Genomic DNA, 242,996 nt, shown 5'->3' with positions numbered 1-242,996 from the left:
ACGGGAATGGACGTGCTGCTAGGGCTGAGAACATCTGTTTGGTTCCTCCATACCTCGCCAGGCCTGGAACCGTCCTGACACAGGCAGGCACTGGAATCTCCAACAACAGCACACCCGGGGTCCCCGGCCCTCACCACCTTCCTATCTCCCTTTTCTGAGCTGTAACATTTCCTTCTGCCTTTACTTCTGGTGTATACAATTTATATTCTAGGTCTCCCAAGTTTTGTCTGTAGGCTAATTCGGAAAACAGAAAAGCAATACATGAATGTGAAGTATTCTGGTTATGAAAATTTTATATGCTGCAGAACCAAGTAGTATGACCAAATCCATATCATTGAACAGGGAACATTGAGGGGAAGAATGTTCCCAAAGCCAAGACCAAACGGATACTCTTTTTTTTTTTTTTTTTTACACAGACCAATGCGATGGCTGCCGGTTGCTCTCTGAGGAGGAGGGCGGGGAGTTATAAAACTCAGAAAGGCCTTTCATTAATCTCCCTGCAGTCCATCCCTGCTTGTGGCCCCAAGGCTCTGATCCGGGAGCCTCTGCAGGGCTTTGCTGGGAAGGGCGGCTCCACCTCCAGGCCAGTTCTCCCCCTGCATGTGGTTCTGGGACGTAGATTTTTCTACTTAGTTTTATCTGTCGATATGATCCCATCTTCTTTTGGTCCAGGTATTTGTAAAATTTTCTGGATTGCAGCTGGAACCGTTCATGCTGGTTATGAATTTATTCTTTTGCATTTATGTATTGTTATTTCAATGGGATTGGGGAGGAAGGAGAGGTAAAAGTAGGCCTAATCTACCATGTTGAACTTCAGGATTTATTTCAAAAATTTTAAAATTCATAACTATTCCTTCAATGAATGAATATATGACCTCATGGTTTAGGTAAGGGTTGACCATTATGGTGAGTTTTTGACGGGGCCAGAGAATCTGCCCTTGCATCCTTTCCTCTCCCCACCCCAAACAAACAATGCCATTTCACGTCCTTATAAATAAATGAATATTCCCATCTGGACTGACTAATTTGACAAGTCCACGTGTCAATGAGTTGAGAACACAGAACAGAGAACAGAGTACAGGAACGAGGTGCAGGGACAAGGGAAGAATGAAAGAGGCATTTCATACATTTTAAAAGTATCTTTTATTGTTATATCTAGGGACTTGTTTTGCAGCCAAAAGAATCAAGACACCTTCAAGATAACGTGACATAGCTGAAAGTGTTGGGTTGGCAATAAGCAGAAAGACATTTGAGAACTAGTTTTGTTTCTTCTATCTTCTGCAAATTAGGTACAATGATAATACATGCCTGGGAAGTGGTAGTGTCGACTGAGCAAGGGGGTATGTGGAGAGCACCCAGCACATTGTAGGTTCTCAGCAATGTTAATTCCCTTTCCTTAGAGAAGAGATGGACCAGCACAGAAGAAGGAAGATGAAAGCTCTTTACCTGCTCTGCTTAGTTTACCACAATCAGTTTCATATCTTTATTATTTGTCTTTGTTTTTTTCTTTTGTTTTTTATCTCCCTGCCTCTTCTCTCCTCTTCTCTACCCCAATCCGCAAAGCTGGTAAAATCTTTAAGCATACATTTAAAGAAAATTGCATGGTATCAGCCGCAGGAATGTGTTACCATTTCACGGTGGCCATCCTCAGCTCCACCCCAAGGACCCCAGATGGAGAATCCCAGCTGAACCCGAGAGCCTTGTGGTGGTGTTTCCCGGATGCTCTTTCTGCCCTCTCGGCCACTTTCCTTTAAATTAAATAGCTCTACAGTGATGGGACAACTGAGGCCCCTGGTCTGAGATAAACCCCATGTTTTCTGTGGCAGGGGCTCTGGCGGCATCCTACCGAGCTCTCCATCACTGTGTCAGATCCTGAGCGGAGCACATTATCAAACAACCTGGGATTGACAGAGGAAGATTTGAAAAGTGCTTTATTCTTTCCACAGCACCAGCTTCAGACACTTAGTCAAATTGTTCTTTCCTGCCTTGAAGTCAACCACGGTTCACAGACTCACATGACCTCCAGGAAGCCGGGCATGTCCTTGCCCAACTAAACTCCCAGAGGCCTGTCGTGTGCCCGTCAGCTTCTTGTCTCTAGATATTTTTCCAGTGGTGAGAGAGATGCAATGTGAGGTCCCCAGACTCCCCGAGGTTAAGCCCTCTTGCCCCCAGTGGGGGATTTGAAGTACATCTGTCCAGATTTGAATCCTGGTTTGATCAGTGGACAAACTTCTGTACTTTAGTTCCCCCAGCTACAAAGTATTGATATGATTTCACATGAGAACCTACTTCATAGGGTTGGAGTGAGAATGAAACAAGTTAATACATGAAAGGCCTTTACAGCAGTGGGTTCTCAACTTTGGTGCTCACAGAATCACCTGGAGGGCTGGTGAAAACATAGATTGCAGGGCCCCAGAGAACGCCCTTTAGTTGGTGTTTCTAACAGGTCTGCAGGTGATGTTGATGCTACCCGACTGAAAACCCCTGTCTTAGAGCAATGCCTGGCACAAGATCGATGCTATATGATTGACTTGTTTTTCATTATTTACTTGAGAGAAGAAAAAAGAATGCCACACTATGTTTAGAATACATGCATGATTACATAGTACCCTTAGAAGATTCTGGGTAGCAACTGAACTCGCCGTGCCCCCACTGTGTTAGATGGGCTTTAAAGGGTTAGAAGACAGTGGGGGCTGGAGACAAGCAGGGCAGCCAGCAGATTCTGCAGTATCCAGGAGATCCCCTGGCCCTCCCTCTGTGGCTGAATTTATGGGTAAAAACAAACAGGAGCTTGGGAGCCAGATAAAGCTTGCCTTGCCTCTCTCTCCAAGTATTTTGGACTCAGCATGGCTCTAGGTGTTACAGGAAATAATGACACCCAAGATTGAGCCCAGCCTTAAACGACCTCAGTTAAGGAGCTAAATCCATCCCATACCAAACAATAAGGAAATATGGGAGGTGCTTCAGGTCTGACATGATGCTAGCTGCACACACAGTAGGGGATGGCCGTGGGTCTTAGTGTTTGGCAATGTTTGTTACACTGACCAGCATCTAAAGGTTGTTCCACCGCTAGCAGTACAGCACTGCAGAGGGTCCTCTGGCCCGCTGCACCTAAATTTTGTGTCCAGAATGAGAACAGGGCAGCCTGCTTCCAGGGCCCCTGTGAGGACAGGAAGCACTGTAGAATGCCACGAAGTCGGGGACCTGTCTGTTCTGTGCACAGCCACACCCCTGGTAGGCATCCTGACAGTGTGTTGAATGAGTGCACGGCTGAGCGAAGCACTCTCAGTGTCTAGCTGGCGGGGCTCAGCATGGATGACTGTCCTTACTGCTGTTGTTATTTTTGGTAAGGACTGGCCTGATTAGGAGAAACCAATGGAAGATGTAAAGAGTGATCCAGACCTGAAGGATGGATGGGATGAGGAGGACAGATGAAGAAGGGTATTTTGGGTATGGCTGACGGTGTTGGGCAAGGTGGGAAGCAAGAAGGAGCATGATATGGCCTGGCTCAGCGAGGAGGCAGAGGGACTGTGGATTGGGACTGGCTGGGGGTGCAGGCTCTACAGAGCCAGACATGGGGAAACTTCAGGGTCTGTGCATCCAACAAAAAGCATTCATCTCCCAGCTCACTGCCCCATGTCTTTCTGACACTTTTGGTCATATAAAAAGCAAGAGTCAAAGAGCCCAGGTTGTAGTTTCTTCTTCTTTCTCTCCCAACTGAAAAATCATTTTGATAAAGAGAACCAACTGGGGCATAGAGGAACCTTTCTCAGGTTCTCAGGTCAGTGTGTCTTACTCATTCTACCCATATATACATGGCTTAGGTCCAGGTGCTCATATCTAGGCTGACTCCAATATCTAGGGTATTAGAACGGTTCTTGGTAATGAATGGTTCTTGCCTTCTAGTTAGTTTGAATGATTTTTTATTCTCTGAGACATAGCTGTTTCAGGGGTGGCCTTGTTCTGGACTTCTAGAAAGCCTAGATACCAGTCTGGTCTATGTGTTCTTAGAAGGAGGAATCAGAGGAACCAGGAGCTCCCTGCAGGAGGAGAAAGAAAGGAGGTTAGCAAACCTGCAGAGAGAGAAAAAAACCACATCCTCGTGTGCCAGCTGGCAGCACTCAGTACACAAAAATGTTGATAACTTTGACTTTTTTTCTGATTACTGCTCACACCCTAACTCCTACCCCTCACGCATACACAGTCTACCTTCCACACTGCCATAGGGAATCCTTAATAGGATGCATACCGGACTGCTCTATCTGCTTTCCATTTCTGGCTTATAAAACTCCAGTGGCCCCCCCAAAACCTGCAAAATTGAGTAGAGTTTGGCATAGGAGGCTTTTCCCAATTTGGCTCCAATTTAACTTTCCAACTTCATTCCCATTCCCTTCCCTCCTCCTTCCCTTGCAGGACTGTGGTGGCTCCCTAGACAGTTTGGTGTCCTACCTGACAAACTCCTATTCATTCTTCAGGACCAGGTCAGTGCCACCTCCTTACCCAGGACTGATAAGAGGAGAGTACTTTTGTGATAGCCCACAGTTTCCCAGCCTCCAACATGGAGGGAGAAACACAAGCCAACAAAGCTCAGCTCTCGGTTCTGGCCCCACCTGTGTCCACAGGAACCCCAAACCACCCTCCAAAAGCCCCCTTCTCCAGTTTTCCCAAGAGTCTCCAGAAGGTGTTATCTGCATGCTCATGTGTGCAGCTCTCTAGCTCCTTCATGGCATTTGTCAATTTCCTTCTCTATGGTGCAGGAGCCGGTTGCCGCATCTCCACAGCTGCTGACAACAGGCTGTGGTACCACTGAGGCCACAGCACTGTCTCCTGCTGATGCTTGCTGAAGGCTGTGCCTTCTTTCCTTCAATCATATGTGTGCTGGTCTGGCTCACAGCTCTGCACTGCAGTATAACTTCCAAATGGGGAGCATGGGAGAATGATAATGTGAATAGGATATGAACAGCTCCCACTTACCAAGCCCTTGTGTGCACCAGGAATGGTGCTAAACACTTATGTGGATTCTACATTCTAATCCTCATGCTCACCCAAGAAGTACGTCTTGTTATTATTCCCATTTTACAGGTAAGGACCACAACACCAGAGGCTCAGCAAGACTAAGCGAATCCCCTAAGTTCTCATAGCTGCTAAGGGGGGGCTATGAGTTTAAATCTAGGTCTGTTTGGTTCCAGAGTGTAGAATCTTTAACATTAAGTGGTGCTGCCTCCTGCCACAGCTTGCACACCAGAGCAACTGAGATGGAGCAATCCAATTCCTTACTCGGCGATTGCTGATTCCCTCGGCAGTCTAACAGCTGGAACTCTCTGTTTCACCCACAGCAGCACCTGGCACGTAGTGGAAGCTCAATAAATATTTAATGAGTGAAGGAATGCATGAATAAGTAGAATCTCATTCTAATCTGACCCTTTCTCCCCTAAACGTTGGGCCTGGAGAGGGTCATCATATCCTTCTTTAGCCTTCAAACTCAGATCAATAATATGGCTCAGATGGAGTTCTTACAAAGCAGGCTGAGAGGCTGATGTCCATGAAATGAACCTTGAAGCTTTCTGGCCTCGATGGCAACAATAGGGTCTTCACTACGTTTTCCCATCTCTTCACATAAGGCCTCGGTCCTCCGTAGAGCCCCACCAGCCATTTTGGGAGTCCTGGAAAGATGTGTCATGTGTGCCAGTCGTGGTCACTGTGTGGTGTCCTCTGTCACTCTGGCCCCCCAATGATGTCTTCTGCCCACACGACCTCCTGGGCTGCCTCTCCCTGCCCCTGCTCCAGCACCTCCTGCAGAAATACCGTGGTTTATGTTCAGGGCCACGTCCTCTGACTGCTGCCAGCCTTCACCCTGCCAGAGCCATGCCGTGTTCTGTTCAGACATGGAGGGGCCACTACCCCACTTTGTCACACACTTAGCCTGCTGGAGCTCGACTGGGTGAACACGTGAGTGCCCATGACTTACTAGGTCCTTTGAAACCCTCTGCTCTGGCTTCACATTGTAGCCCGTCTCCACAGTGTCCAGACTTGAGTTTGGAATTAGTTGGTATGTGTGTGTGTATGTATTTGTATGTGTGTGTGTGTGTGTGTGTGTGTGTGAACATGTGTATGCAACACCACACTTTCCTCCCTCCTCTCCCAGCTTCCCACACCGACATGAGACTCTTTCCTTTCCTCCCCAACGATGCTAATCAACCCCTGGATATAGACATTTGCTGGTCTTGGTTCCTCACCCTCCTCCACTTCATCAGACAAATCCAACCACATATGGATTCATTTTAAGGATTATCTGGGACCACCCCCACTGCCATCCTCTGGCTACAAACTTAAGAAGATCTGCTTCATGGTGCAGATGTCAGGTGACCCAGCCTGCTGAGGAGCGGGGGAGCACGTATTCAGCTTTATCAATGGGTCTGCCATTTCCAGATTTAAGGCCTGGATTTACTGTGAAGCTGATGAGACTGAAGCTTTCGAATCTCCCCCTCACTCCCCCTGCCCTCACTCCTTGCACAGGAGGGCCTTAGTGCTCATATGTCTTTGTAAAATTTGGAAAAGTAAGCCATTTTAACACAACCAGTTAAGATCACTTTTTCTCCCAATCTTTCCTCCATCACACCTTCCTTCCAGTTAGGTGACCTTGAAGCAGCCTTGGGCATTTTGGGGATCTGGCTAAAGGGCAATAGAGTTGGGCATACATGAGTTCAGGTTTCTTAGGGCATGTTAGGGTTGTTTGTCATCATTTCTATGTATGTGTTTTTTATTTTTTAATTTTTATTATACTTTAAGTTCTGGGATACATGGGTAGAATGTGCAGGTTTGTTACATAGGTATTCACATGCCATGGTGGTTTGCTGCACCATCAACCCGTCATCTACCTTAGGTATTTCTCCTAATGCTATCTCTCCCCTAGTCCCCCGCCTTCTGACAGTCCCCAGTGTGTGATATTCCCCTCTCTGTGTCCATGTGTTCTCATAGTTCAATTTTCACTTATGAGTGAGAACATGCAGGTTTTCTGTTCCTGTGTTAGTTTGCTGAGAATGATGGTTTCCATCTTCATCCATGTCCCTGCAAAGGATAAGAACTCATCCTTTTTTATGGCTACTTAGTATTCCATGGTGTATATGTGTCACATTTTCTTTGATGGGCATTTGGGTTGGTTCCAAGTCTTTGCTATTGTGAATAGTGCTGCAATAAACATACGTGTGCATGTGTCCTTATAGTAGAATGATTTATAATCCTTTGGGTATATACCCAGTAATGGGATTGCTGTCCTGGGGCAGTAATGGCAGGGATACCCCTACTAGCCACTAGGTGGACTTGTCCCTTATTGTGGTACAAAGATGCAGGATAAAGGCCATCTTTTTCACCATGCCCTAGGGAACCTGGCATGGGGGGTAAGAGAGTAATGGAGGAGAAGGAAGACAGAATAAACGGGTGGAACCAGAAGCTATGCTGTGGAAAATTCTTCCCATGCCTGATTAAAACTATTACTTGAAGGAGGGAGGTCCTGCTGAATCTGATGGGGTGGGGTGGGGGAAGAAGGGTTGGGGTGGGAAGAATGGGAGAAGGTAACTCAAGCTAGGGCTTCCCCGTCTACCTGTCAGACTCTGCAAGACAGACATCCTGGCATCCACCATGAGCTCATCTTCAGGCAGCCCTTGGAAGGCTTCCTCTTCCTGCAACCCGTAATCTCTGGACATCTTTTGGGCTTTTTCTCCTTGGATCTTATTAATATTCACTAGTTCTTTTAGCTGTGATGCCTCAAACCTTGCTTCACAGCCCAGCCCCAGATGAGATCCTGAGACCAATTTCCCTCTGTCTCAGTCATCGCTCTGTGCCCAGCCTCACTCCTGGAGCTCTGACCACCAGTGAGGTTGAATCTTTTCCTCCATTGCTCCCCATTCTCTCTACAGAGGGTCTCAAGCTGTGCTCAGAATAGGCAAGGCTCTGTTACTGAACAAGGATCTTGTCTAACATCTTTGTTTCCCTCAATTCTAGAAAGAGGGTCCCAAAAACTTCACCTTGTTTTCAAAGGCCTCAAAGCCATGGTTTTGTGGGTAAAGGTGTCTCTAATCTCTTTTGAGTTCATGGTATTTGAAACCTCTTAGCATTTGAGGTCTTCATACAGACCATGCCCATGTCCTTCCTCCCTATCAATGGGACAGTTTTCCAGGTCATTTGTTAATTTCATTCCCACTGGGTAAAAAAAAAAAAAAAAAAATCAACCTGTAGTTAGATGTGATTTACATATTCACTCTACTACTAATTGATTGAGTGAAGTAAATTTACAGAAGTAAATCACTTTTGTCTTGGTGTTCATTTCTTCTTTTATGAAATGAGGTTGTTGGATTATATGATCACTACAGTCCCCCAAGCTATAGATTATTATTTTCTATGACCTTGTGCTTGCAAAATTCTAATTAAAAAGAGCTTAACTACTCATAATTGTCACATAGCTAGAATTTAACTCACCTTAACTTTAAGGAAAAGTCACACACACAAAAAAGGTTTGCATTAGGGAAAGGGGACAGCGGAAAAAAAACCCAGGGTTTGGAACAATCTTATAGCAACTCTAGCTACAGCTATAATATTATGTAGTGATCTTTCATATATTCAATAATCTAAGAAAGGCTCAGTCATGTTTCTTGGACCTTAATTACTCAGAGAGAGAATGAATTAAAGCATTTTAGAAAGATTAACCCCAAAAAGGTAGACTTTTTTCATTGTAGTTGTTATTTTTGTTGTTTTAACAGAAAAAAAAAAAAAAAAAAAACCTGGTCTTGAGATTCTCTGTCCTCTCCAGCATTACAGTTAATCCATCAGCATCTTGTTATGTGCAGAAAGGTTTCAAATGTCATCAACGCAAGGGGATTAGAGACACTTTGCTCTCATCCTTGTAAACCATGGCTATGTAGACTTAGGCAACCAGGTGAAGTTTCTGGGCCTGTCTTTCTAGAATTGAGGGAGACAAAGATATCAAACGAGATTCTTGTTTAGTAACAGAGCCATGTCTCTAAATGTGCACAGACCTTATTCTGTTCTCTCTCTTCCCTCCTCTTTCTTCCATGGCTAACAATAGTCCCACCCTTCACTTTCTCCATTAAAAAATAAATAACCAAAGCAATGGAGGAGATTCAGACTCTCTGAAAATACCAAGGACATCTTTGAAGTGGCTGAGTACACAGCCTTTCAAGACAGACAGAGACGGCTTCAAATACAGGCTCTACCACTTACCAGCTCCAGGGGCTTTACGAAAGAGAACACAAGGGAGGCAGGCAGCTTGGAATTGTAGAAAGACAGAAATATGCAGGGGTCATCTAGGCCTGTTCATGAAAGAGGCATTTTGACTGGGGTGAAAGGTCTTTAAGGGCCATCTTCCTGCCTTTGTTGAATCAAGGTTGTCTGGCTAGCCACCTTCGGATTCTTAGGATGGTTTCCCAGGTGTCTGAGGAAGAGCATTTTAAATAGGTACGGGAGGGAAGAAGGGACACACTGGCTCCTGAAGATGTCAGCTCTACTGTTACTTAATAGACTAGTCTCTGGTTTATATATCAACCCACTATATGTTTGGCTATCAAATACCATAAGAAACTGATCTTTCTTCTCTGGATAAGTGCAGACTAACTCTAACTGCTGGGCCTGCCAAGCTGAGGACCAGCATGTGGACTGCGGTAACTTCGTCAAGCTACTGCTTCCCTGGGAGCCAGCCAGCCTGTCCCTGATGACAGTCCTCTCTCTCGCCAAGCTTCCTAACTGTAACAGATCTCAAAACATTTTGCAAATAAGCCAGTGCCATCGTTGCACTTTGGAATATACTACTTAGCCAGCACAAACAGCTTTTTCTTTTCTTTTCTATTTTTTTTTTTTTCCTTTTTACCAAATTTGGTAGTCTGGCTTATCGCTGGCTCCTGTCCTCTGGCAGTTGCAACAGATGCTGGTGGTTTGTTGTGGGGCATTGGCTCTTCGGGGGTGATGATTTGTCACTTGGGTTTATGTGGCAAAAGAGGTGGATTCCAAGAAACACATGTTTAAGAAATTTAGGAAGGAACAAGGAAGTGGATATGATCATCAGCTAATTGGTTTGTTAGGCCAAAAATGCCTTTTGGTGCTCACCACAGCACTGTCACCAGCTCTAAAGTAGCAGTGACCTCCCTTGAGGTCACTGTGTGAATGACTGTGATAAATGTCTGGTTTTGGAAGGTTAGGGGTTTTTCTCTCTTTGCTTGTTCTTCTTCCCCCCGACTGTATCCCCGTTTGGTTGTGTGGAATCCTATTGAAAATCACAAACCAGAAAGAAAACAGCTTCCAGGATCAGTGGTGAATATTTCAAGAATCAGGTTACTGTGGCCTGCGGCTCTTGAGCTCAACTTGAAGGCAATCCAGGTTGCTTTGGTGGCCTCCCAGTGCATTTTCCCTAAAATAACCACTTTCTCTTGGTTCACCAGCGAGCAGGAGGTGGAAACGGGCTGAAGGGTCAGACTAAGTAATATGGCAGGATATATATATCCCCCACCCCCTACTGTAATTGGGTCTAGATGAGGCTACCACTGAGTCAGATGGTTTGGAACACAAAAGAGTGTTAGAGGCGACCGGGTACCTGATTTTGAGGGAAACTGAGCAATTTTGTAGGCGGGCTCTTGGTGTACCTTAAACTAGAGATTCAGGGGGTGTGTGAAGTTAAGATCTGGGTCAGTGTAAGATCTTTTATAGAAATGCAAGATGGGCCTGGAGGGACCCTTTTCCACTACCCTGGTCTCTACTTTACGGAAGTCAGCCCCTTTTGTAAAGTAGAGACCAGGGTAGTGGAAAAGCCTGAACTAAGAGTCAAAAGTCATACTTTCTTGTTCTTGCTTCACTTCATGCTGAACTGCAGAACTTTAGACAAATCAGTTTGCCTTTCTGGGCCTTACTTGCCTGGTAATAAAGATAATTGGATCAATCTTTTCAAGACGTGTTTTCCTTCTGTGTTTACCCAAACTCACCTCAAATATTCTTGTCACCACAAGTGCTTTCATCATTACCCTCGGTGAGTCACATAAAACAAATTTTGCACCATGATCAAATGTGATCAAACGTTCCATTTTTCAGTGTGGTATACTATATAGCAGCAATATTATAAATTTCTATTAAATTGAGGCACCAATACACTCCAAAGGGAAAAAAGCTAGAATTGTAAAATGTTTCAGAAATAATTTTAATTATAAATGGTGTCGCAAATAATGGCTAAATATATATTGTGCAAAGAGGGGCTACTTTACCAACTTTGGAGATTAATTTAGGATCATTTGTATTTAGCAACTTCTTTAATGCTAAAGATATTGTTACTGCATTTAAAACAATGTCTTATTAAGAACATTCAACCTTCCTTAAAAGTCGTTTACACTACTATTTGCCTATGCACCCTCAAGATATATAAACTCTAAATTAATGAGATCTGAATTCATGAGATGTTATCACACTTGCTTTGGAGTGTTTTGAACCATTTGATAACTCCTGAATCACCCTAAACTAGGGAAATAAATCTGATGTGATCTATGAGATTACATATGAAGCAGGGAGTTCTCTACTTAACAAATACTAGAGTATATAGAGTTAAATTTAAACCAGAATGAGATTTCCTGAGATCTTGAATACTAATATATACTGCATTAGCCTTGAGATGGGTAAGGTCCTTCATAACAAAATAGAACACATGCCAAATTTGGTATCTTAAAGCAGTAATGTAGACTCCAGCCTTCTGATTAAATTCTTTGGATATTAAAATTTGGTTTGACCTAAATTCAAAGTGACTGGATATTTTTTTTCTCCTGTAAATTTCAGAGAACTCCATACCAAGGCAGAGGAACTACATCTAAATCTCCCTTTTAAAGGCACTCATAAAAATGCACTCGGTGCTAAAAAGTTTCCACCCAAGAAAATGAACAAAAACAAGCTGGATTCAAATGGGAACAACAAAAAATAAAATTAGAAAATTCTGTAATTAGACTCAACATAGAAATATGTTCTACATAATTTCAGTAATTGTGATCAAATAAAGAACAGAAATGGCAAAGTAATTCCATTTTTGCAGGAGCTGGTTTTCAGTTTCTTTCCCCTGAGCTCATTAGCATCATAAAATGTTAGTGCTGGAAAGGTCATTAGTGGCCACTCATTCCAGGCCCCCTTGATAGAGGAGGAGGCTTAGAGAGACAGTGGAGCTGGCCAGTGTCATGGAGCCAGTTAGTGGTAGAAAGAGGACTAGAACCCAACTCTTCCTGAGCTACCACATTGTATAGCAGAATGTCTAATAGATCCTTGCTAGGCATTTGTGGGATTGAATAAACTGATGTCCTTTGGGTTTTTAACTGGGAGCTAAATCAATCGAAGGCCATCTATTCTTTTTTATGTGTGTTTTTTCTGAAGACATATTTTCTCCATCTGATTCCCTGAACTCAATAAAAGATGTATAGAGAAGGGAGTTGAGGTGGGGCCATTGAGAGAAGATATTTTTCTCCGCACTGAAGTTTGTACTAGTGGGTGGAGGGTGAGGGAGACAGATAAAGAGAAAAGGGCTACTCAGAGGATATGATTATTAAACACTGATTTACGGGAACAAATTTTCAAGTATATTTTAATAGGTTTGGTAGCTAGGTATGCATTCTCCTATTTTTGAGAGAATTAAAAGTTATTCCTGTGATGAATAGAGTAGGCACTCACTGATTGAATGAATGAATAAATCTGTGAAGGGAAGAGCGTTATGGTTTTATCCATGATATTTTGTTCAAGTCTTCTCAGCTCTTGTTCCTATTCTCTAAATGGACAGACTAAGGCTTAGAGAACATATTGACTGGCCCAAGGTGTTAAGTAACTTCTTTGCATACTTCATACTTTTCCCTCTGCTTTCTAGTGTAAGAAGTTATCTTCTTATCAACTTATGAAACTTTTTAATTGCAGAAAAAGGAGAAAAGATAACCTTCTGGGTGCATGGCTGAAACCAGAGATGAAAAATAAAAATAAAAATGGCTTTGAGGTTGGCGGCTGCCAAATGTCATTGAACAAAGTAAGTTGCATGTTCATATTGGAGCAAGTAGAGGAGGGTGAAAATGAATGGCTTAAATGCTTTGTGATTTGCAACTGTCTTACTCAATCCTGTTTCCAATTGAATGGCACACTGTGGGTCAACAGAGCCCTACATTCAAAGAGACTCTGTGGTGTCTTTATATAATGAGATTGATATCAGGTTCCTGGGTTCCCTTCTCTGAAGAATCCTGCATAACTCCATCAGCATGACCTCTTCCAATGAGAGGAGAACAGCAGCTTTATTTATTCCCAGGTCTCTGGCGTGTGTCTCAGGGAATGACATCACCTCTCACTGAGTAATTCAGCTCATAGACCAGGTTAGGAAGAAGGACCAGCATCTGCCTTTCCTGAATCCCACCCCATCTCCAAAATGTGCTTTTTATGGAGTAAATGATTCGCTCATTAGGTAAAGTAAACAGAGAAATGATGTCAAGTTTAAATGGAGCAGGCTTTGGTTCAGAGTGACACTGAGCAAACAGCCAGGCAGGACCTATCCGGCCCTCTGGGGACGTGGACGTGCCCACATAAGAATGACCCCAATTAGCACCAGTGGGGAAGGGCTTGCAGTGTGATTAGTATGCTCCTCTGAAGCCTGAGCTTTCCAGCCCTGGAAAGCAGAAAGGCTGAGGCAGGGGGATGGGAAAGGCATCTGACTACAGCGTGAGTTCACTTTTTGAAACTCTGAAAATCATAGTCTCTGATAGAGGCTGATATCCTCCAGGTGACTTCTGTCTTTCTAACCACAAGGAAACTGAGGCTCTGGGAGGTTTAAAGGCTTGGCTAAGGTTTCAGAATAATTAGCATTTGAATCAAGTCTTATAACCAGGTTTTCTTGTTATCATGAGTTGGGGGGTAAATATTTCTTCCTTCTGGCATTCCAAGAAAAACCATCCATAAGAGCAAGAAACACATCTGTCTTGTTCGCCAAAATGCTGGGCACATAGCAGATGCTCAAGAAATATTTAAAGAATAAAAGAAAGAAATCCAGATCTCAATACTCATCAGGTCCAAAGATAAAGTCAAACCAGAACACCAGATTATACCCAGCTTGAGCCCTGAGCTGGTTTCCAGGATGCAGGTTGGAAATTCTATTCTGCGCCTGGACTATGCATACACCAAAAAGAATCTAGAAGCAAAATGTTGTGTTGATCAAGTGGAAAAGTCAGCCACCTCCCTCTAGCTTATAGTATTATGAAGCTTAAATGAGTTTATAGTTAATATCTAGTGGAAAGTGAGTCCTCAGTAGTTGCTAGAGGTGGTGATGATGATAATGAAAATGAACTTTGTGCTATACCAGATCCAAGCCCTCAGTCTGAAGTTCCTTCCACTTTTTAACAGCGTGTCTGACTCAACCATAGCCGTTTTTAAATAACTAGAACAAGCACAGATATATTGTTCTTTTAAAAGAAAGAAAGAAAAAAATAAACAAGAAAAAAAAAGATGTTGGGATTCCACTCTAGGCTTTCTTATATTTTGTGGTGAATGTAAGTAAACAAGGGGAGGTGAGAAGATTCAGAGGATGTTTCAGAAGGATTTGCAACCAGAATGAAGTCGGAGAGTGTGACATATAAGCTATACATGTAGCTCTTTCCACATCATTCCATTTCATGTGATGACCAGATTAGCTTTCCTAAACATAGTGTTGATCATGTCACCCGCCTGCTCACAAGCCTTCAATGGCTCTCCATCACCTTTCCAGAAGAATGCAAATTCACCTGCCTGGTGCTTGCAATTGTCTTCAGTCTTCCCTTTACTAGTCCCCGTGGTCTGCATGGAGTCTGTGCTGTAGCCAAGATCCACTTGTCATTGCCTGAACACCTCTTACAACCTCCATCTTCATGCATCTGTCCCTGCAACCGTCTTTATTTCTAAAATCCTTCTCATTCTTCCATTTCTAGCTTGCCTCTAAAACCATTAGACAGGGCCAGGCGCGGTGGCTCACGCCTGTAATCCCAGCACTCTGAGAGGCCAAGGCGGGCAGATCACAAGGTCAGGAGATCAAGACCATCCTGGCTAACACAGTGAAACCCCGTCTCTACTAAAAATACAAAAAAAAAATTAGCCAAACGTGGTGGCAGGCACCTGTAGTCCCAGCTACTCAGGAGACTGAGGCAGGAGAATGACGTGAACCTGGGAGGCAGAGCTTGCAGTGAGCCAAGATCGCACCACTGCACTCCAGCCAGGGTGACAAAGAGAGACTCTGTCTCAAAACAACAACAACAACAAAAAAAAAAAAAAAGAAGAAGAAGAAGAAAAAAAAAAAGCAATAGAAAGAACTTCCTTTCTTCTGAACTTTGAAAGCGTTTTGTTTTGTTTTTGTATGCTTGATAGGACCTTTATGTACTATTGCCTTAATTTGTGATCTTTGAGGTTATCTTTCACACCAAGTTATAAACTAGAGCTTAGGAACTATTTCTTATTCATCTTTTTACTCTCCTTCGTGTTTTTCAACGGTAGATGGTTAATATTTTCTTATTGAAGACATGATGGAATGAATAGTGGATTGGACAAGAAGCTCCAGCATCTCACAGATTGAGGAGACTATAAGTACACATGTTAACAGCAAGGGTTCTAGCTGCTCCCACCCTGCTGAGGATTGTGCAGATTTGACATTTTCTCCACTACTTTCAAGAATGTGGAAGAGTTTGTGCTCCCAGGCATAGCACCAATGAGAGAAGGAAGGCAATGCAGGGTATTTGAAGGGCTGTGTCTGCTGAGCCTGGTATTCCTAGATATTCTGCCCCAGCCCCTGGGGTCCCTCAAGTTCTTTCCTCAGATTGATCTCATTTGCTTCAAAGATCAAAAGGCCCAAGGCCCTCCCAGTAAGGGGCTCTTTCTATTCATGGTCAAACAACTGGGCAGCCATAGTAACGGCTCTGCTTGTGTATATATGTGTGTGTTCATGTGAGAAGGATGTGTGGAAGTTATGATATTTTAGCTGAAACCTAGCTATGTGGTAAAGGGTAGGGCATGGTAATGGAAGCAGGATGGTACCAGACATGTTTAAGTTCAGTAGTAGCTTAATTTGGCTGGAACTTCAAACGGAAGAAGAGTGGAAATTTGAAATGCAAGGGTGGGGTCACATCAGAGATGACTTAGAAGCCGGGATAGGGGGAATGGCAGCAGAGTTGAGAGTAGGAATGGAAAACAGGTTTCCAACTCTTGCTGTAGGACTTAACTCCTCTGGGTGCTGGTTTCTTTTCTTTTTTTTTTTTTTTTTTAAATAAAGTGGAGATATAGTACTTGCCTTATAAAATCATCATGAAGATTAAATTATATGGTATATGTAAATTCACTTTTTCAGGATGAGTATTAGATGAATTTGGCAAATTATTGATCCTATTTTTGAAAAGGGTAAAAAGATAGTTGCTAACTGCAGAACAATCAATGTGATAGGGCCCTGGGGTGAGATTCTAGATCAAGCTGTTGAAAAGTTGGTTTGCAAGCATGAAAGAAAGTTCCAGTAATTACCAAGAGCCAGCATGTGTTCCCTGAAACCTGTTCATGACAGCACAATATTACGCTCTTTGTTGTGAGAGTAGTTTGACTCATCCAGAAAATGTAACCGAAGTAGAGTGCCTGGATTCCAGTGAGGCAATTTGCAAGATTCTTCTTCACAACAGGCTGATGAACAAGATACAAAAGTACAAGCAGAAGGGCAATGTATTTGACTGGTTTTAAAACAAGTTGCATATGCATGTCCCCAAAGTAATGACTGGTGAAATCATGTCAATCTGCAAATGATTTCTAAGTGACAGGCTACTTATCTTTGTCTTGTTCAATCTTTTAAAAAAAGAACTTAGAGGAATACTTTGAAGGTCTGCTTATTGAATATGCAAATGGTGAAGAGCTTGGAAGGAAAACAAATGTTAGGTAATAGAACCAGGATTTTAAAAACTCTACTATTTAGAGATTGCTACAGTATTTGGGTTTTGACAATAAACACTGTTTATTTCATGATGAGTCTTTAGAACACTGTTATCCATGCATCCAAATCACAAACATACTCTCCTCTTTCTCTTGGCTTCCTAAACTTCTATGAATATTCTGTTCCCCTGGCACTGAACCAGCACCATAGGAATGGAACAAAGACAGAGCCCTCCTTCTGAAAGACCAAGCTGTAAAATTAGCAAAGGAATAAAAAACAGCTGGCGAAATGTGATAGTTGTTATTCTGAGCCCATGAACCTGAAAAGATAGTTTATTTTAGAAGACAAACAAAATCTGCCTTCTGTTTGATCTGGGATAGCATCCACCGTCAGAAGCCGTCCACTCGCATTTAGTTACTCTGGAGGTTTGGGACAAGCAGTACAGGCGCTATAAACAGAGAACAGAAAGGATCAGTTTCCATCATAATTTGACAGTAAACAGTACTAATTTGACTCTGCAGCTGTTTATCGATATCCCAAAGAAAAAGTTGCAATTCAATAGAGAGAACAGTAGCCAGTGTGTTGGGGCAGAATTGTTCATAAGATGGCAGGAGCCAGGCTGTCTTGAATCTCTTGATGTTGGAAGAACACAATGTAAATTGCCACACAATGTGGTTTTCATCTGGCAGCATATCCAGCAATGGGAGCCTATAGTTTTTAGCCTCCAGAGAGGGTTCTCTGTAGTGGCTTCATCTTGATTTATCTTAGTAACTGCCAATGGATTCCCTGTCAATCATTTAATATTTTATAGAAAACAGGTCTGGCCCAAGGCAAAATTCACTTACTCACTCACTGACTCGTTTTACGAGTACAATGTTTATTAAGTGCTTATTATGTGCCAAATGCTGAGATGTGTATTGAAGAGAAAAATGATGAATAGCGTTCATACCACTGTGATCTTCACTTTCTAGCTATAGAGAAATCTGCAGACTGATAATGATGATACAATAAGATAAGTACAATAATAGACATGTGCTCTAGTTATCAAAGAATCTGGTTAATTGAGTTCCCATGTGTGTATCATCTATGAACTGGTCATACAGAACTAGGTTAAATAGTATCATAGACTAGATTCAAAAGCTGTGGCCCACTTTATGTATGTGTGTATGTATGTATGTATGTATTTATTTATGACATTTTAGGTGATTTTAACAAGAACTAATATGCCAGGGAACTTGGCAAGTATTTTCCATGCATTATGCCCATCACTCCTCACAACCACATTATAAGGTAGGCACTATCGTCATCACTCACTTGGCCAATAAACAAGCTATGACATGGCATGAAGGTTGAATTTCTTGCCTGTGGCCATGAAACTAGTGAGTGGGGAAACCAGGGGTAGAATCCCAGTTCAGTAGACTCCCAGTCCCATGCTTTTTATAATAATGTTTCCAGTTAAGGTACTTAGAGGTCGTGAATCCAGGAGCTCATCATGGACATCAATTATCATTGTCATACGTTTTTGAAAAAGCGTAGGTTTTGCCAGTGAATACATTATTCTACTAATTTATTACACATTACCTCTCAAATATCTCCATATAACATGAAATTGCCACCTTTCGGTGATGCTCAGGGCCTTTTGCCTAGGATAAACAGAATATTGGACTTCAGTTCTTTAAAACGTATCTGTTGGACACTTACTATATGTCAGGAACAAGCATATGCTCTCCCATTACTGGGAGCCACAAGTCCAGTCAAGATGTGACATTATCCTGATTCCCTACCAGGAACAGTTGTCTGCCTTCCCAATCCAAAATTTAGAACAAACACAATCCCACAACATTTTAAATAATTTCAAAGACATTTACCATTTTCTGTCAAACCAGAGAGAACAGTAAGAGTGGACAGCTATTAGAAGAGAAAATCCTTTCCCATGTTCAGTTTAGTAAGAATATGCACTTTTACAACTTATATTTTAATTTGTCTTCCTTTCAGATGCAATTGAATCTTCATCATTAGGTCATATCGGGCCTGGCCAAATAAAGCATTCTGTTTAGAAAATGGAACACTTCGTTCAGCCAGCATCTCTCCATTTCACTTAAAAAAAATAGACACAGTGGACTTGTGACTTCCAAATTATTTCACGCAGTTGGTTTGCCCATGTTCTGATGCACAATAGATGTGAGTGAGCTTTGGAAATCCTGAGGGCAAAGGAGAATACATGTGATTTGGTAAAGTGGCAGAATTTTCTCCTTATATGTTCCTTATGTGTATGTGTGTATATATACATATGCATGTACACACATATACAACACACATATATGCTATATATAGCCTATATAACACATATTATGTTGTATATGTATACACACACATAACATATATATGACATGTGCATATATAACATATAATATACACATATGTATATTACCGTATATAACACATATACATATATAATGTATCTATAATATATATATTTAATTTCTTTGGTAAATTCATCATTTGTTAAACACACAAAAAATGAGGGAGGTATAGTTCTAAATATCATTAAAGATAAATAAACTGTGAAGCTCAGTTAGGCCTCCTCTTGTTATACCTTGATTCCATCCCCATCACTGATCTGTGCCTTGTTACCCGAGTGCTACAACTCACTCTGACTTTTCTTGGCAGTTTGTTAATATCCTCTCACTTAAGGAGTGAGTTTGGAGCATTCAATACAAATAATAGTTTATGTGTAACTATATGTGTGTCACATATGTATTATGTGCCGGTACTTTACAGCAGCAGAACACACATCAGTGTGTGTATTAGGATGCTCTCAGTGGCAAGCAACACAATATCCTGATTTCACTGCCTTTAGCAAAGAATACATTTACTATTTCATGTGGCAGTTCCAGATACAGCACATTCAGGGATGGTTAATTAAGTGGCTCAACGACATTATTGAAGACCCAGGTTCTTTCCATCTCTCTGCTCTGCCATCCTCAGAGAGGTGGCATTATGCTCAAGCATGTCCCCTCATGGTAGCAAAATGTCTGCAGCAACAGGACCAGTATGGTCATCTAGATATGATTGTGACCAGGGGAAGAAGATACCACTTCCTTTTATGCCTCCTTGTAAAAGAAAGGAAACCTTTCGTCCAACCCCTCAAAGACTTCCCCTCACATCTCAGTGGTCAGAATTGCATTACAGGCCCTTCTTTCTACCAGCCACTAGCAGAGGGAATGGAGCCACCATTATGAGCTTACACTAACCAGAACACACTTCCTGGGGTTTGTGACCATGTGGAAGAGGTAGATACCTGAATAAAATTGAGGTTCGTTTATTAAGAAGTTGGAGTAAATGACTTTTATGTAGGCAGTCAACAGTGTATGTTACAAGCGGTCATGCCCGGCCTGTCTAACCTTCAAATAGTCTTGTATAGAAGGCAAGTCAGGCATTACAACCCCCAAGAAGCAGAAGAGAAAAGCAAACATTTTAGTTGTTTGTGCAAAGCCACCTGGAATTAAGCAGCAAAGTGAAGATTTCAACCAAAGTCTTCAGTCTCATATTCAATGTTCTTTGCATTACCTGTCTCCTGGTCTTGGCATAGTCAGGGACTTTTCATCACTTTAGTGCTTGCTATCTTTCCCAGCACCTGAATTCAGCTAAGATTTGTCTTCTTCCAATGATGGATGTGTAGCTGACACTTAGGGAGAACTTACTATGCCCTGTGCTAAACACTACACGATTAATCTCACGAAACCCCAAATCACACAACTAGTGTGAGGAATTGGGTTCAATCGGGTTTAATCAAGTCTAGAAACCATATTCCTATTACTACAAAGTGGGTGTACTGCCTGTTGTCAGGAATGCAATGGGTGGGCATGGAGTTAATTCAACATTGCACAAACCAAGGAGTGCTTTCAGATGGAAATTGATTTACAAGAGTAGATATGTGCCTTTGTGGTAGAAGAACCTTGGTATTCAATCCAGTTATCCTCAGTTACAGGCTATTAGAAGCTATGGCACAAAGGCTGGATTTCTCGCCTGTGGCTGTGCAACTAATGACTGGAGAAGCCAGGGGTAGAATACCAGTTCAGTGGGATTGAAAAAAAATCCCAACTGAGACTCTGTTTTCTTATTTGCAAAATAAGGATAAAAGTAATTTCTACTTCAAAGGCCTTGTTGTTGCAAAGATTAGGAAAGAATATATGCTGAAATACTCTGTAAATTGCAGAATATTATAATGATTATTAATAATGTTTACGATAATTGGCATCATCTGCTTTCAGAGATCAGGGTGTTCCATGCCTGTGACTCATTTTCTCTGCCCTCTAAGAAAGGCAGGGGTTAAGAAACAAGAAACTGTGAAGTGATACCAACAGTCCTGCAGAGAGGTGAAGGCTGTCATAGGCTTAATTTTGCCCTGGGCTGGGCACTGCTATTCAGTCCTGATAACCCATCCCCACTCCCAGGATGACTTCCTCACCTCTTCTGTTCCTCACTCCTCTCACTTCTTCTCCTGGAACTGTTTAATGCTCTCCTCTGTCTTGTGGTTTTTCTCTAGGTGGCAGGGAAGGGTAAGATTGTATGTAACACTAACAAAATCAGTGAATGGGCATAAATTACCATGTGGATAAACTCCGGTATAGGGCACAGGCTGCTCTATGTGAACTGAGATGCTCCTCAGAGCTGATTTTACTTACGATGCAGCAGACATGGAGCATCACCCTTGAACAGCATGACATAGACCTGCCGGATGCTACAGCTGGGAGAGGGAGAGACCCTGGCAATCACCTAAACCCTTTTGTTCCAGATGTTAATGGATGTGATTAAGAAAGAGAATTCATACTCAAAAGTGTCTGGCAAGCACAGGGCTAAACACAGTTAAACAAGTTTCTTTATTTATGGTTGGATTTGGGGAGTCTTTAATAGGCTAACATGTATTATGGATGTCTAAGAAGGGATTTCCCAGGATTACTTGATAATAAAATAATTTTTTCACGAAGCATCTGATGAAACCCATTTTCCATAGAACACTGAATAAATCCAGTCATATTATTTTATATTTGGGGAAACTGAGGTTCACAGAGGTGAACTGAGTTGCTCAAGCTAGTGGAAGAGGAAGGCTCCCAGTTCATCATGCCCTATATAGACAGTTCTCAATCTTTATTGTCCATCAACATTCCCTGGAGAGCTTGTTGAAACAGATTTCTGGGTCCCATCCCCAGAGTTTCTGATTCAGTAGGTCTATGGAGGGGCCCTGGAAATTTGCCTCTCTAACACATTTTGGGGTGTTACTGATGCTGCTGGCCTGCGGTTCACACTTTGAGAACCCCTGCCTTATAGCACCTGACTCTTATTAGATATTATGGCAGAAAACAGATGAGTCAGGTTTCTTCTATTTGGAGAGGTGTGACTTCCTGAAAGCAGAAGCAACATGAATAGAGTAAGCAGGTGCCCTCATGATGGGATTTAAGGAGCTCTGGGAGACCAGCTCAGCCTTCCAAACTCTTCTACCCTTCCTGAAGGTTTTCCTTCCCTTTGTCACCCTACCTGGAACCCTACCCAATGGAGATTCATCATGGTTCTTGCTTTCCTTGTTTTTATCTTGTTGCATTTTACAGTGTAAATATCTTGGGAGAGTTGAAAAAGATCATCAGTCACTCACATTTGAGTAAGATTTAGTTACATTAGATTTCCCTTTGTACCTAGCTGAGAATACTCTCAACAGAGAAAGGGATTTTTGACTGGGTTGGGGAAATTGCAGGAGGAAGACTTATGTTTGGAGGATGGAAGGGGACTTTCAAATGGGTTCCTGGGTGTCTGGTGAGTGAACATGCCAGATGGCATGCTGCTTTGGGTTGAGCTGTGCTTTCGTGCTGTCTCCTAAGTATCGCTAGCTTCTGAACCAGGAAGGAGGGGAGAATGCATATTTTCCTGTTGGATCCCAGGAGAACTTTCCTCATTCCACTATGGGAATCTGGGGTAGTGGGGCAGATACCAATGACTCCCAGGATCCCTGTTGACCAGGAAAGCTCCTTTGGGTGACAAAACACCAGGATCTGATGGAGTCTGAGCGTCAGGTGGTCTGTCCCCATGCTGTGCCCTGTGTTCATGGGAACATCTGCCGACTTCTTTGCTGAATTCTGTTTACTAAGGAGCTATTGGTTTATTCCCTGGGGCTGTAACAAAAGCTGCTGCTTCATCATTCTGTCTCCCTCTGGTTTTCTTTTTATCTTTTTCCTCTTGTCAGCCTCCCTGTGTTTTGCCCTGTTTCCAGTCACAGTCTCTCTATGGAGGGAGATGGGAAGAAACTTCTCTGGACAGGAGATTTAACATTTTACATATTATGCGGCAGAGATGGAGCATCACCCTGAAACAGCATGATATAGACTTGCCAGACGCCACAGCACCTGGACTACAACTGTGCCATTTCCAGGGGTGCCATTTGCATAGAGTTCCATCAAAATGTTACCCTGTACAAGTCATGATACTTGGGTGGCTGTGGCCAGTGCCTTCCCTAATCTCTGCCTTTAACTTGTGAGGAAGAATGAGGATGGGGTGAGAGTAGAGGTGAGATGAGAAAGAATAGAGACCCCCTTCAGCAGACCCAATACCAGGAAAAATTGCAATTCCCTTTCACTTTCTTCTCAGCTGCCCCAGGGTAGCAGGTGGCCACCCTTAGGATCAACCTCAAGTAGCATAAGGATGGGAAATTCAGACCCCTGGAATGCTGATTGGGGATATACTCTGGGTCCAAGATTTGGGGCTGCCCATAGCTTTCAGAGTACTCAGCTCACTCTATATGTAGGACAGTGATATCTGGAGGGCAATTGACATCTGCTACCCCAGTTACTGAATCCTTTAAAGGAGAGTTTTAAGGCTATCTTCTCCTGGCACTCCTGTCTTTTGTTTCTAAAGTACAGGGCGGTGGACAGCAAGGACCAACAGCCATGGAGAAGTGTGGAAATCATTTACTACAAGTCTCCCAGAAGAATGCAGAATTTCAGATCAAAGTTAGAATGGACCTGTCAGGCAATATTTATCCTTCTCTTTCTGAGTTCTGATGACTGACATTGTTCTGTTTTCATTATTGGCCCTCAGAAGCAATTGTTTTAGAAAAATATTGTCTAGACTTGAAATTGAGTGAATATGACATTAATTACAGAGGCTTTCCTCTGAATGTCTCTTTGCCAGCTGTGTTCTCTGTGCATGAGCCGCTGGTGGCTCCCAGGAGACGCGCATGGTGAAGAAGGGAATGGCCGGTGTCAGAGACCTGCTGTACGAAGGTTCTGGACTCTGCCTTGAACAGAGGTCCCAGGTCCTCACATTTCACCCTCACAACAACCCTATGAAGTTCGTTCAATTTTCCCTGTTTTACAGCTGCAGAAACCTAGGCTAGGAAACTTCAATACTATGTTCAAGTTCAGACCCAGATCAGCCTAGTTCTGAGATGTGTGTTCTTTCCATCTACCAGGTAGCAAGGTAGCTTGGAGTGAGACAGGATCCATTTAGTAATGGATTCACTTACATTACTAATTCATTGTATAGATATTTAAGGCTGTTTTTCAGCTGTGAATCCCTCCATTACTGGGCCACAGCCTCCATATAGTGGGTTATGATGGCCAACATTTAAAAAAAAAAAAAAGACTGAGAAAGAACCCAGCGTGTGCAAGTATGTAAGTAGCACTGGTTTTGTGGGTCTAAAGCTTACATGACTTGGAGGGCCCTATTTATGAAAAAGGATATATAATTATGATACTTTTTTTGAATAAAAATAAAATCACAAGAAATCAGTAGTTTTAAAAAGCTGACCACAAAATCCAGACAACAACATACTATTTTTATTAATTAGCAGTTTGACACACTCTATGGTACTAGTTATCCTACATTTGTTGGCTGAATACTCTGACCATGTCTTCATACAGTAACAATGTTGTAATGTTTTCTATGGAAAGATAATTTGATCCTTACCTTAGCATCATTGATTGAGACTTTTACAATCATTGGTAGAAAAGTTTCTTTCAGCATCACAACATGCATTAATAGTGTCATTCAACATTTTAAGACTGTTGTCAGATTTGGGGAAATCTATCAAGTTTCTTTCATACATGAACTTAAGGGCTTGGAAGAATTTTCCACAGACTAGCTTCTGGATTTACACATTTCAAAACCTGTTTCTCCTCCACTACCATGCATTTTTCAGCGATGGGTATCCCAGAACCATGTTCGCATAGCACTAAGACCACTAAGCCTGCACTTTTGTGTCATAACACCAAAGGCTCAGCATGGTGGGCAATGGAAATATTCCCACAAGTCATTCCTATCTTGGGAGGTACTAGCAGTAATGTAACCATACAAAGAGGAGACTGTGAAATGTCTTTCTCTCTGTCTATTTCTCTACATCCCACTACACCCAAGCTACAAATATCCCCAATTCCCCATCTTGACTTCTGTTTAGTTGGCTCCTCGAAATGCCCAAGGGCATCCTAGCGGTACCCAACATATGGAAAAGACTCATTGGAGAAAAACTGGAATGGAAAGAGACAACAGTCTCCGGATCTTACTTTTTCAAATGACTCAAAAACAGGTAACTATATGAACACCTCACATGGGCCCTTCCCAAGGCCTTGTGCATATGAGTGACCCTGAAGCTTACATTTCACTAGCTTCTTAGGAATTCTTTGCTCATGTATGTGCATGCTGGGAGCCTTTCTACTAAGGGGTAAGACAGAATTAATGATGAAAATATGTGTTTTTCCCGCAGATGTGCAAGAGTGACAGCAGGGTTGAGAACTAGAGCTTTGGAGTTTATAAAATGCCAATCTTAGTGCTCCAAATCTGGAGCTCTTTCTAGTTCAGGAGCAAGCAAAGGATCCTTTTCTGTAAAGGATCAGAGAGCAAATATTTCATGCTTTGTGGCCACATGTTCTCAATTGCAATCACTTACCTCTACCTTTGTATTGCAAAAGCAGCCCTAGAGAATGCATAAACAAGTAGTGTAGCTATATTCCAATATAACATTATGGAGAAAAACAGAGATAGTTGGCTGGCTCCTGTTCTAGTAGATCTCCCTTGAGTTGAAAGTTCCCTGTATTGAGGACAGGAACGTCCTCATGGAGAGGGTGTGTGGCTTCCATTGCTGCCATGTGAGGCAGTCATTGCTGGCTCTCACCATCTTTTGGTAACTTTGGAGTAGGAGGGTTTTAAAGGAGAAAAGAGAGATGACTTGTGAGATAAACAACATCAAGGAGTTTTTAAGTGCAGAGATTTTATTTTCTGTTTCTTTCTCCCATCTGTAAGTCAATCATAGACTAACATATAGAGCAGACGTGGCTTTTTGAGTCCAAGCATGAGTCACTTCACTAGATGTGACTGAAATATTAATATTAAGTTAATCTAATTTGTTCTTTAAGTTTTTGAGAGCTCCAGTGAACCTTCTGGTACTGACCCTTGTCATTCATACCCACCACCTGTGATCCACATCCATTTCTACAACATACATGTTCACATTACCAACATCTTAATTTTCCTAGGTCAGAATATTAAAATGATTAAGGTAAAGTTTCTGTATTTGTCTTTTTGAAGAGAAGCCTTGCAGAAGAAACACAAAACTATTATTATTTTTTTTTTTTTTTGCTTTGGAAACTTCAAACTATTTCATCAAATCACTATGATTATTGTATACTTCAGAGTTAAAATTAGGAATAAATTTTAGTATTACTTTCCCTCTCTCCTTTCTCTTCTCTCTCGTTTTAACTGAGTTATAAGAAAGGACTTGATTAAATAAAGTGGAAAGCATCATGTTGTAATTTAAAGTATTTTGGAGTTCAATTTTCCTCCTGTATACATTCTCTTTATTATATTATATTTCCACTCCCCCAGTTAGATGTTTAGCATCGGTAACAGATGCATATGTTACGTCTAACATACACTGATGAGATAATGTCCAATATTAGTCTAACAAGTTAGATAATGTTCAGTGTAAATAGTATAAAAATATTTTGTTTAACCCTTTTGGCACAAGAAATTTCGTTTACTAGTCCTACCAAGAAAAGTAGCACTGGTAAATGATTAAATGATCATTGACATTTAATTTAAAGCAATAGTAAGTTCTGGCTAATAATGAGTTCAGTAGAGAAGCCTACTGATTATAACTTATTTGTGTTTGCTTTTTTAATTTTTTTTTTTTTTGCCAGAATTTCACTTGTTGCCCAGGCTGGAGCCAATGGCTCACTGCAACCTCTGCTTCTTGGGTTCAAGTGATTCTCCTGTCTCAGCCTCCCGAGTAGCTGGAATTACAGGTGCCCACCACCATGCCTGGCTAATTTTTGTATTTTTAGTAGAGATGGGGTTTCACCATGTTAGCCAGGCTGGTCTTGAACTCCTGACCTCAGGTGATCCACCCACCTTGGCCTCCCAAAGTGCAGGGGTTACAGGGATGAGCCACCACACCCAGCCTTGAATTTTTTTATTCTGTTTCTTTATTTTTTGTGTGTTTGTTTTTAATTGCTTTCATGGAAATGATTAGAAATTTTATATTTCTTCTATGAATTGTACAGGACCTATCGGAAGGGACATGTCTAGAATTACACTTCTGATAAATGGTAGAATGGGGTACAATTTGAGGCTTGAGTACTCTATCCAAGAATTTCCCGCATGACAAGTGAGTAAGGGCTCAGTGTTGATTCTCAGATAGCCTGAGGATAGTATAGGGTAAACAGCAGGGCCTCTGAATCAGCCTGAACTGGGATCACTGGCCACTTGCTGATGGTGTGACTTTGGGCTATAACTTATCTTTCAAGCCTTTGTGTATCATGTGTGATTGGGAACATTAGCACTCACTTTTCTTTTGTCATTAAATGAGATTATGTCAGAACATTCGAGAAACTGTTAACTTACTGAGTTAGCTATACTTTTTTTTTCTTTACCTCGGTTTCTTTAAAGCAGGGGTTACTGACCACATTCCAGTTACGTGGATGGCTCTTGATGATCCAACAGACCCCAGATAAATGAAATCTAATAAATAATTGAAAATCAGATTGCTTGACTCTAAGATCATTTGACTGTCCCCACACCAACAGTGGATACAAGTGAACCAGAAACCTTAGCTCTCCACTCAACAGTGTTTCATGTGCATGTAGACATGTGGAGGGATGGAGGGGTTTGTAACAATAGATTATATTTTCACAGCTCTTTTACATTATGTTTTACGGAGCTCTTTATGTATGTTTCTGATTTTATTATCTTGGCAACTCTGAAAGATTTTCAGCTTCAAAAAGATTACAGCACTTATAAAAGTGCATGCAGTTTTCAAGTGGCAAAATGAAGGCTCAATCCCAGGCCTTCAAACTCCAGCTCCTTCTCAGTCTTCAGACTTTGCATTAAAAGGCTGCAGAAGAGGCTTTGTTACCTGTTTCATCAAGGTTTCTTCCCTCTAGGCAGAATTGTGATGGGAGGAGAAGAAGAGCAGAAGAGGACCAGGGAGGTGATTAGTAGAAAGTTACCTGCTTCTATACTGCAGAATAAAGTGCTGGCTTTCCAGACAGCTGGAAGAGGGGACTAAATTACTCGGGGCTATGTCTTCTGTAGCCTGAGAGCCCAGGGTCAGTGGTTCTTGGGTGTGTGGCTTTCCAGATTAGAAAAATTTTCCCTAAAATTGGAGGATGAACATGTGATTGCCAACTTTTTATTTTACTGAACGAGGATAGGACATAAAAACAAAAATGAAAACAAAGCAAACACTTGATACATACAGCCAATGTCATTTCAGTGAAGACATTAAACACCACCTCCCAAAAGGCAGAATATACTTTCAGAATAAAAGACTAAATCAGGATCTATCAACAATTCTCTCCCTCTCTCTGGCCCTCCCTCCTTCCTTCTCTCTGTTACTTCCTTTCTCCTTTCCCTTCCCTTCTCCTCTTTTTTTCTTTCTTTCCTTTTTCCCTCCCTCTTTCTTTTTACCTTTCTCCTTTCTTTCTTTCTTTCTTTCTTTCTTTCTTTCTTTCTTTCTTTCTTTCTTTCTTTCTTTCTTTCTTTCTTTCTTCTTTCTCTTTCTTTCTCTTTCTTTCTTCTTTCTTTCTTTCTTTCTTTCTTTCTTTCTTTCTTTCTTTCTTTCTTTCTTTCTTTCTTTCTTTCTCCCTTTCTTTCTTTCTCCCTTTCCTCCTTCCCTCTCTTCCTCCCTCCTCCCTCCCTCCCTTCCTTCCTTCCTTCCTTCCTTCCTTCCTTCCTTCCTTCCTTCCTTCCTCCCTCCCTCCCTCCCTCCCTCCCTCCCTCCCTCCCTCCCTCCCTCCCTCTCTCCCTCCCTCCCTCCCTCTCTCCCTCCCTCTTTCTTTCCTTCCTTTTCTTCCTCTCTCTCTCTCTCTCTCTCTCTCTCTCCCACCCCCCTTTCTTCTCACTGCAGCCCACTCCATGAACTGGCTGTTGAGAGCCAGGACCAGAGCTCTCAGTCCTCCCTGGGAATGCATGCCTCTCCATTTTGGAGTGAACTATACAAATTGTGTGTTTCTTGGAGTCTCTGAGATCTCTGGTTCCAAGAAATGTAAAGGATTTGAAATACTAGTGCACCATGACTTAAGAAAGCACACAGCAGAGCAGAGTCAGCCACCAAAGTGTTGAAATGTGCCCACTAAAAACAAAGGGGACCTACCTCTGTTCTTCCCAAAGGAGGTGCAAAGAGCTCAACAGCCATAGAAAACACGAAGTCTGAGAACTACCCATGCACTTGACAGCTCTGGAGGGGTCCTTGGTGAAGAGCCTGGGTGGGTCCCATCAGGAGAGGGTGGAGGCTGTATTGCTTGGAGAGCAGCACTCCAAGTTGGACGTTTCCCTTTGCAGTGGGGAGATTGGGTTTCCCAATGATTGAATTTAATGCTCAGGCAATAGTAGTTGAGCATGAATCACTTCATTTCCTTTATGTTGCCCCACCTTCCTACCCACACCCCTCTACAAACACTTAAACCACCCCCACAGTGCCCAGAAACTATCCATGGGCCCAGTTCTTTAGAAGTCAGGATTGTTGGATTCTGCTGTGACTGTAGGGAGGTGGGGGATAGGGAAAGACACAGATTCCTGGGGGGTTTGTGAAGACAGTTTGCATCCTACAGACTCACTAAAGTGGTGTCCATTGACGGCAGAGTTGGCCTTACCTGGAGGCTTAGGAGAAGTGCCCCACCCAAGAACTAGCAAATCAGAATCTGCATTATAACAAGTTCCAGGTAACTCATGTACACATTAGAGTCTGAAAGATGCTTGTCTACAGCACCCTGGGTGTTAAAAGACCCCTGACACTGGCCTCTGCCCATAGCTGAAATGTAGTTGATAGTTTCCAAGAAATTAAATTAAAAATTCCTTTACAAGTATAGAGTGAGCACGAGTTAAACATTTGTTGAACTTATTAATCAGGGATTCTGCAGGATGCTAAAACTATTTTAAAAGAGAATACAAAAGATGGCAGTGTAGATAGCTAATGAGAGAAAAATTACTGAAATAAGATTAAAAACTTAAACTGTAAAACTAGTTAATGTACTATAAGACAATAAAACAGTAACCTTTGGGGTTACCTTTTCTAACAGACAGAAATTGCTTGCATTGCTACCAGATAAAATTGTCATACAGCCTATCAGCCTTCTACAGATTAGCATCTAACTTTACAGAATTCGGGCTCTTGATCAATACTAAATACCTTAAAAACATATATCTCCAGGACAGAATCAAACAACTCCTCAGAAGGCTTGTTAGACAATGCTCTAGAATAACTCTGAGAGGGAACTGTGCTTTTTTCACATTTCAGATAACTGCTTTTTTCACATTTCAAATAACTTTTTAAAACATGGAGTATGACCAAAGAGGCGCTGCAAGCTTCCTCCTGGCACAGAGCATCTTCATCTCCTGCCTCCCCAGGACACGCATCTCATTCCAGTAGGTGTCAATACTCCTCACGGGAGACCCTTTGCGGTTAGAAAATAAGATCGAGGCAGTGCTTTCAGAGAGCAAGCATGAAGATGCATGTGGTTTACCTAGAAAAGAAATGAGAGGAATGAAAGCCTTGTCTGTTTCTCTTCTTTCCACATGTTGACATGGGTTTCTTTAGCTGGTTGGCTACCATCATAGATGCCAGACAGCTCAACTCTTGGGAGATGAGATGCAAGATGGTCAAATAACAATGAGAACGTTGATTCACAGAAAGGACAAGTTTTAGGTGTTTTGAGAGGCCCCAGCTAATTTGGGGTTCCAGTACCAGAGTGACAGAGTGGCTAGCAACCTTGCCCTAATGGGAAATGAGGTAGAGCTGGATATAGTATTTACAGTGTGCCCTTCACGGGATGTTTCTTTTACTTAGTGGAGAGCCCAACGCCTATTTTCCTGCCCCAGATCAAAGAGTCCCTCACATGGGAACCTTGTTTATACTGGCAGATGCCCTCATGGCTCTTGTCTGAGTTGTGTCCAGTTCATGCCTGCCTGACCATCACTCTGGTGCTAGGAACCCCTTCCTTTGTTCCCCTCCACAAGACATTCTGGCAGGGGCTGGTGGGGGGTGGGGGGTGGAAAACTAGCCTGGAGCAGTCCCCGGTTCTCCAGGTGGAAAGCACAAATTCAGTCCACCACGACAATGGGAAACAGGTTCGAAGGCTTTCACTTACAGATCTGGACAGGGAGGGTGCAATGAGTCTGGAGGGCAGATGCTCTATCCCTGGGCCATTCAAGGCAGAAGTGAAGAGTGAGGCAGGGAGAGAGAAGAGAGCTCTGCAACTAGCAGCATAAATAAAGGAGTAGGGTGTGGGTCATTCAAGTTAGAGGGCAAATGCCAGAATGCTGTCTTTAAAGGAAGAATGGGAAAGTGGGGAGCTCCATCTGCAGGGCTGGAGAGACGCCTCTGAGTTCTTGAGCCATTTGGGTGCTGTTGAACTGGAAACTGTGTCAAGGTGACCGAGACCCATTTCTCGTATGAGAAAGTGAAATGGCAGAAATAGATATCAAGGCAACATAAATTATCAAAATTCACAAGGATAGGAGCAGAAACCACAGATCTGAGTAGGTCCCATGAGAGTCTTCCACGTGGGCACCTGGGATCTGTAGGTGATGTGGACTTGTGGCCTAAGGCAGGCCGATTGAGGGAAGTCCCTGGGGGCCAAAAAGTGAGAGAGACAGAATTCATTCTTGTATCATCCACTCAATCTTTATTGACCAATTACTGTGTTTGGGGCATTGGGCTACTAAGATGAATAAAAATCAGTCTCTGTCTTCAAGGACAGTTGAGTCAAGGCATTTAAACCTGGGCTTCATGAGGGGACATCAGGAGGGTTCCTAAAATTATAAGCATAACTTTGTATTTATGTTAATTTTTCTGGGAAGAGAATCTGTAACTTTTGTTAGAATCCTAGAGTTTTTGTTATCTGCAAACAGAATATAATGAGAGTTCAAGCAGAAATAAAATGTTAAGAAGAGGGCTCAAACTCATAAAATATGCATTGTTAGCACCAGAGGCCAGCAAAGTGGGCACATGAATCTCTGTAGAGTAGGAGTCGTGCCTATTTAGGAAGCTCTCTCATGGAGAGTCCAGTGAGGCTCCCAGTGTTGAGCACGTCATTGAGAACCCTGGTGACCTGGCTGAGCAGTCATCACAGTCTCCCTGCTCCTTCTTCCTGAAAAAGTGTATCTCCCTCCTCTCTGCTTTCCCAAGGCCCCATTCATCCTTCAGGGCTCCAATCCTCCATGGGACTTTCCTAGAATTCTCCAGCCCTCAGAGACCCCTTTTCTCTGAACTTCCATGTCCCCTAACCTGCCTGTCCTTATTAATATTTCATGTCTTTCTTTTCAGTACATTTCAAGCCATTTTAGAGCATGGAATGGAATGGAGGGTGCTGCTCCTTTATGTCTCAAAGCATTTGGCTCAGTGCTATCCAGCATTGCTATTCAACGGTATTGTGATTTTATTTTTTATTTTTTGGCTCTCTGGCGCCCTGTATAGAAGAAGGAGGTTTCTTCCTGGGCTCCTACTGACAGAAACAGAAAATAGCGAGAGACACAGACACAAACCAAAGGGAATAAAGTGGTAACGACTAGAAATTCACCGTTGTGGTTACAGCCGCCATTTTACTCCATTTCTAACTTGAACCATTTCCTTTGCAAATTGTTTGGCATGGAAACATTTCAACGCTGCTTGAGGGAGGTGGAAAAGAAGATACACTAAAGAAAAATGTAGTCTAAAGAGGCAAAAACTGTAAAAAGGAATACAAACGGAGGATTCCAGAGTAAAGCAAGAGGCTGTGCAAATAAACAAAGACGAGAAGAAACTTCTCCAGACAACACGGGCTCATTGTTGTCCATGCATTGCCCACAACTATGTTTGCACAAATATATCAGGGATATCAGGAATGCTATAATGATACTCCATCACCCATGGTTCTCGTTTTAACCACTGTAATAAGCAAAACATACACAGCACATTGCTGGCCCTAAAGACTATAATTTTCTCTGAGGAGAAATATTGCAAAAAGGGAAAAAAAGAGAGAGAGAGAAGAAAACATGATATTTTGTTCAGTTCCTAAAAAAAGCATTTTTCCCCTTTCTCTGCTGCTCTTTCCTTTCATTAAACTGTCCTTAAGTGCTTTTAGAGAAAACTAAGTAGGCCACAATTCTGGGCTGCTGACTGAATAATTATAAGTCTGGGAGCCTGCTGGGATGGCCAGAGAGAGGCCCAGGTCCCTCTCCTGAAATCCAGAGACCCTTGGGGATTGTGCCAGTTGCGGCTGGACTCCTCACGTTGAAATGATTTCTCATTTTGAAGGAAAATCAGGGACATTCTTATCCCTATTAGTCCTCTGAGAACTTGGGCCACTGCCAGATTTTATTGGAAAATTGCAACAAAAGAAATTAGAGATAGTGAGTTCTTATATTCGAAGGGTTACACTAGAGGCATATCGAAGCCAGATTATTTCCAGATCAGCTCTGCTTCATGAGTTAAAATATATTCTCTGCTTTTAAAATAGTCACAGGTCCTTAGATTCAGATTCTTATTGTTAACTATTGTTAGTTTCTCCCTCTCTCTCTCTTTCTCTCTGTGTATGTCTATAAGAAGTTGTTATAAGTTTGTTATAGGGAAAATTACAACAGAAAGATGAGTGAGCACCCTACCACTAAAGTTGAAAGCAACTGAACATGTGTCTGTTTACTAGGGCCCAGGAGATGGCTGGGCACATGAAGGGACACCAGAGAGAGACGCTCCAGAGGTCAGGACACATAATCCACTGGAGGATAAGACAGAGATGATATATACTCAAGCACAAAATAATCATTGCAAAAGATCTAACAACAAGTGTGTTTGATGTTTGAGTCCTGCCATGATGTGAATGTCTGATTCCCAGGGACAGCCCAGCATGGAGAAAGAATCCAGGCTTGGGAGCAAGACATACCTGATGTTGTGTTCTAGCTTTACTCCTTATTGGTTGCGAGCTGGGCAAATTATGTACCCTTGTTTGGTTTTTGAGATGAATGAAATGTAGCATAAGATTTCCAAGTTGCTTCTTATTCTAAAATTCAGTATTTCCTCTTTTTCTAACTTTTCTGCAAATCTGGTAGTCTTTGTCCAAGTTGTAAGTATAGCCTCAAGGTGGCAGGGGCGACATAAAGTAGGCGTGTACCCTTTCTCTGTCCTCACCCACCCTCTCTTCCCAGTACTCATATCATCATATGCCACCCTGGCAATTCTTAATGTAGTGTCCTCATGTTCTGAAACAAAAACTATTTTTGGTGGTGATGGGGTAAATGTTAGAAATGTGAAAGAACGCTACTTTGGGAGGCTGAGATCACTAAGTCAGGAGTTCGAGACCAGCCTGATCAACATGGTGAAACCCTGTTTCTACTAAAAATACAAAAATTAGCCAGCCATGGTGGTGAGCACCTGTAATCCCAGCTACTCAGGAGGCTGAGGCAGGAGAATTGCTTGAACCCAGGATGCAGAGGTGGCAGTGAGCCAAGATCATGCCACTGCACTCCAGCTTAGGCGACAGAGCAAGACTCCGTCTCAAAAAAAAAAAAAAAAAGGAAATAAATGTGAAAGAACACAAACCACAATTTTATGTAAACTCAACATAGTGAATTGGGACATGTGTTACATATGTCTTTGTTCTCTGGCAGTGTAAAGATCACAAATACTAAAATAGGAATAGAAACCAAAAGATAAAGGAGAATCATGGGCACAGTCCTGTACAAGTCTCTAAGTTAAAGTTACCCTAGACAGGTAAAGACTAGGTCTTCCTTTCTAGTGCAGTGTTGGGCACGTGGCTTGGGTTAATAGTTCTTGTTGATTATTGGCCAAAATCAGCACTTTTGATCTAACTGAACCAAACTCCCTCAGGTACAGCCATAAGGGAAAATACAGGGGCAGGTGATGGGGTGCCTATTTTCAGGGGGTCTTTGAGGTGAGTTGCAATTCCTGGAGGGACTGGAAGGAGGAGGAGAAGTGGTTAGCTCTGGCCCATGCATTCCCAGAGACTCAACTGGGCCAGTCCCACATGTTAGCTGAGGCTCCTCATTCTGAAGTTTTGCTCCTTTAGCTCCCAGAATAATCGATATGGCTGCTTTTGCATGTTATTCTATTATCATTTAATGGTAAAACACCAAGTTTCTTATGATGAATTTAAGTGGCTAGCATAAAACATTCTAGGCACAAGAATGAAAGCTACTTATACCGTGTTGTGTTGATGATGGACACTTTGAAGCAGAGTGTACTCATCATGTGAAGACTGTTTATCAAATGCAGTCCTGGGTACTTTTTTCTTCTAAGGGAGTGACAGGGTAGATTTGTTTGTGAGGGTGTGGTTTTGACTAGAATTTCTGAGCAACGAAAAAACTGTAGTGTTAATAAGGAAATGTAGGTGCTTCAAATGTAACAATAATTAGGTAGGTCAGTGCAAACATTCTCTCCTCTCTTCTTCCAGCGTGTGTTTTTGGAGATGACAAAGTGGTTGGCTATGCTTAGGAGGCTCAGCTAAAGACACTCCCTCCCACCTCCCTAGCCCAGGGGAGCCTGGAGTCCTGTCCCTACGCTAGGGTAGGCGCTGGGAGGCAAACATCATTCCGTTTCTCAAGTAGATGGTCTGCTCATCTCTGAATCTCAGTCTCTCCCACACCAATGAGTTCAGTGAACATGTTAGAATTCCCATAAGGAGCAGCCCCTTCAGCCTTGTTATCAAGTGCTGTTTCCAAACCTCTGGGCCCCTCCCTTCTTGCTGTCTTTCCAAGAAGCAGTTTTCACTTGAGGCTCCCGCTTTATAAATGTTAGGCTGGCTTCTCTCACTGTTCCTTCACGGAGAGCTCCATGAAAGGAGGATTAGGGCCATATTTTGTCTTCCTTGGCAGGGTTCCCGTGTGAACTGTAGAATGATTCTCCCAATGTATTACAAGGCAGGCCTGGTGTTATCCTGCTTTTGGTTCCTCAAGAAATTGCACAGCAGTAAGTACAGTGCCCACACACTTTGCACAGAGTAGACAGTCAATAAATATTTGTTAGATGCATAAAAGTAACTCACGACCCTATTTTTGTTACTTCATTTTGCATTAACAGTGTTTGGAGGTGATGAATGTTGGCTAAAGGATTCCATGTTTTATCAAACACCTTTCTTAGCCAAAATTTATTGGCTGAAACTTGAGTCTACCTGAGACAGGACAGGTGTTGAAGAATGTCCCTTTGTCCTATGCCCTCCCAGCATCCTCTACCATGCCTCCTCCCTCCTCACAGGGGGCATCCCTTCTGTAGCCCTCCAAGGGCTGGACAGTATTGCCCCCACCAGTCTGCCACTGTGACTGAGTTTGGGCTTCCATTTATACCTGTTCTGTGACTAGCAGCCAAATCTTGCTAAAATGTAATATATCATTTGAGTTCTCTCTCCTGGGATAATATAGTTGCATTTACTAGTAGCCTTTAGGAGATCTTGTGCTTTAGTTTCCAGAAGTAGTTCACAGTAAGGATTTTGGGAATAGACATTTAACAGCAACAGTAATTTATCTCTCCTTTAGGACTAAAAGCATCTTGGGGGCAGTCCCCTTTTTACTCATCTTGTATCCCTGGAAATACTCGCTCTGGTCAGTTATCAATAACATTTCATGAATAAATATTGAGATGACTAGCTAATGTAATAAAATAATTTGAGAGATGATATACATGAATTAATATAACCCTGCCCATGTGATATCTTTGCATCCTTGACAATTCTTTTCAATGGCTTCAACCCCTTCAGTTGAGAGAGAAAATTTTCAATATGGGGGTTATGGTAAGCAGTCTCTAAGATGGTTCCCAACGATACCCATGCCCTGATATTCATGGCTTTGGGTAATCCCTTTTCCTTGAGTAATTTGCTTCTAATCAATACAGCAGTATTGATCAGGTTACAAATGATTGTCACTTCCTTCCCGGTAGTTCACTTCTGTGCTGGCTTTGATGAGGCAAATTGCCATGTTAGAGGGGTCCATATGGCAAGGATTGGAGAGCAGTTTTCAGCTAATAGCCAACAAGGAACTGAGGTCTTCAATCTGACCGCTTATAAAAAATTGAGTGCTGCTAACAACCTTGTGAGCTTGGAAGCAGATACTTCCCTGGTCAAACCTTTTGATGAGCCCTCACCTGTAGCATGAGCGCAGCCTTGTGAGATCTTGGAGCAGAGGATCCAGCTGAACTTCCCACAGAGTCCTCGCCACAGAAGCTATGAGACAATTGTGTTGTTTGAAGCTGCTAAGTTTGTGGTGATTTATTACACAATAGAAGACTAATAACAAGATCTCTTATGTCATTTGTCATCCAAGTTTTCCAGGCTTCCCAAATGACATTTTAAATAGAATTAACTCTGGGGAAAAATGACCAAAATTGAGTTGAATGATAGTCTGGGTCTTGAGAAAGTGGCACCTTTCCATCTGGTCTCATTCCTCAACATGAATCCTTCAAGGAAATTCATAGCATTGGCCAAACTCCCCAGTCTCTAAAATCCTAAAGAACTCTGACGGTGACCGAACTGACGCCAAGAGAACCTTTTACCCCATGTCCCCTGTCTAAGCCTACATTCATGTCTCCACAGAGGTCTGCTTTGGTCCTTAGAGATGTCTGTCTCCCTGTCCTAGGGATTCTGTACCTGATCCTTATGTCTGAAGGAAATGGCAACAGTGGGTACCCCATCACCAGCTCCAGCAGTGGGTATCAATCTTTGCTTCACCTATCATCTGGGAAGTTTGTTCAAATAACAGATTTGAGCCTTACCACTTAATTCAGAGGGTCTAAAATAAGGTCGATGAAAGATCATTTTTAATAAGTTGCCAGGGGGTGCTGATGGTGGTAGTGAAGTCCCAGGCTTTCACACACCCTGGTCCAGAGGTTCTGAAACTTTGTACAAAGTTTTCCCAAGAGCACCAAGTGTCTATATTTCAATGATCTGCCAACAGAATGTCATTGCATGCTTATGACATTGGAAAAGTCAGAAAAATTAACCTCTGTAGACCTCAATTTGTATAAGTGCCATAAAAATTGAGTAATCCAGATATTCTCCTTTAGTCCTGGAAGTTAAATAGGGAAAGGGATAGTTTACTAGTAAAAAGAGAATTCACAGACGGTGGTCAGACACCACTCAAAAGATATTTTATATTAACCCCTTTGGCCCTTACCACAGTCCTGTGAGGGGGATGCCATTGTTAATTCTACTTTACAGATGAGGAAACAGAGGCCCAGAAAGACCAAGTGACTTTTTCAACGTCACACGTGTGGTAGTACATGCAGGACTCAAATGCCAGCAGGGTGGCTCTAGAGTCCATGCTTTTAACTACAGGGCTAGACCACCTCTCCTTCAAACTATGAGTGTTCCTGAGTTTATAAAAAGTGATATCAGTGTGGACTGCACTTATCGGGGAAGACAAGTTGTGACTGAGCTTTATTGTGGAATAGAATTGTCATTGGCAAAAGGCATAAAGAGAAAGATACTATAAACAGAGGGAATACCAACAGGAGGACAGAGAAGGAAGCCTGAGTGTGACACATGGGTCAAGTGATGAGGAGACTGGCTGGCCAGAGTGTGGTCCAGCAGATGAGCAGTGGAGGGTGGGGCTGCAGAGGGGAGTGGGCTATGGGGTGGCAGAGGAGTGGGGGCCTGAATGCCATGTAGAGAAATTGTTGACTATCCAATAGCCTTTTCCCCTTCCCCCTAGCTAAGGAGAACTCCAACATTCTTATTGTCCCACGGTTGTTCTAGTTCAATTAGAGGCACTCTCTTCCCTTTTGCTGGTGATTGGCCTAGGGATAAGTATGTGACTCAATTCAGCCAGTAAGATACAAGTAGAACACTGCTAGAGGCCTCCAAAAAAGATTTTTGTCCACAATTAAAAAAGAGAAATTGTCGTGTCTTGAATGTCTGACTCCAAAACTCATGTTGAAATTTAATTGCCATTATAACAGTATTAAGAGGTAGGACCTGTAAAAGGTGATTAGGCCATGATGTCTCCACCCTCATGAGTGAGATTGGGTTTGTTATAAAAGGCAAGTTTAGCCCCCTCCTTTTTTTTTCTCTCTCTCTCACCCTCTTGCCTTTCACTGTGAGATGATGCATCAAGAAGGCCCTGTAAGATGTTGGTCCCTTGATCTCGGACTTCCCAGTTTCCAGAATTATGAGAAATAAATTTCTACTCATTGTAAAGCGCCCATTCACAGGTATTCTGTTGTTGCAGCAAAAATGGACTAAGACAGAGATGCCAGAGGTAAAGCACTTCTGACCCCTGCCTTACTTCTTAGGATACTGTGGTGTGAAGACGTGATGTGTAAGGCCTTTGACAGCCATCTTGTAGCCATGAGGGGAAAGTCAGAGAATCACAGAAATGCTAACTCAAATACCTGAATTCATAGAGCTACTGATCCAGTCCTAGAACCACCTCCTTCTCTTCTTGGTTTTTTGTTTTTGTTTTTGTTTTTGAGATGGAGTCTCTCTCTGTTGCCCAGGCTGGTAGTGGCACGGTCTTGGCTCACTGCAACCTCTGCCTCCTGGGTTCAAGTGATTCTCCTGCCTCAGCCTCCTTAGTAGCTGGGACTACAGGTGTGTGCCACCACAGCTGGTTAATTTTTGTATTTTGGGTAGAGATAGGGTTTCACCATGTTGACTAGGATGGTCTCGATCTCTTGACCTTGTGATCCACCCACTTGGCCTCCCAAAGTGCTGAGATTACAGGTGTGAGTCACCGTACCTGCCCTGTTCTTGTTTTTATGTAAAATAATGTAATGCCTTTATCACCTGGGCCACTGGCAGTTGAGCATTCTGTTGCATGCAGCCACACACATCCTAACTAATAGAGAGCATCTTAGGAAACCAGGGTCTTTAGTGAAATAATAATAATAAGAGTTATGAACAGGATTGTAATTCCACACACATTATTTCATCTAGTTAGAAATGAAAAAGCACCAGCTTTGGAGTTAGAGAGCATGGGCATGAGTTCCAGCCCTGATCTGGAAGAAATTTTATCTTCTTGCACCTTAGTTTCTTCATCTGTAAAATGCAAAATAACATCTCCCCCTTCAAGTTGTGAGAACCAATAAAATAATAGTTTATGGCGTCCAGCTCAGCATCCAGCACTAGCTATGTCTAGAAGATAGATATATTGACAATGATAATAGCAAATGATTATGAGTTCTTACTGAACACCAGCCTCTGTATCAAGGACTTATGTGTATTGTTTTATTTAATCCTCTTGGAAATAGGTATTATTAAAAACTTCAGTTGCATTTATTGCTCTTAATCACCAGAGCCCTTTTGAGGAGGAGGCAGGGCAGTACAATCATCATAATTCTCATTCTGTAATTGAGAAGGCAGTGCAGTGAGTGGAAGTGGTTCTGATGGCAGAACCAGGGTGTAGCTGGGGTCTACTCAATGTAAATCCCAATTCAGAGCCATGACATGTTGGTGACTTGTCTCAGAATCTTGGTGGCTCAGTCTCAGGGGTGACCATTTGCCTTTCACTGGCCTTGCTTGTTAATAAACATGATAGCATCTGTGATAGTTATTAACAATATCTATCACCAAATACACTGAAGGAGGGGAAATTTAATGCTTTGCGTGTCCCAGGAGAGGTTTGTGGCTTCTACCTGATGTGCCCAGAGGATCTGTCCAAAGGTCATGATGGACCCAAATTAATGAGGTTGTTAGCCAGCTCCCCAGGGGTGGTAACAAGGGGCCTTATTAGGAGAAGTTTCCCCTCGCTGAGGAGTTCTTTGCAGGGTGATGGACCAAATTGTTGGCAGTGGGAGGTCTGGAGAAAGATGTGGGGCTCTTCTTATGTGGAAAAAATCCTTTGAGCAGGTACATGTTCCTTTCCACTTCCCTGTGGAGACCACCCACATGTTTGTGTGCACTGGAATGGGGAGGGTAAGCGGCCATGTGTTTCTATTTAGGTGTGGGTTGCTCATTTGTGTAAGTGTCACTGCCTACGTTGTTTCAGCCCATGTGGCCTGTGGATTCTGAACGGCAGCGCTGACTCCTTTGCTCTGTTTTTGATCATGCAAGTTGAAAAAGAATCACGTACGTTAGAGAAGGACTGAGTCATTAATGGACCTTCCTTTGTGTCCGGAGGGTCGAGTGAGTTTCTCAAGTTCACACAGCTGGTTTGGTGGCAGAGCCAGACCCAAAACCTGGAACAGCAGCACACCAAAGTAGAAAGAGCTAGGGGTGCCAAGGAGTGCCCGGAGTTGTAACACTCCAAATGACAACAGTCATCTGGGACAGGTCTCTCTGTATCCATCCATCCATCGTCCATCCATCTGACATCTCTCTTTATACAAACGTTTTCATACACTTAAACAGATAAACATATATGTGTTAAGATACACGAGATATATGCTATATATTTCGGCCATTTGTCATCTATGTGCATATGTCCATATGTATACACATATATACATAGATTACATTTAGAATGTAAATACAGGTACATCACACATACTATCTCCCTATTCATTCACGTATATATTTCATATGTTTATTCTTCCATCCATCTGCTTGTTTTCTTAACCCTGATAATTTTTAATGGGTGAAGGGGACCCTAAAAGTAGTTTCTAAGGATGCTTGTGTGATTGGTATCCCTCCAAGATGTCTCAAGATTAGGACAGGTCCTTATTTGGAAAGTGATTGTCTGTGTGGTCCGGTCTGAGGAGGCTGTTTCTTCCCTTGCCATATTCACTTCTGTGGTATCAGAGAAAAGAAGATCAGTAGATCAACTGACTTGTGATGGGACTAACAATAGTTACGATGTATTGACTGCTTATTATGTTTAGGAGTATACGTAGCATTGTTATTTGCATTATCTTGATTGGTCCTCATTTCAGCCTACAAAGCACATGCTGCTGTTATACATCCATTGCACAGATGGTTGTGGCCCAACGTCACACAGCCAGTAGGGGACAGAGTTGCTTTTTCCCCCATGGTGCTCAGAGCTAGCCTGATGTTTGAACAGATTCCAGCTGATCCCAGGCTGTCCTGAAGCCTGCTTCTTCCCTTCTGGTATGGGCTGTCCGTGGTGGGAACTAGACCTGAGGGCCCTGGAGCTACATGGCAGGCATCTCCGTTACCATCAAAACTCACGTTTTGCCCGTGCCCTTTTCCCCACACTCAGGAAGTTCCATGCAGAGGTAAAGTGTGTACTGACAGCAGTGGCATGATTTGAAGGCTGCTGGATGGCCCCCAGTCTTGAGTTCCTTCCCTGGAGTCTTGTTGTTGATAGCTAAAATTTGAAGCATGGCTTTCGCTTTCAGTTTCCTTTGACTGCAGACCTTTCTTACGGAGAAGGTGCACCCCATAATTCTTGAGGATTCAACTTTTCTAATTTGTATCTGAAGCTTTCCCAGCTCCCAGCCTGGAAGACTAACAATATGAGAACATTGGGATCTCAGGGGTGAGGGATGAACTGAACTGAGGGAGGAAAGAGGGATAAACAGGGAAGCTGAAGGGCTAAAGTTGGACTTCAGCTACAGTCTCATTGGGCCACATCAGCTCCACATGAATCTGAACTCCAGGATGCTCAGCTTCCAGTCTGGCTGGGGCCAAGGCAGAACTCTCAGCCATCAACACCCAGGGAGAAGTCACGTGAAAAGCAAGAGACCTGCTGTGTGGTGAGTGTTTGCAGAGGGCACCAGGGAGGCTGCCTGTGGGTGGCACAAGAGCCCGGCTCTGGTATTTCCATTCCCGCCTGATGAGGCCGAATGAGCCGGTCTTCCCAGGGCAATTGCAGCACAGCTCATTTGTGCATGTTTTACAATGGTGTTGATAAAATCCCCATGGAGCCCCCGGAGCATGTGTGAGGAGTTCCCACCAGAAATCTAAACAACGCCCTGGCGTTGCTGACAGCTTAATAATGTGACAAAGTTCAGCTTGTTCAATGACAGGGACAGGAATGCAGCTGGGCTGGTCTGACCCAGAGCTTTGAAAATATCCCCCCTTTACTCTGACCCAGCATTTGACAAATAACCTTTTCTTAGCCTCCTTGAAGGCACCAGACAGAACCAAGTGCCATGCAGGGGCCACATGCCACCGTTAAAATGTTAAATGGAGTGGCGAGGGCCACCAGAGTCACTTGGGGCTGACATTTATCTTTATTATTATTATTAATAATAATGCATATATTGCTTTTTTGGTGCATTCCAGAGTTTTTTTGCACTCCTAAATCATGTGGCTGTACATCACCCAGCCTGATAAATCACCCAATGAACCCAAATTCAATGCAGCTGTCAGGTCAGATCTGCGAGAGGCAGAGTTAGTTTAATTGAACTGCAGCAGGGAACCGACGGGCGTTGCCCAGAAAATCAGAATAATAGCAGTGTTGCCGGTGACATTTCAAGAGCTAGACGTGAACTGCTAGCTTCAGCTTTAATTTTACTAGAGGGAATGGGGGGATGGGTGCAGGGAGAAATCCAGACTTCAACAAATATTTAAACTCTTAGGGTTTTTTTTTTTTTTTTTCTTTCTGCCTCAAAGCCAGTACAGACAATGAGTTCCACATTTAGAAATTTCAGTAGAAAGAATCCCATTTTTTTCTTCTTTCTCCAGCTTCTCCCCATTTCTTCTGCTTGCTTCTTCCTCTACTCCATGCCCCCTTGTTTTCAACAAAAAGAAAGCTGAAAGTAAAGAAACAACAGGATTTGAGTTGGAGCCAATTTAATGGGCCAAGAGGTTACATATGGAGCCAACAAATCATGCAAGCATGAAGGATATTACTGACTTAAAGTTATGTATGTTAAAGCCCAAATCTTAACAGCATTCATAAAGGTAAAGGTAACTAATGGAGAGGCTTAACTGACAGAAAATGGGCTTTTCTCCCTGGCTGCCCTGCCTCCCTCTTAAAAATGGCAGTGCATCTCAGCTGAAGAAGGCCTTCCGGTGGCAGATTCTCCCCGTTAAGTGATGAGAGGGGAGGGCCTCAGTCTTACTCACCAAGAAAAGACAAAGCTCAGCTGGGTTCTGTACCAATAGAAGGCTCCAGACACCATTGTTTGGTTTATTTTTGTTTGCATTAAGTGTGTCTCTTCATATGTTTTGGGGTTACCAGAAAAACCATTCCCTTTACCCCCTTAATTTTTAAAACTGTGTGTAATTTTAGGGAAATTTGATCCATGTGTTTCAGATTCATTTGCACTTAATCATGAAAATCTCTCTGGAAAGAGCTATTTTCTCTCCCAGAAGACTTTGGTGCCCTTTTAAATAAGCCCTGTAAGTGCCCTTCCACCCCAGGCTGCCCTCTTCAAGTGCAGAAGGTTGTGTTTGGCCAAAGGAAAACCAACCTGACCACCAAGGGCATGGGTCTGGTTTGAAATGTCAAACTCGTGAACTTGGACTGTATTCTGGAAATGGGGAAATGACTTCCCCTTAGCCCCAGTGTTTACATAGTCAGAGAAAGAAGCTTTTCCTTTTTTTAAAAACAAAACAAAACAAAACAAAAAACTGATGTGGAGATGTGTGTATCAACTCTACAGCATTATAGTTCCTTCCAATAAGCCAGGCAGGGCTCACTGGAAATGCCCCATGGCCATCCACAGGTGAGTGTTAGCCTCACAGGATCACAATGCACACTTGCGACTTTTCTTTGAAGTTCCTGGAGAAAATGCTTTTACCAGAGACTCCCAATTACCAAAAACACCCTGGAACCATCTTGGATGGCTCCCAAGGGCCATGGAATGACTGTGTCCAGGATACACATCTCCCCACCCTTTATCCACAGCAACCCAATCACTGCATGGAAGCCACAATGGCATTCCTTCAATCCAAAACAAACATGTCATTACCAATCTCAGATTAATTGATGCCATTTGTGTGTCCTGCCTGTTGGGTTTCAGCTGGAGGCTGCCCAATGGCAATGGCCACCACCCTTGAAAACCTCAAGGCACTCACAACTGTGGCCCTTGGCAGAACTTCCTTAGCTGTTCTTCTTTAACCCTGTGACTCCAAGCCTTTCTTCCTTCCCACTCTTTTCCCACTCTGAGGATTTGGACAATTTTGAAATGAGTTCCCAGTGAAATGAGAAGATCTGTGGAACTGAGTTTTGCTTCAAGTAAATTTCTTTTTTTTTTTTTTTTTTTTTTGAGACAGAGTCTCGCTCTGTTGCCCAGGCTGGAGTGCAATGGCGCAATGTCAGCTCACTGCAAGCTCCGCCTCCCAGGTTCACACCATTCTCCTGCCTCAGCCTCCCGAGTAGCTGGGACTACAGGCGCCCACAACCATGCCCGGCTAATTTTTTGTATTTTTAGTAGAGACGGGGTTTCACCGTGTTAGCCAAGATGGTCTCGATCTCCTGACCTTGTGATCCACCCACCTCGGCCTCCCAAAGTGCTGGGATTATAGGCGTGAGCCATCGCGCCCGGCCTCAAGTAAATTTCTTTACTGTAACTCATTAATAGTAAGATACGCATGCGTTTTTATTTTAGCACCCTTAAAATTAGAATGCTCCTTATAATCGATGATAAGAAATACTGTGGTGAGGTGATGGAACACATTTTCCTCTTTCGTGGTACAAAAATTAATGGTGTATCTGTTCTAGTCCCCAAAGAGATGTGATCACTTTCCAAAATAATGTGGTAAATGTTTAACTCCCTCATTCATTCATGTACTGTTCATTCTTCAGTCAGAGTATATCATTGACCACATGCCTGACTATGGACAGCGAGAAGACTAGCAGAGGGTTGAAAAGACCCCTCCCTTTTAGAAAGTTATAATTTAGCTCTAGACATAAGTGCATACATGACCAACCATGCAAAGTGCTAAATTAGTGGTGTGGCCAGAAAGTGGTGGAGCAGATCAAGATGGAGCCACAGAGCGGGATGGAGATTCCAAGCTGGTGGGCAGGCGGCCCCATTACCAGCTTGGCTCTGGGATTCAGGAAAGTAAATTCCTACCTGTAGAACTAAGGGCTTGTTTCAGATCAGTGTCCTACAGCACATTCCCCAGGAACGAGTTCCACAGTGGAGGTGGGGGTGGAGTATTGAGAAATGTTGCCTGCTATTTGCCTTTTTTCAGAGATTCCCACCACATGTCAGCATATAATGGGCTCTGAGAAGTTCTATGGTGAAGGGCTTGTTTAAATTTTATTTAATTTAGTGTTTCCCAAATATATTTATTCCTGGAATCCTTCATTTTACTCACTAGCCATTCCTGTAATAAACCTTAGGAAAACTCTAAGGTCTCTTCCAACTCTAACAGTCTAGGAATTCATTAGACAAGGCGGAAGTAGAGCATGGGAGGATGAAAGGCTAAGAGAAGGGCAGGAGCTATGCTCACAGAGTGATGGGCTCCTGGCATGGGCAGGCAGTGTCATCACTGACGGGAAAGGCTTTCTCTATTGTTCAATCAAGGCACATTTGCTAAGAACCTATAGTGTACTGTGCTGGTTACCTGGCCCTCAGAAAAAAGCAAAACACTGCCCCATGACCTCAAGTGGCTCCTAACTATGGAGAAGACCAGGGTGTAAACAAATAGCCACAGTAAACTGTGTACCTGGCCTGTCACACAGGTAGAAACACAGTGCCACAAGGAGACTAAACATGCCTGGAGGAAATCCATGGAGGCTTCTTGTAGGAAGAACCATCAGAACCTTGAAGCAGGGGTATAAATATATATGTGCCTGAAACAGAAGCAGAAGGGAAGCATTCTAGGCAGTGAGAGGAGCATGAATAAAGACAAAGAAGCGTGAGAATGTTGAAGTAGCTTATAGTGGCTGGCGGGCAAGATACGTTGTGATGAAGAGAGGAAACTGAGGCTGACGAGTCAGGTTGGGACCAGACCATGAAGGGTTTATTTCAGCAAGTAACAACAACAATAAGAGATTTAATTATCTTCCATAATAAGGAGTCTGGAGGTACATAATGAGAGGGTCTGGGACTGGTTCAGAAGCTCAGTGATGCCTCTAGGGGCCTGGGCTCCTTCCATCCCTCTACTTGGCTATTCCTCAACATGTTGGCTTCCCATCCTCTGTTTGCCACCTCACACTGAGACGGCAGCCATAGAACTGGGCATGTTTCTCATGGATGGTATGCCTCATCCTTAAGCATAGGCATTTAAAGGTGTCCCACAGGCAGGAGAAGCCAGCCTTGTTTACAGGTGTTTTTATAAGATGATTGGCAGGAATGTCGAGACAAGAGTGGAAGAGGAGAAACTAGATGCAGGAGACAGTTTGGAGTTATTGAAACTGTCTAGGGAAAAAGTACTGCATGCTGACACCAGCATCCCTAGCAAGACTTGGAAGAAGGGGGCAGCAGAACATGTTCTTTCCATTGATTAGGAAAGACAATTCTCCTGGGCAGCCCCACAGCCTCGCCTCTCTCATTGGCTGGAACTGGGTCACATGGCCATCCTAGTGCAAGGCAGGCTGAGAAATGGAGTCTCTGGCAAAGGAGAATGCAGCAGTAGCCATGAGCCACTCAGAATTCAGTCATGGAAGCTGGGCTGTGTCCTGAGTGAGAAATTAATCTTATTTGATGAAGCACTGAGATTGGGCAGTTACTGGTCGTGGCAGGTAAGACTGCTTTTCCTAATACGAGTGGATTCCAATGCCCAATAACTGAGGAAGACCATGTGGCCTCCCATGTGGGGAACTGGATTCAAGGCTGAACGATGACAACACAATTTTGGGGAGAGAGGCGATACTGGGGGTCTTGTACCCCCAAGTCTTTCACTTCTCTGGAAGTTAATAATGATTTGTAACTGAACAAAATGTGGTAAACTGTCAAGAGTAGAGTCCATAACACTTGCCGTATGCTTCAGGAAATAGGTTTTTAAAAAATCACAACTTTTTCATCAAAGGCCAAAAAAAAAAAAAAAAGACAATTCAGTTGAGAGATCTAACTGAGAGACTCCCCACCCTACCACTGCCCACTACCTAATCCAAAGATTGCCCTCCTGCAATTGACTGAATGTTTACGTACCCCAAACTCATATGTTGAAATCCAAAGTACAATGTGATGGTATTAGGAAGTGGGGCCTTTGAGAGGAGCTCTCCTGAATGAGATTAGGACCCTTTCAAAAGCGATCTCACAAAGCTTTCTCGCCCTCTTTCTACCATGTGTGGATACAGTGAGAAGTCAGCCCTCCACTACCTGGAAGAGGTTATCAGCAGAACCCAGCCATGCTGGCACCCTCATCTTGAACTTCCAGTTCCCAGAACCGTAAGAAATAAATTGCTGTTGTTTATAATCCACCCAGTCGATGGTACCTTATTATAGCAGCCCATACTAAATACCTACCCTAAATATTTTAGTTGTGTTATGCCCATAATGTCAACAGAAGATTGTTATTAAGAATATTTTTAAAAATAGGTCAAATTGAAAGAGTGGGCAATTATCAGCCACCTCCCCTCAATAGTGGAAATGTGTGGACAATGCTTTCCCATTGTGGATACAAATCTGACAGAGAAAAGATGGAAAGATGAGGAACATCAATTCTCTAGACATCTTCTGAATCTCACTTCAGCCAAAAGGAAGGGCTGATTGGTGAAACAAAATCATAGAGACCTTGGGAGGAAGTGGCCCTCTCATTCTGGAGCTCCCAAATGCTAAGGGAACACTGGGCTTTTTAGGATGTCTGCAGTAGACTTTAGGAACATACATATTCAAGAAGTTCAGAGAAAAAGTAAATGTGATTCCACAGCAGGAGGCTTCAAATGTGGAGATGGCCTAAAAAAGATGGGAGACCCTCCAAGTCCTGAGAGCAGAATCAAAATATGAGCTCCACGAGGAAGCAGACCTCCCCATCCAGAGAAACTGATACTGCACAGGAACTTCTTTAGTGAATTTCCACGGATGAAAGCAGAAAGTAACTGAAAATGGATGCTAAAGGGTGGGTCCAATTGGCTAGAGCAGTAACTGAAAGATGAAACTCCAAATGAGCTCAACCTTTCCCCATTCTAAGGTTACCAGAAGGAGGCGACTTCTACCAAGAAGGAGGCTTATTTGGGTCACTTCAGAATACATCATGAAATGGGTTTGTCGGTGGTCCCAGGGCAGGTGGTAGAAGATACCATGTGGTGCAAAGGATCAGAAATCTTGTACAACTCCCCAAGGTGCAGCCCCAGTCCTGACACTGACCCAGGCTTTGCCTCAGCATCTGAATCGGTAGCCGAAGGTGAAGCACAGAGGAAGAAGCCTGCCTAATCCTCCACCGTTGGGTGTGCTCGCTCTGAGTGGCCCCACCCTGCACGAGTACGGCAGGTCTCATCCGCCTAAGTCACACCTGTGCACACCCCTTTCATCAGCCCTCCTTCAAGTGGCAATTTAAACATTTTAAGGCCATCTGTTAAGCACCTATTTGGTAAATTTCCTTTCATCACCAGCTCATGGGGAGTAAGTGGGTAATGTAATTATGGGGCAGGAGAACGGGGCATTTGATTTGTGCTTTTTGAGGATTAGCCAAGTGCTCTAATGCCAAATCCATGATCACCTGAAAGGAAATCTGAAGGAAGAATCTGCCAAATAAGTAAGTCCTCCAGTTGCTCTTCAGACAAATGCCTTTGAAAATGGGTCTCTTCTGCCTTTAGTCTCTGGAGAACTCAAAGGCTTTTGGGGTGGCCAAAGCTGATGTGTTTGCCTCCTTGTGTGATGAGCCCAAGGAGCAAAGGAAAACGTTTTCCAAATGCCTGTAGCCAGGGCAACACAGGATAGGGAAGTGCTGGGAATGTGGAGGATTGTGTGCAAAACAATGATAGGGAGCTAGGCTTCTGATCTCCTGAGCATTCCTGGGATGCTACTTGTGTCCACTTAGTGCAGAGGATCTGGAAAGTTTCTAGATGATGCCAGGGAGGGGGCATGAACCAGTCACTTGGTCTCAGGCTGCAGGACACAGAATGCTAAAATCCCACCTTTGATGCAGCAGACAGCCTCTCTGATGATACTTGGATGACATTCCATTTTGTCTGGAATATGTGGAAACAGGTCAGAGAAGGGGCACATGCCAGACATTTTTAGAAATGAACAAATGCATGGTATATTAGTTTCCTGTGGCTACTGCAACAAGTACCACAATCTGAGTGGCTTGGAAAAAACACTTTATTCTATTTATTCTCTTGCAGTTCTAGAGGCTAGAAGTCCAAAATCAAGGTGTTGGTGGGGCTATGCTTTCCAGTTCCTGTAGGGGAGAATCCTTGTCTCTTCCTCCTCCTGGTAGCCCCAGGTTTTCCTTGGCTTGTAGCAGCACTTCAATTTCTGCCTCTGTCTTCACGTGGCTGTCTTCCCTCTGTGTCTACATCCAAATTTTTATCCTCTTGTAAAGACACCAATCATACTGGATTAAGGTGAGCCCTAATCCCATATGAGACCTCATTTTAGCCTAATGACATCTGCAAAAACCCTGTTTCCATATACAAGTTCTGGGCTTTATATCTCAAACATAGTTTTTGGGGGGACACAATTCAACCTATAATGTGGATATGTGAAAAAACAAAGTCACCATCCTTGATTTGTCTCATGAATACATGGAAGGCGATGGCAGTTTTGATCTATTGTCATCTCAGCTAAGGGTTCACCCTTAAAAGAGACAATGGCTTTTTAATTTTTTGTCTCTAATTCTAAAACGAGATAATCTGGTATGATGTAACATAATGTATAATACACTCACATGTAATAAAATCATAATACAACTATAGAAGAAGGCTGTAAGCCTAAGGACAGGCAAGCCTCTGGGGACCTAATTGTCACAAGAAGGGCTCTTAGAAGAGAGAGAGAAAAAAAGGAGGAAGAAAAATCAATGAATGTTAATTGACTAAATTTTCAAACATCTCCTGGCAATTCTAGGATGGCTTGTTGAAGAGACAGCATAGTTAAAAGAAAAATGAACAAAGCAGCTTCAGAATATAGTGTATGACCCTAAAATTTCTGGAAGGTCCAAGTAATGGGAGAATGTTGGGTGTTCACAGAAGCAGCAGTCCACAGAAGAGGACTGAAGTGAGAGCAGCTTTACAGCCCGCCCTTTCCCTGGGGTGGGGGGGATTTCCTGTGAGGCTTGAAGCACAAAGCACTGTGTATTTAAATTTCACACATGGGCCAGATGAGTGAGGTACTGTAAACCAAGGCTGCCCAGGAATTCTCCATAGCCATAGGTCATCTTTTTACTTAATGTTGGATATATGTGGGATGTGGGGCATTTTCTATTAATTACATTTCTTAATTTACTTCTGTAAAAAGAATCTGGTAACTATTTCTAGTGTTTCTAGAGTTTCAGGGAAAGAGAGATAATGCTAGCAATGGGCAATTAACCACCTGGGGGAAAACTTCATGAAAATTGATGCTTACAATTATGCTACAAGCCAGGTAAGGAACTACGGGATGAGTTTAGAAGAGAAGCACATGGCCAGTTATAATTTTGCTTCAAAAGCCTAAAGATGTCTTAAACAGCCTATTTTGGAAAACAATCCCTTGTGAGTGTATCTAAGTCTATCATAAACATATTTTGATACATATTACATAATTTTCAAAGTAGTTATATAGTACTGTAGCATATTTACATGACTCAAATAATAAAAACATGTAAAAAGGTATACAGAGAACTTCCCACTTTGTTCCCTTTCTGTAAGTTCCCATCCTTTCCAGCAAGGAATGTTATTATTAGGTCTTTGTTTATACTTCTGATGAATTGTTATATATTTGCTAGCCAACACAGATATATAATTCTGTGTTCCCTTAATTTTTTATAAGTGGTAGCATGACATCTATTTATATGAGTATAAAATGAGGTATGTACATATTTATTCATTACAGCTTTTTTTGTAGTAGCAAAAATTTGAAAATGACTTTAGTGTCCATCAGAAGGGGACTAATCGAGTTAAGGAACATCTACACTATGGAGTAGTATGCAGTTGTAAAAAGGAATGGGGGGTGATCCCTATATACTTATAATGAAAGATCTGTCAGTCTGTTAGGGCTGCAATAACAAAATGTCAGCAGCTGGAAGGCTTATGAACAATGGAAGTTTATTTTTCACAGTTCTGGAGGCAGGAAAGTCCAAGATGAAGGTGCTAGCAGATCTGATGTCTGGGGGCAGGGGGAAATTATTCCTGGTTTGCAGACAGCTGTTATCTCCTTGTATCCTCACATGGTAGAGGGCAGAGAGAACACTTCTTTCATGTCTTTTCTTATACGGGCATTAATCCCATTCCTGAGGGCTCTACCCTCATGACTGAATCATCTTCTAAAGGCACCACCTCCTAATACCACCACACTGGGGATTAGGTTTCAGCATATAAATCTTTGGGGAACACATTCAGTCCATAGCCAGATCTCCAGGACACATTAAGTGGAAAATGTAAGACATAGAACAATGTATACACTATGTGCTTTCGGGTAAGAAGGTGGGGCAGTAAGTATATATACTTGCATTTTCTTGCATCTGAATACAGAACAATCTGGAAAAAGTACAAGACACAAATAAAGTCTTAGTTTAGATAGGGTGAAGGAAGTACGATGATCAGGGACAAGGAAGAGTATGACAATTTCCAATGTTTACTGTGTTCTAGCATTTTAATTTTTGAGTCACGCAAATACATTTCCTATTTAAAATAAAAAAATAAAAATAATAGTTAATTAAATGTACATCCCTGGGATCTGACAATCACACCTCTAGGCTAAGAACCTAGCCTACAAATATTTTCTCACATGTGTTCAAAGACACCTGCAAGGATGTTTGCTGCAGCATTATTTCAACAGCAAACGACTGGAAATGACTTAAATATCTATTAACAGTAGACCAGTTAAGTGAGTTAGGTTGCATTCATAGAATGAAACACTATATAGATGTTGCAAAGAATGTGAAACATATATTAATATGAAAAGCTCTCCAATACACATTAAAGTAAAAAAAATACAAAAAACATTGTGCTTTTTTGAGAAATGTCTATTCAAGTTCTTTGCCCATTTTTAATAAGATTAGTTTCTTGTTACTGAGTAGTCTGAGTTCCTTTGTGTGTTTTGGATATTAGTCCTTTATCCAATGTATAATTTGCAAATATTTTCTCCTAATCTGTGGTTTGTGTCTTCACTTCATTGTTTCATTTGCTGAGCAGAAGCTTTTAAGTTTGATGTAACTCCATTTGTCTATGTTTTGCTTTCATTTCTCAAAAGAAGACATACCAATGGCCAACAGATAAATGAAAAAATGGTCAACATCTCTAATTATCAGAAAAAAATGAAAATTCAAATCAAAATGAGCTATCACATCAGACTTGTTATCAAAAAGATGAAAGATAACAAAGATGAGGATGTGGAGCAAAGGGACCCTTATACACTGTCAGTGGTATTGTAAATTAGCACAGCCATTTTTAGAAACAGTATAGCGGTTCCTCCGAAAACTAAAAATAGAATGACTATATGATCTAGCAGTCCCACTACTGTGTATTTACCCAAAGGAACTGAAATCAGTGTGCTGCAGAGATGTCTGCACTCCCATGTTCATTGCAGCATTCACAATAGCCAAGATACGGAAACAACCTAAGTGACCCGAATCGACGAATGAATGGATTTAAAAGATGTAGTATATAGACACAATGGAATACCATTCAGCCTTAAAAAAACAAAAACAAAAACAGGAAATAGTGTCATTTGTGACAACACGAATTAGTCTAGAGAACATTATGTTAAGTGAAATAAGCCAGGCACAGAGGGACAAATACCGCATAGGTCTCACTTATGTGTGGAATCTTAACAGTTCAGAAGTATAGAGTAGAATGGTGGTTACCAGACGCTGGGGGAATGAGGAGTGGGTGGACAGGGAAGGGGGAGACATTGATTAACGGGTTCAAGGTTACAGATAAATAGAAGGAATAAGTGCTGGCAATCTATTGCACAACACAATGATTATAGTTAATAATAATGTATATTTCAAAATAGCTGAAAAAAGAGGATTTTAAGCATTTTCACCACCAATCAATGATTAATGTTTGAGGTGATGGATATGCAAGTTAGCCTGATTTGATCATTCCACAATTTACACATGTATCAAAACATAACATTGTATTCCATCAATACGTATAATTACTATTTGTCAATTAAAAATAAAATAAGACAAAAAAAGCAATTACCAAAAAGAACATACAAAACACATTCTGCTTCTATTTTTTATAAAATAAATAAGATGTATGCATATGCATCCACCAACATATCCTGTATTCTTATTTTCAAAGAATGTGTGGACCGGGTGCAGTGGCTCACACTGGTAATTCCAACACCTTGAGAGGCCAAGACAGGTGGATTATGAGGTCAAGAGATCAAGACCATCCAGGCCAACATGGTGAAACCCCATCTCTACTAAAAATACGAAAATTAGCCGGGCGTGGTGGTGCACGCCTGTAGTCCCAGCTACTTGGGAGGCTGAGGCAAGGGAATCGCTTGAACCCAGGAGACAGAGGTTGCAGTGAGCTGAGATCATGCCACTGCACTCCAGTCTGGTGACAGAGAGAGACTTGTCTCGAAAAAAAAAAAAAAAAAAGAATGTGTGTGTGGCATATGATGCATGTGTAAGTGTGTATATACGCATGGCAATTTTCTGGGAGCAAATGAAATAAATTGTTAACAGTGGTGAGCTCTGGGAAGGAGGTGAGAATTTTTAGGGTAGGAGAGTTGCCTTCTTTTCATTGCAATGACTTTTGAATTGCATGACTTTTACTGTGTGTATGTGTTTTCCTTTTTGAATTAAAAATATAAATAAATAAATGTACAACTGTACAATGCCGATTATACACCTGTAAAACAAACAACTGAGAAAACTATATGTACTTATAAAGAACTGTCTCCAAGATACATTGTGAAGCAATTTTTATTTTTAATTTTAGCTACTACAGGGTTTGCCATACTGTGTGCTACCTGGTTTACATTATATCTGGAGATGAATTCACAACGTTTTTCACGACTTTCTGTTGGATCATATCACATCTCTGCCTTCCTGACTGAGGAAAACTATGGGTTGTTGCAGTCTGTTTTCCTCACCTATGAGACGTGATGGCAGTCTTTGGTTTGAAATCCTAGCTCTTATTGCTTATCAACATAAGCAACTGTTGTGGGCCTCAGACTATATCTGTAAATAAGAAAATAGATATGGTACAGGAATGTTGTAAGAATGTGAGATAATATAAGTATGTACTACTTACCATATGAGGACCACCTTTAACACTATTTGTGATATGGCAGTTGGAACTGAAGAAAGGAGTGACCACACCTTGGTTTTGCACCGGGAGAGATGAAGTTTTTTGTGTCATGGCCAAGAATGTTCTAGAGGAAGCCTAACATTTGGCTGGTCTTTTTGGACTCAGTAGTCTCAGACCAGTATCTCAAAGAATGAGCCACAACTGATAGTTCAGAATTTATGATCCTGTGGGTGCAGTGTGGGCTTTGTTCTTGCCTGTATGGAGGCATTTCACTGCCCCTCTTAGGGGAGCTTATTTCCATGATGCAACCATGTGTTTTATCTGGTGGCTTCACTCTCAGGATGCCTCCTGTTGTCAGTTTTTGCCTTCAGTGCATTAGGCATATGTTTGAATCCATATTTATGAACAATGTCTTTCAAAATAGTGAGTTAAAATGTCCATGTTGTCTTTCTTCATCTTTACAGAGTTAAAGAAAAAATAACTGCCTTTCTATATTTTTTCCATTTTAGAGCTACACAGAGTTCTCAGTGCAGCTCTAGGTCAAGTGGTCTTACTGATTATCTAGTTGGCTTTCTGCCTTGATGCATTTATAGGAGCTTTTATTATTGACTTTGGAGCTCCTTGCAAGGTACTCCAAAAAAGCATTTTAAAATAGTCTCCAGTGGGCAGTTTACATTTTAACTGCTCCTTTCATTATCTTCCTCAACACCCTTATACAGTTCCCTTTTCTAGAATTAAATAACCACACGCTAGCTTTTGGGCTCCATGTCTCTTTTGGATGTTGAACTTGGCCCTGTTGTCGTCTTTATTATGTTGTGGTTCAGCGAGAGTCTCATGCTCTTTCACATTCACCACCTTTCTCCTAGTTTTTGTTTTCATGTTGTATGACAACTTGATAAATCAAGGGCCAAATATTTAGTGCCATCCTGGATTTTTTTTTTTTAAGAATTCCTTTGAGAATCACTGTCAATGTCATAAGAGGCAGAACTGTGTGATACATAAGAATGTGGGTGCAAGAAGAAAGATTGAAGACCAACATTTTCCAAAAGTCCTGTGGTTCCAGGTGAATGTAAAGTCTCCTATACCATTAATTAATTTAGGATTTAAAACTGAAGATCTGCCTGTCTCTTGGGTCTTACTTTCGAGGCCACAGTACTTTGCAGACCATTTTTCTAGAAATATAGACTCTGATTTCAGGTTCTCTTGCTTCACTTTCCTATATCACACTTCCACAAACCCCAGGGCAGGGCCTGCCAGCTCTCCAGGTTTCTCTTCTCTCATCCACACTCATCTTCCCTAATGGCAGCCTGATCGATCTTATGCTGAAGGCCAAGAGCTCAATGAATTGCGAGAATTTCTGGTGGAATTTCTTGGTAGAGAATAGCTCTTCACAAGTCCAATACTAATATTTCTAAAGCTGTAAGTCAGAGAGAACTCCCTACCCCCACAACACATATACACCCATTTCCATAATATGCTCCTAGTACCCTTGAGACTATATTGCAGGGGTATACACTGGGTTTGACCTCAAATGGTAATCCCTATGTGGACTAAAAAAAGAAATTTTTTCTTTTTCTAATTTTCTTATGTTTTAGTTAAAGAAAGAACCTATGTTTTGCCGTCTACTTCAAAATATGCTGAAAGGGAGCAACAACTACCATAAGAACCAGTTCATACTCAACTCATCCCATGGTGTGGCAGTCTCATGGACATGTAGCTAAGTTACAGGGGAGGAAACTAGCACACTTCTGTCTGAGAAAGAGAGAACCTAACGGTAGTAAAGAAAGTGGAATTGTGTCCTTGGGAAAGATCTTCAACACGTGATTAAAGAGACAACCATGAGGTGTATTTCACTTATCCATTTTAGTGGAATTGAAAAATAACACATCTCAATACTGGTGATGATGTGAGAAAATAAGCACTTGTATTCTGCTGGTGAGAGAGTAACTTGGAACAATCTGGAGGTAAATTTAGCAATCTATCTCAAGAGCCTTACAATAGATGTGCCTTTTGACTTAGCAATTCCACCTCCAGAAATCTATTCTAAGGGAAAAATAGACATAATGAAGAAGCCAGCTTATTGGTACTCCATTATAGCATCAATTATAAGAGTAAAAAATTAGAGTGACCCTAAGGGCCAAATAATAAGGAACTGGTTAAATGTAATACACAAGAATGATGTTATAGGTGAAAAAGGGCATGGAAAGATATTCATGATGTATGCATGAGAAAAAATCCCATTAACAAAAGTGTGTAGAGTGTTGGCTAATGATAATTGTCAAAAAAGACGGCTAGAAAAACTTGTTGACCAAGAAAAGCTAAGTTTATCAGATTTATTTTAACACAGAAGAATACCTCCTTGACAGAGTCTTAGTAGCACATCAGAAGGGAAGGATATTTACAGGGTCTTAGGGCCATTTAGGGCCAAATGATTTTAAGGTGGGTCTTGAAAGGCAGAAAATGGGCTGGAATTGGGCAAAGTTTATAATGTAAAAGCTTTGAATCAATGGGCGCTGTGAGGTGAGGTCTTGAACAGTTATTATTGAGCAAGCTGTAGGTGTTGATAAGTAAGCAAATATTTCCTGGAGAAAGTAGGAAGTTGTTTGTTTTGTCTGGTCCTAGTATTGTTTGGCATAGAAACAGAAAAACATATTTGCCCCAGAATTGTTTATCACGGGGACAGGAAGGTACATTAGGTTCAGTTCTCAATATTAGCTCTCATTTTGTTAAAAAAAATTATTCGTATTTATATTTATATCTCACTAGAAAAGGTCTGGGAAAATAATTATTTACAAATTAAAGGTGGTTATCTGTGGGCGAAGGATTACCAGTATAATTTATTTATTTTTTATTTATTATCTGTATTTTCAAAATTTTCCCTGATGAATCTATATGCAGAAAAAAGATGCATTTGTTTAAACCTTATTTAGCTAGATAATTCTAGGACTATGGCATCCAGAATCACCCTCACCTCAAAGCTTCTAACCTGTTTCTAAATATAACACCTAATCTAGGCACAATTCTGTGGCTAATTTGGACAACTGACTAAATTATTAACTCATCAGAACCATGTGATAAAATAAGCTTAGGTAGCTTTTGATTTTTTCAGCCAGATAGACAAATGCTGTACACACTGTTTTAGAAGGATTCATTCTTCAGAAGCACCTTAGAAGCGTATTTAACTAACACAAACACCTATTTCTCTCCTTAGCTCTCCGTTTTCAATCTATTTTCAGAATTATGGTACAGTGGGTGTCAGAGACTAGAAGGAAATGAAGAGTGAGATCCAAGGTGAACCCAGAAGTCTGCAATAGTGTCTCATGATCTCTCCAGTCAACCACTAATAAATACTTTTGAGTATCTAATATTTGCTGAGTGCTAGACAAGGTGAGACACAGCACAAAAATTGAATAACCTGCACTCTATCTCTTAAAGGAGCTTAGTTTTTAATTGGGGACAGGGTGGTAACAGTGACTAACACACAGGAAACAATTCTAGACAGACTGAAAATGGTGTGAAACCAAGCACTGCTCCACAGATGGAATAGTACTGGGTTCTACACTGGTCTCTATTATAGCATTTGTATTATGCATCTTAGCAGTCTAGACTCCAAGGCCTGTATGAATTTGGAAATAAGAGTGGGGCATTGAGATATTCTAGTTAAAGGAGGATTACATTGAAACTTGCTTTTCTCATCTCCACTTTTTTAAATTAAAAATCTTCCCAAATTTTGGCTATGCTTTACTCTTTGCATAAATAAATGCAGCTGAATGAACCCAGTTGCAGGGCCTCAGAGTCATGTTTATTGCACATGAATGTCGATTTCAGTGAATCTAGGTAGAAAGATAGGAGACCCATATAATGTAAATTGACTCCAAGACCCATATAATGAAATTTACTTTAAAAGAAGAAACTCACATAGACAAATACCTGATGGCTGTGTATTTTCTGGTTTTTGGCTTCTTTCCATTAAAGAAGACCACAGAGAGACCTCCCAATAGATTGAATGTTCAAATTGGTTGAAATGTCATTCCACTTAAAATAACCCTTTATTACCAAAAAGTACTCTTCATCAGAGACTGTATAATCTCATAGCCAAGGAGACTTCGTAACTCCCTTCAGGAAACTGAGGCCCAGAAAGGAGCCTTGCTCAAGGTCACATATTAGTTTAATGATGGACCTAGCAGTCAAATTCTCATTTCTTTGTTTTCAATCCTGAGCTTCCTACCTCTCCAGTCTTATACTCCATGCCTTTTCCCACAAGGTAAAACTTACAGGGGGCTCTGGGTAGGTTAGCTACTAGACATAAAAGTAAAAGAAATAAATAAAAGAAGTGTAGGTCACAACACCTTTGAGTGTAATGAGATACTCTCATTTCCAACGTTACTTCTCTGGAATCTTGTCTGGAATAGGACTTAGTCTTCCTCAATGCTAGACACAGTCACTGCCATCCTGTGCCCCTTGGTTTCTTCATAGCACCATTAAGGAAACCAAGACACAGAGAGATGATGTCTCCCATGCTCCCAGCTCTTGGTCAGCCTGGAGAGCAGATGCCCTACGTTCACACAGTGGAAGCCTGGGACGCCTCCTGGGTGAGCAGTCTGATGATCTATCTGGCTATTACAAAAATAACCACCACAACTAACTTGGCTAATATACCACTTAGAATGCCTTGGGTCACTCATGGGGGAAAAGAAAATCACCTTCAAACAATCTGGGATGAATTACAGAACAGGAAATCCAGAGTTAGGACCAGTTTCAGGGTTTGTTGATTTAGCAACTCTGTGGTCAAATCAAGGACCCAGGTTCCGTCTCTGTCTCTTGCTGTGTTTTGTAGCATGTTGCCTTTGCCCGGAGGCTGCTACACTCTCAGGGTCCCCAGAGGACGGCAGCACTTCCAGGCCTCATACCCACATCCAGAAGCAGTGACTTAAGGAGTCACTTTCTTAAGAACAAGGGGATCTTTCTCAGAAGCTCCTGAGCAAATCTCCCTTCACAATACTGGGCGGAACTTGGTCAGGAGCCCACTTTGAAACCAACTACAGCCAGCAGGATGGCCCAGATCATTTGTGCTTTACCCTTGGAACTGGGGATGAAATCACCCTCGATTCAGTCATCTGAGTAGTGTGGGTGAGTACGGAGGAGGGAGGTGGTGGACTCCTGACCCAATGAGAGCTCTGCCTGTGGAAGATGGGAGTCGGGATGCTGGGGTGACCACCAGCTGCATCTGCTGCACCTGCCCTGAGCCCCTCCCATCAGGCTACCCCTCCCATCAGGATCCACCCCTGGGTCTGCTGTTTCATCTATTCCAAGGTAATGAAGTGCTGTTATGACTGAGTCTAGAGGACACAAGACACAGCCGAGAACTTTGTACCCTTTAGCAATGTGAATGCTCACAGAAGTCTTCATCAGACGTCACATTGGCTTCAGGCAAAGCTTACTAAGGACTCTGGGAACCTGAACCCAGAGTCAGTGATGTGGTGTTGAGAGTAGGGATTTCAGCCCAGGAATGCTGACAGGGCTACACAAGCCACTGAGAGCCAACAGAGAGCTCTGGGCACAAGAAGAACGATATTTTAAGGAATTATTAAATTATACCTGGACTGTCACTGTTGATCTACCTCTATGGATGACAATGCAGATGGGAAATATGAAACACTGAAAGGGCATCAGTATAATTTTTTACCTAGCCCAAGTATTATGAAAGAATGTTTATTTAGCCTTGCAAAAAAAAAATGGTTCTAGGATGGCTAGTTCACAAACTTTGTGCTTTTCCTTTTCTTCTTACTCCTTTCCATTTGCTTTTGATTTTTTTGTTTTGTTTTGTTTGAGAGGGAGTCTTGCTCTGTTGCTGTCACTCAGGCTGGAGTGCAGTGGTGTGATCTCGGCTCACTGCAACCTCCACCTCCCAGGTTCAAGCAATTCTCCTGCCTCAGCCTCCAAAGTAGCTGGGGTTACAGTCGGATCACTTGAGGTCAGGAGTTCAAGATCAGCCTGGCCAACATGGTGAAATCCCATCTCTACTAAAATACAAAAATTATTCAGGCATGCTTTTGATTTTTAAAAAGAGTAAACATTTCCCTTTATAATGGGAAAATAAATTAACCTTTATGTGGAAAAAAGGTACTTCATACTTGTCATCTAAAACAGCATAGGAAATCCCCACCTCAAATAAGAAGTTAGATGACCACTCTTGTAATATGTGAAAATAAACCAACTTTATTTGAATCAGTCAATACCAATCAAGACTGGAACACAAATTTGTAATTGGTTCAGATTCATGAGGAAAACACTCAGCTCTATCTTCATTAAAAGGCATTTTACATTTATTCAGGCTTGAAAGCAAGTCCTGTTATTTCATCACCACAGTTCAAGGTCTCGAGAAAATCAAGTAACTATCATTTGGAGTGTCTTTGTAAAATGAAACACTTGCTCTTTTACAAAAGCTAAGCATCTTTTGTTAAGCTAGTTAACTCCCCACCTTATAAAATGGAACAACGAGGTGGTCAGGAAAGTAAGACAAATTCAAACATCCGTTGGATATTTTATATTTTAAATATATGTATAGTCAATATTGTGAAATCTCTAACTCTACATAAAATACTTTAGATGACTGGATCCTTAAAAGTACATTTTACCAAAAACAGATTGCCTCTATAGAAACACAGAATAACCTAAACCTTATATTGAGGCAATGTATTTTATTTATTTTTGGTTGCAAGAGAGGAATTGGATCTATTTCTTTAAATAACGTTAAATGAAATTATGTACACATTGGATCATACATAATTATGAATCGAAAGTATCCTGACACTAAGTTGGGAGACACATACTGACAAAGGAGAAGAATGTGTGTTCACGAGGAGGGCACATGTTGCTTGCTTTGAATGATAAAGAGAAATGGATAGAAGACAATGGGGCTGTGTGCAGCAGGTCCTGTTCACTTAAGTTCTCGTAACATCAGAATCAGGGTGCTTCACATGCACACGTCTTTCTCTGATGCTTTTTTAAAGTTTCTCGTTAATGTCATTTAAAAAAATAAGAAAGTGATCCCTTGGGAATCATTGTACTTAGTTTTAACCATGAGTTAACATTTCCTCTTTCCAAGAAGGATGACACCAGCATCTTGATTCACTGTGCAATTGAGATGACCCCTGGCCAGTGGGAATTGAGGCAAGTCACAGAATTACTTACTGAATACCTACCTGCTGCTTCTAGATCAGTTTAATTTTAGACACAGTCTCTCACAGTTATGCTAAAGTCTTTACAAGGTCAACCTGCACCTTCTTCCCTCTGCCTCCCTCTTAATCCTATTTGTCTAGGCCTTGCTGATTTCTGGGACTCTCATATGGTCAAGATCTATTTCAGGCATGACCCATCTTATGACAATTCAAGATGCTTGGTATTGTCTGTCGAATGGCCATGGGGCACAGAACTGTGAAGAGCTTCTGTTGTTTCATTTGACAAGGGCCTGAAAAGGCAGCCCGGGAAACCTCACTCTTGGTGTGGCCTTTTTCTGATAAGATCAAAACTTCGCTGGCCCCACCAGCACAAGAAGGCGATGCTGAGGACAGGCCCATTTCCCAAGCTAAAACTAGTTTGGGATCGTGTGGCCAAATAAGCTGATGGACTGTGTTTCCGACATTTCAGTTCATTTGCTTAGTGCTAGGTCACTCTACCTCTTGTTTAAAAGAATATAGCCATGCTCACATCTGTGACTGAATTTATCAAGCATTTGACTTTCTGTATCAGGAGCTGAAGAAACTGCGCTCTGGATCCATCATGATTTTCCTTATCCCGCTTACTTTTTATAGTTGTTAAGATCTTACGCAATACCTTCTCTCTGGGCCAACCTCAGAAGCAGGCAGTGCTGAATAGATAGTGAATTCAACTCAGTCATTCTGAGTTTGACTCTTGCTTCTCTCTTCATCTCCCACTACCCTGCTTCCCCCACCCCCAATAGTGCTGTGCAAGTCAAAGGAGATAAATAAATACAAAATAAAATAAGATCTCCACACAAATACATCCCCTTTCTGTGCCACCAAAATGCTTTCTGAGCGATTCGTATTCATTCAGGACCAATGACAAAGAAGCCTCCTACCCTATAGCTGTGTAGTGTGGGGTCCCAACTGCAGACCCTCCCATGCTCCCTGAGTTGTTCTTGGGCCACCTAAGGACCTCACCACACTGTTGCTGAGACATGATGTGCTGCACATATGATAAGAAGCCTAGACAGGCTGAAGCATCTGGAGAAAGATCTCTTTTGAAAAAAAAATAAAAAAAGGAAGGTAATGTTAATAGTATTGTTACTTTAATATACCATAATAAATCTAGTCATAAGACACCATAACTCTTAGTCCAGAGTCACTTGCGTTATATGACAAACCAGTGCTGAAATATGAAGATATTTCTGAATTAAGGACCCAGAAGTGCCTTCCTTCTGTAACTCCTCCCTCTCTTTTAAATGGCTATAATTGATCATATAACATCCCCACCTCCTTGCCTTAATATATTTATCTCTGTAAAACTAACTCAACCACAAGAAGGGACATCTAGAAACAGCAATATTGATTTGGTTTGGCCTGTTTGTTTTTAAGGACTTGCCAGTTGCTGAATTCTGAACATCCAATCCGAGTCCTTGGAATTCTGTAGCCTTCTCTGGGGTGGAGTCGCCTCACCGGACGCTTGGTTCTGTTTTCTCTGTGGCAATTGGCTATGATTCACAGATGTGTTTCCAGAACAGCCCAACTGTGGGTCTCAGGGAAGTAAACTGCCTCTTAGGTCATCCTGCCTGTGCTGTAAATTCGGGGAAGGATTTCTGAGTACAGCAGGATTTCACACTAATTAAAAGGCCTTCGGGATCATTCCAGCCCTCATTCCCCAGGAGGCCAGTTTGGGGCTTTTCCCTACAGTAAAAAAGGACTGTTTCCTCACCAGTTCTCCTTGTTAAACATCTCCAGGGCACAGTTTCCAGGGGGACCTGGAAAGGTTCCTTTAGAGGTGGAAATGAATCAACTCATTCTGTCTTTTCAAAGCTTTCTCAGGCTTATAAAGTGTCCTACTGAGAAAGTTCCTCTTCCTCAGTGGGCTCTAGGAGGCCTCCTGCTTCCTCTCCTCTGATTTGATCAATGGGTCACCTTTTTTCTTCAGAGATCCCTGGAGGCAGGTAGGTCCAGGGATTGCTTGGGTTAGAATTTGTTGATGTTTCTATGGAAAGGACCCGTGCTGTCCTGCCCTTGCTGAGAAATGAGCCAAGTCCAGGGGCTTTCCGGCACTTGGGAGCCTCACCCTTTCCCAGCGAACGCCATAGAAGGGGGATTGTTGAAGGTAAGGGCCTGTGGCAAATGGATTTTCTCACTGGGCGTTCACTGGGAGAGGGAGTTGATGAGAGTATTTTTCTTAGTTTCCTCTGCGCAGGTCCCCAAGCTCGGGCTGGGTAAGCTTTTTAGGAGATGAAACTCAAGGAGAATGACAAAAGAGTGAAATATTAGCTTAAAATTTTTTCTTTTTTTTTCATCTGGCAGTTAAGTCTGATTGTAGGAAAATTAACCCAGATGGGTCTATATTTTTCTTCAAGTTCAAGCCACATGGTTTTCTAGTCAGAAAGGCTCATGGACTTTCTTCCTAAGGTGTTCCATGATCAGACCACCTCCTAAACGTGGCTCTTACCCATTACAGGCTACAGCCGAATCAGGCAGGAGCAACTGCTGGAGAGCACCCAGCCAACAGACCTGCATTCCAGAAGCAGCTTGGAGAAACCGGGAAGACATTTTTGGCCCGTTCTTGGGTTTTTACTGTACGGTTAGCAGTTACATGACGCCACCAGTCCAAGACTTAGATCATGAGAGAAGGCCTTTTTAAAAGTTTACCAGGGAACATCAAGAGTCATAAAGAACTCTTTTGTCTTCACCCATCCCTCCTCCTCCCACTCCCATCCACTTTCTCATAGCTCAAAAACCACTCATTGGTAAGCACAGTCAAACCCAGGCCTGTAATCACCACTGAAACAACTACTCCTAAGCAAGCAAACCCCGTGGCTGGTAGACCCCGTGGGCCTTTTGGCATCAACACTGCTCCCCTCCCCCCCCATCCCAGTCACTGCAGTTTAGAATTGCATGCCAATTTCCTTTTCTGGCAGGGCCTGGACAGCATGGAAGCCAGGGACAGCACGGGCCAGGTGCGCAGCAGCAGCACAGCATTCCTGGCACTGCAACAAACTGAGACTGTGTCTCAAGTGACTTTCCAGTCTGGCCCTTAGTGCCCAATAACCGGAGTGTTAGAAGTAGTGAGACTGAAGCTGTGTTTACCAGACACCCAAGTCCACAGCCAGCTCGGTCCTCCTCCATTCACTCTCTCTGTCTCTCCTAATGGGGTAATAGATCTCTTTCTAAGAAGGATGATGGCATTTGTCCTTGGCCTTGTAGGTATGGACGGAGAGGAGGGTAGAAAAGGAGCTGGTGTTGCATGTTTCTAAAGCATCTGAGAAGGTATTTTGATATTGGCAGAAGAAGCTAGTGGCAATCCCATATGTGGGCTCTCCAACACTGACTGACCCCAAACATGCTGAGCCCAGATCAGGCTGGCAGGCCAAGAGGTGGACTGTGTCTATCATTTCTGCTAGATTCCTATGTGAGGAGGCCAGGGATGGTGCGGACCTTCGTGAAAGAGAGCAAGCTGGAGTTCCCATGATACCAGCAAGGATGAGGCTTGATTACAAAAAGTGTGCCTCAAGGCAGTGAGAAAGAGGAGTCTATGAAGCTGGAGTTAGGGGAGTGGTTGAGTCCTTCTGCAGTGGGGATGGGGCAAAATGGCTGTGCTCAGGATCGGCTGAGGCGTTTGGCGACGTCAGCGTAGGCCAATTCGATCTCACTGTCAGCTGCACAGGTGTTAGTGAACTCATCACGGGCGTAGGCGTTCTTGAGGTACCGCCACAGGCCTGTCATCTCAGCTGGGATATCATAGTTGCGGTATTTCTTGGCCACAATCTAAAACAGAGATGGCAGGACAGAGATGGTATGAAGCCATGAAACAAATCATTAGAAAGTGTTAGTGGCCGTCCCAGTGTGTGTGCACTGCAGGAAACCTCTGCGCATCACCACGGGCCATCAGCAATATGTTTGAAATGCAAGGTGGTAGTGCTGTCTTCTTTTTGTTTTGTTTTAATTTAATTTCTTAAGTAAATATAATTTGCCCTTTGACCTAGTGTTTCAAATTCTAGGATTTTTTTCTCAAGAAATAATCATGGATGGATACAAAGATTTAGCTACACAATTATGATCCCAGAACTATTTTGAATAACAAAAATGGTGCACAGCACTAATGTCCAACAACATGTGAATACATACATTATCTTACACAAATAAAATGGCATAGTGGAGGGACATTAAAAATGATGCTGCTGAGAAAATCTAGTGGTCTGGAAAACTCTTCAAAATAGACAATTACACTTAAAGTTCAAGTATAATGCATGTGGAGAAACATGTATGATGGCTAGATGTCTATATACCTATATATTACCAGTGGTTATGTCTGATTGATAGAATTACCAGCAAATTTTCTTTTCTTTTTTCTCTTCTTTACTTTGTTTTACACAGGCGTCCCCATTTATAGAAGGAAAAAAAAAACCATGAAAAGCAAATTAGATATTGGAATGTATATGTAGGTTTAGACTATGACATAAGAGTAAGCAAATACTGATTTCTGTTCTCGCCCTGGTTTGCCACACTCGGAGGGGACGTGGACTGGAGAGTTCTGGAGAAATGGTATTTGCTTTGAGAGAAACAGGAGCATAGTGATTAAAAGCACGGGCTCTGGATCCCAACTGACTGGATTTGCAATCATGGCTCCACTTAGCAGCTGTGTGACACTGGACAGGTTACGTAACCTCTCTGAGCTCCAATTTCTTTACCTCTAAAACGGATGTAATAACAAAACCTACTTTGGAGTAATAGATTAGTTAATACACATCATATGCTTAGAGGAGTGTCTGGCACATACTAAATACTCAATAAACCTCAAGTATTATTATAATTCACTGAGACCTAGCTTGTACCCATTTGCATGCATTTTCTTAATGGGGGGAGCATGATGGTTTCTTTAATGAGGTCTCTCTAGCTGTGGCAGCTTCATGGACCTGTGACCTGTGTGGTCTCACCTTGCACCCAGAAGAGCCCTGCTCTTGGTTTAATGCTCTGGGGTCAATATGTGGAAATTATTAATAATTTTTAAACAGGGCCCCCCTGTTTTCACTGTGCACTGGGACCTGCACATTAACTGGTCCTCCTCTAGCTCTTCCAGGCTAGGCTAGGGTAGAGGTAACAGGAGAGTAGTATCACTTCTGGCTCCCCTCCCTCCCTCTCTTCTCTCCCTCCCTTTCTCCCTCCCTCCCTCTCTCCCTCACTCTCCCCTTCCTTCCTTCCTTCCTTCCTTCCTTCCTTCCTTCCTTCCTTCCTTCCTTCCTTCCTTCCTTCCTTCCTTCCTTCCTCCCTCCCTCCCTCCCTCCCTCCCTTTCTCTCTCTTTCTGTCTCTCTCCTTCTCTTCCTTCCTTCCCTGTTTTTTTTTTTAGGGGATACAAGGGGGTACATGTGCAGGCTTGTTATTTGGGTATAATGCATGATGCTGAGGTTTGGGATATGATTGATACTGTCACCCAAGTAATGAGCATAGTTTTTCTACACTTGTCCCCTCCATCCCTCCCGCCAAGTAGTCCCCAGTGTCTGTTGTCGCCATCTTTATGTCCATTTGTACCTATTGTTTATCTCTCACTTACAAGTGAGAACACGTAGTTTCATGTTTTCTGTTCTTGCATTAGTTTGGTTAGGATAATGGCCTCCAGCTGCATCCATGTTGCTGCATAGGACATAACTTTGTTTCTTTATATGGCTATGTAGTATTCCACCATGTATATGTACCACGTTTTGTTTATTTAGCCCACTGTTGATGGGCACCCAGGTTGATTTCAAGTCTTTGCTGTTGTGAAGAGTGCTGTGATAAACATATGAACGCATGTGGGGGTTTCTTTGGTAAAACAATTTATTTTCCTTTGGATATATAACCAGTAATGGGATTGCTGGGTCGAATGATAGTTCTGTTTTTAGTTCTTTGAGAAATCTCCAAACTGCTTTCCACAGTGACTGAACTAATTTACATTCCCACCAACACTGTATAAGTGTTCCCTTTTCTCCACACACCAACCAACATCTCTTGCTTTTTGACTTTTTAACAATAACCATCCTGACTGGTGTGAGGGGGGTATCTCATTGTGCTTTTAATTTGCATTTCTCCAGTGATTGGTGATACTGAACTTTTTAAAAAATGTTTGTTGGCCACTTATTATGTCTTTTTTTGAGAAGTGTCTGTTCATGTCTTTTGCCCATTTTTTAATGGTATTATTTGGTTTTTGCTTATTCAATTGTTTAAGTTCCTTATAGATTCTGGATATTAGACCTTTGTCAGATGCATAGTTTGCAAATATTTCCTCTCATTCTGTGGGTTAACTGTTAACTCTGTTCATAGTTTCTATGTGCAGAAGCTCTTTAGTATAATTAAATCCTACTTGTTAATTTTTATTTTTGTTGCAATTGCTTTTGATAACTTCATCATAAATTACTTCCCAAAACTGATGTACAGAATGTTTCCTGGTTTTCTTCTAGGATTCTTGCTTAGGTAAATCTTTAATCCATATTAAGTTACTTTTTATATATGATGAAAAGTAGAGGTCCAGTTTCATTCTTCTGCATATGATTAGTCAGCTATTCCAAAACCATTTATTGAATAGGAAGTCCTTTCTCCATTGCTTATTTTTGTCAATTTTGTTGAAGATGAGATGGCTGTAGGTGTGTGGCTTTATTTCTGGGTTCTCTGTTCTGTTCCATTCATCTATGTGTCTGTTTTCGTACCAGTACCATGTTGTTTTGGTTACTGTAGCCTTATAGTGCAGTTTGAAGTCAGGTAATGTGACACCTCCAGCTTTGTTTTTTTTTGTTTTTTGTTTTTTTTTTGCTTAGGGTTGCTTTGGCTATTCAGGCTCATTTTTGGTTCCACATGAATTTTTAGAATAGTTTTTTCTAGTTATGTGAAAAATGACATTGGTAGGTTGATAGGAACGGCATTGAATCTGCACATTGCTTTGGACAGTATGGCCATTTTACTAATATTAATTCTACCAATTTATGAGCATGGAATGTTTCTCCATTTGTTTATGTCAGCTGTGATTTCCTTCAGTAGTGTTTTATAGCTCTCCTTGTAGAGATTTTTTTAACTCCCTGGTTAGATGTACTCCTAGGTATTGTACTGTATTGTATTGTATTGTATTTTTGCAGCTATTTATAAATGGGATTATGTTCTTGATTTGGCTCTCAACTTTAATGTTTTTGGCATACAGAAATGCTGCTGATTTTTGTACATTGACTTTTTTTTTTTTTTTTTTTTTGAGACGGAGTTTTGCTCTCATTGCCCAGGCTGGAGTACAATGGTGCAATCTTGGCTCTCTGCAACCTCTGCCTCCTGGGTTCAAGCGATTCTCCTACCTCAGCCTCCCGAGTAGCTGGGATTACAGGCATGCACCACCATGCCCGGCTAATTTTGTATTTTTAGTAGAGACAGGGTTTCTCCATGTTGGTCAGGCTGGTCTTGAACTCCCAACCTCAGGTGATCCACCTGCCTCAGCCTCCCAAAGTGCTGGGATTACAGGCATGAGCCACTGTGCCCAGTCACATTGACTTTTTATACTGAGACTTTACTGAAGTTGTTTACCAGTTCCAGAAGCCTTCTGGTGAAGTCTTTAGGGTTTTTGAGGAATAGAATCATATCATCAGTAAAGAGAGATAATTTGACTTCTTTTCCTATTTGCATGTCTTTTATTTCTTTCTCTTACCTGATTGCTCTGGCAAGGACTTCCACTACTATGTTGAATAGGAGTGGTGAGAGTGGGCATCCTTGTCTTGTTCCAGTTTTCAAGGGGAATGATTCCAGTTTTTGCCCATTCAATAAGATGTTGGCTGCAGATTTGTCATAGGTGAATGGCTCTTATTATTTTGAGGAGTGTTCCTTTAATGCCTAATTTCTTGAAAGTTTTTGTCATGAAGGGATGTTGAATTTTATCAAAAGCTTTTTCTGTGTCTATTGAGATGATCATATAGTTTTTGTTTTTAATTCTGTTTATGTGGTGAATAAAATTTATTGATTTGTGTATGTTGAACCAACCATGCATCCTAAGAAGAAACCTATTTGATCAATGCGAATTAACTATTTGATGTGCTGCTGGATTTGGTTTGCTAGTAGTTTGTTGTGAATTTTTTGTGTCTATGTTCATCAGGGATATTGGCTTGAAGTTTTCTTTTTTCATTGTGTCTTTGTCAGATTTTGGTATCAGGGTGGTGCTAGCTTCATAGAATGAGTTAGGAAGGAGTCCTTCCTCCTTGGTATTTTGGAATAGTTTAAGTATGACTGGTACTGGTTCTTCTTTGTATGTCAGGTAGAATTCAGCTGTGAATCCATCTAGTCTGGGGCTTTTATTGGTTGGTAGTTTTTTTAAAATTACTGATTTAATTTCATAACTCAATTAGTCTGTTCATGGTTTCAATTTCTTACAAACTCAATCTTGGAATACTGACTTTGTATACTTCACCTTTCCTGAAGTTGTTGATCAGTTCCAGGAGCCTTTTGGTGAAGTCTGTAGGGTTTTCAAGAAACAGAATCATATCATCAGTAAAGAGAGAATTTAACTCCTTCTTTTCCTACTTGTATGCCTTTTATTTCTTTCTCTTGCCGTGTAGATCTGGACTTCCATATGATGTTGAATAGGAGTGGTGAGTGGGCATCCTTGTCTTGTTCCAGTTTTCAAGGCAAATGAAAAGTGTATTTCTAGGAATTTATCCATTTCCTCCAGCTTTTCTACTTTGTGCGCATAGAGGTGTTCATAATAGTCTTTAAGGATCTTCTGTATTTCTGTGAGATCAGTTGTAATGTCTTCTTTGTCCTTTCTGATTGTGCTTATTTGGATTTTCTCTCTTTTTTTGGTTAATCTAGCTAGTGGTTTATTGATCTTGTTTATCCTTTCAAAAACTCCACTTTTGGTTTTATTGATTCTTTGTAAGAATTTTGGGGTCTCAATTTCATTCAGTTCTGCTTTGATTTTAGTTATTTCTTTTATTCTACTAGCCTTGAGATTAGTTTGTTCTTGTTTTTCTAGTTCCTCTAGGTGTGATATTACATTGTTAATTTGAAGTCTTTCTAACTTTTTGAGGTAGGCATTTAGTGCTATAAACTTTCCTTGTAATATTGCTTTTGCTGCATCCAGGAGATTTTGGTATGTTGTGTCTTTGTTTTCATTTATTTCAAAGAATGTTTTTACTTTTGCTGTAATTTTTTTGTTTACCCAAAAATAATTCAGGAGTGAGTTGTTTAATTTCATGTATTTGTGTGGTTTTGAGACATCTTCTTGGTGTTGATTTCTACTTTTGTTCCACTGTGGTCCAAGAGTATGATTGGTATAATTCCTATTTTTTTTTAATTTATTGAGATTTGCTTTATGGTTGAGCATGTGGTTGATCTTGGAGTATGTTCTGTATGCAGATGAGAGGAATGTATATTCTGTGGTCAATGGGTGGAATATTCAGTAGATGTCTATTATGTCCAATTGGTCAAGTGTTAAATTTAAGTCCAGAATATATTTGTTAGTTTTCTGCCCTGATGATCTAATGTTGTTAGTGAGTTGTTGAAGTCCCCCATTATTATTGTGTGTTGTTGCTGTCCAGGTCTTTTCATAGGTCTAGAAGTACTTGCTTTGTGAACCTGGGTGCTCCAATGTTGGGTGTGTATATATTTAGAATGGTTAAGTCTTCTTGTTGTAGTCACCCCTTTATTATTATGTAATGCCCTTCTTTGTTCTTTTTTTTCACTATTGTTAGTTTATGGTATGTTTTACCTGATAGAAGAATAGTGACCCCTGCTCTTTTTTGAGTTCCATTTGTGTAAAAATCTTTCTTCAGCGCTTTACTTTGAGCCTATGGATGTTGTTACATATGAGATGGGTCTCTTGAAGACAGCAGATGAGTGGCTCTTATTTTTTATCCAAATTGCCACTATATGCCTTTCAAGTGGGGCACTTCAATCATTTACATTCAAGGTTAATATTGATATGTGAGGTATTGATCTTTTCGTGAAGTTGTTAGCTGGTTGCTTTGTAGTTTCTATTGTGTGGTTGCTTTATGAGGTCTGTGGGTTATATACAAGTGTGTTTTTGTGGTAGCAGGTATCATTCTTTTGTTTACATGTTTAGAAGTCCCTTAAGGATCTCTTGTAAATATGGTCTAATGGTAATACATTCCCTTAGCACTTGCTTGTCTGGAAAAGATTTTATTTCCCTTTGTTTACAAAGCTTAGTTTGGTGGCATATGAAGCTCTTGGTTGGAAGTTCTTTCTTTAAGAATGATGAAAATAGGCCCTCAATCTCTCCTGGCTTGCAAGATTTCTGCCAAGAAGTCTGCTGTTAGCCTGATGGGGTTCCATTTGTACGTGTTCTTATCTTTTTCTCTAGCTGCCTTTAAGACTTTTTTCTTTGGCACTGACCTTGTAGAGTTTGGTGACTATATGCCTTGGTGAAGTTCATTTTGTAGAGTATCTCACAGGTGTTCTCTGGATTTCTTGTATCTATACATCCACCTCTCTATCTTGCTTTCTTTTTCAGAGAGGGCCCTAGACCATTGACCATGGGTTCCTCCCACTCAGAGAAGCCCCAGATCAGCCACTCTGGACTTTCATCTTCATTTCGATGCTGGTAATATGCAGAGTTTCCCAGAAAGTTGTGCTGAAGTGAAGGATGATGAAGACTTGATGGATGAAAAACTCACTGTTGCAGACATGTTCATGGACATTTGGGAACATTTTTTTCTCCTCTTTCTCCTCTATGCTTCTAGACCAGTGTTGAACTTACATTATAACACTGAGCTATAATCTATTCTGAATCATGATTACTGTTTCAGTACCCTTTTTTTTTTCTCTAGCTTGTGGGAAGTGAAAGGATAGCAATTGCAGCTTCTTCACTTCTGTACTCCTTGATAATCTCAATAATGATGTTGATCAGAGGAATGATAATAACAAACATTTATTCACTGTGTGCTCTGTTCTAGGGACTGCTTTAAGTAGTTTGCAAGGTACTTAGATCTCTAAATAATCCTATAAGGAAGAGTCTATTATATTCCCATTTACAGATGAGAAAAGCAAGACAAAGGGGGATTAAATAGGTTGGGATTCAATAAACAGTTGTACTTAGTCTTTACAATCTTAAGTTATCTGTACATCAGGCAAGGTCCTCTAGTGTCATGTGTAATAAAATAATTTGAAAGCACTGAAGATCCCTAGCAATGAGCAAACTAAAGCTACAAGAGATTGTGTGGCTTAATGTTACATGAGAAATTAATTAATTTAACCAATATCTATTGAGTTACCATTCATATTTATTACAGTCCCTGCTTTATAATCCACAGTTCTTTCTACTTTGCTACTCAGCCCTACGTAGCTGATAAAGCAATGGGTCTACTCAGAATCCCTCATGAGCCAGTCATTAATCTATTGTTGCTTATCTCCAAACCTACTCTTTTATTTGCTTTGTTTGTAATACTGGGGCTGGGACTGAGCAGATCACATCTCTTCTTTGCCAGTGAATCCTGTTAGGTTCTGCCAAGAGGAGTTACTGGAGAAAGCCAGCAAGGTTGGAGGAGGAGATGGGAGGGAGAAGCCCTTGCTTTTCAGCTTCCTCTTTCTGTCAGAGTCTCCATTTATTTCTGGGAGCAGCAGCTGAATCCAGTTTGCTCTTTTGTCAATACTCACAGGACCAGCTTCATCATAGCCACGCAGAGAGGCTAGCACACAGCAGAGATTCTGCTTTAGAGGCTGGATCCCAGCCAACCTGAGCTTGGACCCTCGCACCAGCTGAACAGCCCTTTCACCCACATTCAGCTTTGCAGGGTCCCTCATCTACAAAGCCTCAAAGTTTGTAAGTTTTAATAATTCCAACCTCTTCCCTTTGTTCCTCCTGCCCTAGGAGTCGTAGCTGCCTCTTGAAGGTAGAACCTCCTAGTATATTTTGCCTTTCCAATTCTTTAGTACATAGTACTTCTTTAAATTCTCTCTGTTAAAATAACTGGTATGGTGTGGGCACCAAAGAAGCCACCTCCACACTGTTCTGTCTGGCTTAGGTAACTACAAGCAAGGGTGATGAAGTCTGAGTCCTTTGATAAAGCTCTCACAGCGAGAGATGCCACCATGATATCTCCCCAGTCTTTCTGTTCAGTGAAAGATGATGATCCCTTAGGTTGGGCCAAGTTCCTTTGAGAAGAGACTGTCTTGGCTAAGAGCAAATTCATGCAGGAGTGGTGGCCTGACCAAGGGAACTGGCTGGAATTTGCCAGAGTGGATGAAAAGGTCTACAATAAGGTAAAGGGATCCAAAACTATTTTTCACAATGACGCACTGATTCATAGAGTAACCTCAAGTCATTTCACACTGAAATTATATTTTCAGGATTTTAAAGGGCAGAATATTAGCTTCAATACAGCAGAAATACATTTTATAAATATGTATTTATATTGATGTTGATGTTCCCCTTCCTGTTTGTCTCCAGGGCTGAACATCATCACTATGCTAGGCAAGGATCCCAGTGGGCAAGGAAAGGCCTGCAGATGCCCCTCCCAACCAAGACCTGTGCACCCTGGTCCTTGGCTGCTGAGCTGGTCATTTCTTCACACATTGGCTTGACTTTGGGAGATGAGAACTAGGAGGGGGCCAGACAATGAATGTTCAAGCCAAACTCTCATGGTGAGCCTGGGCCAGAGCAACTCCACTTCCAGGGATGGAGAAAAACCTGAAAGTGAGCCAGGCAAGAGGAGAGAGAGCATGAAAGCAGCAAGGGGGTGAGGATGCACACAGAGCTCTGACGTTCGCAGGGACTTCCATGCTCATGTTCTGAATTTGCTCTTTCATATGAAAACAGTTAGCTCCCACAGCCCAGATTAAGTTTTGGCATCTGAAGCCAAACTGGAGGCCTGACTTGGCTTCCCCTTTGCTCTTTGTGAACTTCAGAGGTTTGCCAGGTTTCTGGGATCTGATAAGCTGGATCAGCAGAAATCCAAAGAGATAGGGGCCAAAGGTTGGCCTTTATTCTCTCATTGGCCATCTTCTTTTTGATCTCCAGCTTCTCTGGGTGAACCACCCACTGAAATTTCTCCAAGGACAGGGCTTCACTGAGTCATTTAAGGCTGGTGGGAATTAAGGAAATCACAGGATGAAGCCCAAGGCTTGGGAGATCCATTTGTTTGCCTTGTTCAACAAATGGTTTTTGAGTGGTAGTGAATGTTTGAGCAAGAGAAAAGGAAAGAAGGAGGGGAGGAAGAAAGGAAAAGAAGGCAAGAAGGAATACTATCCACTTCTGTTCTCCTAGGCACAAGAAAAATGAATTCCAAAAAGATTAGATGATGTGCCCTAGCTCATGCTGCTAGTTGGCAGCAAGATACAGGACTGGAACTTGGGTCTCCTGATCTTTGCGTTGTATCACTCTGACACAGTGTGACTGAGCTGGAATTATATCATCCCTTTCAAAGGTACTTGTTCCTAAGGAGGAGAAGAATAAAGGATGATGGGTGGGGCGTGCAGTACTTAATAACTTCAAAGAGACATAGATTGGCTGGACCTACAAGTGACTATTGGCTTGGCCCCAAATCCAAAATGTTTTTGTCTAAATAGGTTGTATTTGCCCAATCCATTTTTATGCAAGATTCCCTCTCAGTCTTCAGCTCTGACTAAGGCCTATGGAAACACCAGCGTACACACAACTGAGTGACTTCAACTCAAGCTGGTACATGCTCTGGTTGGAGAGGAGATAGCATTTCTGTCTCAGGACTTGAGCTGAAAAATAATAGGCATATATCCAGCTGACAAATGATTGAATCTGAGTCTTCTCAGTGAAGCATAGAAATAAACTGGGTATCATAAAGACATACACCAGGCGATCACATGATCAATCAATGAGTATTTATTAAAGGGTCACCATTTGCCCACCATCATGTTTTGAAAAGGTCTTATCCTCACAGAGCTTGCTGTCTGGCTGAGACAGTGAGAAATAAGCGTGTGTAAAAGTAGAGCACAGTATGGCTATCTGATACTAGGCTGATGAGGGTCAGGAAAGGATGGGGGAAGACGTGCTCATTTACAGAGCTTAGGGGGATACAACTACTGTTTTCAAACGAGGTGAAGGCAAGCAGAGCTGTTCTGTGTTGCTCTAGAGAACAAACGGATAGCAGGGAGGCATGCTTGGGCTCATTGTAGAGAACAATGATTTAGTAATCAGAGCTATCTAACATGGTAGGGATGGCTCGTTAGGCAGAGGACTCCTCGTTCTCAGAAGCTGCAGTCACAGCTTCACAGAAGCTTGTCAAAGAAACAGCAGAAAGTGGTCCAGGTTGAAGTGGGAGATTGTTTTGGATGACCTCTAAATGTCCTTTCCAACTCTCAGATTCCCAGGATTTGCTGTATAGGAGAGGATTACACTACATGTTGCAGATGGTTAGTAAGTGCAATGATAGCAAGAAAGTGACATCACCTCTTGCAACCTCCCCCTCTTCATTTGATAGATGAGGAAAATGATGTGGGCTCACCTCAGGAAGCTACTGGAGGAAGTGAGAAGGTGGGTCTGGGCACAAAGAAAAAATGCATATGAGGGCACATTTAATAGAGCTGTAGGGGTCTGGCCAGGGAAATCCTATGAGGAAGAGGCCTCTGGAGTGATATGACTGTATACAAGAATGATGATTGTGACTATTACACATATTAAACCCCTACAATATGCCAAGCACTTTCACGCTGTATTTACTCTTCCACCAACCGTTGGAGTAAGCAATATATGCCTATTTTTATAAATGAAAACTGAAGATCAAAGAGGCCACACAGCCATCAAGCAGCAGAGGGTGACCTTGGGTCCTTATTACCTGACTTCAGGGTCCAGGCTCTTGACCAACAGATGCTACTGTCCTTGACTCATCCACACAGGTGACCTGGACCTAAGAAGGAACTGGATCTTGCAGGCCTCTGTGGGTAGAGCTCTCTTACCTTGACCACATGGAGCTTGGGCAACAGATTGCAGTCAGCCAGGGTCAGCTCATCCCCATCCAGGAACTTGCGCCGGGACCCCTTGTCTTCCCCACAAGTGCTGGCGTCAATCTCCTCTGGTAGAGGGGTGTTCAGGTAGTCATCCAATTTCTTTAGAGCCTTGGTTAGGCCTCTCTCAAGGGCTGGCATGGAAGAGTAAAAGAAGGGCCTTTATTCAAACTGCTTGCCAGTGGATACCGTCATAGGGTCTCCAGAGTGGAGTAGCTCATCTAGAATCCTGTCCCCCTCATCACATTGCCCGCTCCCCACACACTGCAGAATACCTGGAAACCATTAACACAGTGCAGTAGAAGTGTACTAAATAGCCTGAAAAGGCAAACCCTAACCAAACAATAAACATTAGCTAATCCTTTGCTTTGAAAAACGTACATAAATACAGAAATACAGGCTGGGCATGGTGGCTCACGCCTGCAACCCCAGCACTTTGGGAGACCAAGGTGGGCAGATCATGAGGTCAAGAGATCGAAACCACCCTGGCCAACATGGTGAAACTCTGTTTCTACTAAAAATACAAAAATTAGCTGGGCATGGTGCATGTGCCTGTAGTCCCAGCTACTAGGGAGGCTGAGGCAGGAGAATCTCTTGAACATGGGAGGCAGAGGTTGCAGTAGGTGCAATAATACTAGCCAATTTACTTCTTTATTTATTTATTTATTTATTTTTCAGACAGAGTCTCACTCTGTCACTAGGCTGGAGTGCAGTGGTGTGATCTGGGCTCACTGCAACCTCCGACTCCCTGGTTCAAACGATTCTCCTGCCTCAGCCTCCCGAGTAGCTGGGATTACAGGCACAAGCCACCACACCCAGCTAATTTTTGTATTTTTAGTAGAGACAGAGTTTCACCATGTTGACCAGGATGGTCTCAATCTCCTGACTTCATGATCGGCCCGCCTCGGCCTCCCAAAGCACTGGGATTACAGATGTAACCCACCACGCCTGGCCAATACTAGCCATTTTTGTAAAAAGTTTTGGTTATCTATAATTTGCTAATATTCCACATCAACCTACATATTACATTTTTAGGAAGAAAAGGCTATTACCTAGGTAAATAAAAACTATATAGAAGTTCCAGGACAGAGATATGCATCAGATTTTGTGGAAGTATTAACTATAGCTAACCCAACCCAAGAAGAGTTGGGGACAAGGGCTTCAGAGGGACATGACAGAAGGAAAAGAACAGCCCTTTTTTATGTCACCCCCAGAGAAGTGATGAGTATCAGGGAAGAATGCTTGGGTTTACTCTAGGGAAGCTTGTTCTAAAAATCACTGCTGTTTCAAATGGAAGGGCTCCACCAGAAATGTGCAGCCCCCAGCCGCACAGAAAGCTGTCATGGTTGTGACTCAAAGAATGAACACCCAAAGGAAGATAACGTGGGAGAAGGCTTTTACAGTCTTGCCCAAATAATTATCTGTCACATAATTTGTTTAGACACACAAGCAGACAAAATACCCAAAAGAACAACTATGGGAAGCCATCATCACTGAAAATCATTTCGCCCAGAATCTCATAGTCCATTCTAATCAGAGAACACTACCACAGACACTTGCTACTTGAGCTCAAAGGAAAACCGTGAAGGAGATGGCTGACCAGGGCATCAGTCATTGCACCTGTGTCATCAGCCCCATCCCCAGCAGCTGTTTTTCCAGACTCTGGTTTAGAGCCTGACACTGAGATAATGGAAGTCGATCCTGCTGTTCATTCCAGTAGACACAAGGGGGACACTGCCTTCTGGAGGCAAAGCCAAGAGGGCTGTACTCTTGTTCAGGTTTTCCCAAATATGCCTTGTTAGCCACTCCTCTCATAACCCACTTTTTGTCTTTTCATAGAAGGCCTTTTGTTCGAGACAATGGAATGACACCAGCCCAACATAAATCAATTGAACACTTACTGGAATGTTTGAAAACTGCCTGGAGGCTGGGCATAGTTTCTCAATACTTTCTTCTCCCTGGTGTGGCATTTGAACTACTTCATCATCTGCTTTGTGTTTCCAGTTTGGGAGACCAGACTAAGCAGGGCTGGGAAAATGCAGTATATTCCTTAGTAATTGTCTAGACTGTGATGGGATTGCAAGGCTATACAAAGGCAATGGCAAAGGGTGGGTACTAGACAATGCTTATTATGCTCTTCTCCCCAAAGCACTTGTGATTTATTTGTTTGCTTGCTCAAAACCCTCCACCCGTTTCATTTATGGAGATTATGGCAAAATCTTGATTATAATGAAGAAAGGAAGAATCAAATACTGGGCCTGTCAAACTTTGACCAATAAATATCCTCTGAGGGAAAGAGTCATACAATAGCAGATGAGACATTGCAGGTTCTAATCTCAAAAGGTCCTGGAGACCTGAGTGGGCTGCTGCACAAGTCTGTACCCATGTCACCAGGTCTGGGAAATATCATGAAATTTGGTGAAAAGCCTGGAGCAGTGATTGAAGTTCCTTGGGAAGATAGTTCTGTATATCCCCTCCGGTAATTCCTTGAGATGGAAGGCATCAAGTCCGGTGGCAGGAATCATTGTTGATTTATGTCGCAACTGCGACATTCCATGGAGCTTTCCAAGTCAGCACATTCTGGAAGGCACCCTCTGTGTATCAGTCTCCTCACTCGGGTTTGTGTATTTTTGACCAGGAATGTGAAGGCTGCAGTTGGTGGCAACCGTGGTAGAGCAAGAGGAGACAAGGCAGCAGGGAAAGGACTGCTTGGCCTGGGGCTAACCTGTGTTTAAAGCTCAAGGCTGCTCAGGATGGATTCACTGGGAAGCTGCTGAGCCTTCAGCTTCAAGATCTCTTACTTTCCTGGGTCCCTTCCAAGTCCTTGGATCTGATTTCAAGAATTCCGTGTTGGTACTTATTGTATTGCCTTAAGGCCTCATAAATCCCACAAATGTCGTTGATCCTGGCACTTACATGTGACCTTGGGCAAGTTTCTCTACTTCACTGAGCTTCTGCTTTCTCGTCTCAGTAATGGGACTAAGGATCCTTCACCCTGGTAAGACCACTGCTGGGATTAACTCAGATAATGCAGGGAAAGCACCTAATACAGTGCCTGGCCCATACGAGGACATCAATTAGTGGTAGTTGTTGCTATTGCCTTACCAAATGTGGGGTCCTCCTGTTCTCTGTTCCTTGCCCCATATTCTTGGTCAATATATTCCTGAATATCTCAAGCTGCAGTGGAGAATGGGTGATTTTAAGAAGCCCCAAATTTGTGGCCACCTCTCTGGAGAGGAAAATCAATAGCCTGGAGATTTGTTTCCCTTACTTATTTAGTATACGGCCAAAGCCTTATTCCTTATATTCCCTTGGGATGCTCCTTGGTGACAAGCTGTGTTGAAAGGCACACCCAGAGCAAAATAGACCCAACATGCCTGTGTGCTAAAACATTGCCATATTATCGGATAGCAAATGGCAGCACCCACTATACTCTCTGCCAGTTCTTTTCCTCCTACCTGCCAACTCATTCTGACCGTGGCTCAATCTGCCATCCATAGAATTTAATGATCTCTCTTGGCTGATGGTACTCAGGTCATGAAACTATTTGTGTTGAACTTTCTGCTCTGGTAGGAACAAGGGGGATGTCAAAGAAACTAGAGCAACAAAAAGATGTTAATTCCTTGTGTTTGTATTTTAAACCCTCACTCTAAATAATTACTCTGAGCAGCTAGATGGGGTATCCCTCCGACTACAGCAAGTGAGCCTAGGGTTGGGGCACCCAAGACTCAGGATCACTAACACCCCAGGGACTTGATAGATACCCAGTGTTTTAACTGCTTTCTTCCCCTCTCCACCTCTGCTCTCCATAAAGATTTATTCTGTACCACACACAAATGCACTGGGTAAAATATGTGACGAGGAAACAAGGGGAATAGTTCATAAATATTCTCAGCCATATGCAAACAATCTTAGATTTATTTTTCTCTTTTTTAAGGAGGAAAAAAAATCCACCCATTCCATGATCACTTCCAGATTCATTGAGGTTGATATTACATAAGACCCAATATTGTTTTCTCGTCGTAGAGAAATAATGACTTGGAAACAGCAATTTGAGCTAAGAAAATAATATATTCTTACCAGGGCATGGAGGCTGAATGGGGACTGGGGAGCCAAGACTCTAACCCAGCCTCCAACAAGTTCTTGCAAGCACAGCTCAGCCCTGGTTTGCTGGCAGGCTCAGTGCAGCACAGGTCCTGATGAGCATAAGGCAAAGCAGATCCCTAGGGCTCAAAATGCACATGGAGAGGAGCAGATATCAAAGGTGGTCTTTGAAAGAACGAGAACGGCTCTGTGGGCCCAGGTGGCTGCACACTCAACTTCTCATATGTGGATTTTCTCTTGTATGTGTGTTGCAGCAAAATAAAAACCAGGAACCCACCTGTGACTGTTGTCTGCAGATTGGATGGGTGTCTGTTCAACTCTCCATGGAGAAGGAGGTTGTGGCTATTGGGCACTGGCCTGGGCCAAGTACCCTCTGCCCTATCTTGTTCCTTTTATTGCCCTAGTCTCGTACCTTAGCACCAGCAAGGAAATACACTCACTGAATCCCTGCAGTGAGCTAGGGATGTTTATGCAACTACCATTTAAACACACCACAAGGCTATTGAGATGGGAAATATTATTCATCCTCATCCAACAGATGAAGAAACTGAGTCTTAGACTTGCCCAGGGCACATACGCGTATGCAAACACACACATAGCTGGTCCTTAAGCCATTTAAACTACTCCTGGGATGTACAATGGAAATGTGCCTCATTTGGTTTTCAACTGTTACAGTCTTCCTTACAAGCTCCTAACTTCTGGGTGGTGGGAAAACAACAACAACTTTAATTTCATCCATTTTGGATGATAACCTAGTCTGATGTAATAATCTAAATAGTCCTTCTAGAGAATTCTGTCTCTTTTGCATTGAAATCCTCAGTTTCTCAGAGAACCTGCCCCTCCTTGCTCTCCTTCTTGAGTCAGTGGGGCTGGGAGTCGGGGACTAGGCTCCTGTGACCTCACAGCACTGGGGAGATGGGGGTTCTGGAATCTATGGGTGGAAGACTTTGGAAAGCGAATACGGGTTCTGCATTTCTTCTGTTTGTCTTCCAGAGTAACCACGGGGATACTGAGTGGGGGTTACAGGTGGGCTGCTTGCCTCCCTCCACAATCCGGAAGGACACCCAAGCAAAGTACCACATGGAGCTCCTAACATGCTCTAGTTCCCTGACCCCCCTGCCTCTCCCTTCTTCTTCATCCCCAACTCCCCTGTGCCAGGAAGGGTGGGCTGTTTTTTTAGTTTTCCTAGGTCAAATAGCCCATCATAGAGCAGAAAGCCTTGCGGCCTCGCTGCATAGCCAGTACGACTGTCTCTACTCTGTGAGTAGAGGCCTCCAGGCAGGGTTTTTGATGGGTAAAAATTGAGAAATAAAAGAGTTTAGAACATCTTAAGAAAATACGTTGGGTAAAAGTCTACTGTCTTGTTGAAAATGCTATTTTGAAGATCAGAAGCTGAATATTGAATTCCCTTTTCTCTCTTAGAATTCCTTCTACAGAAATCCCAATCTCTCTGAGGTCAATGAATGCCTAGGGCAGATTAGAATCACGTACTCAGAGTGGCAGAGAGAAAAATATGTTTAATCTATTAGCCCTATTATAATTTAGGTGCAAACCCCAGGATTTAAGCACAGGGATGTTAGATTCTAAAACGTAAACTCCTTCCACTCTGCAAGGCCAATTCTGGGTGCCAAGGATTGTCCCATCACTCCTTGGGTATTCACGTGGCCTGACAGGTGCTGCAAACTGTTCTCATTCCCCTGACAGAAGAGGATGGGGCTCCCTCATGACTCCCCCATGCCTTACCTTCCAGCTAATTTGGTAACATATTTGTGTTCTGCTACCAATGCTTGATTTCAGATATAATTCTTAGTACTTTCAGTGACCGTGATTGGGTCTAGAAGTTTTCTCTGAGTAGAGGGGCAACTATGACCCATCACATCATTTTTCAACTCTGCCTGTATTAGGGGCCAATACTGTCACAGGGGCTGTGTGACAGTAAAACACCTGGTCAAAAAGTGAGAAATCCATTTGGATTTTTCCTAGGAAGAAAGAAATATCTACATATTGAGAAATACCTGGAGCACTGAAGGAAGTTTTTACTTTTCATCTTCTCATTTGAGATCATGTTGACATAACCAAAGGGTGCAAAAAAATTACCGCAGTGGTTTCAGGAAGACCATGGTGGAGATTTCTCTGGCCATCACATATTTTTGAAGAGAAAACACAAAGATAGCCACGCTTGTTGACATTTGATAGTTTAAAACATGAATGGTAACGTGATGAAAACAAAAAAATATATAAGAAGAAGAATATCACCACACACTCATCTGTTGTAAGAAGAAGCCTTTCTTTCCACAGGCAGCTAGGACAAGAGGAAGAGAAACTGAGAGAGGTCAGACGGACTAGGCCCAAAGATCCAGGAGCAAGTGGGGATGTAGGAGCCGCAGCAGGGCCCAGGAGGATTGGGAGGGTGAGGAAAAGGGCAGGTGCAGGCCAAGCAGGCAGAAATGTAGATGCTGCTATAATGAGCTCAATTTTGAGAAGAGACAAAGGTGTTCTAAGGGGATTTTGAGGATGTTCAGCTTTGTGATGGGCAGTGTAATCAATCCCCTCCCCCACCAGAAAACTTTACATAAAGATCTGCATTCATCTTTCAGGATTTGGAAATGAGTCATGTAGCTTTTTTCTCAGTTGCCAAAGTCCTTAAAGAGAGAGAACAGTGTCCCAGTTACAGTTAGGTTACATGAGTATGAATGACCACACAAAGGCAAAATTATAAAGCAGGTGGAAACTGGGGTTTTCTCATCCACAGTGACCTTTCTAGGACACATGGCAGGTAAGTGGGGGCTGATCTTCAGGTCCCTTTGACTTTTAAACAATGTCTACACCAGGTTCTTAGACCACACGGAGTCAGAAATGGCAGCAAGGTTTTAGAAGATTGGAAGGGGGCTTTCTGTCAGGTCTGATGGGACTCTCTGCTATGCCTGGGCCCCTCTGGTTATGTTTGCATGTCACTGGTATCATCAAGGAAGAAACAGAGAGTCTGGGTCTAGTACATCAGGGAGCCATGGCTTCTGATAACAAACACAGTAGCAGAGCGGCACATTCACTCTGCCGTAAGAGATTTGGGTTTGAATCCTCAGTTATGCTTGTTCACAGGTTCACATCATCTAGTGTCTGGTGCAGAGTGGGACTTGATTAAAGTTAACTTTTATTATTATTATTACAGCTGTAGAACTTGGGTTTATGAGAGGATGAAGGGGAAGAAGACATCGAGTGAAAGATGAGAGAAGAGGTCAGCTCAAGGCAGAAGTTCAGTGTCTGAAGTGAAGCTTATCTGAACATCCTAGAATGCTCTAGGTCCAAGGAGAATCCTGGAGAGCTCGCAGAATGAAGCTCGCTCTTGCCTTTGCTAACACGTTAGGGATCTAAAGTTGCCTGGAAGCATCTCTTTGGGTTTGGCTTTGCTCTCTCCAGGCCACATGGGTGTGTCAGATTTTCTTAGTTTGACAGTTTAGAGAGTTCATGTCCACCTTTGGCACTGGACCAAGAACACTGGATTTGGCCTCATAGCCAGAGAGGAGGATGTTGTCAAATTGGCCTTGGCTGTGAACGACCCAGGGGCTCACATGGGGGAGGCAATTCCCAGGCCTCTGTTTCCAGGCACTACTCAAAACAGGAAAGGCGGAAAGACAAACAGCGGTTTATGAGAAAGCAAAACGCAATGGCAACTTCAACAGATTCCCCACTGTTCCCTCGTGTGGCGTCAGCCGGGCTACAGAGAGTGTGCAGCACGTGGTGCCATGGGTATTATTTGTTTGTTCTAGAAAGAATTTCAGCCTCAGAGGAGAAGATGAATAAAATGACAAGCTCCTATAGTTCTTTCCAGTAAGAGGCCAGTAAATGATTCTTTATTTGAAAGGTAGGGTTTAAGTCTTACAACTATGGTGGGTTGGGATATAGGACACTGTTGGTTGCCCACCCTCCTCTGTGGTGGGGAGAATGGGGTGTTTTCTGATATATTTCCAAGGCATTCAGAAACTTTCTTAAGGAAGACACAGATTCTCCATATAGCAGCTTCCCCAAGCTCTATAGGGGATTCATATAAAGAAGCATCTTTTTATTTAATACAGCTCCACAAATCACCCTTATATTTGGCGTATGTTCAGAAGTATTAGTACAATGACAAAATGCATTTTTTTTTTTTTAAAGGCAAGACACTTTGGCCAGTATTTGGCTATGTTTAAAACACCAGCATGGTAAACATTTGGGACAACTTTAGCATGCCTTTAATATAATATTTTCTTAAACTATGAAGAGAAGTATGGATTCCAGATCCAAATAATTTTCTAAACCTCTTAAAAGCCACAGTAGAGAAAGATTATCACTTAGGTCTTTGAATTAAGTTTCCTTTTGTGTACTCATCTGTAGCATGCAAGCTGCCTGAATGTTTATTTATCAACAGGAGGAGGGAGGGGGAGAGAGAGAGAGAGAGAGAGAGAGAGAGAGAGAGAGAGAGAGAGAGACTGACTCTGAATGCGGGAGGAAGCTACAGAGCCAGCGATCTCAGAAGCCATCAGGGGAGAAGTTCTGATTCGGGAACCTGGCCCAGACTTTAGTCATGGGGCAGTGGCGACACCTTCTGGCCTATCCTTGAGCAAACAAACAAACAAAAAACTCCCCAAAAACCTATTGTGCATTTTCCACAGAGAACACGTATGTGTGTTTTCTATTAGACTTTCCAGAAACTCATAAATGATTATAAAACCCATTGTGCTAATAGAAAGTACGGCATAAATGTTGACTGAAGCTATTAATGCTGATCGTAGTTTATGTGGCCCAATGAATCAGGCTGAAATTTGTGAGTTTTTTAATGGTTACTTTATAACAGGTTATTTTTAAGTATCAGGCCATAGATTAGGTTTAATGCTGATGCTCATACACTTTGAATGAGCTGGTTAAGAGAAATTCTAACTTTATCAGTCATCTGTTCCAGCATTTAGACCTAGAGACTTTCTCAATTCTCCCTCCCCCAAAACACGTAGGCTGAAGTACGATCACCACATTTTGTCTTGTTTCATCCTCAAAGAGCCACATCTTTTATATAAGAGCCATTCACAGACTTAAAAACTGCCTCCCTGCCACTGCAATGCTAGATTGAAATAATTATTGGATTTGGTGATTCTGCGAATATCCTACAAATTCTCTTCCAGTTGCCCATTCTTTCATTTGTTAAATAGGCATCTATTCGGTGCCCACTGTGGGCCAACTTTGTGCCCCTTTCCTCACATGGATTGCTGGGTGAGGACCCTGATGGGGAAGGTGGGAATTGTTGAGTATATTTAAGGAAATACACATGGTAGTCATCATTGAGTATTCATCGGATTGTGAACTGATTTGGTCACCATTTCCTAAATGACACACTCTTGTTTAACTCAGCACCACATACGTATTAAATAGTGGATTATATTAAATGTCAATATATGCAAGTCAAGAGCACAGATCATGGGACCAACTGTCTGGGCTGGGGTCCTGGCTCTGACACAGACTAGCCTGGACAGGTTGCTTAACCTGTGCTTGTTTCCTTCTCTGCAAAGTGGAGATCATAACATGGCATACCTTAGAGGCTTGCTGGGAGCAATAACTGGGTCATCACCTGCAGGGGGCTCAGTACAGTGCCTGGCATGCTGTAAGCAGTTGTTATATGCAACGTGTATGTGCGATGCATGATGATGCTGATGTATGAGAAACAAAGCATACCAAAAAAGCAACAAAAAATTCTTAGAGCTGCAAGAAAAAAGTGGCTCTTGCCTCTGGCCCTGCTCAGTAAACATCGTGCTTGACTCATCCTCTGCCCTGAAATGCTGACACGAACAGGGATATTCAGCTGTTCCTTTCATTCTGACTCTATAGCCAGAACCACAGTCCCCCAGCCGAAAGCCTTCATTATCACAGATGTGAAATGGGGCAACCTTAAAGGTTGGGGGTGACTGATACTTACACAGAATTCCCCAGATATGCTACATGTACACCTGGACCTCCCTCCCCCTTGCTCAGAGCAGTTCCTTGGATACCCTAACTTGCCCCCACAAAAATCACGGTTTATGGGGAGACACTCCCCACTGGATGTTTCAGTTGCTTTTACTACACGAGTCTTGCATCTTCTAAAGTTTCAAGTGTGTAGCAAATTAAATGTGCAATTATGCACTTCTGTTTCCTGAAATCTAGTAGGGAGTAAATGACAGATTTTTCCAACACCAAAGGAGAATTTAAAATAGTGTGTCCTTTTTGGTAATGGCTAGGACAGGTATTTTCACCAGAGAGAGAAAAAAAATTACCTTAACTTGAAAGTGAATATACAAGAATCGAATATACAAGAGTTCAATCTCCTTTTCTTTGTTACTAGTAGAAAACAGAGCCCATATATATATATTTTCAGGGTAGCAATGTGCCCTATAAAAAATACTTATCTTCATAGATTCCCAGAATTTCAGCTATAGAAGGCCAAATAACCAAGTTCTGGCTAATGAGATATTGGTAGAAATTAATTAATGGGCTTCTGAAAAAAATAAGATAGATGCAGCTGGCATTGTCTGGAATGTGGATGCGATATTTGGAGGTGGAGCAACTATCCTGTGAAATAAGAATGAAGATCACACACTAAAGATGGAGAATCAGGAGCTCTAAGCAGCAGCTCAATTTTCGACTTCTTTCAGAAACTACATTTGCCTGGAACTCTCTACTCTCTGGACTTCTTGTTATGTGAGAGAAGCAAATTCCTCTTAAGAAGTAAACATTTATCAAGAGTGTTTAGAACAGGGCATGGCTCATAGTAAAACACTAGATAGGTTTTGCTAATAAAATACATATTTGCTTTAGCCACTGTAGTCAGGCTTCTATTACAAACAGCCAAACACAACATTTGCCAAAATACATACGTATTGCCAATATGGCAATATTTCATTATTCCTTTTTTTTTTTTTTTTTTTTTTAGATAGAGTTTCTCTCTGTCACCCAGGCTGGAGTGCAGTGCTGCGATCTCAGCTCACTGCAACCTCTGCCTCCCCGGTTCAAGCAATTTTTCTGCTTCAGCCTCCCAAGTAGCTGGGACTACTGGCACGCGCCACCATGCCCAGCTAATTTTTGTATTTTTAGTAGAGATGGGGTTTCACCATATTGGCCAGGCTGGTCTCGAACTCCTGACCTCGTGATCCACCTACCTCAGCCTCCCAAAGCGCTGGGATTACAGGCATGAGTCACTGCACCCAACCTCATTATTCCACTTTTATTCTAGCACCTTACACAGCGTCTGGTATTGAATAAGTATTTGTTGAAAGAATAAGCTATTCAGTGGGGTATGAGGAAAGATGAAGGACCCTAAAATCATGCGACTCTATGTCTATATACTGATGTAACAAGCTTTAACTCTGTAGAGGAACAACGGTTCCCTTTCTTTGTCTAATAGTAGCCCTTGGTCTTTTGAGAATGGATGAAGGGATTTGATTAGTTTGGCCTGAGATGCCCTCCCACAGAGTCCTAGCCATTTTGTTATCAGAGCCAAGAGAGAAGCATAGGTTAGCACCAACCTCTCTGCCAAATGACTCAGGTAGAACTGAGGCAGTTTCAGACCTGGGCAAAATGTTGAGTAAAAGTCATCTTTGAGGTCCCCACAATGGAAACAGAACATGGATAACTATCTTGGCAAACATCAGTGAGCATGAGACCATCAGAGTTTGAGCTGAGTGCAGGAGGTCTGAGAAATCACATGACTCAACCCTCCCCTCCCCAGAATGTTCAGGAAGGGAAGAGGTTCTAGACATGCACACAGAGAAACATATATACACACACACACACACACACACACACACACACATATACACACACACACACACACATATATATATATATATATATATTTATTTATTTTTATTTTTTGAGACAGAATCTTGCTCTATCACCCAGGCTGGAGTGCAGTGGCTCGATCTCAGCTCCCTGCAAGCTCCACCTCCTGGGTTCACGCCATTCTCCTGCCTCAGCCTCCCGAGTAGCTGGGACTACAGGTGCCCGCCACCATGCCTGGCTGATTTTTTGTTGTTGTATTTTTAATAGAGATGGGGTTTCACTGTGTTAGCCAGGATAGTCCCCATCTCCTGACCTTGTGATCCGCCCGCCTCAGCCCCCCAAAGTGCTGGGATTATAGGCATGAGCCACTGCCCCCGGCCAGAGAAACATATTTTATTTACTTTGATCCAGATTATTAAATGCTTTGTCCACCAGGGGTCTTAGAAAAATAATTTGACCTCTGACTTCTAGCTAAAAAACACTAGAAATTAGCCTTCTGTGTTTTCTCTTTTGACTCTTGGTAAAGTATCACCTTTAACACCAAATAGAATTTCCCTTGAATACGGTTATGAAAATAATGGTGAAAAGAAAAATTCCACTTCAGCAAAGCCCACCAGCACACTGGCCATCCTACTAAGGAGAGCTGCTCAGTTTCTTGCACTCCTTTGTTGATTGGTTCTAAGTGAGATTATTCACCATGAAGCTTGATATCATGTAACAGAGGCTACAAAATCATTGTATGTTCTCAAGTCAAAGACAATGCTAGTCACAGAACATCATAGGATTTAAAGGGGGACTGGGAAGTTTTAAATAAATACAATCAGAGCATAGCGGAGTCTGCAACATGGGGACAGATTTAAAAGGTGAGGTTCCACAGCCGGGACAGGAAGTGGCTCGAGGACGTGCCTGTGGCTCTGATGAGGCCCCGTCATCATCTCCTAGGCAAAGGCATAGACATGGTAGAGGCATGTTGAGGTGTTTGGGATACTTTTTTTCACTCATTTAACAAATAATGATGGAGTATCTGCCCTGGGTCAGATGCTGAGCTGGGGTCTGGGGGTGACAATGATGAAGGAGGCACACTCAGCACACTTCCTCACAGAGACAGCTGCTCGGAACCCTGCTTCTCACAGCACAGCCCTGGACCAGCAGTGTCAGAATCGCCTGGGAGCTCTCAGGCCTCGCCCCAGATCCACTACCTAAATATCTGCTTCATAACAAGACCCTGTGGGAAACCAGGATATGCCACCCCCAAAATAGGAAAGATTGTTGAGACGAAGACAATTCAGAAGAAACAGACAGAGTAAAGCTCTCTGCCCTCCATCTATTTGTCTAAAAGCAGGACATAGATTTACAAAGACAAAATGTATCTTGCCTCCCCACTTCTACCAGGGAGAACCACTGAAAACAACTTAAGACCCTTATGCTCCCGGAGATGGCTCTGCAGGAATCTACACTGAACAAGATTTGCTAACTGGCCTTTATCTGCTATTCATTTGCTATCCCCCCAAGTTGCTGCCCCTAGAGACTCAAAGTTTTTTTCCCTTGTCACATCTCTAAAAGTTTACTGTCCTTTGATGAAGATGCTGTGAAACTAGAATTCAAAGCCATCTCTTGGAAAACTCCTCATTATAGGAAATACACGTGTTAATAAACTTCTGCTTGTTTTTCTCTTGTTAATCTGTCTTTTGTTGCAGAGGTCCCTTCCAACTAAGAACCTATGGGGTTATTCTTCCCCTAAAACTCCCAGGGGATTCAAATGTACGTGCAAGGTAGAAAATGGTCTGGCTAACAAGAGGAATGTAAAGAAGTGCTGCTTTATGCTTAAGCCTTAAGTCTGTGCTTGTCTTTAGCTCATGAGGCTACTCCGGTTCAGCCTGGAAACAAGCTTGAGGTGGGGTGGAATGCCTTCCTGCAAGACGGCTCTGGAGCAGGATTTGAAAGAAAGCCTGGGGTTTTAAAGGCAAAGTTCCATGTAGCAACTTTTCCCCAACAAATTATCCTCTCTAAACTGCTGATAAAGTCAGAACACCAGGCTAGATTTAATCCCTGGTTTTAATTCTTATGTCTTTGCAACACTAGTTGGTACCAAAGATGTTTCAAAGCCGAGAAATGCTGAAGCTTTTGCTAGAACTATGATACTTTCAACCTACACACACACACAATGAAATGTAGACACACACCCCCATGGACACACTACTGTACTTCTGTAGTCTGCATATCCTGTGCTTAGTGGTAAAGTTATGAGACTTACATTGTGTCCCATCACGAATATAATTTTGCATGTAAGCACTTTTTTTCAGATTAATTGAAATGAGCCTGTCTAAGGAGGTATGTGATGGGCTTTGCCAGTACATGGGAACATCAGAACACACACGAAGTGCATAAGTGTCTGTGTGTGTGTGTGTGTGTGTGTGTGTGTGTGGAGAGAGAGAGAGATTGAGAAACGTATTTGGTTCCTATGTGTAGACTGCACAAAGACAAGAGGTGTCGGTTGCATAGGATGAGGTAACGGTAGGAAGAGGTGAAAGAGCATTTAACTCATGTGCAAATCGGTTGTTTAATGTTCCTTTATTTCCCAGGTCTTGATCTGCATCCAGGCCAGGCCAGGAGAACTCATTCTGGTCAGACAGCGGGAAATTCCACCACATGGAATGGTGTTGGTGGTCTCCGCTCTACTCCAGTCGGGGAGCCCACACAGCAAAATTCCACTAATGAATGCGCCCACCCATGCAGGGCCCAGCTCTCCCCACCCCCTCCTCCCCATGCCTGCCCCATTCAACAGGCCACACCGCCACCAACCGCCTTCCTTACAACTGCCCAAGGATTCGTTTCAGGAGCAAGATTTGTTAAATTATAAATTGCAAGCATCCACCTCAATAATGAACCAAATCAAAGACCCTCTGGAGGAATCCCTCGGGCAGCTCATGGGAGGGGCCAGAGAAAGCATTTGCCCCCTCCCCTCCCTCCTGCCCTCAGCCTCAAGGACCCTCCTTGAGGGAGGAGACGAGGACATGCAAGTGCAGAGCCCACCAGACCTCCGAGGTGGGTCCCACCGAGCCTAGGCTATTTGTTTTTCCTTGCAAGAATGCTAGTCAAAGCAAAACTTTAACCCAACAAACCAACAAACAAAATACCCCTAGTTGGCTATTTGCACACAGGGGTTGCCAAGGAAGGCAGCCTGAAGGGTCCCTTTGTGACCAGAGGCGTTTTTGAAAGGAGACAGCAATGGCTGCTTTATGAGGAAGTGGCGAGACGGTCACATGTTATCCGCACTGCTGTGGGGGTTGGCCTGACCACCCAGGAGCCTTCACCGAGATGGCCTGATAACAGCCCACCGTGGGGCTCCCAGGCCTCTGTGGAGGTCTTCCTGGGACCCAACTGTCCTCCAAAAGAACTGCTCTGTGTTTCCAACACAGTAGACATGGAGCCCCACGGCCACCTAAGTGACTCTGTTTCTGAGCACGCTATGGGGTAATTAGGTTTCACATTCCTGCTGCTTTTACACGTAGCCTTAGCTTTCTCATCAGACTTGTGGCAGAGCACAAGGCAGAATGAGAAGGGGATGCCGCACCCATCCCCTGGATGGCCAGGCCCTCCAGACAGGGCCACTGTAACACGGGGTTAGGGGCTGGGAGGGAGGAAGGGGAGAAGGCATGAAGCGCCTTGTGATTGAAGTGGCTTGGAATAATAAATACACACACTCTCTTTTAAACGTGGCTCACCACATCCTGGGAATCTGGAAAAAATGCCCCACCTCACTGCCCCCCACCCTCCTCCGCACCTACCCTGAAGCAGCAGTGGCTTTCATGACGCTTTGGGGGAAAGCACAGGGCCTTTGATAATAAGAGGCTTGTTAGTTCTAGGCTAACAGCCCTCCCAGGCCGCTCTGAATCCTTTCAAGCACTTTTTTATTTTAGATCAAGGAAGTTCATAAATGTAAAGACTGGAGGTTGTAGAATGGGGAGAGGAAAGGGAGAAAGAAACATTTTGGGGGCAGTTGTCATTGGGAAGGGCTGCCGGGGACCTCCAGGAGATCTGTCAGGCCTGGTGGACATGCCCTTCCCTTGGTGCGGGGGACAGATAGTGGAAGGTGACTTTGAGCCTTGAAGAAGACCTAGCCTTGTCTGAACCCTCTAAGCTCTGGCTTAGCTAAAACTGAATCCTTTTATAGGAAGACCCTTGCGAATCCACAGGCCTTGAATGAATCGTTATCAGCTGGCTCTGGCGACGATTCCTCTGCCTGCCAGGAGAGGGCAGCACATGCTTCCACATTACAGGGAAAGCTGGGTTGCCCAGTCCAAAGGGTGAACACTAGGTATGGGGGTAGGGGGGAAGCATTGTGAAATTAATAGCAGCAGCAGCAACAGCAGCAGCAGCAATAGCTATCACACATTGGTGCCTACTGTGTGCCAGGAACTGTCCTAAGTGATTTATATGCATTAATTCATCTAATTAACATGACAAATCTACAAGAGAGGGTGCTATTACAATCTCCATATTACCATTGAGGAGGCTGAGGCATACTGAAATTAGCAGAACTTGCTATTGTAGCCATGGACTGCCTAAGACTGAGGTCAGCAAATTACAGTCCAAGGACTAAATCCAGTTCACTGCCTACTTTCATGCTGCCCTCAAGCTAAGAATTGTTTTGTTTTTTACATTTTTGCATGGTTGGAAAAAAGTCAAAAGAAGAATAATATTTCATGATGTGAGAATGATGTGAAATTCAAATTTCAGTGTCCCTTAATGATGTTTTATTGGAACACAGTCCTATTTATTTGCTTACATATTATCTGTGGCTGCTTTATGATTCCTGCAGCACAATTGAGCAGAGTCTAGTAGAGGCTATGTAGCTTGCAAAGCCTAAACTACTTACTCTCTGACCCTTTACAGAGAAAGTTTGCCAAAGCCTGACTTACGAGGAAGTGCTACCTGTTTCCAGGCAAGAGGGACAGAGAGCGGAGTTGCTATTTACTGGAAATGGAGCTAGTACAGCTATCCCAGAGCAATTTAGAAGCAATGTTGAACTTGATTCACTTTTTTTCCAACAGGGTAGCTCAAGGTCAAGCAAAAGGAGGGTCTGATATATCACTGAATAGCCTCAAGGAAGCAATAAAAGGTTAGATCTGGAAAGGACTGTGGAAGTCCACTATTACATCTCATCAAGTCTAAGGTGCACATTTTTTTTTCACTCTTTAACATCTGTGAAATCAGGCAATGTCTTACAATCAAAATATGAGAGGTTAAGTGAAAACACTTTATTTAAGTGATAGCATTTTTTGTTGTTGTTTCTTAGAGGTTTTGTTGCATGTTTGTTTTTGAGATGGAATCTTGCTCTGACGCCCAGGCTGGAGTGCAGTGGCATGATCTTGGCTCACTGTGACTTCTGCCTCCCGGGTTTAAGCGGTTCTCCTGCCTCAGCCTCCCAAGTAGCTGGAATTACAGGTGTGCACCACCATGCTTGACTGGTTTTTTTGTACTTTTGGTAGAGACTGGGTTTTGCCTTGTTGGCCAGGCTGAACTCAAACTCCTGACCTCAAGTGATCTGCCCACCTTGGCCTCCCAAAGTGCTGGGATTACAGACGTGAGCCACCATGCCTGGCCTAATTGTAAACTTCCTAATGTTAAGCTGAAGTGTGCAAGCCTACATTTTCTATACATCAAATGAGGATGATCTTGCTTAATATGTTTACTTTAAGAGTCTTAAGATTTTATTAAAAGGGAGTGAAGGGGAGGAGACACTGTGACTCCCAGGTAGGCAGGACCAGAGCAGGCTGCAGGAATTAGCCTATTGGTGTGGTCACACCAGGCAGTCTGCAAGATGGGAGAACAGGGAAGGGTTGTTGGGGACACAAACCATGAGAAACCATGAGAACCTGGAAGGAAAAGAAAGACTGCCAGTGATACAGATGAGTTCTTTTTCTAGCAGCATCAGCCAGGAGCATGACCTACTGCAGGTGGCACTTCTTAGAAGGAGAAGACTGGAGCAATTTGAAGATTCGGGCCTGAATGGAACATGAAGACAAGGAAATAGCGAGGAATGCAGCTGTGGCTGGCTCGCCTCTGCTGCCTTTTATGAGGGTTCTAGGAGATGATGAAGGGAAACGAGAGAGGCAGGATGGCAGTCATTGATATCGTGTTAATAAGAACCACAATGTACTCCTTCAATCACGTTCCCATTCAGTGAGAATGATCATCTGAATTCTGAGATAAGCTCACTGAGGTTCCTACAATAACCCGAGAGTCTTCTTCCATTCTATGTAGGACGGACAATCACTTTTTCCAGAATAAGCCCAGGGAGCACACTGCGCACTTCCAGGTTCCAGGAAGAGGAGCCTCTGATGTGAGCCTTAGGGAGGTGGAAACCTTGGCCTTCATTTGGAAACAGAACCAAGACTGCTCAGGGACCTGTGTGGCTAATGGCTACTTTTTTGTTCCAGCAACAAATTGGGAACCAGGAGGTGGTGGGAACTAAGGTACACTCCCTCGCCCTCTGGTAACCACATTTGAGCTTGGATTGGAGAGAGAAAGGAGAAGCAGAGGGCTTAGCCCTAACCAGGTGCTTTTCATTTGGGGGCATGTGTCCTGGATTTCCTGGGACAGTACCAATTTCTTATAATTTGATTATTTTCAATGAAGGCAATTTGTTAGGCATCTGATTTTCAGTTTGGAAAACATGGCCACTGCAGTTACAACTAATGAGGGGCAACGCAATCTGAGCATGGTCCTTGTACCCTGAACACACAGCACTGTGCCCAGCACATCACAGATACCAAGGAAGGTTTTTAGGGCTTTCTTTAGGAAGTTAGAAGCACCTTCTTAGGACACATATTTTAGGAAGAGTATGTTAGGACATCTCAGAGTCTTCCATAAAAAGAGAACTAGGTGCAACCTTTCGCGCGAAAGGGGTGCGTTTTTGCATACTTAATGCGGGAGCCCATTCGTCTTGATGAAAATAGATAAGCCCAGATGGGCTGTTTTGTGTCCCATGTCCTGGGTGGACAGAGAGGAGCAGGAAGGTTGGTGACACACGTCTGAGGCTGCAGGGAGGTCTCCTGAGTCTTCCAGAGAAGATGGAGAGAAAGGAAGAAAGTGAGTTTCAGGTGAAGAGAGAACACAGGGGTTGTGAGATGGGGAGGAGCACAGCCCACAGGTGGGGGAAGGTGGAGAGGAGTCAGAGCAGCAGAAAGTCAGCAGGGCCTGGAGTCTACAGCAGCCTGAAAGAGAAGTCACAGGAGGGGAGAGCCAAAGAAAATGGAAACCACAGCTCCTCCGTGCCTGCGGCTCACAGCAGGAATATTTGTTATTCTTCTGGGAGGCTGGTTTGTTTTTATCTTCTAGGAGGACCGAACTGCAGCTGACCAGGGGCCCTGTTTTGCTTTGTCTGCTCACAAGTTTAGAGCCAAATTTGTGGTCTACCTTCTGTGTGGCGCACGAAGGCCCCGGGGCTGCCCCGGCTGTTTTAACTCACCCAGGGCTCCATTTTCTGGTAGTCTCCTTGTTTTTCTTTCTCACCTCCTCCTGGCCTTTGTTGGTTTGACATGCTTTATACATCCCTGTGAGTAACTATAAAGCCTTTCTGAAACAAGTGGAGTATAAATTTTAAATAGAAAGAAGGCCCCCCAAGACAGAGGAATACAGAGGTGGAAATAAGAGAGAAAAGTGGACTTGAAGGGGGAAGAAAAGGGGGAATTCATAGGAAGCCTTGAAAGACTAAAATCATCCAGATTGGGCAAAACACCATTTAGTGCAGGTCGCCTGAGAGGCCTGAGAGAGCTTAAGCCTCGAGCCTGCATGTGATACAGATTAGATACTATTGCACTTGGGGCTTTTTAGACTGCTCACTAGGGGAAAGGCAGTCCTGTGGAAGTGGGCTGTGCAAAAGAATGATGGATGGAAGGTGGTTGGCGTGAATACAGCAGGAGAAATACTGAATTCTTGTCTTAGGCTACAGGCATAGGCATGCCTGCTTCCTCTCCAGCTACAAAGAAAGGGGCAAAAACACATGAGAATACAACATTGGCACCAAAAGCAAAGATTTTCACTCTTGTTGCCCAAGCTGGAGTGCAGTGACGTGATCTCGGCTCACTGCAACCTCCGCCTCCCGGATTCAAGTGATTCTCCTCCCTCGGCCTCCTGAGTAGCTGGGATTACAGGTGCTTGTCATCACACCCGACTAATTTTTGTATTTTTAGTAGAGACAGGGTTTCGCCATATTGGTCAGGCTGGTCTCAAACCCCTGACCTCAGATGATCCACCTGCCTCGGCCTCCCAAAGTGCTGGGATTACAGGGGTGAGCCACCGTGCCCGGCCCCAGCAGCTGACTTTGAACATGGTGGTGGGCATTATTCCAAGCACACTTATGAGGTATGCACAGTTATTACTCCCATTTTACAGATGAGGAAACTGAGGCATTACAGAGTTGAAGTAACCTGCCCCATGTTACAAGGACAAGAGGCAAAGCTGGTGTCTGAACTTAAAGCAGTTGGCTTTAGAGTCTGCAAGTTGAGCCACACAGAGTCGCCTGCCTCTCTGCATGGGAAACATGGCATGTTTAGAAACACAGCCCTTATCCTTCTCCCCAAAACAAGGGGTGGGGGTGAGAGATCTTAAGGCACAAGAAAACGAAACAACTTCCCCAAGTAGCACCTGACTTAATGTGGGGTCTTGCCACCCAGTCATGAGAAAATCCAGGCTACATTTAAGTGAAGTGAAGAGCAGGTTTGGAAAGAGTGAGAGGAGGGGCCATGGAGGCAGAATGTGGTTACTGCAGATCAAGGGGACCCAGATCTAGAAATTACAGAGGAGGGGCGAGTACAATGATAGGCCTCAACACGGAGCACAGAATCATCACTCGGGGAACAAACAAAAATGCAAGGCTACTGAGGTATGAGAGTCGGGCCAGGCCACTGACGGTCCTTGATGACACTTTGGAGAGGAGGACCATGCACCAACAAAGTCTAAAAAGTAGAAAATAGACTGAATGGGTGGGAGATCTGGAAGAGCTCACTGAGGGGGAAGCAAGAGCTGAAGCAGCAGTTTCTGATGCCATTACTCATCTTGGTCCTATTTTTGTGCTAATAGCAATAAACCAAATCATCAAATTTACCAGTTACTAGGCCAGGCTCTGCGTTAAGGGTTTTACGTACACTGAGTTATAAAATAGATGAACCTGCATTACAAACCTTGGTGATATCATTTTGCCTTAATTGGCAGATAAAGAATCTGAATATAAAGTCCATTTTACAGATGCAGAGCCAGAGGCTCAGAGAAAGTAAGTCTCTTGGGTAAAGTTGTGCAGTTAAAAGTGCTGGGATTCAATCCCAGGCCAGGAATTGCATGTTTTCATGTTTTACAGCCCCCTGTAGATTGTTAGGTTCATGGAGGGCAATGACTTTGTCTCATTGCCTTGGCAACTCCAGAACCTAGCACAGTACCTGGCACATAAGCAGTGCCCTTTAAATATTAGCTCGGACTTGTAGACACTTTGTATAACTTGCAGTTTTTTGAATGAATCAATGAATGACTGACTGTACAGACTAATGGATGATTCTCTCCATTACTCCAGTACTGCCAAGATGATTCCCATGGATGTGGTAGCTGAGGACTTATGAGGCTTTGGGGAACAACAGGGAAATTTTACTTGGTGGTTCCTGCAGTCACCACAGGAGTGGAGAGATGACCCACCATGGAGAACCACGTAACAGTGTTGGTTTTTCTCATGCTTTCATGTTGAGAGGGCAGAGAAGGATCTTGACCTGGGTCAGTGTGTGTATGGGGGCTGGGGTATTAGTGACCAGGTGGAGGGGAGGGAGGGCTCTGCTCAAGATAAAGTAAATGAAAACACAAGAGAAACCCTTTAAAGAAAGAAAGTTGCAGAACTAGGTGCAGCGCTGAAGATCCAGAGGGGAAAGAAACTGGCAAAGTAATGTAGGGCGGCATATGGAAGGAGGCCTGGGCCTGAATGCTGATGCTCTTGGGGATCGGCCACAGCCACAGAGCTCACACGGAGCAGACAGGGGATGGACCCTCTCCCGGGTCAGGGGCTGTGGGGCTCTGGGACGGTAGCGTAGGAGCCATGCTGCTCTCTACAGGAGGGCAAGCCCTATAGGAGCCTTGACTTCTGGCTTGCTAAGTCTAAGAATTTTGGACCCAGTGGACTACAACTGGGGGATATTGGGTGGGAGGAAGGACAAGTAAAGAGGAAGGGAGGGGCGTGGGCAAGTTATAGTTCTAGGGAAGGAATGTGTGGTGTCTTGCTAAACAGAAGGTGGAATAGCACATCTGGGGACAGGCTTTTTGGGAAAGCAGCAATGCTGGAGCTTTGAAATGTGCAAATGAGTTAGGGGAAGCAGGAGTCACAAGGGCAAGTCTCATTACAGAAGAAAACAGGGTGAAACAGAAGAAGGGGAAACAATGAAAATTGGAGAGTACTGAGTTTATAAGAAATGGATATGCGGCATTTGGTGGAAACTGGCTTTGGCCTTGGGAATAGGAGAACTGTAAATATGGATAATATGTAAATACCATTTATAATTTTAAAAACCTGGAAGGCTCAAATAAGATAATCTTTCTGAGGGCACTTTGACAAGTATGAAAGAAGATATTTGTGGCCAAGAGGAAAGGATACTGGGTGTGGCGTCTGAAAATGAGGGTTCGAGAGCCAGCTCTGCCTTGGGGGCAGACAAGTCATGGGCCCTCTTGTTTGGTTCTGTGTCCTCAGCCAGGAAAGCAGCAATGGCTGTTGTTTCGCACAATGGCTCTGAGGGGCCGTATTCATTTCCTAGGACTGCTACGACAAAGTACCACAAATTGGGTGGCTTAATACAACAGAGACTTTTCCCCTTACAGTTCCAAAATCAAGGTGTTAGCAGGTGTCTTTCCTTGCCTCTTCCAGCTTCCAGAAAGCTAAGAGTTCCCTGGCTTGTGACAGCATCACCCCAGTCTCTGACTGCCTTCACACGACCTTCTCCCCTGCACGGCTCTATCCTCTCCTCTCCTCTTTTTCTCTTTTCTTTTCTTTTTTTTTTTTTTTTTCTGAGACAGAGTCTCATTCTGTTGCCCAGGCTGGAGGGCAGCAGTGTGATCTCAGCTCATCGCAATCTCCGCCTCCTGGGTTCAAGTCATTCTCCTGCCTCAGCCTCCCAAGAAGCTGGGACTACAGGCATGTGCCACCACATCTGGCTAATTTTTGTATTTTTAGTGGAGATGGGGGTCTCAAAGTCCTGACCTCGGGTGATCCGCCCGTCTTGGTCTCCTACAGTACTGGGATGACAGGCAGGAGCCACCACACCTGGCCCCTCTCCTATTCTTTTAAAAACAGCAGTCATTGGATTTAGGGACTACACTAAATCCAAGATGATCTCATCGCCAAATCCTTAACTAATTATAGTTGCAAAGACCCTATTTCCAAGTGAGGTTACATTCTGAGATCCCAGGTGGACATACATTAAAAAAAATTTTTTTTTTAGAGACAGGACCTTGCTCTTTCACCCAGGTTGGAATGCAGTGGCATGATCATAGCTCACTGCAGCCTCGACCTCCTGGGTTCAAGCAATCCTCTTGTCTTGGTTTCCTGAGTAGCTGGGACTATAGTCATACATCACCTTGCCCAGCTAATTGAAAACAAGTTTTTTTTTTTTAAGACAGGGTCTTGCTATGTTGCCCAGGTTGGATGTGAATTCTGCGGGGGTACTACTCAGCACACTACAGGGTCCAAGCAGCAATGAAGCAAGAGCACCAAGTAGATTGAAAGTATTTTACACAGCCTTCTTCTTATTTCCCAGAAGCCACTCTCTTTCTAGTTTCTCTACACACACCTCTAATGGGTGCCATTGCCCACAAGACAAAGAACCAAGCCCTTCAGGCTGGCATTGCAGGCTTCAGTCACTTTTTCCAGTCTCTGTCCCTGACCTTTTCTCAACTTCCCCACATCTTCCACTCAATGATCTCAGCCGACTGCTTCTTTCTTAATCCTTACGACCCAGTTGAAACTCCCAGAAAAGGAGTCTCATGCATTTACCCCCATGGTAAATGCTTCCGGTTCTGAATACCTTCGACAGAAATTATTTTGTTCTTTTACCTGCGATTAATTGGCTCTCCAGATCTCTTGGATCAAACTGACTTGAAGCCTTTCCTTCTGCACCTGCCAGGCACTGAAGACTGAGGAAGTGTTTGTTTCTTCTTTGGACCTCCAGAATCGAGTTTTGCACTTGTCACAATCCAGGTCCTCAGTAACTTCCTAAATTATTTACTTCCCACTACACCAACTCTGTTCCTGCCAACATTTCATCTCTTTGACCATGCATGGCTGCATATGCTGGTCGCCTTGATCCAAAGAGATGCTATTCTCCTTGGAGCTTCTGGGGCATCTAGCATCTATTCCCTTGTTTTGGTCCATTGTGCATCAGTCACTCGTTTATTCACAAAGATTCATGGAGCACTTACACTGCTTGGCTTTGTGCTGGACTCCAGTCATCCAGCCTGTGAGGCTGTCTTGTCATCCCATTCTGAGGGCAAGGGAATGGCTGCCATTGCCCATAGGATAAAAATCCAAGCCCCCCAGGTTGGCACTGCAGTGGCCAGCCTGTTCCTCATGGCCCTAACACCGTTCTTCAAGTGTTATGCTTGCTTAATTGGATGGTTCCATTCAAGTGGCTTTAGGTAATTCTTAAAGGACAATGACAAATGAAGGACTGAAAGTGCTGTGAGCTTAATTGGAGGGGACTCAGCTCCCTTTCAGAAGGCCCTGCAAGAGAACCAAGTTCTGAATTCTGCAGCCAATGCCAGAAATGAAGGGCACAATGGAGGCTGGGACAGGCTTTGAGGAGTGGCTTTCCAGAGCCCACTGTCCTGCAGAAGGGGAGAACACAGCTCAGGTCTGACTTCCGCATTTGCCACGTAGTGACTGTGCTGCCTCTCCCTTGGCCTCTGGAAAAATCCCTGGAGAAATCTTGCAGGGACCAGAAGGAGGAGGGAATATGTTTTTCTCATGTGATCACAGGCAGGGTTGTGAACTTGGGACAATGGGCAGTTAGGACTGTCCTGTGCAGTGCACTATGCTGTGCAATAAGGCAGGCTCAGAGCACAAACTGCGTTCCTCTCCCCAGCTTGGCAGTAAAACCCCTGGCCTTTCCTCCTGCACCAGCCAGGCAGCAGGATCCACCACCGCCTCCCCTGTGTCAAGGGGGACTAGATGGTGGGGGGGGGGAAGTGGGGGCAAATAATAAGCAGTATTGGTTCCAGATGCTTCTCTGGCCCAAGTATTTGACATACCCATGGGCAAATTGAAGATGCCTTGGGCAGCAAGCAGACACTGCCAGGGGTTCTTGGTGGAAGGGAGTCACTCACCGGCATTGTTCTGCTGCTTGGTGTTTTTGATGTAGGCAGAGAACTTGGAAAAGATGTCAATGCCTGCTGTGTTGGATTCCCGGTGTTTTGCAGCCAGTTTGGGGTACCTGAAATGGAGGATGCAGTGTTCTGTGAATCACTAGACTTGGAGCTCCTTTAAGGGTGAGCCTATCCCTATCACGATGAGCAATACTTCCCTTTCCAGCTGCATCTACAAAATGTTTTGGGGGTCTTTTTCCTCATCCTATAGGGAGGGTGGGCATTCTCAGCCCTAGGTCATCCATGGAAGAAACCAGAGCCCAGAGAGGTGCTGAGATCTGCCTAGGGTGACACAGTCTGCTAGGTAAAGAACCAGAATACCACTCAGGGGGCTTAGGATGTGTCCTTTTATTGGGACCACCAACAGTGATGTGCCAGTGAGAGCGCCCAACCAAAGTTCCTGCTGAGCTTGCCTCTCTATCAGGTAGGGTTCTCAGCACTTCCCCTACCCACTAAAATAGCCATCTATTGCTAGTACTGTGATTATAATCCTAGCTACACAGAGCTGATTCTGGGAGCAAGGAGATGCCAGGTATGTTAGCACTAAACCACTTCTCCAAAGGAAGAATACCCACGGTCCTCTTCTGACACGTCCTTCACACGCTTATTATTTGTGTGCAGTAATAAGATGCAGAAACTACCAAGCTCCAAAAAAGGACATGTGTTTTCAATTGTTTTATTTTATTTTATTTTATTTGGAGATAGATTTGCAATGATCCAGCTCCCCCTCCCCTCTCCCACAGAGCCTTTCATTTTGAAGCCAGAATAATACAAGAGGCAGGCCGGAGTTAGGACGATTGGCCTTGAGACTGAAGGAGGTAAACTTGCTCATGTGGGAACCCAGGGCTTGGACTCATTAGCCCCATCAAAGTGAGAAAATCAACTCAAGTAAGTATTATTTCACAAGCATTTTATGGGTATGGCCAGGTAGGGGTGGGAAGAGATGGGGGACTGTTGCCAGGTTATCATTATTTTCAATTAATGTGCACCTTTGTGATCTCTGGGTGAATAGTTTTTGACTGCCGGCTGTTGGATTGCTTTATGCTTAAAAAGCAAAATCCTTTTTGTCTGTTTTGATGTTTTTGATAGTTTGAACCAAACAAGATTTTAAAAAATATTTGTTGTTCTTGAATGCTTTTCTGTTCCTCAACTGGCCCATGAGCTAGGACTCCTTTTGGGGCCATGTTATGTGGCTGTGTAAATTCAAAGATACTGCCATTGGAAGAGTCCACTCTCTGCTGTGAAGCAGATAAGGAAGGCATTATTGTCCTCCTTTTACACGGAAGGGAGCTGGATACCTGAGAAGATAAATGTTGATGGCTAATAAACAGTGTAGGGACGATGAGAACCTGGTTTCCTGGCCCTGCAGCAGTGTCCTTCCCCCTCCACTGCTTCTCTGGAAACAGTGAAAGGTAATTTGCATTGAGCACCTACTGTGCGGCATGCACTATTCTAATCCCTTTACACAAATTCACCATTCCCTCCTCAGAACAACTCTATTGGTACTATTATTAGCCTAACTTCCCACATAAGGAAACGGTGGCATAGAGAGGTTAAGCAATTTGCCTGAGGTCACATGGCTGCCTGGCAGAGCCAGGATCCCAATCCAGGCAGTTTCACTGTGGAAGACTAGGTTTTAAATTCCACGTTGTGTGGCTTCCCATAAACTCCGCTGTTGATTCTCAAAGCCCCAGAGCCCTAAAGGCTGAGCTACGCACCCTGGAGGAGCTATCTCCATCCACCAGGAGGGGGCGCTCTGCACCGATGCGCCACATATGTCTTCCTGGGTAAACTGAGAATCATCACATTCATCTGCTGTGGCTGGGGGCACACAGCAGGGCTTCCTGCAAGGTACTAGATAATCTACCAAGACGTGGGAATTTAGTGGCATCTCTTCCTATTTCAGCTATCTCACATAGACTTCAGCATGCTATTAGAATCGATAAACTTATATTACCATTAACAAATGCCAAGTGTTCTTTGTTTCTCCTTGATAATGTAAGGACAGAAAGGCCTAGAAAATACACCTCAGTGGGTAGCTTGGTTTGGGTTTCTTGCTTTGTTTTGCTGTATCTCATCAATTGGTCAAACTTTCAGTCATCTGATCATTTCTTCACAATCAAGGTGGGTCAAACAGGGATATGTGGTACCAAATCCAAGCTGATGACAGAGGATTGTGTATTCAGGGTGCTATGGCGGTGTCATCCTGTTTCCCAAGCACTAGAACTCATTGGGACTTTTCTGTATAGTGCAGTGTTCCATTTGAGCTTTGTTCTTGTGGGAAACGTGTCTCTAAGGTGTTAATCTCACAAATTTCAGTAACTACACTGAGGGAGGATACTGTATAGGATAAGTGCATTCATTTTACCTCCATATTTATGGCATGTTTTAAATATGCAAAGAAGTGGGCTACAAAGAACATTTTGTTTCTCTAAAAGGCTAGGGAAGAGTGTTTCATTCACAGAAACAGCTTTGAAATAACATTTGATGTGATCTGATGATAATCAAAGAGATGATAAAGTTTTCTAACTCAGGAGTCAGCAAACTGTGACCCATGATCCCTATTTGTCTGTGGTTCTCAAGCTAACAATGGTTTTTACATTTTTAAATGCTTGAAACAAATCAAAAGGAGGATACTGTTTTGTGATATGTGACAATAATATGAAATTCAAATTTCAGTGTTCATAAGTAAAAGATTATGGAAACAGCCATGCCCATTCATTTCCATACTAGTTTATGGCTTCTTGCCCAGTGTCACCGTGGAATTGTGACAGACACTGAAGAGCACACAAAGCCAAAAACACAGGACTATCTGACCTTTTACAGATAAAGCTGCTGACCCCTGATCTAACTGATGAAAATTTCTCTAAAACCTGTTTTTAAGATATCTTATTTCAGATGCGTTCACTTAACTTTCATTCTGGGAAGTAAAACAGTTGGCTTCTCACCAAAAAAAAAAAAAAAAAAAAAAAAAAAAAAAAAAAAAATTCAAAAGTAGAAAATAGTAGCAAAAAGGAAGAGAAAACCATTGCAGATGGTAAGTGCCCTAACTGGTTTAGAGTTTCAACTGATTTCTCACCGACTAGTCGCAGCCAACCAAGACACTAAACAAAAGGATACCCGCCATGCAATTAAACCAATGTGCATGAAACACCTACTGAGGACCAGGCCCTGAGACTGGTGTTGGGGATAGATACCCTGGAGAAAAAGAAAGACGATCCTGATGGAATGCCCTTGCTGATGGCAGCTTGAGTGTTTTCCCTCCTTTTTCTAACGAGCTGAAAAGTGGAAGGACGTCCTCTCTCTTTCCTTTCTCCATTGTTCCCACTTCCTTAGTTCACCAACCCCTCACGCGAGAAAGAGGTTAATGCGTCTGACTTTTCTAATCCTTGACTGTGAGCTTTACTCATGTCTGCTGTGTAAGCAAAATATCCCTGGAGGTGAAAGAGGCCTGGCTTATTCATTAAAAGATATCCCTTAGGATCTGGGGTTTTAAGACCTAAGGTCACCAATTGTCTGTACAATTGCACCTGGGAGACAGACCCAAAACAGGCACTGACCACTCTTTCTAACTCTTTGAGCTACCATTTAATGAGCTCTTACTTCATATCAGGCACTATGCTCAGTAGTAGTATTTTCTACAATAGCCCTATAAGATCAACAGTATGGTTCTTGTTTTATAGATGTGAGAATTAAAGATTCTAGAGATTTCAGGTCATTTGCCTGATGAATGAATAATGCATATTCATTAAATAGCCATGTAATTCTATTTCCCAGCTGCTCTCTCACCTAAGCACCTAAGTTGGCATCGTGTGTGGATTCTGACCAATGTGATAGGAGGGAAAGTAACGTCACCATGACTTTTTTTTTTTTTTCAGCCCTGGCCCTGCAAAACCCTTTGGGAGATCTTTCTTCTCTCTTTCCCTGCTGAAGGAAACTTGGAGGGTATGTATTCCAAAAGCTACAGGATGGAACAGGGCCACACTACCCTCTCAGAATTTGCTCAAGTGAGAAATAAACCTGTGGTCTGTTAAGCCATTGGAATTTTATGGCTGATTTGTTACTGCAGCCTAGCACAACCCTAGTGGTATGGATTTGAACCTGAGTCACTCTGACTCTAAACTTCCTGTCCCCAGCTACCATGCCATCCTGTGGGAGGTCTGGAGGCTGTTTCTCTACCTCCCAGAAGGTCAGAACATTCTTGTTTTTCACTGTGGTGAGTTATCGCTATACAGTTTTTAAAATAATGAATTCAAGTTGTCTTCCAATTCTGTCAGTGTTCTGAACCCTGTTGATACTTAAATCGTTCTTGCTAGATGAGTGACTAAATGACATACTGTGTAACTAGACTATATCAGTTTACCCTCCTGAATTTTTATTACAGCATCTATGTAGTAGGATTATTTGAGACAGTAGCCAGCTCTGGAAGAGTACTTTGAGAAACTCATGGAATCGTGGGACATGCAACAAAAGGCATTTTGGAGACTACGTAGTTTCACCCCCTCATTTGAGAGATGAGAAGGCAAGGAGGGTCTGAGAGGGAGAGAGGCTTGCCCAAGGTCATATGACAAACACTGGTAGAGAGGTGGCCAGAGGCAGGGCTCCTGACTCTCAGTGCTGAATCCTAGAAACTTCGGCCACTCCATGGAGATGAAAGGCAAGGGCCAGAATGTCTCAACAGTAATCCCAGCATTAATCACAACACTTCCTTGTCGAGTGTTCACTGGGTCAGTCTAAGGAGAGGGATGGATGTTAGTCTCATTTAGAAACAACTTGAGACTTCCTGGATTCCTCATTTTGACACCAAATGCTCCCTGGGATCAAATGTGATTTGAAAAAAAATGGTTGGAGTGTTTGTATGTGGTTTTCTCCTTTAAAAAATAAAGCTAAGGGGAAAAAGGCTCCCATAATGTGTTGGCTTTTGGCAGCTTTTACAAATAGTGGTATGATGAGAAACACATGGCCGACCAGCGCTTGGTGAATGGTTATGAGGGTTTTGCTGCCCCCTAGAGAACCAGAAGGCCAGGCTGCCCTGCTCCAGAGGCCTCACAACCTGCCAGCCCCTCCACCTCCCAGCTTGGGTCGCTTTGGAAGCTGGTGAGGCTGGTGGTTTGTTGTGGGCAGACTAGCAGGTCTCTATGGGGCTGAGGCACTGGCTTGGTAACATTTACTGGGAGGTGATTATGGCACCTGCCTCAGTCTGATGGGTGCAGAGGCAGCTAAGGTATACTCCTGGAGCGCTCTGGAATACCTGATGGCCTCACCCTTAGCACTCCCACCTTGGTAGCCTTCTGGAGATATGCATTTTAACAGCTTCGAGGGTTCGGCTACCTGAGTGTACTGGATTGTTAGGTCACTAACATGGCAGGAATGCACTTCATAAAACCTCCTATACACAACTGCAGTGCAGAGAAGGATCTGGACCAGTGGGAGCAGAGCTCAGGACAGGGAAGGTAGGTGGAGAGGAGAGACTGGAGGGAGGGTCTGCATCCAGCCCTGCCCAGCTCTATTTGGATCATGGAAACTTAGAATCTGATGAAATGATGATGAAGTCAGATGATGACTCCCCTCTGGAATAATGTTCAAGGACACATGGGGCATATGACTCCAGTGATCTCTGCCCACCTTGTGGTCCCACTGTGGTTGCAGATTGGAGACCCCTGAGTTAGAGAAGCAGCCCAGGAAAGGCACAGTTGTACTGGGGGTGGTGTGGTGGTGGTGGGGGAACCTGGCTAAAGGGCATGTGAAGAATCAGAGAGCAAGAAGGGCTCTGGGAGGCATCCTGTCACATAGAAGGGGACCGAGGCCGAGAGCAGAGAAGGGACTGGTTCAAGAGGTGAAGGGACTGGCTCAAGAGGTCACAGCACATCACTAGCAGACTAGGGTTGTACCCGAGCCCCGAGTCCCTTCATCCACTGCTTGGCAAAAGACCAAATGGGGCCCTCTGCTCCTCACTGCTTCCACTTTCCACTTCCTAATGATCATGATGGAAGCCCCCACTCCTGAGTGCCAGTGTTACTTTTTTTTTTTTTTTTTTGAGACGGAGTCTTGCTCTGTCACCCAGGCTGGAGTGCAGTGGCCGGATCTCAGCTCACTGCAAGCTCCGCCTCCCGGGTTTACGCCATTCTCCTGCCTCAGCCTCCCGAGTAGCTGGGACTACAGGCGCCCGCCACCTCGCCCGGTTATTTTTTTGTATTTTTTAGTAGAGACGGGGTTTCACCGTGTTAGCCGGGATCGTCTCTCGATCTCCTGACCTCGTGATCCGCCCGTCTCGGCCTCCCAAAGTGCTGGGATTACAGGCTTGAGCCACCGCGCCCGGCCCAGTGTTACTTCTAAAAGGGAAAATGTTAACTGCGTCATGAACTTGCCTCTATGAGTCTCCCAGGCAAAGTCTAAACTCTAGTTATTGAAAAGAGCATATTTTTTCATGTGGGATTTCAAACCAGTGCTAGCCATGAGGTTGAGTCCCGGGGACGGGGATGGAGTCTGGGCTCCCCCAGGGCACTTCCAGTCAAGTGGCTGGCTGGTGTCCTGTTCAGAGATGTGTGTGTCTACGTGGGGCTGCCCTATTGATTTACTTAATGCACTTATTTAAAGTGTATACTCAGCTGCTTCCAATGGGCTTGAGGTGGCTTTCCACTCTCAGTGTGCAAATAAACTGTCTGAATATGGATGACAAAGAATATTTTTAAGGAAGAATGTATGACTGTTTAAGGCTTAATTGGAGCATGACTGGGAGTTTTAATTTTTTAACAGCAATTCACTAGATGTGCGACCTTGGGTAAGTGACTTACTCTCACCCTGTCCTGACTGTGAAATGAGGTTAATGATAGTACCTAAGATGCTAGAAGGATGAAATGAATCATATTAGCTAAGTGCTGTGAATGGTGCCTGATACAAAATGAAGGCTATAAAAGTGTTGATGAATAAATGAAACTTTAAAATAAATGCCGAATAGTGGTTTTTAGTAGTCAAATCCCACTTACTTTACTTACTTAGTATGTCCTGAACCCTTCCTACTCCTCTCCTTCGATTTTCCTGCCCTGTCTTGGCTCAGCCCATCATTCTGTCCTGCCTGGACAGTCCCCGGAATTAATTCCTTTATCTCCAGCTTCATGGTCCTCTAGGATACCAACTTCCCTCAACCTCTAAAGTAGGTCTTAAAACGGACTCCCCTCCTCCTGTACTTAATCCCTCTCAGGATACCCCACAGGACTCACTGCAGGATAATACCCTACAGGATAAAGTTCTTGCCTCACTCTACATATAATATTATTTTTCTAGTTTTTTCAAAAATTGTGATTGTTTTAATCCTTGATAACAGTATTCTGTAACGAACAAGTCTAGCTTGAGTAAATTTTAGAAGCCATCTGTCTCCTTTTTACGCTCTTTTCCATCAGTAGCAACGTGTCACCCAACAAGAACTTATAGCTCTCTGGTCTATACTCTCCCCGAACCTGTTTGCAGAAGAGGAGCTGCTTTTAGTTAGTTTTTTCATCTGTTTAATTGTGGAGTCAGACCAGATTTGGTCAGATTTAAGACCCTGGATGTTGTTTTAAGTCCCTGGGTTACCCTTTCCTGACTTATTTTCATTCTGTCAGCCTTTCAGCTCTGGTGCTGAAATGAAGGAAACTTTGCCCTCACTTTGAGGTCTTCCAAGCAAAGTGAGCTGGAGGGAAGGGGACATACTGGGACGAGGGAGGCGTGGTATCCTAGGGCTCCTAAAATCACTCTGTGTAGGTGGGAGTGACTGGCTCTTGTTCAGTCACAGTAGATATAGGCCATATCTACTCTTGAGTGGATTTCATGGAGTGGTTTTGAGGTTCGCAGCCCTTTGGGGGTCCTAGGCTCTCTCTTTGAAGACAGTGTCCTGTTCTCTGGACTGGTGAGGTTCCTTTGGAAACGCATCTGCTCAAAGTTAACATCAGGCCTTTATAGGTCCAGCATGAACCCTTCCCATTCAACAGCTCCAGAAAGAAACAGATCCTTACTTTTCAGGGGTCAAGGTCTCCTCCAGGAACTCCTCGATTTTATTGACGTCTGTCTTCACGTCCCCGTTGAAGGTCAGGAAGGGCGGGTGCGTGCCAGGGGCTAGGTTGTGCAGGTCGGCTGGCTTTCTGTAGAGAGAGCAAGATTCAGATGTTGGCTTACAGCAGGGTGCTTCCTGTTCTGGGAAACCTAAGATTGATTGTAACTTAGATGCCCTGTACTGTCCAACATGCCTGTCAGGGGAAACAGATTTATGGTGTGCATAAATTTATGGTGTGTAGGGCAGGGGAGGTTGGAGAAAGTTCTGAAAGAATGTGGTGTGGCCCAGGAAGTGTGTCCAGTGCAGTCAGCAAGAGAGCAACAAGTCAAGATGAAGGAGTTGAGTGCTATTGAAAAAGTGGAGAGAATCCAGGTGACTAAGTCAGATCCAAGCTTTAATTACCCAGGGGAGAGGTGGGGCTTTGCTTTTAAAAACTCTTTTACTAATCTGCCTAACAAAAATGTGCTCTACATGATTCCATACTTCAAAAATTAATGAATTAGATCATACTTTTCTCCTAACAAATATCTCCAGATACAAAAAAATTGGGAGTTTGGGCCATTTGTTCAAGTTAGATGCTTCTATTGTGTGTAACTTATATTTTAATATCTAATAACTAATGTCTAACATTGGTCAGCCTTTTGTCACACTCAACAAAATACTTTTTTTGATCTATAAACAGCCCCAGATATGGCCTTTGGGTAGCCAGGAAAATAAACAAACTATTAGATTGAAAACAAAACTATTAAATGAAGACGTTTTCAAAAGTCTTCTTATTGCTAAGATTATTCCTCCATAAACACCAGGTAGGCTAGTACCAAGGATTCTGAACCAAGAACCTCCTATTGGGGAGTATTGGTGAGTAAGAAGATACCTGAGAGAAAGCCTTTCCATTCAAGCTCCATAAGGGAAAAGACCCAGAACCATGCCTGGCATATAGGAGGCCCTCAGTAGATACATATTTTTAATGGCTACATGAATAAAGCATGCATTTTTGAGACAGCTACAGTGGCTCATGCCTGTGATCCCACCACTTTGGGAGGCTGAAGTGGGAGGATTGCTTGAGCCCAGGAGTTTGAGACCAGCCTGGGCAACATAGCGAGACCCCGTCTTTACAAAAAAAAAACAAAAATTAGCTGGGCATGGAGGCCTGTGCTTGCAGTCTCGGCTACTTGAGAGACTGAAGCAGGAAGATTGCTTGAGCCCAGGAGTTCGAGGCACTTGTGAACCATTGATGTCACCACTGTACTGCAGCCTGGGGGACAGGGTGAGACTCGGTCTCAAAACAACAACAAAAACTCACACATTTTAAATTTAAAAATGAGTGATTGTAGCTGCAAAATTAGAAATCAAATATTGGTCTGACATTGGTAAAAACTTCAATCCAGTTATGAAGGCTTTTGGCTTTCAGTTGAATGTGGGGAGGACCAGCAGGCAACTCCACTGCTACAGTACTCGTGCTCCACCATAATCTACCTTAATTCAAGCATCTACTGTTCTCAAAATATGACTTATGATGGTTCTAGGTTTACTAGAAAGAAGTTATTTTTCTTTAAATATTTAAAAATTCTGTTCAACATACATAAATCAAAAATCTCCTAGGAGTCAGAAATTGTGCCTATTTTTTAAAAATTATGGGGTTACTTAAATGCTATCTTAAGTTAAAAACAATTTATTTTCTAAGTAAATGCAACTTCCGCTTTGTGATTGGATTCAAATAGAACACTTGGTTTGTGAAAGTTATTTCTTTTTATAGCAAACTTTGCTGGGCCCGGTAGGATCTTTTAGGTAACATACACATATACATGTAATAGGCAGCAAATTTGGTCCCTAAGAAGACAGACAGCTCTTTGGTGTGCCTGTTGGTTTCTGGGTCAGACACTTAAAGAAATCCAAGATAACCAAAGCAACAGCACATTTCTCCCCGCTGGGAAAGAGGAGACCCAAAAGTCCTAAATTATCCTGAAAGAAAGTCCTAGATGATGGAGAAGTGGGTGAAATTCTGGAACGCAGCCCCAGTCGAATGAATGAACAATTAATTAACTGAGCAATTAATTGAACTTTCTGCACTTAGCCCACAGCAGTGCTAAGTGGTGTTTCTGGCGTGCACTGGGGAGCACACTGACTACCTGCAGGAAGGCCAAGTGCAGTGGAAAGGAAAGTGGCCTTGTGTTTGACACGGCTAGGTCCTGTTAATATCCAGGAGTGTGCTTCTGTGTCTGTGCCAGCTGGTCAGAATGCAAGAGCAAGAATGGAGCAAAGTGAGGGGGAAGAAGGGCTGGCAGATTGGGGAAAATGGGAAAGGGGAGGCTTATACTAAAATAATGTAGGGAAGAGGAGAGAAAATGGTGGCGACTTCCAAGACAGAGCTGGAACATCGGATTCACCCCAAATGCTCTCTCTGAGAATGCCACATTTCTTGTGGGAGTCGGGAGTGGAAAACATTAAACGAAGAAACTGTAAAAAAGTAAACAGTGGGGGTAGAGGAGTCTGTAATGAAACAAATTCCTGGAGTAATCAGTTTGGGAGGGGAAGAGAAGAATTTCAATTACTGTGCTACTCCCATGTCCCTCCCCAAACACACACGCTCTCCAGCTGCATTCTGAGGCACTTGGAACTCAGACAATTGAGACGGAAAGTATTTTTAAAATCTAATTTACTTAGTCCCTTTGTTTACTTTGTGCATGCCCCTCATTTTAGACAATGAAAGGACATTCTTTATTTGCTCCTGGTTTTTAGAGCTGACACAAGGCAGCAACATGTGTGCTCTCAGTCACCTCTCTGTGGCTTAAAGATACAGAAATGTGTTGTGGTGGTGGCGGTGGGTTTTTTCCTGGGACTCTAGAGAATCATGGCCACTGGAGTCAGACGCCCTTGGAAAGTACTGCCTGCGGCCACCGATGCTTAGCTAGAGTTGCTGCCCTCTGTCTTTGTTGACCCTGCTTCAGCATTTATAGTTGAGACTATATCATTAGCATTGGATGACATATTGCCAGGTATGATTTATGAACTGTGTAATGAGTATTGGTCTTCTTTTCCTTACTGGATTGCCAGCTCCAGGAACCCAGTGATAATTCTAAGAATAGCCAACACACATGGAGTTCTTGCTATGAGTCAGGTACAGGACTGATAGCAAATGTTTTATATGGCCTGCCTCAATAAATCCTCACCATAATCCTATTGATTAAAAACACACTGTCTCCATTGCACAGGTGAGGAAACCAAGGCGCTGAAAGTTCAAGATTATTCAGTCACTAAAGGGTGGTACCAGGAAAATAAATCAGTTTTCTTAGAAATTACTGTGTGTGTTGGTGGGTGGGGGTACGGTAGGAAAGTTTTCTTATCTGTAAAAATGGAGTGGTGCTACTTGCCTGGCCTACGTCAAAGGGGTGTTGGCTGGACCAGGTGTGTTCGTGTGAAGGAAGAACCAAACCATCTGAAGCACGCGGGCAGAGGTAATTCCCTCTCCCACTCTCTTCTCCAGCGGACATACAAGTCCTCTCTCACACATGGCAATCCAAACACCTCCAATTCTCCACTGAAGGAAGCTGCTCTTTCAGAAGTCTGCTACTCTCTTTAGTTATCGCAGACACTAATTGCATAGTGGATGCAAGTTCATTTATTTGACAGATAGTAGTTGAGGACCTGTGAAAAGCTAGTTGCTATGAAGGATATAAAGAAACTTAGAACCCGATCCTGGTCTGTCCTTGAGGGACTTAAGGTCTCATTTGAAAGATGAAACAAACTTCATAACTGATGTATTATGGAGAGCATAGTTTTTGAACTAAGCAGATAGAGTTTTTAGCCCCTCTAATTTCTAGTTGGCATCTTGGGCATGTCATTTAAATATATCTGTCTCAGTTATTTCTCAAATAACACAGAGTAGTAAGACCTCCTTCAAGGATTATACATTATTATTATTATTTAATGAGAAAGCTGTCACCAGCTGTAAAGCATTAGGGGTGCAAACCTCATAACTTGATGAAACACTGAATAACGACACAAGGCAACATAGACAGCAGGTGCTGGGTGATTCTGGAGGGAGGCTGAGTTGATGGGTGTGCTTGTGAGTGTGGGGGGATGGGTATGAGATGGCCTCACAGAGGGGGTGGGGCTGAAGCTGAGCCTGAGGCCAGGGACAAGAAGGAAGAGAGGGCCTGTTTTAGACAGAGGATGCAGCTCAGCCAAGGGATAGAGGATCGAATGAAGAAGAACAGCAGAAGGCAGACCAGCCTGACAGAGTAGATAGGTCACAGTGAGAAGTGTTGGGAAAGAGTGTTGGGAAGAATGAAGGAAAAGACAGATCGGGGCTTTGGATGCCTCAAGTCCGTGGACAATGGGAAACATCAAAGGTTTCCTGTGCATGAAAGTGGCCTGATTAAAGCATTATTTTAGGAAGAATAACCTTAGAATCACATAAAGGATGGGCCAGACAGAGAGAAAAAGAGAGAGAGAACGTGTGAACCTGGAAGACCAGTTTGAAGAACAATGAGACTATCAGGATGGCAGTGGTGAGACTTGAACCAGTTGTAGGCTTTAAGAATGAAAAAGAGTTTGGAGGAAGAGAGAGTGCAATAAGAGAATGCTCTAGACTTGGCTACTGATCAACAATGAAGGCAGCAATAGAAAGGAGCAGAAAGTGTTTAGTGCCTAGAAAATAGAAGAAAAAGGCCAGGCGCGGTGGCCCACGCTTGTAATCCCGGCACTTTGGGAGGCAGAGGTGGGTGAATCACAAGGTCAAGAGTTCAAGAACAGCCTGGCCAAGATGGTGAAACCCCGTCTCTACTAAAAATACAAAAATTAGCCTGGCGTGGTGGCACGTGCCTGTAATCCTAGCTACTCGGGAGGCTGAGGCAGAGAATTGCTTACACCCAGGAGGCAGAGGTTGCAGTGAGCTGAGATCGCACCACTGCACTCCAGCCTGGGTGACAGAGTGAGACTCTGTCTCAATAAATAAATAAATAAATAAATAAATAAATAAATAAATAAAAAGAAAAAGAAAATAGAAGAAAAAAGGAGTTCAGGAAGAGCTCAACTCAAAGGAAAAGGATACAAATTGATGTATACCATGTTAGACATATATGATAACAGAACATCCAAGTGAAAATATCTAGATGAGAGCAGGGCTCTGGGTGTAGAATAATTCATATAAAGATGACAAGGAGAATATGTCAAGCTCACCAGGGATGAAGGTAGAGGCAGAAGATGAACACTCATGGGGTGAGCCTTGAGCTGTTCCACATTTAAACAACAAGTAGAAGACAGAAAACAGAATACATTCTGTGGGAGTGAAAAGAGTGTGGTTCCTGGTGTTTGTAAGTCATTAAACTGCACTCTAAAAACAGAACAGTAGCTACTTTCCACCCAAGCCTGTAATCTAGAGCTGTCACACTGAGGACTTCTAAAGTTGGGAACATAGCATAGGAAAGGGTCTGGATCACAACTCTCTGAAGACTCAGACTCTCACACCTGAAGTCCTGCTAGGGTCCCACGGATGATGGCCTTAGTACTACTGAAATGACTAATCCTGTATTTTTAGATGTCTGTACCTATCTGTGCACTGGACACTTAGTTGCAATGCCAGTGTCCATTCCTTCCTTCTTCTTTGCTAATGGAAACTTGCTAATCAGGTCAGTGAAGTGCGTGGCACCAAGTGAAATACTTGCCTTTGCAGACTCTTTTGTAGCTAAGACTGGACCCTGAGACACAGTTCTGGAAAATGAAGTGTGAGCAAGGGGCTGCTGGGAGCCAAGAGAGGCTTTTGCCCTCCTTCATGGAAGGTTCTCTGTTCATGCAGCTAAACATACTCCTCATTTATGCAATGTACTTTACCTTTTCAGATCCACAGTGGTGACATTGAACACGACTCCTTTCAGCCAGAGGATCATGAAGAGGCGCTGAGAGAATGGACAGTTGCCAATGCTTTCCCCATCGATTCCAGCCTGGAAAAAAGAGAACCAGTGTCCTGAGTGGGCAGGTGCAATTAGCACAGGGAACATAAGATTGTAATGCCCAAATGCAGGTCTGAGGAGACCTTACTAAAACCATGTCCCAGCAACTTCAAAGGGCAGTAGCCTAATATTATTCATCTTTGTCTTCTTAATGTCCATGCGGGACAATGCCTGGCACCATGTAAGGGCTCAATAAATACTTGCGGAACTGAAATGCAAAATCAAACTTTATGAAATCATAGAACCCTGGCATCTTGCAGTAAAAGTAGACCTGCAACATCACTTAGTCTGATACAAATGATGTTGGAATGCCAACTTCTACACCCCCAAGTAATCATCTAGTTTCTGCTTGAATATCTCCACTGACAGGTCATTTGTATTAATATAACTCAAAGCAGTTCATTCTGAGGATTGCTCTAACAGTTAGAAATGCTTTCCTTCAGCTACCTAGCCAAAATATGTTCCTCTGTAGTTTGCCCTCCCCCACCCCTTGGTCCTTGGTTCACACCACACGGATGTCATGAATATAAATATCTCAGACTTTGATCCCATCTCCCTATATGGAGGCTAATCAGGAAGCTCAAGGTTTTAATCAGTACACCACTTAGTTCTGGCTGGTACTTGGCCTTCACTGTCAATAAACCATTCATTTGTTAAATTACACTTTTGCTCAACAAATACATATTGACTATCAGTTATGTGCAAGGCACTAGAGAAAATTGCCCAGGAGATTCAAAACTGAACTCCTCCAAGGAGCTTATGGCCTTCTGTAGGGTGGGCTTGGGGATAAGACAGGAACCCATGTAAAAATAACAGCATTATTATTGGGTGTTCTGCGCTTCTGTCCTTTCATTTCCCTTCTTCAAAATAATAGGCTTTTTTAGGTCTGAAAAACAAGTCTATCTTTATTGCACTTCTGAGTGGGCTGCAGATCCATGAATTTCATAAAGAATTAATTTCAAGCAAACCTATGAACAAACAAAAAAGGTTGGGGAATTGGTCTCTGTAGAATTCATTTCCATTGGGTGGTTTATTGGCTGCCAACATAGTACTTACAGGAAGAAATAACCCATTTGCTCCAGACTCTGATGTTGGCTGCTCTGGAAACCATGACCCCTGCAGGTGGCCTGGCAGGGGATTCCACTGACAGGGAGGGCATGTGTGGGCCTGGGTACTGGAGACTCGTGCAAAGCTGTAAACAATCCAACCAACATCCAGGAATGGGGGCTTACTGAGGTTTTGTTTTTGTTTTTGTTTTTCCAAAAGAAAGGGAGAAAACAAATGCATTCCCAAAGGTCAGCACAGTTTTCCCCCTTGAGGTTTGTTTTGCTGCTGCGGCATTCAGGTGGGGAGGCAGCGATGCCTTCTTTCATACATTAGAACCTCATTAAGCGCTTTTTTCTACCTTGCAAGTTGCTCCCAGCAGGGGCTCAGGTTTATAATGGAAAACTGGAACCTTTGACAGTGTTCGCTGTATGTAATTGCTATGAAATTACAGTTATTTTACCTTCCTCTTAACTATACCAAAAGCCCCACTCCCTATACAGTTCTCACTTTTCCCCAGTGCTGGAAACAGACCCACCCCTGAGTCTTGAGAGAGCACGGACACTGTTACATAAAATGGGAAAGGTAGGAGAGCACAGTGTGGGCGCTACACCTGCCTACGGAGATAAAGTTACCAATAAAACATGCTCAGACAGGTGGCTACCAATTTAATAATAGCTTGCTGCTAACTTGAGTTTATGATGTAAGTTCCTTAGGAACTTCTCAAGAAGCACTTGGCAGGTACCAGGTTCTGGGTCCTGTAAGACATCCTGACACAGGAAGAATTCCCCCAGGGCCAGGAATGGTGGAAGTAACAAGAGGAGAATTGAAAAAAAAGCAAAAATAAAAACAGAAGCTAGATCCATATACTGTTATCTGTTTTCCTCTGGTGGTGGTGGTGGGAGGGTAAGGGAATTGAAGGAGGAACTAGCAAAATAGTGGATTTATCAACTACATAAAAAATTCATATAATAATAATATTAATAATAACTTATGTCCATATTATCAGGCATTGTTCTAAAGGATTTACCTATATTATTAACTTGTTTATTTCTCATGAGAAGCCTGTAAAGAGTGATATTTTCAGCTCTTACAAATGTGAAACGGAGGCCTAAGGTTATCATCGTGGTGAAGCCAGGATGAACCAAGGTGGTCTGGCTAGAGATCCAGTGCTCTGAGCTGCCATTCCTGGAGCCAGCCTGAGGGTCCAGCCAGGTGACAGGTCCTCCCCTGGTGCTGGGAGGGCTGGTGTTGAATTTTATGGACATCCTCTGGTCCATGTGCAATCAGCTCTGCCTGGAGCTTAGGGCATGGTGTCCTTCATGGCTCCCTACATTTTCATTATGTCTTATTAATCTTACATTAAACTATGTTTCTAGGTTTAGTAAACAAAAATTGTCAAAGGCCAATAGAAATATGCAAGGATGCTACCATTTACTTCCACTGTCTGGGTGTCCCTCTTTCAGCTTCCTCTATTCCCCCTCAAACACCAACAGCCTTGTGGCCCTAAGAAATAGTTTGTTAAACTCATGGGTTATATGTGATGAGCTGTGACAACCATCTGAAACATCAACAGAGAAGAACCAGGTGGGGTTTAGCTGCACCCCACATCCTGAAAAGTGTGAGGGAAAACCCAGGTGGACTTTGTTCCAGAGAGATTGTGAGCACTGGGGGCCAGGGACCAGCACAAAAGCAGTGTCCTAGGTGGAATCATGTTCCCCCAAATTCATGTCCCCCTGGAATGTGTGTATGGGACCTTACTGGGAAACAGGGTCTTTGCAGGTGAAATCAACTTTAAGATGAGGTCACATTGGATTAGAATGGGCTCTAAACATCACTGGTGTCCTTACAAAAAGAGGGAACTTTGGGCACAGACATGCAGAGGACAAAGTCATGTGAAGATGAAGGCAGTGATTGGAGTGATGTATCTACAAGCCAACGAACGCCAAGGATTGGTGGCAGACACCAAAAGCTAGAAGAGACAAGGAAAGATTCTTCCTCAGAGCCTCTGGACAGAGCCTGGCCCTGCCCACACCTTGATTTTGAACTTCTGGCCTCCAGAACTGTAAGAGAATCAATTTCTGCTGCTTTCAGCTATACTGTGTATAGCAATTTCTTGGAAACTAATGCAATAAGGGAAGCGTCAAAAGACGATGATATATATATATATTAACAGCTAATGGCAAACTTCCCAAGGTCAAGATTCTGCTTTGAACACAATTGCCAGCTATAATCCCAGAGTACTTCCTGTTCTCTACAGTGTATATAACAACTTATTATAAAATATCATACCACATATAATATTCCATATGATGATACCAGTACTAGTAGCATAATGTAATTATATAAGCTGTATGATTGTACTTCATGTTATATGCTTGATACTTCGTATTATATGCTATTATATATTGCCTTTCATATGATCTTTCTCCACATACTATGAGCTTAGCTCCCTCAAAACATAGTTGATGTTTTATTTTGTTTGTCTTCAGCAGCAACAAGCACAGGCACCTGAAACTTACTTCATATTCAGTGCCTATTTAAAAGGATGCACATTGAGGGGAGGGTGATGTCCCTCCCTTTTTGTGGCTTGAGGATCTCAAAATTATCTCACTGGCATTCTGAAAAGCATCCTAAAATACATGCATACATACTACATACACACATACATGGCTAGCCTGAGTTATGTAGCACACTAGCCGGAGACTGTGGTTCTAGACCCATCTCTGCCTCTATTTCACCATGTGAATGACCTTAGGTAAATTATCTCCTCTTGGCCTCAACCATTAAACCTATAACTTCCTGCAATTTTGTAAATTCAAGTGGAAAATGGAGATTTGTTTCAGACTGTGGTTCTCAAACATTTTAGTCTTCAAACTCTTTTATGCTTTTAAAGATTGTTGAGGATCCCAGAAAGGTTTTATTTATGTGGATGAAAGTTATTGATATTTACTGTGTTGTAAGATAAAGCCGAATCTAAATATTTATAAAAATGCTATAATTAATGTGTCTATTAACATAAACATAAAATAACTATATTTTCTAAAAATAAAAGAAATTTAGCAAAAGTGGCAATGTTTTATATTTTTACGAAATCTTTAACATCTGGCTTAATAGAAGTTGGCTTCCACATTTAATCTCTTGGTATTTAGTTGGGGTATATGGAGCTTTTGTTGTTGTTGTTGTTGTTTTTGAAACAGAGTCTTGCTCTGTCATCCAGGCTGGAGTGCAGTGCCGCGATCTCAGCTCATTGCAACTTCTGCCTTCCAGGCTGTAGCAAATACTGACAAATACTAAGTCTGAGTAAGCACGGTGTGTCAGCCAGTTGCCCTTTCAAGTAAAAACTGCTTTGTGAGGGAGGCAGCTGGTTCAGCTGGCAACTCAATCATACAAGTGCTTTTCCTTTCACAACCATCAGACTTTGGAATGCAGCCAAAGAGCTTATGTGCATTTCCCATTTCATCAACCAGAATGTTTAGAAGACATGTATGCAAAAGTTGAGATTTAATAACATTATATAATTTTTAATGCTTCATCAAGGACATTCATAATTGACGCTGTTTTTTGTTTTTGTTTTTTTTTTTCTGCACATGCATGACTGGCTAGTACCACTTATGCCACTGCTTGGATTTGTGCTGAAACACCAGTAAATTTGCCCACGAAATGCCAATCCCAGAGAGAGAAGCGTACCATCTTGCTATAACTCTAAAAATAGTTGTGACCTCTTAAAACCCCTGAAAGCCTTTTAGGGACCCCAGAAGTCTATGAACAACACTGGAGAACCATTGTTTTAAGACGGTCCATGGACACACCAGGTATGTAATTCTTGGTCTACAGATAATGAAGGGAAAGCTGATAATTGGCCAAAAGTCACTCGAGGGTACCCAAGTCCGGAAGTGGGAGGAATCGTTCAGAGAGGATCCAAGAAGGAATTGTAGAAAGTGACCAGATGACATTGAAGCTTGATAGATGTGTCAGTTATCAACTTACTGCCTTTCAGCTGCAATGCACCCTTGAATATATGCTCTGTGAGAACAGGGAATTTCTTTAAACATTTCTCCTTTAAAGTGAGTACAAAGTTAGGCTTTCTCCCAGGGAGAACTAGACGGGAACTGCAGGAGGAAGAGGCTTTCTTGCTGACTGTGGTGTGGGCTGGGGTTGGACGGTGTAGCTGTGACAGCACGCAGTGCAGCCACCCCAGCTATAGGCTCAGCATGCAACCCACCTGGCACCTCGTAGCCTCAGCCTGGTAATAACCTTTCCAGCACTCTTGACACAGAAACCAAAGCCCCCATTAAGCCTATATCCAGCTGGCCTATGGCCAGGGTGTCCACATAGCTTGGTCACTTCCTTTGCAAGCCCCATGTGTCCTGAAGGCCTTCTTCTCCACTGACACCTGGATCCTGCTGCACACTGTACCGATGCTGATTGCTTGTTGCCTGCCTGAACTCTGGGGAGTGGCCTATTGTTTGCTCAGCAACTCCAGACCAGCTCTGGCCTGACCAAACCAGTGAACTTCTGTGCCAGGTTGCGAACAGCTTCTAAGTTTGTCCTTCCCTGGCTCCTCTCCCTCAGCCCTAGGGTACCGTAGAGAGTTTCCTTATATGTCATGGTTACTCTTTTATCTTACGTAATACTTCATGTTGAATTTCTCCTGTTTAACCTACCATGTAGTTTCTCACTCCTGATTGGACCCAGGCTACATCAGATGCTTAAATGTCTGTTATTTCAAAATGTAAGATTTTTATGACCTTTGACTTCTTTAAAAATCTGGCAAGGTTAAGTCCTGGATGAAGTATTAGGAAGGAAACCTCAGTTTTCTCAAGAAAGATAATTAAGTCACCATTTACGTCACATTCCCACTTTTTGTTGCTGTCGCCCATGAAACTTGTCCCTGAGGACTCAAGTGATTAAATAATTTTGTTAAGTGTACAGATAAAAATTATACAACAGTAGGGCTGTATCTGACCTCAGGAATGCTATACTCCGGCTCTTTCTTTTTACTGGTAGAGAAAAAGGCCCAGAAAGGTTGAATGAATTGCCCATGGTAGCACAGCCGGTTCCCATAGCAGAATCAGGTCTCTCTAACTCCTGACTTCCAGCTTTCAGCAGACCACGTTGGCTGTTGTCCTTCAGAAAAGAGTGGCAAAGTGGCAAAGGCCACACGACGAGGACTTTCTTTAAACATAATAACTCATCTAAACTGTTTAGACAAAGAAGCTTTCTTCATAATAATATTTCCAGCTGTCCATTTTTAATTAGTTAGTGTAAGTCAGACAACATTTCTAGTTGTGATTATTTTTTTTAAACACCAAATGGTCTATCCTTCCAACAATTTGGCTGGTAAGACTTCAATTAGGAGGGATGGGACTTGGTGGTACGTGGTCCACATGAGGACAGAGAGGTCTGCTCTTGAAGAAATCAACATTCTCTTTCATAGAAGCCACAAAAGGCCTAATTCACTGGGGTTACCCAGGCATTTTTCATTCAAGAAACAGGTAACAGGTATACATTTGAGGCTACAGAGACCCTCAACATTTATCTAAAGTTTAACATATGTGCTGAATCAGCTCTATGTAGACCGCTCCCTGTACATTGTGATATGAAGAATTCTAGGTATGCTGGTCAGAGTTCTCCAGAGACGGAACCAGCACAATATGTATGTGTGTATGTGTGTGTGTGTGTGTGTGTGTGTATTTATATATATATACACACACACATATGTGTACATATATACACACACACATATATCCTGTTATATCTACTATATATGGAGAAACATATACACATCTTATTTTTATAGAATACATTATAATAACATTACATATATGTATATGTATATGAATACAAATACATACCAGTTGGAGTGTGAAGATTGAGAGATTTATTTTAAGGAACAGGCTCACACAGTTCTGGAGGCTTGGTGTGTTCAGAATCTGCAGGGTAGGCCAGCAGGCTGAAACCCCAGGCAAGAGCCGCAGTTCGAGTCCAAAGACTGTCTGCTGGCAGCATTCCCTCTTCTTCAGAGGAGGGGATCAGTCTTTTTCTCTGTGAGGCCCACCCACACTATAGAGGGCAATCTGCTTTACTCAAAATCCACCAATTTGAATATTAATGTCATCAAAAATAAAAGCACCTTCACAGAAGCATCCAGAATAATGTCTGGTCAATATCCGGGCACTATGGCCCAGCCAAGTTGATGCATAAAGTTAACCATTACGCCTGGCATAAACATTTTACTTGATTCAGGTAACCTGTTAATTCAGTATCTGTCATCTGCACCTAAGCTCACCAGATGGTTTTGTAAACAATTGAATATAGTTGTGTACATGTCCCCTTCCAAAAGAACTCGTAGTAAGCTCCAGACTTAGCAGGCTCCTTGGTTTACATCTCTAAGTGAGCAGGGTCCAGTGGTGCCTTTGATGTATAACTAGCCTGGTTTGATGGTGGCTTTGGGCCCAAGGCCGCCTACAACTTTGTATGTTGCACAATGCCACTGTGTTTGTGGCCTGTTGGAGTGTCTGTCCTTCAGCCTGCCTTGAGCTTTACGTCCATCCACCACTGAGTGTATATTCATCCTCCCGTACTTCAAGACACACTCTCTGAGAAAGAACTGCCCTTTCCAACTCAACACCACTGCCCCTTCTCCCAGCCCCTTCTTTCTACTCCCACGTGGCTTCTTTCCTATTCTTTCATGTCCCACTATTTGAATAAATGAATGGGTTTCTTTTAAACCTCTTGCCAGCTCTGCTTCTGTTTAACAACTTCTGAAATTATTGTCTTTTAATCTCTTTCTGGGTTAGTCAATTTTTTTTCCTTTGTGTCTTCACCTACCTGATATTTGTCTTATAGCTAAAACTTTTGATTATCCTTTCTTCTTAAAGCTTAGCCATCTGCAGCCTCCCTTGCCACTTGGTGCCTCTTAGGAGGCAGGGGCCGGCTTTACAGGCAGGCAGTCTGTGCAGTTGAATAATGGGGCCCCACACTTAGTTTAATGCTCTACTCTTGCTATCCTGAAATTCTTAATAATTTTGGAGCCTAGATCCCTCATTTTCATTTGGCAGTAGGCACTGCATGTTATGCACTGGCCCTGCCTGTGGCCCCCTTTTTCTTCCTCATTCTTCTTGCTGACATCCTCCTCTTTCTGGTATTTGCCCTCTCAGCTCACCACTCTTCCCCTCCATGCTTGGTGCTCTTTGGAGAACTTATCTACTCTTGAAAACATGATTGTCCTTCCCAAGTCAGCAATAACTCTGGCTTCTAGGCCTATAAACATGCTACTTACCCTAAGCTTTAAACAAAAGTAGAAAGGAGAGTCAGAGAAGGAAAGAAAACAAGGGAAAATGTTGAAAGGCTGTAGGGCTTGCTTGGCTCAAGTATCCCTTGTTGGTTCCACCTCCTAGCCTATCTCATTCCAATGTCATATGTTATTCTAGAATTTGCCTCATTTCAATTAAATATCTCACCAGTTACTAGATACTTGAGGTTTTCTTATAAGTCAGACAATATGCCTTGTTATTACTATTTTTCAAAACTAAATGATCTGCCCTTCCAGTAATCTAGTTGCTATGCTCCGTTAGCATGAATGTGACTCAGTGATTTATTTATCTACTCTCAGAAACCTGTAAGTACTCAAGAAATATAAGTTTGATGGCCTTGATATATCTTCCAAGTGATTCCACCAATCTTGGGAAGGCAGAATGGCTCTCATATGTTAATACTATAAACCTGCACTGTGCCTTGGGAAAGCCCAGAGTCCACACTCTCTGCCTCCAAGTTTGGCTGTTTCTGCTCACTAGCCCAGGTGTAATATTTAACAGCTAAATTCCATTGCAGTAGAGGCAGATTTCAGTCCTCAACTTCACAGAATACTGTGGTACAGTGTTAGGGGCATTGTATAGACCCATGCAGACCTGGGTTCAAATTCCTCCCCTGACACCAACCAGCAGAAAAAATGTCTGCAGCACTATTTCCAATCCTGTATGCCCTTCATAACCTTTCCACAGCCCCAGCTAGAGGTGGAGTCCACATTTCCCTTCTTCTTAAAATAGGGCAGGCCTTTGTGGCTGCCTGCGTGAATGGAATATGGCAGAAGTTACACAATGTGTGACTTCGGAGATTAGGTAATAGAGGGTGATACAGCTTCTGCCTGTCTCTCTCTCTCTGTATCTTTTGGTATGCTTGCCCCTGGAACCTAGCCACCATGTTGTGAGGAAACCCAGAGCACATGAAGAGGTTCTCTGTAGTGTTCCAGCTAATAGTCTCAGCTAAGTTTTCAGATGACAGGTTGCCTCAACAACCAGACAAGAGAATGAATGTAATTTCTGATTATTGCAGCCCCCAGGTATTGACTTGTCCCAAATGACATCTACTGAAGTAATATTAGCCATTCTCACCAAGTCTTGGCCAAACTGCAGGTTTGTGAGCAAAATAAGTGTTGTCATTGTTTAAAACCACTAAGTTTTGGGCTGGTTTGTTACTCAGCAGGCAACTCACCTACACACTTAGCCTCAGGCCCCTTATCTTCAAATTGGTGGCAGAGTTGTTATGTAATTGGATAACAATATGTATAAAACATATAGTATTTCCTTTATACATTTATGATTATTGTCATATGGCCAGAGAAGAACAACATTTAGGAAGAGCTTGTTAAACACTCTGTTTATGAAATGCTATGCCTTGGTAAAGAGTCAATAGACCTCTCTTTGATGGCACAAAACTTCAATAGTACCTAGTGTTCAGGGTTTTGTGTATGAAGCAATAAATTCAACAAAGAAAGCAAATACAGGAAGAACTACAGCTACAGTTCATTGACCAGAGGAGAGTGTTCCTAAACTAGGTCAGTCATGCATTTACTATGAAGAGAGAGAGGGAAAAGTGACTCATGTTTGGTTAACTGTTGGTACAATGATAGATACATGCATGTATGTTCTTTACAAGACCATTGAATTTCTGTGAAAAGCAACACCCTCCAACCAGACACCTTTTTCAAGTCGTTCAAGAGTCAAAGATGAGAAGGGCTGGAACCCAAGGAATATAGATGGTTGAAGCTGAGGGATCAGGTCTGGGACAGATTCCTGGAAGTTTTCTATTGAAGTTTATTGGAAGCCTTTGTGTTCTCTCAACATCCAGAAACATTTTCACAGCTATTTAAGGTACTGTCATCCTATTCTTTAGACCTGATTATGGCTCTCAATGCTTGGATCAGGAAAGCTGAAAGCTGGAATTCTTCCACCTCAGAAATGTACCAAAACACAGGAAACCAAAGAGCGATACAAATCTACAGCCTCAAATAAACACAACTCCTTTCCACATTGGCTTAATTTGAAGAAGAGGTCTCCTCACTTAAGCCTTCCTTGGAGAATCCCTATCCTAATAGAGGAAATATGTTTTCCACTTAATGAGGCCACTGTCAAAGTTTTGCTTTCCTCCCTTGACACTTTTTTTATTTGTTATCCAAGATACTATGGAAATTAATGGCAGCTCTTGATCATGAATCCATTCCCCCTACATTTAAGGAATAACCCTGCAATTCCTATAATCCTCATACCAAACAAGGATATCTTGACATTGAGCTCTCCTACTCCTACAAAGGTTGGTGTGTGGGATCCTGAGATAGCTGAGATTCCTCAATTATTACTCATCTGCCCTTCTGTTCTGGTTGTCTGAATGTTGAGTTTTGAATATAGCCTCTTAATAGGATAAGCTGGTCTGGAAAGACTTTAGAGACATCCCAAAATCTGTCATCCTAGCTCTCTGTTGGTTTCAATAATCACTCATGAATCCCACACTCAAATATAACAAATTAAAAGCTTATGACACTAAAATGAAATCTGAGTCCTGAGGTTTATTAATTAGGGTCATGTACATCTGAGAACTTATGCAAAAAGCTTTTGCAAAATTACTAGTTTATAATATGTCAACAAAGTATATTTTTAGAGCTTGAAAATTCCACTCAACTAAGCATTTTAAAAACTGGAATGCCCAGACCCCACTGTCAGATATTCTGATTTAATTAATCTGGGGGTAGGGCTCAGACATCAGAATTCTTTTCCCTCAAAGTTCTCGAGGTGATTCTAATGTTCAGTCAGGACTGACAACTTCTGATCTGGTGGTACCCACAGTGGGAGATGTCCAGTAGAATCACCAAAGGAGCTTGTTAAACAAACAAAGAAACAAATGAGCTCCCTGACCCCACTGTAGACATGCAGAATCAGTCTCTGGGCTCGGGACATGTGTGACAGGCTGGACCAAGCACCGACTGTAGCACTTGGACGTTGTTTCTCCCTCCTCTTTTTGTTTCCTTTTTCCTTATCTAAACCAGAAACTCCTTCACATCCTGGCCCCACTCCTACTTCCCACTCCGTTTCTGTGCTGTTCTTCTTCACCTTCCATCCCTGCACAGGCCCTGAAAGAAGTGCACCATTTTGAGTTGTTCAGGGAATGGAGAGCTCATTTTGGATCAAGACATCTGGAGAACCTCAAGTCAATGCAGCCATAAACAATGCCAAGAACTTCACGTGCCAACTAATATTTTTATGGTTGTGTCTCCACATAGAACTCTTCAGTTCTGCCAGGTGGGTCTTCCCTGAGGGTGACAGAGTGCTGTGACTGGGTATAGAAACCCTAGCCACTGGGCTCAAGTTCTCATGTGGTCAACCACAGGCCATATGTACCCAATCACATTTGCTCTCTCCAGCCACCTTCCTCTAGTCAGCCATGGTGAAAAATGTGCCTTTTAAAAAAATTCAGGGTACTCATAAGGTCCTGTTTTGGGCTTTCTTGGCTATGTGGAGTGCCAGCAGGCTTTATCTCCATTCTCAACCATATGCAGGCACTTGGCCACTTGGGCAGGGTGGATCCACACAGCCAGATATGCATCTTCACCAAGGCCCTGCTTGGATCCAGAGACTAGGGATGTAGTGATGTGGTGATGAATGAGACATAGTCCCTCTCTTGAGAAGCTGTCACACAACAGAGGCAGCAAAAAGTAAAGAGATGATGGCCAGGTCACCACTGAAGTGCAGTAGTGGTAGAGCATGGGTGGAGTGGGGACAGGAAGGAGCCCACCTAAGGGTTCAGGGAAGGATTTGGGGCAGCAACAATGCCCAGTATGAGCCTCAAATGTAAGAGAGTTTATTCATGCAAAGTGGTAGGTAAGGCCATCCAGGCAGAAGTGATGGCATATGCACATGCCTGGAGGCTGGATTGCACAATGCAGGTGTATTAGGCTGTTTTTGCATTGCTGTAAAGAAATACCTGAGACTGGGTAATTTATATTGAAAAGAGGTTTAATTGGCTGATGGTCCTGCAGGCTATACAAGTGTCATGCCAGCATTTGCTCAGCTTCTGGTTAGGGCATCAGGAAGCTTATGATCACAGTGGAAAGCAAAATGGGAGCAGGCACTTTCCATGGCAAAATCAGGAGCGAGAGAGAGAGAGAGAGAGAGAGAGAGAGAGAGAAAGGAGGAACCAGGATCCTTTAAACCACAGCTCTCCTGTGAACTATCAGAGTGAGAACTCACTCATTACTATGGGGAGGGCACAAAGTCATTCAGGAGGCAACGAACCACATGACCCAAACACCTCCCACCAGGCCCTGCCTCCAACATTGTGAATCACATTTCAACACGAGATTTGACAGGGGCACACATTCAAACCATATCAGTGGGTGTGCAAGGAATTCCAAGCAGATCTTGTTCATGCTCTGTCAGGAAAACCCATGCAGAAATTCTCTAGTTCCCTTTTTTCCTCCATTCTGAGGACCCCAGCCCAGTCACAGGCAAAGCCACAAGGCAGTCAAACGCTCATCTTCTGGGGGTCTCTGTGTCTTCCTGATCTGCTATTTCCACCATCATGTGTCTCTAAACCCCTCAGCCGCCCTTGGCCAGCATGCCTCTCCCCACTTGTATCTCTCAATGCCAACTCTGAAAGCATTCACATTTAAGTATGAATTGTTAATAACTGCTAAGCAGTTATTCCTCCTGGGGTACTTTTATTTATCATGACCCAGATGTAAGCAAGGAGATGAAGCTTCTATAGTGGGGCCGCAGGTGTCTGCCATAAAGTGATTAAAGAACTGGGAAAGAAGGAAGAAGGGCAACAATAGCTTCCTGGAGGTCCTGAAACCAGACATGTAGGTTTTTATCTATTATCTCCTATGTGAGATCCTGCCAACTTATTACTTCTGCAGCTTTGAAAGACTACCTCACACAACGAGTGCCCCAGACCAAAAGGCAGGCACTCTTTATCACAAAACTGCCTTAATTTTCATTTAAAATTCTCTATTTAAAATTACTTCAAGGTTGTTTGGAAGGGCAAGACTTCAAAAACAACAACACTTCCTTTTTTAATTAGTTGGAGGTGGGTGACAGTAGGAATGTTTTAGCTTTGCCGTTAGTATGAGTGCTATGAATTTGCAATAGTGACATCTTCCTAAACTTGTGTAGTAAGATCTTTGTTAGCAAGAATGTTTGGAGAGGCAAGATGTTCCCTGGTGAACTGAATTCCCTGGGTAGCCCTTTAAGCAATACGGGGCAATGTAATAAAAAGCAGAAGATTAAAAGTCCTGCGTTCCAGACCTAGTTTTGACACAAAGAGTTGTGTGATCTGGGGCAAGTAATTTTCCCTCTCTGGGCCTTAACCTTGTTATTTTTAAAGCGGATACATTAGAAAAGATGGTCTTAAAAGACACTCTGTTCCTAAAATGTGGCTAGGAGAAGGTGAAAATCACTAAATCTTTTATTTGCACCTAAAAATTCCAATGGCTGAATAGAGACTCCATAAGCCACTACAGTCCTCTCTCCCAGCACCACGCGTGGCTCACAGCACGGGGCTGGATAAATGTTTGCTGAGAGGATGAAAAAGCTTGTGGACTAGCATTCTATCCTGAAAACACAGGCTGCTGGGTCTGCAGGGGAGGGGCCAGCACTGTAGATTGCAAGGAAAATCAGCCCACAAAGGAAGAACAACCTGTGACCACTTTTGCTAGCTGCTTCTGGGCTCTGCCTTCTCACAACTTCCCTGTAGCATCTTTCCATAGTATTCTCAGCACCTTACCGTAAAAAGCAGTTGAAGAAGCACCCTTTTTGGAAGGCTGTCCCCACCCCATGTCTCCGCCCTCCACCCCCTCCTGCTTTATCCAACTCCTTTAGACTAGGGCAGCTGAGGTCCAAAGACTTCAGATGACTTTTCCAAGGCCGCGTAGACCATGGGTAGGGATGGAGTTTGCTATTGAATGGAGATGGCTGAAATCTCAGTCAAAATCATGAACTTATGTAATTTAGACATAATCATGGAAGATAGGAGAAACAGAACTGAATCTTTTGGAAAGTCATCTTCAGAGAGACTTTCCTGCTAACCCTTGCTTATCTTTCATTTTATTCCCTTAAAAGGGTAAGCAGCTGAAGACAGAGGAAGAAAAATCCTGCCTGGTTTTTGAAGGGTATGGATTCACATCAATGTGTGTGTTTGTTTTGTTTTGTTTTGTTTTGTTTTGTTTTAATTGTGGAGGATTTACTCAGGGTAAAGACAGCAAGCCACACTCCTACTGCAGCTCTGCAACTCCTGAGCTCCTGGGGGAAATAGAAGGGAAGCTGTGTAGCTGTCTCTTCTCACTATGTTCCTTCTTCTCTGGCCTAGGGTGATTGGGAGGATTAGGGGAGATAACACAAGTAAAGTGGGGGCACAGTGCCTGGCAGAAAGCACTCAGTGCATCTGCCATCTTCAAGGTCACTCTGCCCTCTGGGCCAATTCCTCCTTCCTCCCTCTTCTCACCCCCAACCAGCAAACAAAGGTCACAGGTCTGGAGAAAGTCCTCTGACACCATGCAACAGGGAAATGTTTCTCCCAGCCAAGTGCCCCTGTCACGTGGGCCCACCCAACTAATTTCTTTTGAGCTCCTATAGAACTTACAGTGAAGACTGTAGTTAGTCCTGGATGATTATATTTTCTGCTTTAGAAGGGAGCTTTGAAAACAGCCTCACAGTTACAGACAAAACCAAGCCAGTTTTTGTGTCAAGAAGACCCAATTTCGTTTCTCAGCCTTGAAAAAAATCAATTTGAACTTGCTGCTGGCTGAGTTATATGTTCAAGCTCAGGCCGAGCTGTAATTGGAAAGGAGTCTGTCTTTTGTAATCCCCAGGCCAAAAGGGGAAATGAAAATCTTTTTTAAATGGCAGAGGAAGGCAGGAAATGTTCTCTTTATTGTACTCCCATAAAAATATAAACCTACCCAGTAATTATACCACACACACACAATAGTCCAGGCCCTCACCCAGGAAGCCACAACCTGAGATGAAGGAGTCAGTGGTTATTTTCGAAAAGGGAATGTTTCCAAGCCCTACCATATTTTCTTTCACACATTCCTTTGCATTTACAAGAGACAGATTGCCCACACTGCTTTTCTGCCTGACCGGTGGAAGTCAGACGACCTGCATACTGGTCCCAGTTGTTCTGCAAGATGAATGTGCCCTTGAGCAAGTCACTGTCTCAGTCTGGCATTCTGCACCCTTACCTGTGAAATGAAGGGACACCTAGATAATGCCTACATCTAAATTCTCTGATTCTCGTTACGCTCACTTGTTCGTTGGGCACAAATGAGTCAGAGGTGACCCCTGCTTATGAAAAGCTCTCATGTAAATTCTCTACTTTATGTCTAGGAGAAAAAACCGAAAATTGCCATTATAAAAATATAAAACTGCCTCATTGGTGGACTCCTAAATAAATGAGGTGCAGAAATTGTTCTTTTCCTCTACTGGATCCTTTCTGTAAGTCCTAGAATTTAGTATGATGTTCTTGGGGCATTCAAATTCACAAGCACAAAAAGAACTATATTTTGGGTGCCACATTCTAATACTACTATCCACAGAGCGGATTCCTCAAATCAGCCATCTTGTATATAGAATATGCGAAAATGCATCTCCAGTTCTAGCAGAAATTGTTCCATCCATAGGTCTAGAGTAGAAGTATACGTAATCGTTGACAATCAACAGAGCATGTCACTTGTATCTTATTTAGTTTGAAGGTGCCAAACAGGGTGTTGTACATATTTTTTAAAAAATTTTACTATGGTCATCTCATCTCCACCCCAACCTCCACCAAACTATTTCTACTGTCTTAAGCCAGGATGAGCCAAAGTCCCAACCTTTCCTTTACGTACAAGACCTATCTAAGGAAGGAAGCCTGCTATTGTTGGACTATGTTTAGAACACATGATGTTACGTGATGAACTTCAAGCATTAATAACAGATAGTCTTCCAGATCCTATCTAATGTTTAGGATCAACCACTTCAAATTGTTTTTTTGATGGAGGCTCAGGAACGGCAAAGAAGCATTGCAACTTGTGCTTCATCTTCCAATTATTGAAGGAGGCTGCTGGAAATATAATATAGAAAATTCTGAGGTCTCAACTAGGATTAGTAGGAAAGAATGTAAGCATTATTTGGTGATGACATGTTTTATTTATAAAGTCAACCTTAGATGCGATTCTGCTGACTCTTCTACACAGAGAAGAGGCCTACTGAAGAATTAAAAGATATGAACAAAACTAAAATGAGAAGCATAATTTTCCCCTATGTCCTCCTACTTAGCTCTTATGAACCTTTCTGTAACATGAGTTTTTCTACTAAGTTGTAAAACAGATCCTATTTTACTTTTCTCTTCTCAGTCCTATGATATAGTTCAAGGCCAGAGACATTTACTCTAGTTGTTCAAAATGTAGCCTGCATGCAAAGACCAGAGACATACCAAAGCGGGAATAGAAACAAGGCTTAGAAACAAATTTAACATAAGTAAAGCATGGGTATCAAGGACTTTTACTCTATAGCACTTGCAATTATGTGACTAGCTTTGAGCAAGACATGTCTTCTCTCTCTCTTTTCACCCAGAAAATAATTTTAAAAACAAAGATAGCTTGAATTGGCCTCAATGCTGTCTCCATCTCTGTAATTGGGAATAGTAACAGCTGCCCACCTGCTTCATGAGTTCTCTATGAGGATCAAAGATGCTCTGAAAGGATGACATACAATAATGGAACCTACCACTGCCATATCCAGTCTTCTTCATTAGTGGATTGACATTCCAGTTAGAACACAATGTCCTACAGCTCTACGGCCCCCTTATAAGTTTATCTCTCTATCAAGTCTCATTAAGAGCTTTTTATCTCTCCCCTGGAACTCTCAGAAATGGCCCTAAAGGAATAGTTTTCTTGTTAGGAGGAAATTCTGGGTTGTCTACAGCCTTGTTGCTCAAAGTAGGTCCACAGACCAGTAACATCAGCATCCTCTGGGAGCTCATTAGAAATGCAGATTCTCAGGCCCTCCCCATATTTACTGAATCAGAACCTGCATTTTCAATAAGACCTCTAGGTGATTTATGCCTCTTAGTATTTGAGAAGGCTGGTCTTCAGAACCTTTGCAAGACTCATACCGCAATAATCAGAAGACCTTTATAATCGATGCATTGGGTCAGTGATAGTCAGCTTTTCTTTTTCATTTAAAAAGTGCATCATTGCTCATCCAGATTTCACATAATTCCTGGTTAGGAAAAACGAAAACAAAAACAAAACTCCACTCTTGTTCATAGTAATCTGGCCCTACTGGCTTCTAAAAATGTCGGTGAATCTCAGCCAAATTTCCATACCTCGTGCAGAGGAGGAGCCAGCTTGCAAATAACAATGGCAGCCAGTGCTGAAAGTGAACACTGAAGCTGAAACTGGAGCTGAGGTTAAATTATTTATTGAAATTCCATGACTTGGCTTGTCTGTTAGAAGCCAACTGAACCTAGAGTCACTGAGCATGTTCATCTCCAACAGGCCCCATCCTGCACCCCCTGAAGTTACCTGCCTCTTTGCCTGTGGGACCAGTCAGATGCCAGACCCTCCCTCCAGGCATTAAGTTATGGAAACACGACATGGCTGGGTTAGTATACTGGGCTCTCTGAAGGTACTGTCCTGAGAGCTCCTGATGACCATGGCTGAGCAGTTCAGTGGCTTAGCAGTCTACCTGTGTGCAACCTCTAGTTCGTAGAAAGCCTCCCTGTTGCAGGATAAATAACTGGCTTGCAGCTAACTCCTTCTTTTCATTTTTTAAAATAAACACCCATTGTCTCAGGGTTTCTATTTGCATAGCAGAGAGAAATGTGTTTTGTGGGTGTTTTTTGTTTGTTTGTTTGTTTTTGCCAACCAACATACCAATATATATAAAATGAACTAAACCCTGTAGATATATATTCCTTTTACAATATAATCCCTAATATTTGATCCTCAAAAGCAAAATACTATGAAAACATGTTCATCAATAGCAGAATAGGTGGCCAGGCACAGTGACTCATGCCTATAATCCCAGTACTTTGGGAGGCTGAGGTGGGCAGATCACGAGGTCAAGGGATCGAGACCATCCTGGGCAACATGGTTAAACCCGATCTCTACTAAAAATACAAAAATTAGCTGGGGGTGGTGGCATGTGCCTGTAGTCCCAGCTATTTGGGAGGCTGAGGCAGGAGAATTGCTTGAACCCAGGAGGCGGAGCTTGCAGTGAGCCAAGATGGTGCACTGTACTCCAGCCTGGTGACAGAGCAAGACTCCATCTCAAAAATCAAATCAAATCAAATAAAAATAAAAAGCAGAATAGTTGATTACAGTGTGATACCACCATATGATAGAATAGTATACAGCTATTAAAAAGCATGAGTTGGATTCTTATGTATTATTCTAGAGGGAGTGTCACAGTAGGAGAAAAAGGCAAGTGAAAAAGTAATATGAACAGAGTGATCCCTTTTTGTATTTAAAAACAAAACCCTGTATGTGTTCATGATTGTGTGTGTGTGTGTGAGAGAGTGAGGATATATATGGTTTTATATATAAAACCACCAGGCTGGTAATCAGAAATCCTGGGTTCCTGTCCTGATGCTCCCCTGAAAAGTGGGAGCTGCTCATCTCTGGGCCTCTGACACCTTCTCTGCCTATCACTCAGAGTGACCACAAGGGTCAAAAGAGACCATGTGCATAGAAGGGCTCTGACCAGTGGAAGTGATTATAGCTTCCAGGCACCTATGGAGAGATGAAGGTTAATATAACAATTATATTATATATAGGGCAGAATGAAATAAATGGTAAATAGGAGACCCAACAATATGTTTTTCACATCTTGGAAGCAGTGTTTACTATTTTATATATATATATATATATATATATATATATATATATATATATATAGAGAGAGAGAGAGAGAGAGAGAGAGAGAGAGAGAGAAAGCGTGCCATAAAGAGAGAGGAGTTGAGGGTGGGACCTGATACTGATAACATCAGTTTCTTCAGGTGGGTGCATTCAAGGGGTGTGTGAAAGAAGAGTCTTCATATTTTCTTTATGTGGTTTCAAGCAAAGAAATATTTCAAACCCTTGGGAACAGATATGTTTCAAAATTCAAGGTATTTTGGAATGTAGAAAGGTAACATGTGTGGATATACATGTAACCCCATCCCCACCCCCTGCAGGCTCTGGGACACCACACTGCTGTAATCAAGTCTTGTATAATCACATCTCTGCAGCACTAAGCAGGGTAAAGAGAGACTACAAATCATTTCTAAAGTTCAAGGCAGTTTTGCCTCCAAGTAAATTTCCACAAACTTATGAAAGAACTTACAGTTTTCAGAGCTTTTTAAATTTCAGGATTACAGATAAAGGATTGTAGACCTATATATTTCTTTCAGGTTTGAGTTGCCACAGTCATCTTGTATTTTCAATTTTAAAACAAATAAACTAAAATGGAGGTGACAAAAAAGGAAAGAATATATGAAGGGGAAAACCCCTCTGATGTGCCCTTGGGTCCCTTTACTTGTGCCTCCAAAGACTCCGATTTAGAACTGGAGACTGAGCAGGACACAGCTTTGGTGAGGCACACACAGGGGACAGTTCCTCTCCAGTCCTGACCTGGGCACTGGAGACTCAGTAAATTCAAGCTCACTGGCCTGCCATGTAGTAGATACAGGAGAATGGCAAATAAAGATGAAAGAAAGACTTTCAATGAAACAGAAAGTAACTTAGGTGCCAAGAAATAACCAGATCCTAAAGTGATACACATATGGCTCCTGTCATTCAATATGAAACTGAAACAAAAGTATTTCTGTCAAAGTTAAAATGCATATTTTAACTTTAGTCAACAGGGACTGTCCAACACACGTATAGATGGCATCCCCAGTCCAGTGTGCCAGGAACCAGAGTTGCCCTCAGATTCTCACTGGGGCAGGCAAGTGCTTGTTTCTGTCTAGGTCTCTATCAATATAGACATTTCTTTTAAATATATATGTATACAGTTGTGTTACTAATCTTAAAAAAAAAAATCTTGAAAGGTGCTTTAAATCCAAATATTTCAGATTACAAAGAACAAGACAGTATGTTACCTGTCAATCTCTAAGTTGCAACTGCTGTACAACCTGAGCTAAGTTAGCTGGAGCCTTCATTTCTCTTACTATGAAAAAGGGGTACAGTACCATTCATCACCCTCACTTGAAAGGTATACAATATAATTAAAAAGTGCTTAAAAGTCTTTGGTTTAATTTATGTTGTAAATTATAAATAGCCTATTTCTCTGTTACATAGGTAAAGGATCACGGCCTGAATGTCATAAAGAGAGTGTAAATGATCAGTGGTGGAAAAAACCACCAGGCTTGGAATCAGAAATCCTGGATTCCTGTCCTGATGCTCCCCTAAAAAGTGAGGGTTGCTCATCTCTGCGTCTCTGACACCTTCTCTGCCTATCACTCAGAGTGACAGCAAGGGTCAAATGAGACCATGTGCATAGAAGAACTCTGACCAGTGGAAGTGATTATAGCTTTCAGTTACCTATGGAGAGATGAAGGTTAATATAATAATTATATTATATGTAGGGCAGAATGAAATAAATGGTAAATAGGAGACTCAACAATATGTTTCTCATATCTTAGGAAGCAGTGTTTACTACTGGGTGGGACATTGGAAAAGTGTCCTCTCATTTTTATTAATTCCTTGGTAGATTTGGTTTTTGTCTGCTTGTTTATTTCTTTGTTAAATGTGTAGGGTGAGTAACCATCCCAGGTTGCCTAGGACTGGGTGGGGGGATTCCAGGACTTTCAGGGTTTAAAACTGGGAAGGTCCCTGGCAAACTGGGATGAGTTGTTCACTCTATGTATGCACATTTCTACTTTCAGAAAAGAATTTGAAGGCATGGTTAAACATAGAGGCTTACACTTAATAAAAATTGGTGCAAATGTAATTGCCGTTTTTGCCATTACTTTTAATGGCAAACTCATTTGTACAATGTCTATGCACAGACAGAGTTTATTCAATTCAAAGCAATTAAAAATGTCAAATAACCTCTTCTTAGTACTTTCGGTTCATCATACTACAAATTTATCCTTCACTGGATCAAACGTAGTGATTCACAGTGTTAATAATCACTCCAGACTCTGTCTAAATGTTCAAATGGCTGATGGACATTGTAATGGCGTAGACCAACAAGGTCTCCCAACATTAACTAGAAAAGACAAAAGGCAGTTTGTCGGGAAAATAACACTACCAACTACAAAGGGAAATTATTGATTCTTTCCAGGGCTGGATGTTACGTGTGTGCTGTATGTATGCAATGTGCATATTGTCTTCCCATGTTTGGTTGACTTTTCAATGCTAAATGAGCAATGTAGTTCATACAGATCTGCCCATATATCAAAAGAGGAAATTATTTCCTTTCAGGGCTTTGTCTTTTGCAAGAAAGTTGTGATTAAACTATACAGATGATTTATAATACATATTTGCAATAAATATGTATTTTAAATAATAAACAGATTGGGTGATTATTTTTATTTCACCCTTGAATAACAAGGATTATATTAACTTTTTCATTCTTTATTTTTGATTTTGTGGCCTTTTGTATTTTGCATCCTTTTCCCTATGTCACTACTTCAGGCTGTTTATAGTGAACCATAAACCTTTTTTAATCAAATTCCAGTGCAAGTTTTAATGACAAGCATATTGTAATTATTCTTGCTACATTCAAATTGTAAGGAATAAAAATAGTATGTGACTTTTTTTGAAAGATGATCTTCTAGTTGCTATTTCAACAAACCTCCCAGATCTGGAGCCTAGCTAACTTCCCTCTATCATTTGTAAATTAAAAATAATAAATGCATACAATAAAATATCCTAAATTATTTCTTTGGCCCTTTTGAGCCCATACTCAGAACCCTCCAATGACTTTGCACTAATAATAAAATCCAAACTCCTTGAGCTTCCTCTCAGGGACCTTTACTTTCTTTTTCCAGGGTTATAAATGCTCCCCTTTCAAGGCCTCTTCCCCTGCCTCCCCTCCCCTCTAGGCAAACTGCTTGCCCACCTCTTCTGACTAGCCTCAGATTGGCTATGTCTGCACTTTTGTTCATGTCATTTCTCTCTTTTGGACAGCATTATCTGTCTCTACTTTCAAATACTAACTCAGACCCCACCTTCTCTGGAAAGCCTCTTCAGACTACTTCTATTAGAATTATGTTGTGTATAGTTCATTTCATTCATTTACTTGGCAAATACTAAACATCAAAAATGCATAGGGTGCTGTTTGTTCTAGGTGCAAGGGATGCCCATTGGGTCTCCACTCAGTGTCTTTCCCTGTCGCTTGCTGTAGTGGTGGGGCTCCCCTCTGGAAGCAACAGAGCAAGATGACAAAAGACAATAGCAGGGAAGCTCCTGGTCTTTGGGTCTGACTAGACTTTGCCACTTACTAGGGTTGTAATCTTGGGAAAGTTTCCTGGCTTCAGTTTGCTCATCAGTAAAGTAGAAATATGATGTGGTACTTAAAAAGTTGTGGTGAGAATTAAAAGAGATCGTCCATGTAAAGCATTTAGGGATAGTTTGTGGTGCAAAATAAGTGCTCAATAAACAGCACTACATTATGATCTTATACCTGGTCTGACCCATCCATCATATTGCCTCTGCACATGGTGCTTTTTCCCTCAGTGCTTTCCACATCCAAGAACATAGTGTTGGGCTTCCTCATCCATTGTGTGATAAAATACTCTTCTTTCTGACTAGGGATGGCTAACAATGAGTGATTCCTGAGCAGGCATCGTAAGCATTCCAATAAAAATATATGTAGGAATTTCTAAATATTTTATATATTTCAATGAAAGTCTGTGGGTATTCTAGGAAGTATTCAACAATATTTATTGAGAACTTCCAGAACAGTGGTTCTCCAATGTTAGCACGCATCAGAACCATTTGAAAGCCTTGTTAAAACATAGTAGGTCCAGGGTGGGGCCCAAGAATTTGCATTTCTAACACTTTTCCAGGTAATGCTGAGGTTTCTGGTATAGGGTCCACACTTGGAGAACAACTGTGCTAGAAGTTGGGACTGAAAATAATTGTGAGGCCAGGCACGGTGGCTCATGCTTGCAATCCCAGCATTTTGGGAGGCTGAGGTGGGTGGATCACCTGAGGTCAAGAGTTCGAGTCCAGCTGACCCACATAGTGAAACCCCATTTCTACTAAAAATACAAAAATTAGCCGGGCATGGTGGCACATGCCTGTAATCCCAGCTACATGGGAGGCTGAGATAGGAGAATGTCTTGAACCCAGGAGGCAGAGGTTGCAGTGAGCCAAGATCGCACCATTGCACTCCAACCTGGGCAACAAGAGCAAAACTCCATCTCAAAAAGTAATAATAATAATAGTTATGAGAGAGTTGTGGATCAGCCTTCGAAAGGAGCTCAACAGCCAGGGTTTGGAAGAAATGCACAACAGGGTGGGATACACAACAGCTACGGGTCAGGTTAGACAACACTAAGTGGAGCTCTGGTTCCATTATTAACTGGGATATAACCTTGGACAAGTCATTTACCTCCTCCGAGCTTTGTTTTCCTTATTCATAATGTTAGAATAAGAATCTTCCCTTCATATCTCACAGTGCCATGAGGACCCAGGACACATGTATTATATGTGCCGACTGAAGACCAATCTTCAGAGTTCAGGGGAAGGAGCATTTCCTCCCCTTTTTCCAGTCCAAAGTACCTCCTTGGATAGACAAGAGACCCTCTAAGCAAGTCACATTCTTTCCTCATTCGCTAAGGCATTGTTCAATATCTTAAAGACTGAACTAGCTGAATAGATTCCCTGGTAACTCAAAACCTTAAAGCAGCTTTGAATTAAGAGCCCGTCTCTGGGAAGTGACATTTAGGAAAGGTCCACTAAGGCTATGTGGGCTCCACCCACTCTTCCAGCCTTCTGCCTTGTACTGAATCACATTGGTCTGACAAGATTAGATATTCCTACTGCATAAGAGTTACACCTGTGAAAAATCATTCTCTATGAATCACATTTTAATGCCCCGGCCTCAGTTTTTACAGTTACTAGATGAAACAATCACCCAAAATTTCGACTGCATTTTCTATTTAAAAATGTTGGTGGCATTGTTCATTATATTTTTGAGTGATTCCCACACACTACTTATAAACCACCACGTGAGAAATGGCCTTACAGATTTTAGGTATTAGACTGTTGTGAAATGCATCATACTATTCAAATATTTTCTCCCATTCTGTAGGTTGTCTGTTTACTCTCTCTGTTGATAGTTTCTTTTGCCGTGCAGACATTTTTTAGTTTAATCAGGTTCCACTTATCAATTTTTTATTTCTGTTGCAATTGCTTTTGGGGACTTAGTCACTTTTTTCTTTTTGCCAAGGTTGATGTCTAGAATGGTATTTCCTAGGTTTTCTTGCAGGAATTTTATAGTTTTAGGTCTAACAGTTAAGTCTTTAATCCATCTTGAGTTAATTTTTGTATGTGGTGAAAGTAGGGATTGAGTTTCAATCTTCTGCATATGGCCAGCTTGTTATCCCAGCACCATTTATCGAATGGGGAGTCCTTTCTCCATTGCTTGTTATTGTCACCCTTGAAGATCTGGCCTTAGGTGTGGGGCTTTATTTCTGGGTTCCTTATCCTGTTTCATTGATCTATCTGTCTTTTTTATGCCAGTACCATACTGATTCAGATAGCAAATAAAGGCAGGAACATAAAACCAAATACTGCATGTTCTTTACTTACAAGTGAGAACCAAACATTGAATACATATGGCCATGAAGATGAGAACAATAGACACTGGGGACTACTAGAGGGGGCAGAATGGGAGTGGGGTGAGCAATGGGAAACTACCTATTGGGTACTATGCTCACTACCTAGGTGACAGTGATCATTTATATACCAAACCTCAGGGATGTGGAATTTACCCATGTAGCAAACCAGCACGTGTACCCCCAAAACAAAAATAAAAGTCGAAAAAGGAGAGAGATGGCTTTAGAATTTATCGCCACAAAGAAAAGAATACTTAATGTTAAGGGAAAATGCTAGTGATATCATGTTGTGAATAGAGCATGCTGCAAAATGTATAGGTTGTATGATTCCAATAATTTAAAAAAAAAAACTAGAAAGAAACCAAAACATTATCAAAAGTTATCTAATTACTTTTATACATAGAAAAAAATACTTTTCAAAGTAATTCAATGACAGGGAATTTTAGCTTCTCCAAGAAATTGTCTTCTTTCACTCTCAAAAAGAGAATTCTATAACTCAGTGTTTTTTTTTCCCTCCTTGCCTTCTAAGAAGCTCAAAGATCATTATTTGAAGCATGCATTGACCCTTTTCACAGGTTCGTTTAGTGCTTATTTTCATTTTCTGTTTCGTTTTGTTTTGTGTTGAGACAAGGTCTCTCTCTGTAGCCCAGGCTGGGGTGCAGTGGTGTGATCTCAGCTGACTGCAGCCTCAATCTCCAGTGCTCAAGTGATCTGCACACCTCAGCCTCCTGAGTAGCTAGGACTACAAGTATGCACCACCAGGTCTGGCTAATTTTTGTATCTCTTGTAGAGATGTGGTTTTTCCATGTTTCCCAGGCTGATCTTGAAATCCTGAGCTCAAGCAATTTGCCCACCTCAGCCTCCCGAAGTGCTGGAATTACAGGTGTGAGCCACTGCACCTGGCCTTATTTTCTGTCTTATTGCTATTTCATTTTATACACATTTACTCATTAGATGAGTAGTATCTTCTTATAGTATATAATTTCTGAAATTGTGAAACATCCTGAACTTTTTACAAACTAACTAAGGAGCCAGAAGTAAGTAATATGTAAGTTCCAAGAAAATTAAACAATTAGCTTCTAAATATACCTGAAAAAGTAATGTAGTTTCTCAAGGCTTGTGATTTGCAACCAGGGAGTTTAAGCAGTGGGCAAATCTGATTATATATTTGTCAAAGACCATAATGGATATTACATTCCTTTTCTGTAAGCAGTTGATCCTCAATAAGATACAATGTGGAGTCCCTTAGTTACCACCTCTGTGGGTGGCTGGCCTAGGTGGGAGGAAAACCCTGCACTTTCATATTGCTGTTCGATTTTGGTGGCCATCTACCAAGGGAACCACTCTGGAGGAAGACTCTATGTCTGATTAAATACAGGGGACAGGCCATGCGCAGAGGTTCATGCCTATAATCCCCGCATTTTGGGAGGCCAAGGAGGGTGGATCACCTGAGGTCAGGAGTTCGAGATCAGCTTGGCCAACATGGTGAGACCCCATCTCTACAAAAATACAAAAAATTAGCCAGGCATGATGGCAGGTGCCTGTAATCCCAGCTACTTGGAAGGCTGAGGCAGGAGAATCTCTTGAACCCAGGAGGCAGAGGTTGCAGTGAGCCGAGATTGTGCCATTGCTTTCCAGCCTGGGTGATAGCGGGAGACTCATCTCAAAAAAAAAAAAAAAGAAAAAAAGAAAGAAATACAGGGGACAGTCAAGGATGACACTGAGGTTTTGATCTCGGAACGTTGGAAGATGGCAAAACCAATGTGAGAAACGGGAAATGTGAGGGAGCCCAGCTTTAGGGGAAGGTTTCTGTGTAAGAAGAGGTAGCTGTGGAACCTGTAGTTTAGAAAGGTGAACAAAATCTGGACACCTAACCATGCAGGGGCTGTGATTCTGGTCCTGACTCCGTCTTATCAGTTTGGGTCACTAGGGGCATGTCCTTGCTGCTCCTGCTTGGGACTCAGTATCTTCAGGAATCGAGTTCGTCCATCTCTAAGGTGTTTCCAGTCCTTTCAGTGGATGAATTCATGATATAAATTTTTTATACAGTCATGAATTGCTTAATAATAGGGATGCATTCTGAGAAAGGGATCATTAGGTGATTTTGTCATTGAGTGAACATCATATGGTATACTTACGCAAACCTAGATAGTTCCAGCCTACTACACACCTAGGTTATACAGTGTAGTCTATTGTTCCTAGGATATAAACCTGTGCAGTATGTTGCTCTATTGAACACTGTTGGCTACTGTAACACGACGGTAAGTGTTTGTGTATCTGAATATAGAAAACGCATAATAAAAATACAGTATTGTAATTTTATGGGACACCGTCTTCTATGGGGTCCATCGTTGGCTGAAACGTTATCATGTGGTATGTGACTCTGCAACTCATGAGACATTTTACACATGGAGACTTGGGTCAACTCTGTTTGTCTCAGATTGCATGGCTGCATAGATGAGTGGTTTTAATAAGGGACATTTAAGAAGTCAATGATTCGCTTTTAGTACTGACTGACACTTTTATCTCTTGTCTGGGAATCAGTCTATATGACATGCATTTGGAGTTTGTAAGAGTTGAAAAGAATAATGATAAATCCAGAAATGGAATAAGTCTTGGTAAAAGGTGAGAAACGATTCAAGCACAAGGTGCATTACTGAGCCTGGTTGCCTACTTTTATGAGCTGCACAGGGAAAAGCCTGCAAGGTCAGGGAAATGTAAGAAAATGAAATGCCAATAAAATAAAGGAGCTGGGCTTCCTTGTAATATACATTCAGTGAGAGCCCATAATGCTCAACAAATCTGTTAAATCCTCAGACCTCTACCCAGGGACTTTTTCACAGCCTGACCTCACCCGATCTAAATTTCATGCAGCAGCACAGGGAGGGAGAGAGGGTGAGAGGAATGCCAGGGAGGACTTTGTTAGCATTCTTACTAGGAAGCCATAAAAATGCATACATTCTAGGACAGGGCGTGTGCTGTCACGCACAGAGCCACCAAGGTGTCATCAAACAAGTAGTGTCCCTATACTATCTAGTGGGGGTTGGGGTTGGGTAAGTGATGTCAATATACAGCCTTCAGGACAGGAAGAGGAGTGCCTGGCACATTGAGAATAGTTTTGTAACAATCAGCTGGAAAAGTGAATGTGGCATTCCTTATAGCTCCGCTCTGGCTACCCTGCTCCTGCATATCATGGCCTTAGGAGTTACAGATGCATGGGACCTCTGAGGAGATACATAGAAGAGTTAGGTATGGACTGGCTGGCATGTAGGCAACAGGTAGCACAAGGTAGGTTGGGGAAATGCCTGCATAAAGAGAGAATATAGACAACCCTTCATTCATTCATTCATTTAAATGTATGCATACACCCATTCACTCACCAAATATTTCCTCACCTGATAAGGGCTAAGAACCTGCCTTAGGGCCTAAAATATAATGCCTTTCTCAGATAAGTCTTTTATATCCTTCTCCCATTTAAATTAGTCCTCCAGTTATTTCCTTAATAGCACTTTTTATCACCTGAAATTACTTGACTCATTTCTTTATATCTTCTCTGTCTCATCCACTAGAACACAAGACTCCTTCAGTCAGGAACTATATCTCTTTCGTTCACTGCTGTAGTCCCAGCACTAAGAACAATGTCCGGTACATAGTAGGGCCTCAGAAAAACTATATTTTTGAATGAAAACATCATCACAGAGATGAATAGAACCTGGGCCCTTCAAGAAAAGCATCAAAGAGAGTGTGGGAAAGCACTTAGTGGAACATAGTAAAGGAAAGAGAAAACCAGTGCAAAAATTGAACTGGTTTTCCCCTAGAGATTTAAAAAAGTACTTGGGATTAAAAGACAAATAAAACATTAGAGGAGCCATCAGTGCATTTGTGCCTTGTACTCAAGATGAGAGGGATGCGTAGAAATAATTCTCGAGTACTTTCCAGGCCCCCTGGCCTGGGAGTCTGCTGTCTTCAGTTCCACAATGCCAGTGCTGTCACCTGTGCTATCCCTGGACTCACCATGCTGGGGGTGGAAAAGACTCTTGGCAGGAGCTCCGGAGCCCAGCCTGACATTGACTTCTACCTGGCTGTGTGACTTTGGGACAAGACACTTGACTTTGGGCGCTCCAGGTCTTCTCTACCAATAAAAGGAGAATGACACTTGTACTAAGTGCCCCACCCCCACAGTTTTGTTTTGAGGTCCTAGGTAATGTAGTATGTGTGCTTCATAAACTGTGAAACAACATACAGACGTTTGCAAATGACAGGTCACCAGGATGCTCTCCCCTGGTTCACTGCAGGGCAAGGCTTCTTTCATGGTCTTCTTGCCTTCGCTGGGGATAGTTACCCACAAAATGGAGTTCTGATGGTGGACTTTAAAGGAAAAACATAAGTCATTCAGTGAGTAGCTTTGTTTACAGCCATCCGTTCAAAATCACTCATGAAGAATTCATTGAGGTTTCCACAATGCTTTCTTTCTTTTCAAAGATGAGACGACTGGGGCTCAAGAAATATTTCTTTCCCTCCAAAGACATCTATTGAGCAGCTCTATGCCTGGCACTGTCTTAATACCAGGGAAACAATGTCAGTAACTGCCATCCTTGACCTCATTGCTGCCTCACGGGGAAGACACAGAACATTCAGCACACTCTTATACTCTTTTAAGGCAACGGGATCTGAGCAGTGACAAAGTACATGGGAGACAGGGAAACACCCAAGAGAGACACTGAAATTAGCTTGGTCATGCCAGAGGGAGGGCCTGAAAAGGCCTCCAGAAGCTAAGCCCTGGGAAAGAGGATAAGGAACATCCACATAGAGAGGGAAACCTGTGGGAGAGGAGAAAGAGCCTGGCCCCTCTGGGAGCCCTGGGCTGTTGTTCAGTGTGGTTGTCACTTGGGCAGTGAGGTAGGGAGTGGTAAGAGATAGTCCGAGAGATAACAGAGAGCACATCATGAAGCAATTCATTCTACCTTCAGGGTTTAATCTCACATTTTCTAATTTTCAGGGAAGAATCTAAAAGTTGCTATGCCAGTTAGTACAGCAAAGCAGGAAATATGTGTATTTGACCTCCTTGCTAATTTCTTCCCATAGGTACCTTTCTATAAAAAGTAGGCTCATCCCTAAAACACTGTGTTTCAATAAGCTCTACGCAGTACAACAGTGAAGTGACTCCTTTCTTAGCAGCTGGGTTGGAAACGCCTGTGTGTCCCTCCAGATCTGCCCTCTACTCTCTAGCCTCACCACTCTGCTTGGGGCCTGGAGGCTGACAGTGGGAATAGCATCAAGGGGCTCCCTGCCCTCTGGCTGCAATTAGGATCAGAAGTCCTAATGCATGTGAAGTTGGGTATTTATTGCCTTGGCCCCATCCCTACCAGGCCACTCTGGGTTGACTGCATCCCTTTTCCAAAGGTCATCCTCCTTCCAGTGACTCTCTTTGGGTAAAGGGTCAGATCTAAGTAAAGGGTCCTTGTAGTTGTTCTCCCATGTATAGGCCTCAATTATCTCTTGGTGCCTGATGTGGGTTGGCTGTGTATCCACCCAAATCTCATCTTGAATTGTAGTTCTCATAATTCCCACATGTCATGGGAAGGACCCAGTGAGAGGTAACTGAATCATTGGGGCAGGTCTTTCCCATGTTAGTGAATAAGTCTCAGGAGATCTGATAGTTTTATAGAGGGGAGTTCCCCTACATAAGTTCTGTTTTGCCTGCCACCATGTAAGATATGACCTTGCTCCTCATTCACCTTCCACCATGATTGTGAGGCCTTCCTAGCCATGTGGAACTGTGTGAGTCAATTAAACCTCTTTCCTTTATAAATTACTCAGTCTTGGGTATGTCTTTATTAGCAGCATGAGAACAGACTAGCACAGTGCCTTTAACCTTGCTCATACCCTGAGATCCTGACACACCATCATTGATTTCCCCAGCATCACTGGATTCTTTGGTGTAACAGGAATGCAGGTTGGTCAGAATCCTTGGTACCATTGAATAAGGCTACCCAGATGGTGAGGAGCACTAGGATAGGAGTCAGGAAACCCAGGTTCTGCTCCCAGCTTGGCCTCTGATTAGCTGTGTGACTGCAGGCAGGTAAAAATCTTGCCATGCATTCATTCTGATGAAAGGACATTGTAGCCTAAGAGGGTAGTGATGTCTGCAAATGGAAAGGGTAGAATTGTCTGCTCCAGCTTTTTGTGAAGGTGCCTTAAGGGCCACTTTGGGGTCAAGAAGGACATAGCCAGGATAAGCCAAAGAAGGCCTTCTTTAATCTTTTTTTTTCTATAGTGAGGCTCCACACATGACTTAGTTGACATAAAAAAGAATTCCTTGCCACCAGGAAACACTTGAAAACAACTGGACTCAATTAAATTATGAAGTCCTTTTTGGTTTTCAGAGCTTAGATTTCCTTTGTGCTCATTCACTGGGTGGAGAACCTGGTAAGGATACAATCTCCACTCTATTCCACAAGTACAGCAACTAGTAGCTAAACCACTTGTGGGGTCACTTAATTGCTTCGATTATAAAGAGGCAGTAAATGTGACCTTGCCCAACATAAAGAAGTCTTGTGCAGGGACAGAAGACCCTGGGGTCATATTGTTTGTACACAATTCCAGGACAGCATTAACCTGAGTCATTTTCCATGAACTACTCACATGTATCAGTGGCAGTGTGTCCACTTGAAAGTCAGTGTGTCTCTTGTGTTGCCCATGGAACTGGAGACCTGATACTCTTTCATTGGCAGCCACTGGAAGATGCTGAGAATAGCAACATGAGTGGCACTGTGGACTTAACCCAAGCATTTGACCCCATTAACTTAGTTGGTATGTGGGAAGCTCTGCAAAATGTTTGCTTCCTAGAGATATTTATTAACATCACTTCTCACTCTACAAAACCTTTCCTGATAATTGTCCTGCCAGAAGTTATGGCCCCTCCTTCTGAACTCAACATTCAGCACTATCTTCTGTTGCCCTTTAAAATTAGATTCCTGTTGGTGTACACACTCAAGCTCTATCTCTTCTGCTAAACTGTGGTCTCCATTGGAGAAAGAAACATGTTGTTCACACGTCTATATTCTCTACAGTGCCTTGCAGACAGATGAAATCCAGAAAATGTTTATTGATTTGTTAACTGACAGTCAGGGTTGACCTGTGAGGGAAATATAAGATACATTTTTGTGTTGTTATAATCACAACGCTAAAGTCTTAGCCTATTCAGACTGCCATAACAAAATCCTATAGATTGGGTGGCTTAAACAACAACAACAAAATTCTTTTTCACAGTTCTGGAAGCTGGAAAATCCAAGATCAAGATGCCGGCTAATTTGATTGCTATGGGGGTCTTCTTCCTGGTGTGCAGATGGCTGCCTACCAGCTCTGTCCTCACTTGGTAGACAGAGGAAAAGAGAGAGAGAGAGAGAGAGAGAGAGAGAATGTCTCTCTTCCTCTTCTTATACATCCCCGAACTCTATTGGATTAGGGCTACACTCTTATGACTTTATTTAACCTTAATTATTTCCTAAAAGCACTATCTCCAAATACAGTCACATTGAGGATTAGGATTTCAACATATGAATTGGTGAGCACAATTTAGTGGATAGCATTCTGTCCCTGGCCCCCCCAAATTCATGCCCTTCTCACATGCAATATGTATTTATTCCACCCCAACAGCCCTAAAAGTCTTAACTCATTCCAGTGTCAATTCTAAAGTCTGAAGTCCAAAGTCCCATCTAAATATCATCTACATCAGGTAAAGGTGAGACCTGAGGTGTGACTCATCTCGAGGCAAAATTCCTTCCCAGCTGTGAACCTGTGAAATCAGACAAATTATATGCTTCCAAAGTGTAATGTTGGGATAGGCATAGGATAAACATTACAAAAAGTAGAAATTGGAAAGAAGAGAGGCCGGGCGCAGTGGCTCAAGCCTGTAATCCCAGCACTTTGGGAGGCCGAGACGGGTGGATCACGAGGTTAGGAGATCGAGACCATCCTGGCTAACACAGTGAAACCCCGTCTCTACTAAAAAATACAAAAAAACTAGCCGGGCGAGGTGGCGGGCGCCTGTAGTCCCAGCTACTCGGGAGGCTGAGGCAGGAGAATGGCCTGAACCCGGGAGGCGGAGCTTGCAGTGAGCTGAGATCCGGCCACTGCACTCCAGCAAGGGGGACAGAGTGAGACTCCGTCTCAAAAAAAAAAAAAAAAGAAAGAAGAGAGGGGTGATGGGTCCCAAGCAAGTCCAAAACCTAGCAAGGCAAATTTTATTACATCTTAAGGTCTGGGAATAGTTCTTTTTAGTTTGATGTCCCACCTTCTTAGCCTGCTGGGGTGGTGGTTCTGCCTCCATGACTCTGCCAAGTCGGGTTTTCAACTGATTAAGTCTCAGCCACGTTAGGGAGGGCAATCTATTTTTCTCAGTCCACTAATTCAAATGTTAAACTCACAGATACATTCAGGATGTTTGATCAACTATCTGGGCCTCCCATGGCCCAGTCAAGTTGAAATGAATTAACCATCACAAGGGGGCTTTAGGAATCATCTTTCCAAAGCATGAATCCCTGTGGCTACTTGCCATTAAAAAACCTGAGGAGATTCATGCCATGCTTAACTATTATCCTTGTTTTAGCAGGGTTCTATTAAATTGCCTTCAAAGGTTAAGTTTAGATTAAAATTAGAAAGAGTATGAAATCACACCACAAGCATTTTGAGAACAAAGGCTGCTGCCGACTTCTCAAGTTCCTCCCTTGTGCTTTGTGGTGCTGGCCCAGCTAATAGTGTGAGCACAGGAGGGCAGATCCTTTCCAGGTCAAGACAAACAGGGTTCCCGCCAAACTCTGCAGGCTCAGTGCAGCTGCAGCCACTGGCAGAGGGGGGATGTCTGAGGAGAAAGCTAAAGGCCAGTCTCAGTCTATGAGGCCCGGGTTCTGAGTACAGAGGGTCAGTACCAAGGGTCCAAGGCTCTCCCCTTCCCAGGCAGCAGCATGAGTCTCCTGCCCCCATGGCTAGAACTGCTCTGCAGCCTGGAAGTGTTGATGTGTGGGATTCCATCTGCCCATCTAGGCTGCATTTGACATCCATTTGAATCTTGTTTCACTCTTGTCAAAATGTTGGGAGGAGGAAGAGACACACAACAAGACTGACTCTGACACTGAGTACTCTCCCCACCCCACTGATGCTTTCCAGGTAGTGTTTTAGGAGAACATCGTCTCCTTTCCTGATTGTCATCACTAAGACCTGAGACACCCTTTTCCAGCTTCTCCAACAATTAGCCTCAGCATCCTGTGGAAGCTGTATAGCTCTATAAATATTCTAATTCCTGATATGATCTCTATAAAAAAGGTGGTATCATTTTGGCTAGGAAAATTCAGAACTGCTTTGAAATTATGGTAAAAACATTAAGAAAAACCCCCAAATTGAAATGTAGATCAACGGAAGTAGTTTTCTAGATTCGCCACTTTTCTGTGCCTAATATTACTGTTTGACCAGTATCTCTATTGCTGCCTTCACAACATCGTACTCATGACGTTAATAAGCATATAAGTCAGGTAATATGGTTTAATTTGAATGGTCAAATGAGAAAGTCCTACCTTGCTCTTTATAGCAATCTCTGCAGTGGTTCTGTTTTGCAAATAGGGTATATTAAAATTTGCCAGAAATTAGCTGGAGCAAGGTAGGCATCCCATTAAAGATACCAAAATTCCCCAATGGACAGAGTTGCAGGGAAAGTCATATCTGCCCTTTAGAATGGTATAGTGAAAATACCAGCCCTGGGCTAGCAATTTGAGGAACTTTAGCATCAGGACATTGATGGCTAAACTCTGGGTCTAACTCCTGGGTGTTTCTGTATGTCTATGATGGGATTCATCTCAAATCCATGCACTCTCTCCAGCGACATCTCCATCCATATATGCCTCTATGTTTTTGAAAGGGAAGTGTAGAATAGGAGCTTGGAAGTGAATCCCTATGCCCAAGACCCTGCTTTTTCTCTGAACCAGGCAACCTTGGGGAAGACATGGAGTTTCTCCCTGCAACTCTTCTCCTCATCTGGAAAGTTGGGTCATGTGAACAGACCTGTTAGGACAATTAAATTGTATAATTATTCAAATATTCTTTCTGGGCTACTGTGTGTTTTACAGATGAAAGGTATTGTTAAGCTCAAACAAAACAAGGCTAGACTTTTTGCACTCATTGGAGTGCCTCACCCTGTTTCACTGTAGGCAGCACCAGTGCCCTGCTATTACTTTTTAAAGTGGTTTCCATTCATGTTTAAGTCACTAGTTTCCATTCCAGCAATAGGTCGGTGAGTTAGGGCAGCTAAAAATATAACTGCCTAAATGAAACAAAGAATCCTCCATCTCAACTTTTACTGTTTTCTTCCTTTTTGTTTTAGAAAACCACTTGAGTTGGCCAACAAGTGCCCAAGTGTGATAGAAGGATGGTGGGTTTCACATCTCACTCCCATCAACCATATGTGTGTAGTGTCACACAAGCTCTTTGAGCCTGCCAGCAGGTGAGTTTCTTCATAGCAAAAATTTAAATAATAATGTTCACACTGCAGTATAGGTGAATTCTTCTGAAAACCCCTGTTACATAGTAAGGGTGTTCACCTTGCCTTAGAAAATGTACTGATGCCAAGTCCAAGATCAGAAATGTGCTCTTAATCTAAGTTTAGGAAGATTAAACAAAGTTGAGGATCATCCAGAAAAGTCAAAATAAAACTTGTGTTTGCAATATAATGATAACCTTGGAGTATTTCAGACTATCAGCTCCCTTAAGTGGCACACAGATTGTTGTTTGATTGGTGTGATGTCAGACAAACCTGGATTCAAGACCAGGTTATTCTACTACCAGCTCTGTGATCTTGGAAAAGGGACTGGATCTCTGAAACTCAGGTTCTTTTCATGTGAAATAGACCTATATCAAGTCTCTCCTCAAGCTGTCCATGTGAGGATAAGATGAAGCACCTGACTACTGTTATCATGGGTGGAGGAACATTAGCTCAAGCCACCCGCAGCAGACAGACCCTAAAGTTATCCCCAGATCCCCTTGCCTTCTGGCATCCATGCCTTGTATATAATCCCTTCAAGTGTGAATGGGATGTATGGCTTGTTTCTAGCCAACAGAACATAGTAAAGGAAAGATTTTCTGCAGATGTAATCAAGACCTTAAATCAGTTGCTTTTGAATTAAGCAAAAGAGAGGCTATCCTGGGTGGCCTTACTGGGTGAAAGCTGCTAGAAAAGAGATTCTTGCTCGCCCTAAAAAGGTAAGCTACTATCATGTGAATTTCCTGTGAAGAGGGCCAGGTGGCACTGTACTGTAGGCGGCCTCTAGGGGCTGAGGGCCTCAATCCTACAACTGCAAGAAACTGAATCCTACCAACACCCACCAGAGCTTGGAAGAAGACTCAGAACTACAGACAAAGATGCAGTCCTAGCTGACACCTTGACTGTAGCCTCTGAGATACAGAGCAAAGGACCTAGCTAAGCCATTGTCAGATTCCTGACCCATAGAAACTGTGAGATAAGAAAGGTATTTGTTTTAAACTGCTAAATTTGTGGTAAGTTGTTACACAGCAATAGCAAACTAATACACCACTATTTCCAGAAATTATTTCCTAAAGACAGGCTTGTACTAGAGGAAGATGGGGTTTCCTCATGTCCCATCTACAGAACTGATGAATGTAGAGATGAGGGAAGGAAAAGAAAGCTTCTGCAGACACATCTGGGAGTGGGTATGTGTGAGCAGTGGAAAGAGAGGTTAATGAGACAGAATGTGAGGAACTCAACACTGATACTTGACAGCCTTGTCAAACACAGCTATTGGGTGAAACTGTGTGAATCTGTAACGAGATTTTTTAAAAATCAGACTTTAATTGTTATGTTGTGGATTTGTGTATACCATCTACTTCCTAAAAGGCTTTAGGGGCACTCAAAATCAAAACAACTTATGATCATAGCAAAAATAATTAACAAGAGGAAAGATGGGCATCAGAATAAGGTTGATAAAGGGCAGTGATGGAAGAGAAAATTTTATCAAGAGTTCTAGAGGCTGTGAGGCAAGCCCCTTCCCCACTCTCAGTGGTATCAGCTACTCACACCTGTAAAGTCCACCTCTAAATCTGACTCTGCCTTGGGGGCCTCGTCCTCCATTTCTCCACATCCTGTGGGATACACTGTGATGCCCCACACATAGGAGATGCTCAGCAGATGTCTAGTGAAATGAATTGTTGACCCAGCTCATTTCTAACAGGTAGCCTTTCCAGAGAATGACAGCGAATGTGTACTCTCTGTGTTTGAAGGCTGTGTGATGTTAATTAGAGTGCCTGCAAGTCAAAATGAGAGTGACAGTTTATTTTAAAAAAAACAAAATTTCAGTGGGGGACCTGAAAGTGAAAACAAATCCTTCATGGAGAGATTCTTTACTGAAGAGAATTTTAGAAGGACCACAGAATTCAGTCCTGCCCTACTACCAATCCAATTCCCTGGGTAAACCTACATAGTGTGTGTTTATGCCTAACAGATACATATGCATCATATGCATGGGTGGCCTGTACGTGAATGCAGAAATGCCCGTGTATTTACACGTCAGCATATCTGCTGTAAGTCAGTGTTTCTCAACCCTATTTTCATTATCACCTCCCTCAAGGAACTTTTGTAAACATGTTTCCTTAATCACCCCTTATATAGACGTAATACCACAGATACACTGTATATCTCTTTAAGGGCTATATGTATATATTTATGCTTTATATATAAAAGGAGTGTAATTTTTGCCCCATACAAACCAATTCTATTCCCTTTGGGGTGATAATTAGCCCTCTGCCTTGAGAATACATGGTCTATATGTGCATCTGTGTATCTGTGCATATGTGTGCCTGTGTGTGCACATACACACAGACACATACACACAAGCTAACTGGGCAGAGGTCTGAAAAGCATTTTGAGATATTTGAGGAGAGGTTTCCCATCAATAACCAAAAGAGCAGTTCTGGTCCAGTGATTCTTGTAGGAAACAGATGCTAGCAATTAGAAAACCGGAAAACTCCAGTTGGTCCTGAAGCTCACTGAGAATGACCTGGTTTCCAAATCTTCAGAGATGGGGGAGATTTTATAAGGCCATATGAGCAGAAAACATCTAATTGCTCATAAAAGGAAAATGTCTGAAATTCTAATGTCTACATTGCCACTGCAAACTATGAAGTTCTCACATCTATTTTAAAGTAACTGAGCAAAATATATTTTGGACAAAAGGGAACCATTAGCATGTTTAATATTTTATAAATATGATCACTATGGTGGGCAAGACTTTATTCAACAATCAATCAAGCTCTGAAAATCTCATTTGCAACTCAAAATGCTTAGCTTTATACAAAGACTTGTAGAGAATGTGGAAGTAAAGATCAATGCATCCGCTTTCAAATATCTTCAATTCAATTTTGTTACAACATAAACCGGATAAATATCTGAGGACCTCAAATTTGTGTGAGTTACATCAACTACAGGACACGGGAGAGAAAATCCCTCTCTTGCTACTCTGAGTAACTTTAGCACTACAAAAGCACAGCATCGTTCAATCACATTTCTAACCCTGACAAAGTTTCACATAACAGAGGTACTGACCACTTTCACTTTTCCTTTTTAAATAAAACTGTAAACTAAGGAGAAGGTGAAAACATGGGCCACTAGAGTGGGAACAAACTTGCTAACAATTGCTATTGGTTAATGTACACTTACTACGTGCCCAGTACTATGTGTTGGGCCCAAATACATGAATATTTTCTATAGCAAGCCGTGTGGAAATCATTCAGCCTCTGTTAAAATACATCTGTTTATGGGAAACTCACCACCTTTCTCAAGATATCCCATTGCTCTGTTGGGGAAGTTTTATTTTGAGAAAGTTCTTTGATGTGTTAAGCTAAAGTTGGCTTCTCCACTTAAAATCTTAAAATCAACCCTCAGCTTTTTTCTTGAGATTGACACAAATAAGTCAAATCATTTCTCCATGTGGTTGACTAAAGGCAGGGCTCATGGTCAGCAGATATCCCCACCAAGACCACATCTTCAGTGAAGCCTGACCAGATGGGAATTCAACAGGCTGAGGGTAAGGATAACAGTTAACTGTCTTACATGTTGTTACTCAAGTAGTGAATGACATGAGCATTAAATTGGGCATTTATTTGCCTATCGATGATAGACTGGATAAAGAAAATGTGGTACATATACACCATGGAATACCATGTAGTCATAAAAATGAATGAGATCACGTCTTTTGCAGGGACATGGATGAAGTGGAAGCCATTGTCCTCAGCAAACTAACACAGGAACAGAAAACCAAACACTGCATGTTCTCACTCATAAGTGGGAGCTGAACAATGAGCACACCTGGACACAGGGAGGGGAACAACGCACACCAGGGCCTGTTGTGGGGTGAGGGGTGAGGGGAGGGAACTCAGAGGATGGGTCAATAGTTGCAGCAAACTACCATGGCATACATATACCTATGGAACAAACCTGCACATTCTGAACATGTATCCGGGACTTAAAGTAAAAAATAAAAATTAAAAAAAAAAACTGGCCATGTATTACCCAACACCATGTATCAAGAGTGGTGAAAGAAGCAGATAAATCTGGGCAAGTAAAGGAAGTCAACTGGGCACAGTGTCCATGGACCCACAGAGGGTGCCCAGCGCCCACACCTTCGACCTCCCTCCAACCACTGCTGAAGCTTCCTTCACGCTTCCTATCCTCGACACTTGGTCACAATTATGTCTGCTCTTGCCCTCACCCATTCACTCTCTCACCAGAAAATAATTAAAGGGAACTAATATATATATTATATATATATTAGAGATATATATATTATATACATTAGAACTATAATGATATATATATATATATATATATATCAGCCCTTTTCCTTTTTAAATTTTCATATAAACTTGGGACATGTAAAGTGAACAGGTTCTGTTAGTATATTCTCAATATTCAAGCCTACTATAGTATTCAGGAAAAGGGATGGGAAGAAAGAAATTAAAGAAAGAATTTAAAAAAAACAAAACTCAAGGTAGCCAGGGAACACTGTTCCTTCACCCCCAGACACCAGGCAGACCACATTGGCCCCTCTGGCCACTCTTTAGGAGAGGTGATAGGTTAGGAACATGTATAAGCTGTGTGGCCTTCAACAAGCCACTTAATCATTAGTGCCTCAGTTTCCTCATCTATACAATCCTAATAATAGTATTTAATACATAGAGTTGTGGGGATTAAATGATAAATTCACATAAAGCTTCTAGAATTACTGCAGTTGTGGGTAATGACAGAGACTTACTGTGGGTATTACAGAAGGGAGCAGAATGCAGCTAGTATTTTGTATTTTGGGTGTGTGTTAAACACAGATTAGATTCAGCAGATTGAGGATGTGCCTTGATATATTCTAAAATCTGTTATGCAGACCCAGCGTGCACTCAAAGAAGACACTAATGGCAATGACAACAAAATTTTTGAGCTTTTGTTTAAAAAATTTACAAGGATATTTTTAACAGGTACTTTCATGAAAAATATGGATTAAACATAACAATATGATTGTTGTTTTAAAAAAATAACTTTTGCCTTATATTGTTAACAAGAATTACAGCCTCTAATTTACTGCTAGAAATTAGCAACCCATATGGGTAAAATTGAATAAAATCCTATCACATTAAAAAAAATTCACATAAAGCTATTAGAACACACATAGGAAGCATTTAGTCAATGTTAGCTGTTATTACTATTGTTCTTTTCCCTTGAAGGAGGCTTTCAGAAAGTTTTATAACTTGATTTCACTCAGTGAGAAGCCTTCACTTGGGTAACAGAAGAGAGGATGGAGAGGGAGGAGAAAGAATTCACAGTGTCATCTGCTTTACACAGGCCTCCCAAGGCTGGCCCAGCAACTCAGATGATTCTGTGTGCATACAAGCCCTACCTACGATACTGGATTGACATTTCTGTTTTCTCTATTAAAAGCATCCTAAATAATTTACTGAACTTGTAAAAGAAATCTTTGGTGCTAAACATCCTAATGAGACATTTAGAAGCACTCAAATTAGGTATTACAATTAATATCATAGGATCTATAAGAGTCAAAAGAAAATTCCATTTATAATTTTTTTTCTAAAGAAATAATAATCTGAGACTGGATAAAGAAAATGTCGTACACATACACCATGGAATACTATGCAGCCATAAAAAGGAATGAGATGAAGTCCTTTGCAGGTACATGGAAGCTCAAAGTCATTATCCTCAGCAAACTAACACAGAAACAGAAAACCAAACACCATATGTTCTCACTTACAAGTGGGAGCTGAACAATGAGAACACATGGACACGGGAAGGGGAACAACATACACACACTGGGGCCTGTTGGGGGCTGGGATACGGGGAGGGAGAGCATTAGGGAAAATAGCTAACACATGCTGGGCTTCATACCCAGGTGATGGGTTGATAGGTGCAGCAAACCACCATGGCACATGTTTACCTATGTAACAAACCTGCACATCCTGCACATGTACCCCAGAACTAAAAAAAAGAAAGAAAAGAAAAGAAATAATGATCTGGGCTCTTTGTTGCAAACCACAGAACTCACTTTAGCTAAATTAAGCAAAAGAGAAATGGGGTTAGAAAGCCAGTTCTTGGCTTCTGCCTTGAAGATGCTGGGCCTAAGAAGCATGTTCAAATGGCACCGGGTAGCAATGAAGAAGGACAAACGTCTACTACATACGTCAGCAACAAAATCAGTTAAAAAATACTCCCAAAATACAAACATATGAATAGTGGGCAAAAGTGCCCTTTATTATTACTTGTTGGCATAAGAAAGAACCAATTTCCTGCCAGATCATGGCATTTGAGACTATGGAAAAAGGCCTGGAACATGAGGAAATTAGGCATGCACACACACACAATGAAAGTGGCTAATGTGAAAGTTAACCAAAGTAACTTAACCAAAGCCAGAGACTATAAGCAGATTCCATGAGTTTATACAATCTGAATTAAGGCCAGCACCCAGCAGGCCCAGGAATGTGGTTCCATCTGTTTCATGGTTGAAAAATTCCCCAGAGAGGCCAAGTATCTTGATCAAGAGTGTAGGGGAGTCAAGAGCAGAAACTGCCCCGAGTGTTTACCTTTAGGAATGCATGACCTCATAAGACAGTATTCTCCTTTCTCAGGTAATCTGTCCTTGGGAGTGGTTGTCTGGGGCCTCACAGAATGGCTTTCCTGTTTGAGTGGCTTGGCTGTCTCACCTGGTGTGCAAAATTGGTTTGGAAATGAGGTAATCATTATATTTTTCACATGGTGACATCCTGGGAAGACCTGCTGTGAGTTCCCACTAGGGAAGACTAGCTACCTTCCCATAGGCAGGTGGCTATGTCCCAGCACACAGATGTTAGGATACTGCTCAGAGGAGCAGCATGTGTCAGCAGCACGTGGCTTGGCAGGAGCCAGGAGGCTAAGCAATAAATATCAAGGGAATGATTTGTCAGAATAGCACCCCAAGTGCAGGGGAAGTGAGAAAAGGCATAGTGGTAGAATCAGGGAATGAGTTCTGCCTTCATCCAGGTCTCCCACATGAGGACTTGGGTCTGCAACCACAGAAACTTTTCTATGGACCTGGCAACAAAGTCCTAAGCCTCAGCCCCTGTGAATATTTCAACACATGCAGGATAGGAATATTAATAACCTGGATTCACATCAGAATGTTCTCCAAGTAATTCAGAGTGTTTCGTTTTACAACTCAACCCCGAGGTTGCCAGATCTCAGTGCTTCATGGAACGGACAGTGACAGGTGAATATGGCCACTCCCACTGAAGGCAGCTCCTCCAACCTCATCACCATTTGCAGCAAAGGCCAAATCCACAGCTGTAAGCATCATGCCACATTCAGTTCAATTCCTTCTTAGTAGGGTACCTAGGTCAGGGGTCAACCCACACCTGTTTTTGTAGACGAGGAGTTACTAGAACACAAGTATGTCCATTTGTTTACATATTGTCTACAGCTGCTTTTATACTACAATGGCATAGTTGGGTAGCTGCAACAGAGACTGTATAGACTTAGACCTTTAAGGTCTAAGGCATTCACCCTGTGACTCTTTACAGAGAACATTTGCTGACCTCAACCTAGGCTATGGGAGCTCCAAGGCCCTTCACCAAGTATACTGTAAATTCCCTGAGAGCAGAGTCCTTTTGGAACCTCCCATGGGACCTTACACAGTGAGGTACACACAAAGAATCAACTTTTAGAGCTGAAAGGGACCTCAGGTATCATTTTATCCAATCCTTTTATTTTAGAGATGAAGAAACCCAAGCTGCCAGTTGAAAATAACAGAATGGCAGAAAGCAGAACCAAAAATCAAGTTTCCTGAACTCCACTGTAATGCTCTATTACTTGACAATTGGTAAATATAAAATAAATGCAAAGATGGTTATGGATTTACACAGCAATATCATTTGCTGGGTACATGGTGTGTGCCAAATACTATGTGGATGTGGTTATTTCAGTTTTGGACCTCAAATCTCAGGAGAAAAGTATATGTATACATATTATATATATACATAAAATTTATATGTGTATCCTGTATATTATGTGTGTGTGTATACAGTTGACTCTTGCAAAACACAAGTTTGAACTGCAGAGACCCACTTATACATGGATAAGTATAAGTGGATCTTCCACCTCTGTCACCCCTGAGAGAATAAGGCCAACCCCTTCTCTTCCTCCTCCTCCTCCTCCTACTCAGCCTGCTCAATGTGAAGATGAGGAGGATGAAGACTTACGATAACCCACTTCCATTTAATGAATAGTAAATCTATTTTCTCTTCCTTATGGTTTTCTTAATAATATTTTTGTTTATCCCCTTACTGTATTGTAAGAATACCACATATAATGCACATAACCTACAAAATGTGTGTTGCTTATTCATGTTATCATAAGGCTTCCCATCAGTAGTAGGCTATTGGTAGTTAAGATTTTAGGAAGTCAAAAGTTATACGTGGATTTTCAACTTGTATGGAGGGGTTGGTGCCCCTAACTCCCGTGTTGTTTGGAGCTTAACTGTATACACGTAATACACACACATACTGTGTATGTCTGTGTAATAATAGGATAATGGTGCACATGCTCCTTTGAAGGAGACCGCCACCATGAGGGGAGGATCCATCTGATTTGTGACTTCAGGATCACCGTTTTCAGTTATTACCACCTGTTCATCTGAACCCAGCTGATGGGAAGTCAGTACCGATCCCAAGGAGCAGAGCCATGACACAGATTGTCTTTGTCTTCCATCCCCAGTGCATTGGTTCGTTCTCATGCTGCTATGAAGAAATACCCAAGACTGGGTAATTTACAAAGAAAAGAGGTTTAATTGACTCACCTTTCTGCATGGCTGGGGAGACCTCAGGAAACTTACAATCATGGCAGAAGGCACCTCTTCACAGGGCAGCAGGAGAGAGTATGAGTGCCAGCAGGAGAAATGCCAGATGCTTATAAAACCATCAGACTCGTGAGACTCACTCACTATCACGAGAACAGCATGGGGGAAACCACCCCCAAGATTCAATGACCTCCCACCGGATCTCTCCCTTGACACATGGGGATTATTACAATTCGAGGTGAGATTTGGGAGGGGACACAGAGCCAAACCATATCACAGGGTCTCTTTTTCCAGCTCTTCATTGACCATCCCCTACGTCACAAACCTCTCATCAACTAGGTGCATCTGATAACCACTCTTTAAAATGAAGCCTGGGTATTCCTTCACTCCACAGTGTTCACCAACAAGCCATTCCCTTTGAGAGGCATTTTTCTCCCACTCTGGAATGAAAAGTGCCTCGCCCTAGTCAGAGCAATTCTTGGCACACAGATGAAAAATGTTTTCTGAGGAGTGTTAGGCCTAGATAAGCCTCTTATCAACCTTTAGGGTGACCTAAACTGGGAGAGGAACCAGAAGAGATAGTCCATGGTTTTTCTCCAGCAGTGTCCTTACTCTCCTGGGGGAGGTGAGTACCAAGAGAGGGTCCTGGGGTCTTGCCAGGGTGGAGAGCCTGGTGTCCCTCTATCACCTGCTCTGGAATCTGACCTGGCAACAGATCTACAGGAGAGAGAGGGGAAGAGGTGGATGGCTTTCTCCCTCTTCTCTGCCTGAGCTTAGCTGGGCCTCTTCCCTAATTGCACACTTGAATTGAACCCCAACTTCTTCCCTGCCTGTGCTGCCAAACTCTGCTCAGTGCTTTCCTGATACCATGTCCCTTGGTTTGGAGCTCCCATAGCCTCGTTCTTGCCCTCCCCCTGCAGTCCTTCCAAATGCCCAGTGGCTGCCACTTTCCCAGACCCCCAGGCCGCAAGTTCTGCCAGGGCCCAATTGACTTCCCCCACAAGACCCAGGGCCTGGCACCTGGTAGGCTTCAGTAAACAGCTGCCGCATGGAAAAGTGCATTTCAAGCACCTTGACTTCATTTTTATTGTCTTTAATTACGAACATACATTAAAGGGTTTTGGAGTTAGTCAGACCTGGCTTTGAACCCCAACTCTGCCACTTTCCATGGGACCCTCAGCAAAACACCTAACCTTTCAGAAGCCAGATTTCGCATGTAAAACAATCACAATATATCTAAAGGAGTAGGGATACTAGATTAAACAGAATGTCACCACAATGTCTGGTGCATAGGAGAGAGATGCTTTACAAATTATATCTATTATAATCCTTTCCTGATCCTGCTACCCTTGACCATGCCAGGTGTCTTAGAATGATTCGGAAAGTCCTAGCAGTGAGGCTGGACACCCCTCCCCTCCCTGCCAGGGAGTAAACTCAACTCAGCAGCAGCTTTATTCTCACCCCTGCTTTCAGTCTCCTATGTGGTGCTATAACAGCCTAACTTGTCTGGGCCTTGAGGAGGAATGAAGCTGCTAGAATCCTGCGAGGACTTGATGGAATCCACTGAATTCCATGGACAATATTATAAAATTCTTTAGATTTATTGTTATATCTCACCTTTATAGTGCCTGGCGAATAGTCTGTATTTTTTTTTTTAATTGTGGGACTCTGCCATACATATCTGTAAATGAGTCTAGGTCTTAGTAATGGAAGAAGAGTCGACTGGAATAGACATAAGATTTCTCTCAAGTCAAGGGCTTCATCCTTTCAAAGATGATTTTCAAAGCTTACTCTAGAATCCTGACTGACACACTTGGGCCAAGGCCACCTCTTGGGCAAACTGGCCAGGGGACAAAATCTGCTCTTGGTGGCCACCCCCACAATGCACAATGGGTACACTTTTTTTTTCCCAGTGGCATGCGATACTCCTGGTCTCTTTTACCTACTTCCTTCTGGTCCTCTTCCTTCTGCCTACTGACCTGATAAAGTAATCCCAGCTAATGTGTCAGCTGGGGCTACTGCATCCATAGGTAGCTCACTATGAGTAGCATATGTATATTGTTTAAAGGACCTCTAAGGAACATTCCTTAATCCAAAGGGGTTGATCAAAGAATGGAGTTCATGTCACTATGGCAGAGAAGTGGGAAGGAGACTCTAGAACAGGTGGGTCTTTAGGCAGCTCTGACTCACCCTATCTAGTAATTGCCCTGCTTGCTTGTCTTAAGTGTTGGAATCTGACCTTTACCTTGGACTATTCACTGCCATCTGTGGAGAATTAAAGAAAGGCAAGGTCATCTCACTCTTGCTCACCATTGGAAAAATGCCTTCTGATTTAGTGCAGCAATTTCTCCTTATTAAGCTACAAGGGGCTGGGTAAAGTGAGGCAGGAAAGAGCACAGATTCTGATGCCAGGGGATGAAGTTTGAAGCCAGGCTCTACAATGTTCTAGCTCTGTGCATTTATCCAGAGGGGACTCAGTCTGACCTTCAGCTTCCTCATCTGTAAATTGGGAATAGCACCAAGACCTACTCCATGGAATTCAAGGAATCAGCGTAACTAAGGTGTTCAGAATAGCAGTTAGCCACTGTTGCTGTTATTTGGTTTCCAAACTGATTCTCCGACTTCTGAAAATGCAGAGACACGGCTCATGGGCCCAAAGAGGATTGGGGTTTGAAGACTGGGTTTTCTGTATCATAAGCCACTTCAATGCTCCTCTGTCTCACCTACTCTTTGCCCTCTTCCATCCCTGCTATCTCTTTCCCAACATTCTCCTCTTCAAGAACCTCATACTTTGAGGATAGGGATGAGTAGCTTTGCAAAAACAACACCACCACCACCAACACCAACAAAACAGTAAACAAGGCTGCAACTGTTTGTGTAATTCCACGGGCCATGGAGCAGAACCTAAGGCTAAATGTCACTATATAAAATGACTGAGGTGCTATATACCTCAGGGTGACCTGAGAGCAGTAGAAGACCGCTTGCCTACCAAATCTCTCCTACATTTGAATGTCACAGGGCTTTAAATTTCCACTGTTAGACTCACCCTTGTGGATTTTGGATACTCCCATGGGCCCTGGTTAGGTTAAGGATAGTGTTCCGTTAACTAGGCCGGGCACAAGAATCACCGGCAGCACTTGTTAAATTGCAGATATCTGGGACCTCCTTCCCTGAACACTCTGATTCACACATTTGGGCTGGAGTTTGGAAAATGCCCCAGGTAGTTCTTATGCTTGTACAAGACTGGGAAACCCTGTTCTGGTGGAGAGTGGTCAGGTATGGAGTCTGGATCTCCATGTTTCTAAGTTTGTACAGAGGAACCCATCAGGCACCTGACAAGTCACCTGATGGGTGAGAGGATTAACTATCTTCCTTCCTTAAAGGATAAGAGACTCAGAAATGCTTCAAAAAACTGTATGGACACAGAAGGAACCATTTTAACAAATATGGGAAATAACACTGGGAAAAGGAATGCAAGAATAGCTTCAGTATCAGGTGGAAGCTGTTGAAGTTGATCTAGAAGATGGGGAATAGATGTGATAAAGGGGAAGATTCTTCTTTAGGAAGATTAAGTGGACAGTATTAAGCATGGTGGACAAGAGGTGAGAGAGGCTGCAGGTAGGATGCCAGCTTGTAGTAGGAAACAAGAATACATAACTTAGTTTCTATGGTAGAGACTAGCTCCAAACCTGCTTCCTTTCTCTCCTTGGAACACAGTTAGATGACATTTCCCAGCTTCCCCTACATAGAGGAATAGCCACAGGATTGAGCTCTGGACTATGGAAAGTGGGTGGAAGTGATTTGACAATGCAAACCTACCATGCTGTCCTCCAACTTCAATCTTCCCTGTGCTGGCTGACGGTAGAGAGCCCAGTAGAGGAGCTGGCAGTCCCGTAGGGTGGCAGAACCGCAGTGTGGAGGGAGGCCACTCACCAAACACTGCATTGAGCTACTGTGTGAACAAGTTGGCAGGTTGCTGTTTCAGCAGTTGGCCTATACCAACCAGGACAGTGCCTGACATATGAACAGTGAAGACTGTAGTTTGCAAAAGGGGTTCATGTTTCTTATCCTATTTGACTTCATAATAATAATCCTGCCACACAGATCAGATCCCTGTTATATTCACAAAGTACCTGAATGAGGAAAGGCCACATAACTTTTCCCACACAGCTCCCCTCTCCCAGAGCCTGCCCAGAACCCTCAATTCCACAAGAAAAACCTGAGGCATTTGTGACAAAGGGCCACGGACATATGGCTCCTCTGGTTTCAAGGGCAAATTCCAAAGACTGCTGTCTCTAGATTTTATGCTATGACTATAAAATGCGGCAGAGAGCAAATGTACAAATGAATAAAAGGCAGGTGAGATGGCTCCTCGCCTTCACCCTTGGTGTTGACAGGGCCTATGCACTCTGGCAGCATTAGGAAGCAGAACTGGACATTGACAGGAGAGGAGCCTTGGGCTGGATCAAGAAACCTCTATCTGTTGCCATGACAACCTCCCAAATTGAATGTTTAAGAGAGTAACTGGGACATGGTGTTTACTTCGTCTCTATTCTAGGTAATGGGTTCCCAGTTGGACTCCATTCACTGCACATCCTCCCCTCCTTCCCCTTTTGTGTTATTTCTCCTCCAGTCAGACACTTGTTTCTTTTACCCCTTACCATAGAATAATGTTAAACAAAAGTGGAAAAGAAACCATCAACCCAAGGTCCATAGAGGTTGATATAGGATGTGGGGTAACCAGCACCAGATTTCTACACCAAAGCCTGTGGGTAACCCAAGACGTGCTGCAAAGGCCTCCCACGCCAAAACACCCCTCCTCAGATGCAGGGCCAGGTACACCATATTTAGATAATTAAGCACTTCCCTTTTAAACTACAGTTGCTCCATAGGCAGGTAGGGGCACAGCAATCTTCCACTTTATAAACAAAAGTCTGGATCCCCCAGCTGCCGTCAGAGATACTTCATGATACGATCTGTTAGAGTCTGAATGTTGGTGTCTCCCCCAGAATTCTTATGTTAAAATTTCATCTCTAAGGTGATGGCATTAGCAGGTGTGGGCTTTTGGAGGTGATTAGGTCACAAGGGCAGAACCCTCGCAAATGGGATTAGTGTCCTCATGAGGGGCTGAAGAGAATAGAGTTCTCCTCCTCCACCATGTGAGAACCCAGTGAGAAGGTGCCAGCTACGAACCAAATAGTGGCCCTCACCAGACACCAAATCCGCTGGTGCGCTGATAGACTTCCTAGCCTCCAGGACTGTGAGAAATAAATTTCTGTTGTTTATAAGCTACCTAGTTCATGGTATTTTGTCATAGCAGCTCAAACAGATTAGGACAGAAGGACAGAGCCTATATATATATATATATATATACACACACACACACACACACACACACACACACAGAGTCTTGCCCTGTCGCCCAGCATGGAGTGCAATGACGTCATCTCGGCCCACTGCAGCTTCCACCTCCCTGGTTCAAATGATTCTCCTGCCTCAGCCTCCTAAGTAGTTGGGATTACAGGCATGTGCCACCATTCCCGGCTAATTTTTTGTATCTTTAGTAGAGATGGGGGTTTCACCATATGGGCCAGGCTGGTCTCAAACTCTTGACCTCGTGATCCGCACACCTCAGCCTCCCAAAGTGCTGGGATTACAGACATGAGCCACCGCGCCTGGCCCCTTACTTATATTTTTATCTGCCTTCCCAATATCCATTCACACCCTCTTCACCACAACCAAGCAGAGCTCTGAGTTTTCCGGGACACATCTGGACTTGTCTTGCTTCTGAGCCATTGTTCATATGATTTCCTTCGCCTAGGACATTGCATTTATTTCCTACCTCTTATTGCTTGATCACCTTGGCTAACTCCTCATGTGCCTCATTCCTCCCTCTCAAATGACATTTCTTTTTTTAACTTTTTTTTTCTTTTTTCTTTTTTTCTTTTTCTTTCTTTTTGAGACAGAGTCTTGCTCTGTCACCAGGCTGGAGTGCAGTGGTGCAAACTCACCTCTCTGCAACCTCCACCTCCCGGGTTCAAGCGATTCCCCTGCCTCAGTCTCCTGAGAAGCTGGGACTATAGGCGCATGCCACCATGCCTGGCTAATTTTTTGTATTTTAGTAGAGATGGCGTTTCACCATGTTGGCCAGGATGGTCTCTATCTCCTGACGTGATCCGACCGCCTCGGCCTCCCAAAGTGCTGAGATTACAGTCGTCGTGAGCCACTGCGCCCAGCCCCCAAAGACATTTCTTAAAGCATGGCCTGTACTTCTTCTCCATGCGCTCTCCTCTGGGGGACCTCCTCTGTCAACTGTAGCTCTGAGCAGAAGTTCAGATAAACATCCCTAGTCCTGACACCCTCTGATCCTCAGCTCTGATTCTCCAGCATTCTAAGGAACATCTGCACGGGACTGACCTGCCAGTACTTCAAATTAAACCATTCCGAATCCAAATGATTTTAATGAACAGCAACTCCCTTCCTCACAGGATATATAGGCTTTCAGAGTTAAAAGGAAACTAAAAGCTCAGTTTGTCTGTACTCTTCAATTGACAATATCTTAGACAGTAATGGTCAAGCCCATCAAAGATAGCACCATTCTTGATGTGGACACTAATCTATCCAGGGGTGAATGTATCCAGGAAACTGCTGAGTCTTCAGTGTTGGTGCCCTTAATAGACAGTATTTGCACAGGCTTCTTCCAAGGCATGCACCTAATTTTGTATTCACTTCTCTATTCCACAACACACTCTGTCTTTTGGCCCTCGTTTGGACTCATGTGGCCTCATGATGGGACCACTGGAATAGCCTCCTCACTGACTTCTGCCTCAGGACTCTCCTTATTCCAACATGGTCACAGTGAATGCAGCCCTAATAGCAATGGCAAAAACAGCAGCAGCTCACATTTTATCTCACTAATCTTCCTTAAACCCACATAGCATGTACCCCAAAATGTTAGATTGTGAACTTATCTCATCAGAGAAGGTCAGACTGGATGACTTCTGGAAGCTTTTCCAAATAATAAATTCTATGGTTTTATGAATGTTGATCACATTTTATGGAAAAATAGACTTAATCTTAAAGCAAGTCACGCAACCAGTTTGTGGCAGACCTGGAATCCAGGTCTTCTTTCTTCCATATATTTTTTTTCATTTGCACAAATTTCTGGGGTATATGAGCAATTTTGTTACATGCATAGATTATGTAGTGGTAAAGTCAGGACGTTTAGGGTATCCATCATACTTTGAGTTCATTGATCTTCCCACTAAAGCACAAAGTCCGGCTATGAATCTTTCTAAACATAACCCAAATCAATCTCCTATTGTGTGTAGACACTTCCAGTTACTCTCACTACTTACAAGGGAGCAGATACCACTTACCTCCCATTCAAGGCCCCCTCCTTCTACTGTTGTTGGCTTTTTTGCTGTCCTGTTTCCAATTGCTCCTTCCATATACCACTTGCTTCAGCCAACCCCATGTACCCATAAGCCCTGAGCATCCTCATCTCCACACCTTTGCTGGACCTGACATGGTTGCTCACTTTTGGTCACCTCTGAATCCTGATCATTCTTCAAGACATAACTCAGGTCCCACCCTACCCAAAGCTGGGCCTGGAGGCACCATTTGGGCCACACTGGTCCCATCATATGCATGACTCATTTCATTCCTGTCCCTCATGTGCCACTGCTGCCTGTTTGCATTGCACTCCTCAGTGGCACCCTTATGAGCTGCTGGGAGCCCATCTTCTTCTCTGATCTCCCCCAGCCCCCTTCAGCTTTCACAGAGCCTGGCACAGAGTAGGTGCTCTGTAAGTATTTTCATGTATTTATTGATTGATTATCTTTTATCCCCTAACTCCCTATATTCTTTATCTTACTATCTCCTTCATGCATTGCCATTTAAAATTATGTGTCACTCCTATATATTAAAAAATATACAAAGGAAGAAAAGAAAAATTACAAAAGAAAGGTCAAAAGCATTTCTTTCCTCCCTTTTCTGGTTTATCTGAGGTCAATGTGGAGTGATTCATGTGAACCAGCATATTGCCTCGGCCTCCTCCATCCTGTGAAATGCTTGTTTCAAGTAGGGACTGGACCATATTTTGTCCTTTTGATGCTCCACTGAGTAGTTCAGCCCTATTTACTTATGGTTTGCACCAGTGGTTCTCAGTCTTTGATGAGCTTCAGAATCACCAGCAGGTAGCTTTTTAAGCGTACAGATGCCTGGGCCTCACCCGACCCTCCTAAATCTGAATCTCTATAGGCAGGACCTGGGCAGGTACAAGTGAAGAAGGCATGTGCAGTGACTCTTTCATGCCCCAAAGGCTGAGAACCACCAGCCTACCCATGGTTTACCTCCAGTGCTACAATAAGGGGGTTCCAAAGACTCTTCCAATGCCAGCAGAGCTAGAGAGAACTTCTAGAAGTTAACAACTCCGTTTCTTTTTACAGGGAAGAACTCATTTCAGTTCAGACAGTAGGCTATTTATCTTATTTGTCCTTAAAGAATTTCACATCTCAGAACTAAGATACTTCTTGAAAGAAAAGACACGTTTCCAAAGCAGGTTGTCATTTAGGGAACTGGAAGAGAAATGTCCCTGACTGTTGGAGCTGACCCCTCAGAACACAAGCAGTGTTAGATTTAAGACACCCTGGGTAGAGAGAGCCCTTTACAGACCTACATCTTAGGAAACTCATGCTTAACCACTTTGCTTCTTTACTATCTCTAGTTCCTCCAGTCTTGATAACACATACAACTCAGGATGTGTTCTGGGTAATAGTTTTTTAATAGATACCACAGAGCGAGAGCCTACAACGTTTTCCTCATAATACTGAGAGATAATATTTGTGCATGTGTGAGTATTTTTGATGAGAGCACCTATGGTTATGCATAGCTGAAAGGTTGTTGAGGAGGGGGTAGGAAAATCTGCAAAGAGAACCAGGGATCCTCTTGAAAACAAAGAGGATCCTGTACCCTGTCCCGCTACCAGGAGCCTTGGGGAAGGAGTTATGTAGGAGCTTTCTTAGATGAGGGAGCAACTGACAGGAGGAATCAACTTCCCTTCAGTTTGAAGAATCCAATGGGTCAGGGATCTGTACCCAACCCGCAGTCAGGCCAACCACATTGCTCCAGACATGGGCTCTACTGGGCTCCAGCTTGCGGAGCAGCAGTCCAGTCAGAGGCAGTCAGATCCAGTGGTGGTTGCACTGTACTTCAGCTGCCATTGGTCTGCAGCAATGAGACAGACTGCTTGTGTTCTCAGGGGTCAGCTCCAACAATTGGGAACATTTCTCTTCCAGTTCCCTGACTGACCTGCTTTGGAAACTTATATTTTCTTTCAAGAAGTATCTTGGTTCTGAGATGTGAGATTCAGCCGGTAGGACTGAGCCTCTGACTTCTTGTACACATCAAGGGAGGGAGGCCCAAGGGCTTTACCTTTACTTATTGGGCTACATGGAGCCTACAGAGAAAGTCTTACTAATAACCCAGATCCATACTCAGCTCGAAATGCGCACACCAACTCCATGAGAGATGTGCTGCTGCTATTATCATTGCACTGGTTAAAAAAAAAAAAAATCTGTGGTCCAGAGAGGTCAAGCAGCCCATCCTGGCCAACACACTGGTGAACCACAGCCTGACACCAAAGTCTCACTCTTCCACCACGTCTCTTGCCACTACTAACATGGGCCCAGCAGCTGACAACTCAAAGGGAACCAAGAATGAGAAGTTTTTGACCTAACTGACTGTCTAAATTGACAGACGCTTTGTCTTGCGTGGAGGGGGCCAATAAACGCCCAAAGAGACAACACAAGTCATCAAGGAGGCAGGAGCTGATACTACTAGCAGTGGGCATCAGCCTCTGCAGACCCAGTTCTCACTCCCACCACCCTTTGGTGCACTTCAGATATGCATCATACAACCCTTGAGGCTAGCACTCCAGGGACATGTTACCAGGAGAAGAAGCACTCACTGCCATAGCAGGGCAGGCAAATTTGTGTATTGCATTATTGACTACAGATCAAAACCTGGAGATAGTGGGAAAGAAAAACACAGTAGCTTAACATGATGAAGGGAACTTTAAAAACCTAGTGAGCTCATGCTTAGGCAAGCTGCCCAAGGTGACCAGGCAGTCACAGCAGCTCAGGGACATAGAGGCGACACCACAAGATCTGCTCCTATCTGTTCTGGAAGTCAGATGACCACACCACGAGTCACCACAACTTGTATTGCACCCTGCATCACTCAGAACCTTTTGGGCCACTCAATAAATGAAATAACTAGTCGTTTCCATCAGACAATTAGCAGGACTCTGTTTTACTTCCCGCATGCTGAATTGATGATTATTTGACTAGACCAACCCTATACACGATTGTTCTGGAGTCCTGTGGATAGGGCTTAATAGTTCGTCAGCATCTGTTAACTGGGCACCGATTGGATGCTAGATTTCTATCAACAACACTCCTGACTGTGATGCCCTGAGGCTGTTAGAAGTTCTGGACATTTAATCAGCATTAGCAAGGCCACCTATGTCAGCGGTGGCAGAAGCTGCCTATTATTGGACCTGCCTCTGATTATGACTCAGTGACTCTCCACCAGGGCTGCACACTGGGGTCACCTGAGAGTGGATATGAAAACGCTGTTTCAGGGTCCTACACACAGAGACACTGATGTAATCGCCTTGGGGAGCAAACTGCCATCAGAAGTTTTAAAATCTCTCTCAATGGTTTGAATAGGTAGCGAAGGCTGAGAACCACTGGTTTCTGTTGAAACCTCAGTTCCTGGCGCAAGAGATATTCGTGACGAGTTTGTCTGTATCATAGTCACTTCTGGGGTCCCGGGGTGAGACTGGGAGTGGAGGAAGCAATGAAAATGGGTGGAATGCGTTGATCTAACCTACACAGCACATCCTGTGTTTGTCTTTTCAAATTGCTTTCTGTTTTGCTTTTACTTCCTTGCTCTATTTCTTTCAATAAACCACACTCACTGCCATTATCTCTAGCCTGTTGTCCTCCCCTTATGATCAAAGTCCAAGCTACATATGATCTCATTTACTCTCAAAATATCCCTGCAAGTGAGGAAGGAGCCAAGCCTTTGTTTCCCAAGGCAAATCAGGGACATGCACATCCAGAAAGGTTCAGTCTGCCGTGGGACTCATAACATTATTCAAGTCAGTGTGTTTATAGCAATTTTCAACTTACGACGTGTTTTCACCTATATGCTCCCTTGGAATCCTCACAGCAAATCTGTAATGACAGTATATTCCTAACCAGAGTGACCACATGTCCTGATTTGCTCCCAAACTATCCTGGGTTATACCTGTGGCTCCAGCCTAATTATTGATATCATCCCCTTTTCACTCTCAAAAATGTCTAGGTTTGGACAATAAATTGTATGGTCTCCTTATTTATAAAATGCTCTTGTTTTAAGAGGGGGCCAGTGAGTCTCCTGAAAGTTAAATAATTTGTTAAGGGTCATTTAGCTAATTAGAAGCAGAGGCAAGACTTGAACTCACATACTGTCTCCAAATCCCTGCCCCATCCACAGGTATTATGGAACATTAGAATCAGAGTTGATGTGATCTAACATTTCTTATTGTAGAAACTAAAAATGTGGGGAAATAATCTCTTAAAAGCCACTGTTAGAATGTTCCCCAAAAGGGAAAACTTGGAGTACATAGCAGAAATGGGTTAGTCTCCTTGGAAGCATTCTGTGAACACATTAGAATGGATTAATAACGTAAATAATTGTCATCATGATGGCACTTGAAAGCTTAACTTCGTAAAATAAGGTACTAGGCCTGACATAAAGGTGTTAGGAAAAGAGCAAGAAATTCAGAGTCTAAACTGTTAGATTTGAGGACTGGATCTGAATGCTATCTGCTGTCTACCTTTAGGCATTTCACCTACTCTCTGTGAGCACATGTATTGTTCAACAGAACAGGGGAAATCATCATTCTTAGTTCCCTGGGCTGTTATAAGAAGAGCAAACTGCAGCTCATCAAGTGCTCTGACAGCGAGTCTCATGAGGTCCCCATGAATCCAGTTTATTTGTTTTCTTTATCTCTCACATGAGTGAATCAAACCTTATAAAGTTGCTGAGGATCAAATGAGATAAGGTATTTGAACATACTTTTAATGTCCTAATATGCTGCAATCTTTCCGTCTTCTTATCATCGTTATCAGCAGTAGTAGTAAGAGATAATGACTATCAATTGACATGGGAGACAATTACACGTCCTTGTGAAACTCACTGGGTGACTGTGATTTAGAGTGGTACACCCAGTGGAAACAAGAGGTTGGGAGGTCCTTCCAAGGGGGTATTGAAAATGGCCAAGTCATGACTATAACTGGGTGGGACCCACCCTGCTTGGAAGTCTTCATAGAAACCAACCCACTCTGCCGTGCAGAAAGCGCTTCAGTTACCTGACACCATCAACAAGAAGGCCTTTTTTTTCATGGGGAATCATGTACTTCAGAGAAGCTCCAAACTTTGGAAAAGTGTGATTCTGTCCACAATGACATCACTTCCCTCAAATGACACAGTTCAGGTAAGGCCTGGGCAGCATCTTTATTTCACAATATTTCTAGCCTTTACTTGTGCCATTTACTTGTAAATGAGAATTGCTAACCTGAAGCTCAAAAAAAAAAATGGGGTTGAGGGAGGGGTCAAAACAACTTTCATACCTGATGTTTTGATCTCCCCATCAATCTGGTTTTTGAGGTAGCCATGAAGGCCTGCCTGGCTCTCATGGATTGATTTCCTTTAGGGAAGAAACAAATGATAACACAATCATTTTAGAATTCTTTGGGGAACGCTGCAAATTGTGCAGTAAGGTTTTTATATAAATGGAGAGACTCTCCAACACTGCCAACAAGAAAATTCCAAAGGTGCGGATAGAATCGGTCTCCACACCTAGGAGTGGGGCAAAGGGCTCCTTTGGCTCTAAAGAACCAATTTGTGTTTCAAATATCTTTCAGGAACTTGACACCTTGAAACTCCCTACTCTCAGGGAATCTGAGTAAGTCCTAGAATCGCTTTCTTCAAGGAGAGCAGCAAGACTCTGTTAAAGCTCTCCCTGTTCACTCCCTAGGCCCCAGGCCTGGATGATGGGGTTCAGAACACCCCCCCGCCGCTGCCCTAAGGTCCAACATTGGCCAGCATCAGATGAGACATGACCTCCTTTATTACCTGGGTCTGCCAATGGACCTGGAAATCCTGCCTGGGGCGGGGGTGGGGGAGTCCCAGAAACCAAAGGAGCAGACAGGGACCACAGTGGGAAGAGAACAGGCTGAAGAAAGCAAGTGTCACTAAATGTCAGGTGTAAGCTTGAAAAATAAACACAAAGAATGTAAAATTCAGCAGAAGAAATTTAACACACCTTTGTGGTAGCCTGGGACAATGGAGACAGATCATGTACCAAGTGTAAAGTAAGTCACAGTTCATTTTTATATATTTTAGGAGTCAGAAAGTACCAAGGACCGTGGATTGTTATCACGGTATATGTAGATCTCATATTTTTTGCAAAACATCTATTTAATTAGCTTGTAGAAAGGATTTTTGGGGCAAAATAACATTTTCCCAATTCCAGGGAATATTTACGCCTTTTAAATTCTGCCAGGAGGCCCCTGACAGGCGCCAGTGACTCTTCCCTTCTCAGAGATCTGCATATTTCTCGGGAAACTTTGCACTGGGAGAGTTTTCCCCCTTTGTGAAAGGTCTTGGCGCCCAGGCAGTCCCCGACTTCCCCTCCCCCAAGTCCTGGCGACTGTTTCTGCTCAGCCCTGGAGGCTACTCTCCCGCAGCCTCAGGTTTCCCTACTTCTGCATCGTCTGCACCAAGGGCTGATCAAATGTTTCTTTCTCCTTACACCGGCGGACCAGGAAACGGCGCCGCGGCCTCGCCTCCATCCTTCCTCCTACAGGTTGCAAATAAAGTACAGCAGCTCTGACATTAGGCAGTTTCTGTCCAGGTAGCAAGGCGACTTCATTTAAATTTGCACTGTGCTCCTTCATCCCTGTCTGCATCAGGTTGAACGATAGGCTCTCCGTACTACCAAACGCCTAACATTTCCTCGATACTGCCTTGAAAAATTATGATTATGACAAAAATAATAACGTCGGAGAACGGAGAGCTTGCTTTCTGCTTTGCAAGTCACCAAGCAAGAAAACACTTTTGTCTCCTTGGCTTTTATTTTAGGATCTCTGAGCAAAAGAGAGAAAGGGAATTTTACGAAATGTCATTTTCGCTTTGCCAAAGATAATTGTGTCAATAACGTTTCTCTCCCATCCCTCCCCTCCTCCCGTTTTAGAGGAAAGGTTCACGGGTCCAGCCAGGTTCTGCGGCATCCCGACACTTGGGGACATCTTTCAGGACCAGCCCGAATCGCGCCCGGGCAGGGCTCTGGACTCGGACTCCCAGCGGTGACAGCGGAGGCGGGGGCGGGGGTTGACAAACTGCAGGTCAACTCTCCGAGAAGATAGCCACCTGCCGGAACCTGCCTTCCTCCATTCCGCCCAGGAGCCTCGCAGCGGGGCGCTGGCCTGCGGAAAGGCCACGGGGGAGCGCAGGGCTCCGCGCCGCCCCCCTGGGAGGGTCCGAAGTCCAGTGCACCCCGCGCTCTGGTGCGTGACCCCGGCGGGAGATGCGGCAGGTGCGGCAGGTGCGGCAGGTGCGGCGGGAGCCTGGACTCCGACCTACCTTCACGAAGAGCTCGATCTCGGGGTCCCTGTCGTCCCCGTTAGCTGTCGCCGAGTCTGTCATGCCGTTGGCGCCCGGGGCCACCGTCCCGGGCCGGGGAGGCGCCACCTCTGCAGCGCCCGGGCCAGCACTCTGCTTTCCTGCCGCTGCCCAGTGGGGCCCTTCTTCAGGGCGCTGTTTAATTTTTCACAAAACCATCTATTTCTCCAGCCCTGGCAGCGGGGTCTGAGAGATCAGTGTCCCAGGTGCTCACAAGAAAAGGAGCGAAGCCGGGAGGAGGCAGGGGGCCACGGTAAAAGCCGGGTTAAGGGGATGACAACAGGTCCTGGGAGCAACAAGTGCCGGGCTGCCCGGAGGTGTCACAGGATCCGCGACTGTCAGCGATCCCGCCGCCGCCAACGCGCCCAAAATAGCCGACGGCTGCAGGGCGGGGTCAGCCGGGCGGGGACGCAGCGGGGACACCCCGGGAGCTCCGGCCTGGGCCGGGCCACGGCCCCCGCCCCAAGACCCGGCAGGACAGGAGGCGGGGACAGAGCTGGCCCTGGCAAAGCCACATGTCCTGGGGGCTGATAATGAGGGGGAGGGAGAGAGAGTCGAGGAGAAGGGGAAGGGGAAGAGGAAGGGGAAAAGGGAAGGGGAAGGAAGAGAGGAGATGGCTCTCAAGTCTTCTGTTTCTTTAATAAAGCGTCAGCTCCTCCGAGTTACTCCACTACCAGCGTTACCCACTTGGAAAGCCCTTCCTGTCTTAGCGATGCTCAGAACCCCCAACAAAAGGGGCACTTGCCATCCTTGGCCTGAGCAAAAGGAGAGTAGGTTGCCCGGGAGGGGCAGGGCCGGGGTGGCGCCTGGAGCAGAGGGGTGAGTCAACCGGGTCAGGTTCGGCTCAGGGAAGGATCCATGCCTTTCAGCCTTCTGGGTTTGTTTATTTTTCTTCCCCTTTCTTTCATTTTCTTTCTATTTCTTCCTCTATTTTCTGATCTTACTTCATTCTTGTTCTCTTCTGGTTGTTTTAGTGAAGTAGGATGCAAACACAGAAAAGATGCACATACCTTAGGTGTATGCCTCAATGAATTTTCACAATTGAACCCACCCATGTAACCAGCGCCAGAAGAAGAATAAAATGTTAGCAACACCCTTTGAAGCTCTTCCTGCTCTCTCCTCTCTACATCTTTTCTCCCTTCTCTCCTGTCCCAGGATAACCATTATTCTGGCTTGTGACAGCATAGGATCATTTTGCCTGGAATGTTGGTGTCTGGCTTCTTTCACTCATTACTATGTTTGTGAGAGTCATCCATTGTGCTATGTGTAGCTGTGTATCATCCGTTTTCACTGACACACTTATTTATTCATTTTCTGTTGATGGACATTTGTGCAGTTGACTATCATGACTATTCTGTCATGAATATTCTATCAAACATCTTTTGGTTGGATTCACAGACACTTTTCTCTTGGATGTATACTTAGGAGTGGACTTGTTGAGTTGTAGTGTATGAGAATGCTCTCCTTATGTGTACACTGCCATAGGTTTTCTAAAGTGGTTGTACCAACAGACATTCCCACCCTTCATTTCTTTAAAAAATAGTTACTGAATCTTTTGCACCAGAATCTGGTGGAATTCTCTTTGTCTTCTTTGGCTTCTCTTTAATTAATCCTGTTTGTGCTCTGTCTTGCCTTACTAAAAACATGTATTTGTTTCATAGCTTTATAAAAATATTCATTGCTTAATAAAAAATAAGTAATAATACTTATTATGTGCTAGACAAAAATGTTGAGCACTTTACATGTCTGAACTTGTATAATATTTACAAATAGCATAATGATCCCAATTTTACAAGTGGGGAAACTGAGACATGAATTATTTAAGTAACTTACCCCTAGTCATTCAGCTAGGAAATGGTGAAGTCAGGATTTAAACCCAGACAGACTTGAGCCTGTCCTCTCAACTGCTCTGTAAACTGCTTTTCTTAGTGCACACTATGGAAGTCACTTTGAGAAAATGAAGACATAGTTTTAACGGTCTTAACAGAGATCAAAATCCCTTTCAGAATAATAGTTATATGAAAGGAAAACTAAGGCTGCCACATGAATTGGGAAGATGAAGGAGCTATACGAGCTGTCATGTAAAGATGCTATTTACCATGGTTGGGGTGAGGAGAGGAAAAGACTTCATGGAGCCAAAGGCATTTTAGCTGAATCTTCCTGAAAGGTCAGGCATCTGATAGGCAAAGAATAGGGAAAGGCGCCCTCACTACCCTTTATGGCAGGCTGTTTCTCCACAGACTCTAGTTGCAAATTCCTCCTTCCTGAAGAAAGCAGTCACCAAGCCTAACGTGCAACCCTCTTGGTACATTACAGCTTAATGAAGGTGATGTTTAATTGCTTTCCTCCTGCTTGGTTTCAGGCTTACATCACCAAAGCCTTTAGAGAAACGGTCACCTTCACAGTTGTACATTCTGAGCCAATGACTACATACTTTAGGGAAGGACCAAGGTTACAGAGGGAGACTGGTGCCTTCACTGCATGATGCACAGACTCAAAACATCCCTGCATTGAAGTGTGGGCAATATTCTTAATGGCAGTGTGGTAGTAGCAAACAAAATTATATGCATAAAATGCCTTGAGGGTTTTTGTTTTTTGTTTTAATGAAAAATGTGTTACATGTATTTTAGATCATTTCCTTGACTATGATCTAAACAACGTGTGGTATGATTTCCCTTTCCTTAATTCCAAACCTATCAGAGTTAACTTTCATTTTAACTTCTCCAAATACCTACTGCTATTAGAAAATTGGACAGATTCCTTTCAAGAACATTTTATAGGAAATATCTCCCATTTGGACATCCCTGCAGATAATTTATAGTTTTGATATTATAAAGCTTCATGCTGCAAAAAAAAAGTCCTTCTTTGGCCATAAACTATTTCTGCGCATATTTTCTATTTTCAATTTCATATTATGCCTTAGAGCTCAAGATAAAAGGACTTTATTTTGTACCCTTTAATGTTAAAGAATAATTGGTTAGAGTCAGTTCCAGCTTTGTCCAGAGAAAAACACTATATGTCTACTTCCAGCCCATAGTTTCACAAATGTGGTGCAAGTTTTGACAAATTTTTACCAGGAAAGTACTCTAAAAACATATTAAGTGCTCACTTTGGCAGCACATATTCTAAAACAGAAACCATACAGAGAAGATTGGCATGGCCCTAATAAAAGGGTGACATGCAAAACAGTGTAACATTCATATTTTTGTATGACTGTTGAAAGTGAAAACTATAACATATCTGATAGCATTTTTAATATATTTAGATTCAATAATATGACCACTGCAGCATAAAGGGTAAAGCGCAAGGAATTTATACAGTTGTAAGGTATATATACTTTAGTTGATATAGTAAACTCTAAGTAGCCTGAGAAAACCTAGGTGTGTGTATTGTAATCCCTAAAGAAACAGCTATATGAGTTATAAAACAAAAGTATAGTAAAAAAAAGCCAACAGATAAGCTAAAATGGAATGACAAGAAATTTTCAAATAATCTGAAAGGCAGAAAAGAGGAAGAGAATAGAAAACTGATAATAAAATGGTACACCTAAATATAACCATATTAATACTTAAGCTAAATATAAATGGTCTAAACACGTAAATTAAAAGCTGAAGATTGTTGGATTGGATAAAAAAGCAACAAGAAGACCCAACTACATGCTGTTACAGAATTCACTTCAAACACAATGTTATTGATAAATTAAAAGTAAAAGGATGGGAAAGCCCCTGCCATAAAAAGATTAATCAAAAGAAAACTAGCCTCTAAATTAATATAATTATTAGTAATATATAAACTTATATTAATGTAAGTCTATTAGACAAAATAGACTTCAGAAAAAGGAAATTATCAGGAATAGAGACCTTACATAATAATAATGACAAAACAGCCAGCTCACCAAGAAGATATAACAACCTTAAATGTGTATATACTTAATAACAGAGCTTCAATAATGATGAAACAATAGCTGATGGAACTGAAAGGATAAAGACAAATACAGAACTATAGTTATAGACTTCAATTCTCTTCTTTTAGTAATGTATAGCACAAGTAGACAAAAAAACCCATAAGAATATGGAATATAGAAAACCCAAACAACACTATCAAAAACCCTGACCTTATGAACATTTATGGAACATCCCACCCAAACAACAACATACTGTACACTATTTTCAAGTATATATGGAACATTTACCAAAACAGATCACATTCTGGGTCACAGAACAAACTTCATTATGTTTAAGATAATGAAATTATACAAAGCATGTTCTCTGACCATAGCAGAATCAATTAGATTAATAGCCAGAAAGATATCCAAAATGCTTCCAGTTATTTGGAAATTAAGCAACACACTTTGAGAAATTCATTGATCAACAAGGAAGTCTCAAGGATTATTTAAAAATATTTTGAATTGAATTCAAATGAGCATACAACATATCAAAATTTGTGAGATGCAGCTAAAGCAGTGCTTAGTAGAAAATTTATACATAAAACCCTTATTTTAGAAAATAATAAAGTTCTGAAATCTGTAATCTAAGCTTCCACTTTAAGAATCAAGAAAAAAGAATAGCCAGCTAAAACCAAAGCAAGCACAAGTAATAAAATGATAAATATAAAAACAGAAATTAATGAAATCGAAGAAAAAATAAAACAATAGAGAAGACCAATAATATTAGAGGCTGGTTTTTATAAAAGATCAATATAGTTGATAAATTTCTCACTAGATTTACCAAAAAACTAGAGAGAGAAGATACATTATCAATGTTAGATATGAAAGATGGGATATCAACTATGAACTACACAGATATAAACAGATAAGGGAGTACTACAAATGACTCTCTGAACATAAATTAGACCATTTAGATAAAATGGATAAAAGACACAGACTAACAAAATTCACTCAATGAGAAGTAGATAACCTGAATAGTCCTATATTTATTAAGCATGTTAAATTCATAGTTGAAAGCCCTCCAAGAAAAGAAAACTACAGTCCCAGCTATCTTCATTAATGAATTCTACTAAACACTTTAGAAAGAATAACACCAATTCCATACAATCTCTTCCAGTAATGAGAAGAGGAGGAAGCAAAGGACTTGTATCCAGGATTTGTAAAGAATTTTTACAACTCAAAAAAGAAAAAAAAACCCAACTAAAAAAATAGGCAAAATATCTGAGCAGATGCTTTATCCTAGAAGACTTACCAATGGCAAACACATGAAAATATGCTCAACATTCTTCAGTAGAGCAATGCAAATTAAGAGATACCACAATATACCTATTCGGACGGTTAAAATGTGCATTCATGACAACCCCATGTGTGAGCAAGAATGCAGAGCAACTGGAACTCTCATACATTGATGGTAGGAATGCAAAATTGCACAGTCGTTCTGGACAGCAGTTTGGCATTTTCATATAAAGTCAAATGTACACTTACTATATGGCTCACTTACCATCTCTTGGTATTATCCAAGAGAAATGAAAATTATGTTTACATAAAACCTTGGCACATACATTTTTTTACAAAAGTATTATTCATAATTGCCCCAAACTGGAAACATCCCCAAATATTCCTCAATGGGTAAATGAATAAATAAATGGTGATAACATTTATACAATGGTATATCACTTAGTGATAAAAACGAATGAACTATTAATTGGTGCAAAACACAGGTAAATTTCAAATGCCCCATACTAAGCGAAAAAGAAAAACAGTCTCAAAAGGTTACTTACTGTATGGTTTCATTTACATGCCATTCTAGAAAATAAAAAAATTATAGGGATGGAGAGAAGACCAGTGGCTGCCAGGGATGGGGATAGAGGAGAGTTTGATTACAAAGAGGCAGCTTTCAGCTGATAGAACTGCTTTGCATCCTGTTTGTGTTGGTGGTTACACACATCTCTGTATGTGTTAAAATATACATAACTACACACCAAAAAGGTGAATTTTCTGTATGCAAATGTTAAAAATGATCAAAATGCTTAAATAATTTCCAAAAAGGTAAAGCCATCAGATTCTATTGCCATACCCACTTTCCACACAGTCTTTGCTTCAAATCTGTAACATCAGACCTTCTCTTACCATTAATTTCAGAAATGTAAAACAGATTTGTATTTTATGAGATGTAGTGCTTCTAATTAAGCTGATCAATAAAATAAAGTGAACTTTCATTGAAATAACAAATAAAACAAAATAAACATATTTAGAGAGTGTATTTGTGTGTGTGTTATGAAATGACATGTACTGTAAAATAATGATGATGTTTATGGGGAGATTTTTCAGAAAATGCTCACCTTACCCACTGCTAGAGTGCAATCACATTATTAGTCACAAGTTCCAGCTTTTACCTACCTAGCAGTATTCAGTTGAACCCATTCACTATACCCAGGGTAGCAGCTATTTCCATGGGAATTAAACAATTTGCATTCTCTGCAGGGAATCTCCCAGACAATCTCAAGGACTTGAGGTTTAAGCAGGAAGATTTCGATGACAGCTTCAGAAAGACATTATGTCTTTGTGGGAGGACCACATGGGTGTAGATGAAGGGAGGTGAGACCTAGAGGGATCACACCTGCATGAGGTCACAGATTGGGCTATGAGGGGGATTGAGGTGAGTTGCTAGTTCTATTTCTTTATAACCTAAGGTGTCCTTGTGTATGGCCAACATGATCAATGATCTTGGCTCTCACTGTAGTCTGTCTATTGCTGCTTAGCAAAGGCAGAGGCCTGGGAGTGAACTGGACTGAAGTCAAGAGTCCTTGTCAACAACCATCACTCATCCCACTGATTCACTCATTACTCATTCCTTCAACCAGTGTTTTGGGGGTGTCTACTATGTGCCAGACACTGCTCATACTCATTCTAGAACCCCCTGAGAACATACAGTGTGCATACCACCTTCTGATGATGAGCAGTCTTAGTTTCTGTATTATTCCTTCCTGGATTGTTATGGCTTTTCCACAGGAGTGGAAGCTTCTTGATGACAGGAATCCAGTTTTGTGTTTCTTTTGCAAGACCCACAGGATATAATGGTCCCTTGCTATATACTTATAAGCAGGCAAATATGCCCCGTAGAGTGCACATGTTCAATAAATAATTGTTAATGGAATCAATGAATGAATAACCAGCACTTCTATTTGCGGTCTCCTCCATCTGGGATTTTGACCTTCCATCAGTGAAATGGACACTACAGTGTGGAGTTTTTATAAAGACTCTAATTTGAACTGAAACATATGAAAGAGTTAGGTCATAATAATAATACTTAACATTTGCTTAACGGTCACCATGTGTTGGGAGCTCTGAAGTCCTTATTAGCTCACTTCATTTCTATAATAATCCTATGAGGTAGTGTTATTAATCCCATCTCACAAATAAAGAAGCAAAAACTTAAAAAGGGTAAGTAATGTATCCAAGGTCATGTGGATAGTTATAAACAACAGAGCTGGGACTCCCTCCATTGCTAACGCCCATATTATTAACCACAGGATGTGGTTGGAGAAGTTCGTGATGCTACTAGAAATTTAGAAATTGCTTACTGAATTGGTGGAATAAGTAAATGACTAGTCTTGGATAAGTAATGGCTAAGGTTAGGGATTTTGGATTTCTCCTTTACTCTGCTTAAACTAAGAGACACCCAGAGGTGAAATTAAAAAGGAAACATAGGGCCCAAGAGATAGCACACAAAAATTAAAAAATACCCAGCCCTAGGAAACGGAAGTTATGGGAGCCAAAGGGCAGGAGAAAAGTGATCTGAGGTCATCTTCTGTTGCATCATCATGCATTTTTGGCAGGATTTACTGCTCTGGTGATTGTCCTCACTTAATAGCCAAGGTCCTACTTTGCTCTGGCAAGATCACCTTAAAAATACAACTATTACACAAATACTTTTTAAAGATTCTTGGACAGAGTCCAAGGTAAATACATGTAACAAAATTCCAAAAAAAATCCACCCACAACTGTCACCTAGTATTACTCTGATCTACACATCTGATTTTCTTTTGGCGAACAGTACATCTTGCTAATTGACCAGTAATGGTCTTTAATAACTCAAAAAAGGGAATACTATTAAACAGAGCAAGGGTTGGGGGAAAAGCAGGGTGAGGGACATGGGTCACCTTGGAAGCCAGGAGCTGCATCGGTGGGAGTAGAATGAAGAATATTTTGAGGGGATTGGACAAACACCCATGACCCCACAGATTAAAGTTTTGAAAATATATATAAACAGTTGTTATAATCATAGACAAATAGGTTCTATTTGCCCTGAGTTACCCAGTTTCCTTGGGGATCTACCTTCCTTCATTCACAGTACCTTAGGTTCAAGTAAAGCCTTAAGGATGGTCAGGTGACTCATATTGGCCAGTTAGAGCAATGCAACCTCTAGTCACAGTGATTGATTCAAAATGGGCATGTGATCAACTGGAATCCAATGAGATTCAATTCTGGGACTTTTCTCAGAAATTTAGAAGACCATTTTTCCTTCTGCTGAACTTACAAACAGACTAGGCTATGATCCTAGAGCTCTTTGAACTATCCCACCACCACTAAGACAGAACCTGACTGACAGTAAAGCAAACAGAGAGCAAACAAGGGCCAAGATATGTAGAGAGGAAGCCCAAGTTCTGACTTGGATGTCTTAGTGCCTGAAACTTCATACCACTAGATTTTCCTGTCCTAAATGGTTAGTAAAATTCTTTTTTGACTCAATCTTGAATTGAGTTTTCTAACGTTTGCAACTGGACATTTATTTATACCCACATCAGTTAGAATCTGTATAGAGGGCTATAGGCAAGAGATGGTCTATAAGATAGAAAAAAGACCTCCTGGCTCTTAGAAGGTGGACATGAGGCATCAACACAGTGATGCACTTTAAGAATGAGGCCAATCCCGAGGTGAATAAAAAGTATTAAAGTTCCAAATCCTCATAAAAACACAACAGTCTCCTGAGCTAAGATACAAAAGCAAAAATATGTTCAGTAATTGACAGAATTCCAGAGAAAGGCTGTAGATTTAAGGTGATCATACATGGTACAGAATAAAATTTTAAAAATAATAAATAAAGTCTCCATTAATTGATTTTTTTCAAAAGAGAATGTATTATAGTACAGTAAAAAGAGCACTAGACTGAGATCCAAAAATTCTGAATTCAAGACTTTCTACACCTCTAATCTGGTTGTTCAACCTCTCGGATCCTCAGTTCCTTTACCTGTAAGACGAAAATAACTATACTTTCCCTGAAGTTTGTGTAGTTTGATTAAAATTATTTATAAATAGATATAATGCACCCAACACAGTGACTGACCCATAAACAAAGAACAAAAGAGTTATTTTTTCCCCAAATGTGTATAAGGCAGGCATTGAGCAAAGCATTTCAGAGGCAGCATCTCACTTAATCCCTCACTGCAAACTTCAGTATGCGGGAGCTGCCATTGTTACCTCATTTTGCAGATGAAGAAGCTGATATACACAAATTAGTCAGTAAGCTAGAAAGCGCTAGAGCTGAGGATCTGAATCCCAGGTTGTCAGAGTCCCAAGTACCTCAATAAATAAGCGCTAGTTAGTATTATTTTATTACGAATGTGTTTAGGTGAATAGTAAACTAAAGAAAACTAAAGAAATAAAAATAGTAAAGGCACAGCCTGGAAATGAAGGCTGAAGATCAGCTGCTGAATCATTCAAAAAAAGAAATGCTCCCAGGTAAAGAATGGAATGCTGGACGGCCTTTAACATGGTTTGGCTCTGTGTCCCCACCCAAATCTCATGTTGAATTGTAATCACCACGTGTCAGGGGAGGGACCTGGTGGGAGGTGACTGGATCATGAGGATGGATTTCCCCCTCTCTGTTCTCATGATAGTGAGTTCTCATGAGATCTGATGGTTTAAGTCTGTGGCACTTTCCCCTTTGTTCTCTCTCTCTCCTCCCACCAAATAAGACACGCCTTGCTTCCCCTCTGCCTTCTGCCATGATTGTAAGTTTCCTGAGGCCTCCCAGTCATGTGGAATGGTGAGTGAATTAAACCTCTTTTCTTTATAAATCACCCAGTCTCAGGTATGTCTTTATAGCAGTATGAGAACGGACTGATAAAGCCTTCATCTTTATTTCAAAGTTTCTCCCTTGCATGGCATGAGCTCTTTGAGCTACATAAGAAATTATTTCCTAAAAGGGATAAAATACCATGGAGAAAATTGCAAGTGCTTTCTTGGAGATGAACAGAGTTGGTCTAGCCTGAATTATTATTATTATTTTTAAGAAAAATCTATCCTAAAGGTAAGGAAGCAATGTAAAAGTCCCCCCGCAGAATTCTAGGAACATGTCTGTATTTAAGCTTTTTTCTCTTTCCATATACATCCTTGTATATACATCGCTCTCCAATTTAGAATCTCAAAGAAATAGAATGAAACATTTTCTGGTCATAGTGAGGCAGACACAGAGGAAATTCACTTCTGTAGCACTGTAATAAGTACTTCTCTTTAATCTATATTCAGGGAGGTAGCTTTGATTCTGTTTTTGTCATATACTTTACTCAACTGTGCAATCTTTTATGATCTGCCAGGAAGATTACTCCTACCCCCATAAAACTTGGTTGACAGAAAATCAGAGAGCATTATTTTAATTGCTTCAATTTCCTTCTTCCAAGGAGGAGGCAGAAAGTTCTTCAAATATCTCAATTTCATTAAATTCGACAAACACTTCCTGGGAAACTGTTCTGTGCCAGATGTTGTGCTCAATGCTGGGGATAAATTTATGAGTAAGACCCAGGCCTTGCTCACAGTGAGATCATAGTGCTCAAAATGCATGTGGGGTGCTCCCACCCCTCACCCCATTTCCAGCTAAGTAGACACAATAGGCTTTCAGGAAAATACAATTGAAATAAAGCTAACAGCATTGAGAAAAGATGCTCCTTGCCTAAGTCTGAATAACCAGAAGATGAGATAACCAGATGAGATAGCACCAACTGCCTCACAAATGAGATAGCAGTCTCATTTGTGATTCCACTGAGATGGCAATGCCATAATTATCATTTTCACATGAATTTATCTACTGACCACCTATTTATATCTCAAGTGCTCTTAGAGACATTGAGTATACCTTAGGGAATAAAACAGTTGTGAACATCCTGTGCCTGGTGGGTCTTGCAATCCATTGTGGGAGACAGAACAAACATATAAGCAAAGAAATAGATGTACAATATTAAATTATGATCAAAGCTAACAAAGAAAACTGGGTAGAGAATCATAGTGAGGGGGGCGAGGAAGCCTCCTGCACAGAGGTCCACTGGGAAGGCTTCTGTGAAGTGATGACATTTAAGCTCAGACCTGAAAGATGAAAAGGAGCTGTTCATTTGAACACTGAAGGGAAGAGAGACGGGAACAGGATGTATGAGGGCCCTTAGGTGGGACAAAGCATTTCATGCTGGAGGAGCTGAAGTCCAAGCTTGAATTCCCCTGTTATATCCCTATGGGGGTCTACATTGTGTGATCACATTTTCACCTTTCGCTATGTAATTATATTATCCAACCTTTGTAGTTTCAATACATCGCTGGAGAAAATCTGCCCAGAAGTTTTCATTCAGTGAAAGAGTTCCAGCATAACCAATAATGTTGGCTCCACTGAATATATGTTGAGTTTGCAGAAACTCACTTAGAAGAAACAATTTTTGTATTTCTCTGTAATTATTCATAATTTCTTCAATTAGAAGCACTTTGCAAAAATTTGCAGTGCACTCCTGTGTATAAAAGATAAATATTATTTTAAGACACCTTTGCAATATAAATTTTGTATCTCAAAATTCCTTACACTTGATTTTGCTCATTGGCTGCAACTACAGAAGGCCAGGACTTGTGGAGAATGGGAGAAGCTTCTCCCAAAGGCTGATATTTTAGCTAAGTGATTTTATGCTCTTTTAAAAAAGAAGTTCAATCCATTACATTGAAATTAATTCTTTTTTACCTTGCTCTTTTGTCACCTCGTAAACTGAATCATTGTTATACTTCTCTCATAAAATTAAGTTCCAGGATGAACAAAGCAGAATATAGACTCAGTCATTTATGCCCCGTTAACACAGCACAAAGTCACTGCATCAGTGGACACAAGACTTAATGCCCTTCATGAAGCCTCCCAACATTAAGGTGCAAAGAGTCAAACTGCTGACCTAAGCTCTGCCTTACTCATACGCACTGGCTCCTTGTGGGAAGTCAACAAATTAAAAGGCAGAAGGATGCAAAACAGCCACGCCAAAGTGGTCTGGTTGAGTTCACCAGTCAACACCAACGCCTCCTCTGTTCCCTTCCAGCTGGTCATAGAGATGCTGCATGCCTGGCCATGTGAATGCTGACCATACAGCATCACTCACCCCTTCTCGGGAAGTCCCAGGTGGTTGGAGTCATTCACCACTGGGTGGCCATCTGCTTGCAGTGAATAAAAAATAAGGGGGTCCTGTCTAAACAATGAACAGTACTGACCCTCTGCATGCATTGGTCACAAATGGGGATAAAATATTGTAATACTAAAAGCTAACTAATACTGTGCATACATGATTATATCTCCCATTTATCAGTATTTGAAAATCTGTTTACATTCCTTTCTCTTCCAGTAAGCTATAGGTTATAGATGCTTCTAAGGCATAAATGTTCTATTCTCTCTCTCTCCCTATATATATATATATATATATAAGACTTTATTTTTAGAACGGTTTTGGTTCACTGCAAAATTGAGCTGAAGGTATAGATTTCCCATATACACCCTGCCCCCAGACATGCACAGCCTCCTGCATTATCAACATTCATCACCAGAGTGGTACATTTGTTACAACTGACAAACCTACATAGACACATCATGATCACCCAAAGTCCATAGTTTCATTAGATAGTTTACATTTACTCTTGGTACTATACATTGTATAGTTTTGGACAAATTTATAGTGACATATGTCTATCATTACAGTATCCTATGGAGTATTTTCACTGCCCTAAATATCCTCTGTGCCCTGCCTATTCATTCCTCCCCCATCCCCATTAACCCCTGAAAACCACTGATCTTTTACTGACTCCATAGTTTCCCTTTCCCAGAATGTCATTTATTTGAAATCCTACAGAATGAACCTTTTCAGACTGACTTCTTTAACTTAGTAATATACATTTACGGTTCTTCCATGCCTTTCATGGAGTCTGTTCTTTCTTTATATCCCTACCAATGAGCACAGTGCCTCACACAGAGCAGACACTTAACAAGCAGTTGTTGAATAAATGGGCAAGGGAATGAGTGTCCTTCATGGCAGAGTTCACTTAACAGCTGTTTACTGAGGCTTTCTAAGTGCAGGCTATCAGCCAGACATCTTCAAACAATAATAATATTTGCATGGGACTTTCAAAATTATTATCTTATCATAACAGCAGTCCTGAGAAGTAGAAGAATAGATATTTTTCTTATTATCCCCATTTTAACAAGATCAGAAAACAGACGCAGAGAAGTAAAGTGACTTGCCCAAGTTCCCTGAACTAGAAAGTGGAAGAGCCAGGACTAGCCTCTGTGACTCTCCAATGTACCTTTATGCCTTATCCTATATGTTGTCTCCCCTAAAACCTGACTGTGGGTCATCGAAACTGACAAATGTTTAACAAGAAACTAATTCATGATGACATAGCAAAAGGTGAGGACTGAAAGAGGCCCTCTTCCCAATCTTGTTGCTTAGGGGATCCCATCTTCTTACCAAAAAAAAAAAAAAAAAACAGGCGTATCCTTAGCGTTGACTGTGCAGTCCACACCAGCGAACCTCAATTTTCCTTTCACCACAAGCAAACTACTATTGGCCTGTAGAATTGACATCTTTCTGGGGAAGAAAAGTTTAACAACTGATCAACAAGTAGCTTGCTCCCATTCAACAGTAAAGAACTGCACTGCTGAGCTTCCCCTGCTTCCATTAAGTATTAAAAGGGGTTCAAGAGTCCAGACCAGAATTCATTCCAGATCTGCAGTTGTGATGGGCCCTCAAAGGGAAATGACGTTACCCTGGGAGTTATGCCTGGCTATAAGTGAGTTATAGGGGAGGCTCATGAAGGCCCCTGCCTTGAAATCCAGTGTCCTAAATTCACTCTTTCTCCAATTTTAACTTTCAGCCTTTGTAACCTCCTTGAGAGCCTCATACTTACATATAAATGCCTGCCAAGTACATCCCTTGAGTGTCCCAGTTTTCTCAAAGTTAGTATTTCCAAGATAGTGCACTAACAATATTCTTCCCCAAATCCTCTCCATATCCTGCATTTTCTTTACCAGTGAGTGACATTGTCATCGATCCTATCACTAAAACCAGAAACCAAGCCCATATTTTTGTTTAATCCCTCCATCGTCTCAAGTCCAATTAGCCACCAAGTATCTACTCTGAGATCTCTCCACCCTTTATCCTCATTATTGCAGCCTCATTACCTTATTCCTGAATAAACATAGAACCTTCCTAACTGCTCTTTTGCTTTCTCTCTTTCTTGGCCACCCATTTCATCCCTCAAATCCATCCTTCCCCTGGTAGCCAGGGCATGCCATCTACAATTTGTGTCAGGTCACACCCCACCCTTGCTCAAAATCCTCTGGTGGCTCTGCATCGACTGCACTCTCCAGCAGGATGTGCTAGGTTGGGACCTCCTTCCTGTGTTCTCCCCATCAGCCCACCTGACCTCCTGTGCCTTCAGGATCTATAGATTCTGGGAAACCCTAAAATGGCTTGATTTCCTACATGCACACCATGCTGTTCCAAACCTCCACGACTTTCCTCATGTTGTTTGAAATAATTTCTTCATGTTTCCTCATCCACTGAAGTTGTCATCGTCCTTAAAACTCATGTTCCCACAGCACCCTGTGCAAACCTCTACTCTTGCTCTATTACATGGAAATTATTTATGTATCTGTTGCCTTTTAGAACTAAGATCTTCAAGTACAGGTGACATCTAATCATCCCTCTATTCATCACTTCTTGCAGTGAAATTCTCATTTTACACATCCGAAGCCCTAACAAACCATCAAGTTTTAGAAAGAAGAAATGGTGTTTCTTATGTGCTAAGTACTGTTTCCCTGTACCTAGCATAGATACAGGAACATAGCATATGTCTGTATCAGTCTCTGTCTACATTTACTCGTTTTTTCAACAAATATTTATTAAGATCCTATTTTATTACCATCACTGTGTTTTGCAGAATATGAGATGTTGCTCCAGTTCTTAAAGGTCTTACGTACTAAATAATATAAACAGTGCTTTTAAAATAGTAAGTTGTTGGATCCTTTGCCCCTCACCCTTTCTGCAGAATATGCTCTCTTCTGTACATGACTATTTGCTGTGTGCCAATGGGTACCATAATGAAAATAATAAAATACAATATATAAAAACACCAAGGTGAGCCTTGACTCTGGGTAAAAGATATGAACACTTAGTTCATTGGAAAAGGAATGCAGGGATAAATAAATATATGAAAAGGCTTGCTACTAAGCTAAGAAAATGAAGTTGCGCCAGGAAGAGATTTTCTCATTTATTCAATTGGTAAAATGTTTAAAATATTTGTAATAAAAATTGTGGGTAAGTCTGCAACGTGGGTAGGAAGTGTATATTGGTGCAATGTTTTTGGTGGGCCTACTATCTATTCAAGTTGAAGACAAATTTGAGCCTTATAATGGTCAAGAGGTCCACAGATAGGAAACTCATCAGTGAGCAAAGGATGTATGTGCCAAACTAAATGTCCTTTTAGTAGGAGATCAATTAGGTACATTTTGGTGCATCCATATAAGAAAGGATATCATAAAAAAATATGGAGAGACATGAAAAGAAGCCCTTGATATGTTGTTAAATGAAAAAAAATCCAACTATGAAAGAGTGCATATAGTCATTTCATCTTTGTGTGTGTGTGTGTGTATGTGTATATATATATATATATGTATACGTATATATATGTGTGTGTGCGTGCGTGTGTGTATGTGTGTGTGTATATATATATATATACACACACATACACACACGCACGCACACACACATATATATAGCCTGGAAGGCTACACACTAAATTGTAAATAGTGGTGTATTAGTCCATTCTTGGATTGCTATCAAGAACTATCTGAGACTGAGTAATTTATAAAGAAAAGAGGTTTAATTGACTCACAGTTCCATAGGCTGTACAGGAAGCATGGCTGGGGAGGTCTCAGGAAACTTACAGTCATGGTGGAAGAGCAAGGAGGCACATCTTACACAGCTACAGCAGGAGGAAGAGAGAGAGGGGGGAGGTGCTACACACTTTTAAACAACCAGATCTCATGAGAACTCACTCACTACCATGAGAACAAAAAGGAAGAAGTCCACCCCCATGATCCAATCACCTCCCATCAGCCTCCTCCTCCAACAATGGGAATTGCAATTCATGAGATTTGGGTGGTGACACGAATCCAAACCGTATCAAGTGGTTATTTCAGGACAGTAAGATTGGGGAGGGAGAACTTTTCAGCTTTTACATTATGCATTTTTATGTCATCCAACTTTCTCTTTTTTTCACAAGAAGTTAGGGGCTACTTCTAATTAAGTTTTGGGGAAAGGCCAAGGCATCCCGGCATACTGAACTCTGCCCAACCCACACAGAATCCCTCAGGCTATGTAAGCTGCCCCCAACCCGCCGTGTGAAGTCAACCATGTTTATCTTTGGGAAGTGAATTTCCTCATCTACAGACTCGTCCCTGGATTCAGAAACCTCTTTTCATTCATTCCATAAACACATATTGAAATCCTCTTCCTGCCCTTATTCTTACCTCTGCCAAAGCAGAGAGGAACTTAGTGAGCTACTTGGGCTGGTCACACCTGCATCTTAAAAGCAACTCTCAGAGAATACATTACATAACACAAATGGCTGATTTCCATATGAGGGGAGCAGGGGAAGCAGAGTTTCCAAGGACAATCTATAGTGGAATCACTTACAGAGCTATTTAAAATGGATTTCTCTGAGCTCCTTTCACAAATATCGAATCTAAGGATAGGGCCTGGAAATCTACACTTTTTTTTTTTTTGAGATGGAGTCTTGCTCTGTCACCCAGGCTGGAGTTCCGTGGCGTGATCTCAGCTGACTGCAATCTCCACCTCCCGGGTTCAAGCAATTCTTTTGCTTCAGCCTCCTGAGTAGCTGGGACGACAGGCACGTGCCACCATGCCCAGCTAATTTTTGTATTTTTAGTAGAGATGGGGTTTCACCATGTTGGCCAGGATGGTCTGGATCTCCTGACCTCATGATCCGCCCACCTCGGCCTTCTAAAGTGCTGGGATTAAAGGCATGAGCCACCACGCCCGGCCAGATCTATACTTTTGATAAGCTCCGTGGGTTTATGCCCACTGAAGACATTGCAGCAAAAGTGAAGAGAAGAGAGTCTGGGGGCTGGACACCATTGTGTAGGTCTCCATAGCCTTGCCACCTGATGGGCCCACACATGGGAAGACCTGCCCAGCCCTTCCTGATTCTGAGAGCTTCACAGAGACCCTGGACAGAGCAGAGAGAAGAAACACCAACGGGTGTGGGAATTAACATCACTTTGTTAAACTAAGTTTCTATTCATAGAGGAATTTATCTCTGGATATATCTTTGTATTTGGGAGAGTCTTTCCTGCATTGTCTATCCTGTGCTGACTTGACTGATAACATTCAATGTATCTCTATTAAATAAGAATCAATTTTTAAAAATCAACATTTGACCCTTAAATGACATCTAGAGACCGGTTTTAAGAGTAAGCAGAGTAGATGGCCAAAAAATGCTGTGACAATACAAGAGGTTATTATTTTTTAAAGGCAACAATGGTGTCTTAGAATAAGAAGACCTAGAGTAAAATAGGAACTCACCACATGTTAGTATAACATAAACAAAACAAACACAAAGGTACTGTTGGAAATGATGCCAGAGTAGCTTCTTCCTGTTACCAGTGTCTGGATCTTAAAATACCAGAAGTTCAAATTTGCCTTGGGGGAGACCCTTTCTTTGTTTTATGGAATCAATGGTTCTCTAACTTGGCTTCATGTTGGAACTACCGAAGTATTTATTCCCACCTCCCATCACGATATATTCTGATTTCATTGGTCTGGCATGTGGCCTGGACACCTTGACTATCTTGAAAGCTCCCAGGTAAGCTAAGTTGCACCAAAGTGGAGACAAGTTGCTTATTAGAAAACCTTTATAATCTTGGAGGTGGAAGGCAAAACCCACTATCTGGGTACCCCTGAGCTGGCAAGTAATCTCAATGTGGGTGCTTCAGGCTGAGTTGTTTAACATACTGTATTTAAGAATGAAAGGTAAACTGGTGCTGTGACTCATGTCTGTAATCTCAGCACTTCGGGAGGCTGAGGGGGCAGGATTGCTTGAGCCCAGGAGTTCAAGGCTGCAGTGAGCTATGATTGCACCATTGCACTCCAGCTTAGGTGACAGAACAAGACCCTGTCTCTTTAAAAAAAAAATTAAAAAAGGAAAAGGTGGTGGCAGCTCAAGCTTTGGGCACTCTGTCAAATCCCCTCAGCCCATCTCTTTCTGCCTTAGCTTCATTGGACAGTTCCATGTAAGCTTGACACACACTGGCAACATCCCAACTTATGCACTGTGCTCTTTCAACTTCATATCTCAAAACTTCTCTTAGCAAAAGGACCCTCGAGCTGACAGAGGCTAGAGCAGGCATGCAGGGCACAAACTCAAACTATGTAATTGGGGCATTAAAGGGAAGGGTGACTACTAAGGTTCAGAGAACTGGGATTGTAATAGCTGTATGGCCTTGGGCAAGTCACTTCTCCAATTCATAGTTTCCTTATCGATAAATAGAGCTACTAATACTTAATTGGAATCATTGTCCTCAGCATTAAATGGCACCTGATTCAAAATATGTGCCTGACACATGAAAAAATTTTACCCGTATTATCTTACTTCATATCCAAATAATTCTGTAAGATAATTAGGATAGGTGATATTGCCATCATCTTGGGGAAAAAGGAGATCGGAAAGTTTAAGTGACATGTCTCAAGTTTCAAAGCATCAACGGCAAAATCAGGCCAGAAACTCAGGCTTCCTGCCTCTGAATAGTCACTATTTTATATTGTCTTTCTTAGAAGATAGCAGAAATTTTCAAGGCACTGAGTAATATTAGAGGGAAAAAAAGGAGCTAAGAGAGCCGAAACTATTTTTTTTTTTGTAAATAGCTTTTTGACTAAGTAACAAGGTGAGTCATTTGTTTCAGGGTGTATTGTTTAAACAAATGTGTTGTTTAATGACTACCTGGCTATTGTCCAATGCCTCAATTCCTTTTAAACATATAACTCTGCCTGAACTTCCCTATCACTGCCTCCATCCCTACTATTGTCTTGGTTTGTTTGCCTCTGGATATTGAATCTTGCAGAATTGTGTCTGAAAATCTAATAGAGACTCGCATCAAGCCTGCCCACAGTCTGCATCTCCTCTGGGCTCTCACTTTGGTCATTTGGGCTGAATAATTAATGATTTGTATAATTGCTCAACTCACTTCAAAGGACAATAGTTAGACTGGGACTCTGAGCAGACCCAGGGCTGTGTTGCAGCTGGAGTTGGTGTTTTTTTTTTTTTTTTTTTTTTTTTTTAGATGGAGTCTCGCTCTGTCACCAGGCTGGAGTGCAGTGGTGCGATATCAGCTCACTGCAACCTCCGCCTCCTGGGTTCAAGTGATTCTCCTGCCTCAGCCTCCCAAGTAGCTGGGACTACAGGTGCATGCTACTATACCCAGCTAACTTTTTTGTATTTTTAGTAGAGACAGGGTTTCACCATGTTGGCCAGGATGGTCTCAATCTCTTGACCTTGTGATCTGCCCGCCTCAGCCTCCCAAAGTGCTGGGATTACAAGTGTGAGCCAGCGTGCCTGGCCCAGAATTGGTTTTCAATGACTCCTCCCCACCCAAAGGGCCTCCCCTGCACCTTCCTTGTGCTCAAATGCTTAAATCCCACCTAGCTGGGAGGCCTTCTCTTAATGATTTTTCAAACTCAGGATCACTCCTATTGTTTCATTTGGCAACTATTTATTATTTGGCAGTTTATTTATTTTACCCTTTTTGCTTAATCCCAAATTGTGTTTTATTGTTTTCCTTTCATTCTTGTCTTGTCTCCCCACCTGGACTGCAATGTCTTTGAGAATAGGACAACACCTTACAGTTCTTTGTATTCCTTCACAGTGTATACATAGTGCTGGAAATGCGCTCAGTTCTTGTGGAATAATGAATAGCTATTGAGTGAATTCAGTGGCATTTTAGAATATCAAATGTTTTGCTGGTAGATTCCTAAGGGTTCGTCGTTTCCATACTTTATATGTTTTGTAGTATAAGAGTTGTGATAGCTTGTTTCAAAAAGAATAAGGGAAGTCTTGTTCTTAAGAATCACTGCCCTCCAAATTCTCTATCTCCTTACTTAAAAATTTAAAATAAGATAATAATTAAAGTCTCCATAATATAGTCTATAAAAGTTGAAACACTAATTTTGAGATTCTTCCAGAAGAACAAGCAAGAAAAAAACACCTTCCCCCATTTTTTTTTTCATCCTTAGTTTAACAACCCATATTCAACCTCAGGTCTTCATATTTTTCATACAGAGGCCATGTGTCATTTCTTTTGTGTCCCTCATGCATATCCAAGGACCTTCATCATAAGAAGGACATCACCATCATTCTGGCCAGTGAATGATTATTCATTTTTCCCCCTTTACTTACAACATGCTAAAGAGTTCTTTTGTATATGTGCGTCAAACCTTGATTTGGTTCCAAAGTCAAAATTACAATCTTTAAGTCACAATCCACTGAATGGCATGCTCAGTCAGCTGGAAGGAGCACATTCCTTCAGTTGTATTGTTGGGTGGAAAGCCCTGAGAGAGGGGGCCAATAGACTGTGCTCAGTAATAAATTAATGGAAGAACAAATGAATGAATACATAAATAAGCGAATGGACCACCTAAAGAATGGCACCAATGTCAGAGAGCTTCCTTGGTTTGCTGAACCAAGTTACCTTGAAACTTGATACATGTCACTTAAACTTCCTGATTTCCTTTTGCCCCAAGATGATGGCAATATCACCTGTCCTAATTATCTTACAGAATTATTTGGGTATAAAGTAAGATAATATGGGTAAAATTTTTTGATGTGTTGGGCACCCTATTTTGAATCAGGTGTCATTTAGTGCTGAGGACAATAATTCCCATTAAGTATCAATAGCACTATTCATTAATAAGGAAACCATGAATTGGAGAAGTTAAATGATTTGCCCAAGGATGACATTCATTCCTTACCTATCTTGGGTGTGCACCAGGGAATTGGTTAATTGCTGATTAACTGAAGGTACAAGGGGGCTGAATAACTAGAAAATCACAGGAAGGACTGGTATTTGGTTACAGGTAGGGATTCACCAAAAGATATTTTGCTGTGTGGGTGGAAGATAATACATTATATTGAGAAGATTAGGCAAGTGGCAGTGAGCCTCAGGGAAAGAGAATGAGACCTGGGCCTTCAGACAGAGCCTGGGATTGGCCTCATTGGGACGTTTTGTATTCATAGGACTCACTAATACTGGCATATTATCTGGTAGAGCTCATTGGCCCAGTCCCTCTGGTAGCTATTCTTCAGTACTAGATATACTAATTATCAGGTAAAAAGGACTCAGGAGCTCACTTGATCCTATGCCTTCATTTTTTCCTCCTTTCACTTTCATAGATGAAAAAAAAACATGAAGCACAGATAGATGCTTTGTCCAGTCAGTTAGTAGACTGCATGGCTCAATAATATTTGTTGTATAAATGAATGGATGTTGAACTCTAACTACAAAATCTAGGCTTCAGACTGAATGGCCCTGCCTTTCAGAGAGGTGCTTCCCACCCAGGTGGGTCCTTATGCCCCATGATCCCATTAGTTGTGCTCTGTCCTTGGGAGAAAGGGGACAACCAAGGCCTGCATTAGGTTGACTTCTCAGAGGCCCTTCTCTGGGATGATTTTCCAGCTTACACCGTACTTCACTGTTACTCTGCTAAAGTCAACACATAAGAGCCGTAAACAATGGAAATGAGAGAGAAAAAGAAAAGGAGAGAGCTTAAAGAAAGGGAAGTTTGCTGGCATAAAAATCCCACTTCATGTCACAGTTTTAGAAAAATTCAGTTCTAGTGGGCTCAGCCAGACTTAATCTACATTAATGAAAACCCATGTGTCTGGAGATTCTCTCTAGCACTCTCTTTCCCAGATTGGTTCATCTGGGGACATGTCTTTCTGAAACATTATGGCTTTCAGAAGATTTCCTAGTTTATACTAATTTAGATATTGTTTTAAAGTAACAGAGAAAATTGCTACAGCATCTGAACTATTTATCTTCCTAGATTTTGTAGTTATAGCAAAAGCAGATGAGTTGGGAAAAGACAAATTCACTAAAATTACTTGTGTCCTGATACTAAGGTGATGAATAACTTATGATGATGTAACATCTATGTGCCATGGAGATAAGAATATCATTAAATGCATATATAATAATTTAGCTCACAACAAGAAATTTATTTTAAAAGTATACAATCTTATAGGAATAAAAAAATACTATGTATAAGTGAAGAATTATAACCCATTCATGCATAGAAAGCCAAATATTCTGAAGATAGCAAAACTCTCTGTTCCTACAATAACAATTAAAACCTCCATAGTATATTCTATAAAATCTGAAACACTGATTTTAAGATTCTTCCAGAATAACAAGAAGGAAAATATACCAAATTTATTTTTTCTAAAGGAATTGGTAAAGGATTTACCTTCTGGATTTTAAAATATGTGACAATTACCAAAACATCATGATATTCAGTTAAAAGCAGGAAAAAGGTGGGGGGAGACAATAGATATTTCCAAAGTAAATTTAGACTATAATAAGAACTTACTACATTTAAAAAACCAGATATACAAAGGCAAGAAGTGATCACTATTTAATATAGAGGACAATCAGGTCATGGTGCAGAGACTGCATTAGTTTCATTCCTCATATTAAATATTATAATAAATTTTGGTCAAAGCAAAATAAACATAATAGGCATAAAATAAACATAAAAAGAACACTAGAATAAAATAAGCATGTTATTTCCAATTAGAGAAGAAAAAACATTTCTGATTTGCTAAGATATAATTAGAAATAAAACAGATATGTTGGAATAAAAAACAAAAGGAATTGTAAGGAAGTTAAAAATTTTAAGTTATAAAGTTAAAGAGGAAGCTCTACTCTTAAGAAATGAACAGAGAATTCATGTAATTATTTAAGGTCAATATTCAGCTTTTCTTCAAAATGAGATCATAGGAAATAAATGGAGGGCATACACATAAGGAAATGCAGACAATAAATCAGCACATGGAAAAATGTTCAGTCTCAATAACAACTAAAGAGATGTAAACAAAAAAACCTTTAAAACACCACAGCATATCAGTTAAGTAACTGTAAACCCTGGCAATTCAGACAATGAGATTTGGAATCAGATAGATGTAGATATAGATCCTGTCTTGCCACTTTTTAGCTATGTCTTTGATTCAGGGTCCCCACCTCTCAGCATCCATTTTCTAATCAGTAGCATACAACTATTATACTTAACGGATTAGTGTGAGGATGAAAGGATTAATGTAAGTAAACCATTCAGTACAGTATCTGGCACATACTGAATGTTCCCATTAATGGTAGGCAGCAATAGTGGTGGTGGAAGATTATGATGATGGTACTAGTGCTGGTAATGGTGGTGGTGAAAGTGATGGTGATGGTGGCATATGATGACAATGTTGTTTGTTGGTGGTGTTGTTGAAGGCAACACTATTGGTTGTATTGGATTTATTGCTAATAGTGTTAATAATGGTGATAATGGCTGATCATGGTGATGGCATTGGTGGAGGCGATGGGGATGATGGTGGATGAGGCTTGGTGGTGGTACAGATAGTAGTACAGGTAGTGGTAATGGTAGTGGAACATAGTAATAGTGGTGGTGGTGAAAGTAATGGTGCTGGTATTGTTGGTAGTGGGCTTGATGATGGTGATGCTGGTGAATGATGATGGTGATGTGGTAGAGGTTGCATTGAGAAAGGTGATAATGATGCTGATGGTGGGGTGGTGGTGTGGTGGTGTTGATGAAGTTGATGATGGTAGTGGTGGATGATAATGTTGTTGGTAGTGATGTTGATGTTGATGGTAGCTGATGATAGTAACGGTGTTGGTGTTTCTTGTGTTGATGAAGGAGATGGTGATGGTAGTGGTTGTGGTGCAGGGGACAATGGTGATAGTACTGTGGTTTTTCTAAAAAGCTAAAATTATAAATAGCAGTTGTGGCATTTGTGATGGATAAATCAGAAAAATAGAATACTACAAATGCAATGCTATTGGTCTTGCAATTTGTTAGTCTTTCTAGAAAGCAATCTACCCAATGATATAATCTGTTGTACACTTTGACACAGAAATTAAGCTCTTGGGAACACACATAAAAAAATCCCCCAAATTAAAAATGATCTATAAATAGTATAGCAGTGTTATTTATAACTGGGAACAATACAAAAGCCTCAGCAATAGGGAAATGACTAGGGAAATTGTGATACATCAAGATGTGATGGAATAATATTATGTAGCTATTGAAAGTGAAATATGAGGAAATATGCATATGAAAAAACTATGTTAGAATACACAAAGCTATGTGTTCAGAGAGTGTGCGTTTGTGTGCTTTTACCAAATAACAGAAGAAAATATAATTGCAGGTGCACAGAGTTTAATAAAGGTTTCATATTAATTACGCTTTTTCTTTATACTTCCAAAATAAGTTTAACTGCTATACCTTGCATTGCATACAAGAAAAACCAACACCATTACTATCATTATTCTTTTGTAAATAATTAATGGTCCCATTAACTCATGCAGGGTCATGGTTGAATTGCAAACTATGCCTCAGTCCAAATAACTGGCTCCTAAGTAACTAATATTGAGACAGGCCACCTCCCCACTCCTTTCCTTAGAGTCTGTTTCCAGCCTACCTTTTATTGCTCATCCCAGTTCTTCGTTCCTCGCTTTATCCTCACAATGCTTAGGAAGAAGTTTCAAAAGAAAACAGGGTTTCTTTGTTGTTGTTATTTCAAAACCAAAAAATTAGAGCTCATAAAAAGCCCAGTGGTATCAATGAAATTACATGTCCGCTCATTTGAATGTGAGTTAGGTTTGTGGTTGTATACCTAAAGCCCCGAGTATTGATAAGTTTTGAATTTTAGAGCAGTTACCTAACTTCTCTATGATTACATTTCATCAACTGTAAAATGGGAATAACAATAGCAGCTAACTTGTTGCGTTGTTGCAAAGATTAAATGAGGGGCTCCAGGCAAGACATGGCAGAGTGCCTGACACAGAGTTAATGTTTATTATTATTTGTTCATGTTTATTATTTTTTGTATTGAGTCTTGTCACTGCCATCACTATTATGTCTACTCCACCAAAAAGTATTAGGAGCTCTCAATAAGAAACAAAGGCATGGGACTACCAGTTTCATTACCTATATAATGGGAATATTAGATTTCTGTGACTCTGTTATCTAGGAGAGAATAATGTTCTCTTTTATTGGTTTTTGTCTCATGTCAAGAAGGAGAATAATAAATCCAAAACCAAACTAAAATGGACTTTCAAAACCACTCTTTTTTAAAATTAAAATATTGAATTAATAAAATGCTCAAGTTTGCCTTGCTTAAATATCCTGAACAGTTTCTTAACGATTTCAGTAAAAGCATTACAAAGGTTGTATTTCTGCATTCAATAACAAACTTATCTTTGAAATAGAAAATGGCTCATGAAGTTGAACTTAATTTTTTTTTCAATAATTTCCCCAAGTTCTGTAGGTTTTTTGTTTTTGTTTTGGGTAGTTTTTCTTTTTTCTAAATAAATTTATTTAAATTGCCTTCAAGATAGAAACAACACTGAATGGCCCACCTAGGAGGTGGGGCAGGCAGGCCTTGGGAGGCACCGAGGCCACTCGGGGTGCTTAGTCGGGTGTCCTTCATACTCCAGCACGTCACACATCATCAGTACAGTCATGCCTCTGAAAAACCCTAGAGGGTGCTGTTTTCCTGTTTGTTTTCGTCCTTGCCTTGCCTCTCAATGAGAAAATCAAAAGAACAAAAAAGGAGGGAAGTAGATACATCAGCAACAAAACACAGACTATGTGTTTAAACAAAACATGGATCACGTGTACCCGAGCCCAATATGACATGAGAGTATTGAGTCTCGGTTCCTATTTGCCAGGTGAGGATGCAGAACCTCAGAGAAATGGGGCACTTAGTCAAGGTCACCCTGCTAACCATTGGCAATAGAGACAAAGCTAGAGTTCAGACCTCAGACACTCAGACCTTCTGTGCTCTACCACATGCCTCCCTCCACAGGTAAAACACAGCGTCCACCATGTGGGAGGGTCAAGACACATGCTTCTGGGTGCACAGTCTCTCTTGCTTATGTGATTTTGTTTCCAAGGAGCCAGGTTGCTGACTGAAAAACAGAGATATATTTCAGAAGTGCATAATTTGCAGGAATTTTTACCTTCTGACTCTACATAGCCCCACTCATAAATCACTCCTAATGACTTTGCATCATTAGCACCAATAGAGTTGGTTGCAGCTACTAGATGCAACAGTGATTATGAGACTACTAACGGTGCTGATAATGGTGTACAGTTATTGAACACCCTCTGTGTACCATGTACTGTGCTAGGTACTTTGTATACATTGGTTCATTTACTTTTTGCTATCGCCTTATAAAGCATGTACTATATTTTTTTATTTTATAGATGAGAAAAGTGAAGATTAGAAGTTTTAAGAAGCTGGCCTATAATTACACATCTGGTAAGAAGGGAACTAGATTGTGAAACCAGGTTAATGTCTTCATTTGCTTGTCCACCATGTTCTCAAATACCTGCAAAGTATAGGAAAAATGATAGGGCTGGTCAAGATAGAGAAAGGCTGGAGGTGGTGGAGGTATAACAGTGCAACTTATTTTGGAACTTTTGTGCTGCCACATCAAATAAGGCAAATTCCTAATGTGCTAAGTTTACTTTTTATATTGAGATAGAGAAAGTTGCTTCAAAGTCAGAGGGTAATTGCAGCAGTTAGAAGAAGCTAAGGTTAGGAGCCATTTCACAGTACAGTTCAGGCAACACACACACACAAAATCTGAACTGTGGAGATGCAAAGACAGGAATAACCCTTCACTTGTGCTTCATTTACTTCCTGAGGGCAGCTCATACACTGTGCTGTGTCTCCATTCACCAATGCGAAAAATGAGGAGGGAGGTGGTGCACTACACCGAGGTATGGCAAGGAGCTCTCTATATCTAACTCGCAGAGGGCAGCAGAATTTATCATTGCATGGTTAAAAGGAGGGACAACCCATCCTTCAGTTCACAGTTCCATCGGATGCCAGTCAGCCTGCTGTGTGCAATGTCCCCTGCCGTGTGTTGTGGGGTAAGCGAAGTTGGATAAGACACATTGCCTGCTTCCACATGCTTGTGGGAGAAAAGAAACAACTACACTGCCGGGAGCAAAATAGTGCCTGGTGTCTACCTGCGGAGCTGCCCAAATTCAAAAGTAGCCATTAGCACAGTAGTCACCCATGAGGGTCTCTGTGGTAGTCACCTGGGAATGTACTTCACAGGTTCTTTCCTTGGAAGATGCCATCTGTTGGGGCTTGAAGTTTTACAAAGGGTTCCTTGCTTCAGTTTAGGCTTTTTGACTAATAAAAAAGGAAAACACCTTGATAAAAATAACCACCTCCAATCATATTGATTCCCTGGGATCGCTGCACTTGGCAGACTCTTTTCCAAGAGCAATGCCCAAAGAGGATACACAAAGACGGAAGAACAAGAAAGGGAAAAACAGGGAGTAATGGAGGGAAATGGTGGCTTTGGAAAGACAGATTTTACCTGTATCATCACTTGGTTTAAGACCAGGCCTGTCCAGAAATGTACATAAATTTGGAAATTTTGCACTGTGGATTTGAGTTCTTTGCTTTCAGTGTTGTTACGAACCTTCAGGGCAAAGGTAAAATGGAAATGGAGATTTGGTGATCTTTTGCTTCACATCTGGAGAGCAGACCCGCTTGTCAGTGGCAGGAATGTAGGTTTCTTGGGGGAAGCCTGGATGAAAATGCTTCTGGGAACTTAATTCTCTAACTAAACAGTCATCTATTTTTCTTGTATGATTTGGGAGCCGTAGAGCAACTGAAGATGTAAAAGAATGCATATTCAGCTACTCGTAGGATTATAACACAATTAATGAAAGCTACAATCTAAATATATCCTATTGAAGACAAAGAAATTGAAAGAACGGCAGCTCAAATTCAAAATGTATCTTGATCAACCAACTGACAATGTGAATCAAATTCACAACTCTCCCATAAGTCATCAGAGATTACAGGAGATTCATCTCCTGTGTTTGAGAACTTCATTCTTGGGCAGTAAACTCGCCCAGAACTGGCTGGCATCTAGCATGCTTGCCATAAATAAATCATTCTCAGCTTGCTGACCTGGAGCAGTGAGTGGGTCGCAGCCCCCCTCCGCACCCGCTCTCCTCTGAGAGTAAAATGCCCTGTTGCATTTTTAATACCACCCCAAGACTCTGTGTCAAGTTTCCACGAAGTTTGCCAGAGGAATTAGCTTCCTCTTTTTAATAGGCAGTTCCAAGAGGTCAGAAGATAAGCAAATTTGAAAACAATTACATTTTTTTTTAATCACTTGATCCAACATACTGCATCTTGCATTTTCAGAAAAGATTGGCTTCTATAATTTTACCACCTGGTACAACATATTGAAATGTACTTTATTTAACACAATAACCACCAAGTTATTATTATTTTTCTTGCTTCCTTTCCTTCCTTCCTCTTGCATTGTGGGAACTGCCTGCCCAGGGGAATAAGACTCACCCTGGATTGACTCAAAGTATATATGACTTCATGAAACACTCACAGAGTGAGGACAGAGAGTCACCGGCCCACTCTCCATGATGCTGGGTGCCAAGAAACCATTGGCCTTCTAGGTAACAAGATAGTCTACCTGTCAAAACTCACAATTTTGGGGTCATTCATGGAAGTTTACTTAGTGTCTGTGTATCTGTGGCTCCCTGTTTGATCAAACGAGGTGCCTGAATAAGAAAGCAGTAAGTCAGAGAGGAACTTATTTAATCATTATTCAAATTCAAGATAATTTTATCTTTAAACAACTATATCTACTTTTTAAATTTAGTAAATTATTATAAATTATAGATATTTTTATTTTTATATCTCATAAAATTCAAATTATGCCATATTACTAATTGATATTTACCAAAATACAACTATCTTCCACATCTTATTCTCTCCTATGAAATAGTATTCATGCAATTTTGAACATGTTCCAGCCATTGGAAGCACTGGCTAAGGAATGCCCAATGAACATAAACATTTGGTATTATTATTTTTCAAATACAAGTTTTGACAATCGCCTTACCTGTGTCAAGGCAGGTGCAATCACTTTGGGGCATGGGATTGGGGATCTGGGGCTGAGGAGAGGGTGCCAGAATTACTCCATAGTTACCCAAACCATCTTCTCCACTAGGACTTTGATGAAACATTAGTTTGGATTGAAAGTACAGAAACAAAGTGTACTAGATTCCAGAGAAGAATCTTGCCTCGCTTAGCCCTGAGTAACACTTCTTTTAACTGATGTGTAACTTCTCCTCTTGGGGCTTTAATTCCCTCCACTATGTAATGAAGACAATCTCTAAGGTTCCTTTCTCCTCCTCTGATAGTCTCTGCTGCCATCTTATCTGCCTCACTTAAAGACCTCCCTAGTCACAGTAAAATCAACAGCAAGGCAAGCTCATCAATTCCACCTCCATGGAAAAAAAAAGAAACGAAATGAAGTGTCAATACCATTTCCCAAAACCAACCAGTGACTGTTGACTAACAGTGCAAAGAGAGTGGGAAATGGTCAAAATTCTCTTTAACGTCAGACCACCTGGTACTGCCTTTTCTGAGATTAGACATTTTACTTGGAGAAGCCTGTATGGTCAATTCAGTGTGGTCACTTAAGAGACCCCATCACTTGTGCGAAACTTGTTTTTTACTTTCACTTGGGTATATACCATGATGATTTTGATAAAGCCCACTTGAAACCGTGTTCATTTCTGTTTAGAGTAGTTTAAGCATTCTTTCTTTTAATAACAGTCATCTCCTTAAATAGAAGCCTGTGTCAGCAAAGTCTAACTACACAAGAGGTGTTTGTTCCTAACAGACATGCACAGAGGCCAGCGGAGATGACCAGTCCTCACTGCATTCCTGGAGGAAGTGTGGTGCCCAAAATGGCCCACCCATCATTTATTTGATAATTTAGTACTCATGATGGTGGAAACAATCTGTGTCCATTTATCTGGTTAGTATAGGAAGAAGCTTGGAATCCTCCCAAGAATGATTTATTGTCAGAATCATAAAACTCAAAGTCCAAGACCCCTCACTTGCAGTGCTCCCTTCCCATGCCCAGAAACAGGCCTACCATAGTGTTCACACGATGATTTGTTTTTTGCAAAATTTGCAAGCATGAGATATTTGAGCTGCAACTGCTTCAGACCAATGCCTCTTTTCATTACAACTTTCCCTCTGTAACACTTCCTCTAGCCTCAGATGGTATTAGAGTTGCCATGGGCATCTTGGTGCTTCACTAAGTGGGAAGTTAAATTAGGCATATATTTAGTTTGGGTTTAGTGAGATATATTTGTGTGGTCCTAACTTATTTCTGGTAATAGTTATATTATTGTTAACCATCATGGTGAAGAACTGGTCTTCAGTAACACTCTTGACGCCCATCATGCTGACTTCACCCAGGTCATGACCCAAAGATGGTCATGTCACAATATAAATGTATGCTATGGCATCAGCACCAGAAATATATAGGATATGAAGACTGGGATTTGAAACATACAGAGCTAGAAGCTAGACTGTGGGAAGTTCTCCCAGTTATCAGATATGTAAAATTGTAAACAGAGGATCTAGTTTTCACCAATGCCTTGTCAAAACAGAAATTCTCTCTTGTCAGGAATATATACAATAATGCAACATATACAATAACAAATGCACCATATATTTTTCAGTGGGAAGTACCCAAAGTAGACTTTTATGTATTTGCATACAAACCTGTAGTACTGCTATAAACAGTTGCAGTTTTACATCCCAACTATCAATACTAAAAATCAACGTTGATTGATCACGCTAGTGGAGGAATTGTGTTATCTGTCTTCTCTCCCACAGATCAGGATATTACAAAATCATTGGCAAATGAAGAGACATTCAAAGTGTATGTTTCAAAAACATCAGAGAAAAAACAGTATTATAGATATACATTATGCAGATATACATTATGCACGTAATAAAATATTAAGTTACTTTTTGGGATTTTTTTTATATCTGTGGTATATAATCGTTTTCTAAAAGTTTACAAATTTGTTTTCATTGCTTTTCATATTCTAAATAAATACTCACTTCCATATCTACCCTTTTTTTTTTAGACAGAGTCTTGCTCTGTCCCCTAGCCTGGAGTGCAGTGGCACAATCTCTTGGCTCACTGCAACCTCTACCTCCCTGGTTCAAGCGATTCTCGTGCCTCAGACTCCCAAATAGCTGGGATTACAGTCACATGCTACCATGCCTGGCTAATTTTTGTATTTTTACTAGAGACAGGGTTTTGCCACGTTGACCAAGTTGGTCTCGAACTCCTGACCTCAAGTGATCCACCCACCTTGGCCTCCCAAAGTGCTGGGATTACAGGTGTGAGCCACTGCTCCTGGCCCCATATTGTATTTTATAGTTGGAATTTCATTTTTGTTTCTGAAGGAGGGCTCCTTGAATGCATAAGCTTCAGGTTCACAAATTCTAGGGCTGCCTCTGCTCCTAACCCAGTCTTAGCTTGGGAAGATTTTCAGGCCTCTTTTCCATCCTCCCAGTTTCAAATGCTCTCTCTGCTTGCTCCTTGGCCTCACACACAACAGGCATCTTTCTTCCCAGTCTCTTTGCCAGTGGTAAATAGCCTCCTTTTCTCAAAACTCACCTTGGCTGCTGCTTGCTTTGCTCCACCCAGCAGTCACCCCACCTCCCACCTCCTGATCAGCCCCAGCTCCATTACTAGTCCAGCTCGTGAAACCTCAGCCCTGATCAGAGCCCTGGCCTTCCTACTTGCCTGGGAGGGAGTTGAGATTGGCAATGGACACAATTCAATATAGTTTAATCAGTGAGAAGTTGGCAATGCCATGAGGTACCACTTGTCTCCCGGGGGGAAGAATGGGGGCCAAGAGCCTGCAGTGTCATGTCAGTCAGGTACATGCAGTGGCTCAGCATCAGAATGCATGGTTCAGACCGTGGCCACAGGAGGGAAAATGGACTCTTTAGAGTTGCCAAGCAATGCTAAAGGTCTGACAAAGTCTAATTTGAGAATTCAAATTTGAGAATTTAAAAACTAGAGTGGTCAGAGGCAAGGGAGGAAAACAAAGGAGCTTGCTGTTCAAAAGCACTTTCTCCAGGCCTCCTGTTTGAATATCCCCTGCAACTCTTAGGGTAAGGCAGATTTGGAAAAGATAGGGGACTGATTACACTAATGCTGTTTTGCTTTGCAAATGAAGGTTGAGAAAAGCGGTTTAGAGGCTGCTCCACAGGAAAATGTTTAGGGAGTAATCCTAGACTATCTCTTTCATAATCATCTTTGGAATTTTTTCCCTATCCTGGGAAGATGAATAGGTTGCATCCTTTAAACAATATTTTTAAGCTACCTCCAAGCATAGCATCTCCCAGGAAGTTGTGAAAACAAAAAGAACTTGTGATAAAGTTACAAATGCTCAAAAATATCCCTGTGATTAAGTTTTCTTGCTTCTACAAGAAATTAATCCCTCTTCCTATCTCTCTTCTCCCCTTCCTTTGTTTTCTTTTTTCATTTCTAGTAGATAGGAGTAGTTGACTGATATAGGAGACAATGAAAGTACCCAACCATTGAATTACCTTCAAAGGGGAATTTAAATGTGCTCAGTATTAAGCAGAGTAACACACAGTTAAAACTATGGGCTTTGGGGACCAACAGACCCAGGTATGAGTCCCCATTTCAATATAGCCTTCAGATCCAGGCAAGAGCAGTCAACCTGGCTGTGAGAATAGGCAGAACAAACATCAACAAGCAATAAAACATTGGGTTGGGTAAATTAACTCAGGAGCAAAAACAGATATGTCATACAGACTAAAATTTTCACTTCTTTGTCATCAGCTTTTGACAGGCTGTGTAAATAGCCTCAGGCAGAAAGCTCAAGACATAGCAATTCCAATGTTTGGTATGTTATACTTAACTATTTCCAAAATGGGAAATGCTGAGTTAAACAAGATTCAAGGTTTTTTTGACTGATATCTCTGCTCCTTTTATAGGCTAATGTGTACTGTGAATCTGCAGGAAGAGAAATAGGGGAAGTTTCTCAAGTTTCTTTAGCCATTTTTTTTGTGTGGAGTAGTTCAAGGAATGTGTGCTATGTGGGATATATGTTCAGAAATAAGCTCTGGCCTTAGGAGGTCCCATCACACCAGTTGCCCATATATATCCTCAGCAGCAAACCATTTTAAAGCCCAGTGGATATCACTGGGCTGTTTATTCAGTTGTCCATTGATCCTTCTTCATGTTCTCCCGTGTCCCTGTGAGTGCCTGGACCGCATCCCTATGCAGAGCAACCAAAGTTATTCTGTTCAGTTCCCGCACGTAGTACACCCAGTCTCCAATGCTGCTGATGCCCTGCACTCTGGTTCTGCTTATTTGGTTAAATTGAATTTTCTAACATAAATAAAAGGGGAGGCTTTTATAAGGATCTTTTAAGAAATGAAAATCAACACAATATACCATTTGTCCAAGCACAAAATAAACTTGGCATCCCGAGATGTTCAACCACATCATTTCATTATTACTCCTACTAATGGGAGACAGTGCCTGCTAGTTGCCAAGTTTGAATCATCCCATCTTAGGGCAGAGTTACTAACAGATGCCAAACCGATTTGCTGCTCTATAAACTTTAGAAATTAAAACGCTAAAAGATTCACTGGCCTTCCAAACACAGGGATATTATTTGAATAGTAAATAAAAGTTGTTGCCAGGGAAATGGGTGTTTTGTCTTCTTTGCCACAAAGGAATCATGGGCTCTGAGACACTTTGGCGACGGCTTAGGTGGTAGCAAATACTTTTCAGATAGAATGGACTCTACTGGTCCCCTTTTTTTTCTTGGAGATTTTAAGGTCAAGAAACTACGCTTGAGATTTATGGCAGGTTCTTCAACTTTGTATTTGAGGTATCTGTGTGTGTGTGTGTGTGTGTGTGTGTGTGTGTGTGTGTGTGTGTGTGTGTGTTCTTCCCTAAGGAATCTTTGAGGTGAAAGGACAGAATTTCTCAAACTTGTAGCCTCAAGAAATCCTCCTGCCTCTGCCTCCAGAGTAGCAGGAACTATAGGCATGAGCCACCGTGTGTGAGTCAAAATTTCTGAAAATGGAGAATACCAACTACAAAAAGATTTTTCTGTCTGCCTCAGTCATCACCAGTGGCCCCTATCTCTGAACTCCTAGAATATAACTGAACAACCCAGTCTTGAATTATCAGCCCTTCTCTAGTGTTTGCTGTCACTCTTTCCTCTCTTGCACTTGTAAGCTCCTTCAGGATAGAAATTGAGGCTCCCACTTGTGTACACCCTGGCCCCTGGGGCAGTGGTACGCCATGCTCCATAAACATTTGTTGAGTTGAGTTATGTTGGCCAGGAACTTGGAGACCTTCTCGCTAGCACAATTATCTCAGTGTGATGGGGGGCAAATTACTTAACCTCTCCGGGCCAGTTTCTATGCATCTAAAACAAGCAAGTTGGTTCAAATGATATCTAAGGTCTTTTCCAGATAAAGATCGCTGAGTCTCTTGTTTCTCTCGCTCAAGTCTTCACTTGCAAAGTGAGGATAAAGTCTTGATTTAGCTTTATGTGCAATCCATAAGAGGGTTAGGGTTTCTCTCCTTTTTTTCTGTGTTTTTCCCTGTGATTCTGCAGTTGGGGCCATCTCTAAGTTTAGGATGACTGGGCAACCAGCCATGTGATATGGTTAGAGAATGCTCAAATGTCTTTTCCCTTTCACGTTCTAACTGCTGTGACATGGAAACTGGGTTTCACAACAATAATAATTCCTTGTATTTGTTTAGTGCTTTACATTTTATAAAATACCATCTCATATATTTTATCTTTGGATGCTCACACCTACCTTATAAAATAAAAAAAGCAGATATTATTCCCATATCACAGATATGGAAATTGGGGCTCAAATAATTCAATCTGCCTAATGGCACCCAGCTATTATGTTAGTCTGAATTCAGCCTGGATGTTCTTTCCACTGCACTGACTATCTGAGCTAAACCATCATCTCCACAAAGTAAATCTGTTACTTGGGTGGGAGTGGTATTTAGGACCCATTGACTCAGGCTCCTTTTGCACCTGCATTCAGCAAACATTGTTAATGTCTACTGTTTTGCAGTCCCAGGGCTAGCATGACCCTGATAAATTAATATAGTATTTTTCATAGTATATTCCTTAGAACACAAGAATGATGAGATTTCCCTGAAAAAAAAAAAAGAAATTCTTGTGGTCAAATAATTGAGAAATGCTTCGTACCACACCCCCTCTTTGAGATTTGCAGTACCTATTCTTGTTTGCGAATTAAAGGTGCTGAAAAGCCCTGCAGTAAAGAGCCCTGTTTACACACTTCACATTCACCAGCTCCCAAGCTGTATTTAGTACCCTTTGCTCATGCGCAATGATTGAAATATTACTGTCTGCAGATTTTCCTGAGATCCTGTTGAAATAAGAGTAGCGAAGTATGAAAAGGAACAATCTCACAATAGTTAAGAAAATAAGATAGGGTCACCAATGACAAGGGATGTTGACAAATTTCTGGAAGAGAGAAGGTAGGTAAGAAGATGTTGAGAGAGAATAGAAGATAGAAAATATTATAGCTCACAATAAACTCTAATGTAGGTACAGAGGAGATGGGGGCCCTGTTTTTTGCCAGGACCCTAGAGAAGCTGTCAGCTTGGAGTTGGCTCATCCCACAGTGGGTGGGAGGTATGATATGGGGCTCCACTGGAGGGACTCAGTGAAATTCTATCCTTGAACAACCATGCCAGATAGCAGCCAACTCCCACATCCCAGCTCTGTGCAGAGCACTGGGAGCCTTTTACCTCTGGCCTCTATGTGGAAAGTTCCCTCCACAGGCAGCCATTTGAGGATGTGGGGAGAGCTTGAGCTTCCAGTCTTGGTGTGGAGGTGCCAGGGTAAAGCCTTTCTCCTTCTGGCATCTGGAGATCCATTCCCTGATCACCATAAAGGAAGGATGATTGACTTGGCCTCCCCTGCCACTCGGTCCTTATGATGTAGTATCGGAAACTTTGGAAAAGGAACAATCAGAGAATAAGATCAGAGTTATTAAAAATTAGGAACATAACTGCTAAAAATGAAAAATGTAATACAAGAGCTGGAAATAAAGAAAGCCTCTGAGATCATTGAGCAAAAAAGCAAATGAAAATATGAGAGAGATGACAAGGGACGGAGGCCAAATACAGAAGGGTCAACGTCCAGCAAATAGGAGTTGCAGAGAGAGAGAGAGAGAGAGAGGAGAGACACTGGAGGGCAGGGCCTGACACACAAATGCATTCAGTACAATCATTCCATGCCAGACCCCAAACAGGCAAAGTCCTGCTCCTGGAGCTGGGTGACAGGCTGGTAGGGCAGATGGGTAACCAAAAATAAAGCACAATGCCAGTGATATAAAGAAAACAGGAGAATAAGGAAACAGAAACACAGAGGTGCTATATTACATAGTGAGGAGGATGTTTGAGCAGAATAGAGTGAGGAATTGAGCCGTGCCCAGTTAACACTTGCTAAATGAATAAAAGGATGAAACTATGTAGGTGGAAGTGATGTGCATAACCTCCTATTGCTCAGGCCTATACTAAATAGTGCTGCTAGATGATCTCTGAAGTTGTTTATAATTTAGAAAGTCGCCTTCCCTCCCATCCAGTAAATGTACTTTAATCGTTGAGGTCGGTATTAATGACTTCTGGGAACTCCTCACGTCCCATGATGCGTTGGAAAACACCAGGCAATGCTTTATCACAGTCTGTGCTTCTTAGCAAACTAATTTCTCTCAGCTTTCCTCGGAGCTGAGGTTTTATACTACGCCTATTTTTAGTTGTTGTCGCAGTGGCTGCTGGGACCAATTGCCTAAGGACGCTGACGAGAACTTTACCCTGGGGAGAGGCATTCCACTCTGCAGTGTTGTCCTGAAGAGCCCTCTCATTGAGATTTGACCATTTACAACCTTTGAGAACTAGATACCATATCATGAAATGCAAGATCAAGTAGCTTTGCTGTGTGCTCAGCAGTCAGCAAGAAACTGTCCAAAGTTATTTTGGCCAGTGGATCATTCATTTGGTCAGTTCCTATTCAAAACCTTTGACTGAGATAAAGAAGCCTGTTTTGCTTTGGAATTGATACTTGGGAAGCTCCGGGTGGGGGTAGGCTGGGGATGTTTGCCCTCAGAATGATTTTTCACAAGAGTACGCCAGAAGTGTGTGTTCCTTCACAGCCAGTCAAATGAGGGACCGACTGGCATTCAGGAAATCAACCTGAAAGATCTGGTTGGGAGACTCTGGCAGGTATCTAATCTGCCAGCACTTGGCCTTCCTTCTCTGCTCCAAAGCAATAAGAACAAGACTGGCTATAAAGCCCACCACTGCCAAAACCACGTTCCCAAAGCACACTTCTGACCTTGCAACGCCCCTGTTTGAAACCTTCAGGTTCTCCCTGCCATAGACCAAACACACTCTAAAAGACTTAGCTGCTACTCAAAGGCCTCCTGTGATCCAAGCTGATCCCTGGGTGCAATTTTATTTCTCCATCTCCTCCACTTTCAACCCCCTTATGCATCATCCAAATAATATTATTGATGTTCCCTATAAACGAGTGGTGATTTCCCACCTCCATGCCTTTTACGGACTATTTGTGTCTCACCCACACCCCTGACACCAAATTCATATGTTGAATCCCTAACCACCATTGTGGCTATATTTGTAGTTGAGGCCTCTAAGGAAGTAATTAAGGCTGAATGAGGCCATAGGGTGGCAGCCCGATCCAATAGGTTTACTATGCTTTTAAGAAGAGAACCAGAGAGCTTTCTCTTTCTCTTTCATTTCCTGTCTGCAAGCCAGGAGGAAAGTCCTCACCAGAAACTGATCATGCTGGCACGTTGATGGTGAACTTTTAGCCAGAACTGTGAAAAAATAAGTTTCTGTTGCTTCAGCCGTGCAGTCTGTGTGACTTTGTCATGGCAGCCTGAGATGACCAGTGCAATGTCTTGGCATATGCAGTCTGTCTTCACAAAGGGTCCTTTTTGCTGTTACCATTTAGGCCAAACCCTTCAAAGAAATGATTCCTTTTCTGTAAACTTTTCTCTGATTTTCTTAGCCATTGATAATCTCCTCATCTTCTAAATTCCCAGAGAACATTGTCAGTACTTTTCTTTTCTTTCTTTTTTCTTTTCTTTCTTTTTTTTTTTTTTTTTTTTTTGAGACGGAGTTTCGTCCTTGTCACCCAGGCTGGAGTGTAGTGGCGCCATCTCGGCTCACTGCAACCTCTGCCTCCCAGGTTCAAGCAATGCTCCCACCTCAGCCTCCTGGGTAGCTGGAATTACAGGTGCCTGCCAACATGCCTGGCTAATTTTTCTATTTTTAGTAGAGACGGTGTTTCACTATGTTGGCCAGGCTGGTTTGGAACTCCAGACCTCAGGTGATCTGCCTGCCGCGGCCTCCCAAAGTGCTGGGAAAACAGGGATGAACCACCAAGACTGGCTAATTTTTGTACTTTTAGTAGAAACGGGATTTTGCCATGTTGGCTAGGCTGGTCTCGAACTCCTGACCTCAGGTGATCTGCCCACCTCGGCCTCCCAAAGTGCTGAGATTACAGGCGTGAGCCACTGCACCAGGCCATCAGTACTTTTCTTTTTAAAAATTTCACTTTTTGATTTAATAATAGTTACTTGTAAATACAAAATTTTTCTGAGCTGAAGACCTATGAAGGCAAGAACAGTGTCTTATTCCCCCTCATGTCTCCCATAAGCATCTTGCACAGCATCTCTCACACATGGGAGCTGGTGGCTGTCCTTTACTGAGTGCCTCTCTGTGCTAGGCATGTGTGAGATGTGAGATGTTCAGCTGGAATCCTCACAGTCCATCTGAGAATTACAACACTTACAAGGACGGTGTTGTCTTCTCATTTAAAACATGGTGAAACTCACTGTATGATGCCCTTTGTATGAAGTACCTAGAGTAGCCAAATACAGGGACAGAAAGTAGAATGGTTATTGGCTGGGGCTATGGGAAGAGGTCAATGGGGAGTGACTGTTTAATAGGTACAGCATTTGAGTTGTGCAAAACAAGAGTTCTCTGGGTGTATGGTAGTGATTGTAGCACAACAGTCTGAGTACATTTGATGCCACCGAACTGTACACTTAAAAATGGTGCAGATGTTAAATTTTATGTATATTTTTACCCCAATATAAAAAATGTTAAAAACTGAGGCACAGAGAAGGAAAGTAATTTGACTAAGATCATCAAACTAGAAAGGGGTAGTGCTTAGATATGAGCCCTGTCTGCCCACATCTCTTGTATGGTTTTGTTTTGGAGGGGATCTTCTTTCCCTGTTACTTAAATGTTGGTGTTTCTCAGGGCTCCACACTTAGCCCTCTTGAATTCTGGGTTCAGAATTGGGAAAAAGTTCCCCTTCTGGACAAATAATGTAGAATAAATTTCCCCCTCCTTGCAGAGCAGCCCTGCAGGCAACTGGCTTCTTAGGTTGACTTGGCTGGATGCCAGAACCATCTCCACCACCGCACCCCAACAAACTGGTCAGGTACCCTCATATGTGGTACAACCTACACAATTAGTGGTGTGTTGAGCAGCTCATCCCAGCTCACGACAGCCAGCTGTGCCCATCTCTTTCTGACTCCCTGTTCAGTGATGCCATATAGGTAGCTTGAAATCAGCTATGGTGGGAGTACTTACACTACAGAAATCAGTACATGCTAAAGATAGGAGTCCCCCCATACCACAGAGACCAATGTTAATCATTTACTGGCATACCACTATGCACAATGTACATGAAAGCCTTATTGGGGGTCTCTACCTCTTTTAGGGTAACCCTGTTTACATCAATGACTATAGCTATTATCTCTACAAGTCAATGAGATCTCTATATCTGATCTTGTTTCTCTTTTAAATTTCATACTCATATGCCTTCCTGCCTACTGCACAAATCAGTTTATATAATTCAAGGGAATAATAAAATGTTGGAAACACCCCTCACCCCCCAAAAGACAAACCTGCTCCTCCCTAATTTCTACTGTCACAATCCACATGGTCTTGTACATCCAGCTGGGTACCATGCATGTCTCAGAAGTTCTACCTCCTAAATGGTTTTCAAAATGATCCTCATTGCATTTTCTCACTGCTACTCATGTTGATTCAGACTCTTATCATCTGTCCTCAGTGGTATGGTGTTACGTTCTGTCCATCTGAGCCCACTAATTGGTCTGCCTGTGATATGGTTTGGCTGTGTCCCCACACAAATTTCAACTTGAATTGTGTCTCACAGAATTCCCATGTGTTGTGGGAAGGACCCAAGGGGAGGTAATTCAATCATGAGGACTGGTCTTTCCTGTGCTATTCTCATGATAGTGAATAAGTCTCACAAAGTCTGATGGGCTTATCAGGGGTTTCCACTTTTGCTTATTCCTCATTTTCTCTTGCCACCGCCATGTAAGAAGTGCCTTTTTCCTCCTGCCGTGACTCTGAGTCCTCCCCAGTCATGTGAAACTATAAGTCCAATTAAACCTCTTTTTCTTCCCAGTCTCAGGTTTGTGTTTATCAGCAGCGTGAAAACAGACTAATACAGCTTGCTTCTATCCTCCTTACTGAACCAGAGTTGCTTTTGTGGACAAATGTACTTAAGTCTATTCTGCTTAACTTTTGATGACTCCCCATTACCTACAAGGTAAAATTCAGACTCCTTAGTTTGGCACACAAAACCTTTCACAGCAGGGTGTCAATTTGATTTCAAAAGACAGCCCTGCAGGCAACTGGTTTTTTGGGTTGACCTGGCTGGATGCCAGAACCATCCCCACCCCCCCGCCACAAACTAGCCAAGTGCCCTCATATGTGGTATAACCTACACAATTAGTGGTATGTAGAGCAACTTGTCCCAGCTCATGACAGCCAGCTGTGCCCATCTCTTCCTAACTCCCTGCTCTACTGACTCTATTTTATGAACTGCTTATTGATCTCAAATACCCTCACATTACTGCTACAGCCTGGTCAGCTTCCCCCTCCCCTGTTCCACCTAAATTCCTACATGACCTTTACAACCCAGCTTACATGTTGAGTTGTGAAATCTTTCTGGGCTTTCTCCCTGCCCCTGAAAGATCAATCACTCGTTCTCCACACATTATCACTTTGTATAACCATTGTTTGTGTGTGTGTGTGTGGATATGTCTCTCCCCACCTATATTAAGAACACTTACAAGACTCTTGTTCATTTTTATAATTTCAGTACCTAGCAGAATATCTGGCACAAAGCAGACATGAATTTTAACTATGCAGAGAGATACAAAGATGAAATTAAAATTATTTTTGCTCTTAATGATAAGAAAATTTAGAGGGAATTTTCCATCTCCTGAGCACATGTAATGCATCAGTGATTCAGTTAAGCACTTCACTCTTCATGACAAGTATCTGTGGTGGGTATCATACCACATTCTATAAATAGAGATATTAATAAACAGAGATATTAAGGAATTTCCTCCAAGGCTAAAGAGTTAGTAAACAGCAAATTTGAGATTTGAATTCAATTGTACTTTCAAAGCTTGTGCCTTTCCCACTCCTCTATGATTCAGTTTAACAAAGAAAACCTTTGCGTGAACAAATAGCTGACTCAATGTAATGGAGACAATATCTGGAATATGTGCAAAGTGCCATGGGCACAATCTGGAGGGACCTGCTGAATCTGGGTGACTGGGGACCAGAGAAGTCTTTCATTGTGGAGGTGAACTTGTGTTCTCTGACAGATACTGCAGAGGACTCACTACAACCTTTCCAAACCTACTTGGTATGGTTTCTTGTACTATAAAGGCTGAACAGTGGAAGAAAAAAATCCCAGATTCCCTTGCGGCTAGAGTCTAGGTGTTCCAGATTCCACAACAACAACAACAACAACAACAACAAAACGTATAATATGTGACCACAGGTTGGCAGGAAGCTGTGGGGTTTTCTCTAGAACAATCCCAGAGTGTGGTTGAGTGTTTCTCCAGGCTCAACCTGGATGTGCAGCACTTAGGCTTAGTTGGTGTCTACCCCTAACTAGAAATCCTGTGAGTTTCTCAAATCTGTAATAAATCCCTCTCTGCTTAAACTTACTAGAGTGGATTCTCTTGTCCGCCTCTAAGTCCGCTTACCAATGCAAACACTTGTGGAGAATGATCCACTTGCCTCTATCCTTCTGGAGAGATCATCACACGAGTGTGTAGCGTATCTTAGCACTGTCAAGACCAAGGCCACATTGTGTATGGTTGTACACAAATTAGGAATTTGAGTGTACGTGTTAGGGTTTGAAACAGACATGTATTCATGCTATTCCTATTTTTTTGCTTTAGTTTTGTATTTAAATTTATTTGAGAAGCCTGGTATTGTTGCTGTAGGCAGAGTCAATTTGGACTGCAGGAAGTCTTGCCTCTTTCATGTACAAATAGCCTGAAGAATTGAGTGGCAGTGATACGGCTCCTTCTCAGAAAGAGTGATAACAAATTCAATCTGTTGGGACATTCAAGGGAGCTCCCTCCACATGCCAGAACGCATGCCAGGTATTGTGTCGGAAAATTCTATTCCACTGTTCCAAACAAACCTGTGAAGTGGGTATTAATGTCCCATATTTTAGATGAGGAAAAGGAGGCTCCATAAGGTTAAGACACTGCCTACGTTTGCCCGGATTGCATGTAGCCACTGAGACTAAAGCCAGGTTGCACTCAGAGCTGCGAACCCTTCCCATGCTGCCTGTCCGCCTCCCAGAGGGAATGAGGAAGTGAAAGTGTAATGTCCACCCCTCTCACATAAGAATATGGTTGCCTGAGCTTGTCGGGTATTGCTCAATAAATGTTTGGTCAGACCAATGTCCTAGAGATCTTCCTCAATGTTTTCTTGTAGTAGTTTCATAGTTTGAGGTCTTAGATTTCAATCTTTAATCCATTTTGATTGATTTTTGTATATGGTGAGAGATAGGGATCTAGTTTCATTCTTCGGCATATAGATATGTATTTTTCCCAGCAAAAATTAAAAATAAAAAAAAATTTTAAAAAGAGGGGAGAACACTGACACTAGAGACATCTTTCCAAACCAAATAGCTTCTGTGGTATAATTTAGGAGACATAGTCAGTATCTTTCAGTCTCAAATACAGGGATTCAAATACAGGGATGAAGTAGATCCTGTCCAGGGCCCTGATGACATCAGTATTTTGGTAAGAAGAGCTGAGGCATCCACCACGATGATTATGCAAGTTGCTTTGCCCTAAATACAGTATGATTACTTATTAAATTTTTCATAAAGAAATCAAACTGACAATTATGGAAATTAATTGTAAAATTATTGAGGTTACTTTTAGGAGATTCTCAATGTAAATACAAGTAAAAATAAACTCTGTCAAAAAAGAGAGTGGGGTGGGAGTGGGGGTGCTAATAGTTGTATGGTGCTTATTTTGTGCCTAGAGTTTTACATATGTAAACTCATTTAATCCTCACAGCAATCTAGTGAAGGGTTAACTAGATTGCCCAAGATCACAGACTTAATAAATGACAAAACTAGAATTTGAACCCACACGCTCTTGCTCGAGAGTCTATGCTTTGATCCACTATGCTAAACCTCCTCTCAAAACAGCACAGGATTGGGTAGGACAATGTAATTGCTGAGGCCTGGAGTTTCTTCCCTGATCCTACCTGCCACCCTGGTGCCTGCATCTTTTTTCAGAGCTTAAAGCCTGCTTCCTCCATGAAGCCTTCCTTGAAAAATCCAGTCCTGTTCCATCTCTGCGTGCCTTCAGTGCTTATTCAGTGCTGAGCATTATATTCTCTAGAACCTGATTCCACCAGAACTCTAGCATTAATTCCTAAGTCCTTCATGGTGTGAATACTTCTTCCTGAACCACCTGGTCACAGCCCCACAGAAAAGTGAACCCTCATCTTGGACTGTTTTCCTATCTCTTGCAGTATCTGCACATTAGGTACAGAGTGTGGGTTCTATAAAGATTTATCAACCTGTTGATTTAACATATTAAAGAGAGACATAGGAAGGAATAGGCAATTGTCGAGAGGCTCATTATTGCAGCTATAAAATGTTTATTATGGAATAAGAACTCAACACATTCACAAGAGAATTGCTTAACTTTCACCCTTATAGTTTTGTTTGTTTGTTTTTGTTTTGTTTTGAGATGGAGTCTTGCTCTGTCACCAGGCTGGAGTGCAGTAGCGCAATATCAGCTCGATGCAACCTCCACCTCCCAGGTTCAAGCAATTCCCCTGCCTCAGTCTCCCAAGTAGCTGGGACTACAGACATGTGCCATCATGCTTAGCTGATGTTTTTGTTTTAGTAGAGACGGGGTTTCACCATGTTGGCCAGGATGGTCTTGGTCACCTGACCTCGTGATCCGCCCACCTTGGCCTCCCAAAGTGCTGGGAATACAAGCGCGAGCCACCACACCCAGCTGACAAGTTGTTTTGACTGAGAAGAGTGGTCAAGTGCAGGGTCCTGACGTCTGTGTCTTGGTTCCAGGCTTAAAGCTGCATTTGGCCTTAGAGACTAGAGGGACAACATCCTCAATCCTCAAAGTTTCTGCAGCTTTGATGGTTTCTCTTGGCCAAAGAGAGACTCTTAATGGCCCTGGACGTGGTCATTGGATTTTGACAGCTTTATGGAGATTTGTAATGGCTGATTGTTTTGCCTAAATAGTTAACATTTCAAACCAGTAGATTCATACGAACTTGTATCACAGATGTTCTTTATCAGTGTGAATACTTTTCTCCAGTGGTTTCTTTATTTTGTGGACATGAAAACTCTTCTGTCTCACTAAATCCCATCACTCCACCTTTTATATTCAGACAAGAATAAAGACCCAGGGAAGAGCCTGTGACCACGGACTGATTGGTCTTCAAGCCAGATCTGAACCCAGATTACCCTGCAGTAGCACTGTCCTACAGAATGTTCTGTGATGACCAAAGCTGCCTTTTCCACCACAGTGGCCATTAACCACTTGTAGTTATAGAGCACTTGAGATGTGGCTGGTGTGACTGAGGAGCTGCGTTTCTAATTTTATTTCATTGTAATCCATTTAAATTTAAAGACCCACATGTGCTAATGGCTACCGTTTTGAATAGTGCAGTTCTAGAAGAACCAAGCCAGTTTATAGAGAGTTGCTATTGTAAATATTAAAGATTACTCACCATATTCTTTCCTTTCTTGCCACCACAGAAGAATATAACAAAAATACTTCAGTAGGGTGTAAAAAAAATGCACTCGTGGTCCATCTTTTAACAAAAGGCATTCATGCCAGTTATTTCTTACCACCTTGCATGTTTACTTTGCAGTTGTTACCACTGAAATCTCGGAACATTAGTGTTTCTTAAACAATGTACTGTCTTATTTATTTAAACTGTTGCCATGCTACTGTTGTCCACGGTACCCTATGCATGGAGGCTGACGGCCTCTGACAGGCCCTGCCCTTCTGCTGACCCCCAGGCTCGTGAAGGGAGGCAGAAAGGCACTGCTTGTAAAGCATAAAAGTGGGGCATGCCTTCAAGCCCAATTTTCTAACCTTTGTCCTCACAAGATTGCACAAATCACTTGGTTCCATGCCTGAAACACATGCTTCATGCACAGGGAGAGTCTCTCATACTTTTGAGGGAGTGTTATCCATTTAGGAGCAGAGCTGCTGATCAGCACATTTTCCTAGGTAAGCATCACAATTCATGCACAAATAGATTCTCAACATTTGGGGCTGAGTATGGAAGGCAGCTGGAGAATGGGACTTCATTTTGGCAACAATAAATTCCATTTTCCTATCGTTTTCTAAAGGAATTCATAGAATCATCAGAGGCTTGAATGGTAAGAGGTTAAAGATGAGGTGACATTGCACTTAGACTGTGTCAGTGAATGACTGGCTGAGACATCTGTTTCCTTGTTTTCTCATTGCCGAAAAATGGTATGCTGCCTTTTGCAAAGTCTTTATTTTGCATCTTTATCTTAAAGTGGAAGATAACGACTTTGAAAAAGACAGCATATCTTTAAAGAGAATGGAAAGAAGGGTCAGAAAGGAACTTTCTGTCAGAAGGCCAAAATATGTTGCTATAGCTGTCATCTCACAATGTCACTTTAATGATTATTATCACTGGATTTTAGTCCAGTTGAACTTTATGACTACATGCCAAACTCCAACTCATTCTTGAACTCAAAAGGGCAATATTTCAGAAGAACAGAGAAGCAACTCAAGATAAATGGAAATTTTAGAGTCAATTGCGACAACCTCCACTTCTGGCCTGACAGAGTAAAAGAAAGATTTACCCTTAACAAATACAACAGTACCAGCAGACAAAGTATATGAAACGATGGTTTTCAGACATTAGGAACAGGATACACAGGACCCAAACATAGCCTGGCAGTCTCTCTGAGTTGAGCAGACAATGGAGTTTGGAGTCTGGAGTTTGGGAAGGTCAAGGCAGATAGAATTTACAGATCTAAATACCAGAGGAGGTGGAGTTCCTGACACAAAGAGAGAACTTAGAAAGCACTCTCGAGATCTGCAGAGGGGTCCCCTTGAGTCTTTGGCTAAGTCCTGATCTGCATGTGCATGTGAGAAAACTATCAAGTATGGGAAAAGAACTAGAGATGCATAAAAGAAACAATCCCAGGATCTTACACAGGGCTGGTAATAATTTGTGTTCCCAGTAGGAAGAATGGAAAGACCTCCTAGTACATAGGGCATTGGGCAGAGTCCTCGGAAGGCCATTGCTTTGGTAATGAAACCACATGAGCTGTAGACTAGGGTGTTTCTGGACACACTCCTACAAAGCTTAAAAGCAAGCCACAAAAGGATTAAATTCATTCTATGTCACTTAACTACATCCCAGAATGAAGCCTGACACTTTTTAAAGGAATACAACAAAATCCAGTATCCAACAAGATAATATTCAGTATGTCTGGCAGCCAAAATATATTACTAGTGTATGTAAATAACTAAGAAAATGCGACACATAACCAAGTGTGAAAAAAATCAATCAATAAATATAAACCCATATATGGCTAAAATGATCAAAATTAGTATATAAGGACATTAAAACTGCCATATAAACATACATCATACATTTAAGAAGGCAGAAGAAAATATGAAGAGAGAATTGACAATAAATTCAATAATTTAAAAAGCAAATAATTTGAAGGAAACAAATTATCAAACTCAGTGACAAAGAAAGCAGTAATCTGAATATCCCTATATCTATTAAATTCACTGAATTTGCAAGGGGAAAAACCTTCCCACCAAGAAATCTCTGGTAAAGATAGTTTTACTAGTGAATTGTGCCAAACCATTGGGGAAGAAATAGTATCACTTGCACAAAAACTCTTTCAGAAAATAGAAGAGGAAACACATTCCCAACTCATTCTAGGTGGGCATTATCCTAATATTAAATCCAGAAGAATAAATTAAAATAAAACTGCACCCAAATATTTCTCATGAATATGCAAAAATATTTAACAAAATTGTAGCAAATCAAATCTAGAAACATATCTACAACATTCTACATATCAACAACATATCAACAACATTGTTGTAAATGCAACAACAAAATTGTAGCAAGTCAAATTTAGAAGTCTATAAAATAATAATAAGTCATTACTAAGTGGGGTTTAGCCCAGAAATACAAGATTGGTTTAACATTTGAAAATTAATCAATGTATTTGACATTAAAGGGAAAGAAGGAAGGAAGGAAGGGAGGAAGGGAGGGAGGAAAGGGAAGAAAATAAATCCATATGTTGTACCATATACAAAATAAACTTCAAGTGGATGATAGAACCAGAGCTATAAAAGTTCTGGAAGAAAACAAAAAATCTTTGTGACTTTGGGTTAGACAAACATTTCCTAGATAGCACACAAAAAACACATACCACGGCATTAAAGAATTGATAAATGGGCTTCATCAAAGCAAAAAACATCTGCTCTTCAAAAGACACTGTTATGAAAATGAAAAGTCAGGCCATATTTATAAACTATTTGCAAAACATGTATAAAGAAATTGTCTTGACTATATAAAGAGGTTTTAAAATTTAATAAATTTAATAATAATAAGATCAAATACTAAAATAATAAGCAAAATATTTGAATAGGTGCTTCACCGAAGAAGACAAAAGGATGACTAATAAGTACATGAAAAGATGCTCAGCCTAATTAGTCACCAGAAAAATAAAAATTAAAGCTACAATTTAGTGAAATACCATGATATATTTATCAGTATGCTTCAAACTTAAAAAACTGGCAATGCTGAATGCTGGAAAGGCAGTAGCTAGAAATCTCATACAAATTTTGACAGTGACTTTGAAAACAATTTGCAAGGTTTTTTTTTTTTAAGGTTAAACATTCACTAAACTTATAACTAAATAATTACACTTATAAATATTTACCCAAGAGAAATACAAAACATAATCAACACAAAAGCTTATACACAAATGTTTATAGCAGCCTCATTATTAAAAGCCAAAAGCTGGAAAAGAATCCAGGTGCCCTCAATTGCTGAATGCATAAAAAAATTGTAGCACAAGACATTCACACAACAGAATACAATTCAGTAATAAAAAGGGATCAACTGCTGATACACGTACCAACGTAGATGAGTTCAAAAGCATTATGAAAGAAAGCACACACACAAGATTACACAGAGTTTAAGTCTATTTATGCAATATGTTTTAAAAGAGAAAACTATCAGCCGGGCGCGGTGGCTCAAGCCTGTAATCCCAGCACTTTGGGAGGCCGAGACGGGCGGATCACGAGGTCAGGAGATCGAGACCATCCTGGCTGACACAGTGAAACCCCGTCTCTACTAAAAAATACAAAAAAACTAGCCGGGCGAGGTGGCGGGCGCCTGTAGTCCCAGCTACTCGGGAAGCTGAGGCAGGAGAATGGCGTGAACCCGGGAGGCGGAGCTTGCAGTGAGCCAAGATCACGCCACTGCACTCCAGCCTGGGTGGCAGAGCGAGACTCTGTCTCAAAAAAAAAAAAAAAAAAAAGAGAAAACTATCATAATAGAAAGATCCTTCTAGGAGGCAGGAGGTGTCTGGGAGGGGACTCACAGCAAAGAAGGTAGGACAGAGCCTTTTGAGGTGATGGGAATGTGCCACATCATGATTGCGGTGGTGGTTACATGACTGCATACATTTGTCAAAACTCCCTCAAATACGCACTTAAAATTGTGGACTTTCAATGTATGTAAATTATATCTCCATACAGCTGGCCCCATAAAGCAAGGTACATACTAGGGTATATGGTATTATGCATTGGTGTCACATAAAATGAAAAAAAGGAGAGAATTCCAAATATAAAAACTTGTACACATATTTGCTGGAATGCACATAGAATGTCTCAAGGGGCATATTAATGAAATGTGTAGAAGGGACTGCCTCTGAAAATGGAAATGAGGTATTTGAAGGAGTATGGTTGGGGAGCAACTCTATCTTTTGTACTTTTCATACTTAGAACCAGGCAAATAATCAACCCATTTAAGGGGCAGGGGCGGGGGGGACAATGTCAGCTGGATTCCAAAACCTGCTGCTGCTCAACAGGACTTGAGTCAAAATCCTGTTTGTATGTAGGAGCATCTCTATTTTTTACTCACTATCTCCCCTTTTTCCCATTTACAAAAGCATAGGATGCCTAAGAGTGTGAATTTTCCCTTCTCTGTTTTCTCCCTGACTAACTGGTTTGTCACCAGGACTTGCCATTCACCTCACTCTACCCTAAAGTCAAGTATCAATAGCTGCAGGTACTCGACGATCTTTGCTTGAATACTGACCAAATTTCCCAGAACACACCAAGAAGCTTTCCCTCCAAAAGCAAACTGAACTATCCCCCCCCCATAACCAATTTGGTTTAATCAACACATATTTATGAGCCCTGACTATGGACCAGACTTTGTGCTAACTGTGGGGGTACATGGGTGAATAAGATGTAGCTGGAAAGTGCTTTCCTTGTGGAGCTTTCAGTCTTGTAACAGACTAGGGGAGATACACGCTTAACCAGATAATTGTAAAATGAGGTAAGAGGTGCTAAAATGAAGGCAGACACTGAGGGAGAGTACTTAGAATGACCTGAAGGTTCAGAAACAGCTTTCCAGGGAATATGAGTCCAGAAAGATAAGGATTTGACCAGATGAAGGAGAGGAGAAGGTGCTGTAGGCAGAGGTATCAGCATGGGCAAAGCTGGATGGAGCAGAATAGCATCCTATTTGTGGAGAGCTCAGCACTCCTGGGGGACACAGTGAGTGAGGCGGAGCATGGTGGAAGATGGAATTAGAGAAGCCATTAGATTGTTAGGCGCAGAACATGCAAAGGCTTTGTAATGGGATGCTCAAAGGTGAACTTGATCATGTTGGCAATAGGGAAGGTTTACAGCAGGGGAATTGAGTATCCAGTTTGCAATTTCGTTCCAAGGGATGGTCTTTACTCCATTGGGTGAATGAAGGCTAGCTGAGGGTCTCAGGGGTGACTGTTTAGTTCACTTTGACCAACATTTACAGAGTTGCCCCACTGCAACAAGCTCAGTGCCCCCACAGGACACAGAGCTACAGAGATAAGAAACAGGATTCCTTCCTTAAGGAGCTGATAGTCTGGTAAACTACCCTTTAAGAAATGGGAGTCCAAAAAAAATGACCCCTACTGACTAATACTATCTCCCTCTTGATATTCTGATTGGAAGCCACATCCTGGCCAGCTGATATTCTCTCCTGCAGGGTTGACACTGCACCTTTTCTCCTGATCATCACATCTAGTTTGGCTTCCGTGTCTGTTGACAAAACAGTGTTCGGTAAATCATATTAATGCAGAAACACAAAGGCAGGCCCAGGAACAAGGATGCATTGAATTAGTTCTAGCCCAGGCTGCTCCTTGCGGTGTCTAACCCCAATTGCTGTGCAAATCCTCAAGTCCTTTGACTCCAATGTCCCTTTAGAGCTCAACAGGTCAAATAAGCACTCAGAATATTGGCTTTCTGTCCAACTTCAGGATGATGTTAGGAATGTGCCAGGCATTCTAATGAATGCCTGAGAACTAAAGAAATGAAGATACAAACAGTCCAGTAAGTTCTTGGAGAAAATATGGATTCTGAGACTGGTTGCCCATGTCTGGGGGTTCCCATTCAATCCAACTCATTCTTCCTTCAGGAGGATAGTGGGTTGAAGAGTGGCCTTAAAAAGTTATGTCCACCTGGAACCTGAAAATGCGACCTTATTTGGAAAAAGGGTATTTGTAGATGTAATTTAAGCTAAGGATCTTGAGATGAAATCATCCTGAATTAAGGTGGCCCTATATCCAATCCCAAGTCTTTATGAGAGAAGATAAGGGGAAACAGATACAAGAACACCAGGGAGAAGGCCATGTGATGAAGGAGGCAGAGATTGGCGTGATGCAACCACAAGCCAAAGATTGCCAGAAGCCAACAGAATCTAAAAAATACAAGAAAGAACTCTCTCCTAGAGCCTTCGGAGGGAGTGTGGCCCTGACAATACCCTATCTTTAGACTCTGGCATCAAGAACAGTGAGAGAATAAGTTTCTGTTGTTTTAAACCACCATGTTTGTGGTAATTTGTTACAGCAACCCTACAAAGCTGATACAGAGGGCTTGGACTACCACTCTTACTACTGCTGCCAGTTACTGGCCCAAGGCTTCCTCCTCCCTCATTACCCTTGAGATTCCTGGGGGTAACTTATTTCCTCCCTCCTTCCTTCATTCAACCATCATTTTAAGTATGCCATGGACCAAGTATATGAGAATGGAGGCAATAGTTCACAGCTAGGGACATATAAAGACATAAACAAGTAATCATAGCATTAAATGTTATGGACTGAATTGTATACATACCCCCCAAATTTGTATGTTGAAATCCTAAACCCTCAGAACGTGGCTGCATTTAGAGATAGGGTCTTTAAAGAGATGATTAAGTTAAAATGAGGTCGTTAGGGTGAGCCCTAATCCAAAATGACTGGTATTCTTTTTTTTTTTTTTTTTTTTTTTGAGACTGAGTCTGGCTCTGTCGCCCAGGCTGGAGTGCAGTGGCCGGATCTCAGCTCACTGCAAGCTCCGCCTCCCGGGTTTACGCCATTCTCCTGCCTCAGCCTCCGGAGTAGCTGGGACCACAGGCGCCCGCCACCTCGCCCGGCTAGTTTTTTGTATTTTTTAGTAGAGACGGGGTTTCACTGTGTTAGCCAGGATGGTCTCGATCTCCTGACCTTGTGATCCGCCCGTCTCAGCCTCCCAAAGTGCTGGGATTACAGGCTTGAGCCACCGTGCCCGGCTGACTGGTATTCTTATAAGAGGAGAAGATCAGGACACAGACATGCACAGGGAGAAGACCATGTGAAGACAGAGAGAAAAGATGGTGATCTACAAGCCATGGAGAGATGACTCAGAAGAAACCAACCCTGTCAACACCTTGATCTTGGTCTTCTAGCCTCCAGTATTGTGAGAAAGTAAAGTTCTGTTGTTTAAGTCATCCAGTTTGTGATACTTTATGGCAGAAGTCCTGGCAAACTAATACATTAAAGTAAGAACAATGAAGCAGCGCAGAACCGATACAGCCCAGCCTTTTCTGGAGGGACAAGGAAAGCCCTCCTGAAGAGGTGACTTCTAGGCTGCATTTGAAAGGAGAGGAAGGAAGAGCATTGAAAGGGGGCAGCTTGAGCACCGGCCCAGAATCATGAAGTGTGCAGGGAAGTACAGGCTAGTGAACATTTTTAAGACACAGGGTAAATGAGAAGTGGCAAGTAATGAAGTCTTAGCTAAAAGCCTGATGTAACATGAGAAACTTTTATGCATTCCTTTCATCCTGGTCTTTTTCCTGGGGCAATAGGGAGCTACTACATAACTAGAAGCAGGGGAATGGCATGGTCTGATGTGCTCTAAAAAGCATGTGTAAAAGAGAGAAGATCCAAATAAACACGATTAGAAACAACAAAAGGGATATTATCACTGACTTCACAGGAATACAAATAACCATCAGAGAATATGATGAACACCTCTATGCATGCAAATGAGAAAATCTAGAAGAAAATTGATACATTCCTGGACACATACACCCTCCCAAGACTGAATCCCTGAACAGACCAATAATGAGTTCTGGAATCGAATCTGTAATAAATAGTCTACCAAAAAGAAAAAAAAAAAAAACCACGACCAGACAGATTCACAGCTGAATCCCACTAGATGTACAAAGAAGAGCTGGTACCTTTTCTACTAAAACTATTCCAAAAAAATTGAAGAGGAGGGACTCCTTCCTTACTTATTCTATGAGGCAAACATCATCCTAATAGCAAAACCTGGCAAAGATACAACAAAAAAAGAAAACTTCAGGCCAGTATCTGTGATGAACATCAATGTAAAAATCTTCAACAAAATACTTACAAACTGAATTCAGCAACACATCAAAAAGCTTATCCACCACGATCAAGTAAATTTTTTCCCTGGGATGCAAGGTTGGTTCAACATATGCAAATCAATAAATGTGACTCATCACATACACAGAACTAAAGACAAAAAAAATTATTATCTCAATAGATGCAGAAAATGCTTTTGATAAAATTCAACATCCCTTCATGCTAAGAACTCTCAATAAACTAGGTATCAAAGGAACATACCTCAAAATAATAAGAGCCATCTGTGACAAGCCGACAGCCAACATCATACTGAATGAACAAAAGCTGTAAGTATACCTTTTGATATAGGTACAAGACACAAGACAAGACAAGAAGGCTCTCTCTCACCACTCCTATTCAACATAGTATTGGAAGTTCTGTCCAGAACAATCAGGTAAGAGAAAGAAATAAAAGGCATCCAAATAGGTATAGAAGAATTTAAAATATCCTTGTTTGCAGATGACATGATTTTATATCTAGAAAACCCCATAGTCTTGGCCCAAAAGCTGCTCAAGCTAGTAAACAACTTCAGTGAAGTTTCAGGATATAAAATCAATGTACAAAAATCACTAGTATTCCTATACACCAACAACAGTCAAGCTGAGTGCCAAATCAGGAATGCAATCCCTTTCATGATTGCTACAAAAGAATAAAATACCTAGGAATACAGCTAACCAGGGAGTTGAAAAATCTTTACAATGAGAATTATAAAACACTACTCAAAGAAATCAGAGAGGACACAAACAAATGGGAAAACATTCCATGCTTGTGTATAGGGAGAATCAATATCATTAAAATGGCCATACTGCCCAAAGCAATTTATGGATTCAATGCTATTCCTATCAAACTACCAATGACATTCTTCACAGAACCAAAAAAAAAAAAAAAGAACTATTTTAAAATTCATATGGAACCAAAAAAGAACCCAAATAGCCAAGGCAATCCTAAGCAAAAAGAACAAAGCTGGAGGCATCACTCTACCCAACTTCAAACTATACTGCAAGGCTACAGTAACCAAACCAGCATGGTATTGGTACAAAAACAGACACATTGACCAATGATACAGAATAGAGAGCTCCAAAATAAGACCGCACACCTGTAACCATCAGATCTCTGACAAAGCTGACAAAAACAAGCAAGGGGAAAGGACTCCCTATTCAATAAATTGTGCTGGGATAACTGTCTAGCCATATGAAGAAGATTGAAACTGGAACCCCTTCTTTATATTATATACAAAAATCAACTCAAGATAGATTAAAGACTTAAATGTAAAGCCCAGAACTATAAAAACCTTGGAAGACAACCCAGGCAATACCATTCTGGGCATAGAAACAGGCAAAGATTTCATGACAAAGATGCCAAAAATGGTTGAAACAAATGGGATCTAATTAAACTAAAGAGCTTCTGAACAGCAAAAGAAACTATCAACAGAGTAAGCAACCAACAGAAGAGGAGAAAAATTTTGCAAACTATGTATCTGACAAAGGTCTAACATGCAGCATCTAAAAGAAACTTTAAAAAGTTAAAAAGTGGGCAAAGGACATGAACAGACACTTTTCAAAAGAAGACATACATGCAGCCAACAACCATATGAAAAAAAAGCTTATCACTAATTTTTAGAGAAGTACAAATCAAAATCACAATGAAATACCATCTACCAGTCAGAATGGCTATTATTAAAAAGTCAAAAAATAAAAGGTGCTGGCAAAGTTGCAGAGAAAAATGGCCACTTATACACTGTTGATTGGAGTGTAAATTAATTCAACCATTGGAAAGCAGTGTGGTGATTCCTCAGAGACCTAAAAACAGAACTGCCATTCTACCCAGCAATCCCATTACTGGGTATATACCCAAAGAAATATAAATTGTTCTATGAGACAAACAGATGTGTATGTTCATTGCAGGACTATTCGCAATAGCAAAGACATGGAATCAATCTGAATGCCTATCAATGGTAGACTGGATAAAGAAAATGTGGTACATATATACCATGGAATACTATGCAGTCATAAAAAAGAATGAGATTATGTTCTTTGCAGGAACATGGGTAGACCTGGAGGCCATTATTCTTAGCAAACTAATGCAGGAACAGAAAACCAAACACTGCATGTTCTCACTCATAAGCGGGAGCTAAATGATGAGAACACACAGACAAATAGAGGGGAACAACACATACTGGGGCCTATCGGAGGATAGAGGGAGGGAGGAGAGAGAGGATCAGGAAAAATAACAAAAGGGACTAGGCTCAATACTTGAGTGATGAAATAATCTGTACAAAAAAATCCCATAACACAAATTTACCTATATAACAAACCTGCTCATGTACTCCTCAACTTAAAACAAAAGAAAGAAAGAGGGAAAGAAAGAAAGAAAGAAAGGGGGAAAGAAAGAAAGAGGGAAAGAAAGAAAGAAAGAAAGAGAGAAAGAAAGGAAGAAAGGAAGAAAGGAAGAAAAGAAAGAAAGAAAGAAAGAAAGAAAGAAAGAAAGAAAGAAAGAAAGAAAGAAAGAAAGAAAGAAAGAAAGAAAGAAAGAAAAGAAAGAAAGAAAGGAAGAAAGGAAGAAAGGAAGAAAGGAAGGAAGGAAGGAAGGAAGAAAGGAATGTGGACCATTCTTGTGGCTAGGTGGGGGGTCCTTGGGAGATGGATGACTCTAGAGGCAGAGTGACCAGTTAAACAGCTGTGGTCAAGATGACACTGATCATTAGTAACCAAGATGAAGAGGAGATAATATTTTGAGAGGTGAAATCAATTGGATTATTGAAAGTAAAGGAGAAACAGAAATCCAAGTTATTCAGAAGTTTTCGTGTGTACAATTGGTAATACTGTCCAGGATGATGGGATTAGCAGTGGATGCATTGGCATTGAGTTTGTAGTCTCTTGGCGGAAAAATTGCAAAACTTTCTTTAGAAAAAACATGGGCCCCAATTTGGGGATATGTATTTCAGAGTATCACATCACTTTCATTTCAGAGTTAACATAACTCTCACATGATTATTTAGTGATGCTTCTTTATTATTCTTTCGTGAAGGTTTCTTCCCATGGTTCCTCAAGGCACTGAAAGGCTTAGAGCAAGTGGATGACTCCACAGTAAAGAAAAGGATTTATGTCACCTCACAGCATATTCTACCCCTCCCACATGGGAGCGAGTACGCAGGCAGGGAAAGTGGAAAGCATCACAGTGATAGTTAACATTTCTGAGAGTTCATGGACCCTCCTGAAATCATCTGGCACAAATATCTTTGCATAGGGTTCTAGAATGTTCCTGAACCTCCCGAAGCATATTCATGAACATATGAACATATTCCCAGGCTAGGAATGCTGATATAAAGAAAAATCCCCTGGATGGACAGCCCAGTGTGCTAGCTTGCCAGTGATTTGCAGGCAGCCTTAGGAAGGTTGCTTCACTCCTCTGACTTTCCACATTCTTGGCACAGTGCTAAGATTCTGCGACTCTTTGATTAATGGCATTGATTCACAAAGCAAACCAGTTCATATGGGCACCTAGAAAATAATTTTGAACAAAACTGGGCCTTGATCGTGTTCCTAGCACTCTAATTAAGTAAGTCCAGCCAGGCTATCCCATGCCATGCAAACACACTTTTTAAACTGGAAACTATACTAAAATAACAATCAAAACCTTGCGCTGAATCCGGATATCTCCCCCTTACCCTCACAAAATATAAAGTAGCTGGATACACAGATAGATATATATAAATCAGCATCATACCAGCTAGCTTTTTCCACCAAAATTGGTTTATATGAAGCCACAGATTTAAATATTTGGACACACCCAGATGATCAGTTGAAAATATACAGTGTTAATGATACATGATGTGTTTACATCTAAATACTTGAACTAATCTTTGAAACAAAGCATGATGTCTGTTTGGTTCTATTCTAGCTGGCAGGTGGAAATTCTTTTTAATTTGCTTGTTACCCTAAACCTTGTTTTGCTCATGGTATCTTCCTCAGAACATTTTATTACTCTTGATTGCTTTAGGATAAGAACCAAGCCCCTTAGTTTGCAGTGAAAGGCAGCACTCCTAGTTCTTCAATTTCATCATCTGCTCTTCACCTATGTGGGCCTTCTGACCCACCCAACAAAATGGACCTCGCCATACATATGTGAGTGTTGGCTGTGCCTTTGCTTCTGCTGAGCCCACTGCCTGGGACATCCATTGAGCCACATCTCAACATCCTAATCCAGCTTCATTTATCTCATTTCCTCAAGGGGATTTTATAAGTTTCTCACCTGCTAATATAAAGCTTTGTTTGCCTCCAAGGCAAATGGACCAAATGTGTTGCTTATGAAAACATCCAGGAAGAACCTAGGAGGTAAGGGGATCTCTTTTCATCAGATCTTGGCCAAGGAAAGCGGTCCAGGCCCATAGATCATAGCAGAAAAGGAAGGAAAGCCTACAAATCAGTAATGTTTTTAAAAATTGCATATCTCTATCAATATAAAACATTTACCCACAATAGATGCACAATTACTCACTTACAAATTATATGTGTGTGTATATATATATACTACCATAAAAGTGCACTGTGATCATTGTAAAATATATAAAATATTAACATTTAAGATGATTAAAGTTCAACAGAAATGCTGCTTATTATTTTTCATTCTAATTATAGTATTAGAATGGATTATGCTGAGTGCCCCATTTTGAATACCATGACCCCTGTAACCACAACGGGCACCTCTGGTATGGCAATAAAAGCAATTACTGACAATCTGGGGCACTTTACTATGCTGAGCCAAATTATAGTGAGTAATTCCTTTAGAATAATTATGGGCTATGAGTCTAAGAAATATTAACCAGGGTGGTTCTGTTGCCTGACTTCAGCAGGACAACATTTACATTCTCTGTGAATAGTGTCCCCTAAACTTGTTCAGTGCACAACCTGTACATCCCTGCATGAGGGCCCTATAAATGCTCTATCAGAGATAGGCTCTGAAGCTGCAGACACTTTTCAACGGACAGGCTTCACATGAGCTGAGTATGGACAGGAGTGTTGTACTCACGTCAACTTTTCCAACCACAGCCAAATCTAGAGACCATACTCAGTGTTGAGCAGTATCCTAGAGTGGATAATAGGTGGTGCCATATACACATGTACACACTGACCAGGAGCTGGGGCCATACACCTTGGAATCTAAGACTGTAAGAGTTAGGAAAGATTGCCTTTCAAGGATGAAGAAACTTGGTTCAGGGACATTTTATACAAAAGTATTGACAAAGTTGTGTTAGAATTCCCTGACCACGGCTCTTTCCACAATATTATATTCTCATGTTAGAATAACCCAATAGGATATTTATTGAATGCTTGCTGCAAAGTACTATGCTTAAAATAAAACGTTATTTCCTGAATGGTTCAAATTCATCACAATAAGTAATAATTTAGGCTCCTATATATTGACATTTACCATATGTCAGACACTATACTAAGCAACTTATAAGCATTATCTTATTTAATCTTTACAACAACCCTATGAGGAAGGTATCATAACATCCATTTTATCAAGGAGAAAATTGAGGCTGAGAGAAGCTCAATAATTTAACAGAAATTAATCTGCTAAACCAGGTTTCAAATCCATGCAACCAGACTTCAAAACCTGCTCTAGGGGCTGGGCACAGAGGCTTCAGCATTCTGGGAGGCTGAGGTGGAAGAATCACTTTAGCCCAGGAATGTAAGAACAGCCCTGGCAACATGGTAAGACACTGTCTCCACAAAAAAAAAAAATTATAATTAACTGAGTATGGTGGTGCACACCGGTGGTCCCAGCTATTCTAGAGGCTGAGACGGGAGAATGGCTTGAGCCCAGGAGATGGAGGTGGCAATGAGCCGTGTTTGCACCATTGCCCTCCAGCTTGGGCAACAGAGTGAGACCGTGTCTCAAGACAAAAACAAAAACCTGCTCTAAAACGTATTCTGCTTCCATAATAAATGACATATATTATATACAGGACAAATGGTGTTTATTTGTACCATTTTTGTTTGCAATAACCATTATCAGAATAGTTTCTTCCTTTGCATTAAACAAAATACTAGAATGCTTTTCTCTTTCTCCATCTCTCACCACCCCTTCCTCTCTCCTTGGCATACATACACACAGACACATAAGCCAATATCAGCTTCTCAATCACACAATTTCTGAGAAGGGGTCCATAGGTCACTAAAATCTCTAGTCAACCATGGCTCTTTATTTTTCTTTTCGCCCACATCAAATACTTCAGCAAAATGCTTGGGCTTTCTCTTCAAAACAATCCCAATGCCCCACTGCTGTCGTAGTAATGCACCCTCATCTCCTGCCTGAAGTTTGTCAGTTGCCTCTAAACTGTTTTCCCTGCTACTGTGTCTAACCTTCCCAGCTACAGCCTGTTACAAAAAGGTGGCCATACTATTCCTTCCAAAATTGCCCAGTGACTCCCCCTATCACTCAGAGTGAGTGAGGCTCCCCCAGTGGCCCCTAAGGGCTACTGTGATCATGGTCTGTGCCTCTGCACCTCTCCAGCCTCATCTCCTCCCACCTTGTCTCCCTCGCTCACCCACTGCAGCCACACTACCGCCTCGCCCCTACTCACCATCACTCCCCATCTGCCAAATACGGCCATGTCCGAATTCCCAGAAGTTGCAGATTACGTTGTATAACAAAGGGACTTGCAAATGTGATTAAATTAAGAATTTTAAAATGAGGAGATTATCCTGGATTATCCTTGTGGGTCTAATCTAATCACAGAGTTCCTTACAAGAGAAATGCAAAAGGAGTGGGAAGAAGGCAATGGGATGATGGAAACTGGGAGAGAAGAGGTGATGTGGTGTGGGCCATGCGCAAGGAATGAGATCTGCTTCTAGAAGATGGAAAAGAGAAAGAAACAAATTCTCCCCAGAGCCTAGGAACACAGCTCTGCTGACACCTTGAGTTTAGCCCCATAAGACTCATTTCAGACTTCAGACCCCCAGAACTGTAAGAGATTGTTTGTATTGTTTTAATTCACTAAGTTTTAGGTAATTCGTTAGAGCAGAAATAAGAAATTAATACACCCATATCCTGTTTTATAGCACTTTCACCATTAGCCATATTTTATATTTATTTGTTTATCAGTTGTCTCTCTCTCTACAATGCAAAGTGCATGGGAGACATGGCCGGGCACAATGGCTCATGCCTGTAATCCCAGCACTTTGAGAGGCTGAGGCGAGTGGATCACTTGAAGTCAGAAGATCGAGACCATCCTGAACAGCATAGTGAAAACCCATCTCTACTAAAAATACAAAAATTACCTGGGCATGGGGGCACATGCCTGTAATCTAAGCTACTCGGGAGGCGGAGGTTGCCATGAGCTGCACTCCAGCCTGGGTGACAGAGTGAAACTCTGTCTCAAAAAAAAAAAAAAAAAAAGTGCATGGGAGACGAGACTTTTTTTTTTCTTCATTGGTGTAAACCCAGCACCTGGCACCAGATCTGTTGAATGAATAAATGAATGGCATATGTTACTTAATTAAATAATTGGTCAACACTATGAAATGATTAAGCCTCAATAAAATGTTGGTTAAACATATACTTACAAACCTGCATGATATTCTCGCCAACATGTCTAGAACAGGTGGAAACATACACAAATGAATACAAGTATAAATGCAGCCCAGTGGTCCACACTAAAACAGCCCAGGAGAAGAACAACCAGAACTGCAAAGCCATAAGCCCTGCTAGGAAGATGGTGAGCCACAAAGCCTTCTCCAGTGCGGGAAACCAACATCCCTTCCACAGAGCTGGGAGGAGGAAAAGGCCTGAGGTCACACTCAGACCCTATAGTTCTCTTCACTCAAGCAGAGAAGGCCCTATTTTACCCGATTTTGTATATTCCACTTCCATTCAACATTGGATAAGGAACTTCAGTGAAGATGGGGCCAAGTGTGGAACTGGGAAGCAGGGATTATAACTGCCACTCGTTTTATTACTGAATACCCTTAAAAAGGAGTTTATGCATAGAAGCTGACGTCAGTGGGACACTCTCTGGCCTTTCGGTTCACACAATTACACTAAAAATAATGTAAACTTAAAGAGTTAAATCTAATATTTGCTTTAGGAAATTTTAAGTAATTTAGGAATTACATGTTCTAGTTAATCAATTTTCCCTGTTGCCGGTACTGCCAGGAAGTACCAACACTTCTTTTTCCTACTACTTTTGTTTTTGCTCAATACCAGCCATAGGTTAATTTCTAGTGAGATAAACACTTAGCCAAATTTAGAAATAATGTCAGATGGGTCCATGGTGATGATGACAATGATGATGATCATGGTGATGACCCACTTTGCCTGTTGCAGTTTGCATGGATGCTTCTGTCATGAGAAAAAAAAAAAAGTACATCTAGTCCTCACTTTTAAAAAGTCTGTGGCCAGGAGCCGTGGCTCATGTCTGTAATCCCAGCACTTTGGGAAGTTGAGAAGGGCAGATCACTTGAGATCAGGAGTTTGAGACCAGCTGGTCAACATGGTGAAACCCCATCTCTACTAAAAATTCAAAAATTAGCCAGACCAGGTGGCACACCCCTGTAATCCCAGCTACTCGGGAGGCTGAAGCAGGAGAATCACTAGAACCTGGAAGGTGGAAGTTGCAGAGAGCTGAGATCATGCCATTGCACTTCAGCCTGGGTGACAGAGTGAGACTCTATCTCAAAAAAAAAAAAAAAAAAAAAAGTTTGTTTGCACAGTGTGACAGTGGTGATGTGGATATGGAGGCTGGAAAACTGCTTGAATGCACCTGTTCTAACATCACCTCCTCCGTGGAGCTGCTCCAAACTCAGTACACACCTCAGCACTCCTTCTCTGAACACCCACACACTCCACTCACTCCTCTGTTTCATCTCTTACTATATTGTATTAGAATGCATTGAGTGCAAGTCTGTCTCTGTCACCCTATTATTCATTATTTAAGAGCAAGGGCCTTGTCTTGCACAGCCCTTTCCTCCCAAAATGCTCAGCGGAGTACAGGGCAATGTGTCTGGTACATATGTGTGAACCAAGTACTATACTAGATTATTTTTAAAAGGACCTTGTAGTAGGATAAGTGATCCATGATTTACACACAAAACAATTAGAGAAAAGAACAAAGTAGAAGACAATAAAAGGCAAAATGAGTAAAGTGTGTTTCATCAGAACTGTTACTGGGAACTGACGGAGAGAGAAATGAGTATGGACTATGGTTTTTGTAGGTTCATAATCATTTTTATTGGCAAGAAAAAGCAGCATTTACTAATATATTTATACTAATAAATGTGAAAACATTTTTAAAAATCACATAAATATGCACATTGTGGGGGAGACATTGGGGAAAAAGGGCCTGCCATCTTAATTAATAAAGATGATTTGTTTAGGTATGAAACACTTAACATTTTGATAATATTTATAACCATAACTTTATTACTTTGTCGTCTAATACAAAGATCGCCAAGGTTCTGTTTAGATATCATAGGCATTAAACATTAACACTGGTAGTTAGCGTCTTACTACTACTGAAATCATTTGACTTCAACGGATTTTTAGTTATATTGGTGCCAAAGGGGCAAGCTAGTGACAGAGATAGCCTTTATTGACCACCTATCTGACAAATCTGTGACCTTAGAAGCACAAGAAGGTCTTTCTGTCACAAGCTTTGGTTTCACTTTTAAACATGTTGACAAAGGAAATATAACCAGACAGAAAAATGTACTTAATGTCAGTCACAACGGCAAGGATTTGGGCAGCAATTTTGGCTCCGTCATGTGAACCCTTTTGAAACATGCTTTGCTCGTGGTATGCAAAAGTCAACGATTAAACACACACTTTAAATGCACCTTCCAATTCCTCTAATTTTGAAAAGAGCTGAGTACACTCTAATGACTGATTTAGTCACTCCGGCTCTTGAATATGTATTGAGATCCAAGGACCATGACATTATGAATCTTTCCCTGGTCATTCAGAGCAAAATAAAATAGCAGTCACAATATCTACATGCACAGGGTGTACCTGTCAGAGGCAGACCTTACCTTCACAAAGAGGCAAATCTCAGGGTTCATGCGAGCTCCTTCCTTTTCTTCCAAACCTTCAGCATCAGAATAGCAGGTGGAGGAATACTTGCTGATAGAGAAGGCTTTACTATGCTGAATGGTGAAGCTTGAAGGAGAAGGCAGGTCTTCCTTCATCACACTCCCATTCTCCTGGAGCCCCTCTGGGCAGGGTTGCTGGTCCTGGGTTGGTGAATATAACCCTTCCATTGAGATGCCCCTGTCCTCCTGGAGCTCACCTGGCTGAGCCTCCTGGAGCTCAGAGTATATCTCATCAGGCAGGAGGTAGCCTCTGTCTTCTGACTGGGCAGAGGCCAAGCTGGTCTCTTCACCATTAATGGTATAGACTGACACAAAATCATACTCATAGGCATTCAGCTGAGTGGCATATAAATCATTTTCTGGCCTTAAGTACTCCTGGACATCATCATAATGGGGACTTTCATTTTCTTCTGGCTGGTCTGGAACCTCATATGTCCTCTCATTTTGGATTGTGTCATAGATGGTGCTGTAGTCTTCGTCATTCATGCTTATTGATCTGAGAGATCCTTTTACAGGCAGGCCTGAGCAGATCCGAAATGAGTGAAGGGACAGAGGATGCTGCACCACCTTGCAGAGGAATCAACGGGCTTTTAAAAGGCAGCAACTAGCAACTGCTATCAATGACAGGTCTCTAACAATCATTTACTGGAGACTTTAATAAGCAAACCACAAGTCCATTGGACAGAAGATAAAGCTTACACACTCAGTTAACTCCTTCACTCCTAAAGATATTTTTATTAGACCCTGGGGATTTCCTCGTTGGCAGTAACTTCAAGATTGTTTGGGTAAGCCAGAGATTGAATTGAATTATGTTCCTGGTATGCCCTGAAATTTTGAATACGTAGCCATTTTTCATCAATAGAGCTCCCTCCTCCAACAGCCTCCAAATGTTGACAACATTCAAGAACCCTTGCTGTTCAGTGGAGAGCTATAGTTCTTCACAATGGCCTCTCATCTATTTACTACTGAATTTACCACATAGAACAATTCTTTGCCTATTGATACCCTATGATAAATGAATTACATGGCCTGGTTAGGTAATGAATTCCATTTACATTTCTTATCTGGAAACTCCACTAGGTGATTAAACAGCAGAAGGAAAAGAAGATAAATGTTCTGGCCTATAGACACGTCAGTATAGACCGCCCAAAATTAGGGACTCAAAGACTTATGGCTTTAATTTTTATTTTTCCCTCTTAAATCTGCATGATCATCACCATCAACAAACACTCACTAAAATCCTATCATTTACAGAATGCTGAATTGAGCACAACAAAAGCGTTAGAAGACACATTCTCTTTCTTCAAAGGGGCTTTCAAATGTAATTAGAGAGCTCAGAAGAGAAAAGTAAAACTGAGGAAAAACTATTTAAGGTTTTCTTAGTGCAATGAGCCCAGGTCTGGATAAGCAATAAAAAATTGTATGCACAAGGCCGTTCACTTGATGCCATCCACAGATGCTGTCAATATGTGTGCCCTCTCCCTTTTTTTTTTTTTTTTTTTTTTTTTTTTTTTTAAATCTGGTTACTCGATCCTGCTAATTCCTGCTTACCTTCGCCACACCACATACGTCTTTCTCCTTGAAGTGACAACCCAGCTAGGTTGTAAAGGGACTTTAATGTCTAGAAATCATGTGAAAACTGTGAAGCAATGCAACTCCAGTTGACAAGCTTCAGAACATTTGATGAGCATCTTCTTGGCGAAACTTCATTGTACTCTTAGAGTTCAATATTGTATCCAGGAATCTTCTACTGGGAATTAGAGCAGCATTTCTAGAATTCTAGCTTAAAGAATGGGTAAGGAAAAAGAGGCTAGAGACTTCAAAAGCTATTGACACTGGAGGTTTATTTTATTGAAAAGTGACATTCAATGGGTCCAAATACCTTACACATTTTGATAGGTTCCATCATCAGGTGTTTTTAACTGAATGGATTCCAATTCAAATCTTCTTCTAGTTTTAGAGCTGGTGAAAACCTAAGAGATTATTCAAACATTTTATTTTACATTTGAAAAAAATTTAAACCTAGAAAGCAGAAGTGAATGGTCCAAGTTTACACAAAAAGTTAATGGCAGAGTTGACTTTAGCTGTGGTTTTTGAACCTCCAGCTCAGTGATCTTTCTGCTACTAAATCTACTAAATCTCTTCCTTAACTCAGTATTTTCCAATGTTTTTTCATGATCACACACTCTCCCTTCCCTGCCCCCAAAGGATCCTTTTCAGATATTTTCCCCATGAAATAAAAATGCTGCAGATATACTACATATCTGTTTGCATATTGTATATACATCTGTGTTTTGTACATTAAAAGAGAACTGTTTTTTTTTTTTTTTTTTACTTCCCAAGAACCAATCTTCACCCCTTTGGGGGTGACACTGCCCCTTTTAACAATGCAACTCATGCTTTTACTACTAATACAGTGTGTAGCTCATAATCTCACACTGGATTCTGTTTCATTCTGCATTATTTCAAAGAATAGTATACAGCATGTGCATATGAATACAGCACGTTGTCAAGGCCTCACCACAATGACCCAGTGAGGCAGGGCTGAGGTTGGCTAAGCTTAGGGTCCAAGATCAAACAGATATTTCAAATTAGGTCCCTCTCTTATCCTATTTTAGAACACATCTATCATGATCTACAGTTATATGTTGTAATATGAAACAAGTCATTCAGTTCAAATGTAAGTCAGGTCATATCGCTCTGTGATCAAACCCCTACAATGGCTCCCCATTTATCTCAGTGAAAGCCAAAGTCCTTACAATGGCTCACATGGCCCTACATAATCCACACCCACTCTTCTATGCCTGTTTTTCTCCCCCTTGCCGACCCAGCTCCAGACAACTGAGCCTTGTT

General features: G+C 42.1%; 1 protein-coding gene, 3 long non-coding RNA genes and 1 other non-coding gene across 9 annotated transcripts; 3 read left to right on the top strand and 2 right to left on the bottom strand.

The window, feature by feature from the left end:
* Nucleotides 1–43,781: 43,781 nt before the first annotated feature.
* On the bottom strand, nucleotides 43,782–240,781 carry CLIC5 (chloride intracellular channel 5). 5 transcript variants are annotated; one of them, XM_077999833.1, is made up of 6 exons: nucleotides 240,084–240,772; nucleotides 116,835–116,944; nucleotides 110,965–111,090; nucleotides 102,935–103,041; nucleotides 77,648–77,829; nucleotides 43,782–44,048 (listed from the first exon to the last, which is right to left on the bottom strand). In XM_077999833.1, the coding sequence occupies exons 1-6, from the start codon at nucleotides 240,627–240,629 to the stop codon at nucleotides 44,034–44,036; spliced, it is 1,086 nt and encodes a 361-aa protein (XP_077855959.1). In that variant the 5' UTR covers nucleotides 240,630–240,772; the 3' UTR covers nucleotides 43,782–44,033. The 5 variants fall into 5 exon arrangements, with proteins under 5 accessions (XP_077855959.1, XP_077855961.1, XP_077855958.1 ...); XM_077999835.1 differs by lacking the exon at nucleotides 240,084–240,772 and adding an exon at nucleotides 176,173–176,456; XM_077999832.1 differs by lacking the exon at nucleotides 43,782–44,048 and adding an exon at nucleotides 61,740–66,528 and having other exon boundaries at nucleotides 240,084–240,781.
* On the bottom strand, nucleotides 70,876–77,640 carry LOC144340347 (uncharacterized). The gene is made up of 2 exons (XR_013416364.1): nucleotides 77,197–77,640; nucleotides 70,876–77,068 (listed from the first exon to the last, which is right to left on the bottom strand). It is a non-coding gene; the product is annotated as an uncharacterized LOC144340347 (long non-coding RNA).
* On the top strand, nucleotides 102,961–104,710 carry LOC114677600 (uncharacterized). The gene is made up of 2 exons (XR_003728963.2): nucleotides 102,961–103,096; nucleotides 103,717–104,710. It is a non-coding gene; the product is annotated as an uncharacterized LOC114677600 (long non-coding RNA).
* On the top strand, nucleotides 171,260–178,788 carry LOC144340346 (uncharacterized). The gene is made up of 2 exons (XR_013416363.1): nucleotides 171,260–174,022; nucleotides 175,784–178,788. It is a non-coding gene; the product is annotated as an uncharacterized LOC144340346 (long non-coding RNA).
* Nucleotides 179,313–179,419, top strand: LOC114677818 (U6 spliceosomal RNA). The gene has a single exon (XR_003729260.1). It is a non-coding gene; the product is annotated as a U6 spliceosomal RNA (small nuclear RNA).
* Nucleotides 240,782–242,996: the final 2,215 nt, after the last annotated feature.

The sequence above is a fragment of the Macaca mulatta genome, chromosome 4 (assembly GCF_049350105.2).
Source record: "Macaca mulatta isolate MMU2019108-1 chromosome 4, T2T-MMU8v2.0, whole genome shotgun sequence".
Taxonomy (NCBI): domain Eukaryota; kingdom Metazoa; phylum Chordata; class Mammalia; order Primates; family Cercopithecidae; genus Macaca; species Macaca mulatta.
This window is presented reverse-complemented; position numbering and strand designations above follow the sequence as displayed.

Bases quoted from the DNA above. Each gene is read 5' to 3' on its own strand.
- CLIC5 (XM_077999832.1), bottom strand. From the start codon at position 240,629: ATGAATGACGAAGACTACAGCACCATCTATGACACAATCCAAAATGAG. The intron at 111,091-116,834 runs GTAAAGTACATT...CTCTCTCTACAG, and splicing joins ACCACTGTGGATCTGAAAAG to AAAGCCAGCCGACCTGCACA. The intron at 66,529-77,647 runs GTAAGAGAGCTC...TCTCTGTTTTAG, and splicing joins CCAAGCTCCATGTGGTCAAG to ATTGTGGCCAAGAAATACCG.